Source organism: Danio aesculapii, chromosome 16 (assembly GCF_903798145.1).
Source record: "Danio aesculapii chromosome 16, fDanAes4.1, whole genome shotgun sequence".
Lineage (NCBI taxonomy): Eukaryota > Metazoa > Chordata > Actinopteri > Cypriniformes > Danionidae > Danio > Danio aesculapii.
The window spans coordinates 44,480,322-44,768,679 of record NC_079450.1 but is presented as its reverse complement, the minus strand read 5'-3'; the positions used below and the strand labels follow the sequence as shown (position 1 = coordinate 44,768,679).

At 38.1% G+C, this 288,358-nt stretch overlaps 4 protein-coding genes across 4 annotated transcripts in view; 1 reads left to right on the top strand and 3 right to left on the bottom strand.

The window, feature by feature from the left end:
• dnah5 (dynein, axonemal, heavy chain 5) overlaps nucleotides 1–28,934 on the top strand; it is a 264,013-nt gene extending 235,079 nt beyond the window's left edge. Inside the window, exons 74-80 of the mRNA XM_056476107.1 lie at nucleotides 332–537; nucleotides 3,605–3,808; nucleotides 9,017–9,232; nucleotides 13,135–13,347; nucleotides 16,304–16,456; nucleotides 22,692–22,923; nucleotides 28,201–28,934. Of these exons, the coding sequence (XP_056332082.1) occupies nucleotides 332–537; nucleotides 3,605–3,808; nucleotides 9,017–9,232; nucleotides 13,135–13,347; nucleotides 16,304–16,456; nucleotides 22,692–22,923; nucleotides 28,201–28,352 (1,376 nt within the window). The 3' untranslated portion in view covers nucleotides 28,353–28,934. The remainder of the gene's footprint in view (nucleotides 1–331; nucleotides 538–3,604; nucleotides 3,809–9,016; nucleotides 9,233–13,134; nucleotides 13,348–16,303; nucleotides 16,457–22,691; nucleotides 22,924–28,200) is intronic.
• Nucleotides 28,935–35,574: 6,640 nt separating this feature from the next.
• LOC130243807 (adenylate cyclase type 2-like) lies at nucleotides 35,575–53,492 on the bottom strand. Its single transcript, XM_056476105.1, has 8 exons — nucleotides 53,446–53,492; nucleotides 52,646–52,730; nucleotides 49,571–49,729; nucleotides 47,837–47,983; nucleotides 47,547–47,654; nucleotides 47,301–47,415; nucleotides 38,547–38,671; nucleotides 35,575–38,445 (listed from the first exon to the last, which is right to left on the bottom strand). The coding sequence occupies exons 1-8, from the start codon at nucleotides 53,490–53,492 to the stop codon at nucleotides 38,293–38,295; spliced, it is 939 nt and encodes a 312-aa protein (XP_056332080.1). The 3' UTR covers nucleotides 35,575–38,292.
• Nucleotides 53,493–62,796: 9,304 nt separating this feature from the next.
• On the bottom strand, nucleotides 62,797–70,423 carry LOC130243806 (adenylate cyclase type 2-like; the record flags this gene model as incomplete). The annotated part of the gene is made up of 6 exons (XM_056476104.1): nucleotides 70,348–70,423; nucleotides 70,180–70,249; nucleotides 69,916–70,013; nucleotides 69,556–69,640; nucleotides 64,610–64,747; nucleotides 62,797–62,895 (listed from the first exon to the last, which is right to left on the bottom strand). Coding segments are annotated over exons 1-6 (525 nt in total), but the record flags the coding sequence as incomplete, so codon positions are not given.
• A 15,910-nt stretch (nucleotides 70,424–86,333) lies between these two features.
• Nucleotides 86,334–270,826, bottom strand: adcy2a (adenylate cyclase 2a). The gene is made up of 20 exons (XM_056474969.1): nucleotides 270,399–270,826; nucleotides 241,886–242,083; nucleotides 196,290–196,451; nucleotides 158,087–158,236; nucleotides 148,044–148,192; nucleotides 141,428–141,539; nucleotides 140,163–140,290; nucleotides 115,309–115,467; nucleotides 113,666–113,798; nucleotides 113,284–113,460; nucleotides 107,406–107,449; nucleotides 107,130–107,210; nucleotides 106,962–107,031; nucleotides 106,698–106,795; nucleotides 106,336–106,420; nucleotides 101,386–101,523; nucleotides 99,550–99,669; nucleotides 90,205–90,389; nucleotides 89,409–89,493; nucleotides 86,334–86,465 (listed from the first exon to the last, which is right to left on the bottom strand). The coding sequence occupies exons 1-20, from the start codon at nucleotides 270,789–270,791 to the stop codon at nucleotides 86,424–86,426; spliced, it is 2,709 nt and encodes a 902-aa protein (XP_056330944.1). The 5' UTR covers nucleotides 270,792–270,826; the 3' UTR covers nucleotides 86,334–86,423.
• Nucleotides 270,827–288,358: the final 17,532 nt, after the last annotated feature.

Below are 288,358 nucleotides of genomic sequence, written 5' to 3'. Positions count from 1 at the left end.
CAATATATTGAAATTATATGTATATGACATACAACTTCAAATATGGATCTCACATATGCCAAATAAATGTCATATATGCAAGATACTGTATATTTTAAAATATTGCTATACATTAAATATTAGCTTTATTTATCATTTAAATCTATATCCATAAATCTATCATTTTATGTATGGCCATATATGAACACACACATTAATTTATTTTCATATAAGTAATGACACACATGTATGTCAAATGATTTGCATATATTTTCATCAATTCAGCTTTCTATATGGTTATATTACTTGGTTAATGTTTCATTTTGTGGTAATACATGATAATATATTCAAGGTATCAGTCAGGATCTTCTGGATGTGAGTAACATGGTCCAGTGGAGGCCAATGTTGTATGGTGTGGCATTCCTCCATTCCACTGTCCAAGAGAGGCGGAAATATGGGCCTCTTGGTTGGAACATTCCCTATGAGTTCAACCAGGCAGACTTCAATGCAACTATACAGTTTGTCCAAAATCATCTGGATGATATAGACATCAAGAAGGTGAGATTTGCATTATGGACCAGTTATTTATTATTATTATTATTATTATTATTATTATTATTATTATTATTATTAGTAGTAGTAGTAGTAGTAGTAGTAGTAGTAGTAGTAATATTAGTAGTACTATTATTATTATTATTAGTAGTAGTAGTAGTATTAGTAATATTATTATTATTGGTGGTAGTAGTAGTAGCATTAGTAGTATAAATGTTAGTAGTACTATTATTAGTAGTAGTAGTAGTAGTAGTAGTAGTAGTAGTAGTAGTAGTAGTAATATTAGTAGTATTATTATTATTAGTAGTGATAGTAGTAGTCGTGGTAGTATTAATATTATTATTAGTAGTAGTATTAGTAGTATTAATATTAATAGTACTTTTATTATTATTATTATTAGTAGTAGTAGTAGTATTAATATTAGTAGTACTTTTATTATTATTATTATTATTATTATTATTATTATTATTATTACTATTACTATTATTACTACTACTAGTAGTAGTAGTAGTAGTAGTAGTAGTATTAATATTAGTAGTACTATTATTATTCTTATTATTTTTAGTAGTAGTAGTAACGATTATTTATTCTGTGTTGAGATTTAACATAATTTCTGTAATAATATACCACTTAATACATAATGTAACAATCATTCTGCATTAACACTGCAAAAAAAAAAAAACTATTTAAATATAAGAAATAATTGAAGATACAGACCAGAAACAAATCAAATGACCTGCAAGTGGAGGATAATTATACTTTGTAAGACTTCTTTTAATAAGAGAAATTACCTAAGCTTAGCTTGTTAATAGACGACTACTATATGATTTTCTTATTTTGAGTGAAAATGTTTTAAAAATAAAGTAATTAAACAGGAGTTTATATTATATATTAAAAGAGTGTCCCAAAATATGCTGAATCTTTTTACAACAAAACATACTCAATGCATTTTGTCACTAAATAACATGAACAAGTGTGATTGAGCAGTTGTTGTTTTTTTTAATGGGAAAACTTAAAACAAGTTACTACAGCTGAACTAAAGTTCTAAAATATGCAAAGTGATTACACTAAATTTGCAGTCAAAATGTCTAACTTTAAGCTTTACTAGGTAAGAAAAAAGATCTTAAAACAAGTAATAATCTTAAACAATCTAATTTTGCATAGAATTTTATTCCTAAAAGGGACATATTATGAAAAATCACTTATATACTCTTGACGAGTGATCACTCTTTATGAAATGCTTTCTGTAGAAACACTTTGGTTGACATTCTCCCTTTGTACAAATCATCAGAGAGAGGAAAGCCTTACCCATCAGTGACAACCTCTCTTCATTAGCATAGGACATTAGTCTTGTTTATGAATCTGCCACTATGCTGACACATAGGCCTTTGTAGCTCCGGGTCACAATCTCATTTGAATTTAAAGCTACAGTCACAAAAATGCTATAAATCCTTTTTTATTTGTTGTTTTTGTTGTTAATATTTGTTAGATATTATTCAAGCTGAAACTTCACGTACACATTCTACACTCAGAAAAAAAGGTACAGTACATGGTGGTACAAAATAATTGTTCCTTAAGGAACAGTTTTGTACCTTTTGTAAAAAATTGTACGTTATATAGTGTAGAAAAGGCCTCTTATTATACTGGTCTGTACCTTTTATGGTACAGTTGAAATGGAGATACACAATTAGTCTCAATAAAAGGTACATAAATGTTGGACAACTCCTTTATTACAATATCTATGAAAATAAATATTAGTGGAAAGGCAAAGTGAATTATGAATAATTTCCATATTAAAACATGACTCATCATTTAAAAGCATGTTTAAAGAAACTCATAAACATTATTTATTAAGTTCTAAAATACAAAACAACTGGTAAAACAAAACTATATATATTGTAAACTAAACATTTAAGGCATTTTTTATAAACATTTGGTTAGCATTTTCTGATATATTCTAAAACATTTTCATTATTGATATCCACTATCAGTTTGCTTTCCACTACGCACGTGAGCTGGCAAAAGTCGCACACAAACAAAGTGTTCATGCAGACGTTTTAGTATTGTAAAACTAATCAAACATTGTGTATATCTCATTGCAATATTTTTGCATAATTCTATTTCTATTTTAAAATTAAGTAAATTAAATTAACATTTAAGTGACTACAAAGGTATTGTGTGAAAATTGGAGAAATGTTTTTTTATATTGTACATGGGAGAATGTATTCCTGTAACATTTTTGTGAAAAGTGTTGTAAAATGTTTAGCAAAAAATAGATCTCTTAATTTATGTTAAAGTATTTTTATTCTTTATTGTAAATTAAAATTTTGTATTTACACTAAAATAAACTTTTTTTTTGTAAACTGAAACATTGTTTAATAAATTTATTTGATGTTTTATATTTACTGAAATTATAGCAAAATGCCTTTAAATAGTTCTTGAAGGAACACATCTGACACTGTTAAGGTACAAAGTGTCTTGTCACTGTAGTGGTACCTTCATGGATCAGATAATGAAGGTGATGAAGGTACAATATTGTATTTGCAGGTTTTAAAAACCAATGGTACATTTTGGTTTTCTATGGTACAAATCATGTCCTTAAAAGGTACAACCTGCAATGGTACAAATTTGTATCTTTGTCTTAAGGTACAGTTCTGTTCCATAAAAAGGCACTGGCCCAGTGACAAGGGTTTGTACCTTCTTTGGTACAACGCTGTACCATTTTTCCTGAGAGTGTAGGGACATCAGAGACTTATTTTACATCTTGTAAAAAGGGGCATAACAGGTCCTCTATAAAACAAGATCAATACAAGGGCTAGAAATAAGACTTTAGCTCTTGACTAGATAAAGAATTTTTGCAGTGAGCATGAATCAACCCAGGACTTCAAATCAAATCAAATGAATTCTACTCAAATGTCCTTGCACTTGTTATGGAAGTTCGACATTACTTCTTCTATCATTGTGTCAATGTTGTATTACATAAATTGAGTGATCTGTCAGCTTTGTCAAGGGTCTATGCAAAACGCTGGCAAATTTATCTGACATTTAAATTTGAATGGTTATTTTATTACAGGGTGTGTCCTGGAACACTGTACGATATATGATCGGTGAGATCCAGTATGGCGGTAGAGTGACCGATGACTATGACAAGCGCCTCTTGAACACATTTGCAAAGGTGTGGTTCAGTGAGAACATGTTCAGCCCTGATTTCCACTTCTACAAAGGCTACAGCATTCCCAAATGCAGTAATGTGGACCAGTACCTCCAATACATCCAGGTAAGTTAGAAGTGTCCAGTTAATCTGCTCAGTCTGGCTCTTTGTTGTCAGGATTTTCAACAGGGTCTTCACTTTAGATCAGCGTTCTCAATCCTAGTTTTCACGCCCTACTGATCTGCATATTTTGCATGTCTCTCTTATTTAACACACCATAATAAATTCACATATCACACAAATCCCACCCTAAAATTCCACTTGGATGAAACATACAGTTGAAAATGTCAAAACTATTAGCCCTCTTGTGAAATATTTGTTCTTCAAATATTTCTCAAGTGATAGTTAATGGAGAAAAGAAATTTTTACAGTATTTCTACTAATATTTTTTCTTCTAGAGAAAATCTTATTTCTTTTATTTTGGTTATAATAAAAGCAAAAACCATTTAAATGTCAATATTATTAGCCGTCTTAAGAACAATTTTTTTAGATTGTCTACAGAATAAACCACTGTTATACAATAGATTGCCTAATTACCCTAACTTGTCCAATTAACCTAGTTAAACCTTTAAATGTCATTTTTTAATGTCAAATACTATGTAGAGTCATCATGGCAAAGATAAAAGAAATCAGTTGTGAGTTCAGAAATGAAATATTAAAACTATTATATTTAGAAGTCGTCTTTGCGTTAAACAGAAATTGGGGAAAAATATACAAGAGGGCTAATAATTTTGACTTCAACTGTATATGCTCCATTCAAACTGAAATCATGAGACTTATTGTCAAATTAGAACAAGCGTCTGAGATGAAAAGAAATGTTGTTGCTGTGCAAGGACTGGGATTGAGAATCGCTGCTTTAGATGGAGGTGAGAAAGGGAGGTAATTAGGGCTCTAATTTAATGATTTAAGCACAAAGTCTAAAGCGCAAGGCACAAAAGCATTAAGGGTGTGTCCGAATCCATATTTTAAGAACAGAAAAGTATGAAAATGTTGTGCTTATTCTCCTATTAAATTAAAAAAACTGACTTATGTCCAAACACACATCCTATTCTTATGCCCTATATGGTGCTGAAGACATCTCCAAAACCCGACAGGTGGACAAATCTAAACTTGTTTTTATTAAAACAAATAAAAACATGCATATAATAAATAATACTGCTAATAATAATAACATTACACAAATGCAAGTTTTCATGAATAAACTGAAAAAAGCCCCCCGACATGAAGAAGGCATACAGGTAGTGTTTTTTATATTTATGTGGAAAATAATATTTTTTGTAACATTTTAATCATTTAATTTTTTTTCACATGTAAAGATATTTGTGTATTTCTATATGTGAGTCCACAAAGCAGCGCATATTGATTTGCGATTTAAACAACGTGGTGCAAAACGTGAAAATGACAGTTGCGCTGGTCTGAAAATAGCAACAAATCGCGCCAAACACGTCTTGCATATTATTGCACCGGGTGTATGATTGTATGATGAGTATATGATGATAATAGTGTTGCTGGATGACAATGCTGATGTGTTACAACACTGTGGGCTTTTGCCTGCTTAGCAAAGTGCCAATAAACGTTCTCAGGAAAATCAGCCAATACTAAGTGACACATTCTCAGCACCCTCTCAAAACGTAAGTTAGGCAGCAGCTTTGTTTAATTCAAAGCTCACAGTGGGAGTGTATGCTAAAATGCATTACATTCACTATTCATGAAACAAGATCTGGCCCAGTGTGTGCATGCTGAAAGTAGGTGATTGTATAAAAAGAGCAAGAAAAATATTTTACAAAAAAATATGCATCTTTATAACTACAGCATTTTATAGATTTTTCTTCACACACACATACACACAGGTTAGTTTTTGTGATTTATGAGGGCTCTCAATATGTATTTTATATTTTATACTGTAGAAAAATTCTTCTTATATTATTATTATACCCCACACCTACCAAATTTAAATGTGAAAAAGTATGATTTTAAACAGATTTAAAATTACAAGAACACAAGGTATGTCTTCATAAACCATCTCATAACCTAGGTCATACCCATGTCATTATACAAATTTGTGTCCTCATAAATCACATAAACAAGCACACACATGCATAGTTAAAAGGCTGATTCATCAGCACTAAAAATAGTACAGCTAGATCAATACCACATACATACACCACCTCATAATAGTAATTTGAGTGCCGAGAGGGTCGTAGCCAGCCTCCTGATGGCCTTATTTTTGTTGTACATTAAAGGCAGTGAGTCACATAAAGCAGCAAGAGAAATCGTACAGCTGCCGGCAGAGTACGGCAGATCTTTATTCTGTCTGAGCTGATTGTGATGGATGTTTTTAGCCCCAACTCACAGCAGGATTATCCTCTCAGATTCAATGACAAACATGGTTCTAGGAGCCGATCTGTGCACTCGACGGCACCATACACACTGCAGCATTGTTCACTGTGTAACACACAATGCGCTTATCAACATTTGTGAATGAAACTGCACACAAAAGCATTAAAAAAACACATGTCCTACTTGCATTTTTCAGCTGTGAAGCAGGCAAATGCATTCTCTAAGCATAATTTATTTACAGGAAGCTTTTGTGCTGAATGGAAAATAGCATGAATGTGTGTATAATGTGAGATGATTGTTACACAACTCACAAATCATAAACAACGATTGAGAAATGTGGGAAAACATGCATCCATTTATAAAACCCAGCTAACAATTTTGTGCTTAATAGACTTCTAATAGACATCTAAACATAGACACCTTGGCTAAAACAAGGCTAAACTTGGGCTGTCAGTGAAAATCTAAAAGACATCTAAGAATAGTCCAAAACTAGACTAGTCGTCAAATAGACCGATTAGACAGACTTTATATGTGTAGTCATTCATTTCTGTTTATTTGATGACTAGTCTAGTTTTGGCCTATTCTTAAACGTCTATTAGATTTACACTGACAGCCCAAATTTAGCCTTGTTTTAGCCAAGATGACTATGTTAAGACGTCTATTAGACATCTTTTAGACATCTTTAAAAAAACAACAAAACAAAAAAGCTTGCTGGTAACTATTACAAAAAGCTTTAGCTTTTTATAATGAGCTACCATAATAGTTTTTTACATCATGTGAAAGTTGATTACAAGACATGGTTTACTTGTAATGTTTAGAATATTTAAAATTTAGAATCCAAATACTGCACTGATTACTTGACTTTGTGTGAATTGGAAGTTGCCAAGACTTTTAAGTATGTTGTTGTACGTCCAACTGAATGGAGTATTGAGGGGCGGAGCTTTCTTTTTGCGCATCATTCCTTCATAGCAATCTAACGGTAGAGGGGTGTGGTTAAGAATATTGTGGCTGAAGCTGTCAAACTGAAGGACTGCCACTTCAAACACGGAAGCTAATGCTCAAATTCTGATCGAAAATTACCTTTTTTTTCAGTGGATTAATTTACATGGATTAATGGTTCACCTACAGAATATTTATATTGCACATTTCATACACAATGGTAATTCAAAGCGCTTTACATAAACAGGAATGACGGAAACAAGTAAGAAAATAAAATAACAAAGAATAAAAATTATTAAAAAGAGATTAAAATTTGTTAAAACAGGTTTTACAATAATGAAAAAGAAAAGAAGGACATAATAGTGCGATCTGTCGGATGTAGCACAGTGCGCATTCAGTAAAGGAACAGCTAAACAGATGTGTTTTCAGTTTTGATTCAAATGAGCCTAATGTTGGAGCACATCTGATCGTTTCTGGAAGCTGATTCCAGCAGCAGGGGGTGTAGTAGTTGAAGGCAGATTCACCCAGCTTTGACTGAACTCTTTAAATTTCTAATTTATTTGATCCTAATGATCTGAGGGATCTGTTGGGTTTGTATTCAGTGAGCATATCTGTAATGTATTGACGTCCAAAGCCATTTAGTGATTTATAGACAAGTAGTAATACTTTAAAATCTATTCTGAATGTAACTGGAAGCCAGTGTAAAGACCTTAGGACAGGTGTGATGTGCTCTGATTTTCTGGTTCTGGTCAGAATCCTGGCAGCAGCATTCTGGATGAGCTGGAGCTGTCTGACTGTCTTTTTGGGAAGGCCAGGGAGGAGTCCATTACAGTAATCCGCCCTACTGGTGATAAAAGCATGAACAAGTCCTTACTGGAAACAAAGCATCAAATTCTTGTGAAGTTTTTGGAATAATTATATGCTGATTTAGTTACTGCTTTGACATGACTACTGAAACTCAGATCTGACTCCAGAATAACACCAAAAATTGTAATATATCTCTGCTTTTAAAGGGATTGACTTTACTTACAGTGAGTAAACATGTTTACTTGCTGTAAGTAAAGTCAGCTTGTACGGATCTCTTGGCTCTCATGAGCTTACATTTGGAAAGCTGGGCAACAAATATGTCATTGAGTAAAATTAATCTAAAACTAAACTATATAATCTAAAACTAAATACAATGCTTAGCTTAGCACAGATCTCTTTTTTAAATTCATATTTTTAGTTTCTGGGTTACAATCCTCAATTAGAATACCTGAATATATAAAAGTTAAGGAAATATTTATAAAGGTAAAGGAAAATATTTTAAATGCTTTTAATAGGCTTTTTGTAACGGCTGGTTTAACATCTGAGGATAACAATTCTGAAGAACATAAAATAGAAGATATTGTTGAATTATGGGCTCCTATTCAGCCCTTTAGTTCTACTCCAGTTTTAGTTACTCAAGCTCACAAAGCTTTAATGAATTTATATTGTTAAAAAATAAGCAGGGACAGTAATATATAGAACCTTACTTTTTAAAGATTACATCAAATTACATAGCTGAACCAATAACTGCTATGCTTAATTTATGTTTAAGCTCAAATGCAATTCCTCAAGCATGGAAATCAGCTATGACTTTTGCTCTATTAAAGGGGGGAGATCCCTCTGAATTAGATAATTAAAGACCGATTTCATGGCTATCAGATATTTCTAAAGCGTTTGAATCTCTAATCTATTAAAGATCTATTTTAGCTCCAATTTTATTTTCACTTTACATAAATGACCTAAGTCAAGAGATAAACACAGCTAAAAACCATTTATATGACAATGACACTGTTATTTATACTGTTGCACAGTCTATGAATCAAGCCATAGAGCTGTCACAAGACTCCTTTTGGTTACTGTAACATTCACTGCTGAAACTGAAGTTGGTTTTAAATGCACAAAAAACTAAATATATGATTTTTAATTGCAGTTGTATGAAAATAAACGTTTTTCCTTCTTTGTCTGCAGGGTCTCCCAACATATGACACCCCTGAGGTTTTTGGCCTTCACCCAAACGCAGACATCACTTACCAAAGCAAACTTGCCAAGGACGTACTAGACACAATCCTGAGTATCCAACCAAAGGACAGCTCCACTGGAGGTGGGGAGACCAGGGAGGCCATTGTGGGTCGGCTAGCAGATGACATGTTGGAGAAACTGCCTCCAGATTTTGTTCCATTTGAGGTGAGGCTTCAGACTGAGCTACTGTGATGCAGCAAAATCGCATACGGTTGATGTAGAGCTCAGAGCCCAATGGGAGCAAATGGCCTTTGCTGTTTGGAAGCTTGAGTCCTGAGGGGACATTCTCAGGGTTGACGGATGGTGCTGAGGTCACAGATTGCCTGCACTAATGCGTTTTTATGGGGGTGGAGGGGCTCGCAAATGTTCTAACACTAAACTGTAGGTGCCTTTGAGACATATAGGCAGTAATTGGCTGCTACTCCCCTCTGATTATCTACCAATTAACAAGGCAGCAGGAAAAAAGCGTGCCTTAGGGTGCATGAGGGCTTTTTGTTTTCATTATCTCTCATGGCTGACGGCAGAGAAGCAGATTTGTCTCAGTCATGAGCTTTCCTAAAATATTTAAAACTCAGTGATGAAAAAAATCATCATGCACTGCTTGTTGGCAGTTTTAAAACTCAATTATTAAGAGCAATAGAGAAAAATGAATATTTTCTGCATGTAAATAAAACATTGCGTCCCCTGTAGTGACCTCATCACCTACCGTTCTGGGGTGTGTTTTCCAAAACCATCATTAGCCAACTAAGGTCGCAAGTTCTGTTGTTGCAAACATAGTTCGTTGATTTGCCGTTTCCCAAATCCATCGTTCCAACGAACATTGCAAACTTGTGCACTTGCAACTACGCCTCTTGAGCTGTAGTTAGAAACATAGTTCCTGGCTGTGTTCTATTCCTACTTATCCTCCTTATGCCCTATTCATTTAAAACATTCTAACATTCAAAGTTGGAATGAATAAAAATAAAAAAGCAATAAAATCATCACTTTTAGGTGTAATTTGCTTTCAAAGTATTTTTACAGTTCAGTTTTAGCAATCTTCATGTTTACAATTGTGCTCCCTTCGCAGTGCACTTTGAAAACATTGATGTCATTTTGAAAACAGCCTCATGACGAAAGCTGTAGGTGACCTATTATTTAAAAGCGGAATTTATGTTACGTCTCCGAAGCTTGTGAAAACGAAAAACATAGCATACGTTAATGCTTTAATTTACAGTGGGTTATTAAGTATCTGTACTGTATATGAATGGGCCAGTTGGTTAGAACTTTCTGCTGTGGTTTACATGTGTCAAGTTGTAGGTAGTTCAAAAAATATATATAAATAAACAATATCCTACTTAATAATAATCATCATCTTAAAATTATTAATATTATTATTAAAGTAGGATTTTTTAAATTTCCTAATAAATTATGAATATTAAATTTTATAATAAATAGCCTCATTATTTATTTATTCTATTTGTTTATATGATTTATATATGATATTAGAATATGTGTTAGCTTTTGTAAGTGATTTTATGTTTTAGAATAGAATATGTAGTATTCTCTATAATATTAGTAAAGCAAACAAAGGCCCTATATGTGCCGTTTACACATATTTCAATTAATATGGAAAGCGAGTGCATGTTTTTTTACCAAAACTAATATTGGATTTTATTTTAAATGCGTGTTTGTGTAAAACAATATAACTTGCACAAAGAAATGATTGGGTTCTTCTAATATCTTTAAATCTTTAATAAATAATCGAATCCTGCAATGTGACACTTGCAGATACACACATTGCGATATCGATGCTCAAACGATATATTGTTCAGCCCTATACCTGCGTAAACATTCTTTTATACAAACCTAACAGATCACTAAGATCTTTAGGATCATCTAAACTAGAAATTCCAAGAGTTCAGTTAAAGCAGGGTGAATCAGCCTCCAGCTACTATGCCCCTCACTGCTGGAATCAGCTTCCAGAAATGATCAGATGTGCTCCAACATTAGGCACATTCAAATCAAGACTGAAAACACATCTGTTTAGCTGTGCCTTTACTGAATAAGCACTGTGCTATGTCCGACAGATCGCACTATTATGTTTTTCTCTTCTTTTTTATTCTTTTATAACCTGTTTTAACACATTTGATCTGTTTTTTATCAGTTTTTTTAATCATTTTTATTATTATTAGTTTTTTTTTTCTTATACTTGTCTCTTTCAATCCTGTTTATGTAAAGCACTTCGAATTGCCACTGTGTATGAAATGTGCTATAGAAATAAGCTTGCCTTGCCTTGCCTAAGTAGGTCAACTGCCAGTGATTTATAATATTAGCAGATCATCTGCTTAATATGAGAGTCCTCCAACAAACATTCTACTAATTATTATCAACTATTATTCGATTAATCCTAAACACTCTATTAATGCTTTACTAATACTTTAATGAAAGTTAGCTGATTACAAAGTTACTTATAGTCAACAGAAGATGGGTTTTACAACTGCTTGTATTAGCTTGACATATTGTCCAGACATGCAGATCCCTAGATCATGGTGGTGGAAAAGCATTACGGTACAGTATACACATACAGTAAAGTATGCCAGATGTCACTCTTTTAGCAATCTTGCATATGTAACTTGGACCACAAAGAAGCTTTTTTGCTCACACTTGTTCTTAGTGTTTTTCCAAGATGTTTTTCCACATTAAGACCCAGGTAATTTACACTGCTGCTGAGCAGAGTGAATGTGTCAAAATAACATCTGACATTAGATGACACTTAATGTACTTGCAAGTCATAAAAAAACGTTACATTAAAGTATTAAAAGCATCAAATCCTATTTGCTACTTTCCATAATTTCTCCCTCCTACTGACATTATTGTAGTTGCTGTTGTGTTTATCATACAGCTCTTTGTGTTCAAACACCAATGGAAAAAAAGCTGCTCCACATTCTTATTGCTTTGGTGCTTCTTCTTCGTTGAATGAAATAGAAACTGTGCTCGCCTAGAGCATTTTACGCTTGAGATCTTCCCAGTCAAAAAAGTGTTTATTTTTTTTAAATTATGATTTTATATCTGTCATTTTGCGCATTGGTGTGCACTATCAAATTTGGACCCTTTGATTAGTCATGAGGTGTTATACATCGGCGAAAAGTATTTTTCTTTTATTCCAAAAATCATTATAATATTTAGTAAAGTTCATTTTCTGTGAAGATATTTTGTAAATTTTCTACTGTAATTATTTTAAAAACTCTGTTTGATTAGTTATATGCTTTACTAAGAATTTAATTTAATTACATTTTAGACAAATTTATGTATTTTTTTCATTATTTAGACTCTCAGATTCAAATTTTTTAAAGCTTATTTATTTAGCTTTCAGATTATGTATAAATCTCAATTTCCAAAACTTATGACACAGCATCATATTGGCTGTGTCTGAAATTGCATACTTCCATACTATATAGTACGTTAAAAACAGTATGCAAGCAGAGTAGTATGGCTGAATTCGTAGTATTCACAAAACAGGAAACGATAAGTACCTGGATGACCTACTACATCCGGTAAGATTTTGAAGTGTGCATCTGATGGACGCTACACTATCCCATGAAGCCAAGCGAGAGACTTTATGGAAGTGAAGTGAAGGAACTGATGCCTGTAGGTCTTGTGATAATGACAAATGGCAGACGTAATACATCCTGATTTCTATTCATACTGTATAGAAGGTACTATTCTAATGCTTGTATAGTAAATTAAAATTCAAATGTAGTACATATTTGAGTAGTAGGCGATTTCTGAAGCAGCCTGTAACTCCAGCAGCTCCAGGCACATGAACAAAAATCCATAACATAAAAAAGTACATAACTTTTTTAAATGACTATTTTTAATATTTTGGATCATGGTCACATATTGTTTCCATTACCTGACTAATATTAAGTACAGCAAGTTCTTTATTGAAAGACGTGTTGCAATAATTGAAAAAGCATAAGCAAACGAATTATGCCTTCATGGTCAAAGTACTGTCTTTTGGATGTTATGTCTTATAGGGCTTCTAAGCACAAGTAAATAAAAAGTCCTTCATTATTCATTCCATCCAGGTCAGAGAGAGACTGATGAGCATGGGTCCACTTCAGCCCATGAACATATTTCTGCGGCAGGAGATTGATCGCATGCAGAGAGTTATTGTTCTGGTCAGAAACACGCTGAGTGACCTGAAGCTTGCCATTGATGGAACCATCATTATGAGTGAGAACCTGCGAGATGCACTAGACTGCATGTACGATGCCCGGATACCTGCACGCTGGAAAAAGGTCAGCGGTCATTTCCCATGTGTAAAATGTATAGCACATACAGTAAACACAACAAAAATGCCAACATTTGTGAAGCATAGTAGCTGCTAATGCTAGGGTCCAATTTAGTTAATGAGCAGGAAATTTCAGTCACTGATTGGTAGCTGTAACTTATTTTTTACATTTATGCTACTTTGTGACGTGTGTAGAAATGTATGTGACCTTTCTTATGGTAAAAGCATATGTGTGCTGTAATAATGCACCAGAGAAATATTGCACAGTTTTTGAGTATTTATAGACAGATGCTGAGGTGGAACAGCCAACTATACTATACTATACTATACTATACTATACTATACTATACTATACTATACTATACTATACTATACTATACCATACCATACTATACTGTACTGTACTATACTATTCTATACTATACTATACTATACTATACTATACTATACTATACTATACTATACTATACTATACTATACTATACTGTACTATACTATACTATAATATACTATACTATACTATACTTTACTATACTATACTATACAAGTAATAACTTACTATTGCAAAGTAAAATGTCCTTTTAAATATAACTAAAAATAATACAAATTAGTATTTTAAGGAACATAAAAAACATTTTATGGTTCTTTAAGAGTTCTGTTTCTTGCACATAACTTTGTAAGTCCATGCAGCTGCCAGTCACTGAATCATTGTATTAGTGAACTATTTGCCTAATATTGAATAGCTTTGAGTTTAAGTTTAACAACTTCATTAATCACTTAAATTAGGGCAGTAGCGTCATACAACGAACACATAAAGAGACAAATCACTCACAAACAATATTAAAAAACACAATCGAGCATGCTTCATAATAACTTCATAAATAGTACTACAACAAACATAGGAAGGACCATATATTATTCATTCATTTTCTTTTCGGCTTATTCCCTTTATATATCCGGGGTCACCACAGCGGAATGAACTGCCAACTTATCCAGCACATTTTTACACAGCGGATACCCTTCCAGCCGCAACCCATCTCTGGGAAACATCCACACACACTCATTCACACATACACTCATACACTACGGACAATTTAGCCTACCCAATTCACCTGTACCGCATGTCTTTGGACTGTGGGGGAAACCGGAGCACCTGGAGGAAACCCACGCAAACGCAGGGAGAACATGCAAACTCCACACAGAAATGCCAACTGAGCCGAGGCTCAAACCAGCGACCCAGCGACCTTGCTGTGAAGCGACAGCACTACCTACTGTGTAGGTTGTAAAGCTTTATTACCTCAGGAACAATAGTTAACTTATATCTTTTAGAAGAGCATTTAATGTTTCTAAACCTTCTTCCAGAGGACAACAGAACAACAAAAAAAAAGGCTTCAGAGGGTGGGAATCATCTCCTATCACACTTTGAGTTTTCTTTATCATTTTCTGTTCATGTAACTCTGCTAGGCTCCGCAAAGGCAATTTTGTCTCCAAACGGAAAGTGAGGAGAACCCGCATAAAAAAGGAAAAGCTTAATATACTCTCAATATAGGTAGTATAAAAAGTTCTCAGTATATTTGTTTCTACACAGAAAAAGTTGTGTTTCCTAAGAACATACATTCTCTGATGCACTTTTTTAGTAACACTTTCTGAGTTCTGCTGGAACTTTAATGTGGTATCAAAGATTGTGCAAATATACTTATATTCCTGTACCCTTACTTGTTTTCTATTAAAATACACCGGTTTCACCTCTGGGGCATTTTTCTTAAATAAATTACCATTTCTTTTGTTTTTTATGTTCAGTTGTAGTTCAGCTTCTTTGTATCACTTAAAAAAACTCATTATGATAATCACTGTCATTACAATCTGTATTTGTTAACAAGTATAAAAAACTGTGTAATCAGCATAATTGAATATATGGCAATTGTCCTTAGTGCTGCAACATTCATTTGTGCACAATATAAAAAGAATTGAGGACATTTCACATTTGAGTTTGGTATTTTAATGGTCTTCACACAGGGCATTCTACTATAAACTATTGTTTGTTGTTAAAGGAACATTCCACGTTTTTTTTGTCTTTTCAAATAGACTCATTTTACATCTCACCTAAGAGTTAACCAGTTGAGTTTTACCATTTGTCAATTCATTCAGCCAGTCTTCGGGTCTTGCGCACTATTAGCTTAGCTTAGCATAGATCATTTAATTAGATTAGATTGTTAGCATTTTTACTTAAATGACAAAAGAGCTTTGAGAATTTTCCTATTTAAAGCTTGACTCTTCTGTTACATCATGTATTAAGACTGAGAGAAAATGTTGTAAAATAAGCCTATTTTCAAAAAAAGAGGAGTGTTCCTTTAAGAGATGTGATTAGGTTATTGGATTGAAAAACCATTGCACAGTTTTGAATGCTTAGTTAAAACAGCTTTAAATAACACCTTACCTCACCTGCAGCCCAGCAGCACAACAGCTTTATTTAACTCTGCAGTTCATATGCTACTCAAGCTGAGCTAATCATGCGCTAATTGAAAATACCGCCTGCTGAATAACAATCAGGCTGTAACTTACTCTGTGTGCGTGTTGATGTAAATTTAAAGGGTTGCTTTAATTTGTTATACCCTGCTATATATATATATATATATATATATATATATATATATATATATACACTATATATATATATACAGTCTCCTCAAACCAATGACATCCTGTAATAAACAGACAGAAATTACTATATATTAAGTTATTATATAAATTACATAAATACAAATATTATACTGTATAACGTATTACAATTAAATATCCTTATGTTTAATGATCTTTAATTATCTTAAGTTATTTAAAAAGCTTGTGTTTTGGTTGATTCATTTTCAGACATGTGCCAATTGCCTCAAAATCTCTGTGAGATCTGGATTCACTAAGTATTACTCAGTTTCTATTTGCGTGTGTGTCTGTCTGTCTGTATACAGGCCTCATGGGCTTCCACTACACTGGGGTTTTGGTTCACGGAGTTGCTAGAGCGGAACAGACAGTTCCACTCTTGGATTTTTGAGGGGCGACCCAACTGCTTTTGGATGACAGGCTTCTTTAACCCACAGGGCTTTCTGACAGCTATGAGACAGGTGAGTTACTATCACACAAACACTTCTATTAAACTTACAATTGTACATTTCCCTCCTAATCTGTGTTCCTCACTAAAAAATTTAAATTATGTCTTTTATGCAATATTTAACCATATAGGGGCCGGATTTAGTAACAGCTTGCACCAGCACAAGCTGTCTTTTGGAATTAAAACAGTATTGTAGGTATTTACTAAATGTGTGCAGCAAGTATAGTGCTGAACAGGCCTGAACACAGCTAGTTTTGGACCTGATGTTATTGAATATGCATTTGTAGGAGTTCTAAAATCTGCATTTGATGCAGACATTATGGGAGGGGAATATTTAAATTTTTTCCACGTATTTATTTGTAATTCCAGAAGAACACATTATCCGAACATATTGCTTGCCAAATGTGTCATTTTTAATTTAAATTAAAAGACTACTTGAAAAATAAAAAATAGGGTGAGTCATGCAATACCAGCGCAATCTTAGTTCGATCAAACTGCATGTGATCTGTTGTCCTTGCTCCTGAACTCTAAAAATACGAACACATGTCAAAATCTCACATAAATACAGTCAACTATGGCTTACTGTAAGGAAATGTAAGGCGTGCGAGTTGAGCACATGGATGCTTTCCAGATTTCAAGTCTTTCATCTTTGCATGTAAAAGGCTTTTGTCGTTGTGTTTTAGTCACTTATATTTAGCTTGTCTATTTTGTGAATATGCACATTCTTTGGCCAAATAAAAGAAAAAAATAAATAGTTTAATGTATTAATAATACCTTTGTTTAGTATGTGTATCATAGCTTATTAAATAACTACATTTAAAGTAGACTAACTTTGACATCGTGAATATTATTTTCATAGCACACCCCCTGCTTCCCCTAAATGTGTGTTCCTCCATGACTGGCATATGCACAATTCTCCTATTTTTGGCGTTTTTATATGCTGGGTTTACACCAAATGCAAAGAGAACATTCGCATCGTTTTATTAACTCTTCACTTCATTCAGTCGGATGAATGTTTTTATTTGCGTGAGTGAGAAGAAAAACATCCAGTGAATCTAGACATGGATAATACTACTTTTGCTGCTTTGTACTTGTTGTTAAAGTTCCCCAAAATGCCGGAATGGCAAATGCCAATGAGTTTAGGTTAATGGCACCATCTAGAGCAGAGGTGTCAAAGCCAATTACTGGAGGGCTGCAGCTCTACACAGTTTGCTCCAACCCTAATTAAACACAGCTGATCCAAATAATCGAGGTGTTTAAAAGAATCTTGAACACCTTGATTAGTTGGATCAGCTGTGTTTGATTATAGTTGGAGCAAAACTGTGCAGAGCTGCGGCCCTCCAGTGATTGACTTTAACACCTATGATCCAGAGTCACGCAAAGAGTCGCCCCTGTTTGCGTGTTTGTATTTACTTTGTATATAACTTTGGCCCCATTGACACTGATGTGTTTTAGTTTTAAAACTGCATTTTTGAATGAAAATGATCCACGTCCACACTGGCGTTTCAGCTAGCGTTTCTGAAAAGCTCTCTGTCCACAATACACCACTGAAAACGCACATCACGTGACCACACACACACTCAGGCAAGCGCTGCAGCGTATGCAGACGTCTAAGCTTCAGGCAGTCAGCCGGTGCTGAGAGCACAACTCCCCAGGTGAAGGCAGCACACATCGGACAGTTCATCAAGGATCTACTGCTGGATCTCATCTCACTATAGTTGTTAAACTTGATATTTACTTCATCTTGTCTATAATGACATATTCCCTGATATTGGTCTTTTGAATCTATTACTTGTTTAATTAATGTAACCACGTACAGTGATTCTGCATGTTTGACTGATTTATTGTCTTTATTTCCTATATTGTATAGACTATCAAAACTGATATTCAGCTAAAAAAAAGGCTTCTTTTTGTTATAAATATTCATACAGTGAAGATGACGGCCATATTAATATGTAGCTACACGATGCCTTAACATTTTTGTTGTCTGTTAATATCAAAATGAAAATAGACAGTTTCTTTTATCATGTTTTTATTTTATCGTAAAGACAGTGAAACAACATAACCAGATGAGATTGACGTAATAAAGTACACTGTTCCTTTTGAAGATTTACCCGACGTGTCCTCTGCAGTTTGTTTTCCATATCAAACTTGCAAAGTCTGAACTTACAAGGAAAGGATTCAAGACAGAACTTTTTTGTACTTTATATAGAGAAAAAGCCTCAATCGGGTAGCAAATGTCTGCAGCCACGCTTCCGATTTCAGATGTCTTCATTTTCCCCCATCCACAGTGACCTGGAACAGCAGTGTTCTAAAAAAAAACAGCCTCTTCAGCATTTTCAGAAAACTTCATTTTTGGGGCTCGAAATCTCCAGGGTAGTGTGGATGGAAGGAGCAAAAGTTATGCATTTTAAAACTAAAAAGTATTAGTGAAAGTGGGGCCTTAGTATCGCAAATACTTAATTCCGCATTTGGTGTGAACCCAGCATTAGAGGCAATTATGTCAAGTTGCAAACATTAAACTACAGAGTCTAATGCTTCACCACATGTGAGAAACGTTGCTGTTAATTACTAGCTGATAAAATATAAACAAATAAAAACATGTGCACATTAATACAACATATGGCAATAGCTGTGTTGGCCTTATTAGAGGACATTGCTAATGGCAGAATCTGAAGGGAAAGAGTTTTTAGGGACCACAATGATTTTCTGGCCAACCATACTGTTTCTGATTTCCAAGGGCTATCCTTTTGGAGCTCTTTGCTGAATTGGGTCCAAATTAAGAGAGCAAGCAGCCATGTAGGCATAACCCGTTCCCGTATGTCCTTTCCAAACAGCTGACCGCACAGTTGAGCCATGCAGTGCCAGCTGTATGGGACAGGATCATCCACATGTCTGCCAGGGGTATAAGGCTCCTATACAGTTGACTGGTCTAAATTGAAAATGCAATTTGATAGCCTTTTTCTAATGTAATCAGTGATGGTCTGCACATACTGCTATATAGGCGTCATCTGAAGATTTTAAATGTTTACTGGACATATTTCTATTCAATAGCTGTGCAGATAATTTGCACAAATGCACCTAACAAATATTGTGGAAAGGTGGGTGTTTGATAGCACCTTATGTGTTATTGGTGACAATTTATTAGCCTTTTGTGTATTATAATCTTTCTGAATTGTAATCATAAGCTATGAGAATTGTATCTTTTTTCTTGTCATTTAAATATTGCCAACAGTTATATTTGATCTATAGCATTTCCTTTTTTTTTCTGCGATATGTTTTTTTGTGATTTGTAATGTATCATACTATATGTCATGTAAAGCCTGATGTGTCAAATGTTACATAAACAACTAATTTATTATTTATTTTATTATTTGCGTGTAAATGTTCAATATTTTATTTGTTTATTTGAAATTTGCTATTTCATATGTCAAGCTTTATAAGGTTGAATTCATTTTTTGTCCATGTCTGATCCATTTCAGATGCTACAATCTGCTTTGGTTTTATTAATGTTCTACCCAGATTACGAAAACATTCTGTAATAATTCTGACATACACATCTTTCTAAATACTTTCGGAGTGGCAGATTATTCTCAAAAAACAGTGAGTTTAGAGATGTTTTAGGCTTTGAAGGAAACTGTTCAGTGGGGTGGGATCTGGCTAATGTCTTGGGGGTAAACAGCTTGCAAGAAACAGGATTGTTTTAATTAGAGCTGGGCATCCGTCCTGCTTTTCTATTCTCAGCTGTATTTCGCTGCCAACACCTGCAGCTCTGAGAATAAACTTAGGGAGAGAGCCCAGACATTCCAGATCAATTCCAGCTAAAATGCTCCTTTCTTTCTTTCTTTCTTTCTTTCTTTCTTTCTTTCTTTCTTTCTTTCTTTCTTTTTTCTTTCTTTCTTTCAGCCAATTTTTTGGGTCTAGCAGGAGCACTTTTAGCTTAGCTTAGCATAAATTATTTTATTGGATTAGACTATTAGCGTCTTGTTAAAAAAATGACCAAAGATTTTGTATATTTTTCCTATTTAAAGTTTGACTCTTCTGTAGTTACATTGTGTGCTAAAAATGTATTTCTATTTTCTTGGCCAATATGTCTAATTCAGTGTTGGCAGTAGCTACTACATTTCTCAGTAGCGTGGTGCTACTTTATAAATTCAATAGCTTTTCAGTAGCGAAGCTATTTTTTTAGTCAAGTAGTGCAGTAGCGTCCACACAAGCTACATTTACTGATCGCAGATCAATAAGTGATCAACAAGATCGCAATTCAATAAATGAATCCATATGATGCCAAGAATGATGATTTCTTCTTCTTCTGACTGAGATGATGACTGAGGGAGAGGAGTTCTATCTCCTCTCCCTCAGTTTACTGTAGTAAAGGCTAAAGTATATTATGGAAATTACTATTATTTCATGATAGTTATTAATGATACTACAGTATGTATGTTAGTGTAATTTAATGCTTATTCCTAAATATTTCCCTTTACTATACATTACTATAGTATTTTAAATGCGTAACACCTGGTTTTATTGGATTTTTTGTTTTTGCTGTTATATACTATAATGTGATTCTGCAAATTTTATAATGTGTTTCTTTTGCAAATTAGCTTTCAGCTTAGCTTGCTACATTTTCCAGGGTGTAGCTTTTAGTGTAGTTAAGCTACATTTTAAGTAGTGTAGCTAATAGCTTAGCTCACTACATTTTTCAAGTAGCTTGCCCAACACTGGTCTAATTATACTCTCATTCCGATATAATAATCAAGGAATTTTGCTGCCACAGGTGCAATGATATTACACAGCACCTGAAAATAGTCCTCATATTTAGTGCTGTCTCTGAAATTGCCCTTTATACCCTCATTCACTATTCCCCACATTAGTACACACTGTAAAAATTTTAAGTCAGTACAACAACAACAAAAAAAAACAATCTTTATTTCCTTTCATTTTTTCTCATGTACTCAACATTTTTTTTTCACCTTTAATTGATAGGACAGTAGAGAGTATAGACAGGAAAGCGCGGGGAGAGGGGTAGGATAAACATAGGACCTCGAGGTGGGAATCGAACTCGCACTAACCACTGGTGCCGACTTGTACTCAACTTTTAAAAACCTCAGTTGTACTGACTTAAAATGTCTGAAGTTGAGTGAACAAAAAAACTCTTGTGGAAATTGGTACTAAGAAATAATACATTATCAGAACAAACAAACATAGTTCAACTGAAAAAAAACAACCTAAAACAGAGACAAATGTTAACAAAACGTTTAGTAGACACAGAATTACAAACAGGACAGGAGATAAAACAACAATAATGGTAAACAAGACAAGACAAGCAAAATTCAAGCACTCAGTACACCGGAAGGCATGCTGTTTTGTTTGTGTTTTGCTGGTTGATAAATCATTCAGATGGATAAGTTAACTCTTAGCGAGCTATCTGTTATTAATGAAACAAAGTATTTTGATTTCTGCCATGTAAACAAATGATACTTTAATTAAATAAAACATTTCTTAAGAAAATTACACCTCTATAATTCTGATGTGGAAGCCATCTTGTGATCAGACATGGAAATTAATTTGGTATGTGAACTCTCACAGTGCATTATGGGTATTTTTTAGCTGTTGAGTGCACATGGGTTGTACACTCATTATTGTGGTGCATTGTGGGATCGATTGAGTGCATATCATAATGTCCACTATGGTTTCGGACACCACTATAAATGGCTCCTCCTTCAAATAGTGCACTATTTAAAGGCAAAGAGCACGATTTCACATACAATCTAGCTAATCTAGACTCCATGGTTGCAGGACATGCTCCGTCTGCTGTGATATTACTTCATATTATCACTGCAAATTATTGAATCTCTTTGGTTATTTTTGATTGTGATGCTATGGTCTAATCCAATTCAATAATCTATGCCAAGTTCTTTGGTTATTTTTGATTGTGATGCTAATGGTCTAATCCAATACAATAATCTATGCTAAGATAAAAATGCTACTGCTAGACCCGAAATAAGCTGAATAGATTCAAAAAGGGTAAAACTCAACTGTTGAAAAGTAGGGCAGTTATAAAATTAACCTATTTTTAAGAAAATGTTTCTAAATGTGTTTAATGACCTGCTTTTTTGTGTACATTATGAATGACTAATATTACCTTATTTTAACAGGATGGTTTCAGATTTTAATTTATATTGAATTTTGATGTAAAAATCTGTTACAAGCACATCTGCACATTAATCATATCACTAACTTGACAGGAGATCACTCGCGCTAACAAGGGGTGGGCACTGGACCGTATGGTTCTGTGTAATGAAGTTACAAGATGGATGAAGGATGACATCACGCAGCCTCCTGCAGAAGGGGTATACGTCTATGGTCTCTACCTTGAAGGGGCTGGCTGGGACCGCAGGAACTGCAAACTCATTGATTCCAAACCAAAAGTGCTCTTTGAGATGATGCCTGTGATCAGGATGTATGCTGAGAACAATGGTGAGTGTTTTTATTTGTTTTATACTTCAACTTAATCTGCTCCAAAGGCAACACACATTTAGAAGAACAGGAAAGAAAACCATTTTATAAATAAATGAGAGAAACCCAACTTTTTTTATTAAAATGTGCTGACAGCAGGTTTAACATTAGGTTAAATTAAAGAATATCTTAGCTCAAACTGTATGAAAATTTATAAATATAAGCCTATTACAGGAGTGGGACAAAATATTGATATGTTGATTTCTCACAACATTTCCAGCTGCTATACATTATTGATAATACTTCATATGCCAAGCATAGATATGTATTTAAATGTACAAAATATTGAAATTAATTAGTCTTGAACTGCAGCCGATTACTGCTTTCACTGTAGTATACCCATACTTTCCATAATGGCAGATGCATCTATTTCATGTAAACCACTGACAGATGCTCTATTAAAATGATGAAAATCTCAGACATATGGCTACACTCTTCTGTCCAAGCTGGCTTGAAGGTATCTTTGTCTTTCGACATCCCAACTCTCCCACAAGCTTTCATGAGTTTCTCCCTCACAGACTCACTTTCACTTTGCTAGATCATTCCATAAAGGATATTGCATGCACCTGCAGTTATATGGAATATGCACTAAAAACGATTACATTCCACTACATTTTCTATTAGATTAATGGTAAGCTGCTTTAAGTAGTTGGTCATAGACATTTCGGGCCCAATCATACACCCGGTGCAATAAGGAGCAAGACATGTTTGGCGCTAGTTGTTGTTATTTTCAGACCAGCGCAACCCTAATTTTTAGGTTGTTTAAATAGCAAATCCATTTGTGCTACTGTGTGGAGCCATGGGTGTGCCGGTCTAGATAGGAGGTGTGTTAAGGTTCGTTTTGGCGCAATGCTGTTCACTGATTTCACTGAGCAACTGAAAGCTGGTCTAAAGTCCAGCGCAGAGCGCTTTAGTTATGTACCTATGCAGGTCCAAAACTCTTACACATTGCTTAAGACACACAGGAGTTACAGCAATACACAAATATCTTTTCATTTGAAAAAAAATCATAATTATAATGTTTAAAAAATTGTTCTACATATATATGAAACCCACTACCTAAAATGCCTTCTTCATATCAGGTTTTTTTTTTTTCAGTTTATTCATGACAGTTTGCATTTGTATAATGTTATTATTATTATCTGTATTATGTATTATATGCATATTTATATTTGGTTGAATAAAAGCAAGTTTAGATTTGTCCACCTGTTGGGTTTTGGAGGCGCATGCATCACCATATGAGGCATAAGAATAGGACTTGTGTTTGCATATAACTCAGTTTTTTGACCATACTTTGATATTATTGTTCATTTATTTGATTTCTGGATATTAAACTGCATTTAGAAATAGTTTTGAAACAAATCTTTGTGCTTTACAAACTAAATTAAATATGTAGGCTAATGAATGTCTTCAGTGGAGTGTGTACAACACCGTTTCCTTATCCAGGAAAGTAAAGGAGTAAATTAAAGAGTAGTGGTAAAGGAAAGAAAAAGTAAAGAGGCAGAATAGAGGAGACTTGTTCTTTATCCTCACGCTGCAGATGGTTTGTTTAACTGTTTTCTCGCTAGTGAAGTGTTCAGTTTTTCCACTTACAAAGTCCGCCATGTAAATAGCAAATGCACTGTGGCATGACAATTGACTCTCAAAGGGTATGTGAGATGAGACTCTGATTGGTTTAATGCATGTTATGCTCAAAACACATCCATAACTGAATAAGCACAGCCATGTTATACCAGGCACCAGAGACGCAGTGCATATTTTTCAGTCCTTAAAATAGCAAAAGTGGATTCAGGCACGCCTTTAATGCTTTTGCGCCATGCGCTTTAGACTTTGCGCCTAGATCATAAAAATAAAGCCCTTTGTTTGAAAGGCCTTGCATTTATTTAGCCATTACAGACCTCAGGAAAGCCTTGTAGAGATAGTTTATAGAAATATTGGGCATATTAAATAGGGAAATAAAAAAAACTGATAATTATTAAATAATGAAAAGTTTCCTTTTCACATTGTAATGAGTTAATGAATCTACATATGCATCTGTATTGTACTTAATTAAAATATGAGCTCCTAAATGTTTTCATTTTGAGGGGAGGGGTTTCCTCCCTGAAATGTGTTTACTGTCCCTACCCATAGATTCTGCATCAGAAATGCCTCAAATAATAGTTTTTTTTTTTGGTATTTTGATGCAAAGATGATACAATACATATGTAAGTACATAGAAATGCACATACTTTTTATAAAAATTCTAAATAATAAAACCTTTCAAGGATTTAAGATACCGATGAACGCAACCAGGCTCATTTTGAAAACGTAGACCTAGAGACGTTTCTGGAGAATGCATCATAATGAATGCATTCTGGATGAATACATCATAACAGTCTTGTGAAAAGGGTCCTTACTTTCTCGAAATCCCAGAAGTCATTGTGACTAAATATAGGAGGAGGGAAGTGCAGAACTTCTCTATTCAGCATTATTTACAGTTCCAAGTTATTACTTGTTTATCTCTGGAGTTTCTCACTGCAAGCACACAAAAATGAGATGGGGAAAGTAAACATACACAAATATTTTTATAAAGGTGTTTACTGATGGAAAGGGGCTTATTTGCTGAAATCAGATTTATTTGAAAGGTGTCTTTTTTGCCAAAGCTTATTTTTTTCTATTTTTCTATAATAGAAAAGGGAGAAAACTATAAAATAAAATGTTCATCAATTGATGACTGTTACAATGTTTTCCATTTAAAACATGTGAAGGTCATGTGATTATCATGAAGATCACATCATCTCATTTATCACAGGATGTGTTTTGTGTTCTCATGGTCTTTGAGTTCATTCTTTCAAGGTAACCTGCTTTCAATGGGAATGCAAGTCCATTCTCTGCATTCTTGGAATTGAGAAACAGCCTTTATCAGAAAAACTGAATAATAATCTAATGACTGATGGTTTACATGCAGTTGCAGAATTGCAGTACTTGCAGTGCTTATTGTACTTCTACAGTATTTAAAGAGTTCACCAAAAAGTGAAAATTCTGTCATTAATTACTCATGTGGTTTCAATTCCATGAAATAAACCATTGTTTTGTAAATATTTTGAATGAAAACTCAAAAGGATGAACACCAGAGACATTAGTTTCTTTGGTTTTTAACATATTTTCTAAGCCAATATTGTGTAGGAGCCTGTATATAAGTTTCTAATTGATAGTTTTCAGTCATGTGACCTGTGTGGAGACCTGGCAGGCAAAGACACAATGGGCCGTATAGGCAGTTACACTGAGATCTCCATAGAAACGCAACACAATCCAGTCATATCTGCCATCTGTTACAAGTCACGATTATTTGGATCACATATCAACAATACACAGTAGAGATATGATCACATACTGGAAATTGTGGATGCTTGCAATCCATACTGCACCCCCAGCCATTGTTCAGTCTTTTAAACCCTGTTGGAGATCAGTGTCTGCTTTTATATTTGGTGTTGGTTTTTTTTCTTAAGATTAATATTTGCTTATAGGGAAAATCTATTCGTTCACTTTTGCTATCTATACTTTGTGCATTTCAGTGTATACTTTAATTGCACTTAACCTGAAAAGTATAATAGAAACTGTATAAAAAGCAAGCAAATGTACTGACTGTTATAGGTATTGTAGATTGGTATGCGTTAAAGGTGCTACTATTAGGCACAAATCCATAAATTTCACATCCCTGTCATGTCTCTGCATTGGCTTTATCTTATTGCACAACAATTATCCAGCTTTTTGGCTAAAAAAAGAGAAATCACTCAGCCTGTGACTTGGCGATCAGCGGGAGATAATAATGTTTTGCCTGCCAGGGTGGCGTTCCCCTAATAGACTGATGCCACATAAAAACTATCAATGAGGGATATGTTTAGCCTACAATCATGTTGAGACTACATTAGTAAAACTAATATTTGCAAACACAAATGCATCTATGTAAGAATTTTGATTAGTAGTACCAAACAAACAGCAAATCTAGTATAGACAGTAGGGAGAAAATGTTGGTATGTAACTTTAACCACTTAAAACGTCTTTGTAATAAAAGTATGCATTATATTTAGTGGTGGAAAGACTACTGAAAAATCATACTTAAGTAAACGTACCATTACTTGCCTAAAAATGTAGTGCAAGTAGAGTAAAAGTATTTGTTTCACATAATATTCAAAGTATAAGTAAAAAGTAGACCTTTCAAAAGTACTCAAGAGTAGAGAGTAGTGAGTATTACGCTATAAAAAGCTGGTGCATTTACATCTAATTTGTGGATGTGTGTAAACGTAACATTTTGTAGTGCACTTAGTCATTACTACTAGGCACACAACGTGATAAGACGTTAATATTAGGTTAGATTTGGGTTGTGATGCCCAAATTTATATATCCAAGGACATTAGACGCCTAATGTATTAGAATGTGTTTTGATGCCCAATAACATCAAATTACGTTCATATTTGGTTGATTTTAGGTTATGTTAGGAAGTAACCAGAATTCAACATCAATCCAACATCTTAAACCAAAGTCATATTGACGTCAAATACTGACATTTATTCGTCAGGTATGGCAACCAAAATCCAACATCTGATAGACGTCAAAGTTGTAACTCAATGTCAAGCTGTAACATCATTATACATTGATATTTGGTTGCTTTTAGGTTAAATATTGACATCGTCGGCCTGACGTTGGTTTCTGATTTCAAACCCGATTTTCATTTGCAAACAAAATGCAACGTCCCCACGACAGTGGGCTACATTGTCAATCTGACGTCATGTTGACATCTTGTGCCTGCTGGGTGTTTAAGGCAATTTTGGTCATCATACAGTAAGCATCCTTCTCATCAGTGACATGCATCTAAACATTTCTATGACATCTTTATGGACATTTTTAATGCTTCCAAACAGTTTGCTACAATTATAAATTGCCAACGTCTTAAGGTAGTTCATTATGACGCGATTTGATTGGACATGCAGGACTGATTTTTTTTTAAATCCCCATAGACAAGAAAATATAAAGTAGTGACTGGAAGTTGAAAGAAAGTATTTGAGTTAAAGTACAGATACAGCACTAAAAATGAACTCAAGGGAAAGTAAAAGTACACATTTTTAAAACTATGCAGTAAATTATAATTTCTGAGAAAAATTACAGTAATTTGAGTATTTGTAATTTGTTACTTTACACTATTGATTATATTACATTCAGTATGGGTACTAACCTAATTGTTAACTTATGTTTCCTCAGGTGTGAAAGATGCTCGCTTGTATTCAAGTCCAATATATAAAAAGCCTGTTCGAACAGACCTGAACTATATTGCAGCTGTTGACCTGAGAACCAGTCATCCTCCAGAATATTGGATCCTGAGAGGTGTGGCCCTCCTTTGTGATGTCAAGTAATAATCTTTTGAAATGTTATATACAAATGTAAATGTCCACTGATGTCTTTTTGGTCACTTTTTACTTACGCTGAACAAACATCCCAGTGGTAACCCTAATGACAAAACCCCATTGAAAAATTTTAAAAATTAAATAAATAAATAAAAAATTCTAATCAATATGATGTCAGTTCACTACCATGATGTCTAAATGGCATTACATTTGATATCTAACATTTGATTACAGGACTGTCCTGTAATGGATTTTTGACACGTTTTTTGACACCAATGCTAGATGTCAATTTGATGTCATTTTGACATCAAGGTAGTTTACATGCAATGCAGTTATAAAAAATCCAGTGTAAATTTGGAATTGAAGCTTTCAGATATAAAACGAACAGAATAAAACTGTTCTTATATTATAATACTTTTTGTGTCGTTATTATGGAGATCAAAAGGGCATCAATGTGTTGATGTCAAATAGACGACAAGTTTTTGACATCAATGTCTTCTCTTGGATGTAGTTCTCTGTGGCATTATACATAAGACCCAAAGAACCAAAACAAGAGCTTTAATATCAATACCTGTGAATCCATCCTAAATAAACAAGTCATACATCATTATATATTTATCTGAGTGTCTTTTATGTCCATCTGCACTGTCTCTAAATGCATGAACCTGTGGGTTAAAGGCCAACCTGACTGATTAACAGCCCAGATGAAGCGTACTCAGGTGTACATTGTGTCAATGTTTATCGGTTCGAACTGTGCAAAAGGTTACTTCAGCCTATTATTAACAGCCCAGTACACACCATTTATTCTGAGATGCAGTCTAATGTGTAAAACTGTCAAAATATGTTTTTCAAAGTTATTATTTTTCATCTGACCCCAACAATTGTGGGTTCTCAAGAGCATTCTAAAGATAAGCAGACCGTAAAAGTACAGTCAGCTTAGATCATGATGCTATTTTGCAAACTATATGTCTATATTGTACTGTATATGGTTTCTTTACTTACTGTTTATTGTGGCTATAATGTAATATTAACAAAGGAAACCCTCAAGCATGTTTGAGAACAAGGGCCTGTACCACAAATTCAGGATTGAGGTAGGACTACAAGTAGACATAACCAATAAAATCTAATGTTGATCTTCGGTGTTTCACAAGAATGTATGAGGTTTCTGCAAAGATGCTTCTCGCAATAATAAGTATGATCAATTTTTGCTGCTAACAGAATGAATAATGAAACACATTTACACAGCAGAATAGATGATACAGGGTTCATACGATCCTGGAAAACCTGGAAAAGTCATAGAATTTTGATGTCATTTTCTAGGCCTGGGAAATTTTGGAAAAACAAATAAATCCAAATAAAACTGTTTTGGAAATGAAATGTTTTGGAAAAGTCATGGAAATTTGTTTTAAAAAAATATCTGTGTACTTATATTTGTGATGATAATACCGGGTAAATTTGAAATACAATTGCGCAGTTCATTCTCTTCCTGCGACGTTCTCTGTGTGGGGTAAAAAACCAACTCGCAGTTTCAGCTTGGCCTGTCTTTCATTGTACATTTAGCCACATTTTGAGTGTGGTGTCCAGAAACAATCTCTATCTATAGGGGAAGATACTGTGAATGCTAAAAGCTAATTTGTACTATTCTTATAAGTCTTATGAAAAGCCAACGTTTCTAAAATATTCTAAAACTTATTTTACAGATATAAAAACTACATAGATTGTCACACATTTTTTATATGCCGTAGTAAATTTCAATGTGCATTTTTTATAACTTACCACATGTACTACCACATATTACATAAAGCATTTGGTCATGAATTTTTACTTGAAAGTTATGGAAAAGTCATGGAATTTTAGTAGTAAAATGTGTATGAACCCTGTGATAAAGAATTTTTTATCAAAGATAAAATTGCTAAACTAAAAGTATAGTTTGCCCCAAAACTGTACAATTACTCACCCTCAGGCCATCCAAGATATAGGTGACTTTTGTTCTTTGGTAGATCTCCTGGTGATTTGTTTCTTGGTGATTCATATAATGAATGTCCATAGTCTTAGGGTTTTGAGATTAAAAAATAAATGCAAATCAATAACTGTGGCTCTTGATGATACACAGGGTGGACTGAGTGGAACAATCAATCTGAGCAAGAAACTGAATGAATATTATTAGCTTTAATCCACAGTCATGACAGGCTCACCCTTTTTCTATTATTTGTAACAACAGGGAGTGACTCGGAGTAACTGTCATGACAAATTAGTGAAGAAGTTGCGCATGGAGTTGAATGATGAATTATGTGTAAAATGTGTGGGTTATGGATAAAATTAGAGGACACTCATGAAACTGTTTGATTTCTGTACATCTGTGTAAATAATTCATTTATGCTACATTTTATATATCCAAGCTAACGGTGTGCTTAATGCAAAACCTTGTTTACAATAAAAACTAAAAAAAATACTCAAAAAGCTTTGGATAACCTGCGTACAGAATATGTGTATTGGTGTTCTTCAAAGATGTTCTTAACCCTCTACCGCACCATGTTACCTTATGGCAACATGATATTTATGTTCATTTCCCTGCCACTGTTTCTTTAAGACCAACATAATTTTTTTTTTTGTTGGAAAGAGAAGACCTTAGAGTAGCCAATGATGTGCTTTGGTTAAGTCACATGACCTGCATTGTTTTTCTGTAGCAAGATTTCTGACAGACTGGCGTTTATTGTGAGTAGTTGCTAAATCCAAAAGTAAACATCAATAAAAACCAAGGATCAAATTAGGTCAGATCCACAAAAAAATCTGAGACATCACCTCCAGTAAGTTATGATGACTTAAGCCTGGTTTATACTTCTGCGTCAAGTGATCGGCGTGACCCACGGCGCATGCAACGCGTGTAGCTGTGCATTCATACTTCTGCGCGCTGTTTCTGTTGCTCTGCAATAACACTTCAGAAACGCTAGTTGGCAGTGAGGTGTTTATGTTCCTCTGTGTCGAGTTTCTTCGCTGGTGTTTTATTTTTTCTGAACGCTTCCTTTATGTACAAGTGGTTCAAACTCGCTCATTGTGAGGCAGGAACTGGCAGACATGCAACAACTTTAACCATGAGGTAAACACAAAACAAAACTTTTCATCTAGAGCTCCATCACTGGACTCCACACTTGTAAACAATCGCTCCATTAGGCTCGCGCGGCTCTCTGTCCCGCCCACACTGGTCAGCGCTACCAAGCTGACCAATCACAAAGCCTGCGCTACACGTCGTTGCGATGTGTAGTTAAATTTTTTGAGAAGTGCACGTCAGCGATGCCGACAGCCACAGCGAGGGATATGCGTCCACGCGTAGACCGCGCCGTAGCATATGCGTACGTGTGACACAGAAGCATAAATCAGCCTATACTCACAACTTAATTTTTTTTTATCAAATTCGTTTTTTGTAAATCGATCAAATTTATGTGTTGCCGAATGGCAACAGTGCAATAGTGGAACGTGCAATATGCAATGGGTTAGCTGGCTAGCAAGGTCACCTGTGAACTTTTAAGTTGTAATAATAACAACATGAAAGCTAGTAATATAATGTTGATTAGTCATATGTTAATGACATTTGCATTATGGATAAAATCTAGTTTTAATGGGAATACTACTTTTGAATAGATATGAATACAAGAAACAGTGTATTAGCGAGCATCACCATGTTCTATGGTAAGTGAAAGAAGAAAAGGACAGAACTGGCACTTTTTGCAGATGAAAGTGAGGATGAGATGGGTTTTAGTGACCATGAGAATGATGCAGACTGGACATTTGTTAGAGACAGTTCAGGTATGTTAGCTCAGAGGCAGATAAGACAGGCGTATAGTATAATATAAAAACATTGTTAGCTAGTAGCTACATTATTCTGATGACTCTGGAAATATTAGACTTGTTATTTATTTGTTATAATATTTACTTTATAAAATATTTATTTTCACTGTATGTTGCATACATGATAATAAAATAATATGAATGTTTTTAATAATATTCAGCAAAAAAGAATCTTAAAAAAATAAATGTTTCCAATTTTTTTTTACAGCACTTCAAGTTAAGCCATTTTAAGAACAGAAAAACGGTCAAATATATTTTTAATAGATTAATTATAATGTGTGAGGTAGAGGGTTAAAGTTCTCGTGAAATAAAAATTATGCCGTTTTTTAAGGGGTTAGGATCAATAATTCGGTTTTATTGATATCTATAAGCTAGTGTGCTCCAAAATAGTGACAAAATTAACATTTAAAACAGAGGTGCCAAAACTTTTTCTTATAAAGGGCCAGAAACCAAACTTAATTATTGAGGGCTGAGGGCCGAAGTTAAATATACTAAACCGTATTACATTAAATATGCCATAGGTAATGTCCTAATTTATTTGCTAATATTTAAAAATAACTAGAAAATGTTGTTTATTCATTAATGAGTCAGTGTCATTGTTAATGATTTATAATGATCTTATTATAGTAAAAGCATTTAGAAAAATCCCATTTATAACAATGCAATAGTCGAGCTGCTCCTGCCTTTGCCTTGATTTGCTCATCAATGTCTTGTGCATTGTGCATCTCTATCTGTCATCTAAAAATATTTACATTTTAAAAGTCTGATTTATTTACAACATTTAATTGAACCATAATTTTTTTGTAGATTCTCAATTAAACAAAGAAATTAAAGGTTACGTTCGATTTTGAAATGACGAACTCTGTCAAAAGCATTTACCCCAACCGATTCTCCATCTCTTTTCAGATGAGATGGTGGGCCAAAGCAAAGGTTAACATGGGCCAAGCTTTGGCCCACGGGCCCTACTTTGGTCACCTCTTACTGAGAAGATATAAACCTGCTATAAATATCCAAGGCTTGCAGTTTGTCAATTCTGCAAAAAAATGAATCAACGATTATTATCATGTCACTTTATACTTCAGTTTCTCATCAAATCTTCTGACCAATCAAATGCTCTCTAGTATCTGACATGCCCTGCCCCCTTCAATATGCTTCTTCATTTGATGAGCTTCACCTCAACAGCCATATTGGCTGTTTCTTTTTAATAAAGTGGAGGAGCTTCTATATGTTCAGCCCTGTCTTCATGTCTGAGTTGAGAATATGCCAAATTTCAAATTAAAGTAATGCACATTTCACATCACTTCATGGAACTTTTAACAAAATACTGTAACATCAGGCAGCAGTTCAGACTAGTTCATTTACCAGAATGGAGTTATACCAGTGAGCGTAATATTTATGACCCAGTCTGTTGCTATTGGTAGATTCAGCATGAGACAGAGAGAAACACCCACTACAGCTTAATAACATTGTTTAAGTGGCCAGTATGCAGAGCGTATGTGTGAGCCCAATGCAAGAGTGCATTAAAGCAGTAAAAGTTTAGCTATTTTGTATAAAGTTAACCAGACAAGCTGCGTGGAATGAATACAAGTAACAAAACACAATTAAATACTCATTTTACAAGCTAGAGAAAACAAGGAGGCAACCATTTTAATCCCACTTACTTACACTTGTGAAATGGAGGAAGAAACTGATCCATGATCTGTCTACCCACACATCAAAAGTCTTTTCTGATCCTTCCTTTAACAAATGGCCGTCGAATGACCCATTGTGAGCTTGTAGATTGCTGAAGCACTCGTCAGAAAAATGATGAGAACACAGCACAAGGCTGAGGCAATAATGCTGAGGTATTTTTGCAAAAATAAACTTCAACCGCTGACTCTTCACAGCCTCATCGTTGAGTAGACAAAATAACACAAATTTTCCCTCACACTTCAGAGCACAGCATCTTCACTACATGATTCAACCGGGATCTGCTACAGAGTTTGTCTTCCCTTTTTTTCTAGCTACAGTGTTTGTGGCCGGGGGGTTCAAGTTACCCTGACGATTTATTTGAACCATTCTGAGTCGACTTTTTTATAGATGAATCAATAGTTTTAAATACAGCGCACTTGCAGATTTAAGCCTTAGCTGGATATTTCACTTCACTTAGTGCTGTGTTAAGGCATGGAAGGTCATTTGCAAAAACCCATAATAGGGGCTTTTAAATATTAATAGCTGAAACATTAACTTTTAATTCTTTTTATAAATGTTCACAGTAAGCTGGAAAAAGAGAGATGCAAAAGCTTTATATACTAAAATTAGATTGTGTAAAAATATAAGAAGTTACACCAACTCCAAGACGTACTGTAAGCAAAAGGTATGTTTAACCTTTAAATGTTTAGTGCAAAACTTTTATTCAAATAATAAAAAAAGAAAGGAAATCTATACTATGGTACATTTTGTGTCTGAAAGTACTGAAAATCTGAATGCTTATTAAAAAGATAATCTGGTTAGTATTCTTTTAATCTGAAGTCTCAGATGTCACTGTTGTCACTGCTTCAGGTTGCTACTGTATGGCTTTGTGGTACAGGCCCTTAGGACAAGGCAAATATAAGAATGGAAGATGTTTTCTGTAGGATGCTGTTTTTGTGTGTGCAGTAAAGACATTTAAAAAGTTTGATTGCAATAAAAACATTGTTAGAAAAAAAAGTCTTGTACAGATTTCATTCTCTCAGCACTGAAAGTCATACATGCAACGCATGATGACTCAGTTGCTGTAGCATTCACAGTATGCCTCACAACAACAAAAAAATATGTGTCCTTGTTTTGAATTATTGTTTGTTCTTGCTTCAGTTTCTCTCACAATACCTGTGATGAACTGGAAATCTGTCTGTGGTAGTTCTCAGCTTGGTCTGACATCCCTACTTTGCATGGAAAATACATGTAGATAAATCATGTGGCTTTAATAGACCCTTTTCACATTTCCAGGTTTCTCGGTAGCGGAAGTCATCATAGGTGGGTAAACTTAGAGTGCAGTGAATGGAAGAGCACAACAAATATATATATATATTTTTACAATCCTATTTGCTAAAATAATAAAAGAAAAACTCAATGATGGTGTTATCAAGACTTTCAGGAAAAAGAAAAAAAAATTGTGTAAGAATTGTGTGACACGGTAGACAGAAGAGAAAACAACGCTGAATTTAAAGTCCAGCCCCAATCACTATGCATTTCAAATGCCTCTCACAAGCAGTGCTTAGTTGTTGTTGTTTTCTTGGTAATTTAATGCAAAGATGATATAATACATACAAAAATACAAATAAACGTTTCAATGTTTTTTACACAAACTCTAAATATTAAAAACTTTCAAGGATTTAAGATACTGATGACCGTTAAATGCATTATAATTTTATTATTTTGTGAAAAGGGTCCATTTTGGAACCCAACACAGGCTCATTCTGAAAATGTAGTCCTATATAAAATTTCATTTTTAAAATAAACGCTACGGAGCGGTATGACGTCGTTGATTACCAGCTGACCTCTTAACTCCGTATGGATGTTTTTTTAATCAGTTTGTCCCATCAGCTAACCATGTATGTCGGTGGACTTGAGATGCAGAAAGGAGTTGACCATGACAATGGGGTTTGAGTCTGAGAACGGTTCCATAAAGCAGGTATGACAAAATTAACAAGCCAAAAATAAAATAAACAAGTAAATGAGAATGTGGTAAAATCAGGCGAGGGCTTTTCTTTTTCTGGATTGCTTTTAAAAATTGTTGGTTGGGTTTAAGGAAGTGGGTGAGCGGGTCAATCAGTACAATTGGTTGGTTTTAGGAAAGGAGGAGAGTGGTTTAGTCGATTGGTCAGTCAGTCAGTCAGTCAGCCAGTCAGTCAGTCATTCAGTCAGTCAAACAGTCAACAGTGGCCTCTGGTGGATTTCCGTGAGAACAGCAGGCATGAATGGCAGTCGCAAGAGAAATTTGAGATCTCAAAAACCAGACACCCCAGCCTCTGGTGGATTCGCGAAAATAAAATCTGCAAAAAACATAGCTCCTGGGACGTATTTGGCAGTCTCAAGAAATGTACTGTATATAAAGGTATGTTTTCAGAATGAGCCTGGGTTGTCGAAACCATTTTACATTCATCCATCCATACATAAACAAACGGCGCACAGTTTAGAGCCAGGGACATCCACTTTTTTTTTCAATAGCCAGCTACATTTAACAATACATTTAGTGTGTAAATTTAGGGCATACTACTTTTAAATGTCAAGGAAAATTCAGACAAACTCATTTTTGCTGCTGTTTCAACTGATATTTTGTCTACTTGGGACAATAATGTAACAGGGCCAAACTACAAACACCTGTCAGACTTGATGGCAGTGGTTTAGCAAGAAGGTGCACAGAGGTTGCAAAAAGCAACTAGACAGTAGCTATGTTTCCATCCAAAGATGCAAATTAAGACTTGCACAAAGCTGGAATTCAGCATAAAACATTTGTGATTAAATCACCATTTTCATCAAACGAGTCAAAGAGAACAAAATCATCACTTCCTTATAATATGTAGCCAAATATCAAGTAGAAAAATGGAATTTGCTGCATTTGGAGAAGCCACTGTGGGACTTTTTCTTATATAATAAATTACTTGCACCTCAGAAGACTGAACTTAATGTTGAGTTTTAGAGGCACGTGGCCACTCTTTGTGAACGTAGCTACTCAAGACCATTTTAAAGACAGGCTTTGGCTAAGATTTTAGAAGGACTGAAACAACATTTCAGATATTGTGCAATGTGGTCAGTTCAGCATTTTTTTTATGCGCATGCTCGAATTTATTCGCTAAATGGGATCCCATAATAGGTAACCCACATTTTTTATTGGATTAAAACTTTATCCTACTTAGATGTGCGCATATATTTTTTTCAGGGGTTCACACTTAGCTGATAATTGATAATAAAGCATGTTTGGCATGCTGTCCCAGGAGAGAGCCTTGAGCTCAGAAGAGCAATTATCATCAGAAAAGAGGGGAGTCTGAGCTTAGGTAGGTCTTGAGAGCTGCCCCAAATTCGGTCACTCAGCCTATTCCTAGGGGTTGCCACGGCTAAATGAACCACACACTTTACAAGCACATGGTTATGCAGTCAATGCCCAGTACTAAAACACTCATATACTGTGCCAATTTGGTTTATTCAATTCACTTGTACTGCATGTCTTTGGACTGTGCGAGGAAACCACTGAGTGCCATCCTGGATTAGTCTAGGAAAGAGGGGGAGGAGCAGGGGAGGATGAGGGATTCTTTAAGGCAAAGATGACTAAGGTCAGGAAATCTGGTTATTTATGTGCGTTTGAATTCGTCTGATTGGTAAATCATATGATAGCTAATGCGGAACGAGCCATGGTCAGTCATAAGCAAGTGATCCTCTCGAAATTAGTTCATAAATAAACTTCACTTATTTGCATCTTTAAAATGTATGCGCATCTTTGCATGTCCATTAAACATTTTAATGTGAAATTGCATAAAAATAAGTGGATGGAAACATAGCTGGAGGTGCCTTATGTTAATAATATACATAAAGGCAGAGGGGACATTTTCATTATACATTAAAACATGACACAGACTTACAAACAGAATATATTACATTACATTCTACAACTCCTACAGGCATATCATCCTACTGTCCAAAGCTACATTTATATGCCCATTTGATAAATATGTGACACATATCATGCACAGCATGTCAGTGACACAACACAAAAAAATACTAGCTTGTTCTCGTAATCTGCACTACAGAATATCAAAAAACCTGTAATGCCAATCATAAAAATAAAGATGTCCTCATAGACAAATACATATAAAGTTTAATTAAGCATTACAAAAGAAAAGAAAAACAACACAATGGCATTAAAACGTCAAAACACTTTTTGTTGTATTTCGTTTTCTTACAAAAGTAATTGCTACAATACTTGCAGTACCCTGTGCATGTACAGTACCTCTGCTTGTACGCTAGAAATGGTTTCCCTTTTAATACATCCAGTGTATTGTGCGTTGAAGAATTTTGCACAATTATTTACAAACACCTCTTTTATTCTGTTGATGTCTGCAGTCCATCGCACACATGTTGCTATGATTCATTGCATTACATTCCCCTGGGACAAAGACCGGCACATCTCAGTGTGGACAAAGTACGTTTTGAGCTCTCCTTTGCCTTTAACATTTATAATTCCTCTGCATGAGCACATGTAGCCCAATGTCTGCAAAATGCGACTCGTCTCTTCTGTAACCTAAAAAAAGGAAACACATACTCAAAGGAATGAAATGGAATAATGAGTCATTGTTTACTGCACATTTATCAAAGCAAGAGAAAGAGGAAAATAAAACGTACTTGTATTTTTCCAAGCACTCCTGTGCTGTCCATTCTGCTCGCTACATTCACTGTGTTGCCCCAGATGTCATACTGGGGTTTCTGAGCTCCAATCACCCCAGCTATCACAGGTCCATGATTAATACCTGTGAATAGATTCAATCAGTTGTCTTCCTGCAAATGATGTAACAAATAAACAAACCTAGTTAAATCTGTCATTCGTTCACTCTCAAAAAATGATGTTTGCTGTTTGTACACTACCTATTAAAAAATTAGCTGAAACAACACAAGTCTTGAGTTGTTTCAGGGGACAACTTAATTGTTTTATGTTCAAATCCACTTAAATTTATAAAAAAGAAATAGGTTAAATAAATTCCTTCATGTTGTCCTAACACAAACTGATTGTGTGGAACCCAGCATTTTTACAGTGCATTCAGTGTTCGTCAAATGACAAAATTATCAGACACTAGGTTGCATAATTAAGCGATGTTACCATGATGCTGGAATTTGGCTGTATAATAGCCATACTGCAGTGCTACAAGTGTGTTATTTATTACAAGGGTAGTACAAGGGTTACAAGCAAATAAATAGTAAAGTTAACCACATATTGACTTAAAACAAAACCTGTGTGAGGAGCTTCTTCCTTCCACCACAGACTCAAATCTCATCTCATTTTTAAACATCTAAGCAAAACAATGTAACATCTAATGTGAACTATCAAAATCTATAAAATATAATTTATTAAACAACAAAAATACAATTGGATTTCAGATTTGTCAAATGAGTGATGGCTGATTTATGTGACCCTTGACCATAAGTTTCAGGTTTTTTTTTTTTTTTTTTACATCATCTGAAAGCTACAAATACAAATACAAATAATGAAAGTAAAAGCTGAATAAAATAAGTAAAAACTGATTTTATATATTTACAGTAAAGAAATATACAAAATATTTTCATGGAACATGATGTTTATATTATTAATAATTAATAATATTATAATGATCTAGGGTCACATATAGCATTGATTTAGCAATAGCATTTAATTTTCCTAAAAATAGCATTGCCTTTAGTGAACGCTACTCGTGATATTGGGTTTAAACAACAGTTTTTTGGCATAATTGTGTATACAAAAAGAAAATCAAACACAGAAACGCTTTTGTAAGAGGAGCTACATTCTTCCTCCATTCATTCACATCTGCAGCTGACGACAGAACAGCAGAAACCATTGCTACTTCACAAACTTCACTTTAGAACTTGTATTTGAAAGATTCTCTAGCATGAATATCTGAAGTTATGACAAAACAGGTGATTTGGCTGACATTTTAAGATTATATTTCTGCTCCCAGTATTTCTCTGTTGCAACCGAGAGATCAATATAATTATACTTGAAAAAGCTAAAGTACCGCAAATACTACCAGATTATTGTTGTGTTTACAATAAGGAAAAACGCTAAACACATGCGGCATTTCTTCTTTCTGAACTAGTCTGCAGTAATAAAAACAGGAGAAAACATACATTTATGATATGTGAGTCCCATCTCACAATCAATACACTACAATCACTATGGTATAAATACAGCTTTACCACACACAAATAAGAGAAATTGAAAAACAAACCAGTTTTATAATGATTTGATCAACTGTGTTTTAAAATTACGATGGGTTTTTCCTCCTGTAAGAGCTTATTATGCGGTCTCTGTCGCCATCTTGTGGATAGCGCTGTCTCTCCAAAATTATAAATATTTAAATAAGGACTATCCTTATAAATAAACTGCAAAGTTGCAATCTAAACAACTACATTCTCACCTAAAAAAAAACTCAAAAGTACATTATGTTGTCCAACAGCAGCAATATGTGTCAAACTGTAGGAAATATTGCAGAATACTGCACTGCGTCAGCCAATCAGATTCAAGAACCAGACAGAACTGTTGTGTATATATATATATATATATATATATATATATATATATATATATATATATATATATACAGGGCTTAATTTGTGCCAGAACGATACCCCTTTCTCAACCGCCATCCTCCCCATCCGCTGTTCACGTTCACTTTCTTCCGCAATTCCCGGGGCGTCGCTAGACCCTATTCACTGGGGCACGTGCCCAAGTAAAATTATCCAGTGCCACAGTAAATGCATTGAGCTATGATTTACTTCATATGCAAGTGTATTTATTAAGAGTGGTAATTCCGAAATAAAGACGTTATTCTCTATGTGCAACCGAACCAATGCTGGTGAAAGCAATGTGTTTATTCAAAAAGCAAACTGACGCATCTCCGCATGTGCGCAGAGAACACGCGCGCCTCTCGCACGCGCTCATCTCGCACATGCTGCTCTTCTTCTGAGAGTCCCGGTAGTAAACATGCGCACCAAAACACACCGCTCATGCATTGTAAAACCAGCGTGACAGCCTTTTTTGTTTTTTTTAACTTTTTTGTAAAGTTTAAACAGTATGATGGTGATCTTACTAAGCATGCCTCCTGATAGATTTTTTTGTATGAAGCAAAAAGGAGGGATGACGAGTCAGGGAGGTAAGACTTAACAAACCTAATTATCTGCCATGTGTCAAGTCTACAACAGATAATCCTATAATTTTTTTTCTTTTTTGTATTTTATTGAATTGTCTATAGAAATTCCTTCAAATGAAATTAATATTTATGCAAAAGTAATTTCTTAAATGATCTTAGCATATCACTCCAGTTGTCTTAACATTGTTTTCCAGTTACATTTAAGATTATTTAGAAGAATAATTGTATAATAATAAGAATACTTTAATTTATAATAAATATAATATACATATGTATGTATGTGTGTGTGTATATATATATATATATATATATATATATATATATATATATATATATACACACACATACATATTGGGGGAAGGGGGTATGTGCCCCAGTAGAGCTTTATGTCTAGCAACGCCCCTGTCCCCAACCCTCTTCACTTTCGTCCATGACGACCCCCCTCTCTACACTTTCGTCCTTCGCCCCTTCCACCATCCAACCAACCCAACCCCCCACCACTATATATATAACATTTCTGGTAAATAGAGAGATTTTTTCAACACATTTCTAAACATAATAGTTTTAATAACTCATTTCTAATAACTGATTTATTTATCTTTGCCATGATGACGTATTTTTGATGAGATATTTTTCAAGACACTTCTATAAGTGACATTTAAAGGCTTAATTAGGTTATTTAGGTTAACTAGGCAAGTTAGGGTAATTAGGCAAGTTATTGTATAATGATGGTTTGTTCTGTAGACTATCGAAAGAAAAATTTAGCTTAAAGGGGCTAATGATTTTTGATGATAGTGGCAGATTCAAATCTCTAATGGTGAACGGCTGCTTCTCACTCAGGGCTGATTATCCTAATGAGGGATAGATCATCACTAAGCAGGACTTTCCGCCTCCCATCATATGTACTGTACAAAGGGAGAATGTCAATCAAAGTGTTTCTACAGACAGTTTTTATGAAGTGTGATTATAAAACAATAAAATCAATTAATTTTGACTATTAGTGGCTGGGTAAATTCACACACTTTTGCCACACAACTGTGTTTAAACCCCTTATAAAAGTGATTTTTGCATAATAGGTCCCCTTTAATTATTTGAATGTTATTTAGCTTCAAGAAACTGCTTTACCCATTTTGCTGTGTGACAGGGGATATTGTCCCACATAAAAAACTGCTGGCTGGTTGGAACATTTGCATTCATTCATTTAGCTCCCACTGCATGGTTTGACTGAGCTCAGCTTGACTCCTCTCAGCTTGCTTCACTTTGGCATGGTTTCTTTTCCACTGCAATTTACCACTTCAAAGCGCATGCGAATTAGAGATTTATTGCTATAGTTGCACTGTCTCTTCTGCCATGACATCATCTGAAGTCTGTCAGTTCTGTACACATCCCGATTTTTTTAATGATCCTGGAATATTGTTCCGTCCAAAAATATCAATACCCGTAAAACTCACCATAACTGCAAGTTTTTCCAATTAGCAACTTTAACTTGTTAGTGGTGCTAAATGACAATGATATAAGTGAAACAATCCATTGCTAGCTGTTCAATAAATGACTCAGAATTTGTTGAGTAAAGATACTTCAGTTGAAATGTAACAGATGCAAATTTTTACGTCACTTACACACTTTCAGAAAAAAGGTGACAACCCAGCTAGTGAAATTCATGTGGCTCAAATCCGGCCCACACCAGACACTTACATCCAGCCAACATACCACATGGAATGATGGCACATGGGCGGTCCACCACTGTTTGCCAGATCTGGGCCACAATTAAGCCATAGCAATATCACATATCAACCAGAATTCAACCAAATGAACCAGAACTGACCCTATTCTGGGCCACAGTTTGCTTTTGTTCTAGCCCAAATTTCAGGGCTATGAGCCCAACTAAAGCAAACACTTTTCTCCATGATGGTGACTTTAGTCTATGTGGTCCACATATGTTTTAAGACAACTGGGCCACATTTGCCATATCTTCTCTGGACCGCTTTAGGCTCACAGCCACATTAGCCAGAGCTAACTGTGCCAAACATTTGCCAAAAGTGGCCCACATTTTTTTAAGATAACTGGGCCACATTTTCCACATCTCCTCTGGGCCACTATAGACTAACTGCTGCATTAGCCAGAGTTTACTGTGCCGAATATTTTTCAAACTGGCCCACATATGTTTTAAAATAACTGGACCACATTTTCCATATTTTCTCTGGGCCACATTAGGCTAACAGCTGCAATAGCCAGCCTACTGTGCCAAATATTTGCCAAAAAGTGGCACACATAAGTCTGCCACTGCCACATTTGCAGTTACACGTGTGAGCTACTTTAGGTTTTGACCCAGTTTACCCTTAAATGACTATGCCACATTTTTGCCAACTGTTTCCCACATTTGTCCTCCATCATTTGGGCCAAATTTATCATTTTCCGCATGGGCCACATTAGGCTCACATTTAGATTCCATTTTGCCATAAGTGCTAAATATATGAATATATAAATTTAAATCTTTGGCCCACCTTTGCCATTGTACAGGTGGGCCACTTCAGGCATTCCATTTTGTCTGGGCCGAAGGAATACCACCAGTGCCGCATAACTGCCTAAAGTGGCCCACATTCATATTCTAGCTGTCATTGTGGCGGTACCTTTTCAAAAGATAAGCATTATTAACTAAAGGATAGGGCACACCAATATGGCGGTCAGCAATTGGCCAGCGTGAGCATCAGTCAAGAGTTTGTTTGATGTGTGCAGCAAGTTGTCCTTCATCTGGTTCACTTCTGCTGGAGTTTTCCCAATTCAATTGGCATCAACATTTGATGAAAGAGACTACTCTGAACAAAAACTGCAGCAAACTAAAGCAAAAAACAAGAATGAAACCAAGCAAACAATGCAAGTAATAAAGAAACACAAATCATTTTGTCACGTCTCTTCAATATTAACAGTATGGATTATCAGACATATTTGCACAAGAGAATCCCTTTGTGGTAAATGAAAAGTACTATAAAAATGCTACGTACGTAAACAATCATTTGTTTACAGTTTGTATGTGTGCAACACTAGTTACAGGTTTCCTTTGTGTATTGACAATATAGATCACTTCCACTCATAGATATGAAAAGACACATGTTCTCAAACAGACGTAGAATGTATGTTCTCATTTCAGTTAGCTGTCGTCCATTTGGTGTTCACATGTCGCTTTTTGGCCCAGATGGGACCAGACGCAAGGCAACAACACTGTCGATTTTTGCGGCAGCTAGAAGTCTTGAAGTCAGCTTGGTGTGTCCTGGGCTTAAAGGGTCCATATTGATACATCAAAGGTACATATTAGTACCTAAAAAGTACAGAAGTGTCTCTTTTGTGGTGAGGTTTTTAGGTTGTCTTCCCTTTCTACAGGCCTGGTCTTGTGGTGAATTTGCTAGGATGTCCACTCCTTGGAATACTGTTTAAAATAATAATTTAAATGTCTTCCTTTATGGTGAATAAACTTTCTCAGTGTGGGATGTCAGACTTAAGATTGTTTTCAAATGGCTCTTTTTTCCTTCCAGACTGATGAAAGCAACAGCTGCTTCTCTAAGTTCATTGCTGATGTCTTTCCTCGTTAGCATCGTGTTCACAAACACCCGACCAACAAAAAACCCCAAAACTTCAGCTTTGATAGATCTGCACACACTTGAAGATCAATTCATCAAAGGCATTGATTAGCAATGTCAAAATGCTACTAACCCTCTTAGTTCCTATGTTAAATGTGTGACCCATGGAGTTTCCATTTTGGCCTAATTTGTGATCATGAATAATGATGAGTTGCAGTATGTGACATGTTGATGTTCATCTTAAATATTATTTTCCACATTTTAAGACCTACCAAAGAACAGGTTTATTTCTTTTTATTGTCCTAATACTGTATGTAAATCATAAAATCCAATGGTGTGCCCTAAGTTTTTTCAAATGACTCTACATGTTGTAGAGTCATATTTGTCCCGTATAACACATATTATCCCATAGACTGTTATAATTCTTGATACTGATTAGCTGGAAGGTGTGCAATAAAAAATTGTAGGTCCAGTCAGTTTTGATCACGGTACAAAATAAATGTGCTTTTCTTAAACGTTACTAGTAACTCACTCAGTGAGCACCCGGAGGAAACTTATGCGAACACGGGGAGAACATTCAAACTCCACACAGAAATGTCAACTGACCCAGCTGAAGCTCGAATTAGCAACCTTCCTGCTGTGAGGTGAACATGCTGCCAACTGAGCCATCGCGTCATCCCTACTTGTACAAATATTCTGAAATTATGACTTGCTGTATTTTAATAATGTTACTGTTTTTTGAATAAAACAAGACATTTATTCACAGTGTTCATTTGGATGCCAGACCAATGTTAAAACAAAACACATTACAACAACAGAGTATTTAAAAACTAACATCTATAGCAGCATCACCCTTATATTTGCATGCTAGTCAAGAACTCTCACTGCTTAACTAAATCACTTTAAGTCTCAACTCTACAATGTTGCGTTTAATACCTCAATTTGCTTAACTGTTTCTTTGCTTACCACTAGATGTCACTGTAGAGATGAGTTTCGAAATGTTTCTGAGCTTCGACATATTTGCTTTGACTGTTTCATGAAGCCTCGCTCTGCCCACTACTGGTTATTTGCTCTTAAGACCAACAATTCCTGCCAATGACTGGACTCAACCTGTAACCTTTGGATCACAAGTCCAAAGGTTACAAAGTCATCTAACCATTAGGCCACAGCTATCATGTCAAATCTGACAAAAAAAATCTATAAAGTATAGTGCTTCAAAGAGCAAAACTAACTGGCTATAACTGTTTAACTGTCTATAACTTGGCAAATTACCCCATAATAAGTAGAATTATCAACGGCTATGAATTCAGCGATTCTTTGTCTCTGTATCATGCATTTAAGATCTTTTAACGCTTGGCAATCCATTGATTATCCATTACTTTAACGATTTCTTAAAAAGAAAGTCTGTTCATTATGACGGTTCCTTCTTTGGCTCTTGGTGAAGGTGGTCGCACTTTTTCCCTCTCCCTCCCATATCTTTTTTGGCTGGCTCCTCTTGTCATGTCTTATTCTGTCTCTGAGGCTCTCCGTGCCCTGCTATCCAAACGAATAAGGAATTATGGATTTGATTAACTGGTGTCTGAACGCAATTGACACCATCTTCTCGACGAGAAGTTTGGGCTCGGGAGACCCCACTTGCCTGCGGGGACGTTTGCAGCTGGATACGTGATGGACGGGTGGGAGAAGTGGCTCGTCGTGTGCCTAGCTGCTCTGTCCCTGGAGGATCTTGAAAATATCTATCTATTCGGAACTTTGATAACAGGGTTTCTGCTGATGGGCTTATGCGGGGCCCTGGGGTATCGACAATTGATGAAAGCGGTCAGTGCGGCTCAAAACCCCACCAAGCTGGCTGGCTTGATTGAAACGGTGATGAGCAGAGTCGCTACGAACCAAACTGTAGTCTTAGAGCACAAATTGGAAAACATCGGGGTGAAACTAGCGGCTTCGCAACAAGATTTGGTCAGACCTAGAGACCAGTGACGGACATTAAATATCTGTGAAATTGGCAGATTTTCACCCAAATTTGAAAAACTCATCTTCTCTTTCGGCTTCTCTGTGTTTTTCCTGCCAGACGGCCTCAGCTGGAGACAAACAACTTCTCCCGGATAGGAGACGCTCTGAAATTCCTGCTCCCTGTCAAGGAGACCTGTTGGACTCTATAGGCTTACACACACAAATATACACAGCTACAATCACTACCTAGCCCCGCATCCCATGCCTTCGTGTGTTTTCACCCACTGGAGGGGGTAGGCGGGTCTGTGACCAGCTCTTTTCAGCTACAGGTCCAGATGGCTGCCTCCTTGATCGGACTATATCCACAACCCCTGTTCCCATCCCCAGATGCAATGTTATGTCTATGTCTATGTGTTTATGTGCTTGAATGCTGGGGCTTTTTTTCTCTCTAATCTCACTCTGCCCTAATTCAAGGGAAATGTGAGAGGGAGTTTTTTTCGCCTCTCTCTCCCCAAGTGTATCTTACTTGCTTTTTTCTAAATGCTACCTCCCGTTGACCTGTCTTCCCCTGAAATATGATGTGTGTGTATGGTCGGGGGGGGTCCAATTTCACTACATGACAGTATATTTGACTACATGGAAGTCTAAGTGACAAATAAAGGCCTTTGATTATTATTATGGACCTGTTGGGTAATATTGTTTTCACTCACCCACTCTGAGTTTGAAGTCATTGAAGGAATGTTTATTGATGACATCAAGCTTGCCCACCAGTGCAAAGGCAAACTCCACCATGGTACCTATGTGCATGTATTGCCTGTCATGCTCCTATAGACACGAACAGCAAAAGATAAAGTCATTTCAAAGTCAAAAATTAAAAGAAACAAAATGATTTGGATGGATGGATGGTTGGTTGGTTGGTTGTATGGATGGATGGATGGATGGAATAATTCTAATACCTGTGTATATTCAGGTCCTGGTGTAGCATTAAGCCCAGTGGCTGCCATATATGTACTTCCAATGGTCTTTATTTTCTCCACTCCGCTGAACTTTGGCTTAGAGAGCAACTACACGGGGGGAAATGACACAACCATTGCAAAGTTAACATCAAACAAACTAATTCTTTCTCCTTTTTTAAATATGATGAACAAAATTTGCACACTATTACAGGTCCACGGTATACATCAATGGGGGAAAGTTCAAGAGCTACAAAAAATATCCCCCACAAAATACTTGAAGAATATGTTACCTCATCAAAGTCTGCAATGATTTCGTTGAGTAGTCTGAGGCACTCAAGACCCTCCTTGTTTACATCTGATTCAGTGTAGAACTCTTTGAAGTCCGGGATAGAAGCGAACATCACACACACCAGGTCATATGATTGGTGATACAGATCCTGTCATTCACAGAGGGAAAGAGAGCTCATTCATAAATATCTGAAGACTAAATTTTAAACATAAGACAGGAAAGCATTTTTTTAACAGTGTCATTTCAACAGATTTTCCATCAAAGCATCAATTTAAACAGAAGAAAATAACTCATGGCCATTATCAAGCACTCCAAAGCATCTGAATTTGAGTTGTACATCACAAGCAGGCTTCCAAATAAAGAAAGTCTATACTGATGAATGTACTTAGACATAAGTATGACAGACTTATGCACCAAAATTGGTTTTACGTTTTTTGAAATACAGAATATCATACCATTTTTTTTAAATGAAATTTTGTATTGGTTTTTTCTTGATATAACATACAATACCATGCAAACATATAAAATGTAGACTAGTTCTTCACAACTTATAAATTTGTTCATCAATTTAGAGAATAAATAATTCGACAACAAGTAACAAAAGTATAAAATACAAAAAATAATAGTACAGAGCATAACAGTATAGATACATTAATATTTCAAGTGAGGAAATGAAAATCTCCCATATATCTATTTCCTTGTAATCGCCATTCATTTTGGCCAACATTTTCTTATATGATACATTCTCAATCATGGATTCCATCCATAATTTAAGTGTAGAATTGAATATCTTTCCAAAACCTCAGTATTATACGTGCTGCTGTAGTAATGCCCATAGTTATAAGGGTGAACTCATCATTTGTAAAAGGTGGAACCTCAGTTTTGTCACCTAAAAGGCATATCCTAGGTGAGAGAGGGATTTTAAATGCCAGACATCTACCTAATTGTCTTAACACAGATTCCCAAAAGGGTTGAATCTTTGTACATTGCTATAATCCATGAAAGTATGTACCAATCTCCTGTTTACATTTCCAGCTTTTACTATCATCTAAGCATCCCATTTTAAAAAGTCGCACTGGAGTTTAAAAATACCTACAGTATGAAGTATCTTATACTGTATAAATTTAACACTTGCTTCTTTTATATATTTTCCACTGAAAGAGTTCTATCCCAGGAATCTTTATCTATATCACCACTAATATCATTTTGCCAAATCAGTCTTAAATTTTCACAGTTTTTATTATTAATCTTTGAACAAATTTTGTAAAACGTAGATACTTTTTAAAGCTGTTTTGGGAATTTGTAACATTTTTCCAACATGTTTCTATTCTGTACCTTGGGAACCTTTGTTTCAAAACAGTGTCTGATTTGTATGTATTTTCAAAAATTATCTTGTCCTTCTAATTTCAACTTTTTTTTTTTCCAAATCATCATATTAGTTTACCATTGTTAATAAATCATTTAAAGTACATATACATATACTTCTAAGCCAATGACCCCAAAATAAGGGCCAATTTCCAATTTTGACAAAGTTATTATTCCATATTGAGGAATAGTCTTGAGATAAGTGAGAGATTTGACATTTCTTATGATACATTTTCCAGACTTCCTTAGAATGATACACATATCATTTTTAACATTATAACATTATATAATTTAACATTAAATTTCGAATTCATCCAAATTTCAGTACAGATCTAGATCTTAAGTTGCTCGTTCTAGCAAATTTTTTCACCTCATTTTTCCAGTTTCTGGCCAGGAAGTGCTCGGCTACATGGGCAGGCAGAACGTTCTCCAGCAGAACCCGATTTAGATTTTCCATGGTTTCTATTTCCTCACATTCCTTCTTGAACTTGTTCTTCCACAGGAAGTCCAACCTACAGTAATATTCATTCTGTTACAAGAGGACACAAAGGTCAAGATACTGGTGGACACAACGCTATTTAAATCAGAACAAATTAAGATAATTAAGAGAAATACCTACTGTCAACACTTAACACATACTGTATATACTTATACAAAATGTTTTTTGTTATTTTTTTGGAAACAGTAGAGTTTGAAAAACAAGTCAACCTGATCAACTTTACAATTGAATTTAAACGTTTTGGGAATGAAGATTCACTTGATAAACTTGATTGATGAAGAAAATTATAGTGAGGAGCAGAGGGAAAAAAAATCCCTTTCTGAATCTCATCTGTAATGGGACTTCTTGGTATTAAGAGGTTGTTTATTTTGTTCATCAACGCAGCTGTCAAAATCTTGCAGATTGTTTTTCAAGTCGTTTGTATTCTTGCCTTTTGAGAGTAGGAAGGTGGTTTCTGATTTGAACCATTCAGGTATACCTCTTGGATCAGCAATGATATAATTAAAGGTGCTTGTATACCACCTGTACAAGAAATTCTGGAGTTTGTTTGGCCTCTGAGATTTCAAGTTGTTAGTTTGCTTGCTTAATGACTTTAGCTATCTTGTCTACCGTGAAGTCATTCCATTCATCTTCTTCTTCTTTAAATTATGATTATTTATTATTATTATTATTATTATTATTATTATTATTATTATTATTCATTCATTCATTCATTCATTCATTCATTCATTTTCTTTTTGGCTTAATCTGGGGTCACCACAGCAGAATGAACCGCCAACTTATCCAGCATGATTTTACGCAGCGGCTGCCCTTCCAGCCGCAACCCATCCCTGGGAAATTCTTCTTCTTATTATTATTATTATTATTATTATCATTATTATTATTATTATTATTATTATTATTATTATTATTATTATTATTATATCATTTATTTCCCCCTTCAGAGGACTTTGGCTCTGACATAATTTGGCAAATCTGACTGTATTATTCTCCAACACTGGTCATTGTTCCTCATCTGTTGCAACCCATGCAGACTATATCTATTTTTTATAACTTTTTTACTGTGTGAAACATCAATAAACTGCTGGCCCTCATTAATGCATGACAAGAGATGGATTAAATCAGCAAGACTGTCTGAAGAGAAGAGAAACTGTAAACAAACGTTCTGTCTGGTTCTCCAATATCAGAACTCCTACAGCCTCCTCAACCTTCAGTATTACTCTGCCCACATAGAGTGACAACAGATCAATAGACTCACTACAGTTTGACAAATATTGCAGCTGTTGGACAACATAATGTACTTTTGAGGAGAGAATGTAGTTGTTTACATTGCAACTATGCATAAGGATAGTGCCTATTTTAAATATTTATAATTTTCGAGATACAGTGTGTCAGCATCCATCAGCCTGTCACTGAGCGGAGCAACGACGGTTGACATTGTCCATTCACAAGATGATGATAGAGACAGCATAATAAGCTTAGAGGAAATAAGATCTAACAGCAGCTGATCAAAACATTCTAAAATTGGTGAGTGACATTCTAAGCCCATCTCTCTCTTTTGTATGTTGTAGTGCTGTATATATAGCATAGTAATTGTTGTGTATTGAGTGTGAGATGGGACCACTCTGAACAACCCTAAGTTACTTTTTAGTAACTTTAGTAACTAGTATCTGTTTGTTTCTATTGTCTCCTGTTTTCATTACTTCAGACTAGTTCAGTAAAAAGAAACAAGAATTACCCGCATGTGTTTAGCGTTTTTCCTTATCGCAAACACAACAGTATGATTTGGCTTTTTTGGGGGTTAATTATTGTGATATCCTGATTGCAACAGAGAAATGCCTCTTGCCTTATAATCTTAAGATGTTGGCAAAATCACCTGTTTTGTCATCACTTTATATATTACACTAGAGAATCATTCAAATACTATCTCAAAAATGATGTTGGTGAAAATAGTAACGATTTCTGCTGTTCTGACTTCAGCTGCAGATGTGAACGAATGGTGGGAGAAAGTAGTTCCTCTTACAAAAAGATGTTTTGACTCTCCGTATTTGATTTTCTTTTTCATATACACGAGTATGCCATCAAACTGTTGTATAAACGCAATATCACACTCGTAGCAGTGTGATAAGGCTGTATATCTTCACTGGTGGGACACTAAAAGGCACTCGGCCAGCAGCCTAGTGCAGATGCACAATTCCCACCAGTGCCGATATACAGCTGTATCACACTACTCGTATATTGCTTTATATATATATATATATATATATATATATATATATATAAAGTTGAAGTCAGAATTATTAGCCCCCCGTTTTTCCCCAATTTCTGTTTAACCGAGAGAAGATTTCTTCAACACATTTCTAAACATAATACTATTAATAACGCATTCCTAATAACGGATTTATTTTATCTTTGACATGATGACAGTAAATAATATTTTACTAGATATTTTTCAAGACACTTCTAAACAACCTAGAGTGACATTTAAAGGCTTAACTAGGTTTGTTAGGTTAACTAGACAAGTTAGGTTAATAAGGCATGTTATTGTATAATGATGGTTTGTTCTGTAGACTATCGAAAAAAAGTATAGCTTAAAGGGGTTAATAATTTTGATCTTAAAATGGGTTTAAAAAAATGTAAAGCTTCTTTTATTCCTGCCGAAATAAAACAAATAAGACTTTCTCCAGAAGAAAAAATGTATTCACATTATTAAACACAAACAATCTATACTTGTGCTAAAATAGAGGCTGTGAAACTGTGGCTGCTTAAATCATGCTTATTGCAGTGTTGAAGTTCTGTATTATTATGTTATGTAGCAAAAATATGTTACTTCAAATAACAATAAAATATATTTTAAAAATTATATTAAAGACATGCTTTTTATGCATAGAGAATGTCCTTAAATATTGTCCTTAAAACAAAATCTCCTTTAAAAACAACACTTACCTGTCTGGCTAGAACAAGCAGGGTGATGAAGAATATAAAGAGAGAAACGGAGCCCATTGTTTTCAAGTCTTTCAGAACTCCTGGCCTTGTTTTGATGAGAGAAAGAAAGACAGAAAGATATAAGACTTGTTGGCATCGAGGGTTTTTTGTAACCAATCAAGTCATCTCTGGCTCGGGATGGCAAGCAGACCATGTCCACCCTGACTGTCAATTATCAAGAAAGCTCTGAGCTGGTTCACTGTGATCACTGGTTATTTTTTCTTCTTCTTCTTTCTAGAACATGTGTGTGAATCTCAAGAAAATGCTGTGTAAGAAGAATCCAATTTGTCTCTTTTTAACACTATATTTAGGATAAAATATAAAAGAAGTAGCTTTTTAATTAGCTTTTATGGATTATTTTAGGATTTTTTTTATCGCTTTAAACAGAAAATGTCAGTTCTCTCCTCATGATCACCTTGAATTGTATCATACTTGCACACGTTATCAAAATTTAAAATGAGTTCCATAAAACAATTAATGTTGTTCAAGGGTTTTCAAACTCAGTTGCCCTTTTGCTTGATTTACTGAAATATATTATAGTAACAATTAGGCTGGTATACTGTGTTAGATTTAGGCTTAAAACCAAAATACTACAGCTTAGGTTTCAGCAAATGTCATCTCATATGAGATAAATTGAGAAGAGTTAAATACAATATTGAAATCTTTAATGGGGCTATATCCAGTTACTGAGACTTTGGAACTTAAAATGTGTCTACCTTCCTGAAGCATTCTTTTAAAGCTTATACAGTATAGGTTCTCACCTTTCAATGACTTCTGCTTTGTAGAGGAATTTACTGTACTCGTCCATAGCGATGCGTGTGTCTGAAGTATAATGACACTGTAGAGCACCACAGCTGTTAGCATGATGAGCATCTTCAGCTCATAGTTGATCCTCAGAAACACAGAGCAGGAGATCAAGCCCAGAATGCAACTGTAGATAAAATACTAACAGTAGAGAAACACAGAAATCATAAACATTGTTTGAATAATTACATGAAGCAATTTATTAAAGTGATAGTTCACCCAAAACTGAATTTTATGTGAGCATTTATTCATCCCTCACTTGTTTCCAAATCTGTTGACTCTCTTTCTTCTGTCTCATACCATTGATTCTACAGTAAGAAAAACAAAAACTATGAAGACAATGTTAGAAGTTTCCAGCTTTCTTTAAAATATTTTCTTTTGTGTTCACATTTTTCACATTTTTTTTTTAAATGAGTAAAGAGTAAATGATGACATAATTTTTTTATTTTGGGTTGAACTATCCCTTTAACCAGTTGCAAGCACCAGTTGCAGTTCCCTATTAAGTGAATGTCTTTGGTTATGTATGTAAGTAATCCTGACTAGATAATGAGATGCTTTAAGCATACGTGCATGTCTTCCTTCAGACAATTGAAATCTGATGATGTGCTGAAGGTGTCTTTTTATATGTGCTGTCACCTCAAGTTTCCATTCTAAAACTTTCACTGTAAATTCACAGTAAAATGCTGGGAGCTGTGTTTTTACAGTACCACTACTGTAAAGCGTACAATAAAGTAACAAAAAATACTGACAGCTGCAGTTGCCAGTAATGTACTGTTTTTTATAGAGCTTTACTCAGATTTTACGGTATGTCGCTGTAAAAATAAACTGAATAAAACTCAAATGAATTAATTCCATTCACAGAAACTGACTACATCAAATTGGTCAACTGCACTTTGAGTTTATAAAGTAATATTTGTAATGTGCTATAACAATATAAACATATGTATAATGTTATTCAGTTAACCCAAATCTCTTGATGCTCACAGAAGCACATTTGTGTGTAGAGCTGAAACGATCAGTTTTTTAGTTCATCTTTGATTTAACACTAGCTGTATTCTCCATCACAATGGTCACACACAAACTCAACAAAAGGAATTTGACTCATTAAACATTGTGTTTGTGTGTGTACTGACAGCTTGGTTGCCAGCAATCTACGGTCTACCTCCATAGATTAAATTAACAGTAGGTTACTTTTAAAATACATTTTTACACAGTTTGTTTGTTTCACAGCACTTGTTTTGGTGGAAAAAAATATATTTTACAGTAGAATCCTTAATCAACATATGTTACATACTTAACCCAACACATTTCCACACTACTCACTCTGCCCAGTCCCATGCAGTGCAAGCAGGAATTAAATTAAGTTAAAGGGATATTTCACCCTAAAATGAAAATTCTTCCATCATTTACCCACCATTCACTTGTTCAAAACCTGTCTGAGTTTATTACTTTATGAGCTTCATTCTTCTGTTGAACATAGAAGAATATATATATAAAAATGTTGGTAGCTGTCACTCATTGAATTCATAGTTTTTTTCCCCAATATGGAGTAGTTCAATGGGTTCTGCATTCTTCAAATATCTTCTTTTGCGATCAACAGAAGAAAGAAACTATATGAGGGAGAATAAATTGTGGTAATTGTCGTTTCTGGGTGAACTATGCCTTAACATACTGGGTCAGATTAGTAAAAGATAGGTATATATTATATATATATATATATATATATATATATATATATATATATATATATATATATATATATATATATATATATATATATAATTATTATTATTTATTTTATTTTTTTTTGCCAAATGTTTATTGTCAGGTAATTGATGTGTTTGTTGTCTACTTAACAACTCTCCCCACACTCAAACGCCCACTTCCTGCCCATATAGATTACCTATTGCATTACTATAGACAAACTTACAAATCAGCATGAAAACTCACTGTTTCACCTAAAATTGGAAAAGTTTATATATATTTTTTTGTTGTTTTATTAGTTTTGTACTTTTGTCTGTATATTTTTTTTGTTATTCATAACATATGAGGACTGGAACACTATTATGTATGGGGTCAATTCGACACCAAGAAAAACAAACATGGTTTGCTGGGCATATATTTTCTAAAGGGACAGTGGCCACGAAATGGAATGCTACGGTTACTAAAGTAACCCTTTGTTCCCCGAGGGGGGGTAACGAAAATGCTATGTGGAAACTTCCACTATGGGGATTTCGCCAGAAACCAATCATCTGAAAGAGTATAAAAACGGGCCAATGAAATGCCAATGAGTTGGCGGCGTCAGCGTGCACAGCTGGCATTAATGACAATCAGTCATGCTATAAAGACGCAGCCAGTGCCATGCTCGACATCATTTTCTAGCTGAAGAGACTTTCACGCTCAACAGCTAAGGGACAATCGTTGTGGCAAAGGAACATAGCATTTCCGTTTCCCCCCTGGGGGAACGAAGGGTTACTTTAGTAACCGTAGCGTTCCCCTTCGGATGGGGAACTCCAATGCTATGTGGAAACTTCCACTATGGGGAAATCTATGGAAAACGCCACAACGAAAGAACCTTACTGCGTCCCTGTTGAAGGTTGAGCCACGCTGTAGAGCGAGCGCACCTACAACGCCCCGAGACACAGTCTTCCAATGTGTCCCCTGGCCCTTACTTACCTTACTTACCTTTTCAGGAACAGTTATATTTTTTCAGGGAGTCGCAATAACCCAGTAAAATAGGTTTTAGAAAGACAGTACCTTGGGAAAGTGTTCAGTCCCAATAGGGAGGACGCTGCGGAGCTTACCTGCTACCCAGAGGGGAGACCTGGTGATAACCTATAGACAAGCCCAGAGATGGGGAGTCCGTGCATAAGAATGGTTAGCGGAAAGGGAAGACACGAGCCCGCCTAGAAGGGGGGACTAAACCGTGGCTGAGTGAGCGTATGGGATCACCAGCGGGGATCACGCATAGCAGGCACCTATACCCAGAACGCGGGCTGACCAGCGGGCATGCCAACAACGTAACGGGCCAACACCTGACTCCTCCGCTGAGTCAGATGCTGGGGGCCTCGGAGGAACTCTGCAGGGTTCACCAAATGGGGAACAGAACTGACAAAGCTGAAAAAGCGCACGTATCTCCAGGTTAGGGAGAATGGCGCAGCAAGCGTGTTTCGACACCTCAACCGAATCGTTTCCTCTATCACCAAGGGTTACCTATCACCCTTGAGGAAACCAGCTCCACTCGCAGATTGTAAAACCTTGCAAATGTATTGGGTGTCACCCAACCCGCAGCTCTACAAATGTCTGTCAGAGAGGCGCCGCGTGCTAACGCCCAGGAGGATGTGATGCTCCGAGTGGAGTCTCACCCCCGGGGGACACGGCTCACCCTGGCTCTGATAAGCGAGGGAGATGGCATCCACTATCCAGTGGGCCAACCTCTGTTTAGATACGGCACTTCCCTTCTGCCGACCACCGTACCAGAAAAGGAGCTGGTCAGAGGATCTAAAGCTCTGAGTGCGGTCCACATATATATTCACAAAGCGCGAACAGGACACAACAATAAAAGGGCTGGGTCTTCCTCCTCCGCGGGCAGCGCTTGCAGGCTCACTACCTGATCCTCAAATGACGTGGTAGGAACCTTGGGCACATAGCCGGGCCGGGGTCTCAGGACAACGTGAGAGTAGGCCGGCCCGAATTCTAGGCACGAGTCACTGACCGAAAATGCCTTCAGGTTCCCAACCTTCTTAATCGATGCCAACGCGACCAGCAGAGCTGTCTTCAAGGACAGCAATCTCAAGGATACTGAGTCGAGTGGTTCGATGGGATTCCCACGTAGGCTTGTTGGCACTACCGCGAGATCCCAAGAGGGCATGAGCAGGGGGCGGGGTGGAAACATCCGCCTCGCACCTCTGAGGAACCGGATGATGAGGTTATGCTTCCCCACGGTGCCGCTATCCACGCATCATGATGAGCGGAGATGGTGGCCACATAAACCTTCGGGGTGGAGGGCGACAGCCTTCGCTCCAACCTGTCCTGAAGGAAAGAAAGCACAACACTGATCTGGTAAGATCGGGGGTCTTCTCGGCGAGAAGCGCACCACTCAGTGAATAGACTCCACTTCAGGGTGTAGGCATGCCTCGTAGAGGGTGCACTAGCCTGAGTGATGGTATTAACCACCGCCAACGGTAGGTTACCTAAGTCTTCCTCGTCGCGTCTTTGGACCACACGTGGAGGTTTCCACAAATCTGAGCGAGGGTGCCAGATGGTGCCCTGTCCTGAGAGAGTAGGTCCTCTCTCAAGGGACGCGCTGGAGGGCAGACGGCGAGCGAGCTGAAACATACGGTGGGAGCGTATACCCCCCATACGTTTAGTACGCGCTTCAGCAGCCATGCTGTCCGTCCTGACCAGCACGTGTTGCCCCCTCAGCACCGGTAAAAAAGTGATACAGCGCAGTGCCATGCGCGTCTGGGGACCCGATCGTGAAGCCAACGCTGTAGTGGTCTCATGGAGCAATCCGAGCAGCTGCGGATGCCATATGCCCCAGGAGCCTCTGAAAAAGATTTCAGGGGGACCACCTTTTTCCTGTCGAACTCTCTCAGACAGTTCAGCATTAGCTCAGCGCATTCTCGTGAGAGGCGCACCTTCATGGTGATCGATTCCAGCTCCAACCCGAGAAAGGAGATGCTCTGCACGGGGGCGAGCTTGCTCTTTTCTTGGTTGTCCTGAAACCCCAACAGGCCGAGGTGCCGGAGCACCTTGTCTCTGTGCATAATCAATTGCTCCCGAGAGTGGGCTAAAATCAGCCAGTCATTGAGATAATTGAGCATGCAGATGCCCGCGAGCCGAAGGGGTGTGAGGGCACCCTCCGTGAGCTTGGTGAAACCCGCGGAGACAGAGAAAGCCCGAAGGGGAGGACCCGTACTGCCATGCTTGACCTTCGAACGCAAACTGCAGTTTTTTGGCGTGGAAGTATGGAGACATAGAAATACACGTCCTTCAGGTCTATTGCTGCAAAGCAATCCAAAGGACGAACGCATCAGGTGATGTGCATCTGCGTAAGCGAAGCCTGTGAAGGCCGCAGTTCAAAACGCGCAGATCTAGGATTGGCCATAGCCCACTGCTCTTTTTGGGCACAATGAACTACGGGCTGTAAACCCACGCTTCATCTCGGCTGGAGGGACTGGCTCGATTGCATCCTTCGCCAGGAGGACAGCAATCTCCTCTCGCAAGTCAGGGGCGGACGCAGGGCTCCATGAGCCATTGGCGAAACGCACCGATCCTGCGAGCTGGAAGGCATAGCAACCCAGACTGGCAGTGTTCGGGCTGTCACATCCTGAGAAGGGAAAAATGCTCTTTCATTGAGGATTTGATGGCGTTTTTTTTTTTTTTTTTTTTTTTGCCGTTAAATGAAGTGCCCCGCCCTCCAGCGGGGAAAGAGCAAATTCCCTCCTCCCCAGATGGCCCGTCTCAGGGACACTTCGCGGTCCGTTTACTGAACTTAGCGGTGCCCTGGGCCGGGGGACGCTGGTTGCTTGCGCGATGCTCGGCGCAGCCGCGTGGTCGGAGGCGCAGGCGGGTGCAGTGGAGCAAAGCTGCAGGCAGGCGTCCTCGGCAAAAAGCAGTGGATGTGGATGGCTCGGCGGCGGGGGGGAGCGGTCATATAATCCCGCCGATAGAGATATCGCCCATCGCCTCCATCTGCTCTATCACCGGCGTGAATTTCTGGGCGAATTCACCGACGGTGTCGCCGAACAGGCCAGCCTGGGATATGGGTGAGTTAAGAAAGCATATCACCAGGTTTAGCCTGAGGTGGCGTTCCTGGATCACGGATGTGATCATCGTCCTTTCCAGGGCACACACAGCCGACTTTTTTTTTTTTTTTTTAAAGAGCATAGTCGGTTGCGGTGCGGAGCTTATGCTCAGTCCTGGGTCGGAACCATCATCGCGCAGCCGGGCCAGCACCTGCGCTTGGTAGCGCTGGTAGGTGGCCATAGCATGCCTACTGTATCCATCCAGGAAGAAGGGGATTGGGAGGCTTAGAAGGTCTTGCCTTCATCATCCACATCACACCCCTCTAATCGGTCCGGCCGCGGGGCTGGGGATAAACCATCTCCAGAGCCACGTCCGAAGCAGCCTGGGGAAGCACAGCCACAAAGTCTGCTTCTAGATTCGACGCCGCGCTCATCATCTGGAAGGGGGCAAGCGGGTTCGAATCCTCGTCAGACCTTGACAGCCCACCCTCCAAGGATGGTGAGGATGGAAGCGCACGCAGATCGGGCAGAAAAAGTGCCCTCAAGACTGCGTGAGTTTACTGTGCACTTCCGGGAAGAAGGGGACGGAAGGCTTGCATTCTCATCAGACAATGACAGCCCATCCTCCGATGCAGCGATGGACATCTGACCCCCGGTGTCATCATGTGAGAGAGTGACCATCCAAGGACGGAGCGCTTCTCTTCACCTGAAGCTTGGATGGAGCGAGTGGAGGAGCGAGAGGTCCGCAGCCCGAGGGTGGCGGATTTACTCCCACTGAAACCCTCAGATCTGCCCGAGTGCCAACCGCAGTGACAAGAGCGAGCCGCGATCTTTACTGCGCAAAAGACATGACATCACAGTGATGGCATGTACTGCCAGCGAGCACTGCATTAACATGCTGGACCCCAGATATGAAACGCTGTGCTCGTGCCCATCATCCGGGATAGGAAACCACCGCATCCAGAAGTGCTGCTCTTTTAGGAAAGCTTTTTCCTATATACAAACCGCTCTTGGAGGACCAGACCCAAAGGACGCCAGGCAAGGAAGAAAAACCCAGCTCGACCATCTGCCACTGCGTATACACGCTCTGGATCGGGAGAAGCTGTTTCTCGATCTCTCTCTGTAGACACTGGTTGGAGATACCCTCAAAGACTTTCTCAGAAGCTTCGTGAAAGGCTCTGAAAGCGAAAGGATGTCGAGCATGGCACTGGCTGCGTCTTATAGCATGACTGATTGTCATTGATGCCAGCTGTGCCTGCTGACGCTGCCAACTCATTGGCATTTCATTGGCCCGTTTTTATACTCTTTCAGATGATTGGTTTCTGGCGAAATCCCCATAGTGGAAGTTTCCACATAGCATTGGAGTTCCCCATCCAAAGGGGAACCAGACATTCATCCACAGCGATGTGGGGGACCTGGATTGAAAAGAAAGGGAAATCGCTGGACCACTTGCCCCCCACAAGTTTCATTTCAGTACTTTATATCATTTTCAATTTATGGTGTAATGCATGGGCGTTGCTAGGCCTACAGCCTCCCTATATTTCTACTCAGCCCCCCTAAAACCTTTCCGACTAGTTCAAAAACTGTAGACTAAATTGTTGTCTCTGTCCCCTTTAAATTTGATATGAAGATGGCGGCAGAATTCGGCTCCTCCTAGACTTTTGTTTTTCATTTGATCAGCTAACCACAGCTGTGCAGAGCGAAGAGACAAGGTGTGTGTTATTGATAAATTGTTATAAAAAATGCTTATTTGCAGTTCTTTGTTATAAATACACTTGTAACACTTGTACCGCAATGTCAGATAGGAGCAATCAGGTTTCCAATCTACTGGTTCCTTAGTGCTCACCTCATAATCGCAGCTGTTTCCTCCAGCGAAAATGTAACTCTTAACGAACATTTTACTATTTTTATTTCAAAATGAACTACCATATAAAACACATTACAGTGCATGTGGCATTATCTATACCACAGTCATGCACAGAAAGTATTAAACACAGTGACAGAACCACTTGAATGTGATAAGTGAACGTACTCATTTTAACTGTCAGTCACTGACAGCGATAGAAACATCATGTGGTTGGCCTTGTATTAAAAATATTTTACTATTTTAATATGATTCAGTTCGTGAAATATGTGAATTAGTCAAATATATATATATATATATTATATATATATATATTTATTCATTTATTTATATGTATACTATGTAATTAGAAAAGTGGCAGTTTTTATTTAATAAAATACATGGAAAACAAAAATTGTACTTTAACACACACACACACACATACATACATATATATAATATATATATATATTATATATATAATATATAGATATATATATATATATATATTATATATATATATATATATATATATATATATTTTATTTATTTATTTTTATTTATTGATTTTTTTTGTTGTTTTTTTTTTCTCATATGGAGCTAAAATGAAATTCTAAAATTTCCCCTGGTGTAATGAAAAGCTGAAATGCTGACTTTATGTCTTGAACACACTGATAGCTTATCTGGTGGGCCCAGAAAACCATTTTGAAGACATTAGCAGCACTTAGTCTAACCCTATCATTCAAGTGGGGAGTGGGACCATAATAATTTTCCGTTTTTGGACAGTAATGTGTCTGCTGGTGGTTGAGATGGTATGTCACTTTCACTGTCAAAAACTTGTGACAAATCTCAAATATCAAGTTCTCACATGTCATGTGAACTTTCAGTGGTTCTCGCAACACTACAGGTGTGGTTGTGTTAGTTTTTTTTTTTTTTCGTTTGTTTTTTTTTATTATTATATTTAACATATAAAATTTTAATACATATTAAATAATTATAGCATGTTATAGTGACCTCAATATCACAAAAAAAAAAAAAAAAAAAAAACATGTGTAACTTCTTTTAGATTTCCTACAGTATATATTTATATCCTGTTTATACAGCTACAAAACCCCAAAGAACATGTAACAAAATGTGTACAGGGCATTGAAAAAATAATATCATGTTAATTTTATGTTACCACAGTTTTCCCGATTAAATTAGGAAAAGTCATTCAATCTGAAGTAAAAAAAAAACAAACAATGTCAATTATATATCCACATACGTTTAACACTGAATGGGGTCAAATTGACCCTAAGGATAATAGGAGGGTTAAAAGCTTCAATTGGGTTGGGAATGGAAAGTTATGCAATTGATTCAATGATTACAAACCTTGTGAAGGTAAACCACAGACACAGCACATCATATTACACTCCACAACACTTTATGCATAATTAATAATAAATAATTGATGAATTTTTCATCTGAGAGAGAAACTCCTAAAAATGCTTGTGCAGTAAGTTACCGTAAGCAACCATAAAAATAACTCGGTCCATGCCTTTTAATTACTGTGTCTTTGCAATCATTGATATTTGTGTCCAAAGGTACTGTCAAAAAAGACTTTGCATTAGTGGAAACTGTTAGTAAATCTGGCCATAATGTGCAATGTCAAGAATTACAATGTAAAAAAACAGACAGCAATACAGCTAACTCACAGGAAGGTAGAATGCGTTCTGGTCCAGGTAAGATATGGGTTGTCCGTCAGGCTGAAGAAGTGTCTCATTTGATGTATTATAAACAGTCTCCATTGATGTTAGGTTGTCTTCTATAAAGAACTGCAAGAAGTGATTAAAATATCATTTGTAATTTAAGTTTTTTAACAAAATACTTTAATGGTGTTTTTGATGGCTTTTGAATTGAGCAACATAATTCTTAATTGTTCTATTAATTTCACTGTAAACTGGAACCTTTAAAAAGTTGACTGTTTCCAATGATATGGGTTCAGTTCATTTTCAATTAAGCTTCTCCAGAATTAATATTTTTAACAATTAAATAATTTCAAGAGGAAAAAAATACCATGAACAATTCTGACACCCAGATTGCATAAGTGAGCTTATTTATAAACAAATTTCAAGAGGATCACGTGCTAAGATGCTTGCAGCCGGTCCCGCATTATTCAATTTATGATGTCACCTATCAGACGATTGCTAAGCCACTATAAAATACCCTAAGTTCCATATAACGGCCATCTTCGTTTTGAAGAATCCTCCCTTCCACTCCTCTCCTCCTCCTTTCCTAGACGGGTGGCACGGTGGCCCAGTGGTAAGCACTGTTGTCTCACAGCAAGAAACGTCACTGGTTCTAGCCTTACCAAGCCAGCCGACGTTTCTGTGTGGAGTTTACACGTTCTCCCCATACTCATGTGGGTTTCCCTCCCGGTTCCCCAGTTTCCTACCACCGTCCAAAAACATGCATATTTAAGTTAATTGACTAATCCAAATCAGCACCATAGAATGCTCCTAGAAAGTAGTTATCTCTTAAGAGCAATCCCTATCTGTTCATTAGTTACTACAGCAGGGGAGTTCTCGAGATCTAGCTGAGCTCAAACTCCCCTCTTGCCTTGCAACGTGAGGGAGCCCCGGGCTCGAGGATCTTATGAGCTCAGGGCTCTCTCCTGGGACAGCATGCCAAACAAGCTTATAATCAATCATCAGCTAAGTGTGAACTCTTGAAGTCAGTTAATCTTTTTCTGGCATCATGTGTTTGTTTGCTTGAGTTTGTCTGTCGTTATTACAACAACAAGACACAAAAAAAATTGCAGTTATGATATGTAATGTTATGACAATTTGACAATTCCAAGACAATATATTAATTTTCACAAATATTTCAATAAACAGGATATAGCAGATTCATTAACAACATAAGGACCTACAGAGTATACTTTTTATGAAAAAAAAAAAAAGAATGACAAGTTCACTGAAAAAACAAGGTCAAATGTGAAACCAAAAGCACATGACAGTTTAATATATATGTTAATGATAAACTAAGTAGTTTCTTAAGTTTGGTATTTTGCAAAATAACTAGTAAAATATTTTGTACTGTTATCATAGCAAAGACCAATAAATTAGTTTTTTATAAATTAGTTTTTTAAACTATATAAATGTAACACATTTTAAAAAAATGTGTTGAAAAGAATCTTTATTAAACAGCACATCACAAGACGGCCCAATACTTTTGTCTTAACATTAGATGACAAAATATGAATTGGAATGGTATCACAATTTGATAATGTTTGTTTACAACAGTGACATATGCCACAAAGTGGAATAGCAAAATCTGGAAGGCAAAACTGGTATCTGCAGCCAGGGCACAGATGGACACAAATCTCTGCCAAGAAATTCTGCAATAACACATGTCAGACTACTGCGGTCAAGGCCCCTTGTGTAATGTGTGTAATCCAGTAAGGAAGCATCACATACCTTTATTTGTATGACTATAAACCCAAAAAGTATTGATCAGAAATTTTCTGGATTATTGTGGTTGACATACCATATTGAAGACAGCCATGATCAGGATGAGGGCTGTGGTCGCCATGGTGAGGGTGATGCGTGGCCAGGGCTTGCTGGCAATGATTCCTGAGGATCTAAGGATCCAAAGCCAAGATGCAGAGGCCGTCTTTTTGCATTGCTAGTGTTGGTCAACACACAGGGAAGATAATTTGAAGAGATTCAGTAATTTTTTGTTCAAATATTTCAAATATTGATTATTTGACATTAATTTGTTATTATAAAAATGATTTAAATAGATTTATAAAGATGGAGGGCATCAGGTGGACAATTTTTGTCATATTTATTACATGATCCATAGCAAACAAGGAAGTAGGTGCCATATGATCTACCCACAAACTTACGAGTGCACACAGAAATATTCATAGTGCTTCACTTTTTCCACACACCTACCCCATAATGGACAATGTGAAAACGATTTTTTTTGAAATTTATTAAACAAAAAAAACCTAAAAAAAAAAAATTCACATGTACTTAAGTTATTCACAGCCTTTGTTATGAAGCTCTAAATTGAGCTCAGGTACAGTTCTGTTTCCATCTGATCATTCTTGGGATGTTTCAGCAGCCTACCTGAGTTCACGCATGTGGTAAATTCAGTTGATTGGACATGATTTGGAAAAGGCAGACACCAGTCTTAATATAAGGTCCCAGGGTTGACAGTGCATGTCAAAGCACAAACCAAGCATGAAGACAGAGGAATTTCTGTAGACCTCCAAGACAGGATTGTCTAAAGACACAAGGCTGGGGATGGTTACAAAAAAATTCTGCTGCTCTGAAATTCCAATGAGCACCTTGGCCTCCATCATCCGTAAGAGGAAGATGTTTGGAACCACCAGGACTCTTCCTAGAGCAGGCTGGCCATCTAAGCTAAGTGATCGAGGGAAAAGGGCCGTTGTCAGGGAGGTGATCAATAACCCGATGGTCACTCTGTCTGAGCTTTAGCTTTCTTCTGTAGAGAGAAGACAACCATCTGTGCAGCAATCCACCAATCAGGCCTGCTTGGTAGAGTAGCCAGACGGAAGCCACTCCCCACCTGGAATGTCTGAAGGACTCTCAGACCATAAGAAACAAAATGATGAGACTAAAATTGAACTCTTTTGAGTGAATGCCAGGTGTTACATTTGGAGCTGGACTCGATCACCATGAAGGCGCACCTCTCACGAGAACGCAGCGAGCTAATGCTGAACTGGCTGAGAGAGTTCGACAGGAAAAAGGTGGTCCCCCTGAAATCTTTTCAGAGGCTCCTGGGGCATATGGCATCCGCAGCCACGGCCACGCCGCTCGGATTGCTCCATATGAGACCACTACAGCATTGGCTTCACGATCGGGTCCACAGACGTGCATAGCACGCGGGCACACACCGAGTGACTGTCACTGCGCGTGTCGCCGCACCCTCACACCCTGGAGGGACCCCTCCTTCCTACGGGCCGGAGTGCCCCTAGGTCAGGCGTCCAGGCATGTTGTCGTTTCGACAGATGCCTCCAGTAAGGGTTGGGGGGACGTGTGTTGCGGGCATGCTGCTGCGGACCTGTGGAAGGGAACCCAGCTGCATTGGCATATCAACTGCCTAGAGCTGTTGGCAGTGTTTCTCGCTCTGCGCCACTTTTTACCGGTGCTGAGGGGGCAACACGTGCTGGTCAGGATGGACAGCACGGCGGCGGTAGCGTATACCAACCCTATGGGGGGTATACGCTCCCGCCGCATGTTTCAGCTCGCTCGCCGTCTGCTCCTCTGGAGTCATACGCGGCTGAAATCGCTGCTTGCTATTCACATCCCGGATGAGCTCAACTGTGCGGCCAACGGGCTCTCACAGCAGCTCCTACCCCGTGAGAATGGCGACTCCACCCCGAGTCTCGGGGCATGCGCAAATATGCCTTTCCCCAGTGAGCCTACTCACTGTTACTGTGCAAGGTCAGAGAGGACGAGGAGAGGTCTTGCTAGTTGCGCCTCTCTGGCCCAACCGGACCTGGATATCAGAACTCTCCCTCCTCGCGATGGCCCCCCCTGGCAGGTCCCTTTGAGAGAGGACCTACTCTCTCAGGGACTGGGAACCATCTGGCACCCTCGCTCAGATCTGTGGAACCTCACGTGTGGTCCATAGACGTGACGAGGAAGACTTAGGTAACCTCCTGTTGGCGGTGGTTAATACCATCACACAGGCTAGTGCACCCTCTACGAGGCATGTCTTCTCACCGAGAAGACCCCCGATCTTGCCAGATCAGTGTTGTACTTTCATTCCTTCAGGACAGGTTGGAGCGAAGGCTGTCGCCCTCCACATTGAAGGTTTACGTGGCCACCATCTCCACTCATCATGATGCTATGGATGGCGGCACCGTGGGGAGGCATAACCTCATCATCCGGTTCCTCAGAGGTGCGGGGCGGATGTTTCCACCCCCCCCCTGCTCATGCCCTCTTGGGATCTCGCGGTAGTGCCAACGAGCCTACGTGGGAATCCCTTCGAACCACTCGACTCAGTATCCTTGAGATTGCTGTCCTTGAAGACAGCTCTGCTGGTCGCGTTAGCATCGATTAAGAGGGTTGGGGACCTGGAGGCATTTTCGGTCAGTGACTCGTGCCTAGAATTCGGGCCGGCCTACTCTCACGTTGTCCTGAGACCTCGGCCCGGCTATGTGCCCAAGGTTCCTACCATGCCGTTTAAGGAAGGTAGTGATCCAGGTAGAAGAGGAGGCAGACCCAGTCCTATTGTTCTCATTGTTGTGTCCTGTTCGCTCTTTGCGAATATATGTGGACCGCACTCAGAGCTTTAGATCCTCTGACCAGCTCTTTGTCTGTTACGGTGGTCAGCAGAAGGGAAGTGCCGTATCTAAACAGAGGTTGGTCCACTGGGTAGTGGATGCCATCTCCCTCGCTTATCAGAGCCAGGGTTAGCCGTGTCCCCCGGGGGTGAGAGCGCACTCCACTCGGAGCGTCGCATACTCCTGGGCGTTAGCACGCGGCACCTCTCTGACAGACATTTGTAGGGCTGCGAGTTGGGTGACACCCTATACATTTGGAGGGTTTACATTCTGCGAGTGGAGCCGGTTTCCTCAAGGGTATTAGGTAACCCTTGGTGATTGAGGAAAGATTCGGTTGAGGTGTCGAAACACGCTTGCTGCGCCATTCTCCCTAACCCGGAGATACGTGCGCTTTTTCAGCTTTGTCAGTTTAGTTCCCCATTTTGGCGAACCCTGCAGAGTTCCTCCGAGGCCCCCAGCACCTGACTCAGCGGAGGAGTCAGGTGTTGGCCTGTTACGTTGTTGGCATGTCCACTGGTCAGCCTGCGTTCTGGGTATAGGTGCCTGCTATGCGTGATCCCCTCTGGCGATCCCATACGCTCACTCAGACACGGTTTAGTCCCCCCTTCTAGGCGAGCTTGTGTCTTCCCTCCCCGCTAACCATCCTTATGCATCAACTCCCCATCTCTGGGCTAGTCCACATGTTGTCACCAGGTCTCCCCTCTGGGTAGCAGAACGGAAATGCTATGTTCCTTTGCCACAATGACTGTCCCTTAGCTGTTGAGCGTGAAAGTCTCTTCAGCTAGAAAAGGATGTCGAGCATGGCACTGGCTGCGTCTTTATAGCATGACTGGTTGTCATTGACGCCAGCTGTGCACGCTGATGCCGCCAACTCATTGGCATTTCATTGGCCCGTTTTTATACTCTTTCAGAGGATTGGTTTCTGATGAAATCCCCATAGTGGAAGTTTCCACATAGCATTTCCATTCCCCCCCTCTTTAGTAACCGTAACGTTACGTGCATTCACTGCGCACACATCTTGCACGTTAAGTGTTGGATTCAGCCTACGATAAAAGAAGAAGCTGTGGATTGTTAGCCACAATCTGTAAGTACTTCTTTTTGTTAAAATTGATGGCTTACATGCATAGTTTCTAGCGTTCATTGTAGGCTATGTTGTAGTAAGGACGTAAAGAAAAGAAATTACAAGACGGGAGGGTGGCAGGAGATAAGTGTGAAATACGAGAGACTCTCTGGAAAAACAGGAGTTTGGCAGGAATGATTTAGCTACAAACATGTATCCGTTTTACTCCTGTAAACCAGGAAATATGATGGTCGTTTCCATGTTAGCTCAGTAGCTGTGTAAAAAGAAGGTAAGATATGTGAACAAATAACATGATTTTTTTTACAAATGAATTACGAACAAACACTGTTTTGCACCCCATAAACACAATCAAACCTTTAAAAAAAACTACTGTGGACCACCCCTTTAATTTAAATATTAACTAAATCATCACTAGACTAAATCATCACTAGAGTCTTGGTACCCTCTGTGAGGTTAACCAGAACCTCATTTTACCAAGTGCAACATGCTCCTAGATCAATGCTTAATAACCAATCAGAGGGGCGTTTCACAAACATAGACGTAACTCACAGTTGAACAACCATATTAAGAATGGTTCGGGAAATAAAAATGTAGTGACAAGTGTTTCACAAACTCTGTTGGAGATCCATTGTCTAAACTACGTTATTTAAATTGCTTTTTTTTTTTTTTTACTCACACAAACGTTAAGCCCCCTTAAGTCAATCCAAGAATTGCCCCTGGCTAAGAATAGAACACAGCCAGGATCTATGCTACAGCTCTAGTTCCAGCCCCCCTGTTTGTGAATGTTCAGTGGAACGATGGATTCGGGAAACACTGAATCACCAAACTACATTTGGAATCAAAATTGCGATCTTAGTTAGCTAACAATGGTTTTGAAAATGCTTCTCAATTATTATTATTATTATTATTATTATTATTATTATTATTAATTCACCTTTCCTCTGATTTAGGAATAAATTACAATTAACAAGTAAATTTAGGGGTAGGTTTTAGATTTGGATTACTGTCTAACACTGTAAAATCAATATATGCAAAAAAAAGCTCGTTTAAAATGATTAAACCAACTAAAACAGTTTAAACATTGTGACTTACCAAGAAATGACCAATAAAGCAAACGAGCAGAATCACTGATAGAATTAAGAAGGCCATGCCAAAAGACACTCCCAATATTGCAGTTCTGAAATAAACAGAGAGAATATGTGGATTAAACCACAAGGACACAAAAGTGAAAATAGCTGTTTTCACTCACAATTCAACAAAATCATCCTGACAGCTCAGATTCAGTGCAGTTATATTTATTAAAGCCATCTGTAAGATAGACGTCTACAAAAATTTATAATTTTAATGTCAGTCAGTTTTGCTTTTGGCTAGATATTGCATTGTCAGTGTTTATAAGACATTTTATTGTGCTATCATGTAATGTAAAAAGGTGGAGAGGATGAACATGCATACTTCGGCAGGACCAGGATCTGAACGATGAAAATGCAGAAGAATATCAAGCAGGCACAGGTGATGTAATATTTGAAGGCCGGCAGGGTTGTTGCTCTATACTGCAGGGAAAGGACACACTGTTCTTATTGAGAATCAAACACTTCTGCATTCCTTCACCCTCTCTCACACCAGCGTCGCCTTTCCCTCCCCCTCAATTATTTATATGCGTATGCATTATTTTTCAAAAGTTCTGTTTAAGTTGGCTCGCAAAGTGTCAGTGCTTACCTCTTTTTCCAATGCTTTATTATGGAAAAACAAAGATATTCTTTGAATGTCTTCTGATTTCAGCCATTGTCTATAAAATAACAAAAATAATAATACACACAAACATAAATACATAAATACACCAGAAAAATACAAAAACATAACTTACACATATAAAAGGTGACCTACTTTTGAGAATTGATCCCATCGAATGTTCTAATCATCCTCTCATTCAGCTCTTCCTCAAATCGCTTCTTCTGAGATTTTGTTCTGAGGAAGACACTGACTTATTAGTGATTCTGTCATGAATTCCTTAATGTTTAAAATGTCTTTACCATTTAAACTAATTGTTAATATTTTACATATTGCATATATGTTGATACTGTGTTTAATACCACAGTGACAATTTTTACAATACGGTATGTATTGTAGCATAACTGGGAAATTTTACAAGCTAGAGAAAACAAGGAGGCAACCATTTTAATCCCACTTACTTACACTTGTGAAATGGAGGAAGAAACTGATCCATGATCTGTCTACCCACACATCAAAAGTCTTTTCTGATCCTTCCTTTAACAAATGGCCGTCGAATGACCCATTGTGAGCTTGTAGATTGCTGAAGCACTCGTCAGAAAAATGACGAGAACACAGCACAAGGCTGAGGCAATAATGCTGAGGTATTTTTGCAAAAATAAACTTCAACCGCTGACTCTTCACAGCCTCATCGTTGAGTAGACAAAATAACACAAATTTTCCCTCGCACTTCAGAGCACAGCATCTTCACTACATGATTCAACCGGGATCTGCTACAGAGTTTGTCTTCCCTTTTTTTCTAGCTACAGTGTTTGTGGCCGGGGGGTTCAAGTTACCCTGACGATTTATTTGAACCATTCTGAGTCGACTTTTTTATAGATGAATCAATAGTTTTAAATACAGCGCACTTGCAGATTTAAGCCTTAGCTGGATATTTCACTTCACTTAGTGCTGTGTTAAGGCATGGAAGGTCATTGCAAAAACCCATAATAGGGGCTTTTAAATATTAATAGCTGAAACATTAACTTTTAATTCTTTTATAAATGTTCACAGTAAGCTGGAAAAAGAGAGATGCAAAAGCTTATATACTAAAATTAGATTGTGTAAAAATATAAGAAGTTACACCAACTCCAAGACGTACTGTAAGCAAAAGGTATGTTTAACCTTTAAATGTTTAGTGCAAAACTTTTATTCAAATAATAAAAAAAGAAAGGAAATCTATACTATGGTACATTTTGTGTCTGAAAGTACTGAAAATCTGAATGCTTATTAAAAAGATAATCTGGTTAGTATTCTTTTAATCTGAAGTCTCAGATGTCACTGTTGTCACTGCTTCAGGTTGCTACTGTATGGCTTTGTGGTACAGGCCCTTAGGACAAGGCAAATATAAGAATGGAAGATGTTTTCTGTAGGATGCTGTTTTTGTGTGTGCAGTAAAGACATTTAAAAAGTTTGATTGCAATAAAAACATTGTTAGAAAAAAAGTCTTGTACAGATTTCATTCTCTCAGCACTGAAAGTCATACATGCAACGCATGATGACTCAGTTGCTGTAGCATTCACAGTATGCCTCACAACAACAAAAAAATGTGTCCTTGTTTTGAATTATTGTTTGTTCTTGCTTCAGTTTCTCTCACAATACCTGTGATGAACTGGAAATCTGTCTGTGGTAGTTCTCAGCTTGGTCTGACATCCCTACTTTGCATGGAAAATACATGTAGATAAATCATGTGGCTTTAATAGACCCTTTTCACATTTCCAGGTTTCTCGGTAGCGGAAGTCATCATAGGTGGGTAAACTTAGAGTGCAGTGAATGGAAGAGCACAACAAATATATATATATTTTTACAATCCTATTTGCTAAATAATAAAAGAAAAACTCAATGATGGTGTTATCAAGACTTTCAGGAAAAAGAAAAAAAAATTGTGTAAGAATTGTGTGACACGGTAGACAGAAGAGAAAACAACGCTGAATTTAAAGTCCAGCCCCTCACTATGCATTTCAAATGCCTCTCACAAGCAGTGCTTAGTTGTTGTTGTTTTCTTGGTAATTTAATGCAAAGATGATATAATACATACAAAAATACAAATAAACGTTTCAATGTTTTTTACACAAACTCTAAATATTAAAAACTTTCAAGGATTTAAGATACTGATGACCGTTAAATGCATTATAATTTTATTATTTTGTGAAAAGGGTCCATTTTGGAACCCAACACAGGCTCATTCTGAAAATGTAGTCCATATAAAATTTCATTTTTAAAATAAACGCTACGGAGCGGTATGACGTCGTTGATTACCAGCTGACCTCTTAACTCCGTATGGATGTTTTTTAATCAGTTTGTCCCAGCTAACCATGTATGTCGGTGGACTTGAGATGCAGAAAGGAGTTGACCATGACAATGGGGTTTGAGTCTGAGAACGGTTCCATAAAGCAGGTATGACAAAATTAACAAGCCAAAAATAAAATAAACAAGTAAATGAGAATGTGGTAAAATCAGGCGAGGGCTTTTCTTTTTCTGGATTGCTTTTAAAAATTGTTGGTTGGGTTTAAGGAAGTGGGTGAGCGGGTCAATCAGTACAATTGGTTGGTTTTAGGAAAGGAGGAGAGTGGTTTAGTCGATTGGTCAGTCAGTCAGTCAGTCAGCCAGTCAGTCAGTCATTCAGTCAGTCAAACAGTCAACAGTGGCCTCTGGTGGATTTCCGTGAGAACACAGCATGAATGGCAGTCGCAAGAAATTTGAGATCTCAAAAACCAGACACCCCAGCCTCTGGTGGATTCGCGAAAATAAAATCTGCAAAAAACATAGCTCCTGGGACGTATTTGGCAGTCTCAAGAAATGTACTGTAATAAAGGTATGTTTTCAGAATGAGCCTGGGTTGTCGAAACCATTTTACATTCATCCATCCATACATAAACAAACGGCGCACAGTTTAGAGCCAGGGACATCCACTTTTTTTTTCAATAGCCAGCTACATTTAACAATACATTTAGTGTGTAAATTTAGGGCATACTTTTAAATGTCAAGGAAAATTCAGACAAACTCATTTTTGCTGCTGTTTCAACTGATATTTTGTCTACTTGGGACAATAATGTAACAGGGCCAAACTACAAACACCTGTCAGACTTGATGGCAGTGGTTTAGCAAGAAGGTGCACAGAGGTTGCAAAAAGCAACTAGACAGTAGCTATGTTTCCATCCAAAGATGCAAATTAAGACTTGCACAAAGCTGGAATTCAGCATAAAACATTTGTGATTAAATCACCATTTTCATCAAACGAGTCAAAGAGAACAAAATCATCACTTCCTTATAATATGTAGCCAAATATCAAGTAGAAAAATGGAATTTGCTGCATTTGGAGAAGCCACTGTGGGACTTTTTCTTATAATAAATTACTTGCACCTCAGAAGACTGAACTTAATGTTGAGTTTTAGAGGCACGTGGCCACTCTTTGTGAACGTAGCTACTCAAGACCATTTTAAAGACAGGCTTTGGCTAAGATTTTAGAAGGACTGAAACAACATTTCAGATATTGCAATGTGGTCAGTTCAGCATTTTTTTTATGCGCATGCTCGAATTTATTCGCTAAATGGGATCCCATAATAGGTAACCCACATTTTTTATTGGATTAAAACTTTATCCTACTTAGATGTGCGCATATATTTTTTTCAGGGGTTCACACTTAGCTGATAATTGATAATAAAGCATGTTTGGCATGCTGTCCCAGGAGAGAGCCTTGAGCTCAGAAGAGCAATTATCATCAGAAAAGAGGGGAGTCTGAGCTTAGGTAGGTCTTGAGAGCTGCCCCAAATTCGGTCACTCAGCCTATCCTAGGGGTTGCCACGGCTAAATGAACCACACACTTTACAAGCACATGGTTATGCAGTCAATGCCCAGTACTAAAACACTCATATACTGTGCCAATTTGGTTTATTCAATTCACTTGTACTGCATGTCTTTGGACTGTGCGAGGAAACCACTGAGTGCCATCCTGGATTAGTCTAGGAAAGAGGGGGAAGCAGGGGAGGATGAGGGATTCTTTAAGGCAAAGATGACTAAGGTCAGGAAATCTGGTTATTTATGTGCGTTTGAATTCGTCTGATTGGTAAATCATATGATAGCTAATGCGGAACGAGCCATGGTCAGTCATAAGCAAGTGATCCTCTCGAAATTAGTTCATAAATAAACTTCACTTATTTGCATCTTTAAAATGTATGCGCATCTTTGCATGTCCATTAAACATTTTAATGTGAAATTGCATAAAAATAAGTGGATGGAAACATAGCTGGAGGTGCCTTATGTTAATAATATACATAAAGGCAGAGGGGACATTTTCATATACATTAAACATGACACAGACTACAAACAGAATATATTTACATTACATTCTACAACTCCTACAGGGCATATCATCCTACTGTCCAAAGCTACATTTATATGCCATTTGATAAATATGTGACACATATCATGCACAGCATGTCAGTGACACAACACAAAAAATACTAGCTTGTTCTCGTAATCTGCACTACAGAATATCAAAAAACCTGTAATGCCAATCATAAAATAAAGGATGTCCTCATAGGACAAATACATATAAAGTTTAATTAAGCATTACAAAAGAAAAGAAAAACAACACAATGGCATTAAAACGTCAAAAACACTTTTGTTGTATTTCGTTTTCTTACAAAAGTAATTGCTACAATACTTGCAGTACCCTGTGCATGTACAGTACCTCTGCTTGTACGCTAGAAATGTTTCCCTTTTAATACAATCCAGTGTATTGTGCGTTGAAGAATTTTGCACAATTATTTACAAACACCTCTTTTATTCTGTTGATGTCTGCAGTCCATCGCACACATGTTGCTATGATTCATTGCATTACATTCCCCTGGGACAAAGACCGGCACATCTCAGTGTGGACAAAGTACGGTTTGAGCTCTCCTTTGCCTTTAACATTATAATTCCTCTGCATGAGCACATGTAGCCAATGTCTGCAAATGCGACTCGTCTCTTCTGTAACCTAAAAAAAGGAAACACATACTCAAAGGAATGAAAGTGGAATAATGAGTCATTGTTTACTGCACATTTATCAAAGCAAGAGAAAGAGAAATAAAACGTACTTTATTTTTCCAAGCACTCCTGTGCTAGTCCATTCTGCTCGCTACATTCACTGTGTTGCCCCAGATGTCATACTGGGTTTCTGAGCTCCAATCACCCCAGCTATCACAGGTCCATGATTAATACCTGTGAATAGATTCAATCAGTTGTCTTCCTGCAAATGATGTAACAAATAAACAAACCTAGTTAAATCTGTCATTCGTTCACTCTCAAAAAATGATGTTTGCTGTTTGTACACTACCTATTAAAAAAATTAGCTGAAACAACACAAGTCCTTGAGTTGTTTCAGGGGACAACTTAATTGTTTTATGTTCAAAATCCACTTAATTTATAAAAAGAAATAGTTAATAAATTCCTTCATGTTGTCCTAACACAAACTGATTGTGTGGAACCCAGCATTTTTACAGTGCATTCAGTGTTCGTCAAATGACAAAATTATCAGACACTAGGTTGCATAATTAAGCGATGTTACCATGATGCTGGAATTTGGCTGTATAATAGCCATACTGCAGTGCTACAAGTGTGTTATTTATTACAAAGGGTAGTACAAGGGTTACAAGCAAATAATAGTAAAGTTAACCACATATTGACTTAAAACAAACCTGTGTGAGGAGCTTTCTTCCTTCCACCACAGACTCAAATCTCATCTCATTTTAAACATCTAAGCAAAACAATGTAACATCTAATGTGAACTATCAAAATCTATAAAATATAATTATTAAACAACAAAAATACAATTGGATTTCAGATTTGTCAAATGAGTGATGGCTGATTTATGTGACCCTTGACCATAAGTTTCAGGTTTTTTTTTTTTTTTTTACATCATCTGAAAGCTACAAATACAAATACAAATAATGAAAGTAAAAGCTGAATAAAATAAGTAAAAACTGATTTTATATATTTACAGTAAAGAAATATACAAATATTTCATGGAACATGATGTTTATATTATTAATAATTAATATATTTATAATGATCTAGGGTCACATATAGCATTGATTTAGCAATAGCATTTAATTTATCCTAAAAATAGCATTGCCTTTAGTGAACGCTACTCGTGATATTGGGTTTAAACAACAGTTTTTTGGCATAATTGTGTATACAAAAAGAAAATCAAACACAGAAACGCTTTTGTAAGAGGAGCTACATTCTTCCTCCATTCATTCACATCTGCAGCTGACGACAGAACAGCAGAAACCATTGCTACTGTTCACAAACTTCACTTTTAGAACTTGTATTTGAAAGATTCTCTAGCATGAATATCTGAAGTTATGACAAAACAGGTGATTTGGCTGACAGTTTAAGATTATATTTCTGCTCCCAGATTTCTCTGTTGCAACCGAGAGATCAATATATTATACTTGAAAAAGCTAAAGTACCGCAAATACTACCAGATTATTGTTGTGTTTACAATAAGGAAAAACGCTAAACACATGCGGCATTTCTTCTTTCTGAGCTAGTCTGCAGTAATAAAAACAGGAGAAAACATACATTTATGATATGTGAGTCCCATCTCACAATCAATACACTACAATCACTATGGTATAAATACAGCTTTACCACACACAAATAAGAGAATTGAAAAACAAACCAGTTTTATAATGATTTGATCAACTGTGTTTTAAAATTACGATGGGTTTTTCCTCCTGTAAGAGCTTATTATGCGGTCTCTGTCGCCATCTTGTGGATAGCGCTGTCTCTCCAAAATTATAAATATTTAAATAAGGACTATCCTTATAAATAAACTGCAAGTTGCAATCTAAACAACTACATTCTCACCTAAAAAAAAACTCAAAAGTACATTATGTTGTCCAACAGCAGCAATATGTGTCAAACTGTAGGAAATATTGCAGAATACTGCACTGCGTCAGCCAATCAGATTCAAGAACCAGACAGAACTGTTGTGTATATATATATATATATATATATATATATATATATATATATATATATATATTATATACAGGGCTTAATTTGTGCCAGAACGATACCCCTTTCTCAACCGCCATCCTCCCCATCCGCTGTTCACGTTCACTTTCTCCGCAATTCCCGGGGCGTCGCTAGACCCTATTCACTGGGGCACGTGCCCAAGTAAAATTATCCAGTGCCACAGTAAATGCATTGAGCTATGATTTACTTCATATGCAAGTGTATTTATTAAGAGTGGTAATTCCGAAATAAAGACGTTATTCTCTATGTGCAACCGAACCAATGCTGGTGAAAGCAATGTGTTTATTCAAAAAGCAACTGACGCATCTCCGCATGTGCGCAGAGAACACGCGCGCCTCTCGCACGCGCTCATCTCGCACATGCTGCTCTTCTTCTGAGAGTCCCGGTAGTAAACATGCGCACCAAAACACACCGCTCATGCATTGTAAAACCAGCGTGACAGCCTTTTTTGTTTTTTTTACTTTTTTGTAAAGTTTAAACAGTATGATGGTGATCTTACTAAGCATGCCTCCTGATAGATTTTTTTGTATGAAGCAAAAAGGAGGGATGACGAGTCAGGGAGGTAAGACTTAACAAACCTAATTATCTGCCATGTGTCAAGTCTACAACAGATAATCCTATAATTTTTTTCTTTTTGTATTTTATTGAATTGTCTATAGAAATTCCTTCAAATGAAATTAATATTTATGCAAAAGTAATTTCTTAAATGATCTTAGCATATCACTCCAGTTGTCTTAACATTGTTTTCCAGTTACATTTAAGATTATTTAGAAGAATAATTGTATAATAATAAGAATACTTTAATTTATAATAAATATAATATACATATGTATGTATGTGTGTGTGTATATATATATATATATATATATATATATATATATATATATATATACACACACATACATATTGGGGGAAGGGGGTATGTGCCCCAGTAGAGCTTTATGTCTAGCAACGCCCCTGTCCCCAACCCTCTTCACTTTCGTCCATGACGACCCCCCTCTCTACACTTTCGTCCTTCGCCCCTTCCACCATCCAACCAACCCAACCCCCCACCACTATATATATAACATTTCTGGTAAATAGAGAGATTTTTTCAACACATTTCTAAACATAATAGTTTTAATAACTCATTTCTAATAACTGATTTATTTTATCTTTGCCATGATGACGTATTTTTGATGAGATATTTTTCAAGACACTTCTATAAGTGACATTTAAAGGCTTAATTAGGTTATTTAGGTTAACTAGGCAAGTTAGGGTAATTAGGCAAGTTATTGTATAATGATGGTTTGTTCTGTAGACTATCGAAAGAAAAATTTAGCTTAAAGGGGCTAATGATTTTTGATGATAGTGGCAGATTCAAATCTCTAATGGTGAACGGCTGCTTCTCACTCAGGGCTGATTATCCTAATGAGGGATAGATCATCACTAAGCAGGACTTTCCGCCTCCCATCATATGTACTGTACAAAGGGAGAATGTCAATCAAAGTGTTTCTACAGACAGTTTTTATGAAGTGTGATTATAAAACAATAAAATCAATTAATTTTGACTATTAGTGGCTGGGTAAATTCACACACTTTTGCCACACAACTGTGTTTAAACCCCTTATAAAAGTGATTTTTGCATAATAGGTCCCCTTTAATTATTTGAATGTTATTTAGCTTCAAGAAACTGCTTTACCCCATTTTGCTGTGTGACAGGGGATATTGTCCCACATAAAAAACTGCTGGCTGGTTGGAACATTTGCATTCATTCATTTAGCTCCCACTGCATGGTTTGACTGAGCTCAGCTTGACTCCTCTCAGCTTGCTTCACTTTGGCATGGTTTCTTTTCCACTGCAATTTACCACTTCAAAGCGCATGCGAATTAGAGATTTATTGCTATAGTTGCACTGTCTCTTCTGCCATGACATCATCTGAAGTCTGTCAGTTCTGTACACATCCCGATTTTTTTAATGATCCTGGAATATTGTTCCGTCCAAAAATATCAATACCCGTAAAACTCACCATAACTGCAAGTTTTTCCAATTAGCAACTTTAACTTGTTAGTGGTGCTAAATGACAATGATATAAGTGAAACAATCCATTGCTAGCTGTTCAATAAATGACTCAGAATTTGTTGAGTAAAGATACTTCAGTTGAAATGTAACAGATGCAATTTTTTACGTCACTTACACACTTTCAGAAAAAAGGTGACAACCCAGCTAGTGAAATTCATGTGGCTCAAATCCGGCCCACACCAGACACTTACATCCAGCCAACATACCACATGGAATGATGGCACATGGGCGGTCCACCACTGTTTGCCAGATCTGGGCCACAATTAAGCCATAGCAATATTCAACATATCAACAGAATTCAACCAAATGAACCAGAAACTGACCCTATTCTGGGCCACAGTTTGCTTTGGTTCTAGCCCAAATTTCAGGGCTATGAGCCCAACTAAAGCAAACACTTTTCTCCATGATGTGACTTAGTCTATGTGGTCCACATATGTTTTAAGACAACTGGGCCACATTTGCCATATCTTCTCTGGACCGCTTTAGGCTCACAGCCCACATTAGCCAGAGCTAACTGTGCCCAAACATTTGCCAAAAGTGGCCCCACATTTTTTTAAGATAACTGGGCCACATTTTCCACATCTCCTCTGGGCCACTATAGACTAACTGCTGCATTAGCCAGAGTTTACTGTGCCGAATATTTTTCAAACTGGCCCACATATGTTTTAAATAACTGGACCACATTTTCCATATTTTCTCTGGGCCACATTAGGCTAACAGCTGCAATAGCCAGCCTACTGTGCCAAATATTTGCCAAAAAGTGGCACACATAAGTCTGCCACTGCCACATTTGCAGTTACACGTGTGAGCTACTTTAGGTTTTGACCCCGTTTACCCTTAAATGACTATGCCACATTTTTGCCAACTGTTTCCCACATTTGTCCCTCCATCATTTGGGCCAAATTATCATTTTCCGCATGGGCCACATTAGGCTCACATTTAGATTCCATTTTGCCATAAGTGCTAAATATATGAATATATAAATTTAAATCTTTGGCCCACCTTTGCCATTGTACAGGTGGGCCACTTCAGGCATTCCATTTTGTCTGGGCCGAAGGAATACCACCAGTGCCGCATAACTGCCTAAAGTGGCCCACATTCATATTCTAGCTGTCATTGTGGCGGTACCTTTTCAAAAGATAAGCATTATTAACTAAAGGATAGGGCACACCAATATGGCGGTCAGCAATTGGCCAGCGTGAGCATCAGTCAAGAGTTTGTTTGATGTGTGCAGCAAGTTGTCCTTCATCTGGTTCACTTCTGCTGGAGTTTTCCCAATTCAATTGGCATCAACATTTGATGAAAGAGACTACTCTGAACAAAACTGCAGCAAACTAAAGCAAAAAACAAGAATGAAACCAAGCAAACAATGCAAGTAATAAGAAACACAAATCATTTTGTCACGTCTCTTCAATATTAACAGTATGGATTATCAGACATATTGCACAAGAGAATCCCTTTGTGGTAATGAAAAGTACTATAAAAATGCTACGTACGTAAACAATCATTTGTTTACAGTTTGTATGTGTGCAACACTAGTTACAGGTTTTCCTTTGTGTATTGACAATATAGATCACTTCCACTCATAGATATGAAAAGACACATGTTCTCAAACAGACGTAGAATGTATGTTCTCATTTCAGTTAGCTGTCGTCCATTTGGTGTTCACATGTCGCTTTTTGGCCCAGATGGGACCAGACGCAAGGCAACAACACTGTCGATTTTTGCGGCAGCTAGAAGTCTTGAAGTCAGCTTGGTGTGTCCTGGGCTTAAAGGGTCCATATTGATACATCAAAGGTACATATTAGTACCTAAAAAGTACAGAAGTGTCTCTTTGTGGTGAGGTTTTTAGGTTGTCTTCCCTTTCTACAGGCCTGGTCTTGTGGTGAATTTGCTAGGATGTCCACTCCTTGGAATACTGTTTAAATAATAATTTAAATGTCTTCCTTTATGGTGAATAAACTTTCTCAGTGTGGGATGTCAGACTTAAGATTGTTTTCAAATGGCTCTTTTTTTCCTTCCAGACTGATGAAAGCAACAGCTGCTTCTCTAAGTTCATTGCTGATGTCTTTCCTCGTTAGCATCGTGGTTCACAAACACCCGACCAACACAAAAAACCCCAAAACTTCAGCTTTGATAGATCTGCACACACTTGAAGATCAATTCATCAAAGGCATTGATTAGCAATGTCAAATGCTACTAACCCTCTTAGTTCCTATGTTAAATGTGTGACCCATGGAGTTTCCATTTTGGCCTAATTGTGATCATGAATAATGATGAGTTGCAGTATGTGACATGTTGATGTTCATCTTAAATATTATTTTCCACATTTAAGACCTACCAAAGAACAGGTTTATTTCTTTTTTATTGTCCTAATACTGTATGTAAATCATAAATCCAATGGTGTGCCCTAAGTTTTTTTCAAATGACTCTACATGTTGTAGAGTCATATTTGTCCCGTATAACCATATTATCCCATAGACTGTTATAATTCTTGATACTGATTAGCTGGAAGGTGTGCAATAAAAAATTGTAGGTCCCGTCAGTTTTGATCACGGTACAAAATAAATGTGCTTTTCTTAAACGTTACTAGTAACTCACTCAGTGAGCACCCGGAGGAAACTTATGCGAACACGGGAGAACATTCAAACTCCACACAGAAATGTCAACTGACCCAGCTGAAGCTCGAATTAGCAACCTTCCTGCTGTGAGGTGAACATGCTGCCAACTGAGCCATCGCGTCATCCCTACTTGTACAAATATTCTGAAATTATGACTTGCTGTATTTTAATAATGTTACTGTTTTTTTGAATAAAACAAGACATTTATTCACAGTGTTCATTTGGATGCCAGACCAATGTTAAAACAAAACACATTACAACAACAGAGTATTTAAAAACTAACATCTATAGCAGCCATCACCCTTATATTTGCATGCTAGTCAAGAACTCTCACTGCTTAACTAAATCACTTTAAGTCTCAACTCTACAATGTTGCGTTTAATACCTCAATTTGCTTAACTGTTTCTTTGCTTACCACTAGATGTCACTGTAGAGATGAGTTTCGAAATGTTTCTGAGCTTCGACATATTTGCTTTGACTGTTTCATGAAGCCTCGCTCTGCCCACTACTGGTTATTTGCTCTTAAGACCAACAATTCCTGCCAATGACTGGACTCAACCTGTAACCTTTGGATCACAAGTCCAAAGGTTACAAAGTCATCTAACCATTAGGCCACAGCTATCATGTCAAATCTGACAAAAAAAATCTATAAAGTATAGTGCTTCAAAGAGCAAAACTAACTGGCTATAACTGTTTAAACTGTCTATAACTTGGCAAATTACCCCATAATAAGTAGAATTATCAACGGCTATGAATTCAGCGATTCTTTGTCTCTGTATCATGCATTTAAGATCTTTTAACGCTTGGCAATCCATTGATTATCCATTACTTTAACGATTTCTTAAAAAGAAAGTCTGTTCATTATGACGGTTCCTTCTTTGGCTCTTGGTGAAGGTGGTCGCACTTTTTCCCTCTCCCTCCCATATCTTTTTTGGCTGGCTCCTCTTGTCATGTCTTATTCTGTCTCTGAGGCTCTCCGTGCCCTGCTATCCAAACGAATAAGGAATTATGGATTTGATTAACTGGTGTCTGAACGCAATTGACACCATCTTCTCGACGAGAAGTTTGGGCTCGGGAGACCCCACTTGCCTGCGGGGACGTTTGCAGCTGGATACGTGATGGACGGGTGGGAGAAGTGGCTCGTCGTGTGCCTAGCTGCTCTGTCCCTGGAGGATCTTGAAAATATCTATCTATTCGGAACTTGATAACAGGGTTTCTGCTGATGGGCTTATGCGGGGCCCTGGGTATCGACAATTGATGGAAAGCGGTCAGTGCGGCTCAAAACCCACCAAGCTGGCTGGCTTGATTGAAACGGTGATGAGCAGAGTCGCTACGAACCAAACTGTAGTCTTAGAGCACAAATTGGAAAACATCGGGGTGAAACTAGCGGCTTCGCAACAAGATTTGGTCAGACCTAGAGACCAGTGACGGACATTAAATATCTGTGAAATTGGCAGATTTTCACCCAAATTTTGAAAAACTCATCTTCTCTTTCGGCTTCTCTGTGTTTTTCCTGCCAGACGGCCTCAGCTGGAGACAAACAACTTCTCCCGGATAGGAGACGCTCTGAAATTCCTGCTCCCTGTCCAAGGAGACCTGTTGGACTCTATAGGCTTACACACACAAATACACAGCTACAATCACTACCTAGCCCCGCATCCCATGCCTTCGTGTGTTTTCACCCACTGGAGGGGGTAGGCGGGTCTGTGACCAGCTCTTTTCAGCTACAGGTCCGATGGCTGCCTCCTTGATCGGACTATATCCAAACCCCTGTTCCCATCCCCAGATGCAATGTTATGTCTATGTCTATGTGTTTATGTGCTTGAATGCTGGGGCTTTTTTTCTCTCTAATCTCACTCTGCCCTAATTCAAGGGAAATGTGAGAGGGAGTTTTTTTCGCCTCTCTCTCCCCAAGTGTATCTTACTTGCTTTTTTCTAAATGCTACCTCCCGTTGACCTGTCTTCCCCTGAAATATGATGTGTGTGTATGGTCGGGGGGGTCCAATTTCACTACATGACAGTATATTTGACTACATGGAAGTCTAAGTGACAAATAAAGGCCTTTGATTATTATTATGGACCTGTTGGGTAATATTGTTTCACTCACCCACTCTGAGTTTGAAGTCATTGAAGGAATGTTTATTGATGACATCAAGCTTGCCCACCAGTGCAAAGGCAAACTCCACCATGGTACCTATGTGCATGTATTGCCTGTCATGCTCCTATAGACACGAACAGCAAAGATAAAGTCATTTCAAAGTCAAAAATTAAAAGAAACAAAATGATTTGGATGGATGGATGGTTGGTTAGGTTGGTTTGTATGGATGGATGGATGGATGGAATAATTCTAATACCTGTGTATATTCAGGTCCTGGTGTAGCATTAAGCCCAGTGGCTGCCATATATGTACTTCCAATGGTCTTTATTTTCTCCACTCCGCTGAACTTTGGCTTAGAGAGCAACTACACGGGGGGAAATGACACAACCATTGCAAAGTTAACATCAAACAAACTAATTCTTTCTCCTTTTTTAAATATGATGAACAAAATTTGCACACTATTACAGGTCCACGGTATACATCAATGGGGGAAAGTTCAAGAGCTACAAAAAATATCCCCCACAAAATACTTGAAGAATATGTTACCTCATCAAAGTCTGCAATGATTTCGTTGAGTAGTCTGAGGCACTCAAGACCCTCCTTGTTTACATCTGATTCAGTGTAGAACTCTTTGAAGTCCGGGATAGAAGCGAACATCACACACACCAGGTCATATGATTGGTGATACAGATCCTGTCATTCACAGAGGGAAAGAGAGCTCATTCATAAATATCTGAAGACTAAATTTTAAACATAAGACAGGAAAGCATTTTTTTAACAGTGTCATTTCAACAGATTTTCCATCAAAGCATCAATTTAAACAGAAGAAAATAACTCATGGCCATTATCAAGCACTCCAAAGCATCTGAATTTGAGTTGTACATCACAAGCAGGCTTCCAAATAAAGAAAGTCTATACTGATGAATGTACTTAGACATAAGTATGACAGACTTATGCACCAAAATTGGTTTTACGTTTTTTGAAATACAGAATATCATACCATTTTTTTTAAATGAAATTTTGTATTGGTTTTTTCTTGATATAACATACAATACCATGCAAACATATAAAATGTAGACTAGTTCTTCACAACTTATAAATTTGTTCATCAATTTAGAGAATAAATAATTCGACAACAAGTAACAAAAGTATAAAAATACAAAAAATAATAGTACAGAGCATAACAGTATAGATACATTAATATTTCAAGTGAGGAAATGAAAATCTCCCATATATCTATTTCCTTGTAATCGCCATTCATTTTGGCCAACATTTTCTTATATGATACATTCTCAATCATGGATTCCATCCATAATTTAAGTGTAGAATTGAATATCTTTCCAAAACCTCAGTATTATACGTGCTGCTGTAGTAATGCCCATAGTTATAAGGGTGAACTCATCATTTGTAAAAGGTGGAACCTCAGTTTGTCACCTAAAAGGCATATCCTAGGTGAGAGAGGGGATTTTAAATGCCAGACATCTACCTAATTGTCTTAACACAGATTCCCAAAAGGGTTGAATCTTTGTACATTGCTATAATCCATGAAAGTATGTACCAATCTCCTGTTTACATTTCCAGCTTTTACTATCATCTAAGCATCCCATTTTAAAAAGTCGCACTGGAGTTTAAAAATACCTACAGTATGAAGTATCTTATACTGTATAAATTTAACACTTGCTTCTTTTATATATTTTCCACTGAAAGAGTTCTATCCCAGGAATCTTTATCTATATCACCACTAATATCATTTTGCCAAATCAGTCTTAAATTTTCACAGTTTTTATTATTAATCTTTGAACAAATTTTGTAAAACGTAGATACTTTTTAAAGCTGTTTTGGGAATTTGTAACATTTTTCCAACATGTTTCTATTCTGTACCTTGGGAACCTTTGTTTCAAAACAGTGTCTGATTTGTATGTATTTTCAAAAAATTATCTTGTCCTTCTAATTTCAACTTTTTTTTTTTCCAAATCATCATATTAGTTTACCATTGTTAAATAAATCATTTAAAGTACATATACATATACTTCTAAGCCAATGACCCCAAAATAAGGGCCAATTTCCAATTTTGACAAAGTTATTATTCCATATTGAGGAATAGTCTTGAGATAAGTGAGAGATTTGACATTTCTTATGATACATTTTCCAGACTTCCTTAGAATGATACACATATCATTTTTAACATTATAACATTATATAAATTTAACATTAAATTTCGAATTCATCCAAATTTCAGTACAGATCTAGATCTTAAGTTGCTCGTTCTAGCAAATTTTTTCACCTCATTTTTCCAGTTTCTGGCCAGGAAGTGCTCGGCTACATGGGCAGGCAGAACGTTCTCCAGCAGAACCCGATTTAGATTTTCCATGGTTTCTATTTCCTCACATTCCTTCTTGAACTTGTTCTTCCACAGGAAGTCCAACCTACAGTAATATTCATTCTGTTACAAGAGGACACAAAGGTCAAGATACTGGTGGACACAACGCTATTTAAATCAGAACAAATTAAGATAATTAAGAGAAATACCTACTGTCAACACTTAACACATACTGTATATACTTATACAAAATGTTTTTTGTTATTTTTTTGGAAACAGTAGAGTTTGAAAAACAAGTCAACCTGATCAACTTTACAATTGAATTTAAACGTTTTGGGAATGAAGATTCACTTGATAAACTTGATTGATGAAGAAAATTATAGTGAGGAGCAGAGGGAAAAAAAATCCCTTTCTGAATCTCATCTGTAATGGGACTTCTTGGTATTAAGAGGTTGTTTATTTTGTTCATCAACGCAGCTGTCAAAATCTTGCAGATTGTTTTTCAAGTCGTTTGTATTCTTGCCTTTTGAGAGTAGGAAGGTGGTTTCTGATTTGAACCATTCAGGTATACCTCTTGGATCAGCAATGATATAATTAAAGGTGCTTGTATACCACCTGTACAAGAAATTCTGGAGTTTGTTTGGCCTCTGAGATTTCAAGTTGTTAGTTTGCTTGCTTAATGACTTTAGCTATCTTGTCTACCGTGAAGTCATTCCATTCATCTTCTTCTTCTTTAAATTATGATTATTTATTATTATTATTATTATTATTATTATTATTATTATTATTCATTCATTCATTCATTCATTCATTCATTCATTTTCTTTTTGGCTTAATCTGGGGTCACCACAGCAGAATGAACCGCCAACTTATCCAGCATGATTTTACGCAGCGGCTGCCCTTCCAGCCGCAACCCATCCCTGGGAAATTCTTCTTCTTATTATTATTATTATTATTATTATCATTATTATTATTATTATTATTATTATTATTATTATTATTATTATTATTATTATTATTATTATATCATTTATTTCCCCCTTCAGAGGACTTTGGCTCTGACATAATTTGGCAAATCTGACTGTATTATTCTCCAACACTGGTCATTGTTCCTCATCTGTTGCAACCCATGCAGACTATATCTATTTTTTATAACTTTTTTACTGTGTGAAACATCAATAAACTGCTGGCCCTCATTAATGCATGACAAGAGATGGATTAAATCAGCAAGACTGTCTGAAGAGAAGAGAAACTGTAAACAAACGTTCTGTCTGGTTCTCCAATATCAGAACTCCTACAGCCTCCTCAACCTTCAGTATTACTCTGCCCACATAGAGTGACAACAGATCAATAGACTCACTACAGTTTGACAAATATTGCCAGCTGTTGGACAACATAATGTACTTTTGAGGAGAGAATGTAGTTGTTTACATTGCAACTATGCATAAGGATAGTGCCTATTTTAAATATTTATAATTTTCGAGATACAGTGTGTCAGCATCCATCAGCCTGTCACTGAGCGGAGCAACGACGGTTGACATTGTCCATTCACAAGATGATGATAGAGACAGCATAATAAGCTTAGAGGAAATAAGATCTAACAGCAGCTGATCAAAACATTCTAAAATTGGTGAGTGACATTCTAAGCCCATCTCTCTCTTTTGTATGTTGTAGTGCTGTATATATAGCATAGTAATTGTTGTGTATTGAGTGTGAGATGGGACCACTCTGAACAACCCTAAGTTACTTTTTAGTAACTTTAGTAACTAGTATCTGTTTGTTTCTATTGTCTCCTGTTTTCATTACTTCAGACTAGTTCAGTAAAAAGAAACAAGAATTACCCGCATGTGTTTAGCGTTTTTCCTTATCGCAAACACAACAGTATGATTTGGCTTTTTTGGGGGTTAATTATTGTGATATCCTGATTGCAACAGAGAAATGCCTCTTGCCTTATAATCTTAAGATGTTGGCAAAATCACCTGTTTTGTCATCACTTTATATATTACACTAGAGAATCATTCAAATACTATCTCAAAAATGATGTTGGTGAAAATAGTAACGATTTCTGCTGTTCTGACTTCAGCTGCAGATGTGAACGAATGGTGGGAGAAAGTAGTTCCTCTTACAAAAAGATTTTTTGACTCTCCGTATTTGATTTTCTTTTTCATATACACGAGTATGCCATCAAACTGTTGTATAAACGCAATATCACACTCGTAGCAGTGTGATAAGGCTGTATATCTTCACTGGTGGGACACTAAAAGGCACTCGGCCAGCAGCCTAGTGCAGATGCACAATTCCCACCAGTGCCGATATACAGCTGTATCACACTACTCGTATATTGCTTTATATATATATATATATATATATATATATATATATATATATAAAGTTGAAGTCAGAATTATTAGCCCCCGTTTTTCCCCAATTTCTGTTTAACCGAGAGAAGATTTCTTCAACACATTTCTAAACATAATACTATTAATAACGCATTCCTAATAACGGATTTATTTTATCTTTGACATGATGACAGTAAATAATATTTTACTAGATATTTTTCAAGACACTTCTAAACAACCTAGAGTGACATTTAAAGGCTTAACTAGGTTTGTTAGGTTAACTAGACAAGTTAGGTTAATAAGGCATGTTATTGTATAATGATGGTTGTTCTGTAGACTATCGAAAAAAAAGTATAGCTTAAAGGGGTTAATAATTTGATCTTAAAATGGGTTTAAAAAAATGTAAAGCTTCTTTTATTCCTGCCGAAATAAAACAAATAAGACTTTCTCCAGAAGAAAAAATGTATTCACATTATTAAACACAAACAATCTATACTTGTGCTAAAATAGAGGCTGTGAAACTGTGGCTGCTTAAATCATGCTTATTGCAGTGTTGAAGTTCTGTATTATTATGTTATGTAGCAAAATATGTTACTTCAAATAACAATAAAATATATTTTAAAAATTATATTAAAGACATGCTTTTATGCATAGAGAATGTCCTTAAATATTGTCCTTAAAACAAAATCTCCTTTAAAAACAACACTTACCTGTCTGGCTAGAACAAGCAGGGTGATGAAGAATATAAAGAGAGAAACGGAGCCCATTGTTTTCAAGTCTTTCAGAACTCCTGGCCTTGTTTTGATGAGAGAAAGAAAGACAGAAAGATATAAGACTTGTTGGCATCGAGGGTTTTTTGTAACCAATCAAGTCATCTCTGGCTCGGGATGGCAAGCAGACCATGTCCACCCTGACTGTCAATTATCAAGAAAGCTCTGAGCTGGTTCACTGTGATCACTGGTTATTTTTTCTTCTTCTTCTTTCTAGAACATGTGTGTGAATCTCAAGAAAATGCTGTGTAAGAAGAATCCAATTTGTCTCTTTTTAACACTATATTTAGGATAAATATAAAAGAAGTAGCTTTTTAATAGCTTTTATGGATTATTTTAGGATTTTTTTATCGCTTTAACAGAAAATGTCAGTTCTCTCCTCATGATCACCTTGAATTGTATCATACTTGCACACGTTATCAAAATTTAAAATGAGTTCCATAAAACAATTAATGTTGTTCAAGGGTTTTCAAACTCAGTTGCCCTTTTGCTTGATTTACTGAAATATAATTATAGTAACAATTAGGCTGTATACTGTGTTAGATTTAGGCTTAAAACCAAAATACTACAGCTTAGGTTTCAGCAAATGTCATCTCATATGAGATAAATTGAGAAGAGTTAAATACAATATTGAAATCTTTAATGGGGCTATATCCAGTTACTGAGACTTTGGAACTTAAAATGTGTCTACCTTCCTGAAGCATTCTTTTAAAGCTTATACAGTATAGGTTCTCACCTTTCAATGACTTCTGCTTTGTAGAGGAATTTACTGTACTCGTCCAATAGCGATGCGTGTGTCTGAAGTATAATGACACTGTAGAGCACCACAGCTGTTAGCATGATGAGCATCTTCAGCTCATAGTTGATCCTCAGAAACACAGAGCAGGAGATCAAGCCCAGAATGCAACTGTAGATAAAATACTAACAGTAGAGAAACACAGAAATCATAAACATTGTTTGAATAATTACATGAAGCAATTTATTAAAGTGATAGTTCACCCAAAACTGAATTTTATGTGAGCATTTATTCATCCCTCACTTGTTCCAAATCTGTTTGACTCTCTTTCTTCTGTCTCATACCATTGATTCTACAGTAAGAAAAACAAAAACTATGGAAGACAATGTTAGAAGTTTCCAGCTTTCTTTAAAATATTTTCTTTTGTGTTCACATTTTTCACATTTTTTTTTTAAATGAGTAAAGAGTAAATGATGACATAATTTTTTTATTTTGGGTTGAACTATCCCTTTAACCAGTTGCAGCACCAGTTGCAGTTCCCTATTAAAGTGAATGTCTTTGGTTATGTATGTAAGTAATCCCTGACTAGATAATGAGATGCTTAAGCATACGTGCATGTCTTCCTTCAGACAATTGAAATCTGATGATGTGCTTGAAGGTGTCTTTTTATATGTGCTGTCACCTCAAGTTTCCATTCTAAAACTTTTCACTGTAAATTCACAGTAAAATGCTGGGAGCTGTGTTTTTACAGTACCACTACTGTAAAAGCGTACAATAAAGTAACAAAAATACTGACAGCTGCAGTTGCCAGTAATGTACTGTTTTTATAGAGCTTTACTCAGATTTTACGGTATGTCGCTGTAAAAATAAACTGAATAAAAACTCAAATGAATTAATTCCATTCACAGAAACTGACTACATCAAATTGGTCAACTGCACTTTGAGTTTATAAAGTAATATTTGTAATGTGCTATAACAATATAAACATATGTATAATGTTATTCAGTTAACCCAAATCTCTTGATGCTCACAGAAGCACATTTGTGTGTAGAGCTGAAACGATCAGTTTTTTAGTTCATCTTTGATTTAACACTAGCTGTATTCTCCATCACAATGGTCACACACAAACTCAACAAAAGGAATTTGACTCATTAAACATTGTGTTTGTGTGTGTACTGACAGCTTGGTTGCCAGCAATCTACGGTCTACCTCCATAGATTAAATTAACAGTAGGTTACTTTTAAAATACATTTTTACACAGTTTGTTTGTTTCACAGCACTTGTTTTGGTGGAAAAAAATATATTTTACAGTAGAATCCTTAATCAACATATGTTACATACTTAACCCAACACATTTCCACACGTACTCACTCTGCCCAGTCCCATGCAGTGCAAGCAGGAATTAAATTAAGTTAAAGGGATATTTCACCCTAAAATGAAAATTCTTCCATCATTTACCCACCATTCACTTGTTCAAAACCTGTCTGAGTTTATTTACTTTATGAGCTTCATTCTTCTGTTGAACATAGAAGAATATATATATAAAAATGTTGGTAGCTGTCACTCATTGAATTCCATAGTTTTTCCCCAATATGGAGTAGTTCAATGGGTTCTGCATTCTTCAAAATATCTTCTTTTGCGATCAACAGAAGAAAGAAACTATATGAGGGAGAATAAATTGTGGTAATTGTCGTTTCTGGGTGAACTATGCCTTTAACATACTGGGTCAGATTTAGTAAAGATAGGTATATATATATATATATATATATATATATATATATATATATATATATATATATATATATATATATATATATATATATATATATATAATTATTATTATTTATTTTATTTTTTTTTGCCAAATGTTTATTGTCAGGTAATTGATTGTGTTTGTGTCTACTTAACAACTCTCCCCACACTCAAACGCCCACTTCCTGCCCATATAGATTACCTATTGCATTACTATAGACAAACTTACAAATCAGCATGAAAACTCACTGTTTCACCTAAAATTGGAAAAGTTTATATATATTTTTTTGTTGTTTTATTAGTTTTGTACTTTTGTCTGTATATTTTTTTTGTTATTCATAACATATGAGGACTGGAACACTATTATGTATGGGGTCAATTCGACACCAAGAAAAACAAACATGGTTTGCTGGGCATATATTTTCTAAAGGGACAGTGGCCACGAAATGGAATGCTACGGTTACTAAAGTAACCCTTTGTTCCCCGAGGGGGGGTAACGAAAATGCTATGTGGAAACTTCCACTATGGGGATTTCGCCAGAAACCAATCATCTGAAAGAGTATAAAAACGGGCCAATGAAATGCCAATGAGTTGGCGGCGTCAGCGTGCACAGCTGGCATTAATGACAATCAGTCATGCTATAAAGACGCAGCCAGTGCCATGCTCGACATCATTTTCTAGCTGAAGAGACTTTCACGCTCAACAGCTAAGGGACAATCGTTGTGGCAAAGGAACATAGCATTTCCGTTTCCCCCCTGGGGGAACGAAGGGTTACTTTAGTAACCGTAGCGTTCCCCTTCGGATGGGGAACTCCAATGCTATGTGGAAACTTCCACTATGGGGAAATCTATGGAAAACGCCACAACGAAAGAACCTTACTGCGTCCCTGTTGAAGGTTGAGCCAACGCTGTAGAGCGAGCGCACCTACAACGCCCGAGACACAGTCTTCCAATGTGTCCCCTGGCCCTTACTTACCTTACTTACCTTTTCAGGAACAGTTATATTTTTTCAGGGAGTCGCAATAACCCAGTAAAATAGGTTTTAGAAAGACAGTACCTTGGGAAAGTGTTCAGTCCCAATAGGGAGGACGCTGCGGAGCTTACCTGCTACCCAGAGGGGAGACCTGGTGAATAACCTATAGACCAGCCCAGAGATGGGGAGTCCGTGCATAAGAATGGTTAGCGGAAAGGGAAGGACACGAGCCCGCCTAGAAGGGGGGACTAAACGTGGCTGAGTGAGCGTATGGGATCACCAGCGGGGATCACGCATAGCAGGCACCTATACCCAGAAGCGGGCTGACCAGCGGGCATGCCAACAACGTAACGGGCCAACACCTGACTCCTCCGCTGAGTCAGATGCTGGTGGCCTCGGAGGAACTCTGCAGGGTTCACAAATGGGGAACAGAACTGACAAAGCTGAAAAAGCGCACGTATCTCCAGGTTAGGGAGAATGGCGCAAGCAAGCGTGTTTCGACACCTCAACCGAATCGTTTCCTCTATCACCAAGGGTTACCTATCACCCTTGAGGAAACCAGCTCCACTCGCAGATTGTAAAACCTTGCAAATGTATTGGGTGTCACCCAACCCGCAGCTCTACAATGTCTGTCAGAGAGGCGCCGCGTGCTACGCCCAGGAGGATGTGATGCTCCGAGTGGAGTCTCACCCCCGGGGGACACGGCTCACCCTGGCCTCTGATAAGCGAGGGAGATGGCATCCACTATCCAGTGGGCCAACCTCTGTTTAGATACGGCACTTCCCTTCTGGCCGACCACCGTACCAGAAAAGGAGCTGGTCAGAGGATCTAAAGCTCTGAGTGCGGTCCACATATATATTCACAAAGCGCGAACAGGACACAACAATAAAAGGGCTGGGTCTTCCTCCTCCGCGGGCAGCGCTTGCAGGCTCACTACCTGATCCTCAAATGACGTGGTAGGAACCTTGGGCACATAGCCGGGCCGGGGTCTCAGGACAACGTGAGAGTAGGCCGGCCCGAATTCTAGGCACGAGTCACTGACCGAAAAATGCCTTCAGGTTCCCAACCTTCTTAATCGATGCCAACGCGACCAGCAGAGCTGTCTTCAAGGACAGCAATCTCAAGGATACTGAGTCGAGTGGGTTCGATGGGATTCCCACGTAGGCTTGTTGGCACTACCGCGAGATCCCAAGAGGGCATGAGCAGGGGGCGGGGTGGAAACATCCGCCTCGCACCTCTGAGGAACCGGATGATGAGGTTATGCTTCCCCACGGTGCCGCTATCCACGCATCATGATGAGCGGAGATGGTGGCCACATAAACCTTCGGGGTGGAGGGCGACAGCCTTCGCTCCAACCTGTCCTGAAGGAAAGAAAGCACAACACTGATCTGGTAAGATCGGGGGTCTTCTCGGCGAGAAGCGCACCACTCAGTGAATAGACTCCACTTCAGGGTGTAGGCATGCCTCGTAGAGGGTGCACTAGCCTGAGTGATGGTATTAACCACCGCCAACGGTAGGTTACCTAAGTCTTCCTCGTCGCGTCTTTGGACCACACGTGGAGGTTCCACAAATCTGAGCGAGGGTGCCAGATGGTGCCCTGTCCCTGAGAGAGTAGGTCCTCTCTCAAGGGACGCGCTGGAGGGCAGACGGCGAGCGAGCTGAAACATACGGTGGGAGCGTATACCCCCCATACGTTTAGTACGCGCTTCAGCAGCCATGCTGTCCGTCCTGACCAGCACGTGTTGCCCCCTCAGCACCGGTAAAAAAGTGATACAGCGCAGTGCCATGCGCGTCTGGGGACCCGATCGTGAAGCCAACGCTGTAGTGGTCTCATGGAGCAATCCGAGCAGCTGCGGATGCCATATGCCCCAGGAGCCTCTGAAAAAGATTTCAGGGGGACCACCTTTTTCCTGTCGAACTCTCTCAGACAGTTCAGCATTAGCTCAGCGCATTCTCGTGAGAGGCGCACCTTCATGGTGATCGATTCCAGCTCCAACCCGAGAAAGGAGATGCTCTGCACGGGGGCGAGCTTGCTCTTTTCTTGGTTGTCCTGAAACCCCAACAGGCCGAGGTGCCGGAGCACCTTGTCTCTGTGCATAATCAATTGCTCCCGAGAGTGGGCTAAAATCAGCCAGTCATTGAGATAATTGAGCATGCAGATGCCCGCGAGCCGAAGGGGTGTGAGGGCACCCTCCGTGAGCTTGGTGAAAACCCGCGGAGACAGAGAAAGCCCGAAGGGGAGGACCCGTACTGCCATGCTTGACCTTCGAACGCAAACTGCAGTTTTTTGGCGTGGAAGTATGGAGACATAGAAATACACGTCCTTCAGGTCTATTGCTGCAAAGCAATCCAAAGGACGAACGCATCAGGTGATGTGCATCTGCGTAAGCGAAGCCTGTGAAGGCCGCAGTTCAAAACGCGCAGATCTAGGATTGGCCATAGCCCACTGCTCTTTTTTGGGCACAATGAACTACGGGCTGTAAACCCACGCTTCATCTCGGCTGGAGGGACTGGCTCGATTGCATCCTTCGCCAGGAGGACAGCAATCTCCTCTCGCAAGTCAGGGGCGGACGCAGGGCTCCATGAGCCATTGGCGAAACGCACCGATCCTGCGAGCTGGAAGGCATAGCAACCCAGACTGGCAGTGTTCGGGCTGTCACATCCTGAGAAGGGAAAAATGCTCTTTCATTGAGGATTTGATGGCGTTTTTTTTTTTTTTTTTTTTTTGCCGTTAAATGAAGTGCCCCGCCCTCCAGCGGGGAAAGAGCAAATTCCCTCCTCCCCAGATGGCCCGTCTCAGGGACACTTCGCGGTCCGTTTACTGAACTTAGCGGTGCCCTGGACCGGGGGACGCTGGTTGCTTGCGCGATGCTCGGCGCAGCCGCGTGGTCGGAGGCGCAGGCGGGTGCAGTGGAGCAAAGCTGCAGGCAGGCGTCCTCGGCAAAAAGCAGTGGATGTGGATGGCTCGGCGGCGGGGGGAGCGGTCATATAATCCCGCCGATAGAGATATCGCCCATCGCCTCCATCTGCTCTATCACCGGCGTGAATTTCTGGGCGAATTCACCGACGGTGTCGCCGAACAGGCCAGCCTGGGATATGGGTGAGTTAAGAAAGCATATCACCAGGTTTAGCCTGAGGTGGCGTTCCTGGATCACGGATGTGATCATCGTCCTTTCCAGGGCACACACAGCCGACTTTTTTTTTTTTTTTTAAAGAGCATAGTCGGTTGCGGTGCGGAGCTTATGCTCAGTCCTGGGTCGGAACCATCATCGCGCAGCCGGGCCCAGCACCTGCGCTTGGTAGCGCTGGTAGGTGGCCATAGCATGCCTACTGTATCCATCCAGGAAGAAGGGGATTGGGAGGCTTAGAAGGTCTTGCCTTCATCATCCACATCACACCCCTCTAATCGGTCCGGCCGCGGGGCTGGGGATAAACCATCTCCAGAGCCACGTCCGAAGCAGCCTGGGGAAGCACAGCCACAAAGTCTGCTTCTAGATTCGACGCCGCGCTCATCATCCGGAAGGGGGCAAGCGGGTTCGAATCCTCGTCAGACCTTGACAGCCCACCCTCCAAGGATGGTGAGGATGGAAGCGCACGCAGATCGGGCAGAAAAAGTGCCCTCAAGACTGCGTGAGTTTACTGTGCACTTCCGGGAAGAAGGGGACGGAAGGCTTGCATTCTCATCAGACAATGACAGCCCATCCTCCGATGCAGCGATGGACATCTGACCCCCGGTGTCATCATGTGAGAGAGTGACCATCCAAGGACGGAGCGCTTCTCTTCACCTGAAGCTTGGATGGAGCGAGTGGAGGAGCGAGAGGTCCGCAGCCCGAGGGTGGCGGATTTACTCCCACTGAAACCCTCAGATCTGCCCGAGTGCCAACCGCAGTGACAAGAGCGAGCCGCGATCTTTACTGCGCAAAAGACATGACATCACAGTGATGGCATGTACTGCCAGCGAGCACTGCATTAACATGCTGGACCCCCAGATATGAAACGCTGTGCTCGTGCCCATCATCCGGGGATAGGAAACCACCGCATCCAGAAGTGCTGCTCTTTTAGGAAAGCTTTTTTCCTATATACAAACCGCTCTTGGAGGACCAGACCCAAAGGACGCCAGGCAAGGAAGAAAAACCCAGCTCGACCATCTGCCACTGCGTATACACGCTCTGGATCGGGAGAAGCTGTTTCTCGATCTCTCTCTGTAGACACTGGTTGGAGATACCCTCAAAGACTTTCTCAGAAGCTTCGTGAAAGGCTCTGAAAGCGAAAGGATGTCGAGCATGGCACTGGCTGCGTCTTTATAGCATGACTGATTGTCATTGATGCCAGCTGTGCCTGCTGACGCTGCCAACTCATTGGCATTTCATTGGCCCGTTTTTATACTCTTTCAGATGATTGGTTTCTGGCGAAATCCCCATAGTGGAAGTTTCCACATAGCATTGGAGTTCCCCATCCAAAGGGGAACCAGACATTCATCCACAGCGATGTGGGGACCTGGATTGAAAAGAAAGGGAAATCGCTGGACCCACTTGCCCCCCACAAGTTTCATTTCAAGTACTTTATATCATTTTCAATTTATGGTGTAATGCATGGGCGTTGCTAGGCCTACAGCCTCCCTATATTTCTACTCAGCCCCCCTAAAACCTTTCCGACTAGTTCAAAAACTGTAGACTAAATTGTTGTCTCTGTCCCCTTTAAATTTGATATGAAGATGGCGGCAGAATTCGGCTCCTCCTAGACTTTTGTTTTTCATTTGATCAGCTAACCACAGCTGTGCAGAGCGAGAGAACAAGGTGTGTGTTTATTGATAAATTGTTATAAAAAATGCTTATTTGCAGTTCTTTGTTATAAATACACTTGTAACACTTGTACCGCAATGTCAGATAGGAGCAATCAGGTTTCCAATCTACTGTTTCCTTAGTGCTCACCTCATAATCGCAGCTGTTTCCTCCAGCGAAAATGTAACTCTTAACGAACATTTTACTATTTTTATTTCAAAATGAACTACCAATATAAAACACATTACAGTGCATGTGGCATTATCTATACCACAGTCATGCACAGAAAGTATTAAACACAGTGACAGAACCACTTGAATGTGATAAGTGAACGTACTCATTTTAACTGTCAGTCACTGACAGCGATAGAAACATCATGTGTTGCCTTGTATTAAAAATATTTTACTATTTTAATATGATTCAGTTCGTGAAATATGTGAATTAGTCAAATATATATATATATATATATATATATATATATATATTTATTCATTTATTTATATGTATACTATTTAATTAGAAAAGTGGCAGTTTTATTTAATAAATACATGGAAACAAAAATTGTACTTTAACACACACACACACACATACATACATATATATATATATATATATATATATATATATATATATATATATATATATATATATATATATATATATATATATATATATATATATATATTTATTTATTTATTTTTATTTATTGATTTTTTTTTGTTGTTTTTTTTTTTCTCATATGGAGCTAAAATGAAAATTCTAAAATTTCCCCTGGTGTAATGAAAAGCTGAAATGCTGACTTTATGTCTTGAACATCACTGATAGCTTATCTGGTGGGCCCAGAAACCATTTTGAAGACATTAGCAGCACTTAGTCTACCCTATCATTCAAGTGGGGAGTGGGACCATAATAATTTTCCGTTTTTTGGACAGTAATGTGTCTGCTGGTGGTTGAGATGGTATGTCACTTTCACTGTCAAAAACTTGTGACAAAATCTCAAATATCAAAGTTCTCACATGTCATGTGAACTTTCAGTGGTTCTCGCAACACTACAGGTGTGGTTGTGTTAGTTTTTTTTTTTTCGTTTGTTTTTTTTTATTATTATATTTAACATATAAAATTTTAATACATATTAAATAATTATAGCATGTTATAGTGACCTCAATATCACAAAAAAAAAAAAAAAAAAAAACATGTGTAACTTCTTTTAGATTTCCTACAGTATATATTTTATATCCTGTTTTATACAGCTACAAAACCCAAAGAACATGTAACAAAATGTGTACAGGGCATTGAAAAAATAATATCATGTTAATTTTATGTTTACCAAGTTTTCCCGATTAAATTAGGAAAAGTCATTCAATCTGAAGTAAAAAAAAAACAAACAATGTCAATTATATATCCACATACGTTTAACACTGAATGGGGTCAAATTGACCCTAAGGATAATAGGAGGGTTAAAAAGCTTCAATTGGGTTGGGAATGGAAAGTTATGCAATTGATTCAATGATTACAAACCTTGTGAAGGTAAACACAGACACAGCACATCATATCTACACTCCCACAACACTTTATGCATAATTAATAATAAATAATTGATGAATTTTTCATCTGAGAGAGAAACTCCTAAAATGCTTGTGCAGTAAGTTACCGTAAGCAACCATAAAAATAACTCGGTCCATGCCTTTTAATTACTGTGTCTTTGAATCATTGATATTTTGTCCAAAGGTACTGTCAAAAAAGACTTTGCATTAGTGGAAACTGTTAGTAAATCTGGCCCATAATGTGCAATGTCAAGAATTACAATGTAAAAAAACAGACAGCAATACAGCTAACTCACAGGAAGGTAGAATGCGTTCTTGTCCAGGTAAGATATGGGTTGTCCGTCAGGCTGAAGAAGTGTCTCATTTGATGTATTATAAACAGTCTCCATTGATGTTAGGTTGTCTTCTATAAAGAACTGCAAGAAGTGATTAAAATATCATTTGTAATTTAAGTTTTTTTAACAAAATACTTTAATGGTGTTTTTGATGGCTTTTGAATTTGAGCAACATAATTCTTAATTGTTCTATTATTTTCACTGTAAACTGGAACCTTTAAAAAGTTGACTGTTTTCCAATGATATGGGTTCAGTTCATTTTCAATGTAAGCTTCTCAGAATTAATATTTTTAACAATTAAATAATTTCAAGAGGAAAAAATACCATGAACAATTCTGACACCCAGATTGCATAAGTGAAGCTTATTTATAAACAAATTTCAAGAGGATCACGTGCTAAGATTGCTTGCAGCCGGTCCCGCATTATTCAATTTATGATTCACCTATCAGACGATTGCTAAGCCACTATAAAATACCCTAAGTTCCATATAACGGCCATCTTCGTTTTGAAGAATCCTCCCTTCCACTCCTCCTCCTCCTCCTTTCCTAGACGGGTGGCACGGTGGCCCAGTGGTAAGCACTGTTGTCTCACAGCAAGAACGTCACTGGTTCTAGTCCTTACCAAGCCAGCCGACGTTTCTGTGTGGAGTTTACACGTTCTCCCCATACTCATGTGGGTTTCCCCCGGGTTCCCCAGTTTCCTACCACCGTCCAAAAACATGCAATTTAAGTTAATTGACTAATCCAAATCAGCACCATAGACATGCTCCTAGAAAGTAGTTATCTCTTAAGAGCAATCCCTATCTGTTCATTAGTTACTACAGCAGGGGAGTTCTCGAGATCTAGCTGAGCTCAAACTCCCCTCTTGCCTTGCAACGTGAGGGAGCCCCGGGCTCGAGGATCTTATGAGCTCAGGGCTCTCTCCTGGGACAGCATGCCAAACAAGCTTTATAATCAATCATCAGCTAAGTGTGAACTCTTGAATGTCAGTTAATCTTTTTCTGGCATCATGTGTTTGTTTGCTTGAGTTTGTCTGTCGTTATTAACACAACAAGACACAAAAAAAATTGTCAGTTATGATATGTAATGTTATGACAATTTGACAATTCCAAGACAATATATTAATTTGTCACAAATATTTCATAAACATGATATAGCAGATTCATTAACAAACATAAGGACCTACAGAGTACTTTTTATGAAAAAAAAAAAAAAGAATGACAAGTTCACTGAAAAACAAGGTCAAATGTGAAAACCAAGCACATGACAGTTTAATATAATGTTAATGATAAAACTAAGTAGTTTCTTAAGTTTGGTATTTTGCAAAATAACTAGTAAAATATTTTGTACTGTTATCATAGCAAAGACCAAATAAATTAGTTTTTATAAATTAGTTTTTTAAACTATTATAAATATGTAACACATTTTAAAATGTGTTGAAAAGAATCTTTATTAAACAGCACATCACAAGACGGCCAATACTTTTGTCTTAACATTAGATGACAAAATATGAATTGGAATTTGTATCAATTTGTATAATGTTTGTTTACAACAGTGACATATGCCACAAAGTGGAATAGCAAAATCTGGAAGGCAAACTGGTATCTGCAGCCAGGGCACAGATGGACACAAATCTCTGCCAAGAAATTCTGCAATAACACATGTCAGACTACTGCGGTCAAGGCCCCTTGTGTAATGTGTGTAATCCAGTAAGGAAGCATCACATACCTTTATTTGTATGACTATAAACCCAAAAAGTATTGATCAGAAATTTTCTGGATTATTGTGGTTGACATACCATATTGAAGACAGCCATGATCAGGATGAGGGCTGTGGTCGCCATGGTGAGGGTGATGCGTGGCCAGGGCTTGCTGGCAATGATTCCTGAGGATCTAAGGATCCAAAGCCAAGATGCAGAGGCCGTCTTTTTGCATTGCTAGTGTTGGTCAACACACAGGGAAGATAATTTGAAGAGATTCAGTAATTTTTTGTTCAAATATTTCAAATATTGATTATTTGACATTAATTTGTTATTATAAAAATGATTTAAATAGATTTATAAAGATGGAGGGCATCAGGTGGACAATTTTTGTCATATTTATTACATGATCCATAGCAAACAAGGAAAGTAGGTGCCATATGATCTACCCACAAACTTACAGTGCACACAGAAAATATTCATAGTGCTTCACTTTTTCCACACACTACCCCATAATGACAATGTGAAAACGATTTTTTTGAAATTTATTAAACAAAAAAAAACCTAAAAAAAAAAAAATTCACATGTACTTAAGTATTCACAGCCTTTGTTATGAAGCTCTAAATTGAGCTCAGGTACATTCTGTTTCCACTGATCATTCTTGGGATGTTTCAGCAGCCTAACTGGAGTTCACCTGTGGTAAATTCAGTTGATTGGACATGATTTGAAAAGGCATACACCAGTCTATATAAGGTCCCAGGGTTGACAGTGCATGTCAAAGCACAAACCAAGCATGAAGACAGAGGAATTGTCTGTAGACCTCCAAGACAGGATTGTCTAAAGACACAAGGCTGGGGATGGTTACAAAAAAATTCTGCTGCTCTGAAAGTTCCAATGAGCACAGTGGCCTCCATCATCCGTAAGAGGAAGATGTTTGGAACCACCAGGACTCTTCCTAGAGCAGGCTGGCCATCTAAGCTAAGTGATCGAGGGAAAAGGGCCGTTGTCAGGGAGGTGATCAATAACCCGATGGTCACTCTGTCTGAGCTTTAGCTTTCTTCTGTAGAGAGAAGACAACCATCTGTGCAGCAATCCACCAATCAGGCCTGCTTGGTAGAGTAGCCAGACGGAAGCCACTCCCCACCTGGAATGTCTGAAGGACTCTCAGACCATAAGAAACAAAATGATGAGACTAAAATTGAACTCTTTTGAGTGAATGCCAGGTGTTACATTTGGAGCTGGACTCGATCACCATGAAGGCGCACCTCTCACGAGAACGCAGCGAGCTAATGCTGAACTGGCTGAGAGAGTTCGACAGGAAAAAGGTGGTCCCCCTGAAATCTTTTCAGAGGCTCCTGGGGCATATGGCATCCGCAGCCACGGCCACGCCGCTCGGATTGCTCCATATGAGACCACTACAGCATTGGCTTCACGATCGGGTCCACAGACGTGCATAGCACGCGGGCACACACCGAGTGACTGTCACTGCGCTGTGTCGCCGCACCCTCACACCCTGGAGGGACCCCTCCTTCCTACGGGCCGGAGTGCCCCTAGGTCAGGCGTCCAGGCATGTTGTCGTTTCGACAGATGCCTCCAGTAAGGGTTGGGGGGACGTGTGTTGCGGGCATGCTGCTGCGGACCTGTGGAAGGGAACCCAGCTGCATTGGCATATCAACTGCCTAGAGCTGTTGGCAGTGTTTCTCGCTCTGCGCCACTTTTTACCGGTGCTGAGGGGGCAACACGTGCTGGTCAGGATGGACAGCACGGCGGCGGTAGCGTATACCAACCCTATGGGGGGTATACGCTCCCGCCGCATGTTTCAGCTCGCTCGCCGTCTGCTCCTCTGGAGTCATACGCGGCTGAAATCGCTGCTTGCTATTCACATCCCGGATGAGCTCAACTGTGCGGCCAACGGGCTCTCACAGCAGCTCCTACCCCGTGAGAATGGCGACTCCACCCCGAGTCTCGGGGCATGCGCAAATATGCCTTTCCCCAGTGAGCCTACTCACTGTTACTGTGCAAGGTCAGAGAGGACGAGGAGCAGGTCTTGCTAGTTGCGCCTCTCTGGCCCAACCGGACCTGGATATCAGAACTCTCCCTCCTCGCGATGGCCCCCCCTGGCAGGTCCCTTTGAGAGAGGACCTACTCTCTCAGGGACTGGGAACCATCTGGCACCCTCGCTCAGATCTGTGGAACCTCCACGTGTGGTCCATAGACGTGACGAGGAAGACTTAGGTAACCTCCTGTTGGCGGTGGTTAATACCATCACACAGGCTAGTGCACCCTCTACGAGGCATGTCTTCTCACCGAGAAGACCCCCGATCTTGCCAGATCAGTGTTGTACTTTCATTCCTTCAGGACAGGTTGGAGCGAAGGCTGTCGCCCTCCACATTGAAGGTTTACGTGGCCACCATCTCCACTCATCATGATGCTATGGATGGCGGCACCGTGGGGAGGCATAACCTCATCATCCGGTTCCTCAGAGGTGCGGGGCGGATGTTTCCACCCCGCCCCCTGCTCATGCCCTCTTGGGATCTCGCGGTAGTGCCAACGAGCCTACGTGGGAATCCCTTCGAACCACTCGACTCAGTATCCTTGAGATTGCTGTCCTTGAAGACAGCTCTGCTGGTCGCGTTAGCATCGATTAAGAGGGTTGGGGACCTGGAGGCATTTTCGGTCAGTGACTCGTGCCTAGAATTCGGGCCGGCCTACTCTCACGTTGTCCTGAGACCTCGGCCCGGCTATGTGCCCAAGGTTCCTACCATGCCGTTTAAGGATCAGGTAGTGATCCAGGTAGAAGAGGAGGCAGACCCAGTCCTTTCATTGTTGTGTCCTGTTCGCTCTTTGCGAATATATGTGGACCGCACTCAGAGCTTTAGATCCTCTGACCAGCTCTTTGTCTGTTACGGTGGTCAGCAGAAGGGAAGTGCCGTATCTAAACAGAGGTTGGTCCACTGGGTAGTGGATGCCATCTCCCTCGCTTATCAGAGCCAGGGTTAGCCGTGTCCCCCGGGGGTGAGAGCGCACTCCACTCGGAGCGTCGCATACTCCTGGGCGTTAGCACGCGGCACCTCTCTGACAGACATTTGTAGGGCTGCGAGTTGGGTGACACCCTATACATTTGGAGGGTTTACATTCTGCGAGTGGAGCCGGTTTCCTCAAGGGTATTAGGTAACCCTTGGTGATTGAGGAAACGATTCGGTTGAGGTGTCGAAACACGCTTGCTGCGCCATTCTCCCTAACCCGGAGATACGTGCGCTTTTTCAGCTTTGTCAGTTTAGTTCCCCATTTTGGCGAACCCTGCAGAGTTCCTCCGAGGCCCCCAGCACCTGACTCAGCGGAGGAGTCAGGTGTTGGCCTGTTACGTTGTTGGCATGTCCACTGGTCAGCCTGCGTTCTGGGTATAGGTGCCTGCTATGCGTGATCCCCTCTGGCGATCCCATACGCTCACTCAGACACGGTTTAGTCCCCCCTTCTAGGCGAGCTTGTGTCTTCCCTCCCCGCTAACCATCCTTATGCATCAACTCCCCATCTCTGGGCTAGTCCACATGTTGTCACCAGGTCTCCCCTCTGGGTAGCAGAACGGAAATGCTATGTTCCTTTGCCACAATGACTGTCCCTTAGCTGTTGAGCGTGAAAGTCTCTTCAGCTAGAAAAGGATGTCGAGCATGGCACTGGCTGCGTCTTTATAGCATGACTGGTTGTCATTGACGCCAGCTGTGCACGCTGATGCCGCCAACTCATTGGCATTTCATTGGCCCGTTTTTATACTCTTTCAGAGGATTGGTTTCTGATGAAATCCCCATAGTGGAAGTTTCCACATAGCATTTCCATTCCCCCCCTCTTTAGTAACCGTAACGTTACGTGCATTCACTGCGCACACATCTTGCACGTTAAGTGTTGGATTCAGCCTACGATAAAAGAAGAAGCTGTGGATTGTTAGCCACAATCTGTAAGTACTTCTTTTTGTTAAAATTGATGGCTTACATGCATAGTTTCTAGCGTTCATTGTAGGCTATGTTGTAGTAAGGACGTAAAGAAAAGAAGAAATTACAAGACGGGAGGGTGGCAGGAGATAAGTGTGAAATACGAGAGACTCTCTGGAAAAACAGGAGTTTGGCAGGAATGATTTAGCTACAAACATGTATCCGTTTTACTCCTGTAAACCAGGAAATATGATGGTCGTTTCCATGTTAGCTCAGTAGCTGTGTAAAAAGAAGGTAAGATATGTGAACAAATAACATGATTTTTTTTACAAATGAATTACGAACAAACACTGTTTTGCACCCCATAAACACAATCAAACCTTTAAAAAAAAACTACTGTGGACCACCCCTTTAATTTAAATATTAACTAAATCATCACTAGACTAAATCATCACTAGAGTCTTGGTACCCTCTGTGAGGTTAACCAGAACCTCATTTTACCAAGTGCAACATGCTCCTAGATCAATGCTTAATAACCAATCAGAGGGGCGTTTCACAAACATAGACGTAACTCACAGTTGAACAACCATATTAAGAATGGTTCGGGAAATAAAAATGTAGTGACAAGTGTTTCACAAACTCTGTTGGAGATCCATTGTCTAAACTACGTTATTTAAATTGCTTTTTTTTTTTTTTTACTCACACAAACGTTAAGCCCCCTTAAGTCAATCCAAGAATTGCCCCTGGCTAAGAATAGAACACAGCCAGGATCTATGCTACAGCTCTAGTTCCAGCCCCCCTGTTTGTGAATGTTCAGTGGAACGATGGATTCGGGAAACACTGAATCACCAAACTACATTTGGAATCAAAATTGCGATCTTAGTTAGCTAACAATGGTTTTTGAAAATGCTTCTCAATTATTATTATTATTATTATTATTATTATTATTATTATTAATTCAACCTTTTCCTCTGATTTAGGAATAAATTACAATTAACAAGTAAATTTAGGGGTAGGTTTTAGATTTGGATTACTGTCTAACACTGTAAAATCAATATATGCAAAAAAAAAGCTCGTTTAAAATGATTAAACCAACTAAAACAGTTTAAACATTGTGACTTACCAAGAAATGACCAATAAAGCAAACGAGCAGAATCACTGATAGAATTAAGAAGGCCATGCCAAAAGACACTCCCAATATTGCAGTTCTGAAATAAACAGAGAGAATATGTGGATTAAACCACAAGGACACAAAAGTGAAAATAGCTGTTTTCACTCACAAATTCAACAAAATCATCCTGACAGCTCAGATTCAGTGCAGTTATATTTATTAAAGCCATCTGTAAGATAGACGTCTACAAAAATTTATAATTTTAATGTCAGTCAGTTTTGCTTTTGGCTAGATATTGCATTGTCAGTGTTTATAAGACATTTTATTGTGCTATCATGTAATGTAAAAAAGGTGGAGAGGATGAACATGCATACTTCGGCAGGACCAGGATCTGAACGATGAAAATGCAGAAGAATATCAAGCAGGCACAGGTGATGTAATATTTGAAGGCCGGCAGGGTTGTTGCTCTATACTGCAGGGAAAGGACACACTGTTCTTATTGAGAATCAAACACTTCTGCATTCCTTCACCCTCTCTCACACCAGCGTCGCCTTTCCCTCCCCCTCAATTATTTATATGCGTATGCATTATTTTTCAAAAGTTCTGTTTAAGTTGGCTCGCAAAGTGTCAGTGCTTACCTCTTTTTCCAATGCTTTATTATGGAAAAACAAAGATATTCTTTGAATGTCTTCTGATTTCAGCCATTGTCTATAAAAATAACAAAAATAATAATAACACAAACATAAATACATAAATACACCAGAAAAATACAAAAACATAACTTACACATATAAAAGGTGACCTACTTTTGAGAATTGATCCCATCGAATGTTCTAATCATCCTCTCATTCAGCTCTTCCTCAAATCGCTTCTTCTGAGATTTTGTTCTGAGGAAGACACTGACTTATTAGTGATTCTGTCATGAATTCCTTAATGTTTAAAATGTCTTTACCATTTAAACTAATTGTTAATATTTTACATATTGCATATATGTTGATACTGTGTTTAATACCACAGTGACAATTTTTACAAATACGGTATGTATTGTAGCATAACTGGGAAAAGTACAGGAATTAAATCACCTTTCTGAACGTCTTTGAAAATGGCACTGGCCTATGGGCACATCCTGTTAACAAAGAAGAAGTAAGTGGTAAGTAATATTCTCAAACAAATAGTAAAAGCCACAAAAACAAAACACCATGTGTATATCCTTTTATCAAAAGGTTTAATTTTAGCTACAATGTTCTAATCATACTTAAACTTCCTCATACACCTATTTAACCCCTATTTCAAGATTTAAGATAAGTCTTTTGTGTGTCCAGAATGTGTCAGTAAAGTTTCAGCTCAAAACAGTGTGCGTGTTTAACTTTGCACTGGTTTTGCACGGCAAATGTGACAGGATACACATTAATATCCACTGCTGTGTAGATATCAGTTATGTTAATATACAAAATTAAGCATCTTAAAGCGTCTTCTTTTATAAGTGAACTTACACGCAGCTGTGGTGATGAATTATATAGCGATTTTACATAGCGAGTCTTTTCTTTATCACAAACATGCACTGTTTTGGAAACTTTTAAAACTTGTTCACATTTTATTATGATTGATAAGAGTTGGGGTCGAGTCCACCTTTGTCGAGTCCAGGTCAAGACCAAGTCCTTAACCAGTCGAGTACAAGTCCAAGTCCAAAAGGTGTCGAGTCGGACTTAAGTCTGAGTCCTTAACATCCGAGTCCGAGTCATGTCCGACCGAGTCCAGACAGTCATAAAACTCATTCATTAATTTTCTTTTGGCTTAGTCCCTTATTCATCAGGAGTCGCCACAGCGGAATGAACCACCAACTAGTATAGCATATATTTTACACAGCGGATGCTCTTCCACCCGCAACCCATTCACTTTCAGTCACATACACATACTCACACCACACAGCCATTTTAGTAAATTCAATTCCCTTATAGCGCATGTGTTTGGACTGTGGGGGAAACCGAAGCACCCGGAGGAAACCCACGCCAACAAGGGGAGAACATGCAAACTCCACACAGAAACACTTCTGGCCCAGTCGGGACTCGAACCAGTGACCATCTTGCTGTGATTCCCTGTTCCCAGATGATGGGCATGAGCACTGTGTTGCATGTCTGGGGCCGCTAAGTCCAGTAAATGGACTGCAAAGTTTCCCGCTCAGGACCTTGTGTGCGAGGTGAGAGCGAATCTCTCGCAAAACGGCCTCCCAAGTTCAAGGGTGTGTATTTCATCAGGGTCAGCCCTGCATCCACCCCTGTCCTGCGAGAGGAGATTGCTGTCCTCCTGGCGAAGGATGCAATCGAGCTGGTCCCTCCAGCTGAGATGAGAAGCGTGTTTTACAGCCTGTACTTCACTGTACCCCCCCAAAAACAGGCTGCTGTTCAGAATGATCACGCAGAGGCCCATCCTCCGGTGTGTCCATTCTAAGGATTAGTTTGCAGCAATAGACCTGAGGGACTAAAGATCTTTCATGTCTCCATACTTCCATGCCACCGTCAGTTTCTATGGTTTGCATTTGAAGGTCGAGCTTGACAGTACAAAGTCCTCCCCTTAGGGCTCTCTCTGTCGCCAAAGGATTTCACCAACTTACAGCTTGCGGGCATCTGCATATTCGACGACTGGATGATTTTAGCTAACTCGCGGCATCAATTGATTATGAGACACGGTGCTTCAGCACCTCGACCTGCTAGGGCTTCAGGTCAACCGAGAAAAGAGCAAGCTTGCCTCCATGCAGAGCATCTCTTTTCTTGGATTGAGTTCCCAGACACGCATGGCACACAGGTACGCACCGGGTGACTTCACTCTGCTGTGTTGCCGGCCCCAACCTCTGGAACGAACCTGCATTTCTACAGGCCTGTGTGCCTATAGAACAAGTGTCCAGGCATGTTGTCGTTCGACGGATGCTTCCAGTACGCACTGGGGGGCATGTGTTGTGACCATGAATGGAACCTGGTTGCATAGGCATTTAATTGCCTGTAGCTGTTGGCAGTGTTTCTCGCGCTGCGCCGTTTTTTTACCGGTGCTAGAGCGGAAATAGCTGGTCAGGACGGACAGCACAGCAATGATGGCATATATCAAGCACATGGGGATATCCACCCTCACCACATATCTCAGCTCGCTCGCCGTCTGCTCCTCCGGAGTTATCCGCGGCGGAATCGCTGCATCCCATTCTTTCCTGGCGAGCTCAACCATGCAATCGATGCGCTCTCATGTCAGCTCATGCCTTGGAAAACTGAGACTCCACCCCTGGCTGTCCAGCTGTAATGGGTGCATTCTGGAGCACTGGCCAACACAGCTGAATCCATGTGGCGTTCTTTAATTCGCATTTTCTCTAATGAGCCTACTCGCACAGATACTGTGTAAAGTCAGGAAGGACGTGGAGCAGGTCTGTTATTGCACTTCCTTAGCTCGATCGGGCTTGTATTTCAGCTCTCTCCTCGTGATGGCCCCTCCCTGGCATATCCTCTTGAAGAAGCTTTCTTCTCTGGGACAGGCACCATTTGGCAGTCATGTCCAGGTATGAGGACGCAGGGATGGCGGAGCGCTGAGAAAGCATCGCCATATCATCCAGTTCCCAGAGGCGCAAGACGTGGATAATTCTATCCTGTCCCCCTCTCATACCCACTTGAAGATCTCTCTTAGGAGAGGTCTGCTCGATCCACTCGACTCAGTATCTTTAAGATTTCTGTCCAGGTAGACAGCGCTGCTGGTTGCGTTGACATCGGTTAAATGGGTCAGGTATCTGGAGGCACTTTTGGTCAGCGAAATGTGCTAGCAATTTTGGCCGGCCCACTCTAATGTTTTCCTGAGACCCCTGCCCACCTAGGTGTCCTAGGTTCCAACAGAGTCTTTTTTTTTTTGATTACGTAGTGAACCTGCAACCGCTGCCCACTGAGGAGGCAAACCCAGTCCTTTCATTGCTGTGTCCTGTTCGCGCTTTGCGTATTATGTGGACCGCACTCAGAGCTTAAGATCCTCTGAGCAGCTCTTTATCTGTTACAGTGGTCGGCAGGAGGGAAGTGCTGTATGCAAACAGAAGTTGGCCCACTGGATATTGGGTGCCATCTCCCTCGCTTATCAGAGCCAGGGCGAGCTTGTCCCCCAGGAGTGAGAGCTCACTCCACTCTGAGCACGCATCCTCTTGGGCGTTAGCATGCAGCGCCTCTCTAACAGACATTGTAGAGCTTTATAATCTTTGAGTGGAGCCGGCTTCCTCAAATGTGCTGAGAAACTCCGGTGAATGAGGAAATTCGGTTTGGGGTTGTAAAACGCTTGCTGCGCCTTTCTCTCTAACACAGAGACACACGTGCGCTTTCTTGCTCTGTCAGCCCCTACTTGGCAAACCCTGTGGAGTTCCTCAGAGTCAGGTGCCTAGCCCGTTACATTGTTGGCACACCCGCTGGTTAGCCCACGTTCTGGGTATAGGTGCCTGCTATGTGCAATCCCGGCTGGCAATCCCATTTGCTTCATTCAGCCACGGTTTAGTCCCCCCTCTTAGGTGGGCTCATGTCTTTCCACCCTGTTAACCATTCTTCATATGTGTACTCTTCCTTCTCAGGGTTAGTCCATATGTCTTCTTGCCACCAGGTCTCCCCTTCTGGGCAGCAGGTGGCCTCTGCAGCGTCCTCCCTATTGGGACTACACGCTTTCCCAACGTACTGTGTATCTTAAATTCCTAGAATTAAGTAGGTGCATTTTTTTATGACTCCCTGAAAAAAATATCTAAGTCTGTCAAGCTTCTCAGTTATGTAATATAAGTTAGGGCCAGGGAGCACATTGGAGGGCTGCGCCTCTGGTGATGTTGGTGCGCTCACGCCGTAGCCTGGCAAACCTCTCACCAGTGACGGGATAAGGTTCAATCGCTGTGGCGTTTTCCATATAATTCCCCATAGTGGAAGTTTCAAGATAGCATTGAAGTTCCCCTCCCACTGGAGAATGAAACAGTTACTATATAACCCCTGGAAATGCTATGTTCCTTCACACAGTGATTGCCCTTTAGCTGTTAGCTGTGAAAGGTTCTTCAGCTAGAAAAAGTGACCCAAATATATACAATATTGATTGTGATTGCTGTCAGCTGTGCACTCTGACGCCACCAACTTATTGGCATTTCCTTGGCCCGTTTTATTACTCTTTCAGATGATTGGCTTCTGACGAAATTCCCATTGTGGAAGTTTGCTCATAGCATTTCCGTTCCCCCCCTCTGGGAACGAGGGTTACGTAGTAAAAGTTTTGTTCCTTTTGCGCAAATTCTGTCTCGTTTATATGATTATAGGCTTTACTTTGGAGACATGTTAATACGCAGCTCTCAATCAATTCGGTGGGCGGGGAAGTCTGCACTCATACGTCACGTTGCGGTGGGCCTCAAAATTGCAGGAATTTGGAACCTATTTAAACATCAGAAAAAAGAGACTTATTGTGCAACAGGTGCAAAATTAACGTTTGGAAGCTTTTTGGACAGAAATTTGTGTAGGAATAATTTGTACAAAGACATAGAGTGGTATAAACACAATTTTTATTTCCTAAATCAAGCAAGGATTTAAAACTCAGTGACTTTGTGGCAACTGCACCATGACGTAGCAGTGTGTTTTTTTCCTGCACACCAATATTGATTGACAGGCACGTACTGTATTATCACGTCTCAATATTAATGTGTTATCATATCCACAAATTAATTTAAATCAAAAGATCAGTTCCATCTGTGATCCAGTTGCACCTCTAGAAGAACTAAGTAGTATTTTATAGCTTTTTGAACTAATTGCCATGTAAATCGATGTTTTCACATCAGTTAGCATTGTATTACTGATACTGTAATTGAGCTTTGCCAAAAATAGCAGAAATTAAGGTATGTATATATATTTTTTTTAACCGTGCACGTTTTTAATAAAGAATAGGCAGTAAATAAAAAGTTTTTCATAACCGCACAAACCACCACAGCTGCATAGTGTCAGTACATAAATATAAAGGAGGAAGCTTAAATCACACAACCCTTTGTAAACGTTAAATCATGTTTGCTTTGTACAGTAGCTATAATGGATCTCCATATAGCAGCATTTACTTTATGGTGGGCATCCTGTCACATTTTTTGCAAGTAGATGTGCACAAACTGCAACATGCTAAACATGTGTGTGTGTGTGTGTGTGTCTGCGTGTGTGTGTGTGTGTGTGTGTGTGTGTGTGTGGCATTATAACAGCATTTGTGTGTGGCTTATTCATATTCAGCAAAAAGGCAGAATAGACTTTATGACAACTACAGCAAATAACCCTTCGGAAACTTTCTGCTTCAGTCTTAACTTTGGTATTTGTGGGTCTCTGCTCCATGAGCGTCTGAGTTGATGTCTGTTAATGTTCTGTGTTTATTTGACATCTGATTCTGGAAATCTTTCTGAGCAGGAAGATCCTAATTAATTTGGTCAGGGAGAACCAGCTCATTTGCATTTAAAGGTATTTGCGAAAAACAGCTAAAATTACATCTGACCCAAAAATTCACATAATAAATACGTATTTTATTAAATGATCTGACAGGTGTTTTGAGCTGAAACTTGACAGACACAATCTGAAGGAAACCAAAGATTTACTTTACGTCTTGTAAAAAGGTGCATAATACAGAGCCCTTTAAGTGGTAAAACATAGTGACATTTGTTGATGACATTTAAAATAAAGTATGTCCAAAGATTTATAACTTGTTTGCATTATTAGTTATAATCCAACCAACAACGTAAACATGTAACATAATAACAGTTTATTATTATTATTATTTTATTACGTATAAAATAGCATATTTTAGTATTAATATTAAAATTTCCATAGCAGAATTACGTGCCTACAAGTTAATGTGGTTTAAAATAGTGATTGCTGGAAGAAAACTGCAAATGTTGAAATCAATGTTAACATCAACAGAGCCACTATTGCAGAGTGTGTATTTCCTCATAGGAAGACTCACAGCGGTGTTAATCTTTCCATTTTCATTGGTCATGCTGTCTCGATGGTGAAGGTTGGCAAAAGGCTTGGCTGCACCCCAGGACTCCAGGTATCTGGTCATCCTCACTGAAGCCCTCATTTTAGCCCCGTACATGGTGTGTCTCGTTCTGTAGTAGTGCTGAGGACTCTTTCTCTCTACCTGAAAAAAACAGAACAATCAAAACATCCATCACTAAACCTATTCAGTTGGGTTTAGAAAGTACCTTGATCAACTTAGCCTCATATTGAAGCAAGAGGTAAAATAACAGCAGCATCAATAATAATGACTTGAATTTTTACACTATAAAGACATTTTAGAAGATAAAAAAAAAACATAAAAAGACTGTATATCTTGTTTTTTATACCTTTGGGTTGATCACTAAGTAGGTTACAACTCCATGTTCTTTTAGATAGGGATCACGTTCCTGACCATCTCCATCTTCAACCTTGTATGCTCCGTTTAGGTGTTCAAGAGTCTCTGAGGTGATGTGGACTCGTCTGTTCATCGAGAACTTGCAATTACTATTGATCTACTCACCAAATGTACATACACTCACCGGTCACTTTATTAGGTACACCTGTCCAACTGCTCGTTAACGCAAAATTTTAATCTGCCAATCACGTCAGCAATTACATGGCATGCAGGCATGGTCAAGTCTGCTGCAGTTCAAACCAAGCATCAGAATGGGGATGAAAGGTGATTTAAGTGACTTTGAATGTGGCATGATTTCTACTGCGTTATTCAGATGGTAGGGTCAGAATTTTGCATCAACAATATGAAAGCATGGATCCACTCTGGCTTGTATTAACGGTTTAGGCTGGTGGTGGTGTAATGGTGTGAGGGATATTTCTTGGAACACTTTGGGCCCATTAGTACCAGTTGAGCATCGTGTCAATGCCACAGCCTACTTGAGTATTGTTGCTGACCATGTCCATACCTTTGACCACAGTGTACCCATTTACTGATGGCCACTTCCAGCAGGATAATGTGCCATGTCATAAAGCACAAATCAGCTCAGACTGGTTTCTTGAACATGACAGTAGCTATGTTTCCATTCAAAAATGCGAATGAACTTTATGCACAAAACTGGATTATCGCATTAAAGATGTGCGAATAAAGCAGCGTTTCCATCCAATGAGTCAAAGCAAACAAAATCGTCACTTCCTGATTAACTGGCGCCAAATGTCAACAGTAAAAACTGAATGTACTGCAGTAGGAGAAGCTGCATCAATCTTTTCTTCATCTAATAAATGACTTCAGACCTCAGAAGGCAATCCTGGCACGCAGTGAACGCACGGTGGCGTTTGAAGGTGTCAGACGCGGAGCACAGACGCTCTTAATTCTGGAGGTCATTAATAATAAAATAACACTAATACTTAAATGGTAAGGCATTTTAGAATGACCAAAACAACAGTTCAGATGGTTTACAGTGTGCTCAGCCTGCTGGTTTGTCCATTTATGCACATTTTCATCATCACATGATCTCTTATAACAAAATAACATAACCTTTTTTAATGCGCATGCTGAAATTTGTGCGGTAAAAGTGTTTCCATCGTAGTTTATGCGCATCTTTTCTTATCGAACAAAAAGTTTATCCTACTCAGTTATGCGCAGAAGTATTTTATGCTCATTTTCAAAATTTATGAGCATCATGGCGTTTCCATCAACCTTTTTTTTATGCGCACATGCAAAATGTGCATAAAAATAGGTGGATGGAAACATAGCTAATGAGTTTACTGCACTACAAAGGCCTCCACAGTCACCAGATCTCAAACCAATAGAGCACCTTTGGGATGTGGTGGAACAGGAGGCTCTGAGGAATATTTCTAGTATTTTGTTTAATCTATGACACGAAGGATCAAGGCAGTTCTGAAAGCAATAAATGGTCCGACCCGGTACTATTAGGGTGTACTTAATAAAGTGGCTGGTGAGTGTATTCCAAAAAAACAAAAATGCATATTATAATTAATAATTGCAAATAATTATTAAGAACCCACAGTGGCTTACCCTGGTACACCACCTGCTTCCATGTGATTGGCTAAAGTCACATCATGTGACCAGACATCATACTGCCATTTTTGGAGGCCAATTACACCACAGAGAACGTTGCCAGAGTGAACACCAACTCGCATGCTAATTTCCACTCCTGTGGCATCTCGGACTTTCCTGTGTAGATAATGTAGAAGGAAACAACAAAACATGCCTTCACACATCAGAGGATCAATTTAACCTTATTAGTGTTTCTTAAGAAAAATAAGTCTGTGCTATTTGTATACTTATTTGTACACTACCTGTTGATTTACAGGTCAAAAATGATGTGTGCACCATATTAACAGCAGAAAAAACCTTAAACAATATTTTCATCTTTAAATTTTGTGATTTTTTTTCTCTAAAATTACCCCAACATAAGAAAAAATATATATAATATTAATTTTCTATTTTTCAGGATGACTGTACACATTTAGGCTCCTTCCTAAAAATATGCTATTTACTTTAATCAAAAATGAGTGCTATCCACAATTAAACATTGAGAAAAACTCCTGATGAGGGAAATCCTAGACATTCTGTTTGTGAAGATGCAAAATAGATTTGAGAACTGAATTTAAATTTAGATGCTTTATTTTAGAGGTTTAGTGAAGGCAGATCATTTTTGACCTGATTAATGAACCGTGTATATAGAATTCTAAGACAACAGGAGAATTAATCTAGTTTAGGGTTTATTTATAAAGTGTTTTAAAGGGCAGCTAGGTTAGCCCTTTTTTCAGATTTAATATAAGTGTTTTGCGTCTCCAGGATGTTTCTGTAAAGTTTCAGCTCAAAACACCCATCTGATTTTTCATTATACCTTTTACAAGATTCTATTTCATACATTTTTGTACTAGGGGGCGGTTTTGTCATACTGCGCCTTTAAGGCTTTTCCTCCCCGCCCACCATTTCTACGTGCCTTTCTGCGTGCCTTAATCTCCTCCCTCAGCTGCATCAGATAACAGACAGACATGATGGAAGATCTCAAGTAGCGTTTGTGAGAAATACTACAGTAAGAACTTTACCAAAGAGTATTTGTTGTGCAATTGCATCGATGAGTCACACACAATGTCGTTACAAAGTTCACGCGCGCACACACACAGGTACACAGCGCACACACACATGCACACACACACACACACACACACACACACGCACACACACACACACACACACACACACACACACACACAGAGACAGACACAGCACGTTTAGCTTTGCACTGTTTTTGCACGCAAATGTGACAGGATACAGGTTAATCTCCACTGCTGTATGGATATCTGTTATGTTAATGTAAAAAATAAACCTGATTTAACATCCACAAACCAGGATTGAAGCATCTTCTTTTATAATTGTTCTGACACGCGGCTGTGGTAATAAAGTAAAGCTGAAGTAAATCGCTGTAATTCATTACACACATGCACTGTTTTAAAACATTTTAAACATGTGAAACTTACTCTTGATCACATTTGATGATGATTGATGATCCTAGCGAACTAAACAGACCTTTTATTCCCGGTTGCTTTGCGCACATCTGGTCTTGTTGATATGATTATACACGTGACTACCAGGACATGTTAATACACGCAGCTGTCAATCAATTCTGTGGGCGGGGGGACCGCACTCCTACGTCAAGTTGCGGTTGCTCTGAAAACAGCTCCAATTTGTCCACCGTTTTTATGTTGTTAAATTGAAAAAAAAAAAAAGGACTGGGTGTGTTAATATCACCCCAATATGACGGTATATGCACTATACCTACACATCCAAACAGCTTGAAAAGTGGTTTTTTCACCATAGGTGCCCTTTAAAATCCAAGTGTTTCCCAAAGAAAAAAATCTCCATGCACACGAAAACACAAAAACGCACTGTGATTCATTGTTAAGAGCACACCGAACCACCAACAGGTGGCAATAAAAGCCTTTAATGCTGGGTTCACACCAAATAGGGAATTAAGTATTTGTGCAAATAAATTGTATTTAAGTCAATGCAAACATGAGAACATAGGTGGAATAAAGCCCCATAGTGTGAATGGCAGATAATCTGGATTGGTTTGTAGTTTTTTCCTGCCTTCATTAAAAAAAAATAATAATAAATCCAGCCAGATAAAAAAGAAAAAAAAATTCTGTGAGGCAATACTAAGGGCACACCAAACCAACAAGCGGCAATAAAAGCCTTTTATGCTGGGTTCACACACGGAATGAAGTGCAAGTAAATTGCATTCAACTCAATGCAATTGTGAGAAGAAAAGGTGTATTACCACCCTGTGGTGCAAATGACAAGTCATCTGCATTGGTTTGGAGTTCCCTCACCTTCGTTTAAAAAAAAAATCTGTCCATATGAAAACACAAAAATGCAATGTAATGCAATGTTAAGGGCACATTAAACCAAGAGGTGACTTTTTGTTGGGTGTTATTGTATGGGTACATATATGTTCGCCTATATGTTAGTAAAATTATTAAAATACAGCTGCTAGACAACAATTTTTATTTACTTAATCAAATAATAGAAGAAATATATATAGTACAAGAACAAAAATAAGGCAAAAAACAACAATAAAGAAAAAAAAGACAAACCATTTTGTTATACATTTCTTTTCTTTTCCACTACCTTCATACAAGAAAGAATTGACCTTGTAAATGTTTCAGGAAAACATGTAGACACCATAGCTTACCATCTCCTCTCACTTATTTGCCATAGTTAAAATCCATAACATGCCAATTACAAGCGATACCAAATTTAAGTGGCACATACATACGTTTTTTGCATTTTTTTAAGTTAGTTCTTAACCAGATAGCAGACCTAAGTTAAATGAACATTGAATAAATGTTAAAACATCAAACAAACTATCACTGAAACAACGTTAAAACTTATCAAATTGTTTAATTATCTTTGTTGATTTAATGTAAGTATTTTTCAATGTTGGGAAATGGGTAAATTATCAACAGTTATTTAATGCAAGTAATTTCAGCAAAGGCATATTATTGAATTATCAGCAATGATTCACTGTATTTTCAATGTTGGGAAATGGGTAAATTATCAAAATTTATCCAATATCAGTATTTTCAACAATGGCAAAATGATTTAACTATCAATGTTGATTCAATGTCAGTATTTTCAACAATAGTAAATGACCAAACTATTGACGTTAATAAGTATTTTCAGTGCTAACAAATGTGTAAATTATCAACATTGGTTCGATGTAAGTATTTACAACAATGGGAAGTAATTGAACTATCAACGTTGATTGATAATTTAATTCAATGCTGAATATTAAACCTCAGCCAAAATAATGATTCTGATAGAATTTCAACAGTGAATTAAAGCTGCAAGCAGCGATGATAGGGACCTCGCACCCGGGCTCACCGCCGCCCGGAGGCCGTAGGACGACAGAGAACCGCGAACAATAATAATTTAGGCCGATACATAAAAAAAACTGAGAAAATCACAGATTTAAGCCAAACTTGCTCCCGTCAGCAGGTGGCGCTATGACTGTGACTCAATATTTTCATGTAGATGTCTTGAGGAGAGGATTTTAATCAACCATGTGAATTTTCAGGCAGATCGGACATTGTTTGGCTGAGTTATAGGCAATTTTACTGTTGCCACCAGGTGGCGCTATGACTGTGACTCAATATTGGCATGTAAATGTCTTCAGGAGAGCAATCTTATCAACCATGTGAAGTTTTCAGGCAGATCGGATATTGTTTGGCTGAGTTATAGGCAATTTTAAGTTTGCCAGCAGGTGGCGCTATAACTGTATCGAGTTATTGGCATGTAAACAGTGTTCAGGTCAGGACACTTATCAAATGTGTGAGTTTTGAGGCAGATCGGATCATGCATGCCTGAGTTATAACAACTTGATGTTTCGTGGCGAATCATCAAAGTTTGCGAGTCCGCCACGGACACGCCCATCGACGAAAACTCTAGACCTTCACAATATATCATCGATACTGCTTTCAGATGACACCACTCAAATTTGGTGCTGATATGACAAATTTGTGGGAGGAGTTTGTTACACTGTAAATCATGTCATTTCCTGTAGCCAGCAGGTGGCGCTATAACTGTATCGGGATATTGGCATGTAAACGTGTTCAGGTCAGGACGGTTATCAAACGTGTGAATTTTGAGGCAGATCGGATAATGCATGCCTGAGTTATAACAACTTGATGTTTCATGGCGAGTCGTCAAAGTTTGCGAGGCCGCCACGGACACGCCCATCGACGAAAACTCTAAAGCTTCGCAATTTAACATCGCCAAGGCCTTTAGATGACATAACCCAATTTTGGTGTCGATCGGATGAAATCCCTAGGAGGAGTTCGTTAAAGTACAACGCCTGGAAATGGCAAAATCGCCACTTTTTCGCCGCAGGAAGCCATAAATATCCGACTTCCTGTTGGGTTTGAGATATCGCTCCTTGAGACTTTTTTGTAGGTCTTGGCATGTTTGAGGTGTGTGCCAATTTTCGTGCATGTGCGTGATTCGTGGCTCGGGGGCTTGTCCGTATCAATTTTCTAGGTGGCGCTGTCGAGTCATTTTGCCACGCCCACTTCCGAAGCCTATAACAAACGTAAATTTTCGCCACTTCTGGGGCGTGTGCAAATTTTCGTGAGTTTTCGGGCATGTTTAGACCCTCAAAATCGCGATTCATTCGGGAGAAGAATAATAAGAATAATTAAAGCTGCAAGCAGCGATGATAGGGACCTCGCACCCGGGCTCACCGCCGCCCGGTGGCCGTAGGACGACAGAGAACCGCGAACAATAATAATTTAGGCCGATATATAAAAAAAACCTGAGAAAATCACAGATTTATGCCAAACTTGCTCCCGTCAGCAGGTGGCGCTATGACTGTGACTCAATATTTGCATGTAGATGTCTTCAGGAGATGATTCTTAATCAACCATGTGAATTTTCAGGCAGATCGGACATTGTGTGGCTGAGTTATAGGCAATTTTACTGTTGCCAGCAGGTGGCGCTATGACTGTGACTCAATATTGGCATGTAGATGTCTTCAGGAGATGCAATCTTATCAATCATGTGAATTTTCAGGCAGATCGGATCATGTATTGGCTGAGTTATAGGCAATTTTAAGTTTGCCAGCAGGTGGCGCTATAACTGTATCGAGTTATTGGCATGTAAACATGTTCAGGTCAGGACACTTATCAAATGTGTGAGGTTTGAGGCAGATCGGATCATGCATGCCTGAGTTATAACAACTTGATGTTTCAGTGGCGAATCATCAAAGTTTGCGAGTCCGCCACGGACACGCCCATCGACGAAAACTCTAGACCTTCACAATATATCATCGATACTGCTTTCAGATGACACCACTCAAATTTGGTGCTGATATGATAAATTTGTGGGAGGAGTTTGTTTCACTGTAAATCATGTCATTTCCTGTAGCCAGCAGGTGGCGCTATAACTGTATCGGGATATTGGCATGTAAACGTGTTCAGGTCAGGACGGTTATCAAACGTGTGAATTTTGAGGCAGATCGGATAATGCATGCCTGAGTTATAACAACTTGATGTTTCGTGGCGAGTCGTCAAAGTTTACGAGGCCGCCACGGACACGCCCATCGACGAAAACTCTAAAGCTTCGCAATTTAACATCGCCAAGGTCTTTAGATGACATAACCCAATTTTGGTGTCGATCGGATGAAATCCCTAGGAGGAGTTCGTTAAAGTACAACGCCTGGAAATGGCAAAATCGCCACTTTTTCGCCGCAGGAAGCCATAAATATCCGACTTCCTGTTGGGTTTGAGATATCGCTCCTTGAGACTTTTTTGTAGGTCTTGGCATGTTTGAGGTGTGTGCCAATTTTCGTGCATGTGCGTGATTCGTGGCTCGGGGGCTTGTCCGTATCAATTTTCTAGGTGGCGCTGTCGAGTCATTTTGCCACGCCCACTTCCGAAACCTATAACAAACGTAAATTTTCGCCACTTCTGGGGCGTGTGCAAAGTTTCGTGAGTTTTCGGGCATGTTTAGACCCTCAAAATCGCGATTCATTCGGGAGAAGAATAATAATAATAATAATTAAAGCTGCAAGCAGCGATGATAGGGACCTCGCACACGGGCTCACCGCCGCCCGGTGGCCGTAGGACGACAGAGAACCGCGAACAATAATAGTTTAGGCCGATACATAAAAAAATCTGAGAAAATCACAGATTTATGCCAAACTTGCTCCCGTCAGCAGGTGGCGCTATGACTGTGACTCAATATTTTCATGTAGATGTCTTCAGGAGTGGAATTTTATCAACCATGTGAATTTTCAGGCAGATCGGACTTTGTTTGGCTGAGTTATAGGCAATTTTACTGTTGCCACCAGGTGGCGCTATGACTGTGACTCAATATTGGCATGTAGATGTCTTCAGGAGAGCAATCTTATCAACCATGTGAAGTTTTAGGCAGATCGGATATTGTTTGGCTGAGTTATAGGCAATTTTAAGTTTGCCAGCAGGTGGCGCTATAACTTTATCGAGTTATTGGCATGTAAACATGTTCAGGTCAGGACACTTATCAAATGTGTGAGTTTTGAGGCAGATCGGATCATGCATGCCTGAGTTATAACAACTTGATGTTTTGTGGCGAATCATCAAAGTTTGCGAGTCCGCCACGGACACGCCCATCGACGAAAACTCTAGACCTTCACAATATATCATCGATACTGCTTTCAGATGACACCACTCAAATTTGGTGCTGATATGATGAAATTTGTGGGAGGAGTTTGTTTTACTGTAAATCATGTCATTTCCTGTAGCCAGCAGGTGGCGCTATAACTGTATCGGGATATTGGCATGTAAACGTGTTCAGGTCAGGACGGTTATCAAACGTGTGAATTTTGAGGCAGATCGGATAATGCATGCCTGAGTTATAACAACTTGATGTTTCAGTGGCGAGTCGTCAAAATTTACGAGGCCGCCACGGACACGCCCATCGACGAAAACTCTAAAGCTTCGCAATTTAACATCGCCAAGGCCTTTAGATGACATAACCCAATTTTGGTGTCGATCGGATCAAATCCCTAGGAGGAGTTCGTTAAAGTACAACGCCTGGAAATGGCAAAATCGCCACTTTTTCGCCGCAGGAAGCTATAAATATCCGACTTCCTGTTGGGTTTGAGATATCGGCTCCTTGAGACTTTTTTGTAGGTCTTGGCATGTTTGAGGTGTGTGCCAATTTTCGTGCATGTGCGTGATTCGTGGCTCGGGGGCTTGTCCGTATCAATTTTCTAGGTGGCGCTGTCGAGTCATTTTGCCACGCCCACTTCCGAAGCCTATAACAAACGTAAATTTTCGCCACTTCTGGGGCGTGTGCAAATTTTCGTGAGTTTTCGGGCATGTTTAGACCCTCAAAATCGCGATTCATTCGGGAGAAGAATAATAATAATAATAATAATAATAATAATAATAATAATAATAATAATAATAATAATAATAATAATAATAAACGGAGCAATTCCAATAGGGCCTTGCACCGTTCGGTGCTCGGTCCCTAATTAAAGCTGCAAGCAGCGATGATAGGGACCTCGCACCCGGGCTCACCGCCGCCCGGCGGCCGTAGGACGACAGAGAACCGCGAACAATAATAATTTAGGCCGATACATAAAAAAATCTGAGAAAATCACAGATTTATGCCAAACTTGCTCCCGTCAGCAGGTGGCGCTATGACTGTGACTCAATATTTTCATGTAGATGTCTTCAGGAGAGGATTTTAATCAACCATGTGAATTTTCAGGCAGATCGGACATTGTTTGGCTGAGTTATAGGCAATTTTACTGTTGCCACCAGGTGGCGCTATGACTGTGACTCAATATTGGCATGTAGATGTCTTCAGGAGAGCAATCTTATCAACCATGTGAAGTTTTAGGCAGATCGGATATTGTTTGGCTGAGTTATAGGCAATTTTAAGTTTGCCAGCAGGTGGCGCTATAACTGTATCGAGTTATTGGCATGTAAACATGTTCAGGTCAGGACACTTATCAAATGTGTGAGTTTTGAGGCAGATCGGATCATGCATGCCTGAGTTATAACAACTTGATGTTTCAGTGGCGAATCATCAAAGTTTGCGAGTCCGCCACGGACACGCCCATCGACGAAAACTCTAGACCTTCACAATATATCATCGATACTGCTTTCAGATGACACCACTCAAATTTGGTGCTGATATCATGAAATTTGTGGGAGGAGTTTGTTTCACTGTAAATCATGTCATTTCCTGTAGCCAGCAGGTGGCGCTATAACTGTATCGGGATATTGGCATGTAAACGTGTTCAGGTCAGGACGGTTATCAAACGTGTGAATTTTGAGGCAGATCGGATAATGCATGCCTGAGTTATAACAACTTGATGTTTCGTGGCGAGTCGTCAAAGTTTACGAGGCCGCCACGGACACGCCCATCGACGAAAACTCTAAAGCTTCGCAATTTAACATCGCCAAGGCCTTTAGATGACATAACCCAATTTTGGTGTCGATCGGATGAAATCCCTAGGAGGAGTTCGTTAAAGTACAACGCCTGGAAATGGCAAAATCGCCACTTTTTCGCCGCAGGAAGCCATAAATATCCGACTTCCTGTTGGGTTTGAGATATCGCTCCTTGAGACTTTTTCGTAGGTCTTGGCATGTTTGAGGTGTGTGCCAATTTTCGTGCATGTGCGTGATTCGTGTGTCGGGGGCTTGTCCGTATCAATTTTCTAGGTGGCGCTGTCGAGTGATTTTGCCACGCCCACTTCCGAGACCCATATCAGCCGACCATTTACGCCGCGTTTGATGTGTGTGCAAAGTTTCGTGACTTTTCGAGCACGTTTAGACCCTCAAAAGTGCCCCGATTAGGGGCGGAATAATAATAATAATAATAATAATAATAATAATAATAAAAAACGGAGCAATTCCAATAGGGCCTTGCACCGTTTGGTGCTCGGTCCCTAATTAAAGCTGCAAGCAGCGATGATAGGGACCTCGCACACGGGCTCACCGCCGCCCGGTGGCCGTAGGACGACAGAGAGCCGCGAACAATAATAATTTAAGCCGATACATAAAAAAATCTGAGAAAATCACAGATTTATGCCGTACTTGCTCCTGTCAGCAGGTGGCGCTATGACTGTGACTCAAAATTGGCATGAAGATGTCTTCAGTAGTGGAAACTCATGAAACATGTGAAGTTTGAGGCATATCGGACATTGTTTGGCTGAGTTATAGGCAATTTTATTGTTGACAGCAGGTGGCGCTATAACAGTGACTCAATATTGCCATGTAGTTGTCTTCAGGAGTGGATTTAATCAACCATGTGAATTTTCAGGCCGATCGGACATTGTGTGGCTGAGTTATAGGCAATTTTACTGTTCCCAGCAGGTGGCGCTATAACTTTAACTGGATATTGATATGTAAACATGTTCAGGTCAGGACGGTTATCAATTGTGTGAATTTTGAGGCAGATCGGATCATGTATGCCTGAGTTATAATGACTTTCTGTTTTGTGGCGAATTGTCAAAGTTTGCGAGGCCGCCACGGACACGCCCATCGAGTAAAGCTCTAAAGCTTCGCAATTTAACATCGCCAAGGCCTTTAGATGACAAAACCCAATTTTGGTGTCGATCGGATGAAATCCCTAGGAGGAGTTCGTTAAAGTACAAAGCCTGGAAATGGCAAAAACGCCACTTTTTCGCCGCAGGAAGCTAAAAATATACGACTTCCTGTTGGGTTTGAGATTTCGCTCCAAGAGACTTTTTCGTAGGTTTTGGCATGTTTGACGTGTGTGCCAAGTTTCGTGCGTGTGCGAGATTCGTAGCTCGGGGGCCTGTCCGTTTAATTTTTATAGGTGGCGCCAGCAGGTGGCGCTATAACTGTATCGGGATATTGGCATGTAAGCGTGTTCAGGTCAGGACGGTGATCAAATGTGTGAGTTTTGAGGCTGATCGGATCATGCATGCCTGAGTTATAACAACTTCCTGTTTCGTGGCGAACCATCAAAGTTTGCGAGGCCGCCACGGACACACCCATCGACGAAAACTCTGGACCTTCACAATATATCATCGCTAGAGTGTTCAGAGGACACCTCTCAAATTTGGTGCTGATATGACCAAATTTGTGGGAGGAGTTTGTTACAATGTAAAATCATGTCATTTCCTGTAGCCAGCAGGTGGCGCTATAACTGTATCGGGATATTGGCATGTAAACGTGTTCAGGTCAGGACGGTTATCAAACGTGTGAATTTTGAGGCTGATCGGATAATGCATGCCTGAGTTATAACGACTTCCTGTTTCGTGGCGAGTCGTCAAAGTTTGCGAGGCCGCCACGGACACGCCCATCGACGAAAACTCTAAAGCTTCGCAATTTAACATCGCCAAGGCCTTTAGATGACATAACCCAATTTTGGTGTCGATCGGATGAAATCCCTAGGAGGAGTTCGTTAAAATACAACGCCTGGAAATGGCAAAAACGCCACTTTTTCGCCGCAGGAAGCTGTAAATATCCGACTTCCTGTTGGGTTTGAGATATCGCTCCTTGAGACTTTTTTGTAGGTCTTGGCATGTTTGAGGTGTGTGCCAATTTTCGTGCATGTGCGTGATTCGTGGCTCGGGGGCTTGTCCGTATCAATTTTCTAGGTGGCGCTGTCGAGTCATTTTGCCACGCCCACTTCCGAGACCCATATCAGCCGACCATTTACGCCGCGTTTGATGTGTGTGCAAAGTTTCGTGAGTTTTCGAGCACGTTTAGACCCTCAAAAGTGCCCCGATTAGGGGCGGAATAATAATAATAATTAAAGCTGCAAGCAGCGATGATAGGGACCTCGCACACGGGCTCACCGCCGCCCGGTGGCCGTAGGACGACAGAGAACCGCGAACAATAATAGTTTAGGCCGATATATAAAAAAATCTGAGAAAATCACAGATTTATGCCAAACTTGCTCCCGTCAGCAGGTGGCGCTATGACTGTGACTCAATATTTTCATGTAGATGTCTTCAGGAGAGGATTTTAATCAACCATGTGAATTTTCAGGCAGATCGGACATTGTTTGGCTGAGTTATAGGCAATTTTACGGTTGCCACCAGGTGGCGCTATGACTGTGACTCAATATTGGCATGTAGATGTCTTCAGGAGAGCAATCTTATCAACCATGTGAAGTTTTAGGCAGATCGGATATTGTTTGGCTGAGTTATAGGCAATTTTAAGTTTGCCAGCAGGTGGCGCTATAACTGTATCGAGTTATTGGCATGTAAACATGTTCAGGTCAGGACACTTATCAAATGTGTGAGTTTTGAGGCAGATCGGATCATGCATGCCTGAGTTATAACAACTTGATGTTTCATGGCGAATCATCAAAGTTTGCGAGTCCGCCACGGACACGCCCATCGACGAAAACTCTAGACCTTCACAATATATCATCGATACTGCTTTCAGATGACACCACTCAAATTTGGTGCTGATATGATAAATTTGTGGGAGGAGTTTGTTTCACTGTAAATCATGTCATTTCCTGTAGCCAGCAGGTGGCGCTATAACTGTATCGGGATATTGGCATGTAAACGTGTTCAGGTCAGGACGGTTATCAAACGTGTGAATTTTGAGGCAGATCGGATAATGCATGCCTGAGTTATAACAACTTGATGTTTCGTGGCGAGTCGTCAAAATTTACGAGGCCGCCACGGACACGCCCATCGACGAAAACTCTAAAGCTTCGCAATTTAACATCGCCAAGGCCTTTAGATGACATAACCCAATTTTGGTGTCGATCGGATGAAATCCCTAGGAGGAGTTCGTTAAAGTACAACGCCTGGAAATGGCAAAATCGCCACTTTTTCGCCGCAGGAAGCCATAAATATCCGACTTCCTGTTGGGTTTGAGATATCGCTCCTTGAGACTTTTTTGTAGGTCTTGGCATGTTTGAGGTGTGTGCCAATTTTCGTGCATGTGCGTGATTCGTGGCTCGGGGGCTTGTCCGTATCAATTTTCTAGGTGGCGCTGTCGAGTCATTTTGCCACGCCCACTTCCGAAGCCTATAACAAACGTAAATTTTCGCCACTTCTGGGGCGTGTGCAAATTTTCGTGAGTTTTCGGGCATGTTTAGACCCTCAAAATCGCGATTCATTCGGGAGAAGAATAATAATAATAATAATAATAATAATAATAATAATAATAATAATAATAATAATAATAATAATAAACGGAGCAATTCCAATAGGGCCTTGCACCGTTCGGTGCTCGGTCCCTAATTAAAGCTGCAAGCAGCGATGATAGGGACCTCGCACACGGGCTCACCGCCGCCCGGTGGCCGTAGGACGACAGAGAACCGCGAACAATAATAGTTTAGGCCGATATATAAAAAAATCTGAGAAAATCACAGATTTATGCCAAACTTGCTCCCGTCAGCAGGTGGCGCTATGACTGTGACTCAATATTTTCATGTAGATGTCTTCAGGAGTGGAATTTTATCAACCATGTGAATTTTCAGGCAGATCGGACTTTGTTTGGCTGAGTTATAGGCAATTTTACTGTTGCCACCAGGTGGCGCTATGACTGTGACTCAATATTGGCATGTAGATGTCTTCAGGAGAGCAATCTTATCAACCATGTGAAGTTTTAGGCAGATCGGATATTGTTTGGCTGAGTTATAGGCAATTTTAAGTTTGCCAGCAGGTGGCGCTATAACTGTATCGAGTTATTGGCATGTAAACATGTTCAGGTCAGGACACTTATCAAATGTGTGAGTTTTGAGGCAGATCGGATCATGCATGCCTGAGTTATAACAACTTGATGTTTCATGGCGAATCATCAAAGTTTGCGAGTCCGCCACGGACACGCCCATCGACGAAAACTCTAGACCTTCACAATATATCATCGATACTGCTTTCAGATGACACCACTCAAATTTGGTGCTGATATGATGAAATTTGTGGGAGGAGTTTGTTTCACTGTAAATCATGTCATTTCCTGTAGCCAGCAGGTGGCGCTATAACTGTATCGGGATATTGGCATGTAAACGTGTTCAGGTCAGGACGGTTATCAAACGTGTGAATTTTGAGGCTGATCGGATAATGCATGCCTGAGTTATAACAACTTGATGTTTCCGTGGCGAGTCGTCAAAATTTACGAGGCCGCCACGGACACGCCCATCGACGAAAACTCTAAAGCTTCGCAATTTAACATCGCCAAGGCCTTTAGATGACATAACCCAATTTTGGTGTCGATCGGATGAAATCCCTAGGAGGAGTTCGTTAAAGTACAACGCCTGGAAATGGCAAAATCGCCACTTTTTCGCCGCAGGAAGCCATAAATATCCGACTTCCTGTTGGGTTTGAGATATCGCTCCTTGAGACTTTTTTGTAGGTCTTGGCATGTTTGAGGTGTGTGCCAATTTTCGTGCATGTGCGTGATTCGTGGCTCGGGGGCTTGTCCGTATCAATTTTCTAGGTGGCGCTGTCGAGTCATTTTGCCACGCCCACTTCCGAAGCCTATAACAAACGTAAATTTTCGCCACTTCTGGGGCGTGTGCAAATTTTCGTGAGTTTTCGGGCATGTTTAGACCCTCAAAATCGCGATTCATTCGGGAGAAGAATAATAATAATAATAATTAAAGCTGCAAGCAGCGATGATAGGGACCTCGCACACGGGCTCACCGCCGCCCGGTGGCCGTAGGACGACAGAGAACCGCGAACAATAATAATTTAAGCCGATACATAAAAAAATCTGAGAAAATCACAGATTTATGCCAAACTTGCTCCCGTCAGCAGGTGGCGCTATGACTGTGACTCAATATTTTCATGTAGATGTCTTCAGGAGAGGATTTTAATCCACCATGTGAATTTTCAGGCAGATCGGACATTGTTTGGCTGAGTTATAGGCAATTTTACTGTTGCCACCAGGTGGCGCTATGACTGTGACTCAATATTGGCATGTAGATGTCTTCAGGAGAGCAATCTTATCAACCATGTGAAGTTTTAGGCAGATCGGATATTGTTTGGCTGAGTTATAGGCAATTTTAAGTTTGCCAGCAGGTGGCGCTATAACTTTATCGAGTTATTGGCATGTAAACATGTTCAGGTCAGGACACTTATCAAATGTGTGAGTTTTGAGGCAGATCGGATCATGCATGCCTGAGTTATAACAACTTGATGTTTCATGGCGAATCATCAAAGTTTGCGAGTCCGCCACGGACACGCCCATCGACGAAAACTCTAGACCTTCACAATATATCATCGATACTGCTTTCAGATGACACCACTCAAATTTGGTGCTGATATGATAAAATTTGTGGGAGGAGTTTGTTTCACTGTAAATCATGTCATTTCCTGTAGCCAGCAGGTGGCGCTATAACTGTATCGGGATATTGGCATGTAATCGTGTTCAGGTCAGGACGGTTATCAAACGTGTGAATTTTGAGGCAGATCGGATAATGCATGCCTGAGTTATAACAACTTGATGTTTCATGGCGAGTCGTCAAAATTTACGAGGCCGCCACGGACACGCCCATCGACGAAAACTCTAAAGCTTCGCAATTTAACATCGCCAAGGCCTTTAGATGACATAACCCAATTTTGGTGTCGATCGGATGAAATCCCTAGGAGGAGTTCGTTAAAGTACAACGCCTGGAAATGGCAAAATCGCCCACTTTTTCGCCGCAGGAAGCCATAAATATCCGACTTCCTGTTGGGTTTGAGATATCGCTCCTTGAGACTTTTTTGTAGGTCTTGGCATGTTTGAGGTGTGTGCCAATTTTCGTGCATGTGCGTGATTCGTGGCTCGGGGGCTTGTCCGTATCAATTTTCTAGGTGGCGCTGTCGAGTCATTTTGCCACGCCCACTTCCGAAGCCTATAACAAACGTAAATTTTCGCCACTTCTGGGGCGTGTGCAAATTTTCGTGAGTTTTCGGGCATGTTTAGACCCTCAAAATCGCGATTCATTCGGGAGAAGAATAATAATAATAATAATAATAATAATAATAAACGGAGCAATTCCAATAGGGCCTTGCACCGTTCGGTGCTCGGTCCCTAATTAAAGCTGCAAGCAGCGATGATAGGGACCTCGCACACGGGCTCACCGCCGCCCGGTGGCCGTAGGACGACAGAGAACCGCGAACAATAATAATTTAGGCCGATACATAAAAAAATCTGAGAAAATCACAGATTTATGCCAAACTTGCTCCCGTCAGCAGGTGGCGCTATGACTGTGACTCAACATTTTCATGTAGATGTCTTCAGGAGAGGATTTTAATCAACCATGTGAAATTTCAGGCAGATCGGACATTGTTTGGCTGAGTTATAGGCAATTTTACTGTTGCCACCAGGTGGCGCTATGACTGTGACTCAATATTGGCATGTAGATGTCTTCAGGAGAGCAATCTTATCAACCATGTGAAGTTTTAGGCAGATCGGATATTGTTTGGCTGAGTTATAGGCAATTTTAAGTTTGCCAGCAGGTGGCGCTATAACTGTATCGAGTTATTGGCATGTAAACATGTTCAGGTCAGGACACTTATCAAATGTGTGAGTTTTGAGGCAGATCGGATCATGCATGCCTGAGTTATAACAACTTGATGTTTCATGGCGAATCATCAAAGTTTGCGAGTCCGCCACGGACACGCCCATCGACGAAAACTCTAGACCTTCACAATATATCATCGATACTGCTTTCAGATGACACCACTCAAATTTGGTGCTGATATGATGAAATTTGTGGGAGGAGTTTGTTTCACTGTAAATCATGTCATTTCCTGTAGCCAGCAGGTGGCGCTATAACTGTATCGGGATATTGGCATGTAAACGTGTTCAGGTCAGGACGGTTATCAAACGTGTGAATTTTGAGGCAGATCGGATAATGCATGCCTGAGTTATAACAACTTGATGTTTCGTGGCGAGTCGTCAAAAGTTTACGAGGCCGCCACGGACACGCCCATCGACGAAAACTCTAAAGCTTCGCAATTTAACATCGCCAAGGCCTTTAGATGACATAACCCAATTTTGGTGTCGATCGGATGAAATCCCTAGGAGGAGTTCGTTAAAGTACAACGCCTGGAAATGGCAAAATCGCCACTTTTTCGCCGCAGGAAGCCATAAATATCCGACTTCCTGTTGGGTTTGAGATATCGCTCCTTGAGACTTTTTTGTAGGTCTTGGCATGTTTGAGGTGTGTGCCAATTTTCGTGCATGTGCGTGATTCGTGGCTCGGGGGCTTGTCCGTATCAATTTTCTAGGTGGCGCTGTCGAGTCATTTTGCCACGCCCACTTCCGAAGCCTATAACAAACGTAAATTTTCGCCACTTCTGGGGCGTGTGCAAATTTTCGTGAGTTTTCGGGCATGTTTAGACCCTCAAAATCGCGATTCATTCGGGAGAAGAATAATAATAATAATAATAATAATAATAATAATAATAATAATAATAATAATAATAATAATAATAATAATAATAATAAACGGAGCAATTCCAATAGGGCCTTGCACCGTTCGGTGCTCGGTCCCTAATTAAAGCTGCAAGCAGCGATGATAGGGACCTCGCACACGGGCTCACCGCCGCCCGGTGGCCGTAGGACGACAGAGAACCGCGAACAATAATAATTTAAGCCGATACATAAAAAAATCTGAGAAAATCACAGATTTATGCCATACTTGCTCCTGTCAGCAGGTGGCGCTATGACTGTGACTCAAGATTGGCATGTAGATGTCTTCAGTAGTGGAAACTCATCAAACATGTGAAGTTTCAGCCTGATCGGACATTGTGTGGATGAGTTATAAGCCAAACTACCTACTGTCAGCAGGTGGCGCTATGACTGTGACTCAATATTGGCATGTAGATGTCTTCAGGAGATGAGTCTTAACAACCATGTGAAGTTTCAGGCAGATCGGACATTGTTTGGCTGAGTTATAGGCAATTTTATTGTTGACAGCAGGTGGCGCTATAACTGTGACTCAATATTGGCATGTAGTTGTCTTCAGGAGTGGATTTTAATCAACCATGTGAATTTTCAGGCCGATCGGACATTGTGTGGCTGAGTTATAGGCAATTTTACTGTTCCCAGCAGGTGGCGCTATAACTTTAACTGGATATTGATATGTAAACATGTTCAGGTCAGGACGGTTATCAATTGTGTGAATTTTGAGGCAGATCGGATCATGTATGCCTGAGTTATAATGACTTCCTGTTTTGTGGCGAATCGTCAAAGTTTGCGAGGCCGCCACGGACACGCCCATCGAGTAAAACTCTAAAGCTTCGCAATTTAACATCGCCAAGGCCTTTAGATGACAAAACCCAATTTTGGTGTCGATCGGATGAAATCCCTAGGAGGAGTTCGTTAAAGTACAACGCCTGGAAATGGCAAAAACGCCACTTTTTCGCCGCAGGAAGCTAAAAATATACGACTTCCTGTTGGGTTTGAGATTTCGCTCCAAGAGACTTTTTCGTAGGTTTTGGCATGTTTGACGTGTGTGCCAAGTTTCGTGCGTGTGCGAGATTCGTAGCTCGGGGGCCTGTCCGTTTAATTTTTATAGGTGGCGCCAGCAGGTGGCGCTATAACTGTATCGGGATATTGGCATGTAAGCGTGTTCAGGTCAGGACTGGTGATCAAATGTGTGAGTTTTGAGGCTGATCGGATCATGCATGCCTGAGTTATAACAACTTCCTGTTTCGTGGCGAACCATCAAAGTTTGCGAGGCCGCCACGGACACACCCATCGACGAAAACTCTGGACCTTCACAATATATCATCGCTAGAGTGTTCAGAGGACACCTCTCAAATTTGGTGCTGATATGACCAAATTTGTGGGGGGAGTTTGTTACAATGTAAAATCATGTCATTTCCTGTAGCCAGCAGGTGGCGCTATAACTGTATCGGGATATTGGCATGTAAACGTGTTCAGGTCAGGACGGTTATCAAACGTGTGAATTTTGAGGCTGATCGGATAATGCATGCCTGAGTTATAACGACTTGATGTTTCGTGGCGAGTCGTCAAAGTTTGCGAGGCCGCCACGGACACGCCCATCGACGAAAACTCTAAAGCTTCGCAATTTAACATCGCCAAGGCCTTTAGATGACATAACCCAATTTTGGTGTCGATCGGATGAAATCCCTAGGAGGAGTTCGTTAAAGTACAACGCCTGGAAATGGCAAAAACGCCACTTTTTCGCCGCAGGAAGCTGTAAATATCCGACTTCCTGTTGGGTTTGAGATATCGCTCCTTGAGACTTTTTCGTAGGTCTTGGCATGTTTGAGGTGTGTGCCAATTTTCGTGCATGTGCGTGATTCGTGGCTCGGGGGCTTGTCCGTATCAATTTCTAGGTGGCGCTGTCGAGTCATTTTGCCACGCCCACTTCCGAGACCCATATCAGCCGACCATTTACGCCGCGTTTGATGTGTGTGCAAAGTTTCGTGACTTTTCGAGCACGTTTAGACCCTCAAAAGTGCCCCGATTAGGGGCGGAATAATAATAATAATAATAAAAAACATTACAGATACAATAGGGCCTACGCACCGTTTGGTGCTCGGTCCCTAATTAAAGCTGCAAGCAGCGATGATAGGGACCTCGCACCCGGGCTCACCGCCGCCCGGAGGCCGTAGGACGACAGAGAACCCGCGAACAATAATAATTTAGGCCGATACATAAAAAAATCTGAGAAATCACAGATTTATGCCAAACTTGCTCCCGTCAGCAGGTGGCGCTATGACTGTGACTCAATATTTTCATGTAGATGTCTTCAGGAGAGGGTTTTAATCAACCATGTGAATTTTCAGGCAGATCGGACATTGTTTGGCTGAGTTATAGGCAATTTTACTGTTGCCACCAGGTGGCGCTATGACTGTGACTCAATATTGGCATGTAGATGTCTTCAGGAGAGCAATCTTATCAACCATGTGAAGTTTTAGGCAGATCGGATATTGTTTGGCTGAGTTATAGGCAATTTTAAGTTTGCCAGCAGTTGGCGCTATAACTTTATCGAGTTATTGGCATGTAAACATGTTCAGGTCAGGACACTTATCAAATGTGTGAGTTTTGAGGCAGATCGGATCATGCATGCCTGAGTTATAACAACTTGATGTTTCATGGCGAATCATCAAAGTTTGCGAGTCCGCCACGGACACGCCCATCGACGAAAACTCTAGACCTTCACAATATATCATCGATACTGCTTTCAGATGACACCACTCAAATTTGGTGCTGATATGATGAAATTTGTGGGAGGAGTTTGTTTCACTGTAAATCATGTCATTTCCTGTAGCCAGCAGGTGGCGCTATAACTGTATCGGGATATTGGCATGTAAACGTGTTCAGGTCAGGACGGTTATCAAACGTGTGAATTTTGAGGCAGATCGGATAATGCATGCCTGAGTTATAACAACTTGATGTTTCGTGGCGAGTCGTCAAAATTTACGAGGCCGCCACGGACACGCCCATCGACGAAAACTCTAAAGCTTCGCAATTTAACATCGCCAAGGCCTTTAGATGACATAACCCAATTTTGGTGTCGATCGGATGAAATCCCTAGGAGGAGTTCGTTAAAGTACAACGCCTGGAAATGGCAAAATCGCCACTTTTTCGCCGCAGGAAGCCATAAATATCCGACTTCCTGTTGGGTTTGAGATATCGCTCCTTGAGACTTTTTTGTAGGTCTTGGCATGTTTGAGGTGTGTGCCAATTTTCGTGCATGTGCGTGATTCGTGGCTCGGGGGCTTGTCCGTATCAATTTTCTAGGTGGCGCTGTCGAGTCATTTTGCCACGCCCACTTCCGAAGCCTATAACAAACGTAAATTTTCGCCACTTCTGGGGCGTGTGCAAATTTTCGTGAGTTTTCGGGCATGTTTAGACCCTCAAAATCGCGATTCATTCGGGAGAAGAATAATAATAATAATAATTAAAGCTGCAAGCAGCGATGATAGGGACCTCGCACCCGGGCTCACCGCCGCCCGGTGGCCGTAGGACGACAGAGAACCGCGAACAATAATAATTTAGGCCGATACATAAAAAAATCTGAGAAAATCACAGATTTATGCCAAACTTGCTCCCGTCAGCAGGTGGCGCTATGACTGTGACTCAATATTTTCATGTAGATGTCTTCAGGAGAGGATTTTAATCAACCATGTGAATTTTCAGGCAGATCGGACATTGTTTGGCTGAGTTATAGGCAATTTTACTGTTGCCACCAGGTGGCGCTATGACTGTGACTCAATATTGGCATGTAGATGTCTTCAGGAGAGCAATCTTATCAACCATGTGAAGTTTTAGGCAGATCGGATATTGTTTGGCTGAGTTATAGGCAATTTTAAGTTTGCCAGCAGGTGGCGCTATAACTGTATCGAGTTATTGGCATGTAAACATGTTCAGGTCAGGACACTTATCAAATGTGTGAGTTTTGAGGCAGATCGGATCATGCATGCCTGAGTTATAACAACTTGATGTTTCATGGCGAATCATCAAAGTTTGCGAGTCCGCCACGGACACGCCCATCGACGAAAACTCTAGACCTTCACAATATATCATCGATACTGCTTTCAGATGACACCACTCAAATTTGGTGCTGATATGATAAATTTGTGGGAGGAGTTTGTTTCACTGTAAATCATGTCATTTCCTGTAGCCAGCAGGTGGCGCTATAACTGTATCGGGATATTGGCATGTAAACGTGTTCAGGTCAGGACGGTTATCAAACGTGTGAATTTTGAGGCAGATCGGATAATGCATGCCTGAGTTATAACAACTTGATGTTTCGTGGCGAGTCGTCAAAATTTACGAGGCCGCCACGGACACGCCCATCGACGAAAACTCTAAAGCTTCGCAATTTAACATCGCCAAGGCCTTTAGATGACATAACCCAATTTTGGTGTCGATCGGATGAAATCCCTAGGAGGAGTTCGTTAAAGTACAACGCCTGGAAATGGCAAAATCGCCACTTTTTCGCCGCAGGAAGCCATAAATATCCGACTTCCTGTTGGGTTTGAGATATCGCTCCTTGAGACTTTTTTGTAGGTCTTGGCATGTTTGAGGTGTGTGCCAATTTTCGTGCATGTGCGTGATTCGTGGCTCGGGGGCTTGTCCGTATCAATTTTCTAGGTGGCGCTGTCGAGTCATTTTGCCACGCCCACTTCCGAAGCCTATAACAAACGTAAATTTTCGCCACTTCTGGGGCGTGTGCAAATTTTCGTGAGTTTTCGGGCATGTTTAGACCCTCAAAATCGCGATTCATTCGGGAGAAGAATAATAATAATAATAATAATAATAATAATAATAATAATAATAATAATAATAATAATAATAAACGGAGCAAGTCCAATAGGGCCTTGCACCGTTCGGTGCTCGGTCCCTAATTAAAGCTGCAAGCAGCGATGATAGGGACCTCGCACACGGGCTCACCGCTGCCCGGTGGCCGTAGGACGACAGAGAACCGCGAACAATAATAATTTAAGCCGATACATAAAAAAATCTGAGAAAATCACAGATTTATGCCATACTTGCTCCTGTCAGCAGGTGGCGCTATGACTGTGACTCAAGATTGACATGTAGATGTCTTCAGTAGTGGAAACTCATCAAACATGTGAAGTTTCAGCCTGATCGGACATTGTGTGGATGAGTTATAAGCCAAACTACCTACTTTCAGCAGGTGGCGCTATGACTGTGACTCAATATTGGCATGTAGATGTCTTCAGGAGAGGATTTTAATCAACCATGTGAATTTTCAGGCAGATCGGACATTGTTTGGCTGAGTTATAGGCAATTTTACTGTTGCCACCAGGTGGCGCTATGACTGTGACTCAATATTGGCATGTAGTTGTCTTCAGGAGAGCAATCTTATCAACCATGTGAAGTTTTAGGCAGATCGGATATTGTTTGGCTGAGTTATAGGCAATTTTAAGTTTGCCAGCAGGTGGCGCTATAACTGTATCGAGTTATTGGCATGTAAACATGTTCAGGTCAGGACACTTATCAAATGTGTGAGTTTTGAGGCAGATCGGATCATGCATGCCTGAGTTATAACAACTTGATGTTTCATGGCGAATCATCAAAGTTTGCGAGTCCGCCACGGACACGCCCATCGACGAAAACTCTAGACCTTCACAATATATCATCGATACTGCTTTCAGATGACACCACTCAAATTTGGTGCTGATATGATGAAATTTGTGGGAGGAGTTTGTTTCACTGTAAATCATGTCATTTCCTGTAGCCAGCAGGTGGCGCTATAACTGTATCTGGATATTGGCATGTAATCGTGTTCAGGTCAGGACGGTTATCAAAGCGTGTGAATTTTGAGGCAGATCGGATAATGCATGCCTGAGTTATAACAACTTGATGTTTCGTGGCGAGTCGTCAAAGTTTACGAGGCCGCCACGGACACGCCCATCGACGAAAACTCTAAAGCTTCGCAATTTAACATCGCCAAGGCCTTTAGATGACATAACCCAATTTTGGTGTCGATCGGATGAAATCCCTAGGAGGAGTTCGTTAAAGTACAACGCCTGGAAATGGCAAAATCGCCACTTTTTCGCCGCAGGAAGCCATAAATATCCGACTTCCTGTTGGGTTTGAGATATCGCTCCTTGAGACTTTTTTGTAGGTCTTGGCATGTTTGAGGTGTGTGCCAATTTTCGTGCATGTGCGTGATTCGTGGCTCGGGGGCTTGTCCGTATCAATTTTCTAGGTGGCGCTGTCGAGTCATTTTGCCACGCCCACTTCCGAGACCCATATCAGCCGACCATTTACGCCGCGTTTGATGTGTGTGCAAATTTTCGTGACTTTTCGAGCACGTTTAGACCCTCAAAAGTGCCCCGATTAGGGGCGGAATAATAATAATAATAATAATAATAATAATAATAATAAAAAACATTACAGATACAATAGGGCCTACGCACCGTAGGTGCTCGGTCCCTAATAATAATAATAATAATAAACGGAGCAATTCCAATAGGGCCTTGCACCGTTCGGTGCTCGGTCCCTAATAATAATAATAATAATAATAAACGGAGCAATTCCAATAGGGCCTTGCACCGTTCGGTGCTCGGTCCCTAATTAATGCCACTCTGCTATTCTGGGTAGTTACTGCCTTGATAATAGAAAATATGACCTATAGGCAAGGCATCATGCATGACAGTTGCCAAAGTGAGATATGAGCTATATAGGACACATATCATGTATGAACATTTAAGGGCTTATGTGTGGATATGAAGAAGCAATACAGGAGACCTATTTGGGCTGTATATGCACATATATGCACCTCAATTCTGCCTATATGTGGCATGTATACACATATATACAGCATATATGTTATCATATATGTGCATATATACTGCATATAGGTTTCATATATGCGCATGCATCCTCATATAGGTTCTTTCTATGTGGGTTGGCCTGAACACACAGAATTTGTCTCATTCGTGTCTTCAGTGTTGAGTGTTTCCATGGTGTACCAGGGAAAATTTTCATCCTGGCCAGAGTCTTCAGAAAGATTTGGTTACAGTCATCCAATTCTGTTTTTTTCATATGATTAAATGGCCAAACTGCATAAAAAAATGAGGTTTTGAAAATACTCATGTGGATAGGGCCTGTATTTAGCCAATACTTGTTCATTGACATGTACTTAAAAGTAAAATGACATATTCTAATATACCTGGCTTCTTGTTATTTTTACTCTTTTGATTGAGTGGTCTATTAAATATCTGTGCAACATAATATTACATACTAGCCCGGTTACAAAGACAAGGCTTAAAGCTAGTTCTACTTTGAGCTGTCTTACCTAAAACTAACTTGTGGCAATTTAATCAGTGACCTTGTTTTGTCTCAATATGCACACCTGTAATGGGTTTTTCTAATTCTTGCATTTACTGGTTAAAAAGATAACATGAACTATTCCATTGAAATGAAGTTCATCTGCACTTGGTTTAAGATGATGAAAACCCTAGTGTGTTCTTACAGTGGCATTTACTCAAATGTTTCTCCTTTAACAGAAATGCTGCAGTTATTTTCCAACCTGCAACTTCTAATAGGAAGATTATATTCTTCTGGGTTTCTGTAGAACAGGTGAAGATAAGATAAAGACAGGTCTCTCATCTAGAGTGAGCACCAGTCATTTTCCACAGTATGACCTCTTTGGGTCTCTGAGTCATTATCAGGATAGCCAGGTATCCTGTCCTTCACAGCAGCACTGGGCCGAGACCAATCAGCCCCTCTGTGTGGTGGATTAGGAGTGGACGAGAAGCTTGGCTGCAGGACTGACTCTGCGTAAATTCTATCAAATTCTATCACAGAGCAAGCGTGAAAATAGCTTGCTTAAAACCAGGATTATTTATAGTGTAAAAATATGTTTTTATTATTATGCAAATTACATGTAAATAATTGGAAAAAAAATCTACAGAATGATTATTTAAATGACATATATAATCTGTGATAATGTTCAAAAATAAAACAGGTGCTCACAGTGTTGTTCTTCAGAGGGAAAACAAACATAAACAGGTTTGCAGAATATATTACAATAATTATGAAACTGGGACAGATGTTTTCAAGCTAATCAGTGGCCAAGTATCTTTTTCACTAAGATCTATGAGAAACAAGTCAGCAAATACACGAGTCCTTTGGAGAATTCGACTGATGATTAGAGAAGTGATTCTCAGCTGGTTTTGAGCAGATTGTAGATATCAAGTAGACAAGTAAAATTTTTTTAAATAAAACAAAATTGTTTAACAATGTGCGTACAATTTGTAAAAAGTATCAAAATAGCTAAAGAAGTGATTATTAGAACAATAATTACATAAATTTAATAGTCAAAGATTAAATATTAATTTTAATGATCAATTATTAAATTAGCATAAACAGCAGCAGCTTACAAAAGAAAAACTATCACAATGTGATAGGGGCTGAACTTACTTGATAGCTTCGCACATGTCAAGTCCCATCTTGACACAATTTTTGGCATGATTTGGCAAGGACTCCGGAAGGCCAGATACACAGTAATAACAGTCGCCTAGAATTTTTATTCTCATACATTCATTCTCCTGAAGAACACAAAAAAAGATCAAAACAGCTTTCAGAAACAATATTAATTAGAGCAATATTTGGTAGTAATCAATTTACCAGTTCTACTAAGTTTTATGAAGTATTTGGTCACACTTTATTTTGATGGTCTGTTTGTTGAATTAAGGTTACATTGCATCTACATGCCAACTAATTCTTATTAGATTATAAATAGACTGTTAGATTGGAGTTAGGGTTGGGGTTAGGGTTAGTGTAAGTTGACATGTACTTGCAAAGTTTCTTATAGTCAGTTAAATGTCTGTTGAAGGAGCAGTATCAGCAGATATTATGTAGAAAGACTACTAATATTCAAGTCGACAATCAAAATAAAGTGCTACCAAGTATTTTTTTCCAAACCAGAAGAAAAGCATCCTGGCGAAAGCTGTGGTTCTTTATTCTCCAAAAGTGGACCTTTTTGCAGATATACCTCATTTTCTATTCAATTATGATATTTAAATACTGCATTTTAGTGACATTTCAAGCTGTGTTTTTTGCTGGATTAGCTAGTTGGATGGTCATCATAACCACACTTTTTAATGTACCAAAAATATTTCCTAAAGTTTTAGAATAAAGAAATATGAATAAATACCTATTTTTAAAATACAAAATTTATTACATCATATATCATTTGAAAAAAAAAGGAATCTGTTCAAGTTTAGGCAAATAACAAACTGGCCAGCACATTCAAATTTCCTCAGTCAGAATTTGGCCATTTCAATAATTACAAAAGCCAAAAATTGTATTCAAATCAGTTTTATATGGGCCGCTTTTGGTGCTTCACACCTTTTTATTGGTCATTTTTGTCTCAAGAATAAGGTCCAAGATTTAGAAAAAAAAGTTACTTGTACAATGTTTTCTCTATTTAAAAACATTACAGTAGCGAATGAAGACTTCTCTTACATCAGATTATAAAAATTTTATATTTGTTAGCATTGGCCAAAACTGATTAGTTAAACAGCCAACAGAGGATTCTGCATGGTCTTGAAGCTTTTTTGATGCGTTATTTTCACTATTTATGCTGGCATAGCAGTCGAAATAGGAGAAATGAGGTTATGTATGGGACATCATATTTTTTATAGTCCTGTCACTGGACTAAATATTTTTCAAATTCAGTTTACCTTGGCGATCTGATCAAACTTGCCAAATAGTTCATTCAACATATGAACCAGCTCTCCTGGTGAGCAATCGCTGGCCAAGCGGGTAAATCCAACAATATCAGCATACAAAATACTGTAAGAGAACATAATCATTTGTTTGACAAAGGTGTGAACACAGGCATGCTTGTTCCGAATAGTATATATTTTTATATTTACAGTGAGTATGGAAAGTATTCAGAACCCCTCAAAAATTTCACTCTTTGTTTTAATGCAGCCATTTGGTAAAATTAAGTTCCCTTTTCCTCATTAATGTACACACAGCACCCCGTATTGACAGAAAAACACAGAATGTTCCTAAGTGTTTAGACCCTTTGCTGTGACACTTATATATTTAACTCAGGTGCTATTAATTTCTTCTGATTATTGTTGAAATGGTTCTACACCTTCATTTCAGTCCAGCTGTGTTTGATTATACTGATTGGACTTGATTTGGAAAACCACACACCTGTCTATATAAGACCTTACAGCTCACAATGCATGTCAGAGCAAATGATAATCATGAGGTCAAAGGAACTACCTGAAGAGCTCTAAGACAGAATTGTGGCAAGGTACAGATCTGGCCAAGATTACAAAAAAAATCTGCTGCACTTAGACCCAATCCCAATTCTACCCCTTAGTCCTTCCCCTTCCCCTTACCACTCATTTTGTGCGTTCACGTAAAGGGGTGTCCCAATTCTCTTTAATTTGAAGGTGTAAGGCTAAGGGAAAGGGCTAGATACCCCTTCAAATGGAGATTTTTCAAGACCACATTTGAAACCAAGGGGTACGAAAATTTCCCAGAAAACACCATCTACCACAGCAGCATGACTGCACACAGAAGTAAGGAGATGTGCCAATTAGCACGTGACTCTCTGTATGTTACCAAAACAAAAAGATTCAGTAAAAGCAGAATGACCTTCTGCATACATCTTTCCTTTTTGGTGCCTTGGCTTTCGTTGCTGTCACCTAGCAACAGCTGTACACATAACAGCAGCTTCATGACGCAGGCGTACCAGGGTTCAGAAGGAAAAAAGATGTGAACACAAAACAGCCGAAAAGATGGCAAAGGAGGAAAATCGAATTTTGGTTTGGACCAGGCAATTGAACCAAGTGTGAAAGTACCTTAAGAGTACAGTGGTCTGCATAGTCCTTAAATGGAAGACATTTGGGGTGACCAGAACGCTTCCTAGAGCTGACCATCTAGCCAAACTGAGTTATCGGGGGAGAAGAGCCTTGGTGAGAGAGGTAAAGAAGAACCTAAAAATCACTGTGGCTGAGCTCCAGAGATGCAGTCGGGAGATGGGAGAAAGTTGTAGAAAGTCAACCATCACTGCAGCCCTCCACAAGTCAGGGCTTTATGGCAGTGGCCCAACACTCGAAAACCCACATGGAATTTGCTAAAAAACACCTGAAGGACTCCAAGATGGTGAGTAATAAAATTCTCTGGTCTGATGAGACCAAGATAGAACTTTTTGGCCTTAATTCTAAGCGGTATGTGTGGAGAAAATCAGGTACTGCTCATCACCTGTCCAATACAGTCTCAGCAATGAAGCATGGTGGTAGCAGCATCATGCTGTGGGGGTGTTTTACTGCTGCAGGGACAGGACAACCTGTTGCAATCAAGGGAAAGATGAATGTGGCCAAATACAGGGATATGTTGGATAAAAACCTTCTCCAGAGTGCCCAGAACCTCAGACTGGGCCAAAGGTTTACCTTACCTTCCAGACGAAGACAATGACCCTAAACACACAGCTAAAATAATGAAGGACTGGCTTCACAACAACTCAGTGACTGTTCTTAAATGACCCAGCCAGAGCCCTGACTTAAATCTAATTGAGCATCTCTGGAAATACCTAAAAAGGCCTATCCACCAACATATACCATCCAACCAGACAGAACTGGAGAGGATCTGCAAGTTTTTTTCTATCAAAATGAACTTATATTTTTGTTAATATAACAAAGAGTGAAAATGTTAAGGGGGTCTGAATACTTTCTGAATACTGAATACTAAATGCATACCAACTGTGTATGCATATATGCATGAAAAATTTAATTGCTTTATTATCCCTCCCCCTCCCCATACATCATAAAGACAGTTCTTCTTAAACCCTGTAAGAATGAACAACAGCAAGAATGGGGCTTTAGAAGGGCTTTTACCCACTAAATATTAAATAATATAATTGTAATAATATACAAGTTTACATTTTATACATTATATGCCTAAACCCTGGGTTAACAATCTTATTTGCATATTTTCTGCTGTGGTAGCATTTTTGACTATGAATGCAGCATCCAAACAGTTTGCATAAAGGCTATGGAGTTGTGCATTTATATATTGTATATTGCTAACTGTGAAAATATACAGTATGAACTGTAACAGTGTGAGCAAAACAGTCTTGTTTTCAGTCAAGCTGTCATATTTTCTGTCAACATTTCCCATATTTATTCTCAAATTCTGAAGCATACAATACAATTTCCAGTTAATTTTTATCTACATTGTTGTACACGGTAAGCCAATGGTCAGGACTTGAGTTTGATTTCACAATTTTTCCCCTGCCTAATACTATTACTAATTGTAGTTTGATTTTAAAAAAAAAAACTTTCACATGTCTTTGTGTGTAAAATATTTAATAAAAAAAGATGCATGTATAATAAAAATATACATTTAACTCACTATCATTTGGCTAGTTTTTGATTTATCAGGGGTCGTGATATACATTTCTTAAAATAGAAAAAAGACAATTTAGTAAAGTACAGTAAAATTGGACATGTAATTTGTTTAACCTTTATATAGTTAGCTATTCTTAAATGTAACATAAATATAAAGACATTTTTATAGCTGTAACACTCTTTTGATCGTCACTGCACCTGTTGTCTTTCTTCCTCTAACTTTACCTTCAATGTAGTCTCCTTTCTTTCACCTAATCTCTGCTAGTGTGTTCTGTGTAAAGGCTCATTTGCTAATTCTCTGATTAATTATATTGTCTTTTAAAAGTCTTGAAGTGTCATTTTGTTTTTTACTTTTTTGTTCTTGCATAGAGTTTTAGTGCGGTTGCCCTTTTTTTGTTCTTCAGTTAGATTTGCTTCGGTCTGTCTCACTGTCTGATGATGTTGCCTATCCTGATCTCTGCTGAGCTGCTCCCTCCCCACAAGGCTCAACTTTCCTCTTTAGTTGCTGATTTGGACGTATTTGCTAGCTTCGCCTCTGGCATCCCTCTAGCTTATTTTTTCCTTTTTCCCTCCTCAGTTCTGAAGTTTGGTTTTGCTCTACTTTTAATAAAAGTTTTTGTTTCGGCTGTCATCTGCGTTTGGGTCCTTGGGTCATTTTCTTGGGTCTTGACAGTGAATTTGTATATCACAGAATATGGGCCCTGCCAATTGCTACTGTATACTCAGAAAAAGAAAAACAATTAAATTTATGTGTTTAAGCCTAACAACACCCCACAGCTGTTCAAAATTCACTGTAAACCACAGATTACTGTGGCTTATTGCTTGGTTAAGAACTTTTATTGATGTTTATGTTGAATAAATCGAATCCTAGTAAAACCCAGCAAAAAAGCAGTGCTAAACCCACTTCTTAGTTACAAATGTTCCTTTACCCATTGTTAAAAGGATTGCATAAAACAGTACTACAACCTGGGAATTAAGTATAGTGTGAAAAGCCTTAGAATGTAGTGTTTCTAGTCCTAATCTGTGGCATAACGCTACACAAGGGTGTTTTGTATTCTTTAAAGCATCTGACCTTTTCATTTCAGTGTTACGGACATAAGAACACTAATGCTACTGTTTCACAGGGGAGGAAACAGAGGAACAAAAGTCATGTACAAGAGTCATGGGCAGTTTAAAGTCTTGTGTTGAATAAGAAAGTCCTTTAAAGACTTTTATAAAATGTAAGACATTGAAAATGGAATTGTCATATTATTTTTAATTTTGCAAATCACCTTAACAGTTAAACAGTTGGGTTTTACCATTATTGAATGCCTTCAACCAATGTCCAGGTCTGGCAGGGGCACTTTTAGCTTAATTTAGCATATATAGTTGAATTGGATTAGATCAGTTGCATCTCAAACAAAAAAAATATTTATTTATTTATTTATTTTTTATCATTATGCCTGCTGAAAAAAAAATGCTTTAACCAGCCTAGGCTGGTTGGCCAGCCTGGTTTTAGAGGGGCTTTGGCCATTTCCAGGCTGGTTTTGGCCATTTCCAGCCTAGTCTCAGCTGGTCAGTCTGGGAAATGACCAGCACGGGACTAGCTAGCAGTTTAAGCTGGACATAGCTGGCTTTGGCTGGGCTCCCAGCTTGGCTAGGTTGGTCAAGCTTGTTTTAGCTGGTCATCTCCCAGCCTGGCCAGCTAAGACCAGGCTGGAAATAACTGAAACTAGCCTGGAAATGGCCAAAACCCCTCTAAAATCAAGCTGGCTGACAAGCTAAAACTAGCTAACAAGCTTTATCTGGTTTAAGCTGTTTTCGTCAGCAGGGTTAATATTTAAAGCTGGACTATTCTGTTATTACATCGTATACTAAGACTGACAGAAAATTAAATGTTGCTATTTTTTGTTTCAATATTGCTTGGAACTATACTGTCATTATGGCGTGATGAATAACAAACTTTTCTGCTGTACCACAACAGCAGCAGGTGCAATGATATTAAGCAGCACCTAAAACAATCCCCAGCTAGGTAACAACAAGATGCTAATGGTTTAATCCAATTAAATGATTTACATTTATGCTAAGCTAGGCTAAAAGTGCTCCAGTCAGACCCAGAGATCAGCTGAATGAATTCAGAAATGGTAAACTTTAGGAGAGTTATAAAAGAAGCCTAATTCCAAAAAAAGTCTTTTCCTTTAATATTACGGCAGCTGAAGTCAGAATTATTAGCCCCCCTTTGATTTTTTTTTTCTTTTTTAAATTTCTCCCAAGTGAAGTTAACTTATAAACTAATTTTGAGAGGATCACATGCTTATGATTGCTTGCTGCCAGCCCTGCATTATTCAATTTATGATTCACCAATCAGACGATTCCTAAGCCACTATAAATACACTAAATTCCATATGGCAGCCATCTTCATTTTGAAAAATCCCCCCTTCCACCCCTACTCCTCTTTCTTTCCTTGACGGGTGGCACGGTGGCCCAGTGGTTAGCAATGTTGCCTCACAGCAAGAACGTCACTGGTTCTAGTCCTTACCAAGCCAGTCGATATTTCTGTGCAGAGTTTACACGTTCTCCCCGTGCTCACATGGGTTTCCCCCGGGTTTTCCCGTTTTCTCCCACCGTTCAAAAACATGCAACTTAAGTTAATTGACTAATCCAAATCGGCACCACAGACATGTTCTTAGTAAATAGTTATATCTTAAGAGCAATAACTATCTGTTCATTAGCTCCTACAGCAGGGGAGTTCTCGAGATCTAGCTGAGCTCAAACTCCCCTCTTGCCTTGCAAACGGGAGGGAGCCCGGGCTCGAGCTCAGGGCTCTCTCCCAGGACAGCATGCCAAACAAACTTTATAATCAATCATCAGCTAAGTGTGAACTCTTGAAATGATGTTTAACCGAGCAAGGACATTTTCACAATATTCATTCATTCATTCATTTTCTTTTTGGCTTAGTCCCTTTATTAATCTGGGGTCGCCACAGCGGAATGAACCAACTTATCCAGCATATGTTTTACGCAGCAGATGCTCTTCCAACCGCAACCCATCACTGGGAAACAACCACACACATTCATTCACACACATAAACTACGGACAATTTTAGCTTGCCCAATTCACCTGTACCATATGTCTTTGGACTTGTGGGGTAATTGGAGCACCTGAAGGAAACCCACACTAACGCGGAGATAACATGCAAACTCCACACAGAAATGCCAACTGACCCAGCCGAAGCTCAAACCAGCGACCTTCTTGCTGTGAGGCAACAGCACTACCTACTGCGCCACTGCGTCGATATTTTCACTATATGTCTTATAATATCTTTTCTTCTGGAGAAATCTTGTTTGTATTATTTTGGCTAGAATAAAAACAGTTTTAATTTTTTTAAAACCATTTTAAGGTCAAAAGGATTAGCCCCTTTAAGCTATGTATTGTTTCGATAGTCCACAGAACAAACCATCATTTTACAATAACTTGCCTAATTACCCTAACCTGCCTAGTTAACCTAATTAACCTATTTAAGCCTTTAAATGTAACTTTAAGCTGTATAGAAGTGTCTTGAAAAAATCTAGTAAAATATTATTTACTGTCATCATGGCAAAGATAAAATAAATCAGTTATTAGAAATGAGTTATTAAAACTATTATGTTTAGAAATGTGTTGAAAAAAATCTTCTCTTCATTAAACAGAAATTAGGGAAAAAATAAACAGGAGGCTAATAATTCAGGGGGGCTAATAATTCTGACTTCAACTGTACATTTACTATAACGAACAAGTTCTCCTTTTTAGCATTTTGATAACCTGTACACTGCAATTTAACTTGTAAAAAACACAAAACAAACATGTTAAATAGTTCTTGCTCCAACATACTTCTGGATATTGTAATTCATTGTAATAATGAATATAACTGTTCTAAGAATTTTAGATTCATGGTATGAGGGTAACTCACCTGACATTGGTGTGACGTTGTACATATAAATTATGGAAGTTGTTAGTGTTTTCCACTTGACCAAACTTTGGCCCTTGAAGTCTCTGTATGATTTCAGCTTTCATCACTCGAGCAATGTGAGCAGGAAGCAGAGAAAGCAACAGACGCTCCTGTAGCAAAACCAGACATTTCTCACACATACTGTACACACGTCTTGGCTTGTCTCTTCAATATGTGCAGCAGAGACACAAAAACAACAAGAAGTTTAAATAATACCTCAATTATTAATAAACATCAATCAGGTTTCAGGTCTTAACAGGTCTTAAAAGTGAATCAAAACTTATTATAAGCTGTTGCTGTTTTAACTGTGCTGATCTTGTCCTGCACATCTTAATATTATGGCAACATTTAAATAAACATCAAACAGTGGATAGGAATTCAGGGAATTCCCTTAAATATTCCTTTTTATTAAATGGACAATTTAAAGGATATATCATCTATTGTCTAATTGTTTTTTTTTTGTTTGTTTTTTTCAAATTTGCATACTGTATGCAATTTGTGTGATTCCTCAGGGGTCAGTTTTGGGGCCTATGTTGATTTCTTTGTACATCTTACCCCAAAGTCTTGTTTGTTGGAAATGTAAAGCTATGTTTAATGCATATAACTTGCTTAGGTATACATATATTGCTTGGGTTAACCTATGGGTGCAACATCATTTTTTACATCGCTAAAATAGAATACTTATTGTGTCCCCATAAATATACAGTGCTTTTCCATTTAGGCCCTCTTGCCTCTAATATACACGAGCAAGCAAATACTTTGAAAATTTTACTCTGTGGTTAAGGTTGATTACTTTCATTTAACTAGTTGATACAGAGATGGCTCAAGGCATAAGTGAACTAAGCAGCTGCGGTCCCCTCAACGAGACTCCCAAGAGTACATGAAATAACTGACTTTTCAATTTATTTGGCATATATAGATGATGATTATACAAACTGCAATATTTAATAAACAATGCAATATTAATGCATTGCTGCAGGACACATACACAGCTAGAGTATAACTGGCTGATGTAACTGAAGTTGATTTAAAAAGTGGCATCACTGCAGCAAAACACTCAGATCAAAGTTAAAAGATGAAACCCGAAGAAAAAAGCAAGATAATGGTAAAATGAAAAAAATGAATATAAACAATTAGGCTATATAGTAAGTTAACATTAGCTGCCTTGTTCATTAACAGTACAAATATAAACATCCATAAATAGCCTTGCAATGTTAATGTAATACAACATATTAAGCTGGATTATTTTGAAGTTTTTGCATTTTGTGTAAAATAACTATATTGGACATGCATTTCTGTAATAAAATGATTTAATCAACTTGGTAAGATAATAAACAAATAACTTTCTGTTTTATTAATTTGGCACTGAAAATAGTTTAATACTACGTATTACATGGCTGGGTACCAGTGGTGTAAAGTAACAAATTACAAATACTCAAATTACTGTAATTAAGTAATTTTTCTCAGGAATTGTAACTTACAAAGTAGTTTAAAAAATGTGTACTTCTACTTCCCCTTGAGTACATTTTTAGTGCAGTATTGGTACTTTTACTTCACTACTTTCCTTCTACCTGCGATCACTACTTTATTTCTTTCTTGTCAATGGAGATTAGCTAAAGTAGAAAAATCAGTTTTTCAATTCCTGTCCAATCAAATAGCACATAGAATGTAAATCGCATCATACTGAAAAACCTCAAGGCATGGGTGCTTTATAAATGCAGCAAACCTTTTGAAAGCATTAAAAATGTTTAAGAAGATGTCCAAAATCATTACACAATGACCCAGAGACTCAACTTAGAAATTTAAGGATGCTGATTGTATGATGACTGAAATCGTCACACAGCCTTAAACAAGCATTAAATGGAACGAAAAAAGAATAGAAGGAAGGGCCGAACAAGGAATGGAAGTAAGGACCGAATGAAGGAAGGAAGGACCGAACTTATGAGGGAAGAAAAAACCAAATGAATGAAGAAAGGATTCAAGGAAGCACTAAACAAAGAAAGTAAGGAATGAACGAACGAATGAATGAATGAACAATGGACCTTATGAAGGAAGGAACAAAATAATGAATGAACGAATTAATGAGAGAATGAATGAAGGGAGGAATGAAGGAAGGAACAAATAAATGAAGGAAAAAACAAACGAATGAATGAAGGACAGATTGAACAAACAATGGAAGGAAGGAAGAAATGAATATAGGAAGATAACTGAAGATTGCACAAAAGAATGTTATGTTTACATATCCCTTTACAAATTACATGTAAACAAATCAACTTTTCACAGTGTAATACTACTCACTACTCTTGAGTACATTTAAAAGGGTTAATTTTTACTCATTCTTTTGGTAATATTTACAACAGATACTTTTACTCTACCTGCGCTACATATTTGGGCAAGTAATGCTACTTTTACTTGAGTATGATTTTTCAGTACTCTTTCCACTACTGCTGGGTACTATGAATGTCCTTGAAAGTGAATATACATTCATATGCATATGCTAATCTTTCACGTCACTATTTTTAATGTTTGGCACCATCTTCTGACTATATAATAATAATTAGGTTAGTGTAGGCTGCATTCAGCCATTTTTTTGGTCAGCTTTATGTTTAATTAAAGAGCTACAAAATTATCTCTCAGATCAATGTTTTGGTTTTTAATTCTCAACATGAATGTGATAAATGAGTTAATGTACATTGGGGCAGTTGTTTTACAGAATAAAGCCCTTCTTTCTGATACAAAAACATTGGTATGAATTAAGAAAATAAAATTGATAGTGTGTGTAATTTGCCATACTGGTTGCAATGAGGGCCCCCTAAAGGCTTGGACTGGTCCTAGGGTCATAAAATGAAAAATCAAATTAAAGAACAACCAAGATTAACAGACTGGAGAATCGCAATGTTACAAATTTCCTTTGATGTGCCCCTTAACTTGCTATTAGCATTTTTAACAAAGGAGGTCCACTCTAAACAACTCATCTATCTGTAATAAACAACATCTACAAATCTAGTTTGTAGATAAGGTAAATTTGATTGCCAGATGTGTGTATCATTGTGTTGGTAAGCTAGTTGAGGTTGAATAATGTATTGCGAGAATGGAAAGCATAAGGTTTGTCCAAGTGAATGTTGAAGTCATCTAATAATACAAGCAGCCTGTCATCCCCAGGGAACATGGACAGCAGCCCATTCAATTCTTTAGTAAATCCACCCAATTGACCCGGAAGATGGTAAATAACCAAAATGTAAAATCAACTGAAAATTTTGATACTGCATTGTTTTCAAATGAGGAATTATTGGTAAAGTCAAAATAATTGGAGTATTTACTGGGGAAATCCAGGTCTCAGTCAAGGCCAGTATGTGAAGATTAGATTGTAATGCAAATGCTGGAATGAATTTTGTATGTTGACAACTGATTGACAGTTCCACAGTCCAACTGAAACAGATGAGGGTGTAAGTGAGGAAATGTAGATAGGGTGTAAGTTGTGGGTGCTGCAGTGTAGTTGTAGGTGAACAAATAATTCCTTCCCACAAGCAAACTTAAAAGAAAAAAACACTTTCACTTAGATAACTGACAAAATAATTATTGCTTCCATCTAGCAGATATTAAAGAGCTCCCATTATGCATTAAAAAGCTTAAATTTTGGTTTTGGGGTCTCCAACAACAGGCTGATATGCATGCAAGGTCAAAAACCACTTTCATTGTCTTATAATATTTATTTTTACCTAATTATCCCAATGACTGCCATATGATTTGTTCAGCGATTTATTTGTTCCCAAACTCCTCCCTAGCATGATGCTAATTTGCGCTGATTGGATCAATGACCCAGTCTGTGATTGGTTGACTGTGTTCAATGCGAGACAGAGAGAAACACCCACCATGGCTTATCAACATTGTTGTAGTAGTTATAATGCAGAGTATATGTGTGAGACCAGTCCAGAAGTGCATTAAAGCAATGCAGCTAATCACCAGCATATTGCTCTATTCTTAACCATTACTTATGGTTAAACAATGACACACATTCAGTATTAATCCACACAGTGGTAAAGCTGAATTATTTTAAAATTTGATTGTCGCACATGTGTAGGACAAGCTGACGGGGGCCATAGCAATGACAAACAACAAAGGATTGCGAGCTCGAAAACGCATTTAAATCGATAAAGACTGTGGCATGCATTTTTTTTACAGTACAAGCCACGAAGAGCGATTACAAGTAATAAAAAACAATTAAATGCATATTTTGCAAGCTAGAGAAAACAAGGAGGCAACCATTTTATTGTACTTACTTACACTTGTGAACAGGAGCAAGAAACTGATCCATTAACTGTGTAACGATAAAGTTCCTGTCAAGCTCTGACAAAGTCCCATACATCAATAGTCTTTTCTGATGCTTCCTTTAACAAACGACTGAAAAATCCCCCATTGCAGGGTATATTATTGCATTAATCACCAGAATGTTCACTCATCTTCAGTCATGATCAGTCCCACACACACTCTGCTAGTGTTTGAAAGGAAAGGCACGTTCACGTTTTACTGGATCCAGCACTTCATATTTGGCATTGTTTCATGTTGACTTCGATACGAACAGGCAAAAGATCCAAACGAACAACAAATCATTTAAACCACTCTGAGTCGAATATTTTATTAAAAAATCAATATTTTTAAACAGGGCGCACTTTCAGATTTAAACCTCAGCTGGATGTTTTCATTCACTTACAGCTGTGTTGCACACTGCATGAAAGGTAATTTTCAAAAACCCATAATAGGGGCTCTTTAATCAAAGAAAACAAACACACGCTTATTATAAAATAACACTCACGAGAAATATACCGCCATTCTTCACTAAATGGTGAGATCACTTCAACTTAGGCTGATAACAGCTGACTTGTTTAAATATACCACCTTCGCTGAGCTCAACTGTTCACTAACTGCCCAAGAAACCCTCGAGCTCACGGTTGCAGCAATTTGAAACTAAAGCTGCTAAGTGTTTCCTAATAACTATTTCCTCTGACTTACAGTTTTAACTTCAATTGCAAAAAAGTGCAGCTTTTACATTGCAGTGCAGCATATACATTAATTTACACTTCAACATGCATCAGTATTCCTTTTCCCACTAATTAAGGTGTTGTATGATGTATCTACCATCTCCAGCATGAACAACAACTGCAGAAAACTGTGGAGTGTTGCACTGGTGGATGAGACCACTGGACTGTGGAAAGTACAATTCATCACCCAGAGCCTGAGAGCATATACTTAAGAGGTTAATCCAGAGAAGAGCAGAAAGGCAATGTTTGACCTCTTTCAGAGCACACAGTCTGATGGAAGACAGCTAATATGCCAGCAGCAGCCTTCAGATTTCACAGAGACAGAAGTAGGCATCAGTCACACCATCTGCCTTTGTAGCACTGTCTAAATTGGGAGCTGAGAACCAGCATAACAGAAGTGCCCTGGTTTCCACTCAGTCCCACGACTGGAGTTTGACACCACTAACTAAATAGAAAACATGTGGGCAAAGTAATTATGGATAAGAATCAAGGCAACAAATCAAATTCAATAAAATTGTTTCCTTAATAGACTCGATATTAAAACACAACTATTTAAATATATGTAAATCTGGGTTTTTGTTTTTAAGACGAAGCAACAATGACAAAAATTAAATAAAATCATCAATACTGCATTAACCTCCAATTGGTATTTTTCTACATGATTTCACTAGTCAATCTGCATGTAACACCCAGCCTTAACAACAGGTTACGAAGTTTAAAATGGGACCGATTTATGTTGTTTGTCGATTTATACAAGGTTTGTATGTGTTAAAAGAATGATATAAAAATAAATGTAGTAAAACGTGTATTTCTAAATGTTCACAAGGCTTTCCAGAAGTTCATAGTTGTCATTTTCATTGTTTTATTGTTTTACAATGCCATCCAAGCAAAAATGTGTAAAGCATTTTGAGTGTCTAGAAAAGTGCTATATAAATGTAAGCAATTATAATTTTTTATATTATTATAATCATTTAGTTGTTTGTATACTTTGTCAAAAGTCTAAGCGGCAAATACTGTAGTTGCTACTGGGCAAATGCCTTGTAAGTAGATAAATTATGGGGAATAAGTAGATAAAAAAAAATTGACAATACTGTGCTAATAAGTCAATAAATCAAGGATATTGGTCAAGGTTAAGACCATGTTACTCCGAAATCCTGGAGTAAAAATCACTTCTCAAAGAGTATTTGGTCCCATTCTCACAAAGAGAGCTAACATAACACTGGAGCAGAGTTAGATTGCTGATTGAGCATTAATGAAACTCCGACTGTTAACAATAAAAACAAAACTACTACTGACTTCAGTCACAGCTTTAGGCCCTGTCCACCTGAAAAAGTCATGTCTAAAACTTTCTGAAAATACTTGTGAAACAAACAGAGTGAAGGTGTTCAAAAATGCCAGGGTCTGTATAGTCATGTAATCTGCAAAACTGGAGTCATTTGCTTGTATGTACTGTAATTTCCATTGTGTGATGTCAGAATGTATGCCACTGTTAGTAGCCCTCTTATATTGGCAATGCTGCTCTCTGTATTTTGTTTCCTGCTTCTTGTCAAGTGACTGGTCTTCCTCCATACTTTTCTTAAAGCATATACTTGACACACTGAAATGTTAAAATGACTTAAGTAAATGTAAACCAATTTAAACCATGCTATACACAAATCATTGTAATGGTGTAAAAGAGTGGTACACAATTTTTATACACAAAAAAATCAGGAGAGAAACAATTTCAAGTTTTCAATTCACCTAACCTCTATGTATTTGGAAGAAACCAAAGTACCTGGAGTAAACCCATACTGACAAAGTGAGAACACACAGACTCCACACAGAAAGGGATCCCTTCCCTTCGGGGGCTCAAACTGGCAAACTCTTGCAATGACAACAGTGCTAAGCACTGAGTAACTTCCCCTGGTTGCAGTCACTAAATAACTAATGATTCTTGACAGAATTAATTGACAGTAAATCATTAAAGGGATTTCAAATCAATGGATATTTATAAAAAAAAAAAGAAACTTTAACTCAGGTTAATGCTGCGAATTTCACACTCTGTGAGAGAACAACAATTATTTATAGAAATATTTTTTTTTAGAAATGAATACAAAAATAAAAACACCATATTATCATTTTAACCTTGTGGAAATATGTTTTGTGCCCTAAAAATTCATTGTCAAAGCTCATTTATCCCCTAGGGTCTCTCAAAAAGTCAGCAGACAGTGGTAGTGCTCCTTTCGTTGAATGGGACACAGAGTGCATGGCAAAAGAAAATGGGCTGCATACACACAAATTACATGGGCCCAAAATAAATACAAATTTGGAAAAAAATTATGTAAAAAGCTGTTCCTGCCCCGAAAGGCCATGATAGGATTAATGTGGGTCTGCTAGTGTGTGCTGCTCACATAGAGCCTGAAGTAAGCCCACAGCTAGTGAACTTCCCCTGGAAAAGCCAGCAGTGGGACTGTTTAAATTTGATGTGGGTTGGCTATAGCCTACTGTGCCTGCAAAAAAAAAAAAAAAAAGCATGTCCCTGCAAGAGCCTGTTTGCAGGAGCATTTTTCATCAGAGCCACTGTGACCCCAGAATTCAGCAATGTAATTAACAGAACGGGCAAATCAAATTACAAAAAAATGTCATTATTGTGGAACACATTCAATTTGGGTACTTAAATGTGTACAATATGTACATAAATCTTACTGATCCAAAAACTCTTTACACTTAGCTATAAATATGGCAGTACCATCTATAATTGTGTATTGTTACATCTAAGTAAAATCTGATCAAATTACTGAAAAATCACATGGGGCATGACGTTTATATCAGTGTTTCTCAACCACATTCACGGAGGACCAACACTGCATGTTTTGGATGTCTCCTTTGTTGATGTTTCTGTTGTCTTGCATGTATGAAATGATCTACGAAAAGTAATGTTTAAAAAAATATTTTTTTTATCTTTTACTCACCAGTAAATATATCATAGAAGCCCAAGATTGCAATTAATTGTCTGGTTACCAACATACTACTTAAGTTGTTGTTAAGTGTTCTATTTTATAATGAAGAAATGCAATTAGTTTTGTAACAAAAAACTTTCATAGCCATCATCTGAAGACCACATTGCAATTATCTGATTTTTTTTTTTTCAATATTTTTTATTATAAAATTATTACAAAATTTTAACATACAGTATGCTCTCAATAAGTGTGTTTACATGGACCAACTTTATTCAACTATGATGGGATTTGGGCAATATTGCAATTACATTTTACCTTGTGTAAATACAATACTTCAATCTATATACTGCGATTTTTAAGTTAACAATCGCAGCAAGCATAATTGCATTAACATAGGTGGCATTCACCAATTTTAATTAAAATATACAGGCATTTCAACGCCTTGATAGAATTTTTGCTATTCTGATCATTCCAAAATCCGAATACAATCATACAATTTATTTATTTATTTATTTATTTATTTTTATTTTTAATTTTTTTTTTGAATTTGACGTAAATAAATTTAAACAGCTGCCAGTAACACACCTGATCTTTCTGAATTCATCATTTGTGCTGTGTGGTGGTACAGCCAATGTGAGTAATGAAAACAAAAATATGCACAATTCTTAGGAAATAATATGAATATAACATGTAAATGGCATTGAAGAGCTTTGCTCTGATGTAAACATCACAATGCGATTAAGTCCCTACTCTGATTATTGGAAATAATCACATTTTTGAGCACAATGTAGTCAATGTCTAATGCAGAAAAGCTAGCAAATTTATGATTCAAGGCTATATTGTTGTACAAATGTTGCTAGATGGTTGCCCTATGTGCCTATTATACAAGCTTTAGCACGTTCAAAATGCAGCAGTTAAATTGCTTATCAGAATTAAGAAATATGATCATATTAGTCCAGTTATTTCAACACTGCTCTTCTTTAAAAATTATATACATTTTTTAACCGGGCGGCACGGTGGCTCAGTGGTTAGCACTGTCACCTCACAGCAAGAAGGTTCGCTGGTTTGTGTCCTGGCTGGACCAGCTGACATTTCTGTGTGGAGCATGCATGTTCTTCCCGTGTTGGTGTGGGCTTCCTCCGGGTGCTCCGGTTTCCCCCACAGTCCAAAGACAGGTGGTACAGGTAAATTGAATAAACTACATTAGCCGTAGTGTAAATAAGTGTGTATGAGCGTTTCCCAGTACTGGGTTGTGCCTGGAAGGGTATTTGCAGTGTAAAAATACGCTGGAATAGTTGCCAGTTCATTCCGCTGTGGCGACCTCTGAAATAGAGACTAAGCCGAAGGAAAATGAATGAAAGAATGAATACATTTTTACATTACTGAAAAAGATCTAAATTGTTTAACTTCCCAGTATTTGAGCAGGCTCCTGTTGTATTACAAATTAAATTGATAATACTCCAAAGAACATGGCCTATTGCTAACACTACAGACACTGGAACAGTGACCCTAGAGCAGTTTGAGAGGCAAACACAATCTGTCAGTTTAAATCTAGACTAAAGACACATCTCTTTGCTCTAGTATACCCATAAACATACTGTAACTGCTAATTTAAAATTGCAATCCCTTAAGGAATTGTTAGGCTGCCTTAATTAGGGCAAGTAGAACCAGGAACACTTTCCATAATGAAACCATAAGAAGAATGGCATTTGTGTTCACGTTAGTCTGTCTGTCGCTCCCTTACAATTAGGTTTACATAATCATTGGATCCATTCCTTATCCAGTCCAGATGTTTGTTTTGTACTGAGAATGATGATAGCACAGCCTTTTTATTAAATATATTCCATAATACATTTTTATATGACTTTTATTATTTAGCTGTTCATACTTGTAAAGTGGTTTTGACACAATCTAAATTGTATAAACCCATATATAAATAACTTCCTTTTATTGACTATATTTTCATTTTTGGGTAACCTGTTCCTGACAAGCAAACAGTAAAAAATAAAGTGAATTGATACTGAACCTGTTGACGCTTTTCAAACTCTAATTTGATGGGGGATTTTATACAGTTGCAGGTGTCTTGATATGTCTGCTTCAGAGCCAGCTCCATCAGGTGTTTATGGTATGCTCCTGCCACGTTCCCACATATGAAAATGATGATATTTGCCAGAATCTAAGGAAATAAAAACATGAATCAAAGTGAGCATTACAGTTTATGGCATATGGGATGATGATCTAGTTTTCTGTCTCAGTTCAAAACTAGATTTAAGATCTATCTTTTTAAGTAAAGCATATACACAATGCATAACATAACAGTAGGATGTGTGAGTGTGTCCATGCAGATGAGTGGGCTTGACAAATCACCCGTAGGACACATTCTTCCTGTCTTAATACACCAGGCAGAAATACTTCTATGTTATGTTTGTTTACAGTGCATCTGGAAAATATTCATGGCACTTCACTTTTTCCACATTTTTTATGCCTTATTCCAAAATGGATTAAATTAATTTATTTCCTTAAAATTCTACACACAATACCCCGTTATGACAATGTGAAAAAAAGATTTTTGGAAATTGTTGCAAATTTATTAAAAATAAAAAACCTGAAAAATCACATGCACATAAGTATTCACAGCTTTGGCTCAATACTTTGTTGATGCACCTTTGGCTGCAATTACAGCCTCAAGTCTTTTTATATATGATGCCACAAGCTTGGCAAACCAGTCTTTGGAAATTTTTGCTCATTCCTCTTTGCAGTACCACTTAAGCTCCATCAGGTTGGATAGGAAGCGGCAGTGTACAGCCATTTTCAGATCTCTCCAGAGATGTTCAATAGGATTTAAGCTGGGCTCTGGCTAGGCCACTCAAGGCCATTCACCGAGTTGTTGTGAAGCCGCTCCATTAATATTTTGGCGGTGTACTTGAAGATGAACCGTCACCCCAGTCTGAGGTCAAGAGCACTCTGAATCAGGTTTTCATTCAGGATGTCTCTGTACATTGCTGCATTCATCTTTCGCTCTATCCTGACTAGTCTTTTAGTTCCTGCTGCTGAAAAACATCCCCACAGCATGATGCTGCCACCACCATGCTTCACTGTAGGAATGGTATTAGCCTGGTGATGAGCGGTGCCTGGTTGTCTCCAAACATTACGCCTGGCATTCACTCCAAGAGTACCATTTTAGTCTTTTGAATTTTGTTTCTTATGGTCTGAGAGTCCTTTAAATGCCTTTTGGCAAATTCTAGGGAAGTGGCTTCCATCTGGCCACTCTACCCTACAGGCCTGATTGGTGGATTGCTGCACAGATGGTTGTCATTCTGTAAGGAGCTCAGACAGAGTGACCATCGGGTTATTGATCACCTCCCTGACTAAGGCTCTTCTCCCCCGATCACTCAGCTTAGATGGCCGGCCAGCTCTAGGAAGAGTCCTGGTGGTTCCAAACATCTTCCACTTATGGATGATGGAGGCTACTTTGCTCATTGGAACTTTCAGAGCAGCAGAAATTTTTCTGTAACCTTCCCCAGCCTTGTGCCTCGAGGCAATCCTGTCTTGGAGGTCTACAGACAATTCTGTAGACATTAAACATTTTTACATTGTCATTATGGTGTATTGTGTGTAGAATTGAGAGAAAATATATGAATTTAATCCATTTTGGAATAAGGCTATAACATAAAAAAAAGTGAAAAAAGTGAAACGCTATGAATACTTTCCGGATACACTGTATATAGCACCTATTTTCATTTACAGAACATACAAACCATGTATTGTATGGCTTTCCCCCCACCCCTAAACCAAACAACATGGAACCTATGGAAAATTATGATTTTAACAATTCTGAATTATAAGGACACATGTTCTCATAAACCTCCTCAACCTTCCTCATAAAACTAAATACCTCTCATACCTATGTCATTACACAGTACAAATTTTTGTCTTCATAAACAACCAAAATAATTACAAACACAAATAATTTGGATGAGAAGATGCTTGTTCAATGAAAATTTTATTAGTTTAGTTATTAGCTTATGGTGAAGCGAAAACTCTGTCCAAAATGGACAGATCAATAAGGGAAGGTCAATGGGGTAACAGTACATCAATCACTAAATAACATCAATCTGAAATAGCAAATTTATATGGCCACTCAATCTATTAACTTAAAGTGTTTGTGGAGTGTGGAAGCTGAACAGTACAGCTGTGTTCACTGCTTGACAGATGGAGATGTCACTGCAATCACTTGATCTTAAAGTAGGTTACTCCATTTTTGATCCTACAGGGACCCTAATAGTCGTACATCTTTAAAATCTTTAAAGACTCACAATATTGCACTCACAATAACAACATTAAGCCTTTTTAATGAATAAAATGTAAACGAATAAAAGCAAACATTGTATGCTTCTGCCATATGCACACTCAAGACAAAATGACCAATTCAATGTCACCATCTTCATCTCTTAAGCCAAAAACAAAGATAGCATTAGTTCATCAATATATTATCAAAATATTAATGCATATGGGTTTTCCCTTGGACTTTCACAATCATTAATTCTGCTGGGGTGATTTAACAAACATTATGTGGGCATTTAATAGGCTATTTAGGCAATTAATGGCTCATTATTATGATTTAAATAGTTTATTAATACATCTTTGATTAGTCAACTAATCGCTTAATATGAACAACTACTATCAGATCAATTTTTAGTCAAGGAAGTTTTAGTCAAGGACAGTCCTATATCAGATTTTGTACAATGTACCATCAGATTTTGAGGTTCATTCCAGCATGAGTGCATGCAGTAATAAAAGAAAAGGCTAGAACAATATTATGACAAGTATTATGGTCTTAAAGACAGATGCAGCTCCAGTGTATATCTGTGTTTACACTTGTTGCAGCAGTGAATCGATAACCATACCTCATCCCATTTTCAGTATAACAATCAAGTATGTTCCAAAATTCGACTCCAGAACCCTCGTGGACTTGCAAGAGCCCATAAGGTCTATAGTTTATATAATTTTAAAATGTACATCTCAAAAATTGTTATGCAGATTATATAATTTTAGATTTTAATACATATACTAAAATTACAGCCGGGCAAAACACTAAGTTAGTGTTGCATTTAAACATGAATTTATTTAGAAAATTATTTTTGAAAGTGTTAAAACATTTTATTATTATTATTATTATTATTATTATTAATATTATCCTTGTAAAATATCTGAAATATCACTTAAATCAGTGTTTCTCAATTCCAGTTCTTGTGTCTGATTGCTCTGCACAATTTGTAAGTTTCTCTTATAACTAAACTTTCAATCATGACTCTAGCTTCAAGGGAGTATAAGTTTCATTCAAATGGCATTTAAATGTGTGATATGTGATTTTAAATTGTGATATGTGTTTTTTGAGATCTCAGATACAAACGGCCGAAATTATTTCCCTTTGCAGGGTGGCAGTGCGCACCCTTATCGTTAGGGTGAGGAGCTCTGTCACCTGAGAGGAGCTCAGAGTAGAGCCGCTGCTCTTTAATAGTTTATCACTAAATGGCCTGGCAGTGTCAAATAGATTTGGCTTTATATTTAATTTGACTACATTAATGTTTAAGATATACATTAAACTTAATATTTAATGTGAATACTACTGTAAAAAAAAGTATGTTATTTATTTAAAGTGTTGCAAAACTACAATAACAAGTGCCCAATACATTACTTTTTAATTCATTATTGAATTTTGTACATCTCAATGTGTCATGACATTATTGTGAATTGTGAATTACAATTAACCATTTCAATCTGCACACAGCACCTATATCTAAAATAGGAGCCTGATCTAACAAGAAAACGTAAGTATTTTAAGTTTTGTCAGTTTAGTGGCTAATTCGTACGAATTCGTACAAGTTCAGTGGTACGGAACTGTACAATTTTAAAAAGGCACCTAACCCCATCCCATAAACCCAACCATCATTGGGGGATGAGCAAATCGTACAACATTGTATGAATTAGATCGTATGAATTCATACGAATTAGCCCCTAAATGAAAAAGTTATGAATTGCCATGAGGTTGTGTTGAAAATAGACAGAAGACTCATCTGGCCTCTTTGTATCTTGTTATGCATTTGTCCATTAAATTGCATTTTCCAAATGTAAAAGTTTAAAATGCTTACACTCATACTTAAGGTCCCGGTATACTTCAAAAAAATGTTTATTTGAGGGCAAAAAGAAGTTCGAAAAGGCTGAGTGATGATATACTGTTTTCAAACATTTCAACACCCCCGTTCTGCAGTAGGTGAGATTGTAAAAGGTTATTTCTCAATATTGTTTGTACTTGCACTCTTGTGCCCTCGTGAAACGCCTAAGTACTGTTCCAATTCACAGTTCACATCTTGCCAAATACAGATAAAATTCCCTTGATGTGTACTTGCTCCACCCCTTTTGTCGAGGGTGCATCAAAAGGTGACTTGTGCGAACTTGTGAAACACAGGTATCCCAGAATGCATTGCAGCCCAACCAGCGAAAGCTAATGGCAGAGGAGAAAACCTGAACAATTTTAAAAATACTCCATTGCTGTGTCACAAAATAAGGTTGTAAGAGTTTTTCAGGAGAGAATGTAGTTTGAATTAGCAGTTTATTCACAAATCATGTCTTTGGCGATGTGCGGACTTTGACCCCCAGCCTGTCAGGGGGAGCTTCGTCACCACCTCCCCAGCCGAGAGCAGCTTTAATCGGCCAGTCCATCTCGAATCTACCGCTAGATTGCATCTGTCCATTGCAGTTAAAACATGATATTTACTCCATCTTGTGTATATCTAATGGACAGTTTTTGGTCGTTTATAGCTATTATTTGTTCTCAGGAGATTTTTGTTGTCAGTGTTATTTTGTTACGTTTTATAATTTAATTATGCTAACATTACCATGTTGTACGATGTTTGTCTTTGTTTACCTAATTGCTTAACATAATCTTTATTTCCTTTTGTTACATCTTGTACTTTATACTTGTATAGCCATTGTAGTTTATTAAATCTAATAATCAAAGACAGTCTTTGATTACAATAAATGATTTCACTTCACATTAATGGTGATTTATGTTTACATTTTCTTAAATCAAACATATAATTTTCATTCATTTTCTTTTCGGCTTAGTCCCTTTATAAATCTGGGTTCTCCACAGCGGAATGAGCCACCAACTTATCCAGCATGTGTTTTATGCAGCACATGCCCTTCCAGCTGCAACCCATCACTGGGAAACACATACACACTTATTCACACACACATACACTACGGACAATTTAGCCTACCCAATCAAACTTTACCACATGTCTTTGGACTGTGGGGGAAACCAGAGCACCCAGAGAAACCCACGCGAACGCAGGGAGAACATGCAAACTCCACACAGACACGCCAGCTGACCCAGCCGAGGCTCGAACCAGCGACCTTCTTGCTGTGAGGGGACAGCACTACCTACTGCGCCACTGCGTCACCCCATATAATTAAAAAAAAAATGTATATTATAAATTAATAAGGCTGTGCTTTATATAATTAAATCATTTTATTGTTAATGTACAGTGAAACCAATTAATCCTTGGTGGGGTGAGTGACGTTATAAAGTATGCTGACATTCCATTTGAAGAAGTACCCGACTTATGTCCTCGCGTCCTTGGAAGTCTATTCAAACATTTCAACACCCCCATTCTGCAGTAGGTGGGATTGTAAATGTGTCATACTACACCACACGAATGATGGTTTGTTTTATGAATGTCATAATGGTGTGTAAATAGGACGACAGTGCAACGTAAGAAAGGCATGGGTCAGGCATAAATTTTGACCCCTTCACACATTTTTGTTGAAAAATTGCTATTTCTTCTTGTTGTTAAATTGTTTATACAATAAACAAGAAGACTATATAAATATCAGTGGAATGAATTATGTTCCAAAAAAAGTCAACGACCATGCTTTTGCAGTCAGATCAAAAGACCAAAACAAATTGTTTCTTATACAGGCAAACAGCCTCCTTTATAAGAATCACCACCACATCTTTGTTTTCTATTTGCCATTGACATGCACCAAATGGCATACATATGCAGATACATCTGTACCAGCTCAGGTGTAACCCATGTGTAATGTGGTTTGATTCCTGATCCTTGCAGAAATTGAAGGTAAAAAATTATATTATTTCAGTTCATGTTTTTGATTTTGGTTAAAGTATACCAGGGACTTTGTTGTGTTTCAGATTATGTCAGAAGACTGGTTCTGCTACTGGTTCTCAATTATGCATACTTCCATGTACCCAACATTGAGTTCTTCCTTTAGAACTAGCTCTGTCAAACTGTAAGTTTGCAAAAGTAGTGGATGCAGCTCTGGCTCCAATGATTCTTTGAAGCGTTCTCATCTTGAATTTTTTAGACAGATCGGCTGATTGTGGCTCAGACAGAATAGTTTGAGGTTCTTCATCAAAATGTCATGCTCGCTTTTATGAAGATATTGGGGTTGAGGTGGAACACCAAGAAAATCGTGCTTTCTCTGGCTCAGAGGAAAAAAATATTAGGTGTGGGATTTAATTTTGATGCAGGCATGTCTGTCACCAAGGCATATTGTATCAGTTCTGTCAGCCGTTAACAGAGTGATGGTTGGTCCATGCAGAATTAAGACAGACAGAGGTTGCTCTGTTTGCTTCACATAAAAACAAGTTCTCCCTCACAAACCCAGGAGCTGGATTTCATGTAGCAGACATTGCAGGGCTATGTCTGTATGCATTTCCCCAGACTGCTCTGCTCCCAGGAGTTCTAGAGAGAGTTTCAGGAGGGTGTCTATTTGCTGCTAGCTGCACTATCCTCCACCCCCCACAGTCAAGGTTGTTGGACTAGTTTTCTGCAGGGTTTATTTACTCCATTCTGAAAGATTGGTGAGGTAAGACTTTAGGGAGAAACCCTTTAGTTACACATTTAGTTCATAATATTAGAGTCCTGCATGCAAGCCATATGTTCAAGCTGTCATTCTGGCAAGCTTATCTGAGGCACCTTTGGACCTAATCGAGTCAGTTGAAGAGCATCTGACATGTATATTATCTTAGAGATTTTATATACGTATCTATATTTTATATTCAAAATAATGGTAGACCATCATATCTTGTCAGCTAAAGGTGCTGTATGAAAGTTTTGACTCTTCTAGAGCATAAAAAGACCACAATATGTTTGCAGATATTTAAAAAACATACTGAGTGAACATACATCTGGAAAACAATGATAAAGTCAGTTATTCTCATTTGAAAATGTGCATTCAATGTTGGAATGTATGTTTTTGTTTTGGTCTCTATAACCCGCCCACTGTCAGTTTACCCAATTATATTTCACCACCCCAGGTTGCCTACAGTGTATTTTATTTTAGTCATGAAGGTTGCATCAATGTGGATGCAGCCAAAATAGAAATCATTTCTAAAATATAAACTTTTGATTATTAGGACATAAAACTCCCATTAACATGGAAAATATTTATTTTATAGCATGTCGTAGCATGTAGTTAGGACACAGTGTACACATGATAGGCATGCTCGCTCTTGCTGGTGTTGTCAGTCTAGCGACCTGCGTCATCTGAGGAGGGTCCAAGTGAAAAAGTGTTTTGAATTTGAGGTGTAATACCTAGTTCAACCACTGGGTGTCAATCTTACATACTGTACCTTTATTTGTGGTTATTTATGTATATACTGCTTCATAGAATTTATATGATATATATGATTTATATTAATATGATAAAATTTTGGAGTTCATGCCGACACTAGTGCATGGTTTAATTAAAACTTCACCAAATACTATGACATAATCACATTATTAACACACCAACTGATTATGTAATTGCAATGGGCCAATAGTAGCTTGTTGTTGTTTGGGAGCCAAAATGAAATTCCTCAAAATGAAATTTCCCAAAAAAAACTGTCAAATAATCGTTTATTTTTTTTTTCAAAATTACATAATTTCAGTTCATTTTTTTTTTTTTTTTTTGTTCAAGTTTATCAGAGCCTGTGTTTTGTTTCAGATCATACCAGAAGATTGGTTTGTCATGCTAAATCTTAAATATGCATACTTCCATGTACCCAACACTGGGGTTTTCCTTTAGAACTAGCATACATTTGCAAAAGTAGTGGATGCAGCTCTGGCTTCGATGATTCTTTAAAGCATTCTCATCTTGAATTTTATATATTTTAGAGGTCATGCCGGTACTAGTGCATGGTTTAATTAAAGCAAATGCTTGACCAAATACCATGACAAACTAAGTTGCATCTTATAAATATTTAGGTATCTGGCTTGATGATAAGTTGACTTACTGTTGTCATACCGATAGCCTTTTAAAAAAAACTCAAAGCAACATTAGGTTTATATTTTCGTTAAAAAAATGTTTCTCCTTCGCAGCTCAAAAACGTTTAGTTGAGAGTACATTTCTATCAGTACTGGATTATGGTGATATACTTTATATGCACGTACCTCTGAATTAAAAAAAAAAAAAAGGATATTGTTTATCATAGTGCCTTAAGATTTGTCACTGATTCAAGTGCACACACACATCAGTGTGATTTATATAAAATTACACAATTGACCTCATTACAGTTCAGGAGAAAACAACATGTTTAAGTTTTTTTTTTTAAGCTATACCACAGTATATATCAAATTTGTTGGAGTACTGTTCAAATGCTTACAATACCTGATCAGCAGATGTACTCTCACTTAAGATGCCATTTTTTCACACAGAGTTAGGTCGATCTGCATTCTCTAAGTATGCTCCATATGCATGGAATGAGCTTCAAGATATACTACATATGAAATCTGTAACATCTATCGCTATATTTTAAAATATTTTAAAGACTGTCAATTTAGAACAGTGCACCTGTTTTAACAATTGACTATGGATTATACTATTTTGTGTGTTTATGTGTTGTGACATGTATTTATTATTATTATACATTTTTTTTAATTTATTATTATTATTTTTTTGTAACTGTCCTATGCTGCCTGTCTCAACCAGGACTCCCTGGTAGAAGAGATATTCTATCTCAATGGGACATTCCTGGTTAAACAATTTAAAAAATATAAAAACATAATCACATTAAATATTCATATAAATTTTTTTAAACAAATAATATTTTAAAGGAATTAATTTCTGGTCTAAAAATTACTAATTGACTTATATGATAGCACCTTTATCCGTCAATATTTCAATCCCGCCTCAAAAACCTGCTGAAGAATGATTTTTTAGGTTTAGCAGGAAGGAAATTATGGTTATTGCATTATTAGCAGCAGAGTGAAGTACTTAGGTACTAAATTTTGATATGCTTTAAATAGCTTTTGGACATGCATTTGATTTAGGCAACTGTGCAAAGAGTCTGAAACTCATTTTGGCTGCCACTCTTTTAACCATAAAATCTTCAAAAGGCATCAGCTGTTGGCATCGAAAAATTTATTGTAAGAAAGTGTTATCCACAATGACAGAACGCAAAACGGTATGTCCCATATATGGTAGTTTCAGTAAAATGTGTTTTGACTTATGACTTACATTAGCAAAATTGCACCGAACATCAAATCGATGGATTGATTGATTGATTGATTGATTGATTGATTGACTGATTGATTGAAAAAATAAACTATTGTTTTTGAATTTTGGAGAGGAAAGGGTATATACTTTTATTAAAAAAAATTATAATAATTATATGTAACCAAAATTCAATGATGTCTCAGAAAGATTTGATAGGAAAATCAAAAGAACAACCTTTGATGCTAGTCCACGAGGGTGCACTGAAATCATATTTTGGAACAGACTAGGCTTTACATAGGAAGAGGAATGGTTATTGATTCATTGCTCTTCGTCATGTGAGAACACGGACCCTGGAGCCATGTCTATCAGCTGATCTGTCAGTTGATCTCTCATAATTCTGCTCTTAAACAGATTAGCTGATAGACTTGGTTTTCAAGACTGGTGAAGCGATAACCTTCACAGTCATATCTGTTGACCATGTGAACACAATGGCCAATCAGCTGTTTAAGAATGTGCTTAACAGTGCTTAAATGTCAGAGGGAAATTGACAATTGACAAAAATTATGACATTTTTATAATTCAGTATTAATTGTTTTTGAAGTCGATACATTTGACAACCCCTTTACAAAGTTTATATCACACAAACTGTAGGGTTGTTAGCTGTGTGAAGCTTGCAGAATTGTGGACCTTGCCAAAGGCTGCATCAAGGGTATAAACATTGGAGTGTAAATGACAGTTGAGACACCTACCGGCTCTTATACTTAACGACCATGTGTATAAATGAAGTGTGCCATTTGGGATTTTTGTCTCAAACTTTAAATCTACTTCTTACAAATAGTAAATTAGTGGTTGTCGCATATAAGTAAAGGTATGGGATACACTAAAAAACATTGTTAAATTGTCCTATTTCTGTGTTTTTTTTTTTACTGCTGTTTTAATTATAAATTTTGCTAAATAGTTATTTTCTGTAATTTCACAAAATGTGTTTGGGAAAACAAAGAAAATGTTAATATTCTGTAAAAACTATGTAATCTTATTGTCTTTGAGAAAGTAGCCAATGGCAGAAAAATGAATGAACAGACTCAGACTTGAAACTGTCTGTTTGAAGTCACACTCTGTGTCCTCACTCATTATTCTGTACACTAGTTCTCTAATACAGTCCACTTGGCAAAGCCAGCGAACACAAATGAGGGAATTCAGACACTGCTGAACACCTGCTGTAAACAAACAAGCAAAATCACTGCATGAAAGAGAATCAAGACACACACAACTGACTTCAGTAATAGCATTAAATAAATTCAACTAAAATGAAACACATTCAGTAAACAACAGTAATACATTGTCAAATAATATTATTTATTTATGTTTGAGATTTTTTTTTTTTTTTAGTGAAGGGATCATTTTCAATATTTTATATTATATATTTACATTTATTTTTAATTTTTAATGGGAAAAAGAATATGGTCATGCATGTCAAAGAAATAATATTAATAAAAGCCAAAATGCAAGATAATAAGAATTGAACTAAAAGTAAAAACAAATGTCTCCATACTAAAATGTTAGCATTTTATGAGCATGTTTAAATCTAGTTACAAAGGAGCAACACAGCTGTACACTGATGAATCCTTTCTAACTGACAGATATTCAGAGGATCTGCACAAAAGAATCTTCAAAACCAAACGTGCAAACCTTGTTGCATCATACCCTTTTAAGACTTAAAAGATGAGAGCTTGGGAGTCTACCTGTCTATTGTTGAAATGCTATAATCAGATTACTAAAAATAAGATTCTGAACTCATCAAATTAACTATTTAAGAAAGATCATGACTCTCATGATGTCACAATATGATACTGTACTGTTATGAAAGTGAATGTGTGTAGTATTTAATTATGGACAGCATACTGGGTGTGGGTGTGTCAGGATTCTGCAACTTCTGTCTTGTCAGTTCTTGTTTTAGTGGCAGAGTCCAGACACTAGTCCTGTCCTGTCTTGTATGTTGTGCTCAGCTTGAGTTTTCTCAGGTCCAGTATTCTTTTTCTGTTCGTGTCTGTGTCCGCCTTGGCCGCGTTCAGGCCATGCATGCTCCCGCTTGATGCAGGCACGCGAGGTCTGGGCATGCTCGAGATGCGCGCTCTCATCCTGAAGTTTGTTCTGTCTGCAGTGTGCTGTTTCATTCCCAGCAGCTCAGTCTAGTTGGTTTCAGTTTTGGGTGGCGCTGGGATGGAACATGCATGTTGCATGTGTGAGTGTGCTCGTGTCTTGCATTCTGTTTGTGTTGGTGTTCTGTTTAGCACATGGTACATGTTTATATCTGCCGGATGCTTTAGTGTTGTTTCATGTGAATGTGTTCTGTGCCAGTTCGTTGTAGTTTATCACCTTGTGCTGTCCAGCCCTGCTCTTCCCTGCCAACCCAGTCAAGTTTGTTTATTTGTTTTGTTAATGTTTCACCCCTCTGGGTTGTTTTTGTTTTCACTTTGTTTTATTTTGTCATCCTCGTCCTTTCCCCACCCACCAAACGTGACATGGTGTGAACAGGAGAGTGTGTGAATGTTTCCCAGCACTGGGGATTGCATAAGTTAGTGCACTCCCAGGACTGGGTTACAGCAGGAAGAGCATCTGCCAATAAAACAGAGTGCCAGAGTAATTGGCAGAACATTCTCCTGTTGTAACCCCAGAACAAGAAGGAAATAAGCTAAAGGTAAGTGAGTGAGTGCATTTAATTAAGGGGAGTTATTTGCAATTCAATTTCCATGGTTTCGAAAGAGGCCATGGCTTTCCAGAAATTGCACATTCATGAGTATAACTTTTGAATCCAACATGTACAAAGTCATTTTTCCTTAAGCTTTTGTTATACCGTTTACAATATCAGTAAACAACTCATACCTAAATTTTCATACTGTATTGAAGCAGTGGCTTGAAGTTTTGTCTTTTTTCTTTTGAAATCTAAGAATGTCAAGATTGTGGTTAATGCTGAAAAGGGCATGGATTTCCACCTCACGCTCAATAAACGGCTGTATTTCAGCTTCTCCACAGTTCACAAAAACACATAATTTCAAAAACTTTTAATATAGAAGACAAATCTTTTATGTTGTTCTTTCTTATCTCAGTGGACTTCTGACAGTATTGCATTAAAAAAGCATTGATGTAAAATATAAACGAATAATATTTAAGGGTAAATATTTCTGCATTTGTTAACCAGTTAATCTCTATGTTGTGTACGAGAAGCAGTTGAGATTTTAAGATCTCATTTGTGTTTTTGAATTTTTTTTTAAAGACAGCACCACTGTATGAACAGCACAGCTGCATCTTTTTGTTAAATGGTCTAGACAAGCTGAAATAGAAGGAAGCAAAGTTTAAGGACTTACTACAATCAGGTCAGAGTATGCATACTTTGCAGGAGTAAGCGTGTCACTTGGAACAGCACATTGGCATTAAATCAAGCTATCTGCATATTACCCACTGGGCTCTTAAAAGGATGCATTCGTTACAAACAGTTTGTGGCTCGGCAAGCAAGCTAATGTATTTAAAATTAACAAGGCAATGTCATATGTACAGTGGTGTGAAAAAAGGTGTTTGCCCTGTTCTGATTCCATTGTTTTTCATGTCTATCAAACTTTAAGGTTTCAGATCATCAAACAAATTTAAATGTTAGTCAAAGACAACACAAGAAAATACATCATGCAGTTTTAAAATTAATATTGTTTTTTTCTATGGTTCTTATACTTTTAAGACTTCACTCTTCCACATTTTGTCATCCTCCTTTCAGAAATTACTAAATATTGTATAGTTAGCTGTAATTTTAGTAAAATGGAATATATTGATATTGCAGTAAATGTTTTGAACTGGGAGTATGGTGAAACCACCCTACAATGTTAAGATAATCTCATATTGCCCATCCCATCCATTGTCACCGTTAATGTGGGTAGATGATATGAAAAAGTAGCCTGAGGTGTTTTATGGGAATATTTTATTTGCTTCATCTTTTCAGAAGAAGTTGATGGAGCAGCTATGAAAATTTTTTAAAGTATCAAGGCTTAAGGCCTACCAATATTTACACAGTGGGAAAGTGGGTCATTTTCTATTCTGCAGTGAGGGTGACTTCATCATTTTAAAAGCAAATGTGCACCCCAGCCAGTCGAGCAGTTCATACCACTCAGCGTGGGTGCTACTTAGTAAGCAGGGATCAGTAGAGACTACAGGATGTTCATGCATCACTGGCTTAGGAAGGTTCTGTAGCCACACAGCCTCTATATTATAGAAGGTAAGTACGTAAATAAAACACATTGTTATTATTTATTATGTATGGTAATATCTGGTAACGTTTGTGTTAACATAAGTGCCACAAATGTATAATTAGTATGGTATTGTGTTATACGTGACATATACAAATCTCTTAATTGTGCAGTGGTGTAAGGTAAGTGGATATTTATTAATTTTATATTGTATAATTGCACAGGTGGCTGGAACTTGGAAGTGAAAACTATAAAGAGAGTTTACAAAGGGTAAACAATTTTATCAAACCACCTTATTAATTATTTTTGGCTCTGCAAATGAACAAATGCATTTAAAATTCTGATCACAATGTGATGTCATATGTATACATACATACAAATATGCATACATATAGTGATTTGTTGAAGAAGCACATGACAAGGCAGAAGGTGGATTTATTAACAAGAAGTGTAACAAACAGATAAGTGATGTAATAAGTGCTCTGTGTGTTGGGTGCCCTTTCTTTCCTCTCAAGGTTGTGGTGTCCAATGCTTCCTCTTTGGGCCAAGTGGTCACTGCGTATCATGTGGGGAATACAAAAAGCAAGTAAGCGTCAATGTAATGGAGTCGTGGTTCACCTCTTGGGTCTCTAAGCATCTCTTGACTTGATTATTGGCCGGTGTAGAAAGTGAATTTTCTTTCTAGTAGATAATACCTTAGCTCCAAGACTGCCAGTTTGATGGCGAGAGCCTCCTTTTCCACCACTGCATAGTTTCTCTCAGCCTGGGTCAGCTTTCGGCTGATGTAAATGACCAGATGCACCTCGTCTCCCTGTATCTGGAAGAGTATGGCCCCCAGTCCAGTGTCGAATGCATTGGTCTGCAGCAGGAAAGGGTAAATTAAATCCAGGAGATGGAGAAGAGGCTCTGAAGAGAGGGCCACCTTGATCCTCTTAAATACCTCTTCTGCCTTCTTCTGTCCAGCGTACTTTCTCTGGTTGTCCCTTCCTGGTCAGGTGTGTCAGAAGGGCAGCTATAGAGGAAAATCTGGGGAGGAAACAACAGTAATATCCCGCCAACCCCAAGAAAGCTTATACCTGGGTCTTTATATTTGGTCTGGGTGCTGTTTGGTAGGCTGTCATCTTGTTTTGGGCAGTTGGACGAGATCGCTTCCAAGCCAGAAACCTAAGTACTTTGTTTCCAACATGGCTAGATGACATTTTGGGGGTTGGTGGTTAGTCCAGCTCAGCAGAGTTAGGACAGCACCTTCCGGAGTCTCTCCACATGTTCCTCTCATGCCTCAGAGTGAATTACCACATTATTAGGGTAGGCTGTGCTATACATTTGATGGGGCCTCAGCATGATGTCCATGAGTCTCTGGAAGGTGGCTGGAGCCCCATGGAGCCCAAGCTGAACGGTCTAGTACTGCCAGTGCCTATTGGGGGAAGAGAAATCAGTCTTGGGTTTTGCTGTTCCAGAGAGGGAGACTTGCCAGTAACCTTTTGTGAGGTCTAGTGTGGTGATGTACTGGGTCCTTCCCAGGAAATCATTGCAGAACCGGAGGGTACCATCCAGCTTCAGGACCAGGACTCCGGGATGGTTCAATCACCCCTAGCTTGAGCATCTTCTGAATTTCCTTCTTTGTAGCCTGCTGGCCTCTGTACACGATAGGGCCATTGCCTGGTGATGACTCCAGGGGGTGGTTGGATGTCATGTGGGAGGAGGTTGGTATGGCCAGGGGTCTCAGAGAACATATTCTGGAACTAACCAGGTGTCTCAGCTCCAGCTTCTGGATGGCGAACACTTCTGGGTCGGGGTCCACCATTACAGGTTCGTTAAGTGCAAGGGCGGCCAACTGGTCCTGGTTCCCTACTCACCTCTTTAGGAGGTTCACATGGTAAGTCTGGACTGTTTATCTTCTTCCTTATTGTTTTACTCCATAGTTTACAGTTCCAACTCTTTTTTCCATGATGCAAGGGCCTTGCCATGTCACCAGAAACTTACAAGCTGCATTGTGGACCCGGACTGTCACCTTGTCTGCAGGCTAGTATTTGGCAACATGCCCATGAGGTCCATCCTGAGGCACTCAAAGAGCACCCCGATGATTGGCAGCAGAATGAGTGGACTGGGGGGAGGTTTCCTGGGTGATGTTAGCTGGCAGGTTGGGCACGCCTGGCAGAACCTCTTCACCTCAGCCTCCAGTCTGGGCCAGTGAAACCAGTCTTTAATCCACTCAATGACATTTTTAGCCTCTAAGTGACCTGCTAGCGAATGGGAGTGAGCCAATCATCTCCGTCTTCGGTTTTAGGAACTACCAGTACCTGTCTTTCAGAATCTTGCCTTCTCTGACCAGGACTCAGCTCCCATCCTGATGTTCACCTTGTGAGTAGGCACAGTGAGTATCACCGTAAACGCATGTTATTGGGAGTGATGATTTTGAAGTTACCCAGGGGCTTAGAATTCTGTCACGCACCAGAGTGACTGCACTTTCTGAGTTTAGTAGTGCACGGTGCCTCTGGCCATGAATCTCACCTCTGGGGCTCCTCGGGGCACAACTGTCTGACTGAAGGAGAGGATAAACCTGTGGGTTTGGGCTCATCGCGGTGGAATGGCTGTGCCAGCCTGTTTACTGGTTGCTGGGTTTCCTTTGGTGCAAGTCGCTCCTCGACCAGCCTCTGAGGCGCACACTGTCCACAGTATCACATGGGTAAGCTGCATCTGCCAGCTTGATGGCATCCACCAGCTCCAACACTGTCATTGGTTTTCTTATGCTGACCACCTGCCACATGTGACATGGGAGAGCCCTCAGGAACTGGTCGATCACCACCCGCTCTGCCACCTGACTCGGAGTTGGTGACTCATCCATCAGCCAATGTTGGATGATCCTTACCAAATCTCCTGCATGGGCTGGCAGGGTTTACATTCTCAATTATGGGATCATACAGATCCTAAATTTTTTTTTTACATCTTTATAATTGTCTATTGATGCTGTGTGTAGAGAAAAATACACCCTTTGTGCCTCACCAGTCAACAGCCATCGCTTTCACACCGGACTCTTTCTCCCAGCCTTCGGTGGTTGCTGTAACTTCAAACATTAGCAAGTAGGTTTCCACGTCATCACATGCAGTCAATTTTGGCAGTATAATACTTGCGTGTTCTCTTGGGTCAGGTAGCAGTATATTTTGAGCGGTGGTAAGACGAAGTGCATCGATTCCTTGTTCTGCCCTCCCCTGGTGGTCAGTAAGGTGTTCTAAGAACTGCTGCTGGTGGATGCTGACTTCCATGAGTTGTTTAATGATCGCCTCCATCTTTCCCTGAGGAGGCGTGCATGTGAACAGATACCGAAAATGAAAAATCAGAATGGCGTGCTAAACAAACAGCGTGAATGGTGAATCTGCATTTGCCAGTGCTCTTTACCAGGATCTTTGCCTGCATTCTCCACCACTGAGAGTTGGTGAAAAAAGCACAGAACTGATGGTGAAAAAAGCACAGAAAAAAGGCAGAACTGTGAGTGAAGCCCTGGAGGGTGGATTTATTAACAATAAGTGTAACAAACAGGTAAGTGAAGTGATAAATGCTCAGGTGCATTGAGTGTCCTCCTTTCTTTCCACTCCAGGTTGCGGTGTCCAGTGCTTCCTCTTTGGGCCAATTGGTCAGGACGTATCGTCTGGGAAAAATGGAGAAACAAGTAAACATCAGTGTAATCGAGTTGTGGCTCACCTCTTAGATCTTCTTGACCTCTTGAGCCTCTCTTTTATGTGGTGGCTTGATTAATGTCAGCCGTGACCGATTGGGCCTTGGTGATGATTTCCAGGTGTTCCTGTTATGTTGCCATACATACACAGCTCACCCTCTGATGCCGCGATGGACATCTTGTTGCTAGTGTCATCATGTCAGACTCCGATCATTCCAGAACTGCCACCTGTGCTTGAAGCTCGGATGAAGCGAGCTGCACAACAGACATGTCCTTGCAGTGAGGGCATGAGTTGTCCATGAGCACTGCCTGCACATGCTGGACCCCCAGACATGAGGCATTACAATCATTCCCATCATCCAGTGCCAGGGAACCACAGCAAACTAAATCGCACAACTGGTATGACATCTTGAAAAATATGCATTGGCCAACCATATTGCTCTCTTAGGGAAACAACTTTTTTAAAACTGCTCGTTATATGCACCCAGAGAAACACTTATGGAAACAGGAGAAGTGCCTAGCTCAACCACAACTGAATGGGTTGTCACCCCACTTGATACAGAAACTGGAACTTTTCAAAGGTAGCAGTGTCTATCTCTCTTTAGTGCGAGTTGGCTGTAAATTGAAGTCTGGCTAGATCTCCTCCAGGTGCTGCTTAACTCTGCTGATTATAAATGGCGGCACCTGTGAGGAGCTTTTCTTGCCAATTCATAGACATTCTTTGGCCCTTTTTCCTAACTGGCAATTCCCCATAATGTTGTTCCAACACAATGTCAGAGTTCCTGACCTGAAAGGGAACCAGCAGCTATTGATATCCATAGTGGTAACAAAATATACTGTGGAAGTCAGTAGCTGCTTCTTTCGAGCATTTTTAAGTGAATCTCCATTTGAGATCAATAGAATAAAGAAACTCAAGTAAGTTTGGAACAAGAGGAGGATGAGTTACAGAATTGTTAATTTCGGGTGAACTGTATTGTACCTTTAATATTTGAGTTTGAAAACATAATTCCACTTATATGCCATTATATACAATACAATATTTTCAATATTAATAGCACGCAATTAATATTCATTGATTGATATGTAAATCTGTAAAGTTGCTGATATGTAAATAATTAATATTTTAAATGTTGTCAGTACATTAATATTGTATACTTAGATGCTGTTAGTATAATTATAACACATCCCACATGCAAAATACTATGGTAATTTATAGTAGTGGTGGGTGGCACCATGGCTCAGGGGTTCGCACTGTCACCTCACACACCCACTTTAAAATGTTATCACTCGATTGAATGGGCAATATTAGTGGTTATCAGCTGATAGATATGGGTAAGAAGGGGCCTTCTGCACCTAGGCTCAGAAGGCTGTTATCGTTTATCCTTATGGTTAATCAGCTATACTAATAGAGAAGACTCCAGATCCAGATCTGTTTTTACAGTAGTGTAACGGTTTGGTTTAGGGTTGGCATAGAGGTAGACTTTAATAAAATACAATTAATGGGAAATTTAATAAATAATGTAAATAATTATTGTGATTAATTAGGTATACTAATAGAGAAGATTCCAGATCCAGATCTGTTTTTACATTACTGTGATGATTGGGTTTAGGGTTGGGGTAGGTGAAGACGTTAATAAAATACAAATAAAAGGAAAGTTAATAAATATAAATAATTCTCATTAACTTCCGCCCGCAGCTGATCTATAGCTGATTATGTGGATATGATGTGGACAGATGATAACAGCCTTCTGAGCCTACCAGTAGGCACAAAAAGCCCCTACTGGCACATATTTATCACTAATACACCCATTCAATTGAGTGAAAACATGCAAATCAGCTGCTTCACAGCAGGAAGGTCACTAGTTCAAGTCTCAGCTGGGCCAGTTCTCTGCATGTTGGTGTGGGTTTTCTCCGGGTGCTCAAGTTTCCCCACAGTCCAAAGACATGCGCTATAGGTGAATTGAATAAACTAAATTGTCCATAGTATGTGAATGAGTGTGTATGGGTGTTTCCCAGTACTGGGTTGTGGCTGGAAGGGTATCCGCTGCATAAAACATATGCTGGAATAGTTGGCAGTTTATTCTATTGTGGTGAACTCTGAAATAGAGACTAAGCCGAAGGAAAATGTATGAATAGTAGTGGTGTTTCTGAATCATATTATAGTAAATTGTTATACTACATATATTATAGTATATAATGTATATTTTATAGTATCTCTTTGTTAATTATTGACGCAGCATACTGAAGTATTACCTATAATGAACTGATAAACTATAAAAAAAATAATAATACCTTGTAGTATACGTTATTTTTACAACAGACACATTTTGAGTATTGTACCATAGTTGTAGAAAACAAGTAACTTGTTTAAATTTGTTGTTACGACAACAGCAACTATAGAAACCCCACGACTGATCAATTCAAGAACTTTACTAAGGTATGGTTAAAAAATACTACACTGTTTACGATGAAGGACTAGAGTATTAATGTTTCTATATATGGGATTGGTTGATTTGTGTATTTAATATTTGTAATCAAGATGTAGCTTCACAGTATATGTGAATACACTATATTGGTTTGTTTATTCAGCTACAGTTTTTCATTTATTTATTTAATTTGAGTGTGTTTATTAAAGTTTTAATTATTGTTCATATCAATTAAGTCCATCGCGGCATCGGAGGGCGAGCTGTTATGCTCAGATGTCAGACCGGGCTTGCTTGGTTCTGGAATCAGACATAATGTCTGTTCTTCTTGGCTGCTTCGGTAGTGCGGCTGGAAATTACTGACCAACTAGAGGGTTTGACGTGCGGGCTGATGTAAGAGTAATCTTCTAGCCCCCGTCCCCTTCTTCCCAGGGGCGCACAGCGAGCACACACTGGCATAGATTGTATTTTTTCTCCGACCCGTACAAGTGTGCTTCTGCCTTCACCTCCCTTGATGGCGAGGCGGCCAGTGGGTACAAAGCTACTCATCAGGTCGTGGACGCCGCCACCTGGAGGGGTAAGCTGAGACCCCCATTTAAGGTGGGTGGGTTATCTGTGTCTCTCACGGCCAGAGCCCACATAGCTGTGGGCCATGCCGCGTCTGCCCTGCACTACGGCCTCCTGGCTGTGCAGCACAGGGGCGGTGCGCAATGGAGCAGGTCGCTGAGAGCACTCTTCCCGTGGCTCCAAAATGCTCCACCGTCACAGCCCATTCCACTGGCTACTGAACACGCTGAGCCCCCCTGCGGGGAGTTGACTCCAGTCACAGGTCGCCGTTCAGTCTGGTAGTCGGATAGCAAAGACATTTCAATTGCCTGGAGCTGTTGTCATTGTTTTTCGCTCTCCGCCGGTCCCTACCGAAGCGGGAGGAGAAAGCACGTATTGGTTAGGATGGCCAGCACGGCTGCGAGAGTGTACATCAACCGTTTGGGTGGTGTGCGTAACCACAGCATGTCTCAGTTCAATCGCCATCTGCTCCTCTGTCTTGCGACTAAAAAGCTGTGCGCCGTACAAGCTCTCCGTGATGTCTGGTATGCCCATTTTGGTCTACCCACATACTGAGGTTCAGTGCCAGCTATGTGCAGTCCCCTGTTTTGGCAACGCCATACGCATTATTTACCATGGTGTGTTCCCCCTTTCAGTCTTCTCTACCCACTAACCAGCTTATCATACATAGCACTCCCCCTCATTAGGGCTAGTCCATATGCTCTACTATCATCAAGTCTCCCCTCTTGGATAGCAGGTGGTCTCTGCAGCATCATCCCCCCTTCAGGGACTGGCATGCTTCCCAATGTACTATAAATTCTAAATCGTAATTCTAAAAATCCCTAGTCTATATTAGCTAGGTAAAAGCACATTTACGACCCCGGATCTAAATTCTTTATTATTCCTATGTAATGGTAATTTTTTGGGCCTAGGGGACATTGAAAGGTTGCACGTTTGGTGATGTCAGTGCGCTCATGCTACACTTAGCAAACTGCACATCAGGAGCATGAAGGGCTTAGGTGCTGTGGCGTTTTCCATACAGTCTCCCATAGTCTGTTTACCAGACACATGTTGGACATGTGTCTCCACTGCCACAGCACCTGAGTCTCCAGCTGTTACCTGAGTGATCGGCTCTTCAGGAGGCAAATTTTAGTTAGCTGACTCCAACAGCTGACTGATATAGCACTGATAATGACTCATCAGGATCAGCTGTGGAGCCAAGCTCCGCCAATTCAATTGACATTTCATTGGCCCGTTTTCTAAAGCTGCGGTCACACTAGAGTTGGGAATTCTGTCGTACGGCGCTGCGAAAAGGGGCGGGATTAAACAAGATGATTAGACAAAGCCAGAAATTGCTCCATATTTTAAATTTCTGTACAGAGAGGTCATGTTTTAATTCAGTTCAGTTCACTAAGCTTGAACTTTGCACTGCAACAAACTGCGAAACTTAACGCATGACCCTGCGTTTCCGGTCTGACGCATTCGTGTGGTATGAATGGAAGTCTATGAGGAGAGAAGTCAAATCTTCAGAGTGATAGGTCATCTGAAGAACTCCCATAGTCTGTTTACCGGACACATGTCTCTGTTCAATATTACGGACGTAACCAGGACGTTTAGTGTTGCTGCAATGAGTTTGTGTAAGTGAAAGATTTTAAAAAAGGAAATGGAGAGGGTCAGCAGATTATTTGCAATTAGATTAAATGGGCATTCAATATCCATTCAGTTAGAAATCCATCAAGCCGTTCCTCATTTGCATTGCATTGCTGTCCTCCCTAGGTGCTACCATCATGATTACACACTAAAGTGCAAGAGTTGTCACTTGCAGAGCACCCCATGGGGAAACACAGAGCAATAATGAAATCTGACCTTGTTTTTCAGCCAGAGGTTCATATCTAATCAACTTACCCTGAGCTTTAATACTGAACATCACAACTGTAATACAATATAAACAAACTGTTATACTTATTCAGCATCTGAAGGCATCAAATAAAATAATTTTTTTCAAAAACATGAGATTTGAAAACAGTTAAGAGGTCACTAAAACAGATATTCTAGCATTCCTCCTTTGCCTGATTCAGATCTGTTAAAAATTAATTTGCGTTATGGACAAATAATGGTTACACTTTACAATAACAGTACATGAGGCTGTTTTAATAGGTAAACTAAACATTATTATGAATTAACAATGTGTTAATGCATGCACTAATCATGAACTAACTTTAACTACAACATGAGTGACATGAATTTATGTGTGAAAAATGGCTACCTTAATTACTTGATAGTACATGCTTGTTTGTTAATTAAGGTATTATTGACCACATTAGTTTATGCTTAATTTAACCATCATGAACTCATGATATGTTAATGTATATCTATATTATGACTTTACTTAGCGGTGCGCATCATCATTAACCCATTCTTAACTGCTCATGAACTCATTATGCACGTCCACTAGTGTGTTTACACTGAATTACAATAGAAAAGTGTTCTGTCATTTATAACAAGAACAGTTCAAACACAGGAGTTCATGGAGAGTTAATGATGAGTTAATGGTGATGTGCCGCTCCAAGTAAAGTCATGACAGAATTATACATTAACATATCACAAGTTTATGTTGGTTACATTTAGCCTAAGCTTAAATGTTAATTAATACATTAATTAACAGCATTACTAACAAGTAATTAAGATTAACGTTATTCATTCCTGAACTCTTGCGCCTTAATTTATTAAATCATTATAATGTTTAGTTTATATATTAATACATCTTTATTTATGTACTGTTACTGTAAAGTGTTACCCAAATAGTAAATGCTGTGTGGTTTAGTTTGGACTCATTTTGGAATTAATTTCTATTTTCACCCATATCACATTAAACACAGGAACCTTTGAAACAACAATACTACTACTACTAATACTACTACTACTAATAATGATAATAATAATAATAATGATAATAATAATAATAATAATAATAATAACAATAATAATAACAACAACAACAACACAACAAAGTTATCTTATTTTTAATGTATGAAACCTTAATCTACACCTTGGTATTACTATAAATAATAAAATACAATTAAATGGAAAAATAATAAATAATATAAATATTTTGTGTGGTTAATCAGCTATACTAATAGAGAAGACTCCTGATCCCGATCTGTTTTTACACTGCTGTGACGGTTGGGTTTAGGGTTGGGTAGATGTAGACATTAATAAAATACAAGTAATAGTAAAATTTAATAAATATCATAAATAATTTTTGTTAACTTCCACCCGCAGCTGATCTTTGACTGAATAAACATGTGGATAGATGATAACAGCCTTCTGAGCCTACCAGTAAGCGCAGAAGGCCCCTACTGGCACATATTTATCAGCTTATAACCACTAATAACACCCATTCAATTGAGCGATAACATTCGAATCAGCTGCCTCACAGCATGAGTAGTTAATGATGAGTTAATGGTGATGTGCCCCTCCAAGTAAAGTCATGGCATAATTATACATTAACATATCACAATTTCATGTTGGTTACATTTAGCCTAAGCTTAAATGTTAATTAAGATATTAATTAACAGCATGTACTAACAAGTAATTAAGATAGCCATTATTCATACATGAACTCTTATGACTCATGTTGTAGTTAACGTTAGTTTATGATTAGCATGCGTCTTAATTTATTAAATCATAATAAATTAATGTTTAGTTTATATATTGATACATCTTTATTTATGTATTGTTACTGTAAAATGTTCCCCAAATAAATGCTGTGTGGTTAGTTTTGACTCATTTTGGAATTAATTTCTAATTTCACCAATATGACGTTAAACGCAGTAACCTTTGATACAACAATACTAATACTACTACTACTACTACTACTACTACTACTACTAATAATAATATTAATAATAACAACAATACAGCAAAGTTATCTTTTCTCAATGTATGAAGGCTTAATCTACACCTTGGTATTACAGTTATTATTATTATTATTGGTAACCCTTTATTTTGATGGTCCATTTGTGTATTAGTAGGCTGTCTGCTAAATATCTGCTTATACTGCTCCTTCAACAGACATTTAACTGACTATAAGAAACTTTGCAAGTACATGTCAACTTACACTAACCCCAAGCCTAACCCCAATGAGAATAATGAGAATTAGTTATAACTTAAATTAAATAAACAGATCGTCAAAATAAAGTGTGACCTTATTTAAAATATTTTTAAAAGATCTTGGCTTGAACTTTTTCTTTAACTGTATTGTATTGTAACTGTATAGAACATTTTGAGTGATGTAAACTAAAACAATGGTCCCAACGCATTTCCTGTTTTACATTTTTAATGTCTATAGCTTCCGTAAATCCAAAAAGAGCCACATATTGATAATGTTATGATAGCGGTTTTACATTAAGTTATGATTGAATTGCCTCTTGATACAGTTATGAAATAGTTTGATAACAAACAGGAAATGTTCATGGGCCAATGACATTACCACATTGAAATAATCTATAGTATTAGTAGCACTTGATGTGAGTACTGTTTATATAAGATTAATTGCTTGTTCCCTTCCTCATTCACTTTGGATAAAAAATATCTGCTAAATGACTAAAGGTGAAGGTAAGTCATGTTTTCTCTAACTCTAAATTTCAAACACTCTGGTGCTCACACTGACACACTGTGCTCGGCACAGACTGATAAGCTGAGCTTTTGAACAAAACAGTGTCACAGTGTCATGATTGTTTGACAACAACATATTGATGTCAGTCAACATTAAGTGATTATTTGCATGAGACTTGTCATCGTAATGTGGAAATTATTTAAATGTTATTTCATTTTAGCCACACAGACATAAGTCTCAAGTTTCATCACATAATGGCTCTGTATAGAAACTTGGATTTGGACTATGTGTGTTCTGCATGGGGCAACACGGTGGCTCAGTGGTTAGCACTGTCACCTCACAGCAAGAAGGTTGCTGGTTCGAGTCCCAGCTGGGTAAGTTTGCATTTCTGTGTGGAGTTTGAATGCTCTCCCTGTGTTTGCTTGGGTTTCCTCTGGGTGCTCCTATTTCCCCTACAGTCCAAAGACACGCAAAGACATAAACTAAATTGGCCATAGTGTGTATGTGAGATTGTGTGGTTATTTCCCTGTACTGGGTTGCAGATGAAAGGGTTCATTCCGCTGTGGTGACCCCTGATGAATAAAGGGACTAAGCTGAAGGAAAATGAATGAATTAATAAATGTTTTGCATGTACAACAAGGATTGTTTTCAGTACACACATGTACTGAAAAGATTTCCTGTACTGAAAAAGGTCCATGTACACCCCTACCCTATATCTTTTCAGTTGTGCACATGTTCAAAGAGCAGCCTAAAGAATGTCATAATGTTGCTTGCAGTGCTCTCTGAGAGGAACAATACAATAAAACATAATAAAAAAAGGCATATGTGAATATGTTTCACTTATTTAACACATCAATAATATCATATTAATAACTGTAAATTGTCTAATGCAAACCTCAAACCTCCTCCTCCCTCAGGCCCGCAACTAACATCAAAAATAAGATGACATTTGGCCTGCCAAAACATATAATTTTGAACCTCTATCATTGTTGAGCAGTCTTGTCTAGCCACTTGTGGTGTTGACCTGCCACCTAGTAGACATTTAAAGGGTCACAAAACACATATATACATGTTTCACACTGCTAAAAACATTATTAGGACACATATATTTCAGAAAAAAAGTGAAAATTGGATGTTTTTGGATTATTTTGAGCAAATTCGCTCTTCCGGTTTGTTACTAATTTTTTAAGCTGCGTCACGCCGATTAGATCCTTGCATATAATCCAGCGTGGAGAGTGGATTTCTCTAACTGCGAGTACATCATGACATCTCTGAGTGTGCAGCATTAATTCATGAGAAAGACTTTCTTCAAACCAATCAGCGCGCTCTATTGTGAATGAGGTGCAACATCATTAATATGCATGATAGCTTCGAAGACTGTTTTTACCCGTTACAGTGTTCAGAGGGCAGAAAGACACCACATTTTGTTGCCAAAACAAGTGGAAGAACAAGAATTTGGAGACATGGGTCATCAGTGTTTTGTTTATAAATGTGCGGCCACGAAGGTTCCCCTTCGGATGGGGAACTCCAATGCTATGTGGAAACTTCCACTATGGGGATTTCGTCAGGAACCAATCATCTGAAAGAGTATAAAATCGGGCCAATGAAATGCCAATGAGTTGGCAGCGTCAGCGTGCACAGCTGGCGTCAATGACAATCAGTCATGCTATAAAGACGCAGCGAGTGCCATGCTCGACATCCTTTTCGCTTTCAGAGCCTTTCACGAGTTTCTGAGAGAATCACTGAGGGTTTCTCCAAGCTGTACTGCAAAGAGAGTTCAAGACGCAGTTCTCCCGGTCCAGAGCGTGTATACGCATTGGCAGACGGTCGAGCTGGGTTCTTCACCCTTGCCTGGCGTTCTTTGGGTTCGGTCCTCTAAGAGCGGCTGGTATAAGAAAACAAGTTTCCTAAAAGAGCAACACGGCCGAGCAGCGCGTCTTTTTAAAGATGTCGTTCCGGCCGTGCGTTTCTGGATGTGGTGGTTCCCTGTCCCCGGATGATGGGCATGAGTACTGTGTGGCATGTCTGGGGGTCCAGCATGTCAATGCGGTGCTCGCAGGCAGTCCATGCCGTCATTGCGACGTCATGTCTGTTGCGCAGCTAAGATCGCGGCTCGCCCTTGCAAAAGGGCGACCCACCCTTGTTGTCCCCCGCTCTGCGGTTGGCACTCGGGCAGATCTGAGGGTCACAGTAGGAGTAAATCCGCTGCCCTCGGGCTCGCGGACCTCCCACTCCTCAGTGCGCTCCATCCAAGCTTTGAGCGAAAGAAGCGCTCCATCCTCTGGGATGGTTGCCCTCTGGCTTGATGACACCGAGGACCAGATGTCCATCATTGCATCGGAGGGTGGGCTGTCACTATCCGACGGGGATCCGAACCCGCTCCCTCCCTCTGGGGTGGTGAGCGCAGTCACGGATCCAGAAGCGGATATGCTGGCCGTGCTTTCTCGGGCTGCTTTGGCAGTGGGGTTGGAGATGGTTTATCCCCCAGCTCCGCGGCCGGACCGACTAGATGGGTGCTACGTGGAGGATACTAAGAGGGCGAAGCCTTCTAGACCTCCCATCCCCTTCTTCCCGGAAGTGCACAGTAGGCTCACGCAGTCTTGGAGGGCACCTTTCTCTGCCCGATCTGCGTGCGCCTCCGCCCTCACCACTCTCGATGGTGGAGCAGCCAGGGGGTATGAGGCGATTCCTCAGATTGAGCGCGCCATTGCGGTCAATTTGTGTCCGCGTGGCGCCTCTTCCTGGTGGGGTCCGCCTCAGCTCCCATCCAAAGCATGCAGGTTATCTGCCTCCCTCGGAGCCAGAGCCTACAGAGCTGCGGGCCAGGCTGCTTCCGCCTTGCACGCTATGGCCACCTACCAGCGCACCAAGTCAGCGGCGTGTGCCCTGGGAGAGTCGATGGCCACACTAGTGGTCCAGGAACGCCACCTCTGGCTTAACCTGGCAGATATGCGAGAAGTTGTAAAAGTTCGCTTTCTTAACTCTGCCATATTCCAGGCTGGCCTGTTCGGCGACACAGTGGGAACGTAAGACCGCTCCCCCCGCCAAGCCATCCACCTCCGCTGCTCCTCGCCGAGGGCGCCCGCCTGCGGCTTCAAGATCTGCTACAGCGCTCCCGCCCATGCGTCCGGCCAAGCGGCCGCGCCGAGCATCCCGCAGGCAGCCAGCGCCCCCCGCCCCAGGGCGCCGTTAAGTCTGGTAAACGGACCGCGAAGCATCCCTGAGACGGGCCATCCGGAGAAGAGGGAACTTGCTCTTTCCCCGGCGGGGAGCCGGGCTCAACAAATAACATCAAAGGCGTTTTCCAACGCCACTCAAAACCCAATGAAAGAGCTTTTTTCTCCTTCCCCGGATGTGACAGCCCGAACACTGCCAGTCTGGGACGCTATGCCTTCCAGCTCGCAGGATTGGTGCATTTCGCTAAGGGATCATGGAGCGCGAGAGAACGGTCCCCTTTCTCTCCCACTCTCAGCCCCTCCTCTGGAGTTTGGGTGCGAGACGAGAGCGAGTCTCTCGTCTCCTGCTCTCCCGTGGGACCCCAGCGCTCCCCGGGCAAGCCCACTCACTCCACGCTGCCCCACCACTGGCACGTCAGCGATCGTGCGGGTGGGGCCACTTGCGAGTGCGCTGCCTGCCTGGTTAGCGTGGGCCAGCCCATCGCGGTGGCTCATCTGTACGATCAGACTCGGCTATTGGCATATCAACTGCCTGGAGCTGTTGGCAGTGTTTCTCGCCCTGCGCCGCTTTTTACAGGTGCTGAGGGGGCAACACGTGCTGGTCAGGATGGACAGCACGGCGACGGTAGCGTATATCAACCGTATGGGAGCACCCTCGCCCACATCTGTGGAACCTCCACGTGTGGTCCCTAGACGCGTCGAGGAAGACTTAGGTAACCTACCGTTGGCGGTGGTTAATACCATCACTCAGGCTAGAGCACCCTCTACGAGGCATGCCTATGCCCTGAAGTGGAGTCTATTCACTGAATGGTGCGCTTCTCGCCAAGAAGACACCCGATCTTGCCAGATCAGTGTTGTGCTTTCTTTCCTTCAGGACAGGTTGGAGCAGAGGCTGTCACCCTCCACACTGAAGGTTTACGTGGCCGCCATCTCCGCTCATCATGATGCGGTGGATGACGGCACCGTGGGGAGGCATAACCTCATCATCCGGTTCCTCAGAGGTGCGAGGTGGATGTTTCCTCCCCGACCCCTCTCATGCCCTCTTGGGAACTCGCGGTAGTGCTAACGAGCCTACGTGGGGATCCCTTCGAGCCACTTGACTCAGTATCCTTGAGATTTCTGTCCTTGAAGACAGCTCTGCTGGTCGCGTTGGCATCGATTAAGAGGGTTGGGGACCTGGAGGCATTTTCGGTCAGTGACTCGTGCCTAGAATTCGGGCCGGCCTACTCTCACGTTGTCCTGAGACCCCGGCCCGGCTGTGTGCCTAAGGTTCCTACCACACCGTTTAAGGATCAGGTAGTTAGCCTGCAACCGCTGCCCGCGGAGGAGGCAGACCCAGCCCTTTCATTGTTGTGTCCTGTTCTTGCTTTGCGAGTGTACGTGGACCGCACTCAGAGCTTTAGATCCTCTGACCAGCTCTTTGTCTGTTACGGTGGTCGGCAGAAAGGAAGTGCCGTATCTAAACAGAGGTTGGCCCACTGGATAGTGGATGCCATCTCCCTCGCTTATCAGAGCCAGGGTGAGCCGTGTCCCCCGGGGGTGAGAGCGCACTCCACTCGGAGCATTGCATCCTCCTGGGCGTTAGCACGCGGCGCCTCTTTGACAGACATTTGTAGAGCTGCGGGTTGGGTGATACCCAATACATTCGCAAGGTTTTACAATCTGCGAGTGGAGCCGGTTTCCTCAAGGGTATTAGGTAACCCTTGGTGATTGAGGAAACGATTCGGTTGAGGTGTCGAAATACGCTTGCGGCGCCACTCTCCCTAACCCGAAGATACGTGCGCTTTTTCAGCTTTGTCAGTTCTGTTCCCCATTCTGGCGAACCCTGCAAAGTTCCTCCGAGGCCCCCAGCATCTGACTCAGCGGAGGAGTCAGGTGTTGGCCCGTTACGTTGTTGGCATGCCCGCTGGTCAGCCCACGTTCTGGGTATAGGTGCCTGCTAAGCATGATCCCCGCTGGCGATCCCATACGCTCACTCAGACTTGTGTCTTTCCTCCCCGCTAACCATTCTTATGCAAGGACTCCTCATCTCTGGGCTAGTCTATAGGTTGTAACCAGGTCTCCCCTCTGGGTAGCAGGTGAACTCCGCAGAATCCTCCCTATTGGGACTGAACGCTTTCCCAACGTACTGTCGTATTAAACCTATTTCTACTGGGTTAGAGCGACTCCCCGAAAAATATAACTGTTCCTGAACTAGTAAGTAGGGTAAGTAAGGGCCAGGGGACACGTTGGAAGACTGTGTCTCGGGGCGTTGTAGGTGCGCTCACTCTTCGGCATGGCACATCCTTCCTCAGGGGCGCAGTAGGGTTCTTTCGTTGTGGCGTTTCGTTGTGGCGATGATTGGTTTCTGACGAAATCCCCATAGTGGAAGTTTCCACATAGCATTTCCGTTCCCCCCCTCAGGGAACGAAGGGTTACTTTAGTAACCGTAGCGTTTTGTTTTCATTTCCCCGCTATGAGAGCGCAGCTGGACTCACAAAAAACTCAGAGTTTTTTTTCTTCTCCCATTTGTGTTTCGTGGCCCTTTAAAGTACTACATTCAGATTAGTTTTACTTTCATTTTCTCTAAGTGCACGGTCCAGAGTAACACACATGCATTTTAATTCTGTGGCTGATTTAATCGTAAAAATGTATGTCCGTAAGTGCTATACTTTTACTAAAGCTCTATTTTTGTAAATATTCAAGGGTTGTTTGATTATCATCAGTGTTATACCACTTGTATTTTGTTGTACAAACACTTCTTCATGGCTGACATGTTATGCTGGTGGTGTAACAAATATGATAATTTTGCTAATATTCAATTCAAATGGTCTCATTTATTAGATTTTCCTCATATGCTTATTAAGATCTGCATAAAAACTGTAATTAGTAAATATACAAAAAATGTACATTAGTAAAAATGTACTGCTAGTTGATTTGAACTTTATAAAGTAAATGTGAATATGTACATACTTTTCCCCTTTGTTGTAGTTTTAGAAAAAAGAAAGATATTGAGAAGAACAATTGCCAGCAAAGTCATTTAAATTACTCAAACTGCTTTCTGCTGTTCTTATGCTATTGGGACAATACAATTGGTTGGGACAGAATAATAATAATTATGCCTATTATTTGTAGTATTTTTCACAGCAATTTAAAGTCCCTCCTTTAATATGTACAACAAGAAACAAAAAGCTAGATTTTTGACTGCATGTACTATGTGGAAGAATGACTTAAGTGTGTCTAATGCTCGGCCATACACACAACAACCACAGATACATTTCAACAGCTGAAGTGTAACACGATAAACGTGCTGATTTGCATAATCACTTGTGACAGGTAATACTTGAAATATAAGCATTATATCTGTTGTCCTAAGATGCATAAATTATGTCAGGTTTCCAATTTTTTCTTGTGCTTGAATGTTAAAACGGACCTCCTATGAATTGTCAGTCATTGAAATGGCCCACCGCCAATTTGAGTTTGAGACCCCTGGTCTAATACGTAAAAAAAAAAAAACTAAGAAACAAGTGTAGCCTGTTTTTATAACCAAAAATTTTTTAAAACTTGATTATATTGAAGGATTATTTTATTCTTATCTTTACGACCAAAATGACTTTTTTGTATTTTGAGTTGTTTCAGGTATAGTTCACATATCAGATATCGCATGTTTTGCACAGTCAAATAGAGAGGAACACACATGTGGTCAACCAATCAGCTTTGTAGGGATAGATTTTACTTCGACTTAAATGTGCCATGTAATAAAACAACAAAAACTCTGTAATCTGAAGGAAAAAGGCCCAGGTTAGACTTTGGCACACGCTTGCCCTCTTTCCTGAACTTTTCTTTCCCTACTGATTTATACTCAAGTGTGTCTGGTAAATATTTGTTCAATATTTTTAATAACTTTTGATTAAATCCCAACTGATGAGTAAATTTTTAAGTCACTGGTTAACTTTAACAAAAGAACCATTCATTGCTTTCATAGGGTATTTAAAGAAAAGGACGAAATGTCTCAGGATCGAAAGTCTGTATCCAGACCGGCTTGTAGTGAAGAGCTCTCAAGCTCAACACTGTATAATTTGGACTTCCATCTATACTTTTAGATTTATCTTTGAGTAATTGATGTGCATTTACTTCTGAATCGTTTTTTATTGTTGGATTCTGTTGGTGGCATGACACACTTTTGTCTGGAAAATAATTGTTAACTTTTTTGATTAATTCCGGAGTCTCCCGAATTCATTGTATCCAGTATAGTATATGAGCTAACTCTATTTTGTGACAAGATTTTATAGATTTTTAAGGCGCATTTGACTGTACAGAGCAGGAGGCACAGCAGCATGAAGACCTTTAAATAGTTTAATCACTGATATTAGCAAGCTGAATGGAAATGACTAAATTAACTACTCTTTTAGTACAAGTGAGCAGGAGGCAACTGGACTAATTGGGTTAACCCTGTTTTCTCTGACTAACTTCAGAATGTTGAGATAGCGTCCGTGAGAAGAAACTCATGGAACTCAAAGCGGTGTTTGGTCCCTAATGAATGTACAATTAAGAATATAAGACCCAAGAAAATATCGAAATCTAAATTATATCACAACTAATAATATTATCAGCGAAAAACAAAAACAGTAAAACTGGAATAGTCAACATTGGAGTCAGAATGAACTCGGAGTAGAAAACAAATATAAATAAATTCTGATAAGTAACACGACTCTTTTCGGAAGTGATAGAAAAGGCTTACACACATTTAACCTTTGGCCATTCATGATATTCCAGCCATACAGCTTAATGTTTTGTAATGTACGTTCTAATTATAACAATAGACTTGGAAAATGGAAAGCGATCAAACACTGCAGCTCTATGGCACTGTCAAAAAACATACCAGAATCAACATAACATCATTATTGCAAAACTATTTATATTCACATATTTTGCATTAGCCTAGGTTGCAGTGTGATAATTTTTTTTTATTATTATAATTTTAGAACTCTTGTCAGTTTAATTGAGACTGATATCCTCTTAGTAATTAGCATGAATTATCTATCGATGTAAATTCCATTTAACACCAAGGCAATGTTTGCAGGGGAATCAAACAATGCAGTTAAAAGTTGTTGTGGTCACAGTAGTCTTGACTGCTGTAGACATTTCTATATAGTACATCAAGCAGATAAAGTTATTATTGCTAACATAGCAGGTTCATCAAAAAATCCACTGGCATTTGAAGAAAATGATCTGATGTTTAAAGGAACACACCCCTTTTTTCCGTAAATATGCAGTGGCCGAGAGAGCTTAATGTGCTTCAATTTAAGAAAACACATGCAATTACAAAATCTGCACCCGTTTGACAGCACACGTTGCAAATCCTTACTTGCATATACATTAAAAAAACACGCTGCATTTTCCTACAACTCGAAAATGTTACGAAACAAATTACGAAAATGCCTGCATTTTCGCACAACACTTGTAAAAAGAACAGAACATATTGTAAATGTTTGGAAAATTTGAAGGACACTGCTGTGCCATGACTATTACTGTTTCTCAATTCCAAAAACACAGAGAACAGATTTGTGTTCTTGTAGAGATTGGTCTTGCCAGGTTACCTCTGAAGAATGCGGGTGACCATAACAACAGAGAACGCGTCCTGTGAGAAATGAGATGCTGTGTTCTTCCTGATGATCACATGACCTTCACGTATTTTTAACAGAAAATTATTTCAACATTGCAGCCTTTATACAACAATTTATTATTTTTACCCTTTTCAATATATAAATATAACATGCACAAAAACCCCAATACACTCAGCAAATAAACAACTTAATGTGTTTATGCCTTTATTACATTTTTATTTTAAAGTTTACATTCACCGTTTTCTTTAGTGAAACTCCTGAGATAAATAAGTTATATATCTGAACTTTAATAATAGACAGGTATAGAATGCTGCACTTTCCACCTTCTTTATACGGCCCCAATCACCTTTGATTGAGTGAGTTTTGTGCTCAAGTCTGCATCCTTGATATCAAGAACACATCTGGGGATACTCTTCCCGAGGCCCTCAGACTATGCAGAGTCACTGATTCGATCCATGACCAACGACGAGATGATCCCAAGGTTTCCATATCCTGGACCAGGCCGTATCCTGAGCAGCTACTGTGGTGGTCATGGAGGAGTGGAGAACATGAGACTGATTCCTGTGACGCTCCAGGGACAGACGAGTCTTCGCTGAGGCCAGCTTCCAGCCTCCGCCGCTGAGACTGCGTCTCTGCACAAGACGTTTGGCCAGTGGAGAAATTAAAATGGTCGTGCCCAACTCAGTCTGGTTTCTCTCAAGGTTTTTTTTCTTCACTTCTTCACTTTAATCACTTAGTGAAGTTTTTTTTCACTCTCCGCTGTCGCCACTAGCTTGCATGGTCCGGGATCTGTAGAGCTGCGCATCGTTGGATTTGCTCTTCAATGTTTGGACTCTCAGTAGTGATTTTAAACCACACTGAACTGAGCTAAACTGAACTGTACACTGTTCCAATTTACTATGACCTTTTATGTGAAGCTGCTTTGACACAATCTACATTGTAAAAGCGCTATACAAATGAAGGTGAATTGAATTGAATTGAATCTGGCAACTTTCATGCGTCCTCCGTACTAACAGCCCGTGCACACCGGGATGCTTTTTGCTCGTGTTTTCTGTTGATGTTTAACACCTAGTGACCAAATAAAGGGCGCCAGTATGATCGTGCACACCAACCCGCAAAACGGCAGTCGTACAATAGTAATTTTTTTAAGAAACACCTCATGCTCGTTATAATACTTTCTCCACCAATCAGTTTAGCACTTTAGTTCATGTGCACAGAGCTGCTGAAGTTACAGTAAACAGCACTTGGAGGCGTTTAAGCGCAAAACTGTCAATGCGAGCGCACATTGAAGAAGTGGAGCTGCTTATTGCACTGGTGAACATTAATCATTTCTTCATCGCTAGAGCTGAAGCTGCTACTTGAACCATCCATAACAACAAGTGTGTCAACTTTCTGTCTTCCTCTTCTGTGTTACAAGCAGGTGTCAGAAGCTTAAAGTTGTGTAGCGCCATCTAACATCAAGGAGTGATTTTGCATACTCTTCTGCTCGACGCCAGTGAAAATCGCTTGGGTTTGAATCCGGAGAAACATCTTGAAAAACGCTGACGATAAACACAAACGAAAAGCGTCCCGGTGTGTACGAGCCTTAACGGTCTTGAGTTTTGGAACTGAACTTTGATGGTTGATGATGACATAACACGAGAACACAAAGATGCAAGAATGCTGAAGAATGCATAATAAGAAACAGCCGTCACATTTTATGGTCCCCTTTATGGAAACATGGAAATATTTCCATTGTGTTCCGTGCCATTTGAACATGTTTTGACACAATGCAGGTGTTTTCAGAATTTGTTTGCATTGTGAGAAAATGCAGTGCATTCTATTAATTTGTTTGCATTGTGAGAAAGCGCAGCACATTTTTTATGTGTATTTGCAAATTCATAATTTGCTGTTTTTAGTAATTGTATGTGTTTTCTCAAAATGCAGCACATTAAGCTCTCTTGGCCACTGTATTCACCTTATTCTTCTTGTATGAGAAGGCGCAACCATTTCTCCAATCTTTTTGGCTCAAGACTCCCGGTCTCATTCACTTCCATTCATTTTTAGACGCAAACTAATATTTTTTTATTATATTTCTCTACTTTGTCCGCATAACATCCACATACTTGTTTGTAGAGCAAGTAGGTTTACCATTTTCTGCTGTTTATTATTCCTAGTCATTTCTTCAATAAGGAGCTGAATCGGAAGCTCTAAAACAAGCACAAAAACAAGCGCACTTCCGCATTGAAAAATGAGGCCAATAAATAGACAAATTTTACAAATCACCTAGATCTCAACTCTACAAATCACCTAGAGTTGCGATCAAGTGTGCTGCACACCTTCTTTAGATTGACGCTCCTGGCTGTTAGATCGCCTGCTGGGGTAAAATGTTGGCTGCAATGAAATGTTCCAAAAGATGGTTTTGGTCATTTAAGGCACTGGTTATCAAGCTGAAATACATTCCGATGTACCTTTTTCTAAAAAATATGTTTTTAGCCAATAATTTAACACTATAAAATTGGGCGTGTAATCATGATTGATTACATGACTGCTAAATGAGATTTACCATTTTTAAAATCCATTTAGCTGAGAGAGCACTTTTAGTTTAGCACAGCATAGTATCGAATCAGATTTGACCAGTAGAATCTTTCTTAAAAATTTCATGAAGAAGTTCTGATTATTATTATTAAAAGCTTGACTCTTCTGTAGATATATAGTGTACTAGGATTAACAGAAAATGAAAAGTTGATATATTCTAGGAACTAGATATATTATCTTTAGATATATGTACGTTCTTAGATATATGTCTAAGAACTATACTCTCATTCCAGTGTAATAATCAAGGAACTTTGCTGTCGCACAATGGCTGGAGCAGGCACAATGATATTGCGCATAACTGTGTAACAAAATTAAACAATAAGTTTCTTGATCATTATGCCAGAGTAACTCTTTTTTTTTTTTTTTTTTTGAGTAAGATGCTAATTGTCAAGTCCAATTCAATGAACACACAACTGGGGAGCTGTAAAATGAGCCTATTGAGTAGAGTGTTCCTTAATGGAATAAAGTCGCAGTGACAGTCAAAAGAATTATTGGAGATTCACAACTGTTGACTTTGTTCTCTCTCACCAGGCTTGTTTGTGTATATGATGTGAAATGAAAAATCAGGCATTTGGACCAAACCGCGTTGTGTTTTTACTACTTATAATAATTATTAAACTCTTTCGCACGTGTTAATATATATAGTCCAACTGACCCTGTTGCATTATTTTTTTTTTCTGTAACTGTTACTACTCTATTGCATTCCAAAGTCCCCATGGCGACGCATCAAGGTTGACCCACCAGCTTCAATTATCTATTTTGTTTCTTTTTTTGCCCTTTTCTGTTGATATTGACAAATGTTCTAATTATATTGTGAAGTTCCTGATACTCTGATTGCCAAATATGTGATACATATTTTGTCTTTTAAACAGCTTAATAAGGATTGTATTATTTGTTATATGACAGGTAATGAGCGACGTCATTGTTACTAGAAGGGATATAGCTGTGATCAGAGGTTAACAAGAAGTCTTTATTTAATTTATTAAATTATTAATCATTGTATTTTAATGACGTCTACCCCTACCTCAACCCTAAACCCAATCCTAATGCTAATGTAAAAATATTATTTGCTGTACAGTGTCACAAACATGGTGCTATATTGACATGCGTATCCTTAGCCATATCCTCAGCCTCCCCTGCAGCGTGGTGATACTTCTTGTTAACCTCCAATCTCAGCTGTATTCCTTTTAGGAACAGAGAGAGATCCGAGCTGTTGGATTATCATCATGTTTATTCATAATTTTCTTCCGAAATACATAAAGGTAAGAAACTATTTATCTGGAAGAGGAGTAGAGAACATATTCTAGTAACATAAACAGTGTTTATCTTACACGAACAAAGCACATTGTTCCGTAATATTGAACAAATAACTATTATTGCTTATTGATGTGCTATTAAAACTTAAATGGTGTGTTTTGCTTGTAGTTATGTCTATTTGAATGTCTGAAACCTAAAATAAAAATGTCATTTGTTTGAAATAAATTGTGATTTATAACAAGCACGGCGCACCTTTCTGTGCCTCAGCATGTGCCGTCAGATTTGAATTTTCTCTGAATGCTCTAATCACACCGGTGTGATCCTTAGGGACCAACCAAAGCTGATCACACCGGTGTGATTGTATGCATGTGCCACCTATCAAATATATTATCAGCACACCCAGAAAAACAAGAACATGTAGCTTTTTAAAAGTAAATTCTCAATAAAATTGTAATTTGAGTCATTTCTCAATAATTTATCAAATGCACTCAGATAAACACACAAACACAAGTAAAAAGCAATGGTCTTAACAGAAAAAACAAACTTCAGCAGTTGGCTCACAGGGTAAAGCTCACAGCTCTTGGCACACACATAGCAAGGCAGACGGAACACTGACCTGCCATACCAGGGGCTCCACATGACTGACTGTAGAGGAAAGGCAGACACTGAGGACAACAGTATGAGAGGATGCAGTGAGCACGCTGGCTATGATGGCATCCCTCATGGAAAAGGGAAGCATGGTGTATACCACAAAGATGATGAACAAGAAGAAAGACACCTGGAATCAGAGCAAGCAGAAGATGGAGGAGTAAAACATTCTTTCTGTTGCAATTGGTCAACCAATGTTAATTGTTTGACAAAAAAATTCCTGTCGTTTTTATCAGGACAGCTTAGTGCCACTGGTTCTGTTCTGTTGAAAATATTTTTACTCTCCAGTTTCCTTTGTTCTAGTTTCCCACCAGCCAGTTTGTCATGACAATTAATTATTTCACAGTTGATGGCATTTGAACATTTGATTTAATCTTCCTTGTATATAAAAGTCCCTTTGTTGTCTGAATCCTCATTACCATGTTTGTGCTTCGCTGCTCCAGTAAAGTGTGCTTCTTGTGACTTTATTTTAAATATTTATAATGATTATTACGATGAATAAATATGTAGCAGGATTTTTTATATAATCACTGCCCCTCAAAATGACCACACAAAAGATTTTTTGAGCTAGCTTTTTACACAATCTCATAACTTTTTGATTTAGTGGCTATACTTTGTATTAATTTGTACAATCTCATTTGTACTTTTTTATGATTTGCTCATCCCCCAATGACAGGTAGGTTTAGGGGTGGGGTTTGTGAGCATGCTTTCTATTAAAAATTGGTTTTCATATGAATGACTTCATATGAATTTGTACGAATTGTCGACTTTTTTTGACAATACATAAAATAGTTACAATTCCTTGTAAGATAGTGCTGGATCATCTATTTAATTTTTAAAATGACTGTTTATGTAACTCTCTTAGTGCCAGTAAACATTTTTTAAAAATCCTTATTAAGACCCCTGCAAAGAATTGTAAACTTAATAGTGCTTTATTGGCTCAAATTTGACATGAATAATATAATGCAATTCATTTTTACAATTACATTAACTTCAAAGTTAAAAATTAGGTTTAGAAAAAAACCACATATTTAGCACACACAAATGTGTTGTGAGGTGTATAAATAAAACAACTTCAGAAAATGTATGCATTTTCAATATAGGGAAAAAATATTAAAAACGTATGCACTTTTGTTGCATTTGTTTGTTTTTGTTGCATTTTTTTAAAGCTACTTCAGAGTTATCTGTTGGCTTTTAGAGAAAAGACAAACAAACAATAAATAAATAAACAAATAACACAGAGTAAATTAAACAGAAGAATAACATAAATATTATATTGCTTATATCTAGGCCCACACGGAATCTCCGCATGCAGAATTCCGCAGATTTTTAGCCCATCATTAATTCTGTTTATTTACTTGTGTAAATGTGTGTAAATCTATATTTATTCAGTTTTTAAATTAATTACAGTAATAATATTGACTAATATGAAAAAATATGTTCATCTGATTTATGTACAATGCAGTTTGTACAGTCATATTTTCTGTATTTTAGTAGATATATTATATGAGAGACTCGCTTTGTTTACCAAATAAAGTGAATCTAATTGGATTTGCATTTTAAACATTAAATAAAAGTTAAAAAGATAATATTTTTTATTTCACATATTAAGGTTTTTTTTATCAAAATTCTCAGCAGAAATAGCAAAAAACGTCTGCAAATTCTGTCTGGCCCTATTATGACACACAGTATATAGTAAACTGTATATAAAACTTGTCAATTTTGTAGATTCTGTAAAGGAAGTATAAACCTATTAGAATGATTACTTAATGATGTAACCAATGATAATTGTATGACATTATGTAAAAAAATTGGTCACACTTTATTTTGATGGTCCGTTTGTTGAATTTAAGTTACATTACATCTACATGCCAACTAATTGTCATTAGATTATAAGTAGACTCTTAGGTTGGGGTTAGGGTTAGTGTAAGTTGACATGTACTTGCAAAGTTATAGTCAATTAAATGTCTCTTTAGCAGCAGTATCAACAGATCTTAAGCAGACAGTCTACTAATACTCAAATGGACCATCAAAATAAAGTATTACCACCAAATTTTTGGTAACACTTTTACACACTATGAATCATTTATTTGGCATTAAAGGGCACCTAGGTTAGCCCTTTTTTCAGATTTAATATAAGTCTTTTGTGTCTCCAGAAAATGTGTGTAAAGTTTCAGCTCAAAACACCCATCAGATTATTTATTATACCTTTTATTAAATTCCTATTTTTGCATTTTTTCACTGGGTGGTGGTTTGGGTGTACTGCTTCTTTAAGGCTAGTCCTCCCCACCCACCGTTTCTACGTGCCTTTCTGCGTGCCTTAATCTCCTCCCTCGGCAGCGTCAGACAACAGACAGACTTAAAGGAAGCAGATCTCACGTAGCGTTTGTGAGAAATACTACAGTAAGAACTTTACCAATTAGTATTTATTGTGCAGTTGCATGGCAGGGTCACACAAATTTCACGCGCGCACACACACACCTGAGCAGACACACACAGACAGAAAGAGCGCCCGTTTAGCTTTGCACTCTTTTTGCATGCAAATGTGACAGGATACAGGTTAATCTCCACTGCTGTATGGATATCTGTTATGTTAATGTACAAAATAAACCTGATTTAACGTCCACAAACCGGGACTGAAGCGTCTTCCTTTATAATTGTTCTGACACGTGGCTGTGCTGATGAAGTAAAGCTAAGCTAAATCGTTGTAATTCATTACACACGTACACTGTTTTAAAACATTTTAAACATGTGAAACTCACTCTTGATCACATTTGAGGATGATTGATGATTCTAACGAACTGAACACACCTTTTATTCCCGGTTGATTTGCGCACGTCTGGTCTTGTTTGTATGATTATACACGTGACTACCGGGACATGTTAATACCCGCAGCTGTCAATCAATTCGGTGGGCGGGGGGACCGCACTCCTACGTAAAGTTGCGGTCGGTCTGAAACCGCTCCAATTGGTCCACCGTTTTTATGTTGCTAAATTGAAAAAAAAGGACTGGGTGTGTTTATATCACTCCAATATGACGGTCTATACACCATACATGCACATATGTCTGTCCAAACAGCTTGAAAAGTAGATTTTTCACCATAGGTGCCCTTTAACAAATCGTTAATTTATTATCTTTTGAGAATTAACTCTACATTATTAGACAGTACTAAGCAGTTTATAACTACATCTACAAATGCTGTATTTGTGACTTATAAGCACATTTATAATGTTTTGTATTATAATGATTGTCTTTTCAATTTTAAAATGCAAAACTAAATGATTAATAAACTATTCAAATAAACATTCATTTATCTTGTTATTCAGGCATATAGTAATAGTTAACTTGTATGTAAATAAATTCTTTAATAAGTCAACTTCATCAAGTTTTGTGACCTAATCTAAAACTAATTTTAAATACCTTAAAATGTTGTATCATAATATATTGGTAAATTATTATATTGATGTTGTTTTTGTTTATTGATGATTTGTTTATCCGATTTTATTTAATTGCGGTTATTTCTAATTGTATTTTGAAACTCCTGTTATTCTGCAATGTGTAAAGTTTACAGTAGTTTTATTTTTTAGATAAGATTGCAAACATTTATTGTTCATTTGATGCTAAGCCTTTAATTGTCATTTATAGGGGATTTACAAAGCATAACTAGTCCTCACTTTAGATTAGGTCGCAAAACTGGATGAAGTTGAGTTAATAAAGCATTTATTAACATACATAGTAACCATTACTATACAGTATGCCTAAATAATAAAATATATAAATGTTGATTTGAATAGTTTATTAATCATTTACTAACTCATTCTGAATGATTCTAAAAGCCACCAACTACTCTCATAAGTAAAAGTATAAAAATACAATTGTTAAGTCAAGAATACAGCATGTGTAGATGTATTTTTAACTGCTTACTAACCTTTATTGATGTAGAGTTAATGCTTAACAGATGATGAATTAACTACTTGCTAATGCTTAACAGATTATTCATAGTGTGTAGTTCCAAAATTTCTACTTTAGACCATCACTGACATTAAGTTGCATTGGTAGTTACTCTCCTAATTCCCTCATTTTTCAGTGATGTATGACTTCACAGCAATATTTGTTTGTGGTGATGTAAATCTTGCACCATATTCAAAGCATCACAGGCAAGGGATGCAAGCCATTGCTGTACATATGTTAGACCTTTCTGAGCTCAGTCATTCTTATCACCACTCAATAATTGTCTCTCCTTTTTTTTAAGAGATCCTGAGGTAAGACATAAATAAATGCATAATGTAGATACAATTGAGCAGATCAGCCTTATTTGTTATTGGACATGGCACTGATTATTACTATGAATGCAATGTTGGATATTCTACCTGTCTCACTGGGATGTTTTCTTTTTGCAGATTGGAAGTTTTAAATCTTAAAACACATGCAGAGATGCTATCTTTACATCAGAGTGCTTTAGATTTTTCAAATGGAACCAAAAACTATTTTACGCTTTGCACTGACCAACCGACAGTTCCTATAATCTGGTCAGGTCTATCTATATTTTGTTTTCTTTTGGGTATCTTCGCCAGCGCCACTGTACTTTGGAAACTTTGTCAAAGACATAGACAAAACATCTCTACTAATGACTTCTTTGTTTTCAATCTGGCCATCATTGATCTTATTTTCCTTATATGTTTGCCATTCGGTGTCTACAACTACATGCTTTTGCACAGCACAGAATTGGAATTTTTAGCTAATTTCACATATTCAGTACCGATATGTGGCAGACCTCTCTTTATGGCTTGTGTCTGTGGAGATTATTATTTTGCTGTGGTTCATCCCATCATGTACATAAACAGCAAGAAAACTGCCATTATGAGGAAGGCAATCGCAGTGACAATCTGGCTGTTAATCGTTTTGTATGGATTTCTACTAGTTATATATCCTTGGATTTTTACAACAACTTTTTCATCTACCCCTCTGTTTATTTCCCTGCCTGTGATTGGTTTTTGTGACATTTCAGTTTTACAAGCTTTGAGAAAGCCTGATCCTACAGGGAAAATGAATTTACATCCCCAAAAGAAAAGAGCCCTGCGTACCATCATTAACAGTTTTGTCCTGACTTTCACTGCTTACCTGCCACCAGTGCTTATCTTCTCATTTGGACAAAATTTCTCTTTGAGATTTGATGTGTACTACTGTGTTTTTATTTTCATTGCAATTTGCTCTGCTGTCTCAGGAGGTGTCAGTATGCCAGTTCTATATCTGCACAGCATTGGTCAGCTCAACGTCCTTAATATTTTCAAAAAAATAAAAACAAGGAGATGAACAGAAGGAACAGAAGCTGACCTATTGATATTTACATGTTTACAATAGTAATTACAGCAAAGTGTATATACATTTGTATATAAATTAGAACTCTCCGGGAAAAAAAAACTGTATGGCAAATCTGAATGACTTTGTATATATCATCTAAATAAAGTTTTTTGTAATTAGCTTATTTCTTAAGCATTAATTTTAATTTAGTTTGTAGCACCCTCACACACAAAGAATTTTTTTTCGCTGTAGATCTTGGGAAACTGCTTTATGTCAATATTCATCAGAAATGACTTGTGTGGCAACAAATATAACATGCCTTTAATGATAAAAATTTATTAATTCAATTTTTTATAATTACACTTTATAAAAAACACTCCACAGAAACACTTTGATTGACATTTTTTGAAAAACATAGATTTTTGGCTGCACCCACATATATAGAGGAAGCTTTTAAGACTGAAATTAAATGCACTGTTTTTCATCTGGGCAACCCAGGGTGCCAAAATGGAATTGGGTAAATTGACAGTGGGTGGGTTACACAAACCAAAACATGCACAGAAAAAATGTATTTGCATGCAATAAAACTTTTAAAAAATTATGGACTGCAAAGGGGTGACGCAGTGGTGCAGTAGGTAGTGCTGTTGCCTCATTTGAAAGGCAATGCTCATTTTAACAAAATAAAATATTTTCATGTCTTGATATTTAATTCTTATTTAATTAGGACAGTAAGGTCTGACTTTGCTGAGACAAAAATCTAGTCATTTAACAGAAATAATGTACAGTACAGAAAATACAGTAATGGTGCAGTGTAAAAATAATTAATATTGTGTATGACTCTCATGAGCTTGGAGGACTGCATCCATACGTCTCAGCAATGACTCAAATAACTTATTAATAAAGTCATCTGGAATGGCAAAAAATGCATTCTTGCAGGACTTCCAGCGTTCATCAAGATTCTTTGGTTTCATCCTCAATGCTTCCTCCTTCATTTTATCCCAAACTTGCTCAATAATGTTCATGTTTGGTGACTAGGCTGGCCAGTCCTGCAGTATCTTCACCTTCTTTGCTTTCAGGAACTACAATGTGAAGTCTGAAGTATGAGAAGAAGCACCATCCTGCTGAAGAATTTGCACTCTTCTGTGGTTTGAAATTTAATGGGCAGAAAGAATGTCTTGATACCTTAAGCTGTTGATGTTGCAAACCACTCAGCAGATCTCTCACACACCCCCATACTGAATGTACTGTAACCCCAAACCATGATTTTTCCTCCACCGAACTTGACTGTTTTCTACGTGAATCTTGGGTCCATGCAGATTCCATAGATCTTCTACAGTATTTGCTATGATTGGGATGCAGTTCAACAGATGATTCATCAAAAAATTGACCTTCTTTCCACAGTCCATCCTTCCTGCAAGCTGTGGGCTTTGGCAAATGCAACACGTGTTTTCAATTGTCTTCTGTTTAAAGGGCACCTATGGTGAAAAATCTACTTTTCAAGCTGTTTGGACAGACATATGTGCATATATGGTGTATAGACCGTCATATTGGGGTGATATAAACACACCCAGTCCTTTTTTTTCAATTTAGCAACATAAAAACGGTGGACCAATTGGAGTGGTTTTCAGACCGACCGCAACTTTACGTAGGAGTGCGGTCCCCCCGCCCACCGAATTGATTGACAGCTGCGGGTATTAACATGTCCCAGTAGTCACGTGTATAATCATATAAACAAGACCAGACGTGCGCAAATCAACCGGGAATAAAAGGTGTGTTCAGTTTGCTAGGATCATCAATCATCATCAAATGTGATCAAGATTAAGTTTCACATGTTTAAAATGTTTTAAAACAGTGCATTTGTGTAATGAATTACAGCGATTTAGCTTAGCTTTACTTCATCAGCACAGCCGCGTCTCAGAACAATTATAAAGGAAGACGCTTTAATCCTGATTTGTGGACGTTAAATCAGGATTATTTTGTACATTAACATAACAGATATCCATACAGCAGTGGAGATTAACCTGTATCATGTCACATTTGCATGCAAAAATAGTGCAAAGCTAAACGGGCACTCTGTGTGTGTGTGTGTGTGCGTGTGTGTGTGTGTGTGTGTGTGTGTGTGTGCGTGTGTGTGTGTGTGTGTGTGTGTGTCTACTGCGGTGTGTGTGTGCGCGTGAACTTTGTGTGACTCTGCGATGCAAGTGCACAATAAATACTCATTGGTAAAGTTATTACTGTAGTATTTCTCACAAACGCTACGTGAGATCTGCTTCCTTTAAGTCTGTCTGTTGTATGATGCAGCCGAGGGAGGAGATTAAGGCACGCAGAAAGGCACGTAGAAACGGTGGGCGTGGAGGACTAGCCTTAAAGGAGCAGTACACCCCAACCGCCACCCAGTGAAAAAATTTATAAATAGGAATTTAATAAAAGGTATAATAAAAAATCTGATGGGTGTTTTGAGCTGAAACTTTATAGAAACATTCTGGAGATGCAAAACACAAAAAAGGGCTAACCTAGGTGCCCTTTAATACTGGTTTCTGAGCACTAATTTGGCCATTGAGACCACTGTGTGACAAAATTTGACAAACTGTTCTTGTAGATACAGGGGTTTCTCTCTGCTGCAGTTGATAAAGACAACCCAGGCTCATTCTGAAAACGTACCTCTATATACATTTCTTAAGACCATCAAATACGTCCCAGGAGCTATGTTTTTTTTTCTGCAGATTTTGTTTTTGTGAATCCACGAGAGGCCGCAGTATATGTTTTTTGAGATCTCATATTTCTCTTGCGAGTGCAATTCGCGTCTGCTGTTCTCTCGTAAATCCACCAGAGGATGCTGTTGACCGACTGTTTGACTGATTGAATGACTGACTGAATAACTGATCGACTGACCCACCCTCCCCCTTCCCAAAACCCAACCAATAGTATTTTAAAAAGCACCAATCGAGCCACTGATGTCTGCTGGTCTGGTCTGATGGTCTGCCTGACCTGGGCCTGTCATGAAGTTCACCAGTTTCTTTAGATATATTTATTATTCTCTCCACTTGACGTTTAGTTGACTTTTGATGATTAGCACTTTGGTATGTTGTTGAATCTTTGGCTCGTGGCAGGTCAGGATACAATTTAAATGAAAATTCGGTGTGCTGGGTTTTTCTTTTACACACCTGGGAATGTGTTAATTACAGTATTTGTCACAGACAATGCTCTAATTTGTGATTGGGTGAATCCATTGAAGATGTGACAAGTCTGACCTGTCTGTCCTTATTAAATAATTAAAAATCAAAACATGATCATATATTATATTGGTAAAATGAGCATAACCTAGAGGCCTTTGCCTTTTATGTAAGCCACTTCTGATTGCAAATGATCAACTAGAATAAAAAGTTATTATTTGTAGTTCCTAAAACCTCAAAACTCAGGTCTTCTGGTAGTACCGAGAATAGCAAAGTCAAGTAAAGGAGGTTGACCCTTCTCATTTATGGCTCCTAAACTCTACATCTCTTTGATGTACTTGAATGTTATAAGTGTGTTATCCTACAATACAAAGTTACTTGTCAAATAAATGAACATGGAAGATTATTTTGAGTTTAAGTTATTTAATTAGCTTGTTTATGAGGACAGGGTGGCACGGTGGTGCAGTGGGTAGCACAATCGCCTTACAGCTAGAAGGTCGCTGGTTTGAGCCCCAGCTGGGTCAGTTGGCATTTCTGTGTGGAGTTTGCATGTTCTCCTGCATGTTGGTGTGGGTTTCCTCAGGGTGCTCCGGTTTCCCCCACAAGACCAAAAGCATGTGGTATAGGTGAATTGGGTAAGCTAAATTGTCCATAGTGTATGAGTGTATGGGTGTTTCCCAGCAATGGGTTGCAGCTGGAAGGGCATCCGCTGTGTAAAACATAAGCTGGATAAGTTGGTAATTCCTTCCGCTGTCGTGACTCTAGATTAATAAAGGGACTAAGCCGAAAAGAAAATGAATGAATGAATGAATGAATGAATGTTTATGAAGACTGCAGAGTGATGCATAAAAAAATGACTTCGAATAATTGTTTAAGTAGTTTGTGATGTATGTTAAAGTGTGCCCCCTAAAAGTACAAGTGACCCCCTAGTTACTCTGGTCTAGAACCGCCACTGATCTCTTCGCTCTTCGCTGACGTCCAGCGTTCTCCAGCCACCGGCACCTAGACTGCAGTTCTGCACAAGACATTTGGCCATAGGAGAAATGGTCGTGCCCAACTGAGCCTGGTTTCTCTTGAGGTTTTTTATCCTTCACTTTTACCAATTGGTGAAGTTTTTTCCTTGCCACTGGCTTGCATGGTTTAGGACTTGTAGAGCTGCGCATCGATGGATTTGCTCTTCAGCGTTTGGACTCTCAGCAGTGAATATTAAACCACACTGAACTGAACTGAACTGAACTTAAACTCTGAAAACTGAACTGACACTGTTTCAATTCACTATACTCTTCTATGTGAAGCGGCTGTGACACAATCTACATTGTAAAAGCGCTATAGAAATAAAGATGAATTGAACAAAATTAAATTATAATAAAAAGTTTAAATTATTATGACAGTTTCTGTAAATATATTCAATATAGATAAAAATAAATAATTATTTTATTCAAATGTATTTTTTTCTAAATGATGACACTGGAATTAGTCCAAATTCAATTAAACAATTCAGTAGTATTTAATCTACAAATGCATGCTGACTAAAGCTGTAGGTTCCTAAAATAGATTAAATGTCAGTGAAGTGCAATGCAGTTTGGAGTTATATTCTCCATTCAGCTTCCGAAAGTCCTATAGTACAATGCTGGCAGAGACATTATCATCCACCTAGAATTCATCACATATTTTAAACGTCTCCTTGGACCATATTTGCAGAAAACTGCTGTTTGCTTACCCCTGCATTTTCCAGCCATCATCATGGAACTACTATAGGGGAAAACATTTCTAGTGACTTATTTGTGTTTAATCTGTCATTTATTGATCTTGCTTAGCTAAGCAACCTCCCATTCAGTATCTTTAATTACATAGCTCGGCACGACATAAAATGTGTTACAATGTATCTGGCAGATGTCTCTTCAAGGCTTGTGTCTGTGGAGATTATAATTTGCTGTGGTTCATCCCATTATCTACATGAATAACAAGAGAAGTACTGTGATTAAGAAGGTAATCTCTATGATAGAGGACTGCTTTGGTGGGGGAGTAAATAACCAGAACTCTCTTCCGCCCTCCATACAGCTGAGGTGAATCCCTTGAACAATGTGACAAACCCCCAACTGCTCCCTGGGCAGCACACTGCTTTGGGTTTGTGTTCACGATGTGTGTGTGTGAGTCACTTTAGATAAAAGCAACCGCTAAATTTATCTCCAAGATGATAGTCTGGTTGTTTATAGTTGTTTTGAATCTTTGAATCTATATAACTATTAATTAGTTAAATAGATAAGTTTAAATGGTTTAAATAGGTAAATAGATAGCTCTGTTTATTTCCTTACCTGACATTGGTATTAGAATGCCATTGGTTTTTGTGATTTTTTTTTTCACGCTCTGAGGCACACAATTTCTTTAGGGAAAAGTAGCGCACATCCTCAGAAAATGATATTCTTGCATGCCATCATCAACAGTGTTGTCATGGTATTAAATTTATATTGTTTACTTTTTTGTAATTTATTTTTGTCCACCGAAGTAATGAAACAAAGTTCTTTGTTGGAGTGTATTTTACACTTTCAGGGTTTGTCATTAAGCCAGTTCTATATCTGGTACAGAGATATAGAATTTACAGATTATATCCAGTTCTATATCTGAGTATAGGCACGTTCAACATATAAGAATAGCAAAACATAGCAGAATATAATTTAATAGATAGACTATCTATGTGTAGCAGAGTCAATACATTTTATATTGAATAAAGCAACATTGATAAATATAATTTGGTTTGACTTGAAAGGAGGAGATGCTTCAAACATCATTTCTGTGATATCTGCAAAGTGCAAATTGATTTTATTGTCACACAAATCTGGCACCTAATCCAAGTTGACCGTCTCCAATGGTAAAGCCATTCTGTACCTTTGAAGTGTTGTTTGCCCTGGTTGCAGTTCTAAGTATTCACCCTTTCATGTTCCTTGCCTTGATATTGCATTGCAGCTTTTTTTTTTCTCTCTTGGATTTTTGTTTCGGGTTTGGTTAGTTATTTGGACTACATTACGTATGTTAAGCTGAATTTTCAAAACTCTGAATTGATAATCGCGCTGCTATACACAAATATGGTCACACTATTACTTATATATCTTATATACCTTCTTTGTTATTCTTCTTTGAGTGTATTTCAGACAAATATATTTGAAATGTTTCATAAACATCAAAAAGTGTAATGTGACTGAGCCTCATTATGCTTGGACAGATTGCAAATCAAGAGACTGTACTTCAAGAAGGGTTCAAATAGTCTTTCCTATCAATTGTTCATTCTACTATGATGAATCACAAACACACACACACATACACACACACACACACACTGCTGTGTGCCGTGTATTTTGTATTACCAAGACACAGATGTTTTTTTACAGTTTTCCTTCGAGGCTTGGGCACATCAGTATGGAGTTCAGTTAGTCAATTTTGCCCCATGTCTTCATGTTCAGGGACCAGGACTTTTAGGCTGCATTTAAACTGCATGGTTCAAGTGACTCAATTACAATTTTTTTCTGTCATGTGGCACAGATAGGATATGGCCCTTGTACGTCTAAGCAGGAAAAATCACATGAATTCTGATTTACTCAATTCAGATTCCGGCCTTGTTCGTATGTGGAAATTTATCCGATATGAATCGGATCTGTGCCCTGGTGTCTGTATCAGGTAGATCGGATTTTCACTGGTCAATGTGAGTCGCTCATCATTAAAAATCATAGCGAATGATGTCAAGTCTAACGCTTTCATTTCAGAACAGACTTCAGCATCTCTTGCGATCTCTTGCTTCAAATGAGATCAGACAATTGCGACTGCTGTAGTTATTTCAGTTGTACTATTTTTTAGTATTTATCTTCAGGAAATCACTGAAGGCATATATTATGTTATCATAACAATCTAATGGGGCAATAAGCTCATAAATGTACTGCGCATTTACACAGTGGTCATATTCATCTATGTAAACACACTAAAACAACACTAACATTAAAGCAGACACTGTAAAAAGCTCATTCTCAGCCACTAGACATTACTGACAGGGTGTTCGAGTGTCAGAATGTTGTGGTACTGCTGTACAGGAGTTATTATTAGGGATTATAGATTGCAAAATTTAGTGGGGTTTTTTTTAGCATTTTTTTTAAGCATGACAGTAAAACATGAACACGGTTATGAATATATTGAAACATATGTTTGTTTGTTGTAAAAATTTGTAATAATGACAAAAAATACTAATTTGTGGATCTCCTTACTTCTGGGTTCAGCAATGCTGCCACTGTGGCTGGTGTATTCTGGGAAATTTTCTTACCCATTTGGTTTCGAGTGCGGTCCTGAAAAATTTTCATTCGAAGGGCTATTCACCCCCTCCCATTAGCCCTACACCTTCAATCTAAAGAGAATTGGGACACCCCTACCCCTTGGCATGCATGCGCAAATGAGAGGTAGGGGTAAGGGGATGGGCTAAGGGGTAAAGGGTAGAATTGGGATTTGGCCCATATCTTTCAGGAGATTGTGCCTATTTAATGTGAATTTCTTCTATTCTGATCTAGCACAACAAAATTTCAGAGGCTTGTGAAACATGTGGCTTCCTTAGGCTTGGTCACATGTAGACAAAATAGGATGTGAGCATCAGAGCATGTGTACTCTATATTAGGGATAAAGTACATCCAGAAGGTTGTTAAGCCCAACAAGTTTATAAGCAGCAATGTCAAGGGGAGGGCTGTTGTATAATACTGAAGGACTTTATTGTGTGAAAACAACCATCCTGCATGTACTTTATCCATCTTATGCCATGGCTATGTGCCACAAAACATATAAATTAGACATAAAACTTTGTCCTAAGCTCTAATAGTTTTTCAATTCTTTAATTAAATGCAAAGCTGACAGAAACAAAAAACAGTGAATGGAGTTGAATGGAACATTCACTAACTGGCACATTAATCAGTCACAAGATGGCACCAAACAGTCAAAGCGCCAAGCAATCAAAAACAGCAGTTGTATAAGACTGAAGGGCTTGAAACAACTCCCTGGATGTACTTTATCCCACTTATTAAATGGCTAAACATTGACACAAAACATTGTTCTGGGTTGTAATAGTTTTTTTATTAAAGGCAAAGAGGACAGAAATGAAAATGGTCATATAGAGCATACACTAACCTACCTAATATTCAATCACAAGATGGCTCCAACAGCGGAGGTCTGTTTTATAAGACTGAGTGATTTTATTCTGTGAAAACAACCACATGCATGTATTTTAGCCCATTATTTACATGGATTCTTGCCATAAAGCATAAAAATAGACACAAAACATTGTTCTGAGCTGTAAAAGTATATTACTTTTTAAATTAAAGGCAAAGTTGATGGAAACACAAATGGCTGAATGAACATATACTATCCATAATAGTATTCAGTCACAAGAAGGTGCCAAGCAGTCCAAAACAGCAGCTTGACAGAGAAGCGGAAATATGAATGTGAACATATACTTTGGAATGCAATGACTGACCAATCAGTATCAAGTATTCTAGACAGCTGTGTAATAAATGGTATTACTGATAATAACGTATAATGTGAACACAGGGTTGACGCAAATGAAGATGAAACACTAGCTTCAGGCCACAGTGTTGAGCATGTTACTTAAAACAAATAATTTTTTTAGTTACTATTTCCTTCTCACAAATGGTAACTGAGTCTGTAACTAAATTACATCATTATAAAAGTAAGTAATTACCATGGAATATTCCTATTGCATCACTTTTGAAAAGTATGTCAAACAATCATTTACAAATTGTATGTTGTATAAAATGGACATTAAATTAAAAAAATTATTACTATAAAACATTATACTATATTAATGTTGCTGTTGGAACATGTGAGAGACATAACATTTTATCTTCATTCATTTTCTTTTCGGCTTAGTCCCTTTATTAATCAGGGGTTGCCACAGCAGAATGAACTGCCAACTTATCCAGCATGCTTATTACGCAGCGGATGCTCTTGTAGCTGCAACCCAACACTGAGAAACACCCATACATTCCTGCATTCACACAGATACACTTCGGCTAATTTAGCTTAATCAATTCACCTATACTGCATGTCTTTGGACTGTGGGGGAAACCGGAGCACCCGGAGGAAACCCATGCAAACACTGGGAGAACATGCACACAGAAATGCCAACTGGCCCAGCCGGGGCTCAAACCAGCGACCTTCTTGCTGTGAGGTGATTGTGCTACCCACTGCGCCACCGTGCTGCCAAATTTTTATATTTTATTGTAAAATATTATAATATTTATAATATTAATAGTGGAACAATAAAACAAAAGAGATTATGCTTCTTAAGAAATGTAACAAAAATTATTATATTTAGGCTTTAAAAAATAAAACAATAACATTGATATCTTTCCACTGTTGAAACAGATTCAGTGATTACAAAAGAGACTGTACATTTCATTGTGTTTCTTTTGACAAATCTAATGTTAATTTATGTTTTAATCTTGGTATAGCTGTAGTAAATCACTTTTGCATCCACCATTATCGCCATGAGTCTATGCTCTCTCTCACTGATGCTGTATGGATGGATCCCGCCTTCATTCATGGCAAGCTGATGATATGGAAATGTGTTTGTAAAGTACTTCAAAATACACTGTCATTATTGACTTGTTTTGCTACTATTGATTATTTCTGCATGTCAGAACAATATTAAACTAGGTTTTGTTGCATTAATGTAGAGGCTCCGTCTAAGCCTTTGAAAGCATTATCTGCGTTCTTAGCCAATAATCAGTTATATGGTTGTCCCACCCCCTACAAACACCCCATCATCATCAGTTATGTGCCCCACTCCCCTCGTAACACACACATCAGAGCAGACCAACAAAGACAGAAGTAAACAGGAGTCTAGACAAATGAATCTGCGTAAGTGTGCTCAATTGGAAATTATATTTCACTTTTATAATGGAATATTTTATTGTCAACTGCTTTAAGAACCATTAATTTGTTTGATTACTCATTACAGAAACAAGTAATTCGGTTAGTAATAGGCATGAGACGATAACTGCTTTCAAGGTATACCACGGTTTACAAAAGTCAAGTTTTTAAAACTGCCAAAATTTTCAGTTTCTCCGTTCCTATGGTATATGTAAGTTTTTTTATGTTTTTTTGTTTGTTTTTTAGGACAATAGTATCTCCAGCAGAAAAGATATCCAAAAATGTTTTAAATTGTAAAAAAATCAGTCAAAACTTCAATCTAATGAAGACAGCAGAAGTACAGTAAATGATTCATTTTCATTATTTAGCCTGACATGTTTACTCATCCAAAATATTTAAATGTTTCTCAAAATAAAATATATTGGCTGCGCCCAAAATCGCCTACTACTCAGTAGTTGCCACGATCACCAGTGATTGTAACTCTATAGATCACTGGAATTCACACACAATAGCTTACGGACTACAAATCCTCCATTTTGTGGACTACATCTCCATACATGCACTCCGCTCACACACACATGCTCCTCATCCTGACTGACTGCACAGACACCACTGGAGGATTGTCAAGGACTGATTACACACACTACTTAAGCAGCACACACACTCACTCCAGTCGCCTAGTTTTGTTTACTGTAAGTGACATCACAACGCATTTCCTTTGTCTTGTTTTTCCACGTTTTGAGCCTCGCCTTGTTATTCTGTTTATCCCTGTCTGCTGCCTGCCTTCCGACCTCTCGCCTGTTATTTTGACCACGTTTCTGGATTACCTTCACACATCTGTTTGCACCCGTGTTGACCATTGCTTGCCTGACCTCCTCAATAAACCTGCATGTGGATCCGAACTCTGTTGTCAGTGTCACATACCCTGGTTACAGTAGTCGCTGCATTTAAAATTGAATTTACCACTCGACCTATAGAAAAGGACATTCTATACAGTGTGAACGTGAATATGAATGAACCTCACATGTATTACATCCGCCATTCCCTCCCATTCATGAATTCTCTTGCGGTCTATCATGGCATAGCGTAGCGTTCATCGGATGCACACTTTAGAATCTCGCCGGAAGTAGTAGGTCATCCGGATACTTCTCGCATACTGTTTTTCAATGTCTATGAATTCGTACATACGACTCAGCTTGCATACTGTCTTTACCGAACTATATAGTATAGAAGTATGTGATTTCAGATGCAGCAATTGTGTTCAAAACGGAAAAAGGTTCTTGTTTTTTACCCAGATATTTAAAAAGAACATATTTTAGAGCAGTAATCACAATACCGTGAAACCGTGATATTTTTATCTTTATAAATTATTATAAAGTTATTATTATAAGTTATTTTTATTAAGGTTTTCATACCGTCAGAATCTTATACCGGCTCATGCCTAGTTAGTAACACTGTTTATTTTTAATGTCGTTATTCCCATCACTGGTCTGAAATAGGCATGGCACTTGACATGTTTGTCCATATGGAAAATACAGTAGTATATATAAACCACCGGAGGTTTGCACTCTTGCCATTCGTTTTGGAATTATTACAGTAATATTAACAAGTAATATAATAAAAGTAATATAGTAAAGAACCTCATTAGTAACTGTAAATCAAAATGACCTCTCTTAGACTCGCATAAGCAGCAGCCTACATAAATTACCTGTAATACAATAAAAATCTCTTCAAAATAATTTATACAAACATGAAATAAAAAAGATGGTGACTTTTTTCAACACAGGCTCACTCTGAAAAGTAGCCCTATATACGTTTGTGGAGATCACAAATTTCGTCTTTAAAATGAACACTAGGGGCAGAGCTGTCAACTGATCACCACCTGGTGGTGAGTTGGATCCGCTGGCAAGGGGGAAAGCTGGACAGACCTGGCAGGCCGAAGCGTATTGTGGGGGTCTTCTGGGAACGTCTGGCTGAACCTCAAGTATGAGGGATTTTCAACTCTCACCCCTGGAAGAGCTTTGACCAGATCCAGAGGGAGGCTGGAGTAATGGAGATTGAGTGGTCCATGTTCTCCGACTCCATTGTTAACGCGGCCGCGAAGAGCTGTGGCCGTAAGGTCTGTGGTGCCTGTCGGAGCAGGAATCCACGAACCCGTTGGTGGACTTCGGAAGTAAGGGATGCCGTCAAGCTGAAGAAGGAGTCCTACAGGGCTTGGTTGGCTTCAGGACTCCAGAGGCAGCTGATGGTTAAAGGAAAAGTCTTTTGAAAAACTGTTGCTGGCCCACCTGAAGGACATCACTGAACTCTCAATAGACTCTCTTCAGTTTTCCTACAGAGCAAACAGGTCTGTGGATGATGCAGTAAATAAGGGACTGCATTATGTTCTGCAACACCTAGACAGACCAGGGACCTATGTGAGGATCTTGTTTGTTGACTTCAGTTTAGCGTTTAACACTATCATCCTAAAACTTCTCCTGCCCAAATTAACTCAGCTCTCTGTGCCCACCTCTGTCTGTCAGTGGATCAAAAGCTTCCTAACGTACAGGCAGCAGCTGATGAAGCTGGGAAAACTCTCATCCAGTATCCGCACAATCAGCACTGGCGCCCCCCAGGGGTGTGTCCTCTCCCCACTGCTCTTCTCCCTGTACACGAATGACTGCACCTCAAAAGACTCCTCTGTCAAGCTCTTGAAGTTTGCAGACGACACCACACTTATCGGCCTTATTCAAGACTGTGATGAGTTTGCTTACAGACAGGAGGTTAAGGAGTTGGCTGTCTGGTGCAGTCACAACAGTGGAGATAGTGGACTTCAGGAGAAACCTCCCTGCTCTTCCCCCACTGAGCACCATGGACAGCATTGTGGCAGCAGTGGAGTCATTCAGGTTCCTGGGCACCACCATCTCTCAGGACCTGAAGTGGGACACTCACAATGACTCCATTATCAAAAAAGCTCAACAGAGGCTGTACTTTCTTCATCAGCTGAGGAAGTTCAATCTCCTAAAGGAGCTGCTGAAACAGTTCTACACCTCCATCATTGAATCAGTCATCTGCACATCAATAACAGTCTGGTTTAGCTCAGCTACGACCTCCAAAGACTACGTCGAATAGTTTGGACTGCTGAGCGAATCACTGGTACAACCCTTCCTACTCCCCATGAACTGTACTTATCCAGAGTGAGAAAAAGCGCAGCCAAAATCACTCTGGACTGCTCACACCCAGCACACTGCCTCTTTCCTCTTTACTTTTACCTTCTGGTCGACGCTACAGAGCACTGGGCACCAGAACAGCCCGACACAGAAACGGTTTCTTCCCTCAGGCAATCCATTTCATGAACACTTGATGATGATAATTCTGGAACCAACACTACTTGCTATACACTTTTCTACACATATACACTTATTTAAGGGCAACTCAGTGGTACAGTAGGTAGTGCTGTCGCCTCACAGCAAGAAGGTACCTGGTTCAAGCCTCGGCTAGGTCAGTTGGCGTTTCTGTGTGGAGTTTGCATGTTCTCCCTGCGTTCGCGTGGGTTTCCTCCAGGTGCTCCGGTTTCCCCCACAGTCCAAAAGACATTGGGTACAGGTCAATTGGGTAGGCTAAATTGTCCATAGTGTATGAGTGTGTATGGATGTTTCCCAGAGATGGGTTGCAGCTGGAAGGGCATCTGCTGTGCTCTGTCACGAAAACAAATTCCTCATTTGTGTAAACATACCTGGCAATAAAGCTCTTTCTGATTCTGATTGTATTGTATACTACAGGGCAAGTTTGTGTGAGACCCAAATCCAAAATAGTGCTAATGGATGTGGAAATTTCTGTGGGTGAAAAAAAAACAGGCGTAGTATCACAGACAGCATACGTTCATTGAATTAACACTTAATCAACAGTCGAAAGGTTGCCTTTTCAATGATAGAAATAGATTCAAGAAAACAGAGGCAGTGATGAAGTTAATTAGATACTTAATGATTGATTGTGTGCAATTGGGAATTGATGATGCTGTTAACAAGCAGAATCAATGAAAACACACAAAACTACAACTGACTTCAGATTGACTTATATTTAAATATACTTAAATTCCTTTATCACATATTTTGAAAATGTTGTTTGTTAGCCATTGTGGTTGTGGAGATCAGCATTTGTTTTACTTGAACTCTTTGACTTTTCTTTTCTTACGTTAATCTGAAGATTATTGATAACACAATGATAAGAGATTTAAATTTTGTTCTGCAATAAGACTGTTCAATTTTAATTAGGTTATTCTTGCTGGACACTAAAAATAGAACTAAAATACAGAAATAAAGTGAAACATCTAGTCACCCTATTTGAGGGGCTAAACCAGGGCTTTTGAAAATTCTTACAGGCCTACAGACACCAGCTTTCCACTGAGCAGTTCAGTACAGTACTGTAAAAGACATATTTCCGTTTCCACTGTCAAAGTAGTGAATGATACCATACACTTTCATACCTAACACACCTTCCTAAGTGTACCTAGCACAACAGTATGGTACCAAAATAGTAGAGCTAGACTCACTGCTAAATGCTATTGGCTTAAAGAGTATCATCACCGGTGCATGTAACAAGAAAGAGGAATGACAACATAGGAAGCACCATCTAATTCTCAATGGCAGTGCAACATCTAACTCCCAATGGCAGGTCATTATAGAGGAAAAGTGCTGCAACTGAAAAAGCAAACTAACCTTTAGACCAGGGGTCTCCAATCTCGGTCCTGGAGGGCCGGTGTCCCTCCAGGGTTTAGCTCCAACTTGCCTCAAAACACCTGCCTGGGTGTTTTAAGTATACCTAGTAAGACCTTGATTAGTTTGTTCAGGTGTGTTTGATTAGAGTTGGAGCTAAAATCTGCAGGACACCGGCCCTCCAGGAACAAGTTTGGTGACCCCTGCTTTAGACTTTACATGGGATCTTGGGACATTTAATAAAAAAAATTTGGACAACTTCAACGGCTATGGTGTAGAATAAAACTGAATCATGTCTGAAATTGTATTCAGGTGCAAGACCATGCAAAGCTTTAATAACATACAGTAAAACCTTAAACTGAAGTCTAAAATTAGATGTCGGCATTTTGTAACAATTGAAGACAATTCAACAGAACAGCAAGAATCCTCAGATACAATAAATATGTGTATGTGTATTTGATGTGCATTTATTTATTTAACAGGGACATATACAAAAATTGCAGTAACCTCAAAGAGGAAAGATGCATTGTGCCAGGTTGTAGCAGGATTGCTATTTTCCACCTGCAGTCCCTGGTCACTTAATACAATAGTCCATACACGATAAAGCATGAATAACATGCTTCAAATCACTGAAAAATCAATAAAAGAGGAATTATGTTCCTCTACAGCTGGGTTCATTAAAGACATCTCACAATAAGGTAATAATGACAGCAATCCAGAATTAATACAAATCTTTTTTCTCTCTCCTTTGTTTGAACCAGTGGAATGCCTTATGAATCTACAAACATTTTTCAAAGTACATCTGAGAGTTTATTTGTTTATTATAGTAATGCTCCAATATTTTAGATCAAGGCCCAATCCCAATTCTATTTTTGTACCCCTTACCCCTTCTCCTTGGCTCTTAAAACCAAGTGTGAAGGTAAAGGGTTTCAAAATTTACCCCTAGGAATTGGGACAGCATTTCAGCACCTGCACACGTCATCAAATGTCATCGCAGTCTCTTGCTTCATATGAGATCAGACGATATTGACTGCTGTAGTTATTTCAGTTGCTTTATTTTTTGGGTTTTGCTTTCTCTTCAGGAAATCCCTGAAGGCATATATTATGTTATCATAACGATATAATGTGGCAATAAGGTCATAACTGTACTGCGCATTTACACAGTGGCCATATCCATCTATGTAAACACACCAAAAAAACATTAACATTATAACAGACACTGTAAAAAGCTCATTCCCACACTGTAAAAAATGTCTGTGATTTTAACAGTAAAAGTTTGTACAATCTGCAGTGAAAACCTGTTAAATGATTAACAGCTCATTTCAGTACAAAATACGGAAAATAACTGTAACAGATCTAACCTTTGTTTTCGAGAAACTAATCAGGGTGTCTGAAATCTCACCACACACCCTCATCCACTAGTCCCTAAATTAGTCAATAAGTTTAGTCCACTAGACAGAGTGAATAACCACAAATAAGTGAATTGATGAACACCTGCAGCTAACAAGCACAACCACTGAAGGAAAGAACAAGAAATAAAACTACAGACACAGCCTCACACCAAACCAACTGAATTAAAAAACAGAATTAAACAACTCCATTAAATAACAGCATTAGCAGCTTCACTGATTACACTTTGACTTCAATTCTCTCATATTTGCAAGAATATTTGATAATTAACAGAGATTTATATTTTTTATTGAAAATGTTTGATTTGACCTCACCATCATGGAGATCAGAGGCTGCATTAGTTGAGCTCTTAAACATTTACACATCTACTTCAATGTTGCTCTGGCTGTTATAACTGTGTTTCTAAAACTCATCAGTTACAGCAAGGCAAGTGATGAATACTGTTATGTACTTATTACAGAATTGTTTTAATTAAGTCACAAAAAAGGTGCAACTTATTATATTTAATTTATGTGATGTTATTTGGGACAGTAATTCAGCTTCCAGAAGGGTCAACAAACAATTATGATGGAATTAATCATTAGAGTTTCATCCAGAAAACCTAGAGAGCTTCAGCAACTCATCTAAGACACACAGACATCAAGAATCAGGATATGAACCTCAGCCATGGTTGCTTAAAAAAAAAAACTGCTTCATTCATCCCGCAATGTATGCTGGGTACCAGCATAGTACAAAAAAAAAAAAAAACTCCCAGCATGCATTGCAGCATAATTAAATTATGACGCTTTATGCTCTTAACATTTCTTTCTTTGCCTTTATTTTGTTTATGGGGTGTAATATTTCAGTAGAGTGTTTTGTATTGTTCTGGGTTGTTTTTTATTTGATTTTGATTTTTTGTTTGTCACTATTATTGAGATTCAAGGACTAATTGTTGACATCTGTGTGTTTTTTGGTCCTGCTATAGCGTTAACGTTCTCATAATGGCTGGTGTATTTATATCTGTTAAATTGATATTGATTGCTGAAGTTCCAGTGGTTTTGTTCATGTATTGTATTCAATTCTTACACTTCAGATGATATTCAACAAGAATGCAAGGGTGGCTTTGATATGATAGTTAATCTCATTACACTTAATTTTATGTTTGTTTTGGCTTTTCATGCTATACAATTAGTGTGATCAACACTATTAGTTATTACAACCAAAGTAAAAATTATTTAAAGTTAAGAAGTTAAAGATCCCGACTAAAGCAGGCTCTGTCCTCCGTCATGGTGACTTCAAATGAACAACAATTTCATTAAGAGCTTTTGTTCATGTGACAGAAATAAGTGAAGCTCCTGATATTTGTAAAGTTGTTTAATGATCTATACTGAGATCTTGAGAAATAAAAGTTTTATTGTGTAATTATTTTTATTTTTATTAATTATTTTTTTATTTAGTTTTATTTTCAGTTGATTTCATCTTTGATTTTGGCTGTAATTTGTGTTATTTAGTCTTGTTTTTCTTTCCTTCAGTGATTCTGCTTGTTAACACTTGTTCATCAACAAGTATTAATCCTCCTTTAAATAGACACTTAATTATCTCATTAACTTCATCACTGTCTGAGTGTTTAACCCTCTGTAGTGAGGACACTAGTGAGAATTTTGCTCTGGGATTTAAGGAGTTAAATGTGTTCGATGAAAAATACAGACTGTGGAATGTATTTTTAACAGAAATATTCTGTAGATTGAATTTACGAATGTAAAATGTTAAAAACAGTAGATTACTGGCAACCACAGCTGCCAGTATTTTTTTGTAAAATCAGGACAAACAACAGCAAAATACTGTAAAACATTTTTGTTTCACCATTGTGGAGGACAGTAGCATCTCTGTGCAAGGTCAAGATGAACTAAGAGAACCTGATCTTATGCTGCATCTTCTTTTGTTTAAATGTGACTGTGTAGTTACTAATGCAGTGAAAGTCTGTTAATTACAGTCACATATGAGCACAATAATGTATTTAATGACTTTACATTATTTAAAAGTTTTTTTTAGTGAACTGATGTACAATGGTTCTCAATATCAATATGTCAGATATATTACTTAGACTTTTAAAATGTTAATTTTTAATGCCAGTAAATGCCAATTAAAACGTAGTTGCTTTCTGAAAATATAAATAATTAACTCAAATGTTTGTAAATGATCATTGCATCAGTTAATGAATAAAATTTTCTCATGTTACAAATACAAAATTTTTCTGTAAAAACAATTTTACTGAAAAATTCTGCATTTTTTACAAAAAAGTTCTGGCAACCATAGCTGGCAGTATTTTTCCGTAAATTTTACAGAATTTTTTTTTACAGTGCAGCCACTAGACTTTTCTGACAGGGTATTCAAGTGACATCAAGTGACAGAATGTTGTGGGACTGCAGTTACAGGAGTTATGATTATGGATTATAGTTGGCGAAATTTTGCGGTTTTTATTTTGACAAATTTTTTTTTAAACCATGACGGTAAAACACAAACGCAATTATGATATATTAAAACATGTGTTTGTTTTTTGTAAAATTTCGTAATAATGACAAAGCATACTAATTTGTATCTACCCCTACTCCTTAGCCCTACGCCTTCAAGCTAAAGAGAATTGGGACAAGGGGAAGGGCTGAGGGGTAGAATTGGGATTGGGCCCATGTATGATTGCAACAAGGTTAATTAGGTTAACTAGGCAGGTTAGGGTAATTAGGCAAGTTATTGTATAACGATGGTTTTGTCTGTAGACTATCGAAAAAAAAGTAGCTTAAAGGGGCTATTAATTTTGACCCCAGAAATGGATTTTTAAAAATTTTAGAAATGGATTTTAAGAAATAAAACAAATAAGTCTGCAAGAAGAAAAAAATATTATCAGACATACTGTGAAAATTTGCTTGCTCTGTTAAACATAATTTGGAAAATATTTAAAAAAGAAAAAAAAAAAAATCAAAGGGGGGCTAATAATTCTAAAACTGTAATTGCTGTAACAAAAAAATTATACAAGCAACAACACCAGCATTCCAAGAAATGCATAAACTGAAATGTAGTAATGTTAGCCTCAGTATATAATGGTTCTATTTCTCATCTGTACAACTTTCCTTTTAGGGACTGCAATTATCTCCAGATGTTATCTGCTTCTCTACCAAAATCTCATAAACCTCACTCAGAGATAACACGATTGACCATTAACAGAGTTAACACTATTTGGCTCAGCCAAGCTCAACACATTAACTATGCTACAGTATGACACCCCCTGCTAAGAAAGCTTTCCCTCTCTACCGCAAACAGTCCAATAAATGGGAAAAAAAGAAGGATATAAAAAAATAAAATGTGTTCCCAGGATGACTGACTCTCCTTTGGCAATTATCTGTTTATTATTGAACTATACCAATGTACCGAACTCTGTGGAAACTCCCGACCTAATCTCTATACGAACTGGAAGTTAAAAAAAACACAATTTGTTCCTGTGCTTAATTGGAATCTTCAGAGCAGCTTTGGTCACCTGCCAAATCTATTGGTTTATAATTACAGAACATTGTTCAGGAAACAGCTTGTTTCCTACAATATCAAATAAATAATGAAGCAGATGTTAACCAACATAAAGTGTCAGGAGACAAAAATACAAGAGCTTGACTGTTGAAAAGCACAACAGCCTGGCTTAACCACATGTGACCAGTAAATTGACCTTAGAATGTTTCCTAGTTACCACTATGATGCTCAGGAACACAGTAACATCTCCTATCTTAGAGAAAAAAACAGTGCATAATGACAATATAAAAGTAGGGTAATTATGTATATACAGAAGTTGATCAATGTATTTTATACTTTTAGGATTTTAGTGTATGTTGTAATAAAGCTGGACAACTCTTTAAGGTCAATGCAAGACTATTGCCTTACACATAATATCTTCTGATCTTTCTGTCTGTTATTTTAGTGCTCCACATAAAACTAAGTAAATATAGATTTTTTTTTTCCATTCAAGCTGTTGTCTGCAAAATCTGCTTATAAGACTGGGTCAGACTCATAATCAGGTCTGTCAGTAAAATAGCCATGGTTTTCTAACATGTCGAAAACATAATAATGTCACTCGCTTCACTAAAATATGATGAAATATATTTTTTCTTATGACTATGATAATGGTTTAAGATGAAGCTGCTGTCAGATCCTGTACATTTGCTGCTTAATCTTTACAAAGTATCTTTGTGTATCTCTATTACACTGTGCTTCTTAAAAAATAAATATATAAATAAAACACTGCTGTCAATGTAACGAGGAGACTGACACGGAGGGATCCATTATGCAGTATTTATTAGTCAGTCAAACATCCAATACGCACTAAAGTGTGAACACACATCAACAGTAATCAATTGGGTCGAGGGCAGGCAGCGTGGTTCAGTCTGTGTATAAAGCAAGGGTCGTGGGCAGGCAGAAGGCAACTCAGAGTCAGAAACAGTCCGGGGTTATTCTCAGAAGATCAGACAGGAAAGAACACTCAGTAATGCTGGCCGGGGCTAAACAAGACTTCGCAATGAACTGGTGTTTGAGTGTGGCTAAAGCTACGGTCACACCAGCGTTTGTGTGTGCGAAATTCTGTCGTACTGCGCTCCGAAAAGGGGCGGGATTAAACAAGATAATTAGACATTAAAAAAGCCAGCGATTGCTCCATGTTTTAAATTTCTGTCCAGAGAGGTCCTGTTTTGATCCTCGATTGATCTCATGCAGTCAAGTGAGGCGATTTCGCAGGTCAGAGTTCACCAAGCTTGAACTTTGCACTGCAGCAACATGCGAAACTTAACACATGACCCTGCGTTTCCGGTCTGACGCATTCGCGTGCGTTTAAATGGAAGTCTATGGGAGGAAAAGTCAAGTGAGACCGCACCTTTATATAGGAAGCGTGGGTCGTTAACTAGATTCAGTTCAGGTGTGTGCACAATCAGTATAGATGGATGATGTAATGCTTAAAAGTCCGGGGATGGTGACCTCTGCTGGCCAGTGAGGGGAATGACTGGGACCGAGTCGGTAACAGTTAAATTGGATTTTATTTTAAAAAACTGCGATTTCACAATGAAGACAAATGTGATGTTCAACACAATGAGCTGAGTACACTGTAAATGTGAACCGAGACAGAAATGTTTGCAGACGCACAATACAGCGAAGACATTTGATCAGAACAATGATATAAAAAAATACTTTGATTCCAATATATTTGATTCCAATTTTTATTGGTTAAGTCTAATTATTTTCAAAGCATTTGTCAATAAAATGGTTTAAATGGGGTGAACATTTGCTTTGCATGTTGTTTCTTTTAAAATTGTATGTACGTCGGTATGTATGTATGTATGTATGTACAGGATGAGTTTTTGTATGTTTGTTTGCTTGTTTGTTAAATAAACTGATGTCTCTACTTTTTACTGCACTTAAATTTGTTGTTTAAGTGCCTTGAGTATTTATATAGGGAATATTTTCATTTAGAAAATGTTTTACTTCGCATTATTATTCATTCATTTATTTTCTCTCGGCGTAGTCTTTATTTCAGAGGTCACCACAGTTAAATGAACCAGCGACTATTCCAGCATATGTTTGCCCTTCCAGCCAAAACCCAGTATTGGGAAACACTCATATACACTTATTCACACTGTAGTTGATCAACATATGTTAAAAGATCGATCAGGGGTTTATTAGCTCATTTCAAGGAATTGGATCTTGAAGATTCGAATAACATGATTCGACTCAATTGAGTGTGACTGAATCAGATTAAAAGCTTCACATTTTATCTACCATTTGTCCAGCAGATAGAAGACATCATATTTTACCAATCTTGTTTATATTATTTCTTGTTTCTTATATTATTATTGGCTCTCTGTAATCATGATGGTATAAGCCATATTTTAATACAGTTGTTTAAATGACTAACTTAGCCTATGTTTTATATATTCAAGTTAACTGCATACTTAATGCAAAATCTTTTATACAATAAAAATAAATATTTACTTAAAAAGCCTGTGGACACAATATAAGCATTGCTTTTCCTCAAAGCTTTAAAAGAACCCTAAAGAACTTGTGCAGTCCACCAGCCAAAATTATGTTGCGCACACCCAAAGCAAACATCCGCCAGCACTGTAAGGACGTCACATTCACCATGCACACCCAAGTGAACTAGCGGAGATGTCTAGTGTAAAAAAGTGGTTCATCATCTGCAGAGATTTTTTTTGGCTCAATTGTTCCAAATTAAGTGTGCTGCTTTCATAAATTAATGTTTAAAAATTTCACTGAAGAGCTATCACAATTAGTTAGCTCCTGATTGATTAACACAGCACAAATGTTTCCCAAACTTCAGACTTTTCAACTTAAGCGATTCACGTGAAATGCCCGAAACCCTCGATAAACACTGCCACAGTATGTCTATCGTATCTATGCAGTGGCTTAACATGTAAATAACTCGCACCTAGAAGATGATTTATACTTTCACCTGGGGTACAAAAAAAGGTTATAGCATTTCTTTTGTTTATAATAGATTGGAATGATTTGTTTTTGAAATAGTAGATTATACACAAATTAATGTAAACCCTACAGTTTTGAATGATGTCTTGCACATATCAGCTTTGTGCACTTGTGTTGTGATGATGTTAAGGATTCTACTCAAAGAGATGCAACACATGCGTGATGCATCTCTGTTGTTAAAGCTGTCATTTGGTATTAATTTAACATTGTAGTTTTATCATTTATTGAATTATAACTGGTCAAAAATAGAATGAAACAAAAAAGAAAAGAAACAAGTTTCCCAAACTTAACTGTCTTTATGTTTAAATTTGCATCAGCGCTATTATTTAATTACCCAATGTAATAGCCCATAACACGCTCTAATGTGTACATTTTTTTCACATTTTGGGATAAGTAAAATATTGTAATCACATCGAATATTGACTAAATGATTTTCAGGCATTCTGCATGTGTAAAAGAGTGCCTTTAGTTGGTTTCCTAAAGGAAAATCCTCTCACAAACATGAGATAACAGCTTATCAAACTGGGACTGCCCAGTCGAAAGTACCGCTAAGTACTGCAGTTCCTTGGTCAACCTCTGATGACAGATTCTTCAGCGCAGCTACCACAAAATCCATGTCAGCCATTTTGCATCGAGACTGGAGCCATCCGGCAGTCGCCCCACCCATGACGCAAATTTAAGTCTTTTGTGAAGTGAATTTCACGCTCTAATGAGGCAAATTTCTCACACAAATGAAGCAAGTCAGATAATAATGTTCAAGCATATAATAATGTGCAAATAGCGCTATTCATTCATGCAAGCCATGTATGGGTTGAACGCCCCATAAGAAGTTAGTTCCTACAACTTATTACCTTGCTACTCCTGAGTGAGTCATGTCCTACTAGAATATTGCATCGTAATCGCTTGAAGGAATTGTAAAAACTGGCTGTGGGTTAAAAGTTTAATTCTAACTTCTGTCTATAAAATTAAAAAATGTACACTTATTTTTATATTTATATAGTAGTATATTCACTATATTCAGTATTAGTATATTCAGCATTCACTTATATTTTTTTTTTTTATATTTATTATTTGTTTTTTGTCCTGATTCTGATAGTACTTGTTATAAAGATGTATCTCTGTACATGATTTATAAAAATTAATTTCCCCTCATAATCTGTAATCAAATACCATAAGCTTTCCTCCCTGCTCAAAACAACTTTTTCCACTTCTCGTCACAAGATATGCCTTTGAAGTACGCTTGTTGTTTCTGCCCTGCTTTTTTCCATTTGTAAGTCTTACTCCATTTTGTTAGCAGCGCCCATCTTCTAACAATTCGATCAGTTCCCAAATTGTGTGGAACTGATTGGAAGAAACCATGCACCACCTAACAATTTTTTTTTTCTAATTTCAAGACCATTTCAATTGAATGTTCGCATTGATATGAAAAAAAATGACAGTCTCAACTTTGTTACATGCTGACTCTTAAATATCAGTTTCTTTATGATGAGGCACATAAACACACTAGAGCATTTCACATATGCTGTTCAGTATCTAGAAACTTGACCCAAGGCCGGCGTAAGCCTAACTGGCGCTCTGGGCAAAGGACGATTGTGCTGCCAAGATGGTGTTCATGACTGTGTTCAAGTGTATGGGGGAGGGGTGTCATGGACGAAAGTGAAGAGTAGGGGGTCTCCATGCCACCTCTAGCAAGATGCCGCCCTGGGAGATTGCCCCTATTGCCCATGCCTAAATTCGCCACTGCCTTGACCATGTGATCTCCCCTGCTCTCAATTGCTGGACAGAGATGGATGCTAAGCTGCCGATGAATAGTTTTTATGGACTGTTTATCTGTTTACAATTTGCCTTTTGGATCAAGTGTTGTTTGCGAATGAAAAAAATTAAGTTTGCAATCATTAATCATATAAACAACAAGAGTTCAAAATCTCTTCTTGTGACAAGTTAATTTGCATGCAATAGCGGAATGTATGTATGTTTGTGCATGTATCAAAATATGATGTCAACCAGTACTTCATGTTTTCATAATCATCTACAATATTGAGTTAATTATCATGTAATTATCATTAAGTGTATACATCATTACTTGTAATTATCATTAAGTATATTCACATTTGTCTATTCAGACAATCAGGTGGGTCAACACCTTGCACCAGCAAAAGGTTTTCTATGGTGAAGAGCTACTACTACTCAACCAGACTTCCCAAAAATGATGAAGAAAAGGAATGTGCAACTGGCCTTATCCCACTCCTACCAGTTTATAAATGGGGACGATTCAGCTTTTAACTTCAATCAGACAGAATGAAAATCTTTGCAAAGCACTACAGAAAATACAGGAAGAGAGGGGCACATTTTAGAATGCAAACAACAAATACATGAAAAAGCTCTCAATGGTTGACCTGCTGGAGCAATTAGGCAGGAAGAGCACTTTCGAGTTACAGTGTGGGTCTCATGTCTTGGCTGTTTGGAATACTTCCACACAACCTAAGGATTTTGGGTTTTATAGAATGGCTGAACTTCAAAATCTAGTTTCAAGAGGACACTACTATCTGTTTCACCACCTTGGAGGTCTCTGAGGCTTTACTGCCCCCACAGTATAAGCACTCCCTCAACAACTGTAGCAATGGATCAAAGATAAAAGAAAAAAAAAACAGATGCTGGTGTAGTAATATAACACACCAAGTCAGTAGAATGTAACCTGAAGATTCTTTACAGAGTGCAGCAGCCAGAGAACTCAAAGCCCATCCATGACAAATCTACTGACAGCAAAACTTGTCAGTTCAAAAAAATCAATGTGATTCTCCTGATTAATAAACTGCCTACCATGCTATTTAAAATTGGAAAGGCGATTCACAGAATTGGAAGATAAACACATATGAAATCCAGAGTGCATATTTTCCTGTTTTAACAGCACTATTGCAAAATAATTGATTTTATACAAGAGTTCAATTTTGTGTTTTGCTCCTGAATTTAATATTTTAAATTGAAGTTTCCAAATAAATCAGCCATTGGAAATAATTATTTTAATTAATAAATGAATAAATCACACATTGAGATAGGGATTGTTAGTAGATTTTAGTGTCATAATTATTTGGTGTTCCCTGCCTAAACTAGCATACCAGAAACCAGTGTTGGGAGTAATGCGTTACAAAAGTAATGTATTACAGTAATGTATTACATTTTCCAATAACGCAGTAGTGTAAGGCATTACTTATACATTTTCAGTAATATTTTACTCGGTACATGTTCAGTAACGCGTGCGTTACAACAAACTTTTCGCCCGCAAGACATTACCAAATAAAAAATACCGCAAGTAAGTTCTATTTTCTGTTCGTGGTTAGTGAATAAATGCGCGTGTTGTCATCAATATCCCTCTGGCTATTGGAACTTTTTTACTTTGAACGCAGAATGATTTCAGCCTCTGAGCTCGAGGTCCGAGGCTATTGGCTCAGCCCGGTTCACAGTAAGGTCAAGCCCTGACGTGCAGCGGAAGAGCGGCAAAATAGATATAGAAGACAGTACATTCGCGAGATGGACGTATGTGCATATGGCGTTATTTCACTGACAACAGTCGTAAGCGCAGTTTTACAAGAGCGCATTCATGTAATTATCTGTTCGTGGACAACTCGACCGCAATTTTTTTTTTCGCAGTCGCATGCACTCAAAACACGGCTGCTCATGTGCGAATGATCTGCTCTGGCTCCGTCAGATGATGCAGACTCACATTTTGTGCCTCATGTTTCCTCTTCTTTTCGTGCTTTTGCTCTCCAGAGATCCTCCTGTTCAATTGGTTATCCCAAGAATGTTGATATGGTTTATATATTGCTACAGTATTTATTAGCAATACACGAAACACTAAAAGGTTATGATAAATTCTATAATAAATACTTGTGTTTTTGAGTGTTAGATATACTGCCTATGTTTTAGGCTAGTATTATTTACAATTTGTTAATGAATGCTTCAGTATACTGTAGTATTAAGAATAGTGAACTGATAAAATGAAATGAAATGAAAGTGTAGTTTTACTACAGTAAAGTGTGGTGAATTGTAGTATAGTATACCTTATATTGTTAAAAAAAAACTACAGCACTGGGTAATTTGTTTATATTACGCTTGTGTTACCATAGCAACTAGTATTAGCACAACTGATTAATTGAAGTATTTTACTGTAGAACTGTTCAAAACACTGTACATGACAGGGAAAATGTCCTCCACAATCTCATCAGCAATGTTCGTGTTCAATTTATTTTAGTTGCCATGATAAAATGGGATTGATAGTGAGATTTATTTGAGGAGTGAATAGTTCAGTAGGCTATAGTACCTCATCAAGTTTTCCCCTATTTTTATTGGTTACATTTCTGCTTGCATTCGTTATATTTTTGTTTAAATGTTGTTTTATTTGATTAGTATGGTGCACCTTTTGGATGTTTAATAAATGTTTTTTAAAAATGTATTCTTTGCATTCAACTTCTTTTCTCTGTGTCTTAAGTGTTTGAAATTGGAAATATTTCATCATACAACAAACAACAAAAAAGGTTATAGTGGATTAGAATAAAAATTTTATATGTAAGTCTATTTTAGTATTTTGGTTATTGTTAATAAATAGTGTACAAATATAAATTATATCAAAAAGCATGAAAGGAAGAGGAAACACAAGACACAAATTGTGAGTCTGCATATAATCTCACTGAGCGAGTAGTGTACTGTGAGCGCACAAGAAATTTTGTGTGTGAGCAGTGCATATTTGAGAGAGCATGAGAAAATTTACACGCGAGCAGCGTATATTTGAGAGCTCACAAGCAGTTTTGTCCGCAGAGGAAATCGGTGCACGAGCATTATATTGAGAAAGCAATGTTCATCATGCTCACTTTGTGCATGACAGTTTTGTGTTGTGAACCTGAATTTAAAGTGAATAGAATAATGGCAAGATTAAGAAAAAAATGCATCTCGTCATGGCATTGGAGTTTACATATAGGCCTGTTGTGTCTAATATGAAAATAGCCAAGCTGTTCACAGATATTGCCAGATAATCACTTTACGTTTACCATACTTTCAACAGACTTTGATCATTTGTGATTGTGGCTCTTATCCTTTCTTGCATTGTCTTGAGCCTTCACGTTGCCAAATATATACTATATTGTTAGTAGCCTGGATAGGTCACCGTAATTCTGCTACATCATATCGCTTTCTACTGGATGTAAAATGCTCTGCAGTACATTTAGTCATTTTAGAATGTTAAGTTCTAATTCTGTAGTTATTTTGGTGAAAGTAACTAAAAAGTAATATAAGAGTAATGTAACATATTACAATTTTGAGACAGTAATATTGTAAGGTAAGGGATTACTTTTAAATCACAGTAATAAGTAATCTGTAATGTATTACAGTTTGGAAGTAACTTGCACAACACTGCCAGAAACATGCTCACTCCATATATTACATAAATCTCTTCATACCTTTTATAATTGAAAGTGTAATGTTTCAACTATATTTGTAATGTAGAAACATCCTGGTTATGCCCATAACCCATATTCTCCAAAGGAAGAAATGGAGATGTGGTGTCTACACACTTTGGGAGGTTGCTAGATGACCAATCACTCTGAAGAGTAAGATAAGGAACCAATGAATACCTATTAGCTCCCACAGGTGCTGGTAATTAATCATAGAGAGTATATAACCAGCATGTGCAGGTTAGTGCCAGATTTTTAATTGCTGAAGAAGCCAAAACACTGTGCTTCTGTGGCAACTGAGACACCATGTCTCTGTTCCCTCCTTCAGGGAATGTGGGTTACGGACTTAAGAAGGACATTCCCCTTCAGATAGGGATCTTCAACATGATGTCTACTTTGGGTGCATGTAAGCAAAACACCACAGCAGCTGTGCCCATCACTCAATTAGTGAGAAGTTTGCCAGGCATAGCATGAGCACACAACCCACCTTCTACCCAAATGGGGAGACGTGGTGACAATAAAAGCATATGAGTTAGCCCTTTCCAGGGGGAGTGCTGCATATGATAAGCTGGTTAATGGGGAAGACAGGGGTCTGCCTGAAAAGGGGAGCACTCCGTGTCTGAACGATGCATATGGGATTGCCAAAGGGGATCAGGCATAGCTGCCACCAATCACTAGCACGCAGGTAGACCAAGCTGGCATACCAGACATCATACTGGGCCAAGCACCTGGATCCTTCCTTAAGGCTGGGGGCCTCGGAGGAACTCTCTAGGTTTTGCCAGATGAGGAACTCGCTAAGCAGAGTAGAATAAGCGCACACATCTCCGGGTTACAGAAAATGGTCCAGCAAGCATTTTTAGACACTGAGTTTAGTTTCCTCCTGATTGACCGGAATTACCAAGTAATTGAGAGGAAAGCAGTTCAACCAGAAGATTATAGAGTCTCGTGAATGTATTAGGTGTCAGCCAGCCCGCAGCTGTACAGATATATGCTGGATATCTGCCAACTGCACATGCTGACTTCTTGTTGAGTGCGCTTGCCCTGGCCTCCAGATCCCCAACCTTGATTGATGCTAATGTGAGCAGCAGAGCTGTTTTCTGGACAGAATTCTCAAACATACAGAGTCAAGTGTCTCGAACGGATCTCTCTGCAGATCCACTAGGACTACAGAATTATCCCAAGAGAGCATGAGAGGGGGCAGGATGGATTTAATCGCCTTGCACCTCTGAGGAAATGTAAGTTATGCTTCCCGATCATGTTGCCATCCACTGCATCATGGTGATCAGAGATCTTTCAGCGTGGAGAGTGACAGCCTATGCCCTAAAGTGGAGTACAATACTATGCTGGCAAGTCCGGAGATCTTTTCACCCAAGCACACCACTCAGCGAATAGACTTTCCTTCAGGGTGTAGGCATGCCTTGTAGAGGATGCTCTAGCCTGAGTATTGGTGTTAACCATCGATAAAGTCTTTCGTGCTCTATTTGGGCCAGAGGGTACCCCATCTTTGAGAAAAGAGGTCCCTGATCAGGGAAATTTGCCAAGAAGGTGTAAGAAATGAGTCTGCCTCGACCCAACTTCCATTCTTAAAGGTTAATTGATGCTCATTTCCCAAAAGGGCTGACTTAGGAGAAAAAAGAGATGTCAACAGTTTTTTGTCCCTGCATTGTTTGAGGTGACTACATCTCAAACAAATGGTAACAATTGTGTTGGGATGGGTGTGGTGCACAGAGAACCAGTTCATCAATGGTGTGGAAACTGCATTAACACAGACACAGAGAGAACAGCTGGGTCAATAGCCAAGGAGCAACTTCATTTACATCTAAAGGCAACATCTAAAACAGTATAAAGGTTTGAGTTTAAAAATGTTCAGGGTTCATTCTGACCCCCTGCTGAAACCAGGGTACGTCATGTACTTTGAGGCTGCTATGCTGAATAAACATTTCATTGAGATTTATACGTCATCCTCTTTTTTTCTTACAGAGGGGTTGTTGCAAAGAGTGTGAGTTCAGTAACCCAAGTTAGATTGGGCCACAGGGACACAACAAGTAAACCTGCTCCTTGTCCTTTCTGACTTTGCACAGGTTTATACCACAAATAAAAAAAAAATGAATAAAAAAGCAAAATTATAATACATATAAAATATAAAAATATATATAAATATTTTAAGAATACTTTAAGAAACCCCATAAAAACACAACAGTGTAAAAACAAGCTGTGAATCATGCATGAGAACTGGCTTTAGCAAGTGGGACAGAATTGCTTACTCAAAAATTACATTTGCTGTTTTTTCAAACCAGGGATGGGCAGCATTTATCATATGAGTATTTCAAATACGAAATTGTATTTTGTAATTTATATTTGGTGGGGTTCATGAAAATTGGTTAGCATTTTGTATCAAAATACTTTAGTATTATGTATTTTTGTACTTTTAAAATGCTATAAAATTCTTTGTAAGAAGACTACATGATGACATCACAAAAATGCAACCTCTGATTTGTGCTTTCTCATTTATTTGCCAAAGCTTAAAATCAGAACAGAAAATTGATTAATATTGAAGAAGGTGGCTAATGCTTGGAGTATGGATGGAAATTATGCAACAGACATAAAAAATAACAGACAACTGGCATGCGTATATTTGGGAGCAGGTCAACAATCCTTTAAAATAGTATACTGCACAATGCTAAGACCAGCTATATATAATGCCAGCAGAGGTGGAAAGAGTAATAAAATCTTCTGCTCAAGTAAAAGTATTGTTACTTCCAAAAATTTCTACTTATGTAAAAGTAAAGTAACATGTCCTAAATCAAAAAGTAAAAAGTAACTTATTAAAAATGTACTAATGAGTAAAGAGTAACTATTTCTAAGTAACTATTTCTATACAAGATGATATAAATCTCCAATTAGTTGTTTTTATTTGTATAAGTAACTTTAAAAATTAAAAACCAATAACAAAAATTTAATTATAATTATTTAAAATATTTTACAGATTATCTTATTTAACAATTTATACAAATTCACAAATTCTAATGCAACATCTGCTGTGTCAGCTAAATGGGCTATATTCAGACGGACTTTTAATTTTTAGTCAGGCAGCCCAATGGCTTCAGGTGAACTGTCTTTCCATTCCAAAAATGTCACGTTTAAGATCTGATTTCTTCAAAAATCAGCGATCTTCACTGCTTGTTAGATTTACGATATTAAGTGGGTCTTAGATCGTACAAGAAGCACTGCATTAAATCCTATTTCCTCCCGCCATGTCTTTAAAGTATGACAGTTTGCTTTACCCCAGTATTTTGGTTGTTGCTAGATCAGATACAGTTGCGGTCAGGAGTTAATAAGAATTATTTATATTATTTTAAAAATGTCAAATTTGTTGTATTTTATTAACGTCTACCCCCACCCTAAACCCAATGGTAACAGTAACGTAAAAACAGTAGTTGTATCGAGAATTATTTATGCTGTCTATTAAATTACCCAATACATTTTTTTTTTTTTTTTACATCTACCCCCACCCCAACCCTAAACCCAACCGTCACAGTACTGTAAAAATACTAATTATTGTTATACAGTGTCATAAAAAAATGCTGCTATATTGATGTGCATTTCACACATCTGGCTGGCTACTGATCCGATCTAAATTTTACCCAGTTTTTTCAATGGAATTTCTGCGCTAGCCTGTTGCTACTAACTGCGCTAGTGGTTACACCATCTTTCGTCTCATTTTACGCTTGAACAACTAAATGAATGCATTAGTCTCTTTAACTGAATGTATTGTAATTACATTACAACATCGATGATGTAAAAACAACCTTGTGAAATTGAAAGTAGTCACATTAAGCTTTCACCGGAAATTTATCATTGGCTTTAAAACTCTGGCTTTAAAACTAGCTGTGCATAGAGCCCATTGCGCATAAACAATTTTGCTCCAAATCCCCGTTAATATCTAATCTTTGTGCTGACGAACATTAGAAATGTTCCGAACACAGTTGGGCAAGTTACTTCCAAAGTGTAATACATTATATTAAAAGTTGCTGAAATTTCTTTCAAGGAGACAGAAATATGAGTCTTGTGAATTAAAGTATGAATTTTTAATAGTATGTCTATGTTTTCAAATACATTTTGCTATTAATTGTAATTATTCAGAGAGATTTTTTGTTTGCACAAGGAGACTGACAATAGCCAGTGCTCCACACAGAGATCTGAGATCATTTGACATCTTTTCTTTTAAATGTATATTCATTCAGCGCTTCACTTTTTCCAAATTTTTTTGTTACAGCCTTATTCCAAAATGTATTAAATTAATTTATTTGTTCAACATTCTACACACAATACCCCATAATGACAATGTGAAAAAAGAGTTTTTAAAATTGCTGCAAATTTATTAAAAATAAAAAAGCTGAAAAATCACATGTACAGAAGTATTTACAGCCTTTGCTCAATACTTTGTTGTTGCACCTTTGGCAGCAATTACAGCCTCAAATCTTTTTGAATATGATGCCACAAGCTTGGCACACGTGTCTTTGGAAATTTTTGCCCATTCCTTTTTGCAATACCTCTTAATCTCTATCAGGTTGGATGGGAAGCGATGGTGTACAGCCACTTTTGGATCTCTCCAGAGATGTTCAATAGGATTTAGGTCTGGGCTCTGGCTGGGCCACTCAAGGACATTCATCGAGTTGTTGTGAAGCCACTCCATTGATATTGTGTGCATTAGGTCATTGTACTGCTGGAAGATGAACCGTTGCCCCAGTCTGAGGTCAAGAGCAATATGAATCAGGTTTTCATTCAGGATTTCTCTGTACATTGCTGCATTCATCTTTCCCTCTATCCTGACTAGCCTTCCAATTCCTGCTGCTGAAAAACATCCCCACAGCATGATGCTGCCACCACCATGCTTCACTGTGGGGATGGTATTAGCCTGGTGATGAGCGGTGGCTGGTTTTCTCCAAACGTAATGCCTGGCATTCATTCCAAAGAGTTCAATTTTAGTCTCATCAAACCGGCGAATTTTGTATCTTATGGTTTGAGAGTTCTTCAGATGCCTATTGGCAAATTCCAGGCGGGGAGTGGCTTCCGTCTGGCCACTCTACCATACAGGCCTGATTGGTGGATTTGTGCACAGATGTTTGTCCTTCTGTAAGGTTTTCCTCTCTACACAGAAGAATGCTGGAGCTCAGACAGAGTGACCATTGCATTATTGATCACCTCCCTGACCCTTCTCTCCCAATCACTCAGTTTAGATGGCCGGCCAGCTCTAGGAAGAGTCCTGGTGGTTCCAAACATCTTCCACTTACAGATGATGGAGGCCACTGTGCTCAATGGAACTTTCAGAGCAGCAGAACCTTCCCCAGCCTTCTACAGAGGTCTACAGACAATTCATTTGTCTTCATGCTTGGTTTGTGTTTTGGCATGCACTGTCAACCCTGGGACGTTATATAGACAGGTGTATGCCTTTTCAAATCATTTACCACAGGTGAACTTCAATGAAGCTGCTGAAACATCTCAAGAATGATCAGTGGAAACAGAATAATGTACCTGAGCTCAATTTAGAGCTTCACGGCTTTTTGGAATAAGGCTGTAACATAAAAAAATGTGGAAAAAGAGAAGCGCTATTAATACTTTCTGGCTGCACAATATATTTATATATATATAAATATATATATATATATATATATATATATATATATATATATATATATATATATATATATATATATATATATATATATATATTTGTGGGCTGTCAAATGATTTAAAAAATTAACTAATTAATCACGCCTTTTTTTGTAATTAATCATGATTAAATATGAAACGTAATTAACATAATTAATCATAATTAATCACCAAACGCCATATTTATTACAGAAATAAAAACACAGGCATGTAAGTTCCATTTGAATTTCAAAACAGTCAATGCCATTAACAAACAAAAATAATTTCCATGTTGGATTCTAAGAGGACTACAAACACACACACACAGACAACGCACGCAATACAGCACACCTGGTGAGCGAGGGATCCCTTCAGATTCATCAACACGTAGAATCGCGTTCATCAAATTTGCTTAAACTAAGCGTTCTAAAGTATGGCTGTATTTTACAAGCAAGGATTCTGACACAGCAACGTGAAGCAGGCGCTTTACAAAAGTTGTATGTAGTGGGGAAACATGTCAAACTTAATGAAACATTTGAGGGTGCATGGAAGCAACTTAAAGGCAGAGAAACGGGCTGTCTTCGACAGCTTGCGACATCATCTGGCACTTTCACTACATTGAAAGTACATTTACATGGACACCAATACTCCGCTTTTATGATAAAGATAATACTGATTAAGAGTCAACCATGTAAGCAGCGATTTTTGATTACCTAAAAGGATCTCCTGAGTCCCGAAATGCAGAGGTTTTTCTTTCTGGTTGCCCTGCGGTATCAAATTCCATCAAAACAGCACTCTTCCAGCAGTCCTTACTTAATATTTTCATCCTGAATGAAAATATGCTGAATGAGAGTGAACTGCTGAACTGCAGTTAAAGTGTAAAGATTAAAAATGAAACACCCGAAATTGCATGGAATTCTGGAGGAAATTCTGGATAGCCTGTGTGACATTAATTGTTTTATACTGAAACTCTCCTTCTAAAAGCACTTCCTTGGTCTTATCCATATTTCTTTGCACGTTAAACACACATCGGCCACAACAGGAAATAAAAAAACTGCAACTGGGTTATTTGCGTTTTTTACGTGTTAATATTTCACATTAATCGTGTGCAATATATATATATATATATATATATATATATATATATATATATATATATATATATATATATATATATATATATATATATATATATATAGCTTTGCATGTATGGCTATGACTGTGTACTAACCTTAATCACTTCTGGGGATGGGAACAGTAAATGGTAGCAATTTTATTTTTCCCAATAAATTTATTGATAATAGCCACAGATTTTTATATAGTCAATCAAATGAACTTAAACTATTAAAAATGCAACAAACATTTGTTGTGCCCCAAACTACAAAAACAAACAAATTTAAAACAGTTTTAGTATCAGTTTTGCACACTAGTTTGATCATGTATAAATGTCAATATAACTATATTGTATAAATATTATTACAAAAGCCTACATCATGCTGACAATCAAAAACAAAATGACATGATACAACAGGTGATTGTCCTCTGAGGGCACCTGAAAAGACTAGAACAGACTGATATAAGTTGTGCACTGCGGATGCAGCCGGTCTGGGTGATATCTGCGCGCTGCTTTATTTCCACATAGTTATGATCTTTACATATGGTGGATCAATTGCAGTTAAGTGTTTCAGACAACACACGCAGGCCGTTGTTGCGTTATCACAACATACTGTTTCCATTTATGTCTAAAATACTAGGAAAAGTTTTTTTTCTGCTCAATTATGCTCCTTTCTGCAGACAAACAATGTTTTTGAATTGTTTCAGTCAAGTTTCAGAGCTCATCACAGTACAGAAACCGCACTAGTGAAAATAACCAACAATTTACTCTTAGCTGCTGATCAAGGGTGCATCTCGCAATTAGTTTTACTCGATCTTAGTGCGGCATTTGACACCATTGACCACGGTATCCTTATTAATTGCTTAAAGTCTACAGGTGTCCAGGGACAGGCTCTACAATGGTTTAAGTCATACTTAGCTGACCGTTACCAGTTTGTGAATATTAATAGACAGCCTTCATAAGTCAGCCCAGTAAAATACGGGGTGCCTCAAGGATCAGTTTTAGGCCCTTTGCTGTTTACAATATACATGCTACCCCTGGGAGACATTATTAGAAGACATGGGATCAGCTTTCACTGCTATGCAGATGATACTCAATTATATATTTCAACTAAACCTGACGAGACGTCTAAACTGTCCAAGCTAACTGAGTGTATTAAAGATGTTAAAGACTGGATGACCAACAATTATCTTCTCTTAAACTCAGACAAAACAGAATTATTACTTATTGGGCCTAAATCCTGTACACAGCAGATCTCACAACTCGACCTACAATTAGAGAGATACAAAGTTAGCGTTAGCTCTACTATAAAAGATCTGGGTGTCATATTAGACAGCAATTTAACTTTTAAAAATCATATGTCCCATGTCACAAAAACTGCTTTCTTTCATCTGAGAAATATCGCTAAGTTACGAAGTATGCTATCCGTCTCAGATGCAGAAAAGCTAGTCCATGCTTTTATGACTTCTAGGCTGGACTACTGTAATGCACTATTTGCTGGCTGCCCAGCATCCTCTATTAATAAACTTCAGCTAGAGCAAAATGCAGCTGCCAGAGTTCTTACCAGGTCTAGAAAATTTGATCACATCACCCCAATTTTATCCTCCTTACACTGGCTGCCTGTTAAGTTTCGTATTGAATTTAAAATATTGCTTCTTACCTACAAAGCTTTGAATAATATAGCTCCTGTTTATCTAACCAACCTTCTGTCTCGATACAATCCAATTTGTTCTTTAAGATCTCAAAACTTAGGGCTTCTGGTAGTACCTAGAATAGCAAAGTCGAGTAAAGGAGGTCGAGCCTTCTCATTTATGGCTCCTAAACTCTGGAATAGCCTTCCTGATAACGTCTGAGGCTCAGACACACTCTCCCAATTCAAAACTAGATTGAAGACCTATCTGTTTAGTAAAGCATACACTCAGTGCACCACTTAGCGGGCTTCCACACAGGTTTCTGCACCTTGTTTATATACACTATGAACAGCAGCTACGCTAATTATTCTCTTTATTCTCCATTTCCACCTGGGGATACTCTTCCCGAGGCCCTCCGACTATGCATAGTCACTGATTTGATCCAAGACCAACGACGAGATGATCCCAAGGTTTCCATATCCTGGACCGGGCCGTATCCCCAGCAGCTACTGTGGTCATGGAGGAGTGGAGAACATGAGACTGATTCCTGTGACGCTCCAGGGACAGTTGAATCTTCGCTGAGGCCAGCTTCCAGCCTCCGCCGCAGAGACTGCAGCTCTGCACAAGACGTTTGGCCAGCAGAGAAATTAAAATGGCCGTGCCCAACTGAGTCTGGTTTCTCTCAAGGTTTTTTTTCTTCATTTTCGCCAATTAGTGAAGTTTTTTCCCTCTCCGCTGTCGCCACTGGCTTGCATGGTTCGGGATCTGTAGAGCTGCGCATCGTTAGATTTGCTCTTCAGTGTTTGGACTCTCAGTAGTGATTATTAAACCACGCTGAACTGACCTAAACTGAACTGAACTTAAACACTAAAAACTGAACTACACTGTTCCAATTTACTATGACCTTTTATGTGAAGCTGCTTTGACATAATCTACATTGTAAAAGCGCTATACAAATAAAGGTGAATTGAATTGAATTGTTTCGGCTGTTGTTTCGGTGATGAAAATCTTTCCTAATATATTTATGTATATGACTTTTATAGCAGGAAAAAACAAATACTATGGAAGTCAATGCACACAGCTTTCCAGCATTCTTACAAATATCTTCTTTCGTGTTCAACATAAAAAGAGAATCAAACATGTTTATTACAAGCAAAGGGCGAGTAAGTGACAGAAGTGTCAGTTTAGGGCTTTTAGCTGTCATGGCAACCATATACAATGCACACTATGCGGGATATGCGCCCCTAAGAGTAGGAAATATGTCAGCGTAAGATCATTTCTATGGAAGATTATCAGACTTTAGAGTTAGTGACGAGATTTATAGTCTAACAAGAGCAAACATTACATTGATATATTAAACAACGGATTGGAGATGCTTTTATACTAAGCATTCGAAACTTTCCATGTGTTATTTATTTATTTTCTGCATCATAAATCTTCATATTACGCCTAAATGGGCACAGGCATGACTAAAATTAATAATGAACCATTTACAGTAGCTTACCTTGTCATGGGGTTGACAGGCATTTTGCTGATAAACTTTCTAAACTTCGGCGATAACACCAACTCCAGCAACAGTAAATAAACTATTTTACCCGCATATTGTTCTTACTCTGCCACTGCAGTGACGTAGTTTCTGGGCATGATTTTCTTTTCTTTTTTTCCATGCATTTCTTTATATTTTTTTTACTCAGTAATGGATATGAAGCTAAGTACAATACTTTAGGCAAATCATACTTAAGCAAAAGTAAAATAGAAAAAAATTATAATTATTTTTTCTGGGTTTTCACCTTTAATTGATAGGACAGTAGAGAGTATTGACAGGAAAGTGTGGGGAGCAGAGAGAGGGGAAGGGTTGGCATAGGACGACGAGGTGGGAATCAAACTCAGGTCACCATGAGCAACGCAGTGCATGTGTCAACGCACTAACCCCTACACCACTGGTGCCGACTAGTAAAAGCAAAATTACAGATTTAAAAAGTACAAATTCTCAAAAAACTACTTAAGTACAGTAACTTGAGTAAATGTAATTTGTTACTTTCCACCTCTGAATGCCAGTATAGTGTACAATTCAGCTGCATCTTTGCTTATAAAATGAGATGGAATAAAATATCATTTCAAAAACAGGAATATGGAGCCTTCAGCACATAATCATTCTCAGTCTCAGTGTTGCAGGTGGAAATGCAGAAAGAGTTTAGAAATATAAAACACCTAAAGATGGTGTACTGGTGTTCACTAAGGGTAAACTGAGACTCTTCCAATTAAAACCAGAAATGGAAAAAAGTAAACTGCACAAATAATAGTAGTTTTAGAAGGATTGCTGATGTAGATGCCAAAAAAAATAATACAAACACATACAAATAAGTCCTACAGTGGCGATTCCTACAACGCTTCATTGGCTGTTTCAGACGCCAGTAGCTGATGTGCACTGTATAGTTAAATGAAGGGAAAAGATGTTTGTCTAAAGATGCCAGTGGCACATCACAGTATATTAGACACAAATATTTAATAATACTCCAGTCTATACATAGTGGTCAAACTCCAGACTCCCATTACAGCAGCAGCAGGATGAATATGAAACCCCATTTTCTAGAGACATCATGTTTTATGTTGTGCATTGAAGAGTAAAGTTGCAAAAAAGAAAAAGAAAAAAAGACAAGATTTATGGAAGTCAAAAATCATATTTTTACATTGAGTATTTAAGATTTCAATTGCAAAAAAAAAAAACATTATAAATTTATTATTTTTTAAATATGTGAGCAAACTATATCCTCTTATAAATATCACTCTATAAGACTGTTATACTGCCCATGCATTGGATGGAAACACATTAACCCCGGAACAGGACTTACCATATGAAAATTGAACAAAATGTAAACTAAAATCAAAGAAAAAAAAATGTTTATGAATACCTACTCATGTACAGAAGTATAGGTGAATTAGGTGGCAGAGAAGCTGACTCCAACTTGCTCAAGAGAAAAGCTGTTGTTATCAATCATTGATTACTTCACTAAATCAGTTTAATGGTGAAGGGATTGATCGAATAGACCTAGTGATGCAAGGTTTGTGAAGAAATTTCATGCATTCTTGTAAAAGTATTTTGTAGTATTTTCAAAATACAAAATACAGTATTTTATTTAGATACTTGTGGCTCCTGTATTTTGTATACAGTAGTTTATTTTGATACATGTAAAATGGAGGTATTTGGTATTTTATTTTAAAATACATTTCAATGTATTTTTGCTCATCCCCGATTCAAACTACTTATGTAAAATGAGCTTCTTTTTCACAATTTGTTTTTTTTGGGCACAATTTAATTGTTTCATTTTCAATCCAATTAAATTTGTAAAAACTAGTAAGTAACCTAAAATCCTTCATGTTGTCTCAACACAAATCGTTTGTGTGGAACCCAGCAATTTTTACATGGTTGATTTAAATATACAACAACATGCATTTTATTTTGTGAATTTATTAAATTTTTTAATTGGAATTCTCTGAAATACTCTCAGCCAGTTTTTTTATGCATATTCATATGCTAATTGGGGGCTGTTCCATAGATCAGAACTTTGTTTTTTGATGCAATTATTGTTATTTTGCCAATTCAGTCTCAACCAGTCAATCTCACATTACTCTTTTCCACTGGTTGTCAAGAATACAACATCAGATAAAAGGCCCATGACTGAAAACAACCTTATGGGGCTGAAATCGCACTCATCTTACCTGATCCCAGGGACAGATGATTCCTCCAAAAAACATAAAGAGGTAGCCCATGGCAACCAGACAGCCCCAGATCACCAAGGAGAAAACACGGAGCAGCTTCTTGAAGACGGACTCGATACAGACCAGAACAAAGATGGTGAGGAAAATAGCCAGCGCAGTGGGGACAGTGATTACAAAGGCGACGTGATCCTCGATATCCTGCAGAGAGATCACAGTGTTACACAAAACCCTTCAACTGCTTCATCCAACTGCACCTGCATGACAGCCATTGCATAATACTTTACCAGATAAAGCAAGATCTGCTAATTAACACAGAACCCTACAGATCTGTATGTCAAAATGAAAGACTAAGCAGTGACTTTTTCTGCTTAAATTATTTCTTTGTAAAAATAGTCTGCCACTATTGCTCTTAACTATAGAAAAAAGGTCACACTTTATTTTGATGGTCTGTTTGTTACATTGCATCTACATGTCAACTAATTCCCATTAGATTATAAGTAGGCTGTTAGGGGCGGTTAATTCCGCTGTGACGACCCCAGATTACAGTTTTTTTACAATCGTTTTGCCACAAATTTCAAAACTGTAGTGTCAATTTTGAAAACTTTAGACACAAAATTCACAACCATTGGCAAAATTGCAAATTTTTGCAAAACTCTTAACTCTTTTTTTCAAATGCTTGGATACAACACACACAAGTCAAAGATACTTTGTTCATTGAATAAAGATCACCTTTTCAATAGAATACAATTAAACATCAAATTGATCCCATTTCAAAATGCAACTCAAACATCCTGAAATAAATGCGTACTTAACATGATGTTATTATCAACTGATACAAGCACTCAAAATGATAAATAACTGTTATTTACTGTTACTCTGGATGCATGGAAACTGATGTACAATATTACATGTTTAGATGATGAAAGTTTAAGGATAGAACAAATGACATCAGTTACCACAGAAGATGACAACTGGACTACATTATCTATTCATCTTTATTCATCCTTATTACATATTTATGGTTTCTTTGTTCCATGTACCACTTTTACAGACAATGTTTTCATATTTGACATTACTGTATGTAAGAAAGCCCAATCACAGCAGACCAATGACAGAAGGTTCTTTCCAAGATTTTTGAGTAATGAAAACCTGTGACCTGTGATGTAGAGGAGAACCTGTGACCAAATCCACAAGACCAGACTGATGGAAACGCAGACCCCAAAATAGAAATCTTATACATATAAATATATGCAAATTACATGTGACATAATAGTTAATATGAATTTGACATATGTAAAATATGTCATACATGTCAAAATATTGCAATCTTTTTAAACCACTAGAATTACAAATATGTACATATATATTACGTACATATATGTTACGTCCATCATTGAATCAGTCATCTGCACGCCAATAACTGTCTGGTTTAGCTCAGCTACCAAATCCGATCGAAATCCGGCAAATCATTGGTACAACCCTCCCTACTCTCCAAAAACTGTACTTATCCAGAGCTAGCAGAAGCGCTGCCAAAATCACTCTGGACCCCTCACACCCAACACACTGCCTCTTTGAACTTTTACTTTCTGATCGACGCTACAGAGCACTGCGCACCAGAACAGCCCAACACAGAAACAGTTTCTTCCCTCAAGCATTCCATCTCATGAACACTTGATGATAATAATTGTGGAACATCACTACTTACTTGCTATACACTTTTTATACACATATACACTTATTTAACAACACACTTTACATGCCAATTTGCACTTAACAGCTGCACATATAACGTTATATGTAGTAATATACCTGTACATACACTTGTCAATTTGTATATTTGCATTCACTACTTACTTCTATTTCAAAAATATATTTATTATCTGTTTTTTGTTTCTCTCTGTAATTCTGTTGCACTGTAGAAGCTCTGTCACGAAAACAAATTCCTCGTATGTGTGAACATAGCTGGCAATAAAGCTCTTTCTGATTCTGAAATATTATATCTAATATGTTATATATTTTACCCCTACAAATATATTACCTATAATTTGTATATGTGTCCATATGGCTGTATATGAACATGCACACACACACACACACATATATATATACATATATATGTGTGTGTGTATGTGTGTGTGTGTATGTATTATATGGTTAAAAAATGTAAACAGTGATTTTTGCACAATTTTGACAAAGTATTGACTATTTTGAGATTGTATATACAGTATGTGGAATCCAATTGTAATTTGCATATGTTGCCATATGCCATATATCAGCTTTTCATATGGGAACGTGCAGTGAGAAAAACATTACAGTAAACCTACATTATGATGGAATCAATAAAACTAGTTCAGTGTATCCACTGTCTGTACTGTTTTCTCTACACTTACGTATAAACCATAATGAAACCTGTATCATATATTTTAAACAACAATATTTAATGATTGTTAAAGATTGTTTATTGAAACGATGTGCATCTTGTGTGCTGGTGATCTAAAGTTCTGTTCCCGAGTATTTGTATGATAAAAGGATTATGTGTACCAATGACCCTGCAAATGCAAGACTTCTTTAAGGAAAAGAACACAGCATGCAGATTTTGAACACCGGAGAGTCTGTGTTAAAAGTAGTGTTTGTTTAGAGTTTTGTGTCTTGAGTTTTGAAAATTGATATTAGGGTTCTGAAATTTGTGGCAAAAAATGAAAAAAATTGAAAAAAAAAATGTAATAAGCCGAAAACAAAATGAATGAATGAATGTTGGCTGGGGTTTGGGTTGGGGTTAGTGTAAATTGACATGTACTTGCAAAGTTTCTTATAGTCAGTTAAATGTCTGCTGAAGGAGCAGTATCAACAGATATTACAGTTTTTTTCAACAGCTTACATGCGTTATCAAAACAGTATCACCTTTTTTCAAAACTCTACACACAATTTACAAAACTGCGCACACAAAATGCAAAATGCCTCACATCTCCTTCAAAATGTAACACTGCATTCAAAATGCCATAAACACAGGTCAGAATGAAGCATTTGCATCACATGGCAAACACTCCTTTCATTGTATAACACACTTGGATATGGCATGCACACACGGTTATTCTAAATCTAAAGCTCATGCTCTTTAGGTTTATTTCTACATTTCAATCCAATGTTTTACAGTGACAGTAATCTGCTGAGAGGAGTAACAGGTACACGGTTGTAACATGTTAAATGTTACTATTATTATTTTTTGATTTATCTTTTTGCATTGTGTATTGTTTGGCATGTTGACATGCAATACTGCTTCCGACTTCCAGGGGCACTAGGTTGATTTGCACCCTTATAAAGAGCCACTTACCATAGAGTAAGTAGGAGGATTGGGGCAGAGCCATAGGCCGAGCAATCACAGAATCTGGTTGCACAACTAGCACAGTAGGTGGCGATATGCACAAAGAATGCAATTCGCCAAAAAACTAAGAAGAAGAAGAACAAGTAAGTAGGAGTGTTTGGTAGAGTGGACACCACATGTATCCCTTTTTCTACCGGCCTTCAAATTCAGTCCAATGTTTTGAGAACTATTGAAGTTATCGCTCAATTGTGAGTATATGTGTCTTTTATTTGATGTGTTGTGTTTAAACAGTTATTTTATGTCATTTTTTGTTTGCTTGTTTTAGAAAGGACTGTTTATATGTTGCTATCATCTTCTGTTGGTTTGCTGTTCTTTGCTGTCCCCAATTTCTTGGGGAGCAACACAATCTCACTTAAACAGGGCAACTTGTCTGCTTTCCTACAAACAACCACCTCTTCTAAGGAGTCACAGGACATCATAAGGAATTATTGCATCGCTCTAAATGATAAGTGGTCACTGACTTTTTTTTTTTTTTTTTTCCAGAAAGACTATTTAGTTTCAGACTTTTTGGTATACCTTGTTTGTTCTTGTTGTAACTGATGTTTTTGTTTATTTGATGATAAATCCATACGCGCGTGTAAAATTAAAGTTTACACTTGATATCATTTGTTTCAAGAGTGTTCATTTAGTACAGCCAAATTCTGTAGAACCCCCTCAGAGTGATACCAAATCGAGAAGAGGTGTTGCACTGTAAAAAGAAAATATTTATTAGGCCTAACACTACTGGTGTTTATAACATAAAAAAAATCATAAACATAAATGTAAAAAAAAAAAAAAAAAAACATGTAAAGCAAACGTATATTCTCCAGAATATAGTAAAGAACACAATTGTGTGTGAGGAGAGTCTCGGAGGGAAGACGCGTCCATTACCTGGTCATCATACACTTTACAGCACTAGGCTCAGAAGAATTCCTCTATTGTTTTTAGAGGAATTTAGAAAAGGAGAAAATGGGGAAGGTACAAAACTTGTGGAGTTTTTTTTTTTTTTTTTTTTTGGACCAGAACATCCCATCATCTTTGGCCTATAGCCTATTAGTGATCAGTTAAGAAATTAGTGTTTGCGCATTTGAGGTGTGTGTGTGTGTGTGTGTGTGCGTGCGCGCGACTTTTTGTGAATGCGTGTGTCATTTTGATTGGTTGTGTTTGGAAAAAGAAAAGCAAGTTGCTTTGTTAAATTTGTGTTTTAGGTAGAGAGCTGTGTATAGTCTTTTGAGAGAGGTGTTTTATACAATTGAAAATTGAGTTCAAGGCCGAGAAATAGTTTATGGTTTTGGAGATTTGAGGTGTAGTTTTGCATTTTGAGCAGGATTCAGAAATCGAGTGACAAGAAGATTTTGTGTGTAAGCAATTGGAAAAAAACTAAAATCAAAATAAAGTGTTACTGAAAAAAAGATAAAACAAATTATATCAAATTCTGTATTTATTCAGCACAATCGTTAATTAAAAATACTTTAAAATACAATAATTAAAAAGACAAATAGAATAATTATGCATTGGGTGTTTTAAATGTAACTTATTATAATTGCTTGTTATATATATGCATTATGTAACAAAATTGCATTTATATTTCTGCTCTTGTACTGTATACTTCATCAGTATTAGCATAACATCATTAGAGTCTCCCCTAGTGTAACTTATGGCCGTTTCCACTGAACGGTAGGGTTTGTTTTCTTTTTATGGCCATTTCCAATGTCAAAAGGTACCTGAAAGCGAACCATACCACTTTCGGAAGGGTACCTAGCACAACAAAAGGGTACCAAAAGGTGGAGCAAGACTCACAACTGAACACTATTGGTTTACAGAGATATGTCACTGTCTCGTGCACAAGCTAAGAGAATAAAAACAAAGGAAGCGCCATTTTTAAATACACAGCTGAGACACTACACCATAATAATGTATACATATAATAACAAGTCATGGTCGGCCCGAGCTCAAACAAACCTTGTCGTCATCTTGATGAACAGCCACAAGGCCAAGAAAAAAAGCAGAAGATATTTTAAGAAATGGACAAACGCAAGAAGTGCAAAATAACAAAGAAGAAGCCGGAAAAAACAACGGAGCAATTGAATGTTTCAGCAACCTAAAACATGAACAAACCGCCATGTTTAACTTTTATCATCACCTTTAAGACTATTATGAACTCGAAATGATGGAATTACTTTCTAACAGTGGTTACATGTGCTGGTGAAGATTAAAGATACAGATTAGAGGTTTGCACTGACTGGGCTATCATCGGAGACTGTAAGGGTCTGTATGTGTTCATATTTGTTGCAGAAGTTACAGTATTCTGTTTTGCCCCATCATTGATCTGCAATTACAATCAAATCCTGTTCATAGAAAGGTTAGTAATGAACATTTATACACAAGTATTTATGTGTATAAAGCATGTTTTGTGAGAAGTGCTTCTCATATAATATGTGAAAGACTCGTACAGCTTTACTTTGATATTTCCTTGAGCAAGAATGACGTCGACTGAAACTTTCTGTCATACACCACGCTTTGTACAATTGGTACCCTTTTGGCAGTGGAAATGCAAGCCTGATAAAGGTGACCCGTACCAACCTGTACCGTACTGTGCCACTCCGTGGAAACGGGCCATTATAGTTCATAATGTCAATAATCTTGCAAAGCTCTAATCAAACACACCTGCTACTAACTGCATTCCAATTAATTCTCATTAGAGTATTTTAAGACAGTTTGCTGATACTTCTTCACCAATAGACATTTTACTGACTAATTTGAATTAGTTGCCATGTAGTTGCAATGAAACTTATAATCAACAACAAATCGTCACCTTGGAATTATACGGTTCTATCTGCATTCTACATGATTTTGAGATATTGAGCTTCAAAGTTTTTGCATTCCATATAGCAAACAATATGTGTGTAAATTATGTAAAAAAATGTGTAAAAAAATGTAAATTATCAAAGTTCTCTTACATTTGCAAATTGGAGTAAAAACAAAAACATGGTAAATGCAGATAGAACCTTCTAATTCTGAAAAGTAATTTTCCGCTTGGAATTATAAGGTTCTATCTGGCAGATCATTCATTGAAGCCTTAATTTTCAAGAAATGCAATCAAAAATACATATGGCGTTGTAACAATATGTTGATGCTTGAGAAAGTTGCATTTTTGCTTTCTATAACATTTATTTCATGTTTTAGGATGATTTTTTTTTTTTAATGTTAAATTAAGCATACAAGGCTGTGCTAAATATTTTGTCCAGTGCAGATGTTCATTTTATCTAATTAATATGTTAATATGTATAACATATGTTTTATATGAATTATATTGATTAAACTATATGCCCCATGAATTATTTACCCTTCAAGACCTAATATTAAATTTAAAGACTTAAATTTGCTCTTCTAAAGTATGGGTAGCAGAGAGAGGGGAACACACTAACCACTAGGCTAACGAAGCCAACACGTGACGTCACACACTTAACAATCGGATAGTATCTGGATGCAGCGTTGATTATATACTCTAAAACTGCAAGTCTCGGACTTGCAATGTCAGACACAATGCACTCAATGGAGCTAGTGACGTTACTGTGAGGGGTAGGGTTTGGGGTGGGGTTAGGTGTGCACATTTAAAAAGCATTGCATGCAGCTCAGCTTGCAACTGCACTAGATGTACATCCAGATCCCTTTAAGTAGTTGTGATGCATTTTTTCTATAACAAAGGTGGGAGTAAGCCTTAGCAATCTCAAGCAAGTCCAAGTACATTTTTTGTGAGAGTCAAGCAAGTAAAGTTACTGCTTTAGGTCAAGCATCTAAGAAAGTAGGTGGCGCAGTAGGTAGTCTCACAGCAAGAAGGTCGCTGGTTCAAGCCTCGGCTAGGTCAGTTGGCGTTTCTCTGTGGGGTTTGCATGTCTCCCTGTGTTCATGTGGGTTTCCTCCGGGTGCTCCGGTTTCCCCCACAGTCCAAAGACATGTAGTACAGGTGAATTGGGAAGGCTAAATTGTCCGTAGTGTGAGTGAGTGTCTATGGATGTTTCCCAGTGATGGGTTGCGGCTGGAAGGGCATTCACTGCATAAAACATGTGCTGGATAAGTTGGCGGTTCATTCCGCTGTGGCAACCCCAGATTAATAAAGGGACTAAGCCGAAAAGAAAATGAATGAATTAAGAAAGTAACTGTCAAGTCATAGAAGCTAAAAATAGAGTAGTTATATACAACATACAGCTGTGTTGTTAATACAGTAGTAATAATAATAATAAATACAAAAACAATAATAATCTAAAACATTAAACTGCATAGCCTAAAATATAAATGTAACTGAATGTATCCTATATGCATGAAATTAAGGTAAAAGCATGAAAAGTATTTAGGTACATTTGTTGCAATATGCCTTAAACACACACTGTTCTTCAATTTAGTTCCTGATTTACCTGAGGTCATTACAGTAGAATGCACCTGCAATTACTCTGGCATATGTTTTATGCAGCAGCAAGCAGTGAGTGTATGGGAAACACCTATACACCCTCTCTTTCACAACACATTCGTTCATTCACTAAAGCCAATGATGTTTTACTAAATTCACCAATATTGCATGTATTTGGACTGTGGGGGAAACCAGAGCACCTGGAGGACACCCATGCAAACACCGGGAAAACATGCGAAACACAGAAATGTCTCCTAGTCCAGCCAGGACTCGAACCAGCAACCTTTATGCTGTTAACCACTGAGCCAACGTGCCGTGAAAGCAAAAAGGTATCAAACAATTCAGGTATAATGGTTTCTATGCAATCAAATGGCATTTTTCAAACAGGTGTAAAATTTTATTTTTTTTTTTTCTTTATGGAACATGAACACATCTTTTAGTTGGTCCCTTTACTTTTAACAAAAGAACAAAAACAAACAGATTAAAAAAAAAAAAAAAAAACTCAGCTATTTGCAAAACCTTGACTATTACACATTATGAATGTGGTGTGTGTGTGTGTGTGTGTGTGTGTGTGTTTGAGAGAGAGAGAGAGAGAGAAATAGAAAGAAAGAGAAATTGAAACACCCCAGTCTAATAAAACCACAGAACAAATGCATTAAAGTTTCATTTTAAATACAAAATGGGAAATCAATTTCTGGATTGGAATTTAAATAGGCAAAAAGTTCATAAATGGCTAAAGCCCCGTAAACCATTCTACACTAAAGATCCCCCATCCATTTATCAAAAGGCATCTTATACATAGACCTCCAACTTCCTTTTACTAAGTAATGCCACTTTGATCTCTTAATTCGTTCAAAAGCTCTACTATGGATTACTTTCATTGAAAGCATATATGCCTCCTCTTTGCCCAAATTTAAATTTGTAAAAACCATGCATAGCAAAAAAATGTATCAATCTGGTCACAGTTGATGAGATATCTAGACATGGAAAAATATAATCACAGCCATCCTGCCACTGATTAAGCAGGTCATGATCTTCAGCAAACTCCCTTAGTGACTTTGGCAATGATTCCCACACTTCTATTACAATCCTTTTCATTAAATTTCACATATTATGTTTGCCTAATTCAATATTACTTTATGGACTAATTCAATAAGAGATGAATGCATCGTTTTAAAAAGATGACCTAACTTTGTATAACTGGCCTCTTTCAGTGCTGACAGGACTCTGTCCCTCTCTCTGTCTGACAGGAATTGTGCATTTACACAAATTCCTTATTATTTAATCCTTTACATTTTTTTTACCTTTATATTGGTTTGGTTTGCCTATATGCGACTAAGAGATGAAAGCCTAGTTGGCATGCTTTTGAGCTGCCAATAAGTCTTCTTTTAACTGTGAAACGATGCTTCAGGCTTGTTCCACCGAGTCTGAAGCAATCAGTCACAGAACAAGAGAAAAGCCACACTTTAATCATTATAATTCAACACATTAATAATGAAATTAAGCAATAGTAGGATATAATTTCAAGGGGTGGAACGATGAATATTAAAAAATTTTACACGCATTAATTTTCTTTTCAGCTTAGTCTCTTTATTAATCCGAGGTCACCACAGCGGAATGAACCGCCAACTTATCCAACACGTTTTTACACAGCGGATGCCCTTCCAGCTGCAACCCCTCTCTGGGAAAAATCTCTGGGAACCACACACACTCGTTTACACTCATACACTGCAGACAATTTAGCTTACCCAAATCAACTGTACCACAAGTCTTTGGACTGTGGGGGAAACTGGAGCACACCCACGCGAACGCAGGGAGAACATGCAAACTTCACACAGAAACGCCAACTGACCCAGCCGAGGCTCAAACCAGCGACCTTCTTGCTGTGAGGTGACAGCACTACTTACTGCGCGATTGCGTCGACAAATTTGTAGTACTTTTTTGCTATTCAAATTGACATATATATAGGTTAACTCACCAGCCACTTTATTAGGTACACCAGCCACTTTATTAGGTACACCTGTCCAGCTGCTCGTTAACGCAAATTTCTAATCAGCCAATCACATGGCAGCAACTCAATACATTTAGGCATGTAGACATGGTCAAGGGGATCTGCTGCAGTTCAAACCGAGCATCAGAATGGGGAAGAAAGGTGATTTAAGTGACTTTGAACGTGGCATGGTTGTTGGTACCAGACAGACTGGTCTGAGTATTTCAAAAACTGCTGATTTACAGGGAGTTTCACACACAACCATCTCTAGGGTTTACAGAGAATGGTCTGACAAAGACAAAATATCCAGAGAGCGGCAGTTCTGTGGGTGCAAAAGCCTTGTTGATGCCAGAAGTCAGAGGAGAATGGCCAGACTGGTTCGAGCTGATAGAAAGGCATCAGTAACTCAAATTACCACTCGTTACAGCCGAGGTATGCTGAAGAGCATCTCTGAACCTAGATGCGGATGGGCTACAGCAGCAGAACACCACACCGGGTGCCACTTCTGTCTGCTAAGAACCAAAAACTGAGGGTACAATTCGCACAGGCTCACCAAAATTGCACAATAGAAGACTGGAAAATGTTGCCTGGTCTGAAGAGTCTCGATTTCTGCTGCAACATTCGAATGGTAGAGTCAGAATTTGGCGTCAACAACATGAAAGCATGGATCCATCCTGCCTTGTATCAACAGTTCAGGCTGCTGCTGGTGGTGTAATGGTGTGACGGATATTTTCTTGGCACACTTTGGGCCTATTAGTACCAATTGAGCATCATGTCAACACCAGTATTGTTGCTGACCATGTCCATCCCTTTATGACCAAAGGGTACCAATCTACTGATGGCTACTTCCAGCAGGATAATGCGCCAACGACAGGTGTGTAAGATGTGTGGCATCCACATGCATGGGTTCTAGAATTGGTTCTGGAGGTTTGGAGTTCTCTGGCTATCAGATTGGAAAAGACTACAAAAGGAAAACAGGTTGGTTTTGGCATCAGTCATCCTGCCCAGTACATTTTTTTTGTATTGTTTGCAACACAAATTGAAAATTTTGTATGCTAATTGATAACACACAAAGCCAATGGTGTCATCAATGGCAGAGAGATGTAAATGGAATGATGGTTTCAATTCTTGATGGAGCATCATCAACAAGGAGTGCATATGCTTTAATATGTTGTATTAAAGTTTTCCATTGTTTCAGATGATATAATCACTGCCTCATTGATGAACCACCACCTGGATATCTAGAAACCTCTTGTAAATAAACCAGGAAGGAACTTGTGCAGACCAGGGGTCACCAGGTTTCTTACTGGAGGGCCAGTCTCCTGCAGAGTTTAGCTCCAACTCTAATCAAACACACCTGAAAAAACTAATCAAAGTTTAACTAGGTATATTTAACTTCCTGGCTGGCCTGTTAAGGCAAGTTTAAGCTAAACTCTGCAGGGACATATTGGTTACCCCTGGAGCTAGGGCTGCACGATTAATCGAAAAAAGATCATGATCTCGATTCGACCCTAGATACAATCTTAATTCAGCTTTTCTACGATTCAGCCAATTATATTTTCAAGGTCAGGAGAGAAGCATAAAGGCAGTCGTACAAGTCTTCACAGGAACATGAACACATTCAAATGGTGTTAAAAGTGTCACATACTGTATTTATAAGGTATAATTCACCCAGAAATGTCATTTCTGCCTTCATGTAATGATAAATTTGCGGCCGCGAAATCACACAAGCAAGCACATGTCTTAAACATAATTCCATTTTATAATTATGAATAGTTGTATTCTGATGTCATCTTTTTACTGTGAATTAACAAACAGGACATATTGAAAGTTTGTTCAAGTCCACCATAACGACTGTACAAAATTTAGCATTTTAAGCAACAGTAGACCTACACATAGGCCTAATATTATTATTGTTGTTGTTTTACCATATTGTCACTTTAGAATTATAAGGTTGTATCAGACATTTTTGTCAAAATTGAGTTATTGACATATTCTTATTAAATGACAACTTTTTGTTTACATTTTAAGATTGTTTTAAAAAAAACAAATGTTGCACACATACTGTTTGCTATATGGATTGCAAAAACTAGAAGCTCAATATCTCAAAATCATTCAGAACACAGATAGAACCTTATAAATCCAAGGTGACGATATGTTTGAGAATTAACAATAATAATAGCCTATTCATATTAACCTTTATTTTACATCTAAAGAATCGTGAGAAAGAATTAGGATCTGAAATAGCAAAAAAAATCATGATCCACATTTTAGCCAGAATCGTGCAGCCCTACCTGGAGCAGACAAGCAATTTTGCTGCTATAGTAATTCTGCCCATTGGAGTGTGCAACCTGTTAGGAGAGACAGAATAAATACATTTTTGCTCCATACTTGGAAAACCAACATGTTGCTCCCTGACAGGAAGTGCACACTGAAGCATAAATCCACTGTAGTCTTTTGGCAAAGCAGAGTGTATTTACCACAGGACTGACTGGTGAAAAGGTGACTAATGGAAACCGGTACTGGTGTTTGCGTGGATGGAGTCAGCAAGAAGAGACATTAGCTAATTGAATCTTTACATATGTGGTTCATGTTGTTGTGGTCTCGTCTTCTGTAACAGTTAGAACCACTGGAGACACCAATGTTTGTTGAACACTTTGACAGTCAGGAGCTGAAAATTTAAGGTAACAGATATAGCTTGAAGCGATAATGATCAGAACCATTTTTTAGCAAAGTGGATGTATGCATATTAGTGTGCTATTATATTATATTATATTATATTATATTATATTAACTGTAAAATACTAATTTCTTAAATTAATTCTCTCAAATCAAAAATTTCGTAAAATAAACAATATTAAACTAAATTTATTTCACATAAATAAGACATTAACAACTTAGAAAAATTGAATATAGCTTTTCATTTAATTTGTAGGGCTGTTTTGGAGCTGCTGTGAGCATCACAGTCTACAAAAGCTCCCAGTATGAATATTCTCACGAGTCTCCAGCTGCAGTGACGCTGTAGTTACGCTGATATACTGCTTACAAGCCGCTCACACTTGCTGTGTAAACTGACATGACTGCTGAGTGGTGAGAAAGCCTGGCATGACCGTAACACTGTAATATCTTTGTACATGAGCACCACTGCTATTTGTGCATAGTCACAGTGCTACAGCTTTTATACAGCAGTTAGACGACAAGTGTAAATAAAAAATAAACCAACCAGTGTCTCAAAAATTCTTGTGTGTGGAATTATTTTCTTCTGCAACAGATCTAAATCCAAAGTCTACTGCATTTATTACTTTCCAAAATCCATTGCTAATTTAAAAACTCCTTCTTTAAAACTTATATTTGAATTATTTCCTTGAATCACTGTAATGTCTTACTGATGAAATAGCAAAGGATCTTGCTCACAGATCAAGATTATAATGCCAGATGGCATAAGACATGAATCTACAAAGTTTTCTGTATTTCTCTGCTGCATCCAAGTATTCACCAGCATCAACTCCATAAAGCCAAAGCAAGCAAACACTAGATTGCTGTAGAGTATGACCAGTGTAAGATACTTATCAGCTGAAATATTAAATATATTAAATATAATATAACATATATGGTGACACAGTGGCTAGCACTGTTGCCTCATAGCAAGAAGGTCGCTGATTTGAGTCCTAACTGGGTCAGTTGGCATTTTTGTGTGGAGTAGGCTTGGGTGGTAATAGGGTAATATGGTATACCGCGGGATCTAAAAAAAGCATTGTATCAGTTTCAATACCGTTATGCCGTAACGCACTTATATAGGAGACAAGTATTCAATATTATTTATGTAATGTCTAAAAATGCGTATATATGCGTGATTGTCATCATGGGACGGTGTGGAGGAGAGAGAGAGGTGGGGTAAGATGGTGAGTCACGCACCAAGTGACCTGGTCTCGAAAAAGAACACAACCTCTGCAGTTTGGCAGTATTTCAGGTTTCGACTGAAGAGGTCTGTATTCCGCTGTACCGCAGGAGCCTCGGGACCCGACCAGATTTCTTGCTGTGCCGAATAAAACGCGGCAGCAGTCGGTAACTCTGGTGTAATTTGAATGGGAGTGGGGGGTCTAACAATATCGCTCCCAAGAAAGCGAGCATGCGTGCATCCATTTGGATGCTATTAATGTGTGTGTGTGTGTGTGTGCCATAGACTGTAAAATATATGGACGGAGTATCCGTGACGTCACCCATAGGTTTCTGAACACTGCAAAAGAAGCTACAAGTAGGCGCGGCCAACTGTCGCCATTTTGTTTGCGCGTCATCGCACCCACGACGGGATACCAAACAAGGGAAAAGAGGCGGAGAGTGAGCGGAGCTACAGACACCTGCTTGCACTTTGCTTAGACCTGGCAGACAGACTTTACTTTGGGAGAAACACTTAATACTCTATTACCTGCGACTCGTTTGTGTTCTGACCACATGTGCATGGCTGTACACTATATCAATAAAGTGTTTAGACTTTTAAAAACACTGTAGTAATACATTGAGCCACTAAGCATTGTTCTTATGACATTTTTCAACAGCAGGAAAACACGAAATACTTCCAAACACTTCAGATATAGTCTGTGTTAGTAAATGCAAGACTATTGATGAACTCCAGCATAACATTGTATGATAACGCTTCATATGACTGTTCTAGAGCCTACAGCTAATCAATCTGTCACATTCTGGAGTGCTTCACGGGTCTAAAGAAAAATATTAATGATAAATGATCTTAAATAAAACAAATACATTTATAGAGATGGTATATAAGTATATAACTTCACTCACATGGGAAACGGAGGCCACATGAATGGTTTGTGAGCACAATTAAGTGCACACAGCATCCCATATCATCTGATAATTGTATAGCTGTCACTCAAGTGGCCACGCCCTTAATTATGCAAACTTAATATAACCTAATATAAAGGAAATGGATGAGTTATAAAAAAAAATTCACCCCCCTCACAGTTGTCATAGAGGGTAATAATAGCTATATGAACCAAAATCGTTCTTTGTACCAGGCTGTAAACACCTTTTTTTCTGCTGTAAAGTTGGCCATTCTAACAGTGGGCTCAATTGAAATTTGCTCTATTATGGAGCCAGGACTAGCGGAATTTTGATGAATTGCAGTTTCAGTTACTTCCGTATTGGCTTCCCAAGAGAGAGCGGGAGGTTGCCGCTTGGTGTGTGTGTGTGTGTGTGTGTGTGTGACTGAGAGAGAGCATGATGCTGTGTGTCGCTTGTTTGGTGCTGTCTATGTGTGTGAATGAGAGAGAGAGAGCGTGATGCTGTGCGTCGCTGGTTTGGTGCTGTGTGTGTGTGTGTGTGTGTGTGTGTGTGTGTGTGCGTGTGTGTGTGTGTGTGTGTGTGTTTATACAGACAGCTTGTTATAGGCTGTCTGGACTGTGTAAAATTTAGTCCCACGCAGATCTCTAATACGAACAAGACAAACAGGTGACCGCGAACCTAAGGTCGCATTTACGGTATTCAGTTTCTGAATGGTTTAGGCACAAGCCAACAGTTTGGTGACGCTGTCTGAACCTTACATTATAATTTTTATACTATGCACGGTAATACCGTATACCGAGGTAAAATAGGGAGGAGGTTTGACAGTATCAAAATTTGGATACCACCCAAGCCTAGTGTGGAGTTTATATGTTCTCCTCGTGTTCGCACGGGTTTCCTCTGAGTTTCCCCCACAGTCCAAAGACATGCGCTATATAGGTGAATTGAATAATCTAAATTGGCTGTAGTGTATGTGTGTGAATGAGTGTGTATGGATGTTTCTTAGTACTTTTTCAGCTGGAAGGGCATCCACTGTGTAAAACATATGCTGGATAAGTTGGCAGTTCATATATAAACATGGTATACCAATTTTGCTAAGTTTTCATACCAAGTTTTAGTAAGTTAAGAGAGGGGAACACATACTGGTTTGTATCTGTTTATTCACTACCCCCAACTACAGCTATAAAAATCAACTAAAGCAGTGGTTCCCAAATGGGGGTCGAGAACAACCATATTGTATCCATAACCTACTTAAGAACAAACTAGTAGTTTATGGTAACATTGTTAACATGTTAATAATAAACATTAAAAAACAGCATGCAAAAAAAAAAAAGCCATCAGCCTTTCTATTTTATTTTTTTTTGCACGTTTTATTAAAGACACAACAATAGCATAAGATGCAGCACATTGATTTTATGGCACCAGGTTAGACACTCTGAAACCTTTACGGCACTCATGTACATAAAAAAAAATACAAGCCACAACTGAACATGGAGGATAGTCTCCAAGTACAGTTCTCCAAAATTAACCGATGAATAGACCTGGGCCTATTGGTATGTGCGTGCAGTTGTGAGCAAGGTTTATATATTCATTACCACTTCAGAAAATATTGGAGGTCACTGGCATTGTTATTTTGGGGGTCGCCCAGATGTGGCCCAGATCAGTTAGTGTTCCCCGGCCCAGAATTGGCCCACATCCTTTTAGCCAGAACTGAACCTATGTAGTGCCACAACTCCACCAAGCTTGAGCCAAGTAATACATGTTTATGTGGAAAATAAAAAAAAAATTTATTTAATTTTAAAAAAATTAATTTTAAAATTTTATTTAATTATTTATTCTAGTGATTTTAATGATGAATTTTTAGATTCATTACTCCAGTCTTCAGATTCACATGAACCTTCAGCAATAACTGTAATATTAATTATATTATTATTACTATTATTGTTCTTCTTCTTAATATTATTATTATAAATGTTAATAGTAATAAAAGCAGTAATGACTGGAGTAATAATTTCATTTGAAACTACATACACTAAGAAAGCAGTTATTTACTATTTTAATAAATATTTAAAAATGTAAGAATTTATAATTTTTTTTTTAATGCCGACTTGATAAACAGAATCATTTTCTTTAAAAAAAAACTGACCCCAAACATTTGACCGGTAGTGTACAGTATATGAATATACAGTGTTGGGTAAGTTACTTTAAAAAAGAAATAGATTACCATGGTAAAAAGTAAATAGATTAGTAACGGATTACTTCATGTAAAAAGAAAGCAGATTACTAATTACTTTACTTTGAAATTACTTGTAAAATATATCTATAAAAATATAAAATAAGCTGCAGCTCTTTCCGTAATTTAATTTTCACTGAAAAACATTACAGTGGGTTGATCACAGCAGCTTGACATATTCAAAACATAAAGGGGTTCACCCAAAACTTAAAATTCTGTCATTATTCTCTTCTTCCAAACCTGTTAGTCTTTTTTGGTTTTGTTTTTTGGAACACAAAAGAAGACATTTAGAAGAAAACTGAATACCTGTAACCACTGACATCCATAGTATGAAAAAGCACTGCAGTGTTTGGGTGTTCAGAGTTTGTCTGAGGTAATTAGACTACAGAAATGTATATTCCATACAAAGCCTAAAGCTGATCTGTCAGTTCTTGCTGCGTAACTCGAGGTTGTCAGCTGGGTGAACTTGGGAAATGTGAGCAGGCACAATATGCAATCCCAATGCGATCCTGCGCGCAAAAGATGAGATATGTGAATGGCATAAGCAGCTAGACTTCTCTTCATATTCAGAAAACACCTTCACTCCCAATTCTGCACAAAAGTTCAATTTAGCTTGTTTAGGCTGAGTTGGGCCGCCCTGTTTCTTGGTGCCAGTGTCCTCCTTGGTGATGAGTATTGTCCTACAATGCTTTCTGTTCAAGTGCTTGAACAAGTTGCTGGTGGAGTTAAAAGCAGTGGAAAGTTCTTTAGAGACTGGACATACTGTAGACTGAATTCCACAGAAATATTTATGTTTTAAACTCATTGAGGGGAGTAAGGGGATTCTGTCTGACAGCACCTGCAGTGAAGAAGAATTGAAATAATATGATCAGCAATACAACCTGGATATGTATATATATATATATATATATATATATATATATATATATATATATATATATATATATATATATATATATATATATATATATATTATTCAAACAATTGCAATAAATTGTCAATGATTCTCCCAGTTAAGTTTAAAATCAGTTTAAAATTTTCTGCAAATCTAAAGTGTTCCAGTTTTGTGAACATTAACCCCAGCACTAGTTACTAGGTCATTATCTTGTGGCTTGCACTTGACTTAATTTTTCATTTTCCCCATTTTCTTAAACACTTGTGGCATTGCCTTAGTGTTTCGCATTAGCATTGTTATAGCTGAATGTGTAATAAAGTTCACATAGTTTATGAGTTACTTTCCACAGCTAAACACAAAAGATGATATTTTGAAGAATGCTGTAAACCTATAACCATTGACTTACATAGTAAGAAAAACAAATAATACTGAAGTCAGTTGTTACAGACTGTAAGCCGCTTTCTTCAAAATATATTATTTTGTGTTCAACAGAAGAAAGAAATTAAACAAATGAAGAAAGAGTAATTGATGACAACTAAATTTTTGTGTGAACTCTCCTTTTAACTGTTAAAACGATCAAAATAGAGCTAACATAGGTTAATCTTTGAAAACCAAACTACTTAAACATGCAATAATATTATCTTTACATTTATATTTGAGCAGCTTAATAACTTATAAACTTTTCACTCTTATTTCTTTAGGATTGATACTGTAATTATGTTTGCTTTAAATTTATTGTATAAATATAAATGAACGTACTGTGGTTGAAGTAACGGTTGCAGAGATTACATTGTGCCATTATCACATCGCTATGATTAAGTGCTGTCATTTTTGTTGTCCAGTGTGTTATTGATAAGAGTAAAGGTCTCTTCTTCTTTTGAACTGAACCCAGAAGAGCTGAAAACTGTCTCCATTACAGCACCATGCTGGTCAAACCGGGTTATTGAAGTCAGTTACATTACATATCAAATGACCCTTAGACAACAAAGATTTGTCGATTTATAATTGTTTGTTGTTGAGTTTCAGCTCTATATTGAACAGAAACGTTATACCCATATTGTAAGTCCATTTTACAATTATAAGACACTTTTTTCTATTGGCTTCCACTATCATGTTAGGCCTAATGGGACAGCTTTTATTTTAAACCTTACTTAACCACACTGTAACGTGACTGAGCATTTACACAAATTGCTATGTATCTATAATAAATAAACAAACCGTATTTTGTGGTCAATGGAAATTGGCAATAACTGTTGGAGCGCTAATGTTACATTTAAGTAAAATCACTTTGAAAGCCAAATTATCACTTACCTGAAGCAAACGACAGGCGGGAAGAATGTTAAGCTTGCAGGGTAGACTTGGCAACTGAGGTGTGGTGTGGCAGATGTCTGCTAACGTTACACCTGTGTTCAGTTTCACTTGTTTTCCAAATGCAATCTTTAAGTCAGCCAGAAGTTGATGTTTACCGATGTCAGCCATAGCTGAGCCTTACTAGGCTCTTATGTGTTTTTTGTTATCTGGCCCACATACTGCAAAAGGAGCTGTGAACCAGAAGAACATTCCCACCTTTTCTGAATGTATGGCATAACATATATGGTAATAATCTGGCCCATATCTGTTTAGCCATGCCATACCTCAACCACATGTGCCAGCTCTCACCCACAGTTGGCCCAAATGTTCTTGCTATTTGGGATGAGATGATATTGTCTCTTTAAATCGCTGTGGTAATTCACACTATGCAACATTATGTAAATGATCCAGAAAAGGGGGTCACACATTACATGACATGACTAAAAGTCAGTCACCAAACTATTTCTTCCAGCCCCCAAATTACAGCAAATGAAATGTTGAAAGGTGGAGCTGTCAGAAAAAGCTGATCAATATTGGCTGCTTGTATGAAGACGACATCATCACTTACAGGATTTGAAATCTCTCCAATCTCTCCTATTTTAGGATTTGAAATTGACGAGCATTTGAAACTATCGTCAATCAACTGATTTGTTAGCGGATCGATTGCTCATCTGCACACTACAGCTGATCGATATGGCTATAATATCCTCTTGTGCCCATGTAAATGCAAGGTGAAGCAAGTGCACCAATGACCATTCTGGCCAATCACAGACATTTCTGTTAAGTGTGTGAAGACAATGACCAGACACCTCATGAATTGTTCTCTGATTAACTGTAGTGCATCACTACATCTGACCCCATGTGACTGGTCTAGAACATTTAGCAAAGATATTGGATTTTCATTTGCGAGGTGTCACCGATGCACGACTGTGCCTCTTTGATGCATCATTCAGTAATTCACAAATAAAGACTGCTGAGCGCCAACCAAAAGCCAATCTGTCGGAAAGCTTCCCATGAAAATCAGACTCGAATTTTGCTTAAAATCCTGTAGTGTGAACTAGACACAAGTTTCGAGCTGGGGCAATTTAAGGATTTCATCCTTAGGTGCTGTTTACACCAGTACATGTTCATGTTGAATCGCATACATTTTTCTGTGGATATGCCTGCCATTCACACTACTCTGGCATCTTTGACCTGTGAAAACAAAGTGTTTTGAAAATGCTAAAGATCAAATTTTAGCTTTGCTAGTGTTTCATATTTACATAGACAGACTGTAACACAAACTTTCGAAAAGGGAGTTTAAATCAGTCATTAACTAAAGCATTTTAAAATTGAATGCTAGTGTAAATGGTAAGTACTTCAAGAGCCCCTATTATACATTAAAAATGGTCATATTTTGGTTTCATATTTTTTAGGTATTTCAGATTTATCTCCCGCCACCCTCCCGTTTTGTTATTTATCCTAGAAAACTGCCGTAAATTCAACCATTTACATCATCAGCATTTTGGTAAGGTCTGTAAAACCCCCAGGTCACCAACATTGGTACAGGATCCGATCACAGCGGCAGCCCTAAACATGCTTCATACTAGTTACTACAAATAGCAGTTACCGGGTACTGTCACAGTTCTCAACATTGTTATTCAGATATCTCACCCCCAAACATAACCCCCACGGTCTCCCGGATTTTCAGGGACAAATGTTGGCAGGTTTGTGTGTGAGCCCCATGCAGGAGTGCATTAAAGCAATGCAGTTAAACATCAGCATATTGCTCTAGTCCTAACCATTAGTAAAAAAACTGACACACATTCAGCATTAATGCACACAGTGGCAAAAGCCACACTATTTTGAAACTTGACCACTGCACATGTGTAGGAAAAGTTGATGGTGGCCATAGGAATGACAAACGGCAGTGGAACGCGAGTTCACAAACACATTTAAATCTGTAAACAAAGCGGCACGTGTTGCGTTTTCAATGTGGCTTTAGACGAAAATATAAAGAGTTAACCAGATACATTATAAGTGGTTACAAGTAACAAAACACAATTAAATACATAATTTGCAAGCTAGAGAAAACATGGAGGCAAACATTTTAATCACACTTACTTACGCTTGTGAAATAGACGAAGAAACCTGTCCATGAACTGTGTACTGTAAAGTTCCTGTCAAGCTTTGCAATGTCCCATACATCAATAGTCTTTTCTGATCCTTCCTTTAAAAAACGGCCGACAAATTCTCCGTTGTAAGCATGTAGATTGCTGAAGCACTCATCAGAAAAATGATGGGAACGCAGCACAAGGCCGGGGCTATAATGCTAAGGTATTTTTGCAAAAATAAACCTCAACCACTCACTCTTCACAGTTTCATCTTAGGGAAAATAACACTTATTTTCCCTCGCACTTCCAATAATATCCAGCTGAGCATAACGGGGCGGGGCTGGGGGAGTTTAAATTTTCCAGGGTTTGCACACGCACAAATGGGCGGGGCTTAATTATGTATTTACATCACACCTGCACGGCTAAAGACTCATTATCAAGATGATTCATTTGAACCACTCTGAGTCGACTCTTTTGTAGAATCAATAGTTTTAAACATGGCGCACTTTCAGATGTAAGCCTTAGCTGGATATTTCATTTCACTTAGAGCTGTGTTACACACTATATGGAAGGTCATTTTTAAAAACTCATAATAGGGGCTCTTTAACCTTTGCCACTGTGGCATGTGTAACTTCATATTCAATATATAACATTATAATCTTGTAGACAAAAACAAACAACAGCAACAAATCATGTTAATTTTAAAACAAAAGTGTTAAGTCGAAGGCACTTATTGTCAATCTAAAGGTTAACATTTACAATTATTCATAGTGGCTCCCTGATGCCTGCAAATGAGATATAATGAGATATGATGTCTCTAAAATGTAAACACTGTTGTTACGTGTGCTTTGGCATGCATTAATTCCTGAATTATATTTGTTTTTTGGTGTCCATTTTATTTTAAAAGATACTTTAATTCATCTTGAATATATATATATATATATATATATATATATATATATATATATATATATATATATATATATATATATATATATATATATATACAGTTTTTATCATAATTAAATATCATAATAAATCACTATTATTTTAGTCGTGGTGATAATAATACTTTTCATGTTCCCTTCAGATGATTTGGTGGTAGGGTTGGGTACCGAAACCCGGTGCCATTATAGGACCGGTACCTTTGTAACCGCTACGTACCGGATCGAATCAGCATACAAAATTCAGTGCCTAATTTCGGTGCCACTGGTGCTGCGACAAGGACGTAAGAAGCATCAAGGGGTGCACCAAAAGCACACATAGGTACGTATTGTCACACCATCTCTAAACATTTAATTCTAAACAACTTTGAGGAATACAGATAGGCAATGTCAGGCGTTTGTTCTTTTTGCTTAGGGAACGGACGCGCGCAACGCACGCAGTAGAGTGCATTCGGTGAGCGAGAGCGACTCTCTTCAGATCAACATGCATGATCGTGATTCGATTCATCAAATTTGCTTAAACTAAGCGTTTTAAAGCACATTTTTCAAGCAAGAATTCTGACACAGCAACGTGAAGCAGATGCTTTACAAGTGTAAGGGGGAAACGCATCAAACTTAATGACTCATTTGAGGGCTCATGGAATCAACTTAAAGGCAGAGGAATGCACTGTCTCTGAAAGTTTGCGACATCATCTGGCACTTTCAATGAGTACATACATGGACACCAATGCTCCGATTTTAAAGGGCACATAGGTTATCCCTTTTTTCATATTTAATATAAGTCTTTTGTGTCCCCAGAATGTGTCTGTGAAGTTTCAGCTCAAAACACCCATCAGATTATTTATTATAGCTGTTTGAAGTGTCTATATTATAGCTGGAAAAAAGGTTTTGCTGTTTTTTTTGTACTGGCCCTTTAAGGCTAGTCCTCCCCGCCCACCGTTCCCACGTGCCTGTCAGCCATTGCCGCCCTCGGCTGCCTCAGGAAGCAGATCTCATGTAACGTGTGTGAGAAATACTACAGTAAGAACTTTAACAATCATTTTTTTGTGGATTTGCAACAATGAGTCACACACAATGTCATTACAAAGTTCATGCACACACACAGCAAGGACACAAACACATAGCGCAGACACATACACACACAAACGTAGCGCAGACATACACACACACACATAGCTTAGACACGCAGACACACACACACACAGAGAGAGAGAGAGAGTGCGTTAAGCTTTGCACTCGTTTTGCAAGCATATGTGTCATGATACTGGTAATATCCACTGCTGTATGGATATCTCTTATATTAATGTACAAAATAAACCTGAGTTAACGTCCACAAACCGCGATTGAAGCATCTTCCTTTATAATTGTTCTGACACGCAGCTGTGCTGATTAAGTGCATCTGAAGTGAATCGCTGTAATTCATTACACACGTGCACTGTTTTAAAACATTTTAAATTTGTGAAACTCACTCTTGATCACATTTGATGATGATTGATGATCCTAGCGAACTGAACACACCTTTTATTCCCGGCTGCTTTGCGCTCGTCCTCTATTGATGATATGATTATACACGTGACTACCGGACATGTTAATGCCAGCAGCTGTCAATCAATTTTGGTGGGCAGGGGGACCGCACTCCTAGGTAAAGTTGCGGTCGATCTGAAAACCGCTCCAATTGGTCCACCGTTTTTATGTTGTTAAATTTGAAAAAAAAAAGGACTTGGTGTGTTCATTTCACCCCAATATGTCAGTTTATATACTATACTTACACACATTTCTGTCCAAACAGCTTAAAATGTAGATTTTTCACCATAGGTGCCCTTTAATATGATTAAGACAATTCTCTGATTAAGCATCTAGACTACCATGTAAACAGTGATTTTTGATTACCTTAAAGGACCACAGACACCTGCGTCGCAAAATGTGGAGGTTTTTTCCTTCCATTCAACGTGTGGTATCAAATTCCATTAAAAGACAACTCTTCCACCAGTCCTTCATTAATGCTCGTTAGTCTATGTACTATAGCATGTAAAACGGGATCATGAAAGGAACATTCAAAAAGCAACTCATGTAAACACCTGAATCATATTATTGTCTTATTCAGATTAAGGCAAATCATTAGATTACTGATAACCATGTCAACATAGTCACAACCCTAGGAGTTCAGTATTTTGATGACAGCCTCACAGGTTAGTAGTAAGCTAAAGTAATTTCATAACGCAAATCTTAAATTCATGCTAACCAACAAATTATCAAAGGAAATATATTAATGCAATTCAAATATATGAAATATGAATTGATATTTACTTTAAACTTTAATTATATTGTTCTATTAAAATTATTTTTTAAAAGATTTTGTCAAGTAAAAGATTTTTCTAGAGTCATCCACCATAATTTTGTGGCTCAAAAGTATAGGTTCAGGCACCGTTTTGGCACCGGTACCGTTTTTAAAGTATCGAAATAACCCCAAATGATACCCAACCCTAGTTTGTGGACATAAAAAACTCATACCAGCAATACACCTGAATGGAATTGAGCTCTATTCAACCTCTAATAACCTCCTATTGTTTTATAGTTTGAAAAGGGCATCTGTGAAAAGGTTGTCCTCTTAGCATTATAAATATCATAAGTAAAATAAGCAACAAGCAACCTGATTAAAAAAAAAAAAAAAAGTAAACATAAACTAAACTATTCCAGTACTTCAATAAATTTACACAGCTAAAATAAATGGTATGACGATGGTCGGACACATGCCTTAGAGGTACATGCCCTTTTTTTCATGTTTTTTTTTTTTTTTTTGCTTCAATAAATCTGTACTATTTGTCTGTCCATTTTACAAATATATTTAGTGAATTAATGTTTTTAAAAAACAGTATGTGATTAAATTGTGTTGGCGCTGCTCAAACTTTCATAACTATGCCCCGTCTCGATTGACTGCCCATATAGCTACAACTAAATTTGTAATCTGCTGAGGAAAACATATATGGTGCTGTTTTAATGATGGACAATTTGCAGGTTAGCGCTCATTCACTGAGCAAAAGCACTTGAGTTTGACACACAAAAAAGGGAAATATAGCCTATTTATATGAAATTTGATTCATGAGGATCTTCTGATACCATAAATGTATTTTATTAACATTAAATCCTAGTATATGGTCACAGGATGATGAATCTTCATTATATTAATATGCATGTATTTGTTATAGTTTATAATTTTTGAATTGATATCAATCTGTTTTCTATATTTTCTACTCATCTACACAGATATAAACATAGTAAATATGGTTTTGCTACAGTACTATTGTAGTAACTAAAAACTTTACAGAATCAGGTCACAGTGAAATTTATTTTATGCAGAATGAATAATATCTGGTCTAATGAAAAAATTTCACTGGAACTGTACTTTTATGAATATTTTATAAAATCGATAGATTTTTATAGATTTCAAGAAGAAATGCTGTATATTTAAATATAATAACTGTTAATAATGGTTGATAAATATAAAGCTTTTTGGGCAATTGTTTTGTGCTATTTAGATGTACACGGCCCTGCATCTGCCACAACTTTGCTTTCTCTTTAAATTAATCTCCAGTTTTGCCCCCAAATCCAGCAATGAAGTCATCATATCCAGAAGACATAACCACTAATAGCATGGGAAAACTGCCAAACAGTCATGCATAATTGATGTTGACCGGTTTTCAGAAACACATAAGAATTAGAAACCCTGATTAAAATTGCAGAAAACTTCTGTCAAGGTGGATGTAGGTGAGTCTGTCCCCATTACAACATCAAGATGTTATGTTAGCTTTGTCCTATCTTTTGTATCACAGCGGCCAAAGAACAAGCCTGCAATTGCCATATCACATAACCATGATCTTAAACTAAATGCCACAAAACATGCAAGGGGACATTAGCCCTGCAGACACTGAGGGAGCAAACTATTACTGTTTCAGAATACAATCATTAAAAAAAATGCTGTGAGAGTGCAATTGTGCTCTATAGCTTTTCTTTCTATCTTTTACTTTCCTTTCTTTCTTCCTTTCTTCAGAATCAGTGAGCTTTGCACAACTATGGTAGTCACAGAGAGCAACCATGAGGCAGCCTCAACAGCCATTGTGATGTGGGATTTAGGTCAAGCAGTCAAAGGACAACAGACAAAGAGTGTGTATCTACACAGTGGTTGATTTCACATTATGAAATGTTGCTTACTAATTCAGAGCTTAGAGCTTATTTACGCAGGTTAAATATATACCAATTATATTTTCTTCTGAGAAATATTTATATTTTAAGTATGAAAAATGTGATCCTAAATTAAAATGTAAACGCAGACTCAAATGTTGACCGCATGGCAGCACTCTGCTCATATATCCACCATATGAATTCAGCTTTTTATACAAATGGTAGAGTTGCTTTTAAAAATCTTTAAATTAATCAGCGATGGTATTATTAGTACGAAATCCAAAATTATTAACCCCCCTGAATTATTAGCCACCCTGTTTATTTTTTTCTCCAATTTCTGTTTAACAAAGGGAAGATTCTTTCAACACATTTTTAAACATAATAGTTTTACTAACTCATTTCTAATAACAAATTAATTTTATCTTTGATGACAGTAAATAATATTTGAAGTCACTTCAATACAGCTTAAAGTGACATTTAAAGGTTTAACTAGGTTAATTAGGTTAACTAGGCAGGTTAGTGTAATTAGGCAAGTTATTGTATAACAATGTTTTGTTCTGTAGACTATCGAAAAAAATTGCTTAAAGGGGCTAATAATTGTCCCAAAAATGTTTTTTTTTTTTCTTTAAACTGCTTTTATTCTAGCTGAAATAAAACAAATAATACTTTCTCCAGAAGAAAAAAATATTATCAGACATACTGTGAACATTTCCATGCTCTGTAAAACATAATTTGGAAAATATTTAAAAAAAGAAAAAAATTCAAAAGGGGCTAATAATTCTGATTTCAACTGTATATATATATATATATATATATATATATATATATATATATATATATATATATATATATATATATAGTTGAAGTCAGAATTATTAGCCCCCCTGTTGATTTTTTTCACAATTTCTGTTTAACAGAGAAAAAAAAAATTCAACACATTTCTAAACATAGTAGTTTTAATAACTCACTTCTAATAACTGATTTATTTTATATTTGCCATAATGACAGTAAATAATATTTTTCTAGATATTTTTTAAGACACTTTAAAGTGACATTTAACTAGGTTAATTAGATTAAAAAGGCATGTTAGGGTAATTAGGTAAGTTATTGTATAGAGATGATTTATTCTGTAGACTATTGGAAAAAAATATAGTTTAAAGGGGCTTATAATTTTGATCTTAAAATGGTGTTTATAAAATTAAAAACTGCTTTTATTCTAGTAAAAATGAAACAAATATCAGACATTATCAGACATACTGTGAAAGTTTCCTTGCTGTTAAACAATATTTGGGAAATATAAAAAAGAAAAAGAAATTCAAAAGGGGGCTAATAATTCTGACTTCAACTAATATATATATATATATATATATATATATATATATATATATATATATATATATATATATATATATATATATATATATATTAGTTTAGTATATTTATTTATATATATATATATATATATATATATATATATATATATATATATATATATATATATATATATATATATATATTGAGTGTGTGTTTATGTAATAAACATGAACAAGTGCTAGTTTCTTTTGAAGCTGGAATAAAAGTGCTACATTCTTTTGAAGCTGGTAATAGTTATCACATTATTATTATTTGCATTATGTAGAATCATACAAAAAATATGTTTCATTTCACAGAAATGTCCATTTTGGTCCAACTGACCTACACTAAATACTAGCTAAAAATGCAAACAGCTGTACTGTTGACAGGTTAATAGTTTCGACTTAAGTTGCTCCACCTAATTACCCATGGTTATGTCTGTTGATTTTCCAAACATGGTCACTTTCCATCCAGATGTTGATTATTCCCTGCTGCTGCTTTATGACTTTTACATGAATCATTGAATTTGTGCTTTAAAGAGAGACATTACATACTGCATAAGATAAACAGAGGCATATGGTTGCCGCAATCAGTACATACTGATTGGCTGAAACTCTATACAAAGTATAATGCTTTTGAGAACCAAAAAAGAAAAAACACAAGAAATTCACAAACAAACAAACAAACAAACAAAAACACCAAGAATAAATCCCACTAAACTTGTATCGGGATTAACTGTTTTACAAACCCTTTAAATATAAGCAATGTATAACTCTACACCTTTTCCAGTGTCACTTGCTCAGTACAGTAGCAACAAAGCTCTCTCCTAAATCCAACTCAAATAATGTTTCCCATTTCTCTCTGCCTTTTTACCCAGTCACCTTCCCCCCAGTCTCCAAACACTCACCAGCCCAGAGGCGAAGAAAACAGCCAACAGAGCTAGGCAGGCACCCATCACAATGAGGAGCAGAAAAACAATAAGTGGGTGCTGCTGGCTCATACGATGGTACGAGTCATACAGCCAGTCTGGGGACCTCTGTCTTCGGCCACTCACACCTCCTCCTCCTCCTCCTTTTACATTTCCTCCAGTCTTAGAGCTTCTCTCAAGCAAGTAGCTCCTCTTACGGATGGCCTCCCTCCACATGGAGCTAGTGTTGTGTTCCTCTCTGTCGTATAGTGGTTGGGGTTTGTGAGGGTCGTGCTCCTCCTCACACAGGTCCTTCAGATGGACAACTGACTCTCTGGCTGTGGTGCACGGCCGATACACCGGCAGGATGGCTTCCACTGTGGAGCGCAGCATCGCTCAGGCAACATGTTGAACTGCAGACTGGCAGAGTGAGAGTGAAAGGAGGCAATGTGTGTGTGTGCAAGTAGGTATGTGGAAGGGATAGAGAGAGAAAGAGAGAGAGAGGGGACAGAGGAGAGGGAGGGGCTGGATTGAGGCACGAAAGGAGAAAACAAATTTGAGTGAGAAAGACAGAGAGAAATGCCAGACAGAAAGGGACAGAGGGATGGAAGAAAAGAGTTTCCTATAAATATAATGTCCCTGGTTTTGTTGTAAAAACACATTAATGGAAAATAATCTACTAATATGGTTATTTACTAATTGGTTTACTCAAATTGTTTTAACCATGTATTATTTACTTTTTTCTGTGAAACACAAAATGAGAATGTAAAAATCTGTTTTCTATACAAAGAAATGGTTTGTAATATGTGCTATACAAGCACCAAAAAAGTATTATAAAAATTGTCTATTTTTCCTTTGTGCTGGAGCTTTCAAATAGCATTTAAGTGTTTGTGCTATTCCTCGATGCACCTTGATGCACACTTATCCTGAATGTTTACGAACATGGTAATTCGTCTATTGCCATATGTCAGGCATCTATGTGGGACAGACTAAAACGTGTCAATGATGTCTTCACGTCTGAAGACAGCATTTTTAACTAAGCAACTGAGATTTAAATGAGAGGTCTGTGTTCCCATGAGACTCAATTATAGTTCTTGCAGCACAGGATTAAATATGTGTTTATTAAATATGAAACCAGGAATGGTTCAGTCCCAACAAAACATTGCAAAATGTGTTTTTCAATGGAAACTGTGATGCATTGAGCACCCTGTTCTGATGACATAAGCATTGCCAATGAGGCAGATGAGATGTCCATTCTTTGTGTTCTTTTTAAATAACTTTATGAGTTTTATAGAATCAGTAAAAAATTTGTTTAATACTACCATATTATTGACCATATCATTCTAATTGTAAGTATCAGGCTTTTAATTATAACAGATCATTGTTGATTTACAATGATGTTGTAATATTCCCCATTATATAATCAGAGGAGTACAGAAAGATTTATGAAAGTATAACTCCACAATACATTAGTAAAATATCAAAACTACTACAATACTAAAATATCCAAAATACATAATTTTAAAAATGTTGTAGATCTGATTGTGACAGGATGCCTGTTGAAGATAGCTATTTTCTTTTTTTTTTCTGAACTTGAGTAAGCCTATTACAGATGAGAATGCATTAGTGGATGTTTTGAGAGCTACAATTGCTTGATTTGGATCTGGTGTGCAAACCTATAATGACCTAGTACATGGTATTTAATCAGGTTTTGTAAGGAAAAATCTTAGGGGAACTACACCATTTCCATCTCTGCAAGCCAAGTGGCTTGTTTGGAACAATATTTTGTGGCTGGTTTCTACCTCAAGTAAGGGGAGGGCAGTTGTTTCACTATTGGGAATCCTCACACCTTAAATGTGCAGCATATATTGCTTAGGAAATAATTGCTTTCTCTCAAACCCTCTCATTTGCCCACATTCAGCAGAGTTGGCAGGGTGTTCCATAATACAGAGATGTGGATGTTTATATTGGTATGTTTTTGAATGTACATTTATCATTCTTATTTCTGCATGTCTTTTTCTTTTTAGGGGTGCAGCAAAACAGCTGTGCAACTTGGTGCCTATTTGTTAGAGATACCTTCGCTAAGTGAGTTTTTGGTTCTGGTAAGTGGTATAATTATGGAAGAATAACTTCATGAACTTAGGCAAATGGTCTCATAGTTGTGAGCTGACAATGAACAGCTTTGTCAGATCCGTACTTTTCCCATGTTGAGTCAAACATGAAAAATGATATTGCCTGCCACCTCATCAGTCCATCCCATTGGTGCTAATTCCGGTTTGGCCAAATTATGCATTTATAGTTTTTACAGAGTTTAATAGTCAGTCAGACATTGGCATTGGTGAGAGGATTAAGAAGGCTCACGCATGTATTACAGTCCATCATTTATCAGTAACAGATCAGGCTTTCTTTTTGCTTGACCGTTTGGGGAAGCCTGGGAGGAAATTAGTTATTATTCAGCTAGTGAACAGAGCAATCCTGAGATCATTTTAGCTGCATTAAATGAGGTGGCTTTCTTTTCCAGGAAGCAACAGGACAGTGAGACTTTCTTAAAGTTCTCCTTTGCTTCACAAGGGTGAAATACACCCATTTCACAGCCACAACATAGAGTAACTCTCCCTGAACCCCAAACTAGAGGCCATAATAGGTGCATTTTGCTTTAAATGCACCTATTTTATTATGTGACCAACTTTTTAAACATATAGCTGACAATGCACAATGAACTCAAACAATTAGTAAGGTTTCAATCAACTCCAACATTGTTGGAAGTGCACAGGAAAGCAATGAGATTGGAAAAAGGAGATGCCCCTGGGTTCCCATGTGGAGTGCAAGGTGTCAAAAGCAATCACTCCCGTTGTCTTATGGCCTCCCGTATGGGGTTCAAAGAGAGTTACACTCTGCTGTGGCTGTGAAATGGTGAAATCTTCTGAAATGGGTGAATTTGTCATTTGTCATTGGTGCCAACAGCCAGGTCATTTCACTTGTAATTGCAAATGGTCATGAGTGCCCTCACACCCTTTATTTGTTGCCCCTTATGCACAGCTATTGTTCTTATAGCACTTTCTTGCACCTCAGAGGAAATTTAACAACAATCACGGTTCTGGTGTTTAGAGCTCCCCATTTCTAAATTCCAGCCTAGAAGTATCCTCTCGCCTCATGCTTGACAAAAGCTAAAGGGAACATTCTCTCTAGGAACCTGGAAGCAGCCAATTATTACTTAACTCCTTCTCATTCTTCTTCTCTTCCTCTGTTCTCTAACTGTGCTAACTGTGTGTGTTTACTGACTGTCCCCACAGAGACTACAAGATAGACGCACACACACCAGAGGATCACAGGATCACAATTGAGAACTACACCCATCTGTTTATTCCACACTCAACACTAACTCAAACTTGACATTACACTTCTGTTTGCCATTTATTTAGTTATTTTGTGTCAGTGTCGGTTTTTAGGTCTTCCCCCTCACTGCAGCAAAACATGGCTCATACCAAAGACCCTGTTGGTCACTGGAAGGACCTAGAAACATGGCTAAGTGTTGCAACGATTAGCCTCCTCCCCAAGTTGGATGAGAGCCTAAACAGCCCTATGAAGCAAGACTCAAGCCACTGCTACAATCACAAAGACCTAGCTGGGATCACAGGTACTTTGAGTCACATTCTCATCGCCACCATCAAGCTAAGTGGCATTCCATCCCAGCTCCAGCACAAGGTGACGTGTGTGCAATCCCGTATCAACCAGCTAGAACTGGAGGCTCAGGAACGACTGGAACAGACAGATGAGACTGATCAAGCTATCAAAGTGGAGATCGATAAACTTCAAGAGACTCTAGCTGCCACCACCTAAGAAATGGAACAAGCCAAATCTGACCATGCTGATGTCGTTAACAAGCTAGAGTATGTCGAACAGCTACTGGAAGAGGTAAATGCTAACTCTAAAGACAAGAATGGCAGAAACAAAGCCCTTGAAAGTCACCTGTTTGAAGCAAGAAATGAGATCAGACGACTAATGCAGCAAGTGGACTACATCAAAGAAGAATCCAACAGCATTAAAGATGAACTCAAGCATGCATATGAACTGACACATAACGAGAAAGCTACGGGATCAATGCTAAAACCCTCACCAGCTCCTTCTGCTCCAGCCAGCCATATATCACTATGTGGCCTGAATCTCAGAGACCTTGATAAGGTAGTCAAGAGCCTGGGCAAGTTTACACCATATTTGCCAGACAGCCAAGATGTTAATGCCTATCTGCAAAACATTGACTTTCACCTTGAAATGAGACCCAAAGTCACTGACAAAGATAGACTGTATTTGCTCCGAGCAACCTGCAGCCCTGAAGTGCACAGCTTCCTGGACAGTCAGCCTGCTCACAAAAAGAATGACTATCTCCTGCTCCGAGAAGCCCTTGTCAGAGAATTTGCTGACCCTGAGTCTGAACAAGGACTTGTAGCTGCCCTGGAGACGAAACAAGGTCACTATGAGTCTTCTCAAGTCTACTACAGCAGACTTAGACAAGCCTACCTCGGCACTAGCAATGAACCTGAGATGGAAGAGGACCTGAACTTCAAAATTCTCTTCCTGAGAAACCTTCACCATTTTGGGGTTCTTCATGCCCCTACACAATGAACACTCAACAATTGCGAGACTTGGCACAAAAGGCCTACTTCAAACAAAAGATGACTTCAGAAAAGAGTACCAAAATCCCGGCTGTTTATGACTTCAACGCACAAAGTCAAGATCTGGCTCTTGAAGGTATACTACCCATAAATGCTTCACAAATTTGTGACAAATAGAACTGGACTTAGTGAAACTGCTGCAATTGACTGACATAGATGACCCATCGATGAATGTGAAGGTTAGTGAAACTGTTTAACATGCTTACTAGAAAAAAATTGTTTATGTTAATGTTTTTAGCTAGATTTACTGAAATTCCAGCTTTTGTGTTTCATTTGTTTTTCCAATAGCCATTAACGCAAGATGCTGGATTTTAGTTTCCTGCCATAATTCTGACCACCAAAACTGGGCAAGTGACATTCTGTCCTCCAAAGCAATAGTAATTTTTGTAAAAATGAATACAAACCTAGCAGACCATTGGGATTAAATAAAGCAGGGTGAATCTGGAACCAGCTTCCAGAAGTGATCAGATGTGCTCCAACATTAGGCACATTCAAATGAATCCTTAAAACACATCTGTTTAACTGTGCCTTTACTTACTAAGCACTGTACTCTGTATGACAGATTACACTATTTGTGTTTTTGTTATTTTTTAATTCCCGTTAAACCTGTTTTAACCCATATTTTGTGTTTTTAATCATTTTTATTCTTTGCCTTGCCTTTCCTAGACAACTTGCTGAAGATGCTGTTTCTAGGTCAGGGTTTTGTGTGTGACAGTGCACCTCACTTATTGTGATCTATTGAAAGTCGCCCCTGGCTGGCCTTTGACTTCCACCCCCTTTAAGCCACTTGGCCCAGTACAGTACTTCTCCCTTTGGGCAACAGACAAACTGCCTTGCCATGATATAAGTAAGTGAATCTCCCAGCCCATAAATTGTTAACCAAATATGCTTGATTATATACGTTTATATTTATTTTAATTCATATTTTCTTTTCTTATATGTTATTTGATTATATCTCAATTGTATCACTCAGTGGCAGTCCATATAGCAAAAAAAGTGGAATGAGATTTAGACTATTTTTAAAGATCAGGGCTGCCTTGAATGTGCTATATGTAACAATAATTGCAAGAATAATATAATATACATTTTAATGTAACACTTTAAACAAGAAAAATATATAACATTGGGGGGGAAATTATGTTTTTAAATACAAAACTAAAACAAGTGCAACACCTTTACTGATTCTGGTAGTCTGTGTGGCATGAGCACAGTGTCAAATCTCTCACTGTCCAATTGAATTCATGAGAGCTGGTAAACCTGCTTGAGGTGAATATTTTATTTATTTTTTTTGCCTACATGAAAAAAAAAGACTCTTGTTATGTACGGTGGTGGTGTTATGTACGGTGTACGGAAGTGTTTGCCCCTTTGTGGTTTCTCTGATGTTTAAGATCATCATTCATTGTCTTTTCGGCTTAATGCCTTTATTAATCAGGGGTCTCCACAGCAGAATAAACCGCCAACTTATCTAGCACGTTTTACGCAGCGGATGCTCTTCCAGCTGCAACCCATCACTAGGAAACACCCGTACACTCTCATTCACAAACACACACTACAGAAAATTTAGCTTACCCAATTCACCTGTTGCACATGTCTTTGGACTCTTGGGGGAAACCGGAGCACCCAGAGGAAACCCACGCCAACACAGGTAGAATATGCAAACTCCACACAAAATGCCAACTGACCCAGCCGAAGCTCAAACCAGCGACCTTCTTGCTGTGAGGCGACAGATGGTAGGATTTTGACATCCAGGTTCTATCAGCTCAACAACAACAATCACAGAGCTGTCATTCTGTAATTGAAATGCGTTGCTATGCTGTGGAGAAAGTAGTTCTTCGAAACCGAGACCCATTAAATTGGTAGAGAAAGCATGGGCAAACATTCCGAGCTCTTAGCAAACTAGCAAAAAATATGTTGGGTCACAGCATCATCTGTTCCTTCTGAGAGAATTTTCTCCAAAGCAGGGGCATGGATCAGTCAAAGAAGAAATAGGCTAAAGGGGAAAATATTCAACATTCTGTGCTTCCTTCACAAAAACATATAAATATGTTTCCAGGCTTGTTGTGTATATCTGAATGCACAAACGAAGATTGCAACTTAAATGTAAGGTTCAATCTGAGGTTCTACTGATTTGACTTTGACTTGAAGTGATGCTGACTTGACTGATTTAAAGTTGAAGCTATTTTAGCCTCATAGATGACCCTTCTTTGATTTTTCAGCCCATTCCAGCATATTGACTGTTATCAACATTTTATTTTTTTTAGGCAAATATATCTTTTATTATATTTTACTTTTCAAAAACAATAAAATTTGATCAATCAAGGAAAAACAGACTCAAAAGGACAGTGTCAACATTTCTTTCTTTCAATAATGTACAACAGTGAATGCGGAGAAATGTATTTGTTTTTTAATTAAACAAGGTTTGTGCAATGTGTTATTTTTTGTTATATATAGTGTTATATAAACCATTATTGTTGTGTTTTTATTAATAATAATACTGAAGGTGATTAAAAAACATAAAATCATGATGAAGCATTTTATTGAAGTATTGGTATCGATATTGATAATACTTGCCTTGAAATGTTTGGTATTGGATCAGAAAGAAAAATATTGGTATCACTCATCCCTAGAGTTCACAGTTAAAAACCATTTCAGAGCAAAAAGAACATAAAGGTTCCTCTCAGTTTTGCCAGAAAACATCTTGATTATCCCTGAGATTTTGGAAAAATAATCTGACACTGACAAGCGTTTGAAAGGTTTGTGTCCCATTATGTAAGCAGACTTCTCTTCATGTGGAGGAGCAGCAGCTCTACTTCGAGCTCCTCCCAGGTGACAGAGCTCCTCAAGGTGGGTTCCTGTCACCCTGCGAAGGAAACTCATTTCGGCCACTTGTATCCGAGATCTTGTCCTTTCGGTCATGACCCAAACGTAGTAAGAACGTAGATTGACCGTTAAATCCAGAGCTTTGCCTTTCGGCTCAGCTCCTTCTTTACCACAACAGACCAATACATTGATTGCATTACTGCTGCCGCTGCACCAATCCGCCTGTCTATCTCACGTTCCGTCTCTTACTCAAGAACAAAACCCCAAGATATTTGAACTCCTCCCCCTGGGGTAAGGACTTTGCTCCAATCCAGAGTTGGCAAATCATCTTTTTTCCAGTGGAGCACCAGGGCGTCAGACTTGGAGGTGCTGATTTTCATCCCAGCTGCATCACACTTGGCAGCAGACCGCCCCAGTGCATGCTGAAGGTCTACGTTCGATGAAGCCAAGACAACAACATCGTTTGCAAATAACAGAGATGAAATTCTGTGGTCGCCGAACTGGACCCCCTCCAGCCCAAGGCTGCACTTTAAAATTCTCTCCATAAAAATTATGAACAGAATTGGTGACAAAGGGCAGCCCTGCCGGAGTCCAATATGCACTGGAAATAACCCTGACTTTGCAAGGCGAACCATACAAATATTTTAATCTGATTTGCGAACCAGACTTTCCCAGAGGACCCTCACAATACGTTTGGGCCTGTCAGGTCTGTCCAGTGTTCCCCCTTGACAGCGAATCCAACTCAAGACCAGGTGGTGATCAGTTGACAGCTCTGCCCCTCTCTTTACCCAAGTGTCCAAGACATACAGTCGTAAATCAGATGATACAACCACAAAGTCGATCTCGACCTCTTGCTCCCTTATGCTTGATCATGGTGTTTGTTATGGACAAACTGTGATTAGCACAGAAGTCCAATAACAGAACACCATTCAGAGTCAGATCAGGCAGGCCGTTTCACTGTCATTATCCACGTGTGCATCTGCAACCACAGAGTCCTCAGTCTGAGCATCTTCTAGCATCCCTTCCAAGGACTCCAAGAAGGCATCGTCCTCTGCAATGGTGTTTGGCCTGCAGACACAAACCAGTGAGAGACTTAGCACTGACCCAAAAACGCAGAGAGGCAACCTTCTTGTTCACCGGGGAAAACTCCAACATATGACGGCTAAGCTGGGGAGCTATAAGCAAGCCCACTCCAGCCTGCTGCCTCTTACCGTGGGCAACTCCAGAGTAGAAGAAAGTCCAGCCCTTCTCAAGAGGTTGAGTTCTCGAGCCCCAGCTGTGAATGGAGGTGAGTCCAACTGTCTCTGGTTGGTACGTTCCACCTCCTGCACAAGCTCTGGCTCCTTCCCTTCCAGTGAGGTGACATTCCATGTCCCAAGAGCTACTTTCTGTGTGGGGTTGTCGTGGTCCTAACCTTTGACCACCACCTGTTCCACAATGCACCAGCCCCTCACGGCTCCCAGGCTGAGCCTGGCTGGGTTGTGTGGGATAAAACCCGGCCTCTTCCTGTCATGGTCCCAGTAAAGGTTTTTGTCTCTGTTTTTCCATGGGCTGAGCAACAAGAATGGCCATCACCACCTCAGTTGTCCTCCACAGCTCCATGCTCCTGGTCTGTCCTACACATCTCCAAAACATCTGCCACTATATGAAATACATCTCACATAATTCTATGCACTCACACACCAGTTCCTAATACCCCTTGATTGCAAACGCAGAGCTGAAGTTTGTGAAAACTGTTTACCAGCACTATAAATACACCTCACTCTCAAACAAACATTGCAGAGCCTTGGTTATCTGTAAGAGAGCTTTTAAAGTGTTTCCTTGTCCTGCCTACTGTATTTTTTTACCTTTGCTTTATTTATTGTTTTATGTTGTTTTGCCACTTGTCCCAACCATTCACCTGCTTTTCTGAGTACGCTTTGGATTGTTTTGACCATCGCTGCCTGACTATTCTGTTTAATAAAACTGCATGTGGATCTTCTCCTTTTTTGTCCCCGACTCTTTACAGTCATATTTAACAAAACATTTACTTCAGATTTTATGTAAATTTGCTTACATGGATAATTGAATATTAATTAGATGATGTCATTACGCTGCTGTGCCGTCAGCCAATCATTGCATTGCTGATCATGATTTTGAGGATTGTTGGATCTGTCCTTCACAACACACGCCGTGATCTCAGATCAGTTTATGCATATATTTTAATCTGATTCACGAAATTGTTTGAACAACCAAATCAGCCAGGAAACTGTTATCAGGATTAAAATATCCTGGAACTGGCAAATTATCTTAGATCATTTAAGTGAGGTATGAAGAATGGGTCCTAGGTAAGTAATGATTTATTATTGTCTAATTTTTGTAACAAATAGAACAATAGAACAAAAATCTATTTTTTTTTATTGACTATTTTTTATAGCAAATATCTTATCAACATTTGCACTATAGTTGTGTTTAGAAAGCAATTCGTAACGTTTTAATTCTATTTTGACAAACTGAATTAAATTTAAAAAATGACTCAAAAAAGAGTGGGAACGTAGATTGACTGGTAAATCGAGAGCTTTGCCTTTCGGCTCAGCTCCTACTTTACCACAACAGACCAATACATCGACTGCATTACTGCTGCCGCTGCACCAATCCGCCTGTCAATCTCACGTTCCATCCTCTCACTCGTGAACAAAACCCCAAGATACTTGAACTCCTCCACCCGGGGTAAGGACTTTCCTCCAACCCAGAGATGGCATACCATCTTTTTCCAGTGGAGCACCAGGACATCAGATTTGGAGGTGCTGATTTTTATCCCAGCTGCATCACACTCGGCAGCAAACCGATCCAGTGCATGCTGAAGGTCCACGTTTGATGAAGCCAAGAAAACAATATCATCGGCAAATAACAGATGAAATCCTGTAGTCGCCGAACTGGATCCCTCCAGCCCAAGGCTGCGCTTTGAAACTCTGTCCATAAAAATTATGAACAGAAATGGTGACAAAGGGCAGCCCTGCCGGAGTCCAATATGCACTGGAAATAACCCTGACTTTGCAAGGCGAACCATACAAATATTTTAATCTGATTTGCGAACTTGTTTGAACAACCAAATTAGCCAGAGATCAGTTATCAAGATTAAAAGATCGTGGAACTGCCAAATCATCTTAGATCATTTAAGCGAGGTACGAAGAATGGGCCCCAGGTAAGCAATGATTTATTATTGTCTATTTTTATAACATTCTAATCTTATCAACATTTGCACAAGTTGTGTTTAGAAAGTTTGACAAATTGAATTAAATTTACAAAATGTCCATAGTTGATTATATTAGACCTTTGTTTTCAATAGCGATTCTAAAACTTTTTTAAATAGGAAGTTTTCGGCTATGGGGCTATTCTCGGCTATTAATTGAGTGTAAGTAATTTTACATTAGGAAATGCAGTCTTGAATGTGCAAGTCGGCAAGTACTGGAGAACAGATGTAACACATTAATAAAATGTAGTTTTCAGCCACAATTATGTTAAAGTAACATTCTCGCCGACTCGTGTAGTTTTGCCATCATTAATTTTTGTTAAAATTTTTCTGTAGTGACATAAAACACAAGTCTTTAAAGATGTCATTTATTCAACACTTAGTTCAACAAATTTCTAATAACTACTTTTTATATCTTTCCCATGGTGACAGTAAGTGCATAATATTTTACTAGTCATTTAGCAAAATAATAGTATTCAGATTAAAGTGTAATTTAAAGATGAAAATATTTAAAGACAAGTTAGAATAATTACGTTATTCTATAACTGGTTTGTTCTATAGACAATCAAAAGATTTGAATATTTATAATACTGACCTTATTTTTTTTTTCTTTTTTAATAAAAACTGTTCAAGGCAAACTATAAGAAATGAGACCTATTACGACTCCAGAAGAACTGTTTTTGTTTTATGGGAAATATTGTAAAAATGTTATTGTTTCTTAAAGATCACTTGGGAAATTTTATTTTAAATTAAAGGGAGGACAAAAAAATTGCCTTCTACTGTACATGTTTAAGTTTACAGGTGCAAAAATGTGCCTTGATGTACTTGAATGTTAAAAATGTGTTATCCCACTACAATACAAAGTTACTTGTCAAATAAATTAACATGGAAGATTAATTTGAGTTTAAGTTATTTAATTGGCTTGTTTATGAAGACTGTAGAGTGATGCATAAAAATGACTAGGAATAATTCTTTAAGTAGTTTGTGAAGTCAGTTGAAGTCAGAATTATTAGCCCCCCTGTATATTCTTTTCCCAAATTTCTGTTTAACGGAGAGAAGATTTTTTTTCAACACATTTCTAAACATAATAGTTTTAATAACTCATTTCTAATAACTGATTTATTTTATCTTTGCCATGATAGCAGTAAATAATATTTTACTAGATATTTTTCAAGACACTTCTATACAGCTTAAAGTGACATTTAAAGGCTTAACTAGGTTAATTAGGTTAACTAGGCAGGTTACGGTAATTAGGCAAGTTATTGTATAATGATGGTTTGTTCTGTAGACAGTTGGAAAAAATATATAGCTTTAAGGGGGGTAAAGGTCAAAAGGGGGCTAATAATTCTGACTTCAACTGTATGTTAAAGTGAGCCCTCTGCCTGAACCCCGCCACCCCCACCCCTCCACCCCCCCCCCCCCCCCCCCCCCTGTCCCGGAGAGTAAAATCCTCCACAACTGAGTGCAAACTGAAATTCAAATTTTCCTACATTTTGTTAACAACACACATTGTCCAACAATCCAGTTTGTACCCAAAAGATGAAATCAAACACTGTTTCAATAGGATGTGCGTCATGACAGCAGAACAATAGACAATCTTAACTTCCTTTTCATGCTGACTTTAAGGCCAACGTCAATGGCAGTGTCTCGGTTAACAAAAATTTACAGAATAAAGGCTTTTGAGACCCAAGACTCTAGTAAACTCTTTAAAAAAATGAGTGATCATCTGTTATATTTTGTAGAATGTACAGAAAACCATGGTGTAACTGCTAAGGCCAACCCACAGACATTTTTGCAGACCCAGATTAGATTTAAAAAACTAGAGCAGACTCATTTGCCTTGAAATAGAGAAGTATCTTTCCTAAATTTGGCACAAAAGTGAGTATGTGCAATGAGGGGTATAAAAATTTGCAGCTGGAGAGACTGAGACACTGTCTCTAATACATTTGCTCTATGTGTGTAAAGGATGTCACCCTGCAGTATTATTGTAGTGAACAGATTTTTGCTTTGCTCTAACCTTTGCCTGACTAAATTAATCAGATTCTCATGACATAAACACATTTAAATCAGGATGTCCATGCAATGCTTTAATCTTTTATTTAGCTAATTTCGCAATCACAGACAATTATTAATTAAATTAACTCAAAATGTAGCTTGTATTTAATCAAATTAAAGGTTACTTGAAGCCACACTTATGAGAGAAAGCTGTAAAAGTGTTTAAGGAGGGGTTACAGTGATCTCAGTTGCATGAAATAAGCAGTGCTTTAAACTGCAGCACAAGAGCACCTCTGTGTGGTTTACAGACATAGTGCAAGACAATAGATTGGTTGAACAGTTAGCTGTTAAAAGATTGGGTGATTGTGTTATAGGACACTACTGTTCAAATCTCAATTTACTCTTATCGGACAAAGATTTAATAAAATGACACAGCTGAAGGTATTTAAAAAAATTGGATTGTGGTATATCATATTGATTTGAAATTTCTTGGAAAGATTTAAGTGTACTGTCTGTGAAGAGGCACGATAATTTTCGAATCCCTGATTTGAACCAATTTGAAAAAACAATATTTTGGAAAGATATTAAGAAATCAGGGTTAAAAGCAACAGGCGAGAATAAAGTGATATTAGCTGGAATTTTAAAATGCTTTTTAATGTCTCCCCATGTTAGAAGAGTATTTGAGATTATGTAATTTGTTGAAATACATTCCAGTTTTTTAACATTTATAATAAAAGGCAGGGACTTTATTGGGAGAGGAGCACAGGCTGTTGCCTGCATGTTAAACCATCTAGAGTCAGTTCTTTTTATTGTACCAGCTGACCAAATGCTTCACTTGTGCTGACCAAAAGTAAAGACAAGTTTGGAAAAGCGACTCCTCCCCTATCTTTTGGTTTCATTAAATTGTTAAGGCTAACTCTGGGCATTTTGTGACTCCAGATAAATTTACAAAGGTGCCTGTTAATGTCTTTAAAAAAGTACTGGGTAAGTGACAAGGCAGGGATTGAAATAAATATAAAAATGTAGGGAGAATGTTCATTCTGATTACATTAATTCTACCCAAAAAAAAGAAATAGGAAGTGTCCTCCAAATGTTAAGGTCTTTTTTAATAACTTCAAAAAGAGGGGCATAGTTTTTTAAAATAACTCCTTTAGTATTGGTGTAATAAATATGCCGAGATATTTAAAATCTGCAGATGTTATTCTAAAGGATGAACGGGACAAAAGATTGTTTAGATAAGGAATATGGAAAGAGTGACATAGACTTAGACAGGTTAATTTTATATCCGGATAAACTGCTATAATCTGAAAGACATTTTAGTATAGCTGGGATTGACCTATCTGGTTCAGAAATATACAGCAACACGTCATCTGCATATAAAGAAATCCGATGTTCTTCATCTCCTACTGTTTTTTCCAAAAAGATGTTGACATTGTCATATAGATTCAGCAAGTGGCTCAATGTAGGGCCCTTGCCCTTGTAGGGCAAAGAGCAGGGGAGAAAGGGGACAAATATCGATGAATTTAGGACCTAAATTAAATTTCTTAAGAGTATAGCAAAAAGAAAATTTCAGTGTCAAGGGAGATAATAAGGTATGGGATTTTTTGTGTTTGTATTGAATTTATAATATTTAAGAGTCGACAAATATTGTCTGTGCCAAAACGCGTTTTTATAAATCCTGTCTGGTCTGGCTTAATAATCTGTAGTAACACAGTTTCGAGTCTACGAGCAAGTATTTTATAATCGATGTTCAAAAAGCTTATTGGTCTATGAGAGGCACATTCTTGAGGGAATGCATTTTTATACATTAAACAAATAGACGCTGTTTTTTGGAGAGCGGGTATTAGAATGGTGGAAAGTTCTGGCCAGAATTTTTGGTAAAATTCACAAGGGAATCCGTTCGGGCCTGGAGATTTGTTCGAGGTCATAGAATGGATTGCACTAAAGACTTCTGGTGACAAAGATGAATCTAAATGTGTCCTATCTTCATCAGAAGTGGTTGTAAGGGGGATTATATTTAAAAATTCTGTAATATCAGATTGTGCAGAATTAGCTTGTGATTTATATAATATTTTGTAAAAATTTCTAAATAATTTATTAATTGAAGCAGTTTCATATGTAATTGACCCATTTGAGGTCTTCATTGATTTCATTAATTTCTCATTCTGTGTTTTTTTTTTTTTTTTTTTGATAGGCCAGTAAACGGTTTATTTGCATATTCATAATACTTTTGTTTTGAAAGGAAAATAAGATTTTTAATGTGATTTGTGTGATCCAAATTAAGGTCTGCTCTGGCTCGACATAATTGAGCCCAATTTGTTTGAGTACTCACTTAAAACAGTTGGGTTAATAATAACCCAACAGGTAACCCAATGATGGGTCAATTTGGTACCAACCTTCTGTTGGATTATAAAAACAACAAATTTGTTGGGTTATTTTGCCAAAAAGTGGCTTAACCGCTATATAATAAATTTTTATTATTATTATTATAGTAGTAGTAATCTTTATATGTAAATAAAAAAAACACACAGTTTTTAATACATTGGCAAATTTTTATTTAAATCCATGAATTTAGTGCCACTCCTCCCACAATAACAAACGCCTGAGAGCAGTTTAGTTCATCCCCATGCAGCAGGACAAGAGGGTTCTGTCTCTGTTGCTCCTCCTCCTCTAAGTACTGAACGAAATACAAGTATACACACATGAATTAAATAATGTCCAAAATTTATTGTCATAAATAATGCACCTAGAGGTCGCAAATCAACAAATTCTTGTTTTGACTCCTGGTATGAGGGCCGAACCATCTTGCTGCACAATCTGTATGGCAGTGGAGAAAGGATAGCTGGCAGAGTTGTTAATGCACCATCTCCAAAGCGGGATCTCCAAGGCTGTCTTTATATTAAACAGAAAAAACACAATAATTAAACTCAAAACAAGCCCCTTATATCAAAGGTGAAATGCTACAAATTGGGATTAAAACAGAGCTGTTATGCAGGATTGTCTCACCAGATGAAATGTCTGCTTGAACTGGTAGAACCAAGGCTCTCTTCTCTTTTTTGCAATACTAGAGAATCCGCAGTGATGCATCTCCCCAAACCTCAAAAAGTTTATCTTTGGTGTGTGGGTATAAAATACCCGTCCTGAGCAATCTAAAAATTAATAAACAAAAACAGCACTTAAATCCATGCCAAACAAACAGTACACTGGATTTGTTAAAGGGATATTAACATTCAGTGAAGCACCCATACACTCATTCACACTCATACACTACGGCCGATTTAGTTTATTAAATTTACCAATACAGCATGTGTCTGGACTGTGGGGGACTTGCAAACTCCACATAGCAAAGCCAACTGACCCAGCTCCAGGCCATGACGGATTCGCCTCTGCTGCTTCTACCTCTCCATATACCAAATGATGTTTGCTCCAACCTTAAAACAGAAATTTTAAATTGTAAATTTGCACATGTATGCCGGACTAAGTAACTAAAATCATGTACTTACCCAGTTTAGTAATGGAGAAAAGAAGGCTGCAAGTCATCTCCAGGCAGAGGTGGGAATAAGTCACACATGTGCAAGTCACAAGCAAGTCTCAAGTCATAACCTTCAAGTCTCAAGCAAGTCAAGTCAATTTTTGTCAGACTCAAGTCAAGTCACTGCTTATTTCAATTCACATCAAGTCAAGTCGTAGCTTCAAAGCCATTAAAATATTGTACTATTAATTAAACGAGACCCCAAATGACAAAACCAATCTTAAAGTGCACAGGTACAATTTTTAGGGAAAAAATTATTAAATCAAAATAATCATTTTTTCTTTTATTACAAAAAAACATTACTGTATTAAAAGTAAAGATCATCTTCCTCAAAGAGATTTCGTACATTTCAATAACTCCAATAAAAAATGTTTTGATTAGGAATATGAATTGTTAAGAATGAACTCTAAAGGCAATTTTGGACCTTTAGATTCCAGATAATATATTTAGCCCATTTCACACATATGTTACAGATCCATGGTCTGAAATGGTTTCTTGTTTTGCCTAACATAATTCATAATATTTTCCCCCGATAAATTGTTTTTAAAAAGATGCATGCGAGTAAAAAAAAACTGTAATATAGCATTTAACAGCATTTTGCAATCTGTTTTTGATTAAACAACCCCTAACATGTCAAAAACTTAAAGGGCACATAGTTTACCTCTTATTTATTATTTAATATTAATATTATGGTTGTTCTGAGTGTGCCAGTTTAGGTTCAGTTCAAAACACAATTCAGATTTTTTTTTTATATTGTGTTAATATAAGACACTCTCTGTGGCGCGGCAGAAACATGAAGGGTCCTGAATCGTCGCGCCACGCATTTTAGAATTTTAAACATAGGTTTCTATCAGACTTGAAGCGCCGTTGTGTGTACCCTGATAGAAACCTATGTTTAGAATTCTAAAATGCATGGCGCTGCGTCAGGTACAGCAGCACCCATTTTAAGATCACATGGAGCTTCCGTGATCGCAAGAACTGCAAACGGCTGAAGTATAAGGTAGACTCAATGAGAAGTACACATGTTTGCAAACCTACCTAAAGATACAACCAATAATTCCGATTAGAGCGATAATGTGGAGAATATTGATCTTGAGCCCAATGAGCCTTGCATCTAAAATAGAGCAAGGGTGTTCCTTTAGTGATATCGTTTCGACTCACGCTGAAAATGGCGGACGTGAATCAACAAACTGAGGATATGATGACGTCCCTGTCAATCAATATTCCTACGCACTTCTATGTCAAGTTGAGGTCGGTCTGAAAACCGCTCCAATTGGTCCACCGTTTTTTATGTTGTTAAATTAAAAAAAAAGCACTGGGTGTGCTTATATCACTTCAATATGACGGTCTATACACCATACCTACACACATGTCTGTCCAAACCGCTTGAAAAGTAGATTTTTTACCATAGGTGCCCTTTAAACGTTAAACATTAGCATACAAATACAATACTATCAGTGCTTATCACAGGTTTGAAATATACTTGCGGTGGTAGCCATATTGAAACACACCATTACCCACATCACAAAAATAGTTACCTATATGCAACAAACAAAACATAAAATTTTTTACAATAATTTTATTTATTTTGACAATGTTATACACTGTTTACTTTCAATGGGTTAAAGTAAAAAAAAAACTGTTAAAAAAGACGTCCACTTTCTCTTACCTATTCAGGAGCCATGTGCACCACTGAGAGGTCAAATCT

Bases quoted from the DNA above. Each gene is read 5' to 3' on its own strand.
- LOC130243807 (XM_056476105.1), bottom strand. From the start codon at position 53,492: ATGGACGAGTACAGTAAATTCCTCTACAAAGCAGAAGTCATTGAAAG. The intron at 49,730-52,645 runs GTAAGTGTTGTT...CTCTTGTAACAG, and splicing joins TGCTTGTTCTAGCCAGACAG to AATGAATATTACTGTAGGTT. The intron at 47,416-47,546 runs GTATTAGAATTA...TCGTGTCTATAG, and splicing joins CAGGACCTGAATATACACAG to GAGCATGACAGGCAATACAT.
- adcy2a (XM_056474969.1), bottom strand. From the start codon at position 270,791: ATGCTGCGCTCCACAGTGGAAGCCATCCTGCCGGTGTATCGGCCGTGC. The intron at 196,452-241,885 runs GTAAGATGAGTG...CTCTGATTCCAG, and splicing joins TCATCTGTCCCTGGGATCAG to GTGTCTTTCTTCTTGTTCAT. The intron at 113,461-113,665 runs GTATAAAAAACA...TGTTTTTTTCAG, and splicing joins ACTTAGTGATCAACCCAAAG to GTAGAGAGAAAGAGTCCTCA.